This window comes from Perognathus longimembris, chromosome 1 (assembly GCF_023159225.1).
Source record: "Perognathus longimembris pacificus isolate PPM17 chromosome 1, ASM2315922v1, whole genome shotgun sequence".
NCBI classification, from domain to species: domain Eukaryota; kingdom Metazoa; phylum Chordata; class Mammalia; order Rodentia; family Heteromyidae; genus Perognathus; species Perognathus longimembris.
Genome location: NC_063161.1, coordinates 64,871,590 through 65,159,947, shown reverse-complemented (window position 1 = coordinate 65,159,947; position 288,358 = coordinate 64,871,590). Strand labels below are relative to the sequence as shown.

General features: G+C 42.9%; 6 protein-coding genes and 1 long non-coding RNA gene across 20 annotated transcripts; 2 read left to right on the top strand and 5 right to left on the bottom strand.

Annotated features, from left to right (window-relative positions):
• Positions 1–75,724: 75,724 nt before the first annotated feature.
• Positions 75,725–82,635, bottom strand: Klhl42 (kelch like family member 42). The gene is made up of 3 exons (XM_048351003.1): positions 81,729–82,635; positions 78,542–78,735; positions 75,725–76,273 (listed from the first exon to the last, which is right to left on the bottom strand). The coding sequence occupies exons 1-3, from the start codon at positions 82,598–82,600 to the stop codon at positions 75,822–75,824; spliced, it is 1,518 nt and encodes a 505-aa protein (XP_048206960.1). The 5' UTR covers positions 82,601–82,635; the 3' UTR covers positions 75,725–75,821.
• Positions 82,636–91,376: 8,741 nt separating this feature from the next.
• Positions 91,377–98,629, top strand: Mansc4 (MANSC domain containing 4). Its single transcript, XM_048343584.1, has 3 exons — positions 91,377–91,668; positions 93,699–93,833; positions 97,938–98,629. The coding sequence occupies exons 1-3, from the start codon at positions 91,377–91,379 to the stop codon at positions 98,627–98,629; spliced, it is 1,119 nt and encodes a 372-aa protein (XP_048199541.1).
• Positions 98,630–102,744: 4,115 nt separating this feature from the next.
• LOC125366247 lies at positions 102,745–126,208 on the bottom strand. Its single transcript, XR_007213824.1, has 3 exons — positions 126,193–126,208; positions 122,874–122,878; positions 102,745–102,932 (listed from the first exon to the last, which is right to left on the bottom strand). It is a non-coding gene; the product is annotated as an uncharacterized LOC125366247 (long non-coding RNA).
• Mrps35 (mitochondrial ribosomal protein S35) lies at positions 103,448–122,140 on the bottom strand. 2 transcript variants are annotated; one of them, XM_048366797.1, is made up of 8 exons: positions 121,988–122,140; positions 121,489–121,535; positions 120,055–120,222; positions 117,305–117,365; positions 112,560–112,699; positions 110,466–110,575; positions 110,158–110,227; positions 103,448–103,944 (listed from the first exon to the last, which is right to left on the bottom strand). In XM_048366797.1, the coding sequence occupies exons 1-8, from the start codon at positions 122,097–122,099 to the stop codon at positions 103,675–103,677; spliced, it is 978 nt and encodes a 325-aa protein (XP_048222754.1). In that variant the 5' UTR covers positions 122,100–122,140; the 3' UTR covers positions 103,448–103,674. The 2 variants fall into 2 exon arrangements, with proteins under 2 accessions (XP_048222754.1, XP_048222760.1); XM_048366803.1 differs by lacking the exon at positions 121,988–122,140 and adding an exon at positions 121,646–121,664 and having other exon boundaries at positions 103,449–103,944.
• Positions 123,541–124,964, bottom strand: Rep15 (RAB15 effector protein). Its single transcript, XM_048366815.1, has one exon. It carries the CDS (start codon positions 124,544–124,546, stop codon positions 123,854–123,856), a length of 693 nt encoding a protein of 230 aa, XP_048222772.1. The 5' UTR covers positions 124,547–124,964; the 3' UTR covers positions 123,541–123,853.
• A 2,646-nt stretch (positions 126,209–128,854) lies between the features above and the next one.
• Ppfibp1 (PPFIA binding protein 1) lies at positions 128,855–249,692 on the bottom strand. 13 transcript variants are annotated; one of them, XM_048366783.1, is made up of 30 exons: positions 189,877–189,897; positions 187,901–187,999; positions 186,932–187,137; positions 182,793–182,879; positions 178,887–179,000; positions 177,511–177,642; positions 175,690–175,782; positions 175,296–175,388; positions 173,419–173,533; positions 172,313–172,345; positions 170,453–170,514; positions 167,978–168,053; positions 161,444–161,601; positions 158,997–159,112; positions 156,481–156,537; positions 154,301–154,361; positions 153,941–153,970; positions 150,896–151,055; positions 150,197–150,229; positions 147,381–147,531; positions 146,782–146,910; positions 143,841–143,991; positions 141,501–141,612; positions 141,312–141,400; positions 135,706–135,828; positions 134,090–134,215; positions 133,160–133,348; positions 130,715–130,894; positions 130,268–130,333; positions 128,855–129,071 (listed from the first exon to the last, which is right to left on the bottom strand). In XM_048366783.1, exons 2-30 carry the CDS (start codon positions 187,962–187,964, stop codon positions 128,985–128,987), a joined length of 3,093 nt encoding a protein of 1,030 aa, XP_048222740.1. In that variant the 5' UTR covers positions 187,965–187,999; positions 189,877–189,897; the 3' UTR covers positions 128,855–128,984. The 13 variants fall into 13 exon arrangements, with proteins under 13 accessions (XP_048222740.1, XP_048222730.1, XP_048222722.1 ...); XM_048366773.1 differs by lacking the exons at positions 175,296–175,388; positions 189,877–189,897 and adding an exon at positions 249,544–249,692 and having other exon boundaries at positions 167,969–168,053; XM_048366765.1 differs by lacking the exons at positions 175,296–175,388; positions 189,877–189,897 and adding an exon at positions 219,929–220,022 and having other exon boundaries at positions 167,969–168,053.
• On the top strand, positions 200,475–202,191 carry C1H12orf71 (chromosome 1 C12orf71 homolog). Its single transcript, XM_048343517.1, has 2 exons — positions 200,475–201,189; positions 201,608–202,191. The coding sequence occupies exons 1-2, from the start codon at positions 200,597–200,599 to the stop codon at positions 201,948–201,950; spliced, it is 936 nt and encodes a 311-aa protein (XP_048199474.1). The 5' UTR covers positions 200,475–200,596; the 3' UTR covers positions 201,951–202,191.
• Positions 249,693–288,358: the final 38,666 nt, after the last annotated feature.

Below are 288,358 nucleotides of genomic sequence, written 5' to 3'. Positions count from 1 at the left end.
GAAGCTGACCCCATCTTCACTAAGATCTCCCCTGCCCCTGAGCCTCAGGGTTGGGAGTGTGCCCTGTCTGCTGGGAATCCAGGGAAGGTCCCCCTTGCTGTGATAAGATTGTGTAAACTGCTTGACTACCTGCATTGTAGAATGCTCAAGGTTAAACCTGTGCCCTCCCATGAGCAGGCGTATCCGCCTGCATCATGTGAGCCCCGCCAAATCCGTGTGCCAAGTCTAACTAAAATGATAGGTTGGTTCAAACAGTTACTATGAGGCAGACTGTAACTCCATTGGCCACCTGCGCGTGGCCTGGCATGCTCTGTAAGTGTTGTAACCTCATTGGCCACCTGCATGTGGCAGGCTTGACCATGTGGTGTTTGCCTTTATAACCCGATCCTGGAGCACCACCATGTGAAGGCAGTCTCTGCCTAGCGCTGTTCATTCCAGACTTCCTGGTCTATTAATTTCAGAATTTTTAGGCTAAAATAGCTGCATAGGCTGGGTGCTGATGGCTCACACCTGTAATCCTAGCCATTCCAGAGACTGAGATCTGAGAATCATGGTTCAAAACCAGGCTGTCAGGAAAGTCTATGGGACTCTTATTGCCGGTTAACCTCCAGAAAACTGGAAGTTTCACTGTGGCTCAAGTGGTAGAGCACTAGCCTTGAGCTGAAGAGCTCAGGGACAGCACCCAGGCCCAGAGTTCAAGCCCCAAGACCGACAAAAATGAGAAAATGAAAGTGGCTGTGTAGGTTGTAGAAAGAGGGCCAGGAAGACTTTGAGCCAACCCCAGGGCCTTCCTTGGCTCTGACTGCATCGGAGCCATGGTGTCCCAGGCTCACAGGCTGTCCCCCTACAGCTCCAGGTGGCTTGCATACCATATAGTGCCTTGGTTGGAAGCATGTGTGCGCAGATTCTTGGCACAGGTAGTTGTGTTATATTGGCTTCCAGACATTGTGTGTGTGTGTGTGTGTGTGTGTGCCCTGAAACAAACTTGAGGCCCTGGAGCTATCCCTCCACTTCTTTTTGCTCAAGGCTGCTATTTGAGCCTCAGCTCCACTTCCAGTTTTCTGGTAGTTAATTGGAGATAAGAGTCTCAGGGACTTTCCTGCCCCAGCTGACTTTGAATTTCAATCCACAGATCTCAGCTTCTTGAGTGGCTAAGACTACAGGTGTTAGCCACCAGTGCCCAGCTTGCCTTCTGATTCTTGCCAAGTTTTCCTAACTAACCCTGGCACCCCACACCATTTCGCATCCTGAACCCAGCCTTTTCCAGCCCCTGCATGCCCACTGGCTTGGTTCTGTCCTGTGTGCCAGTTCTGTGTTCTTTCTCATCCTACTTGATGTCCTACCTGGCCCTTGGGCTTTCCCCCCAGTCTTCCTGGGGTCATTCTAGTCCTTGTTCTCCATCTCTGACTCAGAGGCCCTCTGTCCTTGCCAGTTCTCGTTAATGCCCAGGCATAAGATAGCCAAGACCCCATAGCTACATGAGTAGCACCATGATTAAGCAATCAGGGTCAGAGAGATGGAGCACCATGACCTTTCCTAGCACATCTCAGAGGCCTAACGTGAAAATAAAGCTGTTGGGCACAGTAGCGCATGTCTGTAATCCCAGCTACTTAGGAGGCAGTGATCTGAGGATCATGATTTAAAGCCAGCCTGGGCAGCGAAGTCCATGAAACTCTTATCTCCAATTAACGACCAAAGTGCCAGAACTGGAGTTGTAGTTCTAGTAGAAGAGTCTTAAGTGGACAAAGCTATGCAAGAGTGTGAGGCTCTGAGTTCAAGCCCCAGTACCAGTGCAAAGATTTTTTAAAACAAGAATAATCTATCACTGATCAACAGCTGAAATTATTACTAAACTAATGCTTGAATGGGGGAGGGGGAGAGTCCTGGTGTGATGGAGAGGTGACAGCAGGGACAGACAGAATGAAATGGGCATAATACATCTATTGTGCATAAGAAGATTTAGCTTCACAAACTTTCTTAATGCTCCAGACACCTAGAAAATGGAAATTTTATAAGGTGCATTGGGGTAATTGGAGAAGGCTTCTTGGAGCAGGACATAATTGTCCCCAGACATTCAGCGGCCTAGAAGGCAGCCTGTCCACTGGAAGCCATTTGTGAGCCAAATGAGAATTACATATAGGAGCTCAACTCTGGATAAGTGACTCTGAATGACTCCACATTATACAGTTTCCAGAAATATTTTCAGGGAGTAGGGGAGGCTCTCTTGCTAGTACTAGAATAAGGAATATGCCAGTAGAAAAGGATCAAGAAAAATCCTTATTCAAATTCATCAAAATGGATACTAAGGCCCAATGCGGTGGCTCATACCTGTAATCCTTGCTACTCAAGAGGCTGAGATCTGAGGATCATGGTTCAAAGCCAGCCTGGGCAGTCAAAATCTGAGAGAGTCTTACCTCCAGTTAACCAGCAAAATATCAGATATGGAGCAGCGGTTCAAGTGGTAGTGTGTCAGCACTGAGCACAAAAGCTCAGGAACAGCATCCAGGCCCTAGTTCATGCTCCAAGACAAGCATGCGGGAGTGGGGTGGGGGGGTAAGGTGGGATGTTCAAAGCAGTCATGAGATCGTGTGTGTGTGTGTGTGTGTGTGTGTGTGTGTGTGTGTGTGTGTGTGTGTATGTGTGTGTGACTTAGAGACTTCAACTCAGGAACTCACACTTTCGGTTGGCTTTTCCAGTCAAGGCTGGGTGTTGTACTACTTGAGCCACAGCTCTGCTTCTGGCCTTTTGCTGGTTCATTAGAGATAAAGAGCCTCATGAGAAGCCTAGTGGTACAAACATATGGCATTCATTTATGCTTCAGGCCTGGTGTCTTTCTGTTGGTCTGTTGGTCTGCCTGCAAAGGGAGCCATGAACAGCATTTGTACTTCCCATGCTGTGGTGCTCTGCGAAGCTTCCCCTAATTCAAGGGAGAATAAATTTACTCCAGCACAAATCCCTTGATCATTTCTTCTTCAAATGTGGGGAGAAACCAGGCCCCCTGAGAAGATGGAAATTGTGGGGCACATCGTAAATCCAGGGCCCAGGCCGGCCGGGGAGCAGGAGACGCACAAAGAGGGCCCTGTGTTTTCATATGGGTGAGCTGTTAAAAAAACTCCACATGTGTGGTTCCAGACAAAGGTGTTTTAGTGTGCAGGAGAAGAAGGTTCAGTGTTTCTCTGTTTCAAATGTCCAAAGAAGCGCCTGAGAGACACCGAAGGTGAGGGCTGGGAGTGGGACGGCTAGGGAGAGCCTACAGAAAACTAAAAATAAAATGACAGCGACTTCCCACGATGAAGTGAGTGCCTACTTGCTTGTGATTTGTGTGTCTGTGTGTGTGTCTGTGTTTGTGTATTTGTGTCTGTGTGCTAGTACTAGGATTTGAACCCAGAACCTGGACACTGTCCCCTAGCTTATTTTGCTCAAGGCTGGCACTCTACCACTTGAGCCACAGTTCCACGTCTGGCTTCAGGGGACTTGATTGGAGAGCCTCATGGACTTTCCTGCCCAGGATGATTTTGAACCATGATCCTCAGCTCCCAACCTCCTCAGTAGGTAAGATTATAGGCGTGAGCTACTGGTGTCTGGCTTAAATTAATTAATATGCATAAAGCACTGATTATTTTCTATGGTGACCCATTGGGTTCAATTGTTCACTGTTCTTATCCAACTATTCCTACTCAATTGTCTGACCACAAACACTAATTCTGTCTGACTTTCTGTTTCTATAAAGGTAATCCTCTCAATAGACTTCAGCAAAGGAGTTAAAAAAAAGGGGGGGGGTGTCATAGCCAGGCATCTGAGGCTCACACCTGTAATCCTAGCTCCTCAGGAGGCTGAGATCTGAGGATCAAGGTTGAAAGCCAGCCCAGGAAGGAAACTCCATGAGACTCTTATCTCCAATTAACTAGCAAAAAGCCAGAAGTGGAGCTGTGGCTTAAGTGGTAGAGTTCCAGGCTTAAGCAAAAAATCTTAGGGACAGTGCCCAGGGCCTATACACACACACACATACACACACACACACACACACACACACACACACACACACACACACGGATGTCATGCCAGACACAGTGGTTCATGGCTGTAATCCTAGCTGCTTGGGAGGCTAAATGATCAGGAGGGCCAGTTCAGGTGGAAAGTTCTCAAGACACACACACACACACACACACACACAAACACACACACACACACACACACACACACACATGCCCACGTCAGCTAATACAAAGCTATGTGTGATGGTGCTCACTTACCATCTCAACTACATGGGAAGCATGAACAAGATAGCAGGATCATGGTCTAGGCCAACCTGGGCATAAATGTGAGAGTCTATTAGAAAATGAACTGTGGTTCTCAAATCTCATCCTCCTGGGTAGCTGTAATTACAGATGTGAGCTACCAGTGCCAGGCCAGATGCAGCTCTTCCTTCTCCCTAGATGGCTGCAGTCTGCCTTCATTCCATTCTATTGCAAATTTATCATTGCAGATGGAAAATTCTAAGGAAAAATAGACTCCTGCTTCTTTTAATCACACACAAATTGGAGTGTGTTTGTGTGTGCATATGCCAGTTCTGGGGTTTGAACTCGGGGCCTGGGCACTGAGCTTGAGTGTTTTTGCTCAAGGCTAGTGCTCTACCACTTGAGCCACAGCCCACCTCTGGATTTTTGGTGGTTAATTGGAGATAAGAGTCTCATGGACTTTCTGTGCAGGGTTTGCAACATGACCCTCAGAGTTCAGCCTCCTGAGTATCTAGGAATACAGGTGTGAGTAACCAGCACTCAGCTTGAACAAATCCTTTAAAGACAAGAAAGCCAAGCACCGGTGGTGGCTCACACCTGTAATCCTAGCTACTTATGAGACTAAGATCTGAAGACTGCAATTCAAAGTTAACTGAAGTACTCCATAAAACTCTTATCTCCAATTAAACAACCCCCCAAAAGCTGGAAGCAGAGCTGTGGCTCAAGTGATAGAGCACTAGCCTTGAGCAAAAATGCTCAGGAACAGTATCCGGGCCCTGAGTTCAAGCCCCAGGACAGGCACACAAAACACACACACACACACACACACACACACACACACACGAGGCCAAGAACACTAAGAGAATACACGGATCATAGCTCACCAATTTTCCTTCAATCAGAAAGCTTTGTTTCTTTTACTGGTGTAGGTTTCTCTTTCATAACCTAATTATACTTATTAAATACTGAGAATACATATATTACTGTGTGATATGTTTTCTAGAGCCCCTGGAAAATAAAATACACACATAACCCTAGGTGTGAGCATGTGAGTCTGTAGTCCCTGCACTCATGGGGTTAGAGCAGATTGTTTGAAGCCAGCCTGGGCTACACAGTGAGGCTTTGATCCCAGGGGGCAGGGAGGGGGTCATATGTGGAAATCCTTATCTCCAAAGTAATGGTGTGAGGTGGCTTTGGGAGTTATTAGGTCATGAGGGTAGGGCCTCCCACCCATGGGATCAGTGCCCTTAGAAAAGGAACAATAATATGGAAGAGAAAGGCCTGCTCTTGCTCTCGCCCTTAGATCTGCCCGAGGGCACCACTGTGCAATGGCTGTCAGTGAAGCAGCACGCTGCCACCTGCAGAGACTTGGACTCAAAGCCTCCATCATCACAGGCAATGAAAGCATGTTCTTTATGCCACCAGCCCGTGGCATTCCTCACTAGCAGCCTGAACTCACCCCAGGATCTCACAGGCTTCTTGACTGACCTATATCAGTTGGACAAAGTAATGAGTTTGCCAGGTGCTTGTGGCTCATGCTGATAATCCTAGCTACTTAAGAGGCTGAGATCTGAGGATCATAGTTCAAGTCCAGGCAGAAAAGTCCATGAACCTCTCATCTCCAATTAACCAGAAAAATGTCAGAAGTGGAGCTGTGGTTCAAGTGGTAGAACCTCAGCCTTGAGTGAAAAAGCCAAGCAAGAACATGAGGCTCTAAGTTCAGGCCCTAGTACTAGCATAAGAAAGAAAAGAGAGGAGAGAGGAAAAGAGATGAAGAAAGAAAGAGAGGGGAAGGAGGGAGAGAGGGAGGGAGGAAAGAAGAAACAAAGGAAGGAAGGAGATTTACTATATAATTTAGTGACTAGAGTAGGCCATATTACTTGCTATAACTATCACCTCATAGGTGTTAAAATTCTTTACCTATAACAAATTAGAATTCAGAGGTGAGAAATTCTTTCCTGCCTTTGATAAGGCCAAGTTAAAAGGTACCCAGAGGAAGTTTGTAGGTATGGCTCAGGTGGCAGAGCATGGGCCAGTGAGTGAGAGCAAGCCTCAGATAGGGAACTCAAGCTCCAGTCTCAGACAAAAGAAAAGAGGAACATCCAACCTTAATCGTGGAAATCAAACCTCCATTGCCTTCAAAGATAGGATGGACAGATAGGATGCACCTCCGAGGCTCATCCCCTGGGCCTGTACCTCCGCGTCCTATCCCATGGTCCCCCACGCCGGCCTGCGCCTCCAAAGTAACTCGGTGACCCTCCAGGACAAACAGGTGGAAGATGATTGAAAACCAAATTATCCAGCCTCAGTCGCCCATGTCCTGAGAGCTGAGGACTTCCCACGAGGCTTCAGCCCCAAACTCAACCGCTAAAACAAGACAGAGAGGAGAGGGAGGTGAGGACAGAGGAAAAGTCAGGGAGAGGAAGAAACTCAAGGAAAGGAAAGAGGAACGGAGGGAGAGGAAAGAGGCAAGGAGGGACGGGAGAAGGAAGGGAGGGGGAAGGAAAGGAGGAAGGGGAGGAGAAGAGGAGATGGAGGGGAGGGGAAGGAGGAGGGTGGAGAGGGGAAGGAGTGAAGGGAAGAAAAGGAGGAAAAGGGAGGGGGAAGGGAAGGTGAAGGAGGAGATGAAGGAGAGGGAGTAAAGGAGGGGAGGGGAAGCAAAGGGAAGAAGAGAGGAAGGAGGGGAGGGAAAGGAAGGAAAGGGAGGAAGGGAATGAGAGAGGAAGGGAGGAGGGGAGGGGAATGAAGAAAGGAAGACAGGAGGAGGAAAGAGAAGATGAGAAACATTTGGACACACATTCAACAGGGTAAAATTGAATGGCATACCCTAAATGACACACAGACTAAATGATTGTGTGTGTGTGTGTGTGTGTGTGTGTGTGAGAGAGAGAGAGAGAGAGAGAGAGAGAGAGAGAGAGAGGCCTGGGACTTGAAATCAGGGGCCTGGGCACTGTCCTTGAGCTTTTTGCTCAGGGCTAACACGCTACCATTTCTACCACTTGAGCCACAGCTCCACTTCCGCCTTTTTGCTGGTTAATTGGAGATAAGAGTCTCACAGACTCTCTTGCCTAGTCTGGCCTTGAATCTCTGTCCTCAGATCTCAGCTTCCTAAGCGGGATTATAGGCATGAGCCACCAGTGCCTGACAAGGATGAACATTTCAATGAGAGCCGGGGTGCTAAGTCTGTTCCATGGAATCTGGAAGCAAAGATTGTAGACAGGGCTGTACAGATGGACAGAAGAGGCATTCCCTCCCACCTCAGACACACAGACATGCACACACACAGCACACAGGCACATGCACACACACTGGCCATGTTGACAGAGCTGACTTGTTTTTTCAGTCTCTTGAGCATAATACTCTTGGATGAGCAGTCACACAGTTGCATGATGGAAACAAGCACCCAGAACCCAAGCCCTTGGGGCTCACTTCTCCCTTTCTGGAACATAAAAAGAGGGAATTATTGTCGACCTGGGAAATGATGGTTCATGACAAAAATGATACCAAGGTCATGCTTGTGGACAAATGTGTTTGTGAAGAAATGTGTTTTACCTTTCATTCTAGGATGCTATAAGAAATCTACTCCACTTTTCTCGGAGCTTAAGTGTTATTTCTAAGAAAATGAAGAAATCTCTGGAATTTTTCTATGATTCTAGAATACCTGAAAATATTTATAAGGGCTTGTGGCAAAAGTTCCAATGTAGCATTTTGGGATGGACTATTTTTCATTTATTCATTTGTTTGTTTTTGTGCCCATCCTGGGGCTTGAACTCAAGGCCTGGGCACAGTCCCTGAGTCTCATGGACTTTCCTACCCAGGCTGGTTTTGAACAGAGCCCCTCAGATCTCAGCATTCTGAGTAGCTAGGATTACAGGTGTGGGCCACTGGTAAATGGGCTGTTCATTTTGTGAATCACCAAAACATGCCAGTTAGTGGTTCACAGTACCAAACGCATCCACTACCATGAGCCAAAAACACAAATGTCTTCACTTTAGGAATGGACCAAACTTACGAAGTTTAGAATATCAGTAACAAAGTGAAATTCCAGGACTTCATTTAATCTGGACCACCTCTCTGAGGGTCTTCTAAAGATCTTCCAAGTCATTTCATTTCTTTCCCCAACTGAATTTAGTTGTTATTTGATTGATTGTGTGTGTCTGTACATGCGCGTGTGCTGGGACTTGAACTCAAGGCCTCACATTCTAAGATTATCTTCTTCGCTTAAGGCTGACATTGGATCACTTGAGCCACACCTTCACTTCTGGATTTTTCCAGTTAATTGGAGGTAAGTGTCTCTCATTTCTGTTGGCCTAGGCTAGCTTTAGAAGCTTGAGCTGTAGATCTCAGCCTCCCAAGGAGCTAGGAAGACAGGCCTGAGCCACAGGTGCCTGGTGATTATTTTGATTTTTGATATATTGTTTCCTTTTCTTTTTCTCTAAAATAAACTGAAAGTTGGAGTCGGTTTTTCAGCTCTGGAGCTGAATGTGTAGCTCTGTGGTAGAGCGGTTGCCTGGCCAGCATATAGGAGAATATGGGTTTGACTCCAACACAAACACATGTACAAAAGTACATGAAATAGAAGAACATCACTCCCAAATTTTACTTATAAGAGTGGAGTCTTTTTATGCCTAACTATGAAGAAAACAGCAATGACTTACTGATCACAAATGAAGATATGCAGGCTGGTGCTTGTAATCCTAGTTACTAAGAAGGTTGCAATCTGAGGATCACGGTTCAAAGCCAGCCTTGGAAAGAAAGTCTGTGACACTTTTGATACCAATTAATCATCAAAAGGCTAGAAGTAGCTCAAGTGATAGAGGGTGAACCTTGAGTGCGAAAGCTCAGGGACAGCACTTGGCCCCAAGTTCAAGCCCCAAGATTGACACTACAAAAGAGGGAGGGGACAGAAGGATGTATTTAATTTTCAGAAAAATATCTAATTGAATGTATTTATTAAATCTAAATGCCTGCATTTATTAAGTCTAACTGAGTTTATTTGAAGCAACCCCCCCCCAAAGAAACATTATGTCATTGTCCAAAAAAAAAAAATGGGTTCGTGGAAAAGAAAAGACAAATCTCTGCCCTTTTGAGATCTCTCCTGTGCTTGTTGGGGAATTCCATCACTTTTCAAGTGTGCAGCTGCTGGCATGTTTCCTCAGATGAGCTCTTTGAAGTTTCTCCACCTCAAAAGAATTCTTCCCTATGCATGCATATTATTACAGAGCATGCTAACGTATAATCATATATAACATGTGGTATACATGATATTGACGCACCTGTATGTGCATACAGGTGATCTGTATATATCCACCAATGTATATAACTTTGGCCTATGAATACATTCAAACACACTCCTAGTGGGAAGAATTAAATCCTGACTGCATGGGCAGATTTAATAAACTCACACAGAGACAACATTATAAAGGGGTCTTACAATGACTCTCTGTATTACTTGTTAAATTAATTTTTAAATTTTTTGAGCTGCTTGTGGTGTGCAAGCCTATTACTCCAGGTTACTTCAGGAGGCTGAGGCAGGAGGCTTGCAAATTTGAGGCCAGCCTGGGCTTCCTAGTGAAATTCTGCTGTGATATTAGAGCCCGAGAATCCAAGAAAGACCTGACTAAAAAGGAAACTGTGTGTGTATGCATGTGTATGTGCGTGTGTGTATGTGTGTGTGTGTGTGTGTGTGTGGAACTGGAGCCAAGATCCTATTACTTATTAGTTGTGTAATACCTGATAAGATTTTTTTTCTAAAAATTGAAGATAATAAATCACTCATAGGGGTATTTTAAAAGCTAAATACAGCCAAGTGCCAGAGGCTCACACTTGAAATCCTAGCTACTTAAGAGGTTGAGATCTGAGGCTTGCAATTCAAAGTCAGCCCTGGCAGGAAAGTCTGTGAGACTCTTATCTCCAATTAACTACCAAAAAGATAGAACTAGAGCTATGGCTCAAGTGGTAGAGCATAAGACTTGAACAAAAAAAGCTCAGGGACAGCGTCCAGGCTCTGACTTAAAGTTCCAAGAATGGTACGAGAAAATAAGAAAAAGGAAAAATTATTTTAACTGTATTTTTATGTATAGTTATTTCATTTATTTTTTAAGGTTTTTTGTTTGTTTGGAGACAGGATCTCCTATCCCAAACCATACTAAGTTTTTATTATTATTTTTTATCTTGTTTTATTTGTGGGTTTCTTTTTAATTTGTAATCAGATTTTGATCTGTGGCTCTTTTCCCTTGCAATTATTTTTTCCCTGTGCCAGTACTGGGAACTCAGGGCCTAGGTGCTGTACCTTAGCTTTTTCACTTGAGGATGGCACTCTACCCCTTGAACCATAGCTCCACATCCAGCATTTTTGGTGGTTAATTGGAGACAAGAATCTCACAGACTTTCCTGCCTGGGTTGGCTTGTAACTGCAATCCTCAGATCTCAGCCTCCTGAATAGCTGGATTATAGGTGTGAGCCACCAGCACCCAGCTTGAATTTTATTTCTAGTTGTCTTTTATTTGTAACATAACAATTCCAGCTGGGCACAGTGTCTCACATCTGTAATCCTAGACTAAGGAAGCTGAGATCTGAGGATCATAGTTCAAAACCAGTTTGGGAAGGCAAGTCCATGAGACTCTTATCTGCACTTAACCACCAAAAAGCCAAAGGTGAGATGTGGCTCATGTGGTAAGATGCCAGTCTTGAGCTATAACAAAAGAGAGTGTGAGACCTTGAGTTCAAACCCCAGTCCTGGCACTATGCTAACCTGCGGGACAGGAAGTCCAGCACCGTGCTGTCACTGCCCCCCAGCCCCTGCTGGGGAGTGACTGTCAAAGGGGGTCCCCTGCTGAGGTCACCCCTGCCCTCCCACTGGGAGTCCAGGTCCGGATATAAAGGGGGGGTCTTCGGTCAGAAAAGAGACTGGGAGAGAGGAAGGGCCAAGAGATCTGAGCCCATGCCTGAGGAGGGGCCCTTATCCAGGCCTGCAGAGTGGAGAGAACCATGAGGCCTGGGAAAGAGGAGGCCTACTGAGAGCAGAGCCTCGAGGCCGGAGGAGAGGTCTGGGGAGAGTGGAGGCCTGTGGAAACGAAGAAAGGGTAAGAAGAGCTCGCCCCCTTGGAGGCTGTAGCTGCTCCTAGTTCCGGGGCAATGTAGTCGCAGACTCACTAATAAAACTCATTGTCACCTTTAACTGTGCCGCGATGAATTTTCTCACTCTCAGGTCATAATAGCACCAAAATGAAAAGAGAGAAAGAAGGAAGGGAGGAAGGGAGGGAGGGAGGGAGGGAGGAAGGAAGGAAGGAAAAGAAAAGACAAAAAGAAAAACCTCTTGTGGACTGAAATGCTCACTGGTGGAGCACTATGTCATGTACATGAGGCCCTATGTTCTAGTCTGAGCTCTGCAAATAATAAGTAAAAATGAAAAGGACAAATTCCACAAAACAGAAAGGCTCTTTCCCATTCCTTCATAATAGAAAAAATGTTAGGCAAGTCATATAAACTGCATACTATAGTGTGTGGTTATTGAGCAGAATCTATAGAGAATTCTTCCAAAGCTGTAACCAAAAAAAAAAAAAAGATTAAAGAATATGTAGAGCTCTTAAACTGACATTTCTCAAAAGAAGATACACAGATGATCGATAGACACATGAAAACAAATATCACTATAAAATATCACCTTACACCAGCATTAAAAATAATAGCCAGATACTGGTGGCTCATGCCTACCATGCTAAGCTATTCAGGAGGCTGAGATCTGAAGTTCATGGTTTGAAGCCAGTCACAGAAGCAGTGTCTGTGAAACTCTTATCTCCCACTTAACCAGCAAAAAGCCGCAAGTGGAGCCTGTGGCTCAATTGGTAAAATGATATGAGAGGGAAAAACTCAGAAACAGAAACAGTGCCAAGGCCCTGAGTTCAAGCATGAAGAAGGAGGAGAAGGAGGAAGGAGAAGAAAGAAGGGGGAGGGGGAGGTAAAGGAGGAGAAGAAAGAAGAAAGAAAGACAAGAAAAAAGAAGAAATCACTGAGCCCAACAAAACTAATCAAAAAACAAACAAACAAAACATACAACTTTTGTCAAAGTAAAAAATGGCTCCAGGATTCCTCAGAAGGCTAAATATAGAACTCTCCTATGACCCAGCAACCCCACTTTTGGGTATTTATCCAAAAAACCACAAACAAAATCACAGTAAAGCCACCAGCACAACAATGTTCATTGCAGCGCAATTTGTCATAGCGAGAATCTGGAACCAACCCAGATGCCCCTCCGTAGACGAATGGATCAGGAAAATGGGGTACATATACACAGTGGAATTTTATGCCTCTATCAGAAAGAATGACATTGCCCCATTTGTAAGGAAATGGAAGGACTTGGAAAAAATTATACTAAGTGAAGTGAGCCAGACCCAAAGAAACATGGACTCTATGGTCTCCCTTATTGGGAATAATTAGCACAGGTTTAGGCAAGTCACAGCAGAGGATCACAAGAGCCCAATAGCTATACCATTATGATCACATAAGATGATGCTAAGTGAAATGAACTCCATTTTATGGAAATGATTGTTATATCACAGTTGTAACTACTTTCAACATCCCATGTGTATCTGTAGTTTCTACTATTGATGATGTTCGTGTATCACCTTCTTGTGATTGTACCTACACTATCTCTGTAATCTTATCTGAGTGTATGGGAAACAGTGTGTACTGGTATTAGAATTAGGAAATTCAAAGGGAATACCAAAATTGAGAGACAAAGGGTAAAATAAGAGAAACAACAACAAAAGCAATACTTGCAAAACTGTTTGGTATAAGTGAACTGAACACCTCAGGGGGGGAAGGGGGAGGGGGGAGGGGGGTATGAGGGACAAGGTAACAAACAGTACAAGAAATGTATCCAATGCCTAACGTATGAAACTGTAACCTCTCTGTACATCAGTTTTATAATAAAAACTTAAAAAAAATGGCTCCAGAAAAAAATAAGTAAGCTAGATCGATATTAATTCCTAATTAATTCCTAATTCCTTATTAATTCCTAATTAATTCCATGAAGGAAGCCTTCGAGGAGGGCCTGGCCTTGCGCTTCATCAACTACTTTCACTCAAAGACAATTACGGTTGTCCAAATTTGACAGATTCTTGATTGCAGGAGAAAGGAAAAAAGGGTCTTGATGTTTTTTCTCCTAGTTCAATGTAATTAAGTTCTCCATATTCTTCAGGTTTTGAAAGCTTTCCACAAGGAAGCTAAATTTCTTAATATTAGTATTTCTATGCTTAATTAATTAAACAAACCCTATTGTTTTATTTGGAAACAAGCAAAGCCTCAAAACCAGAGTGACATAGATGGGAGAAAAGGGAGCTTTGGACGCAAAATTTGTTATCATAATAAAAATTCTGACTAATTTGCCATTTGGGTTTGTCCTGACTTGTTAAATGAGAAAAAAAGAAAGATTAAATCTTAACACAGTGAATTAACTGTGTCACAACCCACATTAATCAGTACAAAGTCTTTCCAACAAGAGAAGACTCTTTCCTGGAAACTTAAATAGTTTCAGGAAAACATTATACACTCTAAGACCACATCAACTCTTCTAGGAATTGAAGCCTGTCTTTGATACATGTAAGTTTTTGTTAATGCATGTGTGTGTGTGTGAGAGTGTGTGTGCGTGCACACACACGCGCATGCCAGTACTAAGGCCTGCACGTGGGGTCTTACATGCTTGCTTGTTTTTTCTGGTCAAGGCCAGCAATCTACCTATTGAGCTACACTACTACTTCCAGCTTTTCTGGTAATTAATTAGAAATAAGAGTCTCACAGATTTTCCTGCCTGGGCTGGCTTCAAACTCAGATCTTCATACCTCAGCCTCCTGAGTGCTAGGATTACAGACAGGAGCACCTGCACTCAGCTTTATTAGTAGTATTTTTTTTTATCATTTTTGTATTCTATGATCTCAAGTCTTTGCATCAAGCTTGCAAAATTGTAAAATTGTGTTTGTAATATTGCTCCTCCACGCTTTAGAAAAGATCACGAACTATAGCACTTACTGTTTCCATTTTGTAAGGTGAACCAGAAAATTGCTAGGCAAATTCTCTATCATTAAGTTGTACTTTTTCTCCCCTTATTTCATAATATTTCAGTCAAGCTGTCATTTTACATTCTGTCACACTAGGCTAGGTTAAAATTCAGGCCTGGAGATACAGTTGAGATCAAGAATCATAGATGGCATTCATCCACTCTCTAATTTTCCCCTAAAACAAATCTAGTTCCAGAAAAGTCCACAAGATCTGTACCAAATTCCAACGTGGCCACACATCTTCTCAAAATTTTGGCCTACACTGTCAGCAATGGCACACAGTCTACTTCCCTGTCTGATCACGGTGGACAATGGTGAGGGTCTGTTATTTTCCTTTCTGTCACTTTCACTGAAACAATATTTGTTTTTTGGTCCAAGTCTGTCATTTCTTTCTGAAAAACCACACGAGTAATAACATGGCCCATAATATTAGAGGAAACAGGGCTGCCTAAAAGGAAACCAAAGCCGGGCACAGTGGCTTAGACCTGCAATCCCAGCTACTCAGGAGGTTAAGATATGAGAATCAAGATTCAAAGCCAGCCCCAAACAGGAAAGTCCATGACATTATCCATCTGTCTATCTACCTATCTATTCTATACATATATAAACTAAGTCCAATATAAACAAATAAATAAACTAATCTTATAAATGTATATGTGTGCACATATGTATAAATATGTGAATATGTATATATGATTAGTTTACTTATGCTTGTTTACAAAATAATCATTTTAATAAAGAAATTGGCTTGAGATTTTTGTATTTGACCCTGAAATGAACATAGTTCACATACATCACTTCAAACATGCTGGTCCTGGGGCTTGAATTTAGGGTTTGGACACTGCCTCTGAGATTTTTAATTTTTTTAATGTTTCTCATTTATACTTATTGACTATATTATTTTAATATAATTTTATTGTTATTATTTAATTGTACAGAGGACTTTTCATTTCATAAGTCAGGTAATGAGTAGATTTCTTTTTTTTTTAACAATGTCACTCCTCCTTCATTTCACCCTAGTTTCCCTTCCCATCCCTGTGCACAAGTTATACAGTTCATTTTCTACATAGTGTCTACTGAATCACATGATTGCATTTGTTCACCCTCCTCCTCATCTTCTCCACCTCTTTTTGCCCCCCAAATGATAAAAAAAAACCCAAAGCAAAACAAAACAACACCACCAACATCAACAACAAAAACAAGTTAGTGCATGAGATTCTTACCCACAATTAACCAGCAAAAAGGTCAAAGTGGTGATGTGGCTCAAGCCAACCAAAAGTGCAAGACCCTGAGTTTAAGTCCCAGTGATGGAAGGAAGGAAGGAAGGGAGGGAGGGATGGAGGGAGGGGGAGAGAGGGAGAGAGAGAGAGAGAGAGAGAGAGAGAGAGAGAGAGAGAGATTAAATCCAGATAGGTATGGTAGCATATAACTAATCTCAGCAATCAGGAAGTAGAGGCAACCTGAACTACTTATTGAGTTCCTCTAAATAAAAAGTAAATAAATAAATCCAATTAATATTGTGCCAAGAAAATAAGCTCTGGATTTTTAAATTTTTCATTTCTGTGCCAGTACTGGGGCTTGAACCCAGGATCTCATACCTCTCCTTTGGCCTTTGGCCTTTTTACTCAAGGCTGGCACTCTACCACTTGGACCACAGCTCCACTTCTGTGTGTGTGTATGTGTGTGTGTGTGTGTGTGTGTGTGTGCGCGCCGGTCCTGCGACTTGAGCCTGGATGCTGCCCTTGAACTTTTTTCTCAAGGCGAATGCTCTACCACTTGAGAATCAGCTACATTTCCAGCCTTTTGGTAGTTAATTGGAGGTAAGAGTCACATGGATTTTCCTACCCAGGTTTGCTTTGAACTGAGATCCTCAGATTTCAGCCTCCTGAGTAGCTGGGATTACAGACATGAGCCACCAATGCCCTGCAATTCTGGATATTTTTAATCTTACCAGGTTATTAGGTCTTCAAACATAACATACAGTTTATTTACTCAGTTTTCACAGGAATCAAAATCTACCTGAAAAAACCACTCTTGAATACCCATTTACTGATAGTCACTTTTATTTTTACTGGAATGTATACTTAGTTGAGGTCCTATTTTACCAAAATTTAATTTCAAAAGGAGATATTTGATTTGGGCACTGGTGGCTTACACCTATAATCCTAGCTACTCAGAAGGCTAAGATCTGAGGATTGCAGTTAAAACCAGCCCAGGCAAGAAAGCCCATGAGGCTCCTATCACCAATTAACCACCCCAAAAAATGAAAGTGGAGCTGTGGCTCAAAGTGGTAGAGTGATAGCCTTGAGTGGAAACCCAAACAAGAGCACAAAGCCTTCAGTTCAAGCCCCAGTACTGGCACAAAAAGTAATAAATAATGATAATAATTTTAAATAGAAAGAAAAGAGGTTTTTATGACACGCACTGAGAAGAAAAATCAGAGATGTAAAAGTTTCCTTTTGAGAGAATAATCACACCAAAGTCCAGATGTCTGTGGAGACCACTGCCTTGAGGATTTGTTGTGGACCATCCCCTCCCCAATCCTCCACATGTCACATGCTGATCTTTCAGAAAAAGCACTGTGCTGGAGCCGGGCCCTGGTGGCTCACATTGTGTGATCAGAGCTACTCAGGAGGATCTGAGGCCTGAGGATGGCAGTTTGACTTGGGCTCAGGCAAGAAAGTCTGTGAGCCTCTTATCTCCAGTTAGCTAGGAAGAAAAGCCAGAAATAGAGCTATAGAGCAGTGGCTCATGTGAAAGAGTACTAGCTTTGAGTGAAAAATCTAAGAGACAGAACCCAGGCTCTGAGTTCAAGCCCCAGTACTGGCACACATACACACAAAAAGAAAAAAAATTTAATTATAATTAAAAAGGCATAAATAAGTAAAAGTGAGCACAAGGTGTTTGTTTTACCTTCCATTTTGTTTTCTTGGGAACTTCTTGTAAAGAAGTGACTGTTCATAAGAATGGAGGCTATGTATAATTTTTAACCTCGTTCATACATGTTGAAGCCCTTCTCATATTTCTTGGAAGCTTTTCCTCTTTAACCCAAATGGTGAAGGATGTGCAGAACTCCAGAACCAAAGTTTAGAGTTCAGAAATGAGAACAATCATAACACCAGCCCCTGCTAGAGCAGAGACAAATGATAGAAGAGAGTAATCAACTGAGCCCAATCACACTACACACACAAAGTCTCTCACACAGTCTCTTATACTCTCATACTCTCTCAACACACACACTATCATAAAGTTGCTTACACATGTTCTTGTACACTCTCATCACACTCACACAGCCACTCTCATGCACTCTCACACTCAGTCTTACACACACTTTCAGTCTTATACACCCTCACATATGTTCTCACACACACCCTCCCACATCTCACACACTCACATATACTTTCACACACTTTTATACACCATCACCTCCCCTTCCTCACAGCTGACATCTGCCTGCCATTCATCCCTCAGAGCTGGCATCTATCTGTCACTTACACCCTGGGATTTGGTATCTATCCATCACTTATCTCCCTCACAGCTGATCTTCTTTCCCACAGAGCACTTCAGACCAGAGTCTGGCCAGCACTGGTGTGCCCCCTCTCCCTTGGCAGGGTGCTCCCCTGGGCCAGTGGCCACTAGCCATCGAACTGCAGCCTGTGGTTTCACCACATCTCACACAAGGTAAGGGTCTGGAACCAGAAGAGCTCCGGGTCAGTTTGAACTGGATCCAGACCCAGTTCTACACAAGTTTTCACAACTTGTTCCTCCATTTGGTTCTCATTTTAATGTCTTTATCCTTTGGGTTTTTTTTTGTATTTTGGACAATCGCTTTCCCTGCCTAGATCCAGATGCATTTTTGTTTTCCTAAATTCTTATCATCTTGACTATATCCCCAAATCTTCCTCCTGTTGCCATCTCACATTTCCTCTTCTTTACACCAATTTTTCTTTAAAAAAAAAAAAAAAGCAGGGATGAGCTTGAGACAAAATAAACAGAAGCAACTCATAGAATGAATCATGAATTGCTAGGAAGTGAGGTCCTTCTCCACACAAGAAGCCATCCCTGCTGCTTTCTGAGAGGAAGATAGTGAAGCAGAGGTTCCATGTCACTGAAATTTCTTTTTTCTCCTGAAATTTCTTTTTATTAAATGAGAAGTAAGGTAGACAGCTCTGATACTCAGACTGAGAAGAGATAAATACAGCAAATAAAAACGTTCTCTCCTGCAAGCATTTTCTTGAGTAAATATGGAAAATACAACATTTATCCTTTCTCACAATATGATACATTACTGACAAAGACTTCTATGTGTTTGGCAATTAAAAAATAACCACACACCACAGCTTACCAGTGCCTTTTTTTTTAGTGCTAGTTCTGGTGCCTGAACTCAGAGCCTATGCACTGTCCCTGAGCTTTCATGCTCAAAGCTAGTGCTTCAGCACTTAAGCCATAACTCCACTTCTGACTGTTTTGCTAGTAAATTGGAGATAAGAAGTTCATGGACTTTTCTACCAGGGCTGGCTTCAAACCACTATCCTCATCTCAGCATCTTGAGTAGCTAGGATTACAGGTGTGACTAGTACCAGTGACACTTTCAAGCAAATGGGCATTGTGAATTCTATCTTTCCTCATAAAGGATGGATCTCCTCCTCTTCCTCCTCCTCTGCTTCTTCCCTGTCCTCCTCCTCCTCCTCCTCCTCTGCTTCTTCCCTGTCCTCCTCCTCCTCCTCCTCCTCTGCTTCTTCCCTGTCCTCCTCCTCCTCCTCCTCCTCTGCTTCTTCCCTGTCCTCCTCCTCCTCCTCCTCCTCCTCTGCTTCTTCCCTGTCCTCCTCCTCCTCCTCCTCCTCTGCTTCTTCCCTGTCCTCCTCCTCCTCCTCCTCCTCCTGCTCCTCCTCCTCCTGTTCCTCCTCCTCCTGCTCCTCCCCTTCCTTCTCCCCCCCCCCCCCAATACTGAAAAACTGAAACAGCTGGATCTGATCCTTTATCGAGATGGTATCAAAGAATGAGTCTATGGACACAAGGAGCAATAAAATGGCCAAGATTTATTGAAGAAGAAGAAGAAGACAAGCAGAGCTTCTGCTAGACAGGAGTGGTCCCACCAAGGGCACTGTCTTTCGTGTGCAGGATTAATACTGTGACTCTAGAAGGGAGCTACCTTACTCTCAGGGTCATTGGACAGCCTGTGGGCCAAGGCAGTCCCCAGAGGCAATCAGAAGGCTCCACACAGCTGGCAGAGTGATCCACACTTCATGTATCCTTTAGCCCAGATAAGAAGTCCTAGAGATCTGCTATCCAGCACAACACTTGCAGTCAGAAAGACTGTATTTCATTTTTCAGAAGTTGCTAAGAGGATAGATATGTGTGTATGTGTGTGTGTGCGCGCACACACACGCGCGCATGCGCACAGGTGCAAATGCATGTGTGCATGCATAATGCTGGGCCTTGAACTCAGGGACTGGGCACTATCCCTGAGCTTTTTTGTTCAAGGCTAGCACTCTACCCCTTGAGCCACAGCTCCACTTCCAGCTTTTTGGTGATTAACTGGAACTAAGAGTCTCAGGGACTTTCCTGCCCAGGCTGACTTTGAACCATTATCCTCAGATCTCAACCTCCTGAGTAGCTAGGATTGCAGGTAGGAGTCACTGCCACTCAGAAAGATGTTTTTACCCCAGGGAGAAGAGCCACTTTATACTTTCTACATCCCTCTCCTCTCATGTTCTTTTGATCCTTCTCATCCCTTTCTTCTTCCTGTTATTTTTAGTTCCATCCTTTTTTTTTCTCATCTGTTTTTCCTAGAAACAAATTTAAGAGACATTCACACCAAATAGGGGCATTGAATGACTGACTCTCTCCCAACCACACCCAAACCACAGCCACTCCATAAAAACATGGCTGTCATTACCTTCTCACCACTCAGGCCATTTCTCCACTTGGTGACTTACTCAGGTTTACACTCTTTCTAGCCAAATCTCCCCAGTTTTCATCTCATTAGTGTGTATGGAAGGGGAATGGAGGGGAGAGGGGAGAAAATAGGACAGAATTACTAATAAGTACCCATATTATACCAAAGAAAACTTGATTCTTTATTCTCTTAGATGAATTATAAATTCATTTTTGAAAAATAAAACTTTTAAGAGATTATACCACTATTCCATTTGGTTCCAATATATCTTCATAAATCATGTTTGGGTACTGCCTGACCACTGTCATTCAAAAGCACAAAGGATTTTAATTTGAGAACATTTCTGGCATAAAAAAATAAATGAAGAGACAAGGGAGACAATTTAATGTCTCCTAAACACATCTTGCCTCTTTACATTGGGACTTGAACTTGGGGCCTCACACTTTTGCTTGGCATTTTTACTCAAGGCTGACACTAACTCTTGAGCCACACTTCCACTTCCAGCTTTTTGCTAGTTAACTGGAGATAGGAGTCTCTCAGATTTGTTTGCCTATGCTGCCTTCAAATCTTGATCATCAGATCTCAGCCTCCTGAGAACAGGGATTACAGACATGAGCTACCAGCACCTGGCTATGTTTCACACTTTAATCTCAAGTCTACCTTAGGGACTAGAGAGTTAGGCGTGTATGTCTAATATTTCTAGAAAGTTTAAATGACCTTAGGAAGAGATGTTGGTGTTGTTGGGGTTTCTTCCCCCTTGGGAAGATCCATGGAGTGTGGTAAATAAACATTTTTTTAATCTACCAAGTGCATCAGGACAAGTGATCTTATTTATATTAAGAGTCTTAGATTGCACCACTCTTATTTCAAGGAGGTCACAGTAAAAATTTGAATCATCCTGGATAAAGCTCTATGACTCAGGGAGGTAATTCAGGCTCCAGAAAGAGAACCAGAAGAACACATAGCCCAAATCTCAATGTTCTCTGAATTCTAAGGGCACATGGCAGCCGCACTGGTGACTCACACTTAGGATCCCAGCTACACAGGAGGCTGAGATCTGAAGATCATGGTTCAAAATCATCCTAGGTAGAAAACTCCATAGACTCTTATCTCCATTTAACCAGCAAAAAGCTGAAAGTGGAGGTGTGGCTCAAGTGGCAGGGTGCCAGCCTTGAGGGAAAACGCTAAAGGATAGTGCCCAGGCCCTGAGTTCAAGTCCTGGTACTAGCACACATTTTTAAAAGAACATCAGGAGCACCTAGAAGGCAACAGTTTACTATGTTCGGAATGCATCCCAAAAGTTTATGTACTGGAAGTTCAATTCCTAAATTCCTGTTTGTGGTGTTTAGGGGTGAGCCCCTCTCCCTCTCCCCACACCCCAGTGATGAGATTAATGGCTTCATTGGTAGAAGCAGCCCAGGCTGGCAATTGGCGGTCTCCGTGCCTGGCCTTCCCCCATGTTTTCACCCAAGAAGGCCCCAAGCAGATGCATTATACAAGCATCCCAGCTTTCAGAAGTATGAGCTGAACAAACCTGTATGGCTTGTAAATGCACAGGGCTGTGACATTCTATTCCAGTCCTGTGAAATGGACTAAGAAATAGCTCCGCTCCCCCTGATGTGACTTGCTCTGAATCACTCCATGCCAATTCCTCAAACCCAACGTTTCCATCCGTCTGAGCTGAGGTGGTCTTGGACTCCGCTTTCCCAGGAGCTTCAGGGAAAATTAAATAGAGAGAAGGTATAAACAACACTTGAATGTTCAACACACAGCCCCTTTTAAGAACTACAAGTTCAAAAATCTAAGGCCTTCCAGCTGGGCTGAAGACAGCTGCTCTACCCATGTCCATGGCCAGGCCTTTGAAACAGAAAACAAAGTAGGAGTAATAAAAATAAAATTTGTACTTTAAAAAAATATGTTGGTCTCTTCCCACTCATGTTTATGTATAAACCAAACACCCAGCCAAGCAAACCATTGGTTACACTGGCATTTGAGTGAGGAGCTGTTGCATTTACCAAAACTGTGAGACACCCACAGGTATCTCTTCTTCTTACAGTGCTGGACGGCAGGAAGGCTAGGTTGTCTGTCCCCATACCCCAACTGCTCAGAAGGGGCTGGCAACCTTCACTATTTCTACAGAAAATGATCTTAATTTTAAAAAAATCATAAGGGGCTGGGAATGTGGCCTAGTGGCAAGAGTGCTTGCCTCATATACATAAAGCCCTGGCTTCCATTCCCCAGCACCACATATATAGAAAATGGCCAGAAGTGGCACTGTGGCTCAAGTGGCAGAGTACTAGACTTGAGCAAAAAGAAGCCAGGGACAGTGCTCAGGCTCTGAGTTCAAGGCCCAGGACTAGCAAAAAAAAAAAAATCATAAGAAAGTCTAGAAGTTTCAGAAGAAGAAATTTCTTCTAAATTCAGGCTTCACAATGTTTTAAAAGATAAATTAAATAATTTAATTTAATTTATAAACTCCTTAGCTGGGCATCAGAGAGGCTTATGCTACTCTAGAGGCTGAAATCTGAGCATTCTGCTTTGAAGCCAGACAGGGCAGGAAAGTCCATGAGACTTTTAACTCCAATTAACCAGCAAAAATACCAGGTGTGGCGCAAGTGGTAAAGCACTGGCATCGAGTGAAGAAAGCCAAAGGGCAGTTTAAGGCCGAGTTCAAGTCCCAGATAGGCACAAAAAACAAACAAAAAGAAAACTCTCCATCCTGAAAAGCATAGCTTTCCTGACTGACTGGTGGCGTCTAGAATTCAGGGTCTGTGGCCCAGATCATGTTTCTGCCTCTCCAGCACAGCATTGTTTTCTCTAATAAGAGAGAGGAATGGAGCCTTCTCTGGGGTTTCTAGGGCTCTGCTTGTGTCTGTGCTGGGTGAGGGGTTTCCTAGCTCACTTGGGAAAGTGTAGCTCAGGCTGCTGAGACCCTGCTGCGCCGTGGGGCTGGACCGGAGGGCCGCGGAGGGCCACCGAGGCCCGTAGAGGGCCACGGAAGGTCAGGGCCAGCCTTTGCAGTCAAGCCTCTTGCAATGAAGGCCAATGATGATGAAAACCCTGCCACACCAGATCCACTTCTTTGTCTCTTTGGTGTCGGAGAATGAGTGAAATGGCCGAGAGTTATTGGAGGACACGATGGACAGGATAAACCCCTAGAAACCCCTCCTGCTAGAACAGGAGGTGGCTTAGGTGGTGCCGCCCGGCACACGCAGTGATGCAGGCAACTCTGGGAGAGAGCAGCGGGATGCTCAAGGTCATTGGACAACCTGAGGGCGTGGCAGTCCCCAAAGCCAATCAGAAGGCTCCACACACCTGCACAAGCGCCCTGTGGATGCTTTGGATGCCCATCATGGCCGCACACCTCTGTTGGTTCCCAGGCAGGCTTTCATGGCTCCCCCTCAGGGAAGGGCCACCCCCTGCTCTCAGGTGCAAGCACACCACATTACCTTGTATCCCCAGTTCCACTTACTGTGGCTCATGTTACTCTCAGCCAACCATGGTTCAAATCTATCCAATGGAAAATTCCCAAAATAAATAATTTCTAAGTTGTATGTGAAGGCTGTTTTATAAAGTGTGATGGAATCTTTCTGTCAGGTGATGGCCCCTCTGTGCAGTGTGCCCCAGGGCACATCCTCTGCTGCCTGTCACTCGCTCACTGTGGAGGTTGTCAGGTTGATGGCTATACCCACAATGTGGCCAACCCTTGTTTTACTTCATCAAAGCACAACATAGTGATGTCTGCCAAAGGGAAGAAGCAAAGTGCTTTCATAGAGAAAGAGGAGAATGTATGGCCAGGCAAAGAGGAATCACACAATGATGCTGCTAAGAGTGACAATAAAAACAAATCCGCTAGCTGTGAAACTGTGAAAAGGCAACAAGAAATTCAGGTGAGTTTTGCTCTTAAAGCTCACACGGTGAGAAGCGCTTACTTAAAGATGGAGAAAGCCTAAAGTGTGTGTGAGAGAGTCCATGTGAGTATGTATGTGAGAGTTTGAGTGTGTGTATGTATGTATAGGCTCCTCTCAGCATCACGCATCCATGATGAGTTATAGAACTTATCCTCGTAGGACAATTGGGAACTATTGAACACCAGGTGTGGTGGCTCACACATATAACCCCAGCCACTCCGGAGACTGAGCTCTGAGCATCAATGTTTCAGTCCAGCCCAAGAAGAAAAGTCCATGAAATTCCAATTAACCAGCAAAAATCCAGCAGAAGGGATATGGCTAAAATGGCAGAACACCAGCCTTGAGCCAAAGAGCCAATCAAGAGCATGAGGCCCTGAGTATAAACTCCCATATTGGCACACAAAAAAAGAAAAGAAAATGTCACTCTGGGAAAGTTTGCTGAAAGGAAACCACCAAATGGTTCAGGCAGAAAAGCAAACTGCTGATCTCCATAAGATGGAGGTGTGGAGAGAGAGGGAGGAAGGAAAAAGGGAAAAAGAAAAGGCCACTGTGTTGAGCCAGATTATATAGGGAAAGGTGGGAGGCAAGACCACAACAGATGCAAAAGTGATCTCAGAACCTGGGGAATCTCGCACTGTCCAAGGCAGGCCTGACCAGGGCGGTTCAGGAAATTAAGCAGATGAGGAAGTGACCTCAGAGTCAGGGATCCTTTGCTGACTCACAGTCAAGTGATAGACAAGTGATTACTGGTTTCAGACAAATGAAGAGGAATGGGGGAGGGGTTGTTCTCCTGGGTAGACCTAACATTCCAGCCTTTTGATAGTTATAAATGGGCTCTGATTCTCTTTGGCTACTTCCTGCTGGCAAGTGGTATTGACACTAGGGGTAGAAGGCAGAGTCATTGTCAGGTCCAGGAGAAGGCAGCAGTGATTGTTCCTTGGTGGTGAACATGTGTCTGTGTCCTTGGATAAAGTCTGAAAGAAATCTTACAAGGCAGGGGCTGAGTAATAAGAAAAAAAAATGTGAGGGTCCCGGAGAAGATGGCAGAGAAGCAACAGCTCCCTAGCTGAGCTCCCTCCAACAGCGCAGTTTTCCCACCCCAGAGAAACTTTTACCACTAGATAGACAGCTCAAATAAGTTCTAACAGTACAGGGATTAAGGCAGGAAGGAAGAATCAACTTAGCTGGTCTGAAAACACAGATTCGAGCTCTGGGCGGAGTCCCAATGCCACGCCAGTGCGGGCAACAGCACCGTGCTGTGCACCCCGCGCAGCTCAATGGAGACCAGGGAGAAATTCTCCAGATGGCAGCATACTTACAGATCGCAGGCTGAGCACGGACGGGCTGAAATCGCAGAGAAAGCGTGAGTACTCCCATGAAAGACAGTCTCACTCCTGCCCAAAGAGCAGCTCCTCCCCCAACCGTGAGAGCAAAGTGCCATCTTTGACACTAGCAAAGGGGCAGAACAGACTGGAGCTAAAGCCCGCCTGGGGAAAGCGAGGACAAAGTGGCCATTTTTGAGAAGGGCAAGAGGGACCAATTAGTGAAAGCCAGCTCCACCCAGGAGAACGCCCCCCTGCCCAGGTGGGAGGCATATCCTGGGCCCCGGCTTGGCTAGAGGTGGCTGCCCTGCCCGCTGGAATTCCAAAATTAAAAAGCAGAAGCAGCGAGCAGCTATCGGTGGCATGGAACAGCCACACGGGAGAACAAACTTCCTGAGACAGATAAATGGACCCGTTTAGAAGCCCAATTCCCAGCCCAAAACAGAGCTGAATTCCATACCCAGCTCTGCCCAGAAGGCCGCCCCACCCAGGAGGGAGAAAACTCCCCAAGGCAAGTGACTCTCAACTCGGTAAAACAGGCCAGAGGCGCCCCACCCTGCTGAGTCCGCAGCCTATTCAAAGCCAGGCGATAAAGGCAGCAGCCCAACAGCAGAAAGGAGGAGCCATGGCTGCCTAGACCACTCACATCCCCACCTAAAGAGGACGCCCAAGGCCTACCCGCAAGCTGTGCGAACCACAGAGACCCAGGATTGCACCAACAAGGGTGAAGGTCAGAACAGATCCACCCCCTGCAAACTGAAGGCATGCCAAACCAGCCAAGTGTCAGAATAGACTGCAGACCATCGCAAGGAAACCAGAAACTGTAGAAAGCCCATACAAACAAGGAAGACTTTTTTTCTTTTTTCTTTTGTTTATTTTGTCTCAAAAGTTTTTTAAGCTTTCATTTTTATTTTTTCTTATATTTTCATTTCTGAAATATCATTGGTTTGTTTTTCTTTCCCATTTTCACCTGTTGGTGCCATCTTTTTTTTGTTGTTTTGTTGTTGATCTTTTCTTTTTCTTTTTTCTTTTGCTGGTTTTTTTTTGTTTTTCCTTTTTATTTTATTTTTTTCTTAAATAACTTTCTTCGGTTATGTGCATCTGTCTTCCAGTATTCTCTCATTATTTCTCTATATGTACTCTTCTTCTTCAAAAATTACTTTCCCATGAATAACATCTCCACTCTTTACTGCTAACTCTCCACTCTCTATCATTTTAACCTTGTTGTCTCTACTGATTCTACTCTCCTTCACATTTCCACATCACTGAAACTAAACCAAAACCATCACTCCCTCCCATACATTTTACTCTAGTTTCTTTATTACCTCTGACTTAACCTCCTGACTTACTACTAGGTCCTCCAGATCCCATTGACTGCTCGTTATTGGATAAAGGGTATCCCCGCTTAATTCGAGTGAAACAAAGGGGTTCATAGAGAAAGCCAGTCCAAAAGGAACTTAATATAAGAACAAGAATTGCTCCTAGGGTAGTGACAGTAAATAAGTAACTACTGAGTACAGGGAGCAGGATTGGTTGTTATATTGAAATTGTATTCTTTAGGAACACCAAATCTAATTTTTTACACAGGTATAGAAGGTATGTGTATTTAATTGTGAACTTCTAACATTTACACAATAGTGCTTGGTAAGCTCTGCTTTGGGTCTTAAATGGTGCTCACAGGTACTGGTAGTCTGGCATTCCCAATCCAAATGGGCAGAAGGAACACAAGAAATATGGCAAACAATGAAGTCTTATCCCCCATTCAAAACAAGCAGGAAGCAGAGCAGTCAATCAAAGACATAGAAAAGAACCCCCAAAATGCTCTACAAAGTCTGCTGATAAACATGATAAATGAAAAGTTTGAATCTCCTCAGTCAATTATGCTACAGCGTGAGGAGGCAAAGCAAAAATTAATGGAAAATTTCATGGCATCCACAAATAGAAAGATAAATGAACTTCAAGAGTCAAATGAAAAGATAGCTAACCAGTTTAAAGATTTGAGAGACAGGGGCTGGGGATATGGCCTAGTGGCAAGAGTGCTTGCCTCGTATACATGAGGCCCTGGGTTCAATTCCCCAGCACCACATATACAGAAAATGGCCAGAAGTGGCACTGTGGCTCAAGTGGCAGAGTGCTAGCCTTGAGCAAAAAGAAGCCAGGGACAGTGCTCAGGCCCTGAGTCCAAGCCAAAAAAAAAAAAAAAAAAAAGAAGATTTGAAAGACAACACTCAAAACCAAAGTAATGAAGTTAATGCAGTAAAGAAGTCCATACATGACCTAAGAAATGACATGGAAATCATCAGGAAAGACCAGTCAGAAGGAAAAGAGATTCGAAATCAATTAGCTAGCTTACAGTCCCGACTAACTGAAGCAGAGGATCGAATTTCAGGAGCTGAAGATTCCTTAGATTCTATGGAGAAAGATAAAAAATCAATACAAATCCAGTCCAATCAACAAAACAGATCGCTACAGGAGATTGAAGACACGATTAGGAAACCCAATTTAAGAATAGTAGGTATTGAGGAAAACTTGGAGAAAGAGGTTAATGGGATAGGCAACCTATTTAACAGAATATTAGCTGAGAACTTCCCAAATATCCAGAAGGAAAGGCCTATACAGATACAAGAAGCATTTATAACCCCAAATCGACCAGACCAGAATAGGACATCCCACCGACACATTGTGATCAAAACAGGATCAGTAGAGTACAAGGAAAGAATCCTTAAAGCTGTTAGGGAAAAGAAAACAATCACATATAAAGGAAAAGCAATCAGAATTACCCCAGACATCTCAGCAGAGACCATGAAAGCAAGGAGAGCCTGGAATGAGGTATACAAAACCCTAAATAAACTATCAACAAAGAATACTGTACCCAGCTAAACTCTCATTCATAGCCGAAGGTCAAATAAAAGTCTTCCACAGTAAGGAAAAACTGCAACAATATATCTCCACCAAACCAGCTTTCCAGAAAATCTTCAAAGATGTACTATACAGGGAAAATAATCAAGATCCCAATACAGACAGAGAAATGAACCCTAAATAGTAAACATCAGATCAAGAAATGGGAAGATACAGCTTTAAATAAGATAGTGCTATTGAAAGGAACAAACGATCATCTCTCAATCCTAATGCTCAACATTAATGGACTTAATTCTCCAATCAAACGACATAGGCTCATAAGTTGGATCAAAAACCAAGATCCATCTCTCTGCTGCCTCCAAGAGACACATCTATCCAGCAAAAGTAAACATCTTCTAAAAGTGAAAGGCTGGAATCAAATCTATCAAGCAAATGGCCCCCATAGCAGGCTGGAGTTGCAATCCTAGTATCAGACAAAATTGACTTCAAATTAAAAAAGGTAAGAAGAGACAAAGAAGGTTACTACATACTAATAAAGGGATCTCTCCTACAGGAAGATATAACCATTCTAAATATCTACACACCAAATGCAGGAGCACCCAACTTCATCAAACAAACACTACTGACTCTAAAAACAATCATAGACCCAAACACATTGATAGTTGGGAACATTAACACTCCACTATCACCTCTGGACATATCAATATGCCAAAAACTGAACAAAGAAACCACAGAACTAAATAATCATATAGACCAAGTAGACTTAACCTACATCTACAGAATATTCCACCCAGCAACAACAGAATACGCATTCTTCTCCGCAGCACATGGAACATTCTCCAAAATAGATCACATCTTAGGGCACAAAGAAAATCTGTACAAATTCAGAAGTATCAAAACCATTCCCTGCATTCTCTCAGACCATAATGGAATAAAATTAGAGCTCAACTCAAACAGCCACCACAGAAAATCCTACAATTCATGGAGACTAAACAACATACTGCTGAACCATCAGTGGATCATTGAAGAAATTAAAACGGAAATTCAAATGTTTATGGAATTCAGCCAAGTTGAGGACACATAGTACCAGCTCCTTTGGGACACAGCAAAGGCAGTACTCAGAGGAAAATTTATATCTCTGAGTGCATACATCAACAAACTGGAGAAACAGCAATTCAATAATTTAAGGAAGCACCTTAATTTCCTTGAGAGAAAACAAGAAGCCAAACCCCAAGTCAATAGACGGAAGCAAATAATTAAAATCAAATCAGAATTAAATCAATTGGAGACAAAAAAAAAACCATCGAAAGAATCAACAAAACAAAGAGTTGGTTCTTTGAAAAAATCAACAAGATAGACAGACCCCTGGCAAACCTGACCCAAAAACGAAGGCCGCACACTCAAATAAACAAGATAACAGATGAAACAGGTAACATCACCACAGAAATAACCAAAATTCAGAAAATAATAAGGGACTATTTTGCAAACCTTTATGCCAACAAATTCGAGAACTTGGAAGAAATGGATGATTTCCTAGAAAAAATTCATATCCCCATACTCAACCATGAAGATTTAAACCTTCTAAACAGACCCATATCCAGTATTGAAATAGAAATGGCAATAAATGATCTCCCATCCAAGAAAAGCCCAGGTCCAGACGGGTTCACTGCAGAATTCTACAAGGCCTTCAAAACAGAAGTCACACCAATATTTCTCAAACTCTTCAATGAAATCGAAAGAACGTTCACAACCAGACTCATTCTATGAAGCCAGTATAACCCTCATCCCAAAACCAGGCAGGGACTCATCACGGAAAGAGGACTATAGACCGATCTCCCTGATGAACATAGATGCAAAAATTCTCAACAAAATTCTGGCCAATCGACTTCAACAGGTCATCAAAAAAATCATACACCAAGATCAAACTGGATCCATCCCAGGGATGCAAAGTTGGTTTAATATATGCAAGTCAATTAATGTAATCCACCACATCAACCAGAGCAAGGTAAAGAACCACATGGTTTTATCTCTGGATGCGGGAAAAAGCGTTCGATAAAATCCAGCACCCATTTATGCTAAAAGCCCTGGAAAAACTGGGATTCCGGGAAACATTCCTGAATATAATCAAGGCAGTTTATGACAAACAAACAGCAAGCATAACTCTAAATGGTGAAAAACTAAAGCCATTTCCTTTAAAATCAGGAACAAGGCAGGGATGTCCACTCTCTCCCCTGCTCTTCAACATAGTACTAGAATTCCTGGCCAGAGCAATTAGGCAAGAAGAAAAAAGAAAGGGGATCCATATAGGAAAAGATGAAGTTAAACTTTCTCTCTTTGCAGATGACATGATCCTTTACCTAAAGAATCCCATAGACTCTACACCCAAGCTACTAGAGCTGATCCAAAACTTTGGCAAAGTTGCAGGATATAAAATAAACCCTCAAAAATCAACGGCCTTTCTCTATGCTAACGACCCGAAGACCGAGGCTGATATCAGGAAAGCAACTCCTTTTGCAATAGCCCCCAAAACCATAAAATACCTAGGAATAACCTTAACCAAAGAAGTGAAAGACCTCTTTAATGAGAACGTTAAAAGCTTGAAAAATGAAGTTATGTCAGAACTAAAGAAATGGAAAAAACTCCCATACTCCTGGATTGGGAGGATTAATAAAATAAAAATGGCAATATTGCCAAAGGCTATCTACAAATTCAATGCAATACCCATTAATATCCCAACACCATTTTTTAATGAAATAGAGGAAGCAATCCAGAAATTCATATGGAACAATAAAAGACCTAGAATAGCAAAAATAATCCTAAGCAGAAAGAACAGTGCTGGAGGAATTACAATACCCAACTTCAAGCTGTATTTTAAAGCTATAGTAATAAAAGCAGCGTGGTATTGGCACTGGAACAGGCCTGAAGACCAATGGAACAGAATTGAAGACCCAGAAATGAACCCACAGAACTACGCCTACTTAATCTTTGATAAAGGATCTAAAACAATAGTTTGGAAGAAAGGTAGCCTCTTTAACAAATGGTGCTGGCAAAACTGGCTCAACACATGCAACAAACTAAAACTAGATCCTTATATATCACCCTACACCAAAATCAATTCCAAATGGATTAAAGACCTCGAAATCAAAACAGACACCATGAAAACACTAAAGGAAGGCGTAGGAGAAACACTTGGGCTCCTTGGCACAGGACGGAACTTCCTTAACAATGACCCAGAAAGGCTACAAATCAAAGAAAGGTTGGACAAATGGGACTGCATCAAACTGCAGAGCTTCTGCATGGCAAAGGACATAGATCGCAAGATAAACAGAAAGCCCACAAACTGGGAGAAGATCTTTACTGGCCATTCAACGGACAAAGGCCTCATAGCTAAAATATATGCAGAACTAAAAAAATTACCTTCTTCCAAAACAAAACCGCAAAGAACCAATAGCCCCCTCATCAAGTGGGCTAAAGACTTACAAAGAGACTTCTCTGATGAGGAAATGAGAATGGCCAAGAGACATATGAAAAAGTGCTCTACATCACTGGCCATAAAGGAAATGCAAATCAAAACAACATTGAGATTCCATCTCACCCCAGTAAGAAAGTCATATATCAAGAAAACTAACAATAACAATTGTTGGAGGGGATGTGGCCAAAAGGGAACCCTACTTCATTGTTGGTGGGAATGTAAACTGGTTCAGCCACTCTGGCAAGCAGTATGGAGATTCCTCAGAAGGCTAAATATAGAACTCCCCTATGACCCAGCAGCCCCACTTTGGGGTATTTATCCAAAAGACCACAAACAAAATCACAGTAATGCCACCAGCACAACAATGTTCTTCACAGCACAATTTGTCATAGCGAGAATCTGGAACCAACCCAGATGCCCCTCAGTAGAAGAATGGATCAGGAAAATGTGGTACATATACACAATGGAATTTTATGCCTCTATCAGAAAGAATGACATTGCCCCATTTGTAAGGAAATAGAAGGACTTGGAAAAAATTATACTAAGTGAAGTGAGCCAGACCCAAAGAAACATGGACTCTATGGTCTCGCTTATTTGGAATAATTAATACAGGTTTAGGCAAGTCATAGCAGAACATCACAAGAGCCCAATAGCTATACCTTTATGAACACATAAGATGATGCTAAGTGAAATGAACTCCATGTTATGGAAACAATTGTTATATCACAGTTGTAACTACTTTCAACGTCCCATGTGTATCTGTAGCTTCTATTATTGATGATGTTCTTGTATCACCTTCCTGTGGTTATACCTACAGTATCTCGGTAATCTTATCTGAGTATATTGGAAACCGTGTATACTGGTATTGGAAGTAGGAAATTGAAAGGGAATACCAAAATTGAGGAGATGGAGAATAAAAAAGCAAATGAGGCCATCTTAACAGAAATGATGGAAAGCATCAGAAACAAAATCAGAAAACAATTCCAGGAGTTTAGAGTGGGAGTCTTGAAGGACATCCAGGAAGCCAAGAAAGAAATGGAAGCAAAAATGGATACAATGCAAACCTCCGTTAAAGAAGACCTTAACATCCTGAGAAGTGAAATGCATGAATAAATAGATTTAAAATACAACTCTTTAAAGGAAGAAATTTCCACGATCAGAGCTGATCTGACAACCATAAATAGCTCTCTGACATCCATATACTCCGCAATTGAATCCACAGCACAAAGAATTGACCATATGGAATCCCGAATCTCTCTCTTGGACGATGAAGCAGCCAACAACAACCAGAAAATTACCACACTCCAAGAAACGGTGAAGCTTCAGGGCAGACTAATCCAGGAACTAATGGACAAAGACAAGAGATATAATCTGCGCATAATTGGAATAGAAGAAGGAGCCCAATACCAGAGCAGAGGGCTTCATCATATTTTCAATAAAATTATTGCAGAAAACTTCCCAATCTCACAAGGGACCCCATCCAGGTAACCGAAGCCTATAGGACACCTGGCAGGCCAGACCCCAGAAACGCCACCGCAAGGCACATAATATTCAAGACTTCAGATCTCAAGAATAAAGAGCAAATTCTGAATTCAGCCAAAGCAAAGAAGGAAACTTTTTTCAATGGGAAGAGGATCCGAATAACAGCAGACCTCTCCACACAAACCTACCAAGCTCGAAGTGAGTGGAAGAACACCATCCAAGTTCTACAGGCCAACAATATGCAAGCTAGGATTAAATATCCAGTGAAATTGGAGTTCACATTCGAAGGGAAAACGAGATCTTTCCATAGCAAAGAGGATCTAAAGGAGTATGTGAATAAAAACCAGCCCTACAGCGAATTCTAAGAGGGGAATCCCACCCAACAGAGATTGTACAGGACACACAGACAGAAACAGAAACAGAAAGAGCAGCTCACTAAAGACAAGAATAAAAAAAAAAGAGGAAAAAACAGCCCAACAAGAAAATGGAAGGAGAAAAAACACTCTTATCCTTGGTCTCTTTGAATATAAATGGTATAAACTCTCCAATAAAGAGGAGCAGACTGGCAGAATGGATCCAAAAACAAAAAGTTGGCATCTGTTGTCTACAAGAGACCCACCTTACAGCAAGGGACAAAAACAGGCTCCAAATGAAAGGATGGAGCAAGATCTTCCAAGCAAATGCAGCTACCAAAACGGCAGGTGTAACCATCCTGATCTCAGATAATCTGGACATTTCATTAAAATCAACTCAAAAAGACGAAGAAGGACACTACATTTTTTTTTTTTTGGCCAGTCCTGGGCCTTGAACTCAGGGCCTAAGCACTGTCCCTGGCTTCTTTTTGCTCAAGGCTAGCACTCTGCCACTTGAGCCACAGAGCCACTTCTGGCCATTTTCTATATATGTGGTGCTGGGGAATTGAACCCAGGGCCTCATGTATACGGGGCAAGCACTCTTGCCACTAGGCCATATCCCCAGCCCAGGACACTACATTTTAATACAAGGAAAAATCCAGAATCAAGACATCACGGTGATAAATGTATACTCACTGAACAAAAGAGGCCCCACATATGTCAAGCAAATTCTCACAGAATTACAGAACAAGATAGAAGCAAACACAATCATAGTGGGAGACTTTAATACCCCACTCTCTCCAAGAGACAGATCCAACACCCAGAGGATTAGCAAGGGGGCTGAGGACCTAAGTAACACCATATCCCAAATGGATCTGACAGATCTATACAGAATCTTCCACCCTACAGAGACCCAATACACCTTCTCCTCAGCAGCCTATGGATCATACTCCAAAATAGATCATGTCATAGCCCACACAAAGAACCTCAGCAAATACAGAATTATTGACGTCATCCCATGTATTATATCTGATCACAGTGGTTTAAAGGTAACCCTCAGTAACAACGGTTACCACAGAGGCTATACACATTCTTGGATGCTAAACCCCACAGTGATATCCAACACATGGGCCACAGACCAAATTAAAGATGAAATCAATAAATTCATAAGCCACATGACAATGAAAATACATCACAAAGAAACCTATGGGACACAGCTAAGGCAGTACTGAGGGGCAAGATCATTGCCCTCAGCACTCACATTAAAAGAATGGAAGCAGAGCAGGTGAATAACCTCACGATGAAACTAAAACAACTGGAGAAACAAGAAATGACCGAATCTAAAATGACTAGGAGGAGAGAGATCACAAAGATTAAAGAAGAGATAAATCTGATTGAAAATAGAAAGACCATTCAACAAATAAATAAGACGAAAAGCTCGTTCTTTGAGAAAATAAATAAAATTGATAGACCCCTCGCAAGACTTACAAAGAAAGAAGAGACTCATATACGTAAAATCAGGGACTCTACAACAAGTACACATGATATTCAAACAAACATAAGGAACTATTTCCAGAACCTCTACTCACTAAAAAACAATAATTTTACAGAAATGGATCAATTCTTAGAGAAGTATAAACTGCCCAAACTGAACCAAGAAGAAATAAATCAACTAAATAAACCAATAACTTACAGTGAGATACAGGAGGTAATCAAGAACCTCCCAACAAAGAAAAGCCCAGGCCCAGTGGATTCACCAACGAATTCTACAAAACCTTTAGTGAGGAGCTAATACCAATACTCCTCAAACTCTTCCGCAAAATAGAAACAGAGGGAGAAATCCCAAACTCATTCTATGAAGCTAATATCATACTCATTCCCAAACCAGGCAAAGACCCAACAAAAAAAGAGAACTACAGACCAATATCACTAATGAACACAGACGCAAAGCTCCTCAATAAAATATTAGCTAACAGGATCAAGAAACTGATCAAGAAAATCATACATCATGACAAAGTAGGCTTCATCCCACAGTAACAAGGATGGTTCAACATCCGTAAATCAATCAACGTAATTCACCACAAAAACAGTACTAAAATCAAGAATCACATTGTTATCTCAGTTGATGCCCAAAAAGCCTTTGACAAAATACAACATCCATACTTATTAAAAGCTCTGGAGATGGAACATTCCTCAAAACAATAAAAGCCATATACAACAGACCAACTGCTAACATCATATTAAATGGAGAGAAACTTAAATCATTCCCCCTAAACTCAGGAACAAGACAAGGATGCCCACTCTCCCCACTTCTTTTCAACATAGTGCTGGAATCCCTAGCCATAGCAATAAGGCAAGAGGAGGACATCAAAGAGATCCACATCGGCAAGGAAGAAATCAAGTTATCCCTATTCACAGATGACTTTATCTTATATCTGAAGGACCCAAAAAACTCAGTCCCCAAACTCCTACACCTAATAAACCATTTTGGCAAAGTAGCAGGATACAAAATCAATCCACAAAAGTCAGCAGCTTTTCTGTACACCAGCAATATACAAACAGAAAAAGAAATTATGGAAACAATTCCATTTACAGTAGCCAAAAAAAGAATAAAGTACCTAGGGATCAACTTAACCAAGGATGTGACGGACCTATTTAATGAAAACTATAAAAATCTAAAAAGAGAAATCAAAGAAGACACAAGGAGATGGAAAGACCTCCCATGCTCATGGGTAGGCAAAATCAATATAGTGAAAATGGCCATATTGCCCAAATTGTTATACAAATTCAATGCAATCCCTATCAAAATCCCAGTCACATTCTTCACTGAAGTAGAGAAAGCAATCCATAAATTCATATGGAACAGCAAAAGACCTAGAATAGCCAAAGCAATTCCAGGCACAAAAAAGCAGTGCAGGAGGTATCACAATACCAGACTTCAAGCTCTACTACAGGGCCATCATAACAAAAACAGCCTGGTATTGGTATAAAAACAGATCAGAAGACTAATGGATTAGAATTGAAGATCCAGAAATAAAACCGCACTCTTACAGTCAGCTGATATTTGACAAAGGAGCTAAAGACATACAATGGAATAAACATAGCCTCTTCAACTACTGGTGCTGGAAGAACTGGGCAGCCATATGCAGAAAACTCAAAGTAGACCCAAGCCTATCACCATGCACCAAGATCAACTCAAAATGGATCAAGTACTTCAATATCAGACCTGAATCCTTGAAACTACTGAAGGACAGAGTAGGAAAGTCGCTAGAACTTATAGGCACAGGAAGGAACTTCCTGACCTAGAGTCCCAGGGGCACAACAAATAGGGGAGAGACTCGACAAATGGGACTACTACAAGTTAAAAAGTTTCTGCACAGCTAAAGACATAGCCACCAAAACAGAAAGACGGCCAACCATATGGGAAAGGATCTTTACCAGCACAGCAACAGACAAAGGCCTAATATCTGTCATCTACCTAGAACTCAAAAAACTAAGCCCCTCCAAGCCCAATAAACCAATTAGGAAATGGGCAAAGGAGCTAAAGAGAGACTTCACAAGAGAAGAAATAAAAATGGCAAAGAAACATATGAGGAAATGTTCAACATCCCTGGTAGTAAGGGAAATGCAAATAAAAACAACCCTGAGATACCACCTCACCCCAGTTACAATGGCCTATACTCTGAACTCAGGCAACAACAAATGCTGGAGGGGGTGTGGGGAAAGAGGAACCCTTCTCCATTGTTGGTGGGGGTGCAAATTAGTACAACCACTTGGGAGAACAGTATGGAGGTTTCTCAAATAGCTCAATATAGACCTACCCTATGACCCAGCCATACCACTCCTAGGCATCTATCCTAAACAGCAAGTCCCAAGATATCAAAAAGACATTTGTACTTCCATGTTTATCGTGGCACAATTCACAATAGCCAAAATATGGAAACAACCCAGATGCCCCTCCACAAATGAATGGATCCAAAAAATATGGTACCTATACACAATGGAATACTACATAGCGATTAGGAATGGTGAAATATTGTTATTTGCAGGGAAATGGTCAGAACTTGAACACATAATGTTGAGCGAGACAAGCCTAGAACACAGAAAACAAAGGGGCATGATCTCCCTGATATATGACTGTTAAGAAAGGGAGACGGAGAGACAGTAGAGACCAGGTCTGTGAAACCAAAAGCTGCTTGTCAAATGGTATTTCCCACAGGATTGGGGCAGCGACCTAACAGTGTGTAACTAAAACCAAACAACTACTCAACATATAAAGGTAAAAAATCGACCTCTCAGTGGAATACAATAGCTCAAAAGCTATGTATGTACGTTCATATAAGACTACTGTCAACATATTGTCTAATATCGACATTACATTTAAAGCCCTAGGCGAATTTTCTTGGGCTTGGCCACGTGGCTACTGTAAATGTTCTTGATACATTGTATATTGTATATATGTCTACCTGACCTAGAGAAGGGATAGAAAAACAGGGCGTAAGATATCACAAGAAATGTACACACTGCCCTACTATGTAACTGTACCTTTTTTGCAAAATACCTTGTCAAAAAAATTTGTGTTCAATTAATAAATAAATTAAATTTTAAAAAACCGTCTGCTGTTGAGTTTTGAAACAGCAACTGATTAAATGATTTAGTTAAGTTTTAACTGAATATAAAACTTTAGAATACTAAGATTGAAACTATTGTCAGCTCTGCATCCAAGGTGGCTTACATACTGAGAAACACAGTAAACAGGGAAAAACAACATGTGTGTTAAACAAGTGTGTATTTGAAAGACCTTGACATACACAAATACTTAAGAGAACTTTGGTAGTCTTCATCTTCCTTTCTCCACTTTAAAGAAAGTATTTAGGACAATTATTACTTCCCAAAATGTTTTTTATCCGAAGGAAGCCATTTTTAATTCCCTCTCCAAAGCCACTGTCTACTAACCTCCTTTTTTTGCTTTACACTTCCTTTGCTTTAATTTATACTTAAAATAACCCTTAGGAAAAGCTTTTTAATACAATATAATAATCCTTTGAAATATTTTGGTAAAACCCAAATCTGATAACGTTTGACGTTAAATTTAAACCTGCTCAGTTTTTCTTTTGGTCTATGGAGCCAGTTAAGTAGTTACAATTGAAGCCAAAAAGCAAATAATTTTAGGAAATATCAGTACCAAAAATATCAATATTTAAAGCAGAAGTTTTGTGGAGCTTACTCCATCTTGATTAGGGAAACATGGTAGGAAATGTTGGGGGGAATAGAGCTGACTCCATCTTGATTATTAGGTCAACCTTAACCCAAAATTCTGCTTCTGTAAATGGCTTGCTTAACTTGTTTGTTATTTGCTCTACCCCCTGTGTCAACTTCCTACATCAGTGCCACACTTGCTTTGTTGTGTGCTGTACCTCCTAGGTCGACCTCCTACATCAGTGAACTTATTGTGTGCTCTACCCCCTTCGTCAAGCCCCTACATCTGTGCTACGTTTTTACCTTTATAAACCCCAATTTGAGGACTGCTTGAGGTCACAATGTTAGCGCCTGAGTCTGTGTCCCTGGCCGGTCAGCCCACTTTTCACTATTGTAGTTCAGCTCTAAAGTGTGTGCTGAGTCCCTGGCTGGTCAGTTCACTTTATGCTTCCCCAGTAAATCCATCTTTTTGCTTGAGACTGTCTCTGAGTGGTAGACTCTTGGAGGGACGGGGGTTCCCCTCCCTCCAACCCTGTAACATTTTTAACCCCTTAACAGAAGTACCTTATTTTGGTAGAAAAAAATTTTTTACACTATGATCACAGATTTTATGCATTAAATTATTTTGTTTTGAACATGTTCATACTCACACACTTGTGTACAAATTTTAAGGTGTGCTTAGGTTTAAAACAAAAAAAAATCAGCCATAAATTTTCTGGACTTCCAGTGACAAAATACATTTTTGCTCATTATGTGAAGAACCAAGTGGTCAATGCTAGAAAAAAAACAGGCAACACCAAACAAAATACGAGGCAAAACTCAAAACACGGGGCTGGGAATATGGCCTAGTGGTAAAGTGCTCACCTCATATACATGAAGCCCTGGGTTCGATTCCCCAGCACCACATATACAGAAAATGTCCAGAAGTGGCGCTGTGGCTCAAGTGGCAGAGTGCTAGCCTTGAGCAAAAAGAAGCCACGGACAGTGCTCAGGCCCTGAGTCCACGCCCCAGGACTGGCAACAAAAACAAAACTCAAAACACAAGATTTTTGACAACAAACAGAATTCCTTACCAAAACATAGATAACCAAGAACAGAATATGTTCAGACATCTTTGCTAGCAAAGCACATTAGATGGTAGGCTTCACTTTCCAGTGACTGTGAGGAAAGGCAGCAACTTTGTTAGCAAGGTACATTAGCATATGAATTGATCATTGAAAACTTCCTGGATAGGTAGAGGAGTAGTAACCTTGGTGTACTGGTAAGGGGTTAGGTGAAGCTAAACCCTTCACCCACCACCTGGCCAAGATGATGAATTTCTGAACAAGTCATGCTGGTAAGAAAACTTGACAGGGATTTATTGCGTAAGCAAGCAAGCAAGCAGACAAGCACACAAATAAGCAGAAAGTAGGGCACACTCTAACAGAGTATGGGTACTCTCAAGGAAAGACAGAGAAACAGACAGTTTAAAATGATGTCCAGTCTGGAGGTCGTGTGTGTGTGTGTGTGTGTGTGTGTGTGTGTGTGTGTCTGTGTGTGTCTGTGTGTGTGTGACACAGAGAGAGATCGAGAGAGAGAGAGAGAGATTGAACTACAAGACAAGGAAAGTTACCTTTCTAGAGTAGATAGCTAGGAGGCAGAGGTGAAGGTCGACAGAGGGAGTTTGCTTATACAGACAGAGGACAGGCAACGAAAACCTAAATGTATGGAAAAGCTGGCCATTTACTACTGCCTTGAAAGAAATTGTCCAAATCTCACAATATTGTGAGGTCAAAAGTACTGTATTTAGGTCAGTGTCTGTAATTATCCAATTGGTACTAAGGCCAGGTTTCTAAGCAGTTGTTTTTTTAATTTTGCAATTGTCCAATTGATACTGAGTCCAAATTTTTAAGCAGATAAGTTTTGTTTTGTTTTGTTTTAGATCTGGCTTCAAGCCCAGAATGGCTAGTCTTTGAGAGGGAACCTAGAGGTATTCCCCAGGACCCAGCTTGCATTACACTCTGAGGGCACAAGCCAAAAGATTGGACCACTGAGACCCATTTTCTAACCTATAGGGCATTTTGACTTGAGTAGGAGAATATCCAAAGAGCGAGGGAGTCATCCCAAGAAAGTGTCCTGACTCTCCTGTGACTGGTAGCACCCTACTGGAACCAGAAACTTAGGCAAGGAATCTGGTGAGGACATGGAGGGGGGGAGGTATCCAAAGAACATAGAAGGGTGTAACAGGGCGTGGTCACATATGACATACAGGGGCCTAGGACTGTAGGACTTAGAAGAGCATGGTCCTGTAAGACAGAGGGGCGTGGCTGTGTAGGACATAGAGGAGCATGGTTGTGTAGGCTGTAGAGGGGTTGGTCCCATAGTACCTAGAGGACTATGGTCCCATAGGACACAGAAGGGGAGGAATCTGGTAAGTGTTAAGAAGTATGGAATGAGCAATGTCCCTCTCCATTCCCAGTGCCTCTCCTAGAATGAGGGTCAGATTCCAAGATTTAGGTGTCCCCAAAACAGGAAATTACCAGCCACAGAGACATACATAGGAACCCTCTGACATGGTGCCATGTCTAGACAGAGAAGAGGGCTCACACAGTAGTCACTCACCAGCATAGAGGAGAGGGAAGAGGGGAAACAGTGTGGTGGATGCATAGCCATCAGGGGTAAAGGCAAGAAGTCTGAGGTGAGGTTCCTCCATGTTCTGAAGTATGGTCTGAGGAGGGGCAGTCAAGGAGGTGGAATGACCCTCAGAGAGAGGAAGGGATCCAGTGACTCCTGACAGGATCCCCTCCTGGGCTTTCAGCACCAGATGTAAGGTTTGCCAAAAGGAAATTGCCACATGGTTCAGGCAGAAAAGACTTTACTGTAGGGGAGAGCAAACTGCTGGCCACACAAGATGGAGGTGTGCAGGGATAAAGGGAAAGGAAAAAGAGAAAAAGAAGAGGGGACTGTGTTGAGCCAGATTATATAGGGAAAGGCAGGAGGCAGGACCACAGCAGATGCAGAAATGATCTCAGGGTCTGGGGAATCTCTCACTGTCCCAGAGGCATGACCAAGGCAGTTCAGGAAGTGACCTCAGTGGTGAGGGAAGTGATCTCAAAGTCTGGGTTCCTCTGCTGACTCACAGTCAGGTGATTGACAGCCAAGTGATTACTGGTTTCAGGCAAGTGAAGAGGAACAAGGGAGGGGCTGTTCTCCTGGGCAGACCTAACAGGAAGGAAATGGGGTGAGAACAGAAATGAGATGAAGGTTGGGTTCCATATTCTCAGAGTTCAAGGAAATAGGTTCCGACCATTTGAAGTATTTGGGAATAGAATGGTTTCTTAAAAACCAGTTTCACATAATTTATACCTCACACACTTGACACCTGCACTGGAGACCACCTTGCTCATTTACCCACAGGGGGTATGTAAAGAACATTTTGAACTTTTTTTTTTTTTTTTTTTTTTTTTGGCCAGTCCTGGGCCTTGGACTCAGGGCCTGAGCACTGTCCCTGGCTTCTTTTTGCTCAAGGCTGGCACTCTGCCACCTGAGCCACAGTGCCCCTTCTGGCCATTTTCCATATATGTGGTGCTGGGAATTGAACCGAGAGCTTCATGTGTAGGAGGCAAGCACTCTTGCCACTAGGCCATATTCCCAGCCCATTTTGAACTTTTTAGTAAATACAGAATACCACTCTAATTCCACCTGTTTCCTAGAAAGGATTTGGAACTTTTTACCCAGCTGTCTCTATCCTGTAAATCAAGGGGGATGGTTTACAATGTCAAATCTGTGCTGAGGATTACATTGAGAGAGCTGGGCACCAGTGGCTCATGACTATAATCCTAGCTACTAAAGAGGTTGGCATCCGAGGATGTCAGTTCAAAGCCAGGCCACACAGGAAAGTCTGAAACTCTTATCTCCAATTAACCATGAAAAAGCTGGAAGTGGAGCTGTGACTCAAGTGGAAGAGTACTTGCCTTGAGCAACAGTGCTTGGGCCCTGAGTTCAAGTCCCAGGACTGACACACACAGACAAACAGGATGACATTGAGAGAAGATGGCATAGGATAGGAAATGTAGCCACAGATAAGAAGAAGATATAAGCATTCTACATGTATTGTTTAGCCTCAGAAGCCTGGGAGCGTCTTGGCATGGCCAGCTCAAAGTCAAGCTTTAAGTAGCAGTGAGGAAATGTCCTTTTCTGGGGTGTGAGCCTGAAAAGTATCCCAGGAACATGGGGAGGGAACAAGGAAGTGCAAAAACCAACAAGGAAGCTGGATGCAGTGGCTCACCCCTGTAATCCAACGCATAAGCTTTTGCCAAACATTTTCCAAACCCTAACATCCAACAAAATGGCCACAGTTTCCTTTAAGAGGATACCAGTACCGTGGCTTGAACTCAGGGCCTAGGTTCTGTATTTGCTCAAGGCTAGTACTCTACCACTTGAGCCACAGCTCCACTTCTGCCTTGTGAGGTGGTTAATTAGAGATACAAGTTTCTCTCAAACTTTCCTGCTCAGGCTAGTTTTGAACATCAGTCCTACTATCTCAGTCTCCTGGGTAGCTAGGGTCACAGCATATTTTTTCTTTGTAATCTCTATCATCGAGATCACCAGCCTCTTCTTCATTCTGGGAGCTATGAACTATGAGTTGACAATTAGATTTGGGAGGGGGTCTTGATCACAGTGGCCACGTTGAGTAACTATTCACTCTCCTAATGGAGGTTTTGTTGCTGTGTAAAGCAGGCAGAATAACTGTGGTCTGCCCATCTGTGTCTGGCCTCATCATCAGTTAATCCACTAGGCAATGAGGAACCACGTGTGGCTGTGTGCACTGTGGCATAGAGGCCATGTGCACTCTGGCACCGTGGCTGTGTGCACTGAGGCACCGTGGCTGTGTGCACTGTGGTGCCATGGCTGAATGCACTGTGGTGTAGAGGCTGTGTGCACTCTGGCACTGTGGCTGTGTGCACTGTGGCGTAGAGACTGTGAGCACTGTGGCACCGTGGCTGTGCGCACTGTGGCGTAGTGGTTACAGCGTTGCTGGCATTCTGCGTTCCTCTCATTCTCATTGAAATATAGGAGCTCCACTAGCATCAAATATGAATTTTCCACTAGCATTCCTGACCTATTAAAAAACACATATTCATGTTTGTGTGCATGTATGTATGTGTGCACATGCATACATGTACTGGAACTTGAATTTAGGGTCTTGCTTGGCTTTTCCACTCAAGTCTAGGACTCCACTAGTTGAGCTAAATTTCTACTTCTGACTGTTTGCTGGTTGGTTGGAGATAAAGAGCCTCCTGGATTTTTCAGCCCAGTCTGGCTTTGAAGTGCAATCCTCAGATCTCAGCCTCCCGAGTTGCTGTGATCACAGGTGTGAGCCATGGGTGCCCAGTCAAAGCACTTGCAAAGTGAATTCAGCAATGTGTTCACTAAGGTCTTAATGGAGGAAATACACTCTTGAATGTCATTTTTCCCATATATTAAAGTGGGCTCTGATATTATGTGAGAAGAGAATCACCATCTGGACCTCCTGGTGCCCCTGCTCCCTCCCACTGCACTACAGCAAGAAATTTAGTATGTCTCCATTTTATCTGAAATTGCCCACAGTCTTAGACATGAGAGAGCAATCAGTGCAGGTTCGTCCACCAGCTATTCAACCTATTTTAACTATTTTCTTACCATCTTAGGATGTGTGTGTGTGTGTGTGTGTGTATACACATGCACATATGTGCACGTGCATTTGTGCATGCACTCACCAGTAGTGGGACTTGAACTCAAGGCCTCACACTCTTGCTTAGCATTTTTGCACAAGGCTGGTGCTCTGACCACTTGAGCTGCACCCCCATTTCCTGCTTTTGAGTGGTTAATGGCAGATAAGAGTCTCTCAGATGTATCTGCCCAGGTTGGCTTCTAATCAGGATCCTCAGATCTCAGCCTCCTGAGCAGTTAGGATTAAAGGTGTGAACCACCAGTGCCAGCACTACTTTTGTTTTTATCACAGCTTTTCACCCCAAACACAGATTTCCCTGACCATATACAGCTGCTGTTTTATACCATTGGCCAAGTTCCTTAGGTACAACAGAAAGCAACTCTGACTTCAAGTGAAAATTAATATAATAAGTGATAGGTGGCTACAGAATTAATGGAGGTCTTCAGAACCCAGCTCAAGCCATCAGTTGGGAATAAGGTTTGACAAGGAAGCCAGAAGCAGAGTTCACATGACCCCACAGAACCAACATGGTGGTGAAGGCAATGGTACAGCCACCTTTGCCAGTGGCCACAGTGACTCTTCCCAAAGCTACTTCCTTTGCTCCAGCTTTGTTTCCCTCAATGTAGATTCTAAGATCTGAAGATATCCAGGGGCTGGATTTCTTTTCAACCACAGCTGAATGTTCCAGTGCCTGGGAAGAACAGATGAGCCAGACTCTGGCCCTGTGGATGAAGAGAGAAGAGCAAAAACTTCCAAATGGAGTATTTGCAGAGAGTCACCCCATAGAGAAGGCAGATGACGTCTTAACTTGGGGTCTCTACAAGTGGAAATATAGCAGACCCTTCACAAATAAAAAAAATATATGAAATAGTATTTTTAGAGTTTTTTTTAGGACCTTTATAAACAAGAATAGGAAATGAACTATTAAAGGATAGTGGATGGTAATTGGGAAAATGCAAGAGCCTAAGGAAAAAATGACTCAGAACCTTAAACAAAGTATCATGTAAGCATCTAATAATAACCCATAGTTATTAATGCCCAATGCCCTCAAATTATTTTTCCTAAAACAAATATCTCATCAAAGAATTCTCTACCCAGAAACTTTCAACAGCTTACCAATGCCAGAGAATAAAATCCATGTTCCCAGGCAGGAGCTAGTGGCTTAAGCCAGTTCTTTGGAGGCTGAAATTTAAGGATAATGGTTTAAGGCCAGCCCGAGCAGAAAAGTCCATGAGACTCTTATCTTTAGTTAACTAGCCAAAGCCAGAAGTAGAGGTATGGTTTATGTGGTAGAGTTCCAGTCTCGAGCACAAAAAGCCAAGCAAGAGCATGAGGTCCTAAGTTCAAGCCCTAGTGCCAACACAGAACAATAATCAGCATGACAGCTCTCTCTACCTGCTCCTGCAGGCTTCTCTTCCAGCAGGGGCAAAATCGGAGGGAACTTTGGATTTTGGCTTCCAAGATGGTTTAATAGGACCAAAGAGGGACTTCAACCTGATCTCATAAAAGCTGTTTTCCTTGTGATTAAGTTGTATTTGCCTGTTAACTATGTGGTAAGCAAACTCTCCACTCGAGCCACCGGCCCCAGCATGGCTGAGTGTTAATTGGGACTTGGAGAGTTGCTGCTGGCAGGGCCACAGGGACAGGAAGCCACGTCGCCCAGTCTGGTTATCAGTTCTGTTGACACATGTGGCTGTGTGGCTTGTCTAGTGGGTCCAGTTGAGGTTTCTCTGTCATGAAAGACTTGCTGTTTGGAATTCTGGCCTGGAATCAAACAAGGATTTGTGATCAGGGCTCACGGCTCTGCAGCCCCACCAGCTCATCAAGGAGTCAGCCAAATGTGCCAGTCCTAGACTGCGTGAAGGCCTAGAGTGTCAGGAATGAGACATCTGGAGCTGATCTGTGTCCGTGTGTGTGTATGTGTGTGTGTGTGTGTGTGTGTGCGTTCACACATGCATGTACGCTCCCCCACACCCCCCGCCTCCAAATGCAAATACTGAGACTTGAACTCAGCGCCTTACATTCTACCACTTGAACCACTACTCTACTTCTGGTTTTATTGTTGGTTAAGTGGAGACAACAGTCTCAGATTTGTTTGCCTAGGCTGGCTTCAAACCATAATCCTCAACTCTCAGCCTCCTGAATGGCTGGGATTATAAGGATGAGCCACCAGAGCCTTGTCCTTATCTGTTTTGTTTTGTTTTGTTTGCCAGTCCTGGGGCTTGAACTCAGGCCTGGGCTCTGTTCCTGAGTTTCTTTGTGCTCTAGGCTAGCACTGTACCACTTGAGCCACAGTAGCCTTTTCTGTATATGTGGTGCTGAGGAATTGAGCCCGGGGCTTCATGCATGCTAGTCAAGCACTCTACCACTAAGCCACATTCCCAGCTGCCCTTTCTGTTCTTAATAACACATCACACATCGCAACTGAGGTAGAAGGAAACTCCTTGCCCTGCAACATGCTAGGAAGGACCTTGCTTTTGCATGACCCATCTGAACTGAACTCAAACTCTCTGGCCTCTGAAGCCAGGCCACCCACAAATACCATGAGATCCAGGAGAAATCTCCTATCCCAGCCCTCAGACACCACATGACTCTTCAAGAAAAGGCAGGCATATCTCATGCAGTGTGTTATTCTTCCCCAGGCAAATGCTCTCAAGACTTTTGTGTGTATGTGCTAGTGGGGGCTTGAACTCAGGCCTGGGCACTGTTCCTGAGCTTTTTTGCTCAAGGCTAGCACTCTACCACTTGAGCCACAGCGCCACTTCTGGCCTTTTGGTGGTTAAGAGTCTCACAGGACTTCTCTGCCTGGGTTGGCTTCGAGCCATGATCTTCAGATCTCAGCCACCTGAGTAGTTTAGATTACAAGTGTGAGTCACTGGCATTTGGCAAGAATGATTTTTTTGCTGGGCACAGGTGGCTTGGCACTCAGGGCCTGGACACTGTCCCTTAGCTTTTTTGTTCAAGGCTGGTGCCCCATCACTGGAACCACAGCTCCATTTCTGAATTTTTGCTGGTTCATTGGAGAAAAGAGTCTCACAAACTTTCCTGTTCTGCCTGGCTTTGACATGTGATCCTCAGATCTTAGCCTCCTAAGTGGCTAGGATTATAGGCATGAGCCACCAGCACCCAACTGCCATTGTAATTAATACACAATCTAGATGTCTCTTTTCTTATAAGCTCCAAATCTCATTTCTTATGCTGATATCTTCAGCAGTGTTTCAAATTCTCACAGGCAGGAATATTTTCTATTCACCTGAGCTAAACCTTATAATTGGTTATTTGAGAGGAATTTCTTTTTTCTTTATTTCAAGGAATATAGATCCACTCATCATTTAATAATTATGTAGCTGGGCACTGGTGGCACTCAGGAGGCTGAGATCTGAGGATCATGGTTCTAAGCCAGCCTGGGCAGGGAAGTCTACTGTCATCTCCACTACCAAAAAAACCCCCAAACTACCAAAAAAGCTGGACGTGACACTAGTTTAAGTGGTAGAGTACTAGCCTTGAGCAAAAGAAGCTCAGAGACAGCACCCAAACCCTGAGTTCAAGTCCCAGAATTGGCACCAAAAAAGAAAGAGAAGATGGAGGAGGGGAGGGAGGAGGAGGGGGAAGAGGAGGAAAGGGAGGAGGAGGAGGAGGGAGAGAAGAAGAAGAAATGGAGCTGTGGCTCAAGTACTAGAGTAAGAGAAAAAGCTAGAGTGCAGCCTTGAGTTCAGGCCCTGGGTTCAAGCACGCACATACACAATTAAAAAGTTTTAAATAAATGCACCTGATCACATGGCTTCCTAAGCTATGGGGCATAGGAAGATATTTCACAGTGCTTCTCTCTGTACTTAAAGGTGTTGCCGGAGCAGTTCAAGTTTCTAGAACCTTCCAGAATGGGCTTGAGGCAGCTCTTAGGGCCTTAATAATTCCCCAGGTCCTCACTTGAAGTGATGACTCACAGAAAATACTTTGTCAGGCCAACTAAGCCATAAAAATATTAACTGTGGTTTTAAGTGGTAAAGGGTTTTTTTTATTATCTTGCTCACTTCCTGTCACAAAGCATGGCATTAAATTGTACTTTAAAGGGATTAATGACCCGCCTGCCATATTTCACATGAAATCCATCATAATAAACATTCTTAAAGCATGGGTATTAGTGCGTGGGTTTAGTTGTTTTTCAGTGCAGGTCCTGATGCTGGTGAGCAGCACTGCAGCGCCCTGAGGATGCACTAGGGCAGTGCTGGGTGCTGGATCTGTGGACCTTTCTTGGTGTGTGCCAGGACTGGGGCTTGAACTCAAGGCCTCAGTCACTTGGCTTTTGTGCTCAAGGCCGGTGCTGTACCACTTGAGTCACACCTTAACTTCTGGCATTTTGCAGGTTATTTGGAATCAACAGTCTCATCTATTTGTCTGTCCAGGCTAGCTTCAAACCCTGATACTCCTGTGTCAGCATCCACGGATGCCCCACAGGAAAAACAATCCCTTCCTATGCAGGTTGGTTACTGTTAGCTGACTGTATAGTCTCCATCATCAGCCCACAGATCACCCCACTTGAGCCATTTCTGCCTTATTAGAAGCCCTGTTTCCTCCTAACATCCTCCCGTTTGACCCAACACTTATCTTCCACTTTCTCTTGTTTTCCCAGCTGCCACTGGGTAGCATAATTCTACAGATATTCTAAGCTACATAATAGATAAACTTGCTAAATACCAAGAACAGAGCTATGATCTGGGGCCACATTCCCAAGCCCTCATTTTGGCAACCTTTCAGATGTGATGCTTTGATTTCCATTACAAGGAAGGACTGAAACACATACATTGGCTGATGAGACTGCGAGGAACAAAGCTAGTACATGTCTTTTTCTTGTTACATCCATACTGCGTTGCTACACTTCTCTGCAGAACAGCAATTTAGAAGTCTTCCAAGCTGGGCACCTGTGGCCCACGCCTAGAATCCTAACTACTCAGGAGGCTGAGATATGAGGATCGTGGTTCAAAGCCAGTCTAGGCAGAAAAGGCCATGAGACCCTTATCTCCAGTAAAACAGCAAAAAACAAACAAACAAACAAAAAACCCTGAAGTGTAGCTGTGGTTCAAGTGATAGAGCACCAACTTGAGCAAAAAAATTTCAGGGAGAGCACCCAGGCCTAGTTCGGACCCCAGCATTGTATTTTTTGTTTGTTTGTTTGTTTTTTGCCAGTCCTGGGGCTTGGATTCAGGGCCTGAGCACTGTCCCTGGCTTCTTTTTGCTCAAGGCTAGCACTCTGCCACTTGAGCCACAGCGCCATTTCTGGCCATTTTCTGTATATGTGGTGCTGGGGAATTGAACCCAGGGCCTCATGTATACGAGGCAAGCTTTCTTGCCACTAGGCCATATCCCCAGCCCCCCCCCCACCCACCCAGCATTGTTATACACAAATAATAAATGAATGAATGAATCAATGAATGAATGAATAATAAAATGACTTCCAGAGGCAGTTAATCCTCCCAAGGCCAATTTTGCTAATACATTTTCCAAACACCAAAAATTCACACTAACTCTCCATTATTTACTCAAAAACACTCTTGTGGTTAAGTCAGAACTGATGATTTTGGGGAAAATCATTGAATTTGTCCTGATTGCCCTTATAAATATTATAGTAACTTTCCTTTTCTTGAGAAATCTGAAACTACTCTATCTGTTTGACATAATGTCTTCTTTGGGGTGTAAGAAGTTCTGGGAAATCTAGTATGATGCCAGAGTCTTGATTTAGTTACTCTGACAATATACAAACGTTTAATTCTGGTTTTTCCCTTCAAGACGGAACTCTGGGTGTTGTTTTAGATGGGTGCAGGGTGAGGATGATCACCATTTGATCCGCAAAAGGAAAAGCTTAGAAAAACACATTTGGATGTGCTTTTCCTCTCAGAACTGCTGAGAAGCTGACTCTAGAAGCTACAGGTTATAAATCACTCCCCTCCCGCCCCCCAACAGAACTGGAGAAGTCTGACCCCGAGTCTCCACAGGAGCCTTCAGGAAAGAACTGAAGTTTCTCTCTGCTGAAAACTGCTGGATTATCTCAGATATCTTTTTCCTAGAAAGGAACTGTTCAAACATGGAATGGAGCTAGGCACTGATAGCTCACACCTGTAATCCTAACTACTCAGGAGGCTGAGATCTGAGGATCTGAGGGTTCAAAGCCAGCACAAATAGAAAATGTCTGTGACACTCTGACCTCCAGTTTACAATGAAAAGCTGGAAGTAGAGCTGTAGCTCAAGTGGTAGAGCACTAGCCTTGAGTGCAATAAGCACAGGAATAGTGCACAGGCCCAGAGTTAAAGCCCCAGGACCAGGAAACAAAATTAAAATGGAAAGAAGCATGGGGTGGAATAGGACAATAAATTTCTTCCAAAAATGACTTATTTTGATTTTATAATTGTTATCTTGCTATTTCATTTTATTTGCTCAAGGCTAGTGCTCTACCACTTGAGCCGCACCTTCACTTCCAGGTTTTTAGTGTTTAATTGGAGATAAGAGTGTCAAGGACTTTCCTACCCAGGCTGGCTTGGAGCCACAATCCTCAGATCTCAATCTCCACAGTATATAGGATTACAGGCATGAGCCACTGGCACCCAGCTATAATTATTATCTTTAAGTGGTTGTACAAAGTATTGTCATTTATTTTTTCAGATACTATTTTTACAGTCTTGGGGATAGTCCAAAATTTTGTTAGATTATTAGATGCAGTTTTGATTATCTAGCTTAAAAGTAACAATATATTCAATATATTTTAAAGATCTCAATATATCCTATACATATAAATCTATTTATTATTGTTCTCTATATATAACTAGACTATATAAGAATAATCTATATTAGTAATTGGTATATGAAGATTATACATGAGTAATCTATATTCTACAATCTATATATCTATATATTAATAATCTGTGAATATCTGTATATGTGAATAATCTATTCATATAGAGAGAGCAATCATGCAATAAGAAAAACTCCTGAGAGCCAGATATTTTCTTTATTTCTGTTTTGGCTTAAGGGATTGTGCTGTTTTATTAGATTTTTTAAATTATGTTAAAATTTCTTCATTTTAATAAATATCTAACTTAGTTAATATTCAATTTATTTAATAGATATTTAATCTATTTAATATACTTGATTTATTTATTTTAATAATAATCAAATTATTCTCTTTAGTTGCACAAAGGGGTTTCAAGTCAACATGGCAGTTTGTGAGTACAATGCATCTTGATCAATGTTACCTCTTCCTAGAAAGATTTCTTAATTCAGCCCAAAATGGCCCAGGGAAAATATGTGCAAAGAATTCAGGGAAGGTTTTGGTTTCTTCTAATGGGAACAGACTGTTCCAGCCAGGCACACTGTAATAAAAATGACCTGCCATATCCCAAGCAGAATTTTGCCTAAAAGATCTCAAAATGGCAAAGACTGCTTCCATTAACCTCTCCAAACCCTATAAAATTATCACCTGAGTGGACATCTATTTTATTGGTTTGCTTTGCTTTGCCTGCCAAGATTCTCTTTCCCTTTTCTTTTGGCAACAATACTCAAGCCATGTGACCTGTGACTCCAGGTTGACCAGTTGAGTTTTTTCTTCTCAGACTATGGCCTTTGTTGAAATGGCCACAGTGCCCAGGCCCATGGTGCCACCCAATCCACGGCACCGCCCAGGCCCGCTGCACTGCCCAGGCCCACGGCACTGCCCAGACCCTCAGCATGGCCCAGGCCCACAGCGCCCAGGCCCACTGCGCCTCCCAGGCTTTAAGCTTAAAAACAAGCAACGTGAAAGTGGGGATCCTAAAACATTTGAACCCCTACTCCTGCAAGTCCTGAGTGGAGCCTGCGTGGCATATTTCAAGGCTGGGCCCCCAGCCCCGCGTTCTGTCAGCCCCGGGCCTAGCAGAGCGTTCCTCAACCCAGCTCCTCAGGCGCCAGGCTCAGCCTGGCACAAGCAGGACCACCTGGGGGCCAGTGTGCAGTCCCTGAGCCCCAGGCTCATCCATGCCACAAATGAACCCTGCTTCATAGCCCCACACGATTGTGCGTGGAACGCGGACAGCAGCCCAGCTCAGCTCCAGCCAGCCAGGCCAGGACAACACCACTGATCGCTTCTCACAGCCAGGACAGGATGAGATCGCTGATCGGGCTTCCCACGGCCCAGCAGCCAGGCCTGCCAGCGCTGCAGCACCCTGGCTTAATACAAGCGGAACACCAACACGACGGGCACCAGGAAAGCTCCACAAGCCTCTGGAGCCGCCCTGTGCCATCCGCAGACATGGCCACACAGCAATGACCCCATGAGGCCAAAACCCATGCTTCCCGCTCTGCCACCAGGAAGAAACTGGTGCAAAATTGGAGGCCCACTAGGAGCCTCGAGAGAGGCCTGGGGATAAAGGCCATGGGACCAAAATCAATCTCTGGAAGCACAGTGGGTAAGCTGGTGCTGGCCCAGCCCGCTGTCCCACACAAGTGTGGGCGGGGCACCCTTCCTTCTGAGATCCACTTTTTGTTGTTTCAGTCCTGGGGCTTGAACTCAGGGCCTAGCTGTCCCTGAGCCTATTTGTACTCAAGACTAGCTCTCTTGAGCCACAGCTCCATTTCTGGCTTTTGGGGTAGTGCATTGGAGATGGGAGTCTCACAGACTTTCCCTGCCCCAGCTGACCTTGAACCATGATCCTCACATCTATCTCCTGATTAGCTAGGAATACTAGCATGAGCCACAGTGCAAACCCAGATCCTCCTATTTCAGTCTCCTTATTGGCTAGGATTACAGGCTTTCACTAGAGTACCCTGCTGACCTGAGGTTGCTGTCTAGTTCTTTCTCAGATCACCCATCCTGGGGGAAAAGCACCGGGCCATGAGTCAGCTTTTGAAAAACCCCAGCGGGTAGAAAGCCAAAGCCTCCTGAGTGAGACCAGAAATGTCACTCCACCCATGCAAGTGTCCAGACAACAGAAACATATTAATTGAACCCGCACAGGAGTCTGGGCCATGAGTGTCTGGCCAGATTGCTCTCATATTCCTGACTCTCCCACACTATGTAAATAAGAAATATTTGTTTATTAAGCTGCTTAAATTGTGAGGTGATTTATAATATAGCAGTAGATAGCAAATACAGAGAGTTAATACAAAAAAATACCTCAAATAAAGTGTTGTACTAATGTGGTTAAATACAACAAGTTGGCTAGAAGTATATACAGTCAGCCAGGCAGACACTGCTGGTGGTTCACGCCTGTAATCCTACCTACTCAGGAAGCTGAGATCTGAGGATTGAGGTTCAAAGCCAGCCCAAGCAGGAAAGTCTGTGAGAGTTTTAGTTACCTCCAATTAACCTGTTAAAAGATGAATGTGGCACTGTGGCTCAAGTGATCAAGTGCTGCTAGCCTTGAGCAGAAAAGCTCAGGGACAGTGCCCAGGCCTTGAGTTCAAGTGTCATGACAGACCAAATAACAAAACAAAACAAAAAAACAGGATCAGGACGGGGAATGTGGCCTAGTGGTAGAGTGCTTGCCTAGCATGAAGGAAGCCCTGGATTCAATCCCTCAGTACCACATAAATAGAAAAAGCCTGAAGTGGCACTGTGGCTCAAGTGGTAGACTGCTAGCTTTGAACACAGAGAGGCTCAGCGACAGAGCCCAGGCCCTGAGATCAAGTCCCAGGACAGCAAAAACAACAACTGTCGGAGATGGCAGTGCCTTTAAGAGGGGACAGCTGGGTTTAGCCCGTCCCACCTCTTTCCAGCTTGAACCAGAAGAGAAGACCCCACCACTCCTGGGGGCGAGCACGTGCGTGCCATCATAGCGGCAGAGACCCCAGAGGCCCGATCCTTGGGGGACTGTGGTCTCCACCCATAGAGGAAGTTCTGTGACATCACCTGAGGGACAGCCCCATTAGCCAATCGCTAATATTCAGTAGTCCCTCCTCTTCCTGCCTGCCATTACTGCTATATAAACCCCTCCCTGATTAAAGTTCTGTGAGACTGGTGGAACATCCAAACCGGCTCCCCGAAATAGGGGGACAGGGGCAGGTTTCGGCATCCTTTCTCAACTCAGCTTAGTCCATAAGGACATGCTCCACCCTCCTGCAGGGGGGAGAAGTGGAGCCGAGTGTCTTTCACAATTTGGGATTTGGCATCTCCCTGGGTGAAGCGGGGGGACGGGGAATTTGAGCCCCCACATTCTGGCGCCCAATGTTGGGCAAATGAACGCATGGCTGGCGATTTTGGGGTTCAATAACCCCACAGGCTACTCTGAGTAATTGTGTTCAGGGGAAGGAGTGCCCATCCAGATGGGGCAAACGCATAGCCAGTGGAGTGAACCAACTGTTAAGATATTACAGTTCATGCTCCAAAATACCGGATTGGACTTTTGGGATGTTCAGGCCAAGGGCCGACGGCACCGGGCGGGGCGGGACAGCACAGCTTTGCCCATCCCACGGGAAATCCGTCGTGGTACCTGCATGGTAGAAATCACAGAGGGTACAAAAGACAAGCAGACGATCCAGGTACTGCAACAGGCTGGGGATGGTGGCGCCCATGGTGGCGGCGGCAACTGTGTGCTGTGGTGTCCAAAGCAGATGCCGCTGTCCTGCCCGAGAGACCCCGCCCACCTGGCGTTTCCAGGTCCCCGATCTGGGAACCGGTTGCGGGGCATGCGCAGAGAGTGATTGGGATTCGCGCTGCCTCGGGCCAGGGGCCCCGCTCGTGTTCATGAGTGGCGGCGTGTGCTGGGCTCCAGAGACATGGCAGCGGCGGCGACTGCGTGCTTGGGGCCTGGGGTGGATGGCTCGAGTTCCGTGGCGGTGCTTGGGACATGGCGGGCAGAGACCACTGGCCACGTGGGGCGCTCGGGGCAGTTTGCCCCCGTGCTGGCCCCCTCCCTTTCCTCTCTGCTTCTGAGGCCCGCTGCAGCGGTGGGCGGCGCTGAGTGCAGAGGCAGGCAGACCTCCAGCTACTTTCACTGCAGCTGGGCGGGGCTAGTGCCTGCTGCTGGTCTGTGAGACCGACCCCCCACTGTGGCCCTGTGTGGCTCCTGCATGTTTTCTCTCTGTGTCAAAGTTACAGCTCACAGGCAGAGAGAACAGGAAGAAGCCCCAGATTTCCGACAAAAACAGAGTAATTGGAGATATTAAAAAAGGGCAAATGAATGGTTCTGATGCAGCAATAAGTAATTTGATTGGATTTCCTATAATTACCAGTTCAAAGTACTTTTATCACAGTTATTTTGGATGTCAGTCTAATGACTCGGTACCAAATTCTATGTAAATACGGTGATGCAATAAGCAAGACTCCCATCTTAAGTTACATGTAATCAAGCAAGTATGTTAAAGTATGTACAATTAACCTGTGGGGATAAAAGTAAATTCTCGTTAGCCCTGTATGTAGAAAAATATGGCAAAGCAAGCTAATGATTCTCACCAACTTATTGGAAAGCTAAATGGATAAATGTCTAAATTTATAATTATGATTCCTACATTAAAAAAAAATTGTCATTTGAGTTTAGAGTCTTTCGGATGCAAATAAGACTGAGACAAAGGCCTAAAAGTACACTCCTAGAATGGAAATTTAAACAACCAGAGTGCTAACATTTTTCTAGATCAAAGGCACCACAGCTGTTGGGAGCCACAGAGTTGTCTTGGGATTCAATGACTAGGAGAGGTTTCTTTTTGTTTTTTTTATAAAACACGTGGTTCTATTATGGGCAAAATAATACCATTTGCCACTGGAATTCCAGAAAACTTAAATGGCCAATCAGAAAAGCAATTTTAAGAGCACTCAAAGTTCATATACATTGTCTGTATGTCTGTCTGTTGGTAAAACTTAAAAGCAAAACAAAAATAGGTTTTTATCCCAAACCGGTCATGTTCAGGTGCAAGCAAATGTGTCTGAGAGAAACTCCAAAAGGTTCAAATATACAGCATGTGGTATAAGTACAATGTTATAAAACCAGCGTGTTATTCTTTATATCCAGTGTGTTAAAAGTCAAGTGTACATCTAGTCCTGACAATTCTTTGGTATAAATTAAGATTTTACTTTCCCATTTTTCTCTCCTGTGCTCTCATAAACTCTAAAGATCAAGAAATCAGAATCGGGGCTGGGGATATGGCCTAGTGGCAAAAGTGCTTGCCTCGTATACATGAGGGCCTAGGTTCGATTCCCCAGCACCACATATACAGAAAATGGCCAGAAGTGGCGCTGTGGCTCAAGTGGCAGAGTGCTAGCCTTGAGCAAGAAGAAGCCAGGGACAGTGCTCAGGCCCTGAGTCCAAGACCCAGGACTGGCCAAAAAAAAAAAAAAAAGAAATCAGAATCGTTTCATACAAATGTGACTATTAACCTAAATTTTCCTAACCCAAAATTAACATTTTGCTTCCTAGAATACAGGTCCAATGTGTGTATTAGCTGCATGGACTGTGGCAAAAAGCCACCACAGTCTATTCCCAAACTGCCTGGTTTTACTACTAACGATCTTCTCCCAAGATTAGAGTTGGGTTCATAATAGTCCTATCCTAACAGTTAATCCAGGTTAAAACATCATAGTTATGTTGGTGGCCACAGAGCTAGCCATGTGGCTTTTGTGACTAAGAAAATCCTTTTACCCTGCTTAGACCAGAGCTCAAAACAACCAACCAGGAGATGCTGGATTTTAAATATTTTAACCAGTCTGTGTAGAAATTTTACAGACAAGCCAGCAAGAGATGTGACAGTCTATCCAGAGATGCCACTGCAGCCTTGCCCAGATCTCTCATGCCTGACTCCATTGCATGGCGTGGAACATGCTAATTTGGGATAAAAGACACAGTCACTGCTAAAGCTGAGATTTGTATTATCATTTATCTATGTTCTCTTTCACCTGCCGGTAAGATCAAATGGTGTGATTCACATTGATGGCACATAGATCTCATGTTCTCTAAGAGTTACAACAAAACCTTTAACAAATGATTTTTGGTCAGTTCTCAATAGGTTACAGATGGATTATTTCTGTTGTTCTCCTGTTGCTCCATTGGGAATAAAAAGGGCTTTTACATCTAAAACTCCTTGGATGCAGTTCAAAGCCAGCCCGGGCAAAAGAAAATCTCTCTAAAACTTCACCTCCCAGTTAACCAGCGAAGAGCCAGATTGAGAGCTTGGCTTAAGAGAACCAGCAAAAGGCTAAAAAGAGCACCATGGCTCAAGTGGTAGAGCACTGGCCTCGAGAAGAAGTACTCAGGGACAGTGCTCAGTCCCCGAGTTCAAAACCGTAAATGTGGATGGGAGCATACCATCCCAGCAACAAGCGCTGGAACTCCTGGGACTCAGCTGTTGGGATCCATCTTTCCCCTTGATGGAAGGGGCTTGATGCCCCTCCCCCAGCCCTGGGGAATGCGGCCCTGCTACCTTCTCTGGATCAGAATCCAGAGAAACCGGTTGGGCAAACAGCCCCCAAAACACGCTAGCCAGCCCGGCGCCTACCAACCCCGCCCTGGCTCGGTGCGCTCAAGTGACGTTAGCCCTTGGGGGTCAGGTGATACCTTTCAGCCTATCGACATCCTGGCCAAACCCCTCCCTCGGAATCATCTCCCCTTGTCCTTGTCTCAATAAAGTTAGTTTGCTCTAAGAAGCTAGCCCCGTTGCATGTGTACGTCAGACTTCTAGTGGTAAGGAGGCGGGCACACATCTGCAGCCAGGCCACGTGCACGACAGGTCAGCGCTGACTCCCCCATTACACTCTAGCTTATCTGCTGGTCGGATGACTAGGGGAGAGGGCGAGAAAGGGAGGGTGGAAAGAAAGAAGTAGGTACCCGAGCCGGAAGAGGCTAACAAGCCCAACACTCAGCCAGTCCAGGAGACAGGAATGTGGAGTGGAGTGAGAGGAGAATGGTGTCATATCCTAAACGGAGTTGCTTTGTCTCGCCCTTTCAAAACTAATCAGAGCCGGGAAATCAGGAGAAATAATACCTGTCCATTTTCCTTTTTTCTGCCAGTTGTATATATGTATTTATTTTTGCCTCTGACTGGCTACGTCAAACTGGTTCTCTGTCACTAAACACTTCTTTCAGTCATTCCTCCTTACCTGTTCATTTCACAATTGGGTTTATGCTCCAAATGGAACTTTCCTGGCTTATGCCCAGGGTATGTTCTCTGCCATTCATGTTAACTAGCCCTATAAACTTATTAGTCATGCTTGACCTTTCAAAAGTCTCTTTTAACAGAATAATATCTCTTGCTGAGATCACCACCTGGGAACTTGCCCTTCATAGCCATCACCCTAACACAGACCTGAACCCTGGAGGCCCCAGCCCTAGAAACTTCTGGGTAAGCCCAAGATGCAGGAGTTGGCCAGAGGAGACCATGGCACCCTCTGGCCCTAGTGACCATCCTCGTGGTAATGATGGGAGCTTTTGCCAGCCACACTGGACGGTGCCAGGCTGACCAAGGGCCCTTGATTACATCGCCCCCTTTCAGCAGGAAGTAGCTCCAGAAGAAAAGACCTTCACCCATACTCCCTGCCTGGTGCCCGCCTGTGTCATAATTTAAAAAAAAAAAAAAAAAAAAAGAGGGGGAGCAGCCCCCATGAGTAATTAAGAATAGTTATGCTTATATTAAATATCTTAAGAAATATCTTTAAAAAATTTTTAAATCATCCCAAATCAGTGTGGGATGGAGCATTGTATGTGCCTTTCCAGATTGGAAAACTAAACCCAGAGCACTTGCTCTGGAGAAAGGTCTTGTTGCTTTCTCTAGGAAAACAAGGACCATACTGGATTTCTTCTGCTCTTCTAAGAGAATATAGAAAGCCTGTCTGCACACAATGGCGATAGCGGTAGGAGACAGCCAGTTTCCTTTCCCTGTCTGCTTTCTAGACTCTTCTTGAGCGTCTCTCGTGGCACGATTTTTTTGCCATGGCGATATTGCCCACGGCTTTGCACAGGGACTGAAATAGGGAATTACACTGTTTCTCCCTTTTGCCTTTCACCCTGCTGTTAGGGAGTCCCATTGGGGGGAAATAGGAGCTGAAGGTTTTGTTGTTTGTTTGTTTGTTTTTTGCCAGTCCTGGGCCTTGGACTCAGGGCCTGAGCACTGTCCCTGGCTTCTTTTTGCTCAAGGCTAGCACTCTGACACTTGAGCCACAGCGCCACTTCTGGCCATTTTCTATATATGTGGTGCTGGGGAATCAAACCCAGGGCTTCATGTATACAAGGTGAACACTTTACCACTAGGCCATATTTCCAGCCCCGGAGCTGAAGGTTTTGACACTCAACCTCAATGTTTCATGATAAAAATATTTTAAAAAGTAAGCGCAAAGGTTTAGCACCTTTGCCTCAATGCTTATTAAAAAAAAAAAAAAAGAATGTTTTACTAACCATATGTGTTAAGTTATCAGCTACTGTGAACTACTAGAGATGCCAAAGCTTCAACCTGCTTTTACCTCACTGCCAGAAAAGAGGAATGATGCCCGCATTATCTTGAATGGTGCAGAAACAGGCTAAGGACTCCAACTTCTCTGGACTGAGCCAAATGGATGTCCCCCTCAATCCTTTTGTGAAGGGGCCCCACACATATATATTTTATGTCAGCATTTGCCTCATGCCTATATATGCCATATGATTACAGCATCCCCTGCTCATTTAAAAAACAAAAAGGGGCAGATGTCGGGGATGGCTGTGCCTTTAAGAGGGGAGAGCTAGCTTTAGCCCCTCCCGCCTCTTTCCAGCTTCAACCGGAAGAGAAACCCCCACCCCTGGGGGCGAGCACGTGCGTGCCATCATGGTGGCAGAGATCCCCGAGGCCCGATCCTTGGGGGGCTGTGGTCTCCACCCATAGAGGAAGTTCTGTAACATCACCTGAGGGACAGTCCCATTGGCCAATCGCTAATATTCAGTAGTCCCTCCTCTTCCTGCCTGCCATTACTGCTATATAAACCCCTCCCTGATTAAAGTTCTTTGAGACTGGTGGAACATCCAAACCGGCTCCCCGAAATAGGGGGACGGGGGGAGGTTTCGGCATCCTTTCTCAACTCAGCTTAGTCCATAAAGACACACTCCACCCTCCTGCAGGCGGGAGAAGTGGAGCTGAGTGTCTTTCACAATTTGGGATTTGGCATCTCCCTGGGTGAAGCAGGGGGACGGGGAATTTGAACCCCACAAACAACAACAAGAACAACAACAACAACAACAAAAAAAAAACCCACAGGATCACAGAGGCATCTTCAATGAAGAAAGCAACAGGAAAACAAGGACATTCCAGTCCTCAGGCCTGTCCCATGGCATGCTGGGTAGAGCACTGTGGGATGCTCACCACCAAACACCCCTGGAGCGAATCCTCCACATCTATTGCCTATTTTCTTTTTTTTTTCCTTCTCTTTTTGTGCCAGTCCTTGGACTTGAACTCAGAGCCTGTGTATTGTCCCTGAGCTTTTCTGTCCAAGGCTGGGCTCTATCACTTGAACCACAACTCCAGTTCTAAGTTTTGTTTGTTTGTTCTTGGTGGTTTATTGGAGAGAAGAGTCTCACAAACTTTACTATCCAGGCTAGCTTTGAATCTTGATCCTCAGGCCTGAGCCACCAGCACCTAGCTTTGAATTTTCTCTTTGAAATTTCAGAAAGTTCCATCTCCTGAGCACATTAGAACCAGGGGCCCTCTGTGCTTCAAGCCTGTACCTTCTCTCCCAGGACTCTCGTGTTTCCCTGCAATGTGATTCAGGTACACGTGGGACCCACTGTGTGTGTAACCAGAATCACAGCAGAAGGACAGGGTCATGTCCCCCATGGAACCCCACATTTGGGCGGCATGCACCCCATCACAGGGGCTAGCACATCTGCTTGTTGAGCCTGGGAATATTTGCCTTAAAACATTTAACACAAGATCCCTAAAAAAAACACACATTTCTACATATTCTGGGGGAGGGACGGAGATCACAAATGACGACAAAGAAGTTCTTCTTGGTTGGAGCTTGTGGCTCACGCCTGTCATCCTGGCTACTCAGGAGGCTGAGATCTGAGAGTACAATTCAAAGCCAGCCCAGGCAAAAAAGTCTATGAGACTCTTTAACCAAAAAGCCAGAAGTAGAGCTGTGACTCAAGCAGAAGAATGCCAACCTTGATGCCAAAAGTTCAGTGACAGTGCCCAGGCCCAGAGTTCAAGCCCAGGACCAGCAAAAAAAAAACAACAACAAACTGGAAGTAGAGCTCTGGCTCAAGTGGGAGAGTGCCAGCCTTGAGCCCCCCAAAAAGCTAATAATAATAAGAAAGAGCATGAGGCCCCCAAATTCAAGTCCTAGTACCAGCACATACACCAATAAAATCCAAAAGAAACAAAAAGCATCAGGCAATCATTGTGCATAACCCCTGAAGCACTGGGAGGCCACCCAGCCGGGAGGCCACCCAGCTGTGCCTGGGGTAGGAGCAGCACCTCACAGAGCCCCTCAGTCAGAAGCAGGGCTAGGCAGCACCCCACAGAGCCCCTCACCATGAGATGGCTGCCAGTTCCCTTGGGGCTGCTACAAATTTCCCCAACAAAATGTAAGCCCGCTTCCGAAGGGCCTCTGTGTTACCTTGGCCATGGTGGTCCACTCCCGGATGCCCATGCATGTAGACAGAGTGCCCATGAATACTAGCCTAATTCAACACAGAATTTGTGCTCCACAGAGTGTCTGGCCCCGGCCTGTGACTAAGCTGCCTCAGGAAACAGTGTGAGTCAGATTGAGGCAGGACTAACTCACTGACCAGGTGGTGCTGGGGACAAGGGGCTTGGGGTGCTGAAAGCCTCATTAACACACAAAGCTGGGGCAGCTGGAGCCACTGGAGCCAAGGGCCCCTCAGCTGATATTTAATCTCCCTCTAGGGTACCTTGCAAAATAGGATTCCATATCCTACGCTGAGGGGGGTGGGGAGGAAGGGCAGGGTCCCACAGAACCCCAACATCACTAACCATGCTTCTGGGAGACTACAAGGCCTTTCTGAAAGAAGCTGTAAATAAGGACTGACAATGGTGCTGAGCTCCCTGGCTCACGCCTGTAATCCTAGCCGTTCAGGAGGCTGAGGTCTGAGGATGGCTGTGTGAAGCCAGCCTGGGCGGGAAAGTCCAGGAGGCTCTTATCTCTGATTAACCACCAAAAAGCTAGACGTGGCTCAAGTGGTAGAGCATTGGCTTTGAGCAGAATAAAAGCTAATGAGAGTATGAGGCCCTGAGTTCAAACCCCAGTACACACACGTACACACGTGTACACACACGTACACACGTGTACACACAGACATACATCTACACACAGACACACATCACACAGAGAGACATACACACAGACACATGTATGCACATACATGTATGCAAGGTACCACACAAACACATGTACACATACACACATGTACACACAGACACACAGACACACACACACACACTTAAATGGTTAAGCGGACGCAGATGGAGGCCGTGGAGGAGAGCGCCCTGAACCACCTGCAGCAGGGTGCAGGCGACAGCGCCCAGGCTGCCAGGAGGGACAAGGCCAGTGAGAAGGCACAGTAGATGGCAAAGATGGTCAAGATGCTGGTGGTGCTGGTGTCGCGGATAGAGAAGAGCATGTTGTCGTGAGCCGGGCGAGCGCCGTTTCCAGCCAATGGATACTGGTTGCATGATGGAGATTGGCTGGCAGCACCTGGAGGAGCTGGAACCAGAGAGCCTTTGTTTTTTTTCCCTTTTTTCTCTGTCTGCATTCTGTTCTCACTTACACTATGTTTCTGCTATGGTCTGTGGTTGATGACCTCAATAGGAGTTCTGGTGGTTGGATGTTTTGTTTGGGGAAATAACTTTTATTTGGAAAACGCTGCCTTGCGCACAATTAGGGCCTGGATTGTAAGCTCTTGCAAGCAAAGTCACGTGTGTTCTGGGCTTTGGTGGTTTGTAAATTCTGAGGTGCTTTGATCTTTCTTGTGTGATATGATAGCTCCCTGGAACTTTGCATCTGTGTGTGATACATAAGCTTTTGAGGTGCAGAAGGAGCTGCATTACTTCTGGAAGACTCCATGCAGCACTGCTGAAGGGACCAGACTTCAACTGGGAATGTGGATGGGCCAGACCTGGCTGGGACTGATAAGCAGGAGAAGGGACAAGAGATGGCATTGTTTGCATTTGGGGACTTTAGTTTCTGTGTGAGACCAAAGGAGGAGAGATGTTATTTTGTTCAATTTTAAAATTTTATATGACACACTATCTGAACCTGTTTGGTGAATTTGTTTAGACGACCTGACTTGGCTCTATTTGACTTGGATGACCAAGATGAGACCCTGATGTTCATACAAGTTGATTATAATACCCTTGTGCATTTTCGGGGTGTCTGGGCATGAAGTTAGAGGTTTGTGAAGGCCTTTGGTGGGCGGGAAAGAAGAATGGAGGGGTCTGCAGTGAGCGTTCAGTGGACAGAGAGGAGGCATCTGCGAGGTCTGTGTATTGTCCAGGTCTAGCTGTTCATTTCAATAGCAGACCTGACAAATGTCTGAGGTCAAAACCCTACTATGTATCCCCTTCCTGTGGTTGTACCATCACTATCTCTGTATCTTATCTGAGTACATTGGAAACCGTGTATACTGGTATTAGAACTAGGAAACTGAAAGGGAATACCAAAATTGAGAGACACAGGGTAAAAAGACAAATGACTACAAAAGCAATACTTGCAAAAATCAACTGAACAACTCATGGGGGGAAAGGGAGAGGGGGGAGGGGGAGGGGGGAATGAGGGAAGAGATAACAAACAGTACAAGAAATGTATCCAATGCCTAATGTATGAAACTGTAACCTCGCTATACATCAGTTGGACAATAAAATTTTTTTTAAAAAACCCTACTGTGTTTGAAAAACAAAGTAACCTTACCATGTTAATAAGGTATTCACTTGCTTGAAAAGACCAAAAAAAAAAAAAAGAATTTAAGTGGTTAAAACATTCCAGAAGCCTCCATTTATTACTATTATTACTTTAGAGAATTCTTTCAGACAAAATAGCCCACACTGGCCTCCAACCCACAGTCTGCCTACCGCAGCCTCCCACGTTCCAGGATTACAGGTGTGCACCCTCAGGCATGTTGTATTCCTCATGTTAACTATGGTGTCCATTATCTGACCTAAGATAAGCTCTACGAGCAGTAAACACTTTAATACTTCATTTCTTCTGTTCTTATCCGAATGAGAATTTGTAGGACTTAATCTAGCTGACTGTGATCACTGAGACACACAAACCTGTAGCTACCACCGAATCCTGAGTATGGGGTGATCATTAAAGCACTATTTTTCTGGTGGCTGTTGAGAGCTGAAACACATATTCATAAATTAAAGGAATGTATCAGCACTAGCCTCAAAGGGGTGCACTAGCCTGTGTTCCTTTGGGCCTATTGAGCCCCTCCCACCCCTCACCCCCAAGAATGACAGAGCTGCTTGGTGTGGTGGCTCACACCTGTAATCCTCACTACACAGGCGGCTGAGAGCTGAAGATCAGAATTCAAACCCAGTCTGGGCAGAGAAACCCAAGAAACTCATCACCAACTAACAGCAAAAAGCCAGAAGTGGAGGTGTGGCTCAAGTAGATGAGTGCCAGACTTGAGCTAAAAACCTAAGCAAGGGCTCCAGGCCCTGAGTATCAAAACAACCAAAGCAAAGCAAAGCAAAACAAAAAGGCTGACAGTGCCATCCTTAGCCACAGGAGGGCCTGTGGGTATACAGGCTGGGACCTCTTGAAGTGGCTGGGAGCAGGTCAGTTCAGGCAGCAGGCTTGTGGTCTGGGTTTGAACCACAGGCAGCTGGTGGGACTTTATACATGTCATGAAGGGCACTGCTGATGACCAGCGCCAATAACGCAAGGTATGAAGTCATTGACAGCAGTTTGAACCCAGGTGATGCACTACACTGGTCAACAAGACCTCACACAGGCCAAGAGAACCAAAATAAAATGATGGAGGTGGGGTGTTGTTTTTAAAGAAAAAGAATTTGTTCAAGCCCAGAGCCAGGATGGTGGCTCACGCCTTTAATTCCAGCTACTTAGGATCACAGTGTGAAGCCAGCCCTGAGCCAGAAAGTCCTTGAGACTCTGATCTCTAATGAACCACAAAACCTGGAAGTGAAGCTGTGGCTCAAGTGGCAGAGCGCCAGCCTCGAGCACAAATGCCCAGGCTGGCTTTGAACCACAATCTTCAGACCTCAGCCTCTTGAGCAGGTTGGGATTGCAGGCATGAGCCACTGGCCCAGGTCCACTTCCTCAGCTCTTGACTAGGCGGTGACAATCCTAACAAGAGCTCTGTAGCAGTGCTGCAGAGCTTGGGTAAGGAACTCCATCAACCCACAGCCCTGGGAAAGAAGGCAGGCCTGCACCACAGGAGAGGCTGCAGACAGCACCAGAAGCCAGGGCCCAGTCTCCACATGTTTCTTTTATTTTATGTGTCATTTGTTCCTTCAAAAGTCTTTGGAAGAGACTTCAAGAGCTTTTGTTGAAAACATGGATTTTCCAACCTTCTAACAAGGTAACACTGCTCAAACCTCAGCCACACAGAGCCCACTGGGCTGCCTGTGCCTCCTCCTAGCTGCCTCCTTCCTCTGCAACATGCCAGCACACTCAAAAATAGGAAGCTTGGCTGCTGCCAGTGGTCCACACCTATAATCCTAGCTACTCAGGAGGCTGAGCTCTGAGGACCAAGGTTCAAAGCCAGCTTGGGGGAGGAAAGTCTGTGAGACTCTGATCTCCAATTAGCCACCAGAAAATTGGAAGTGGTGCTGTGGCTCAAGTGGTAGAGCATTGGCCTAGAGCTGAAGAGCTTGGGAACAGTGCCCAGGCCCAGAGTTTAAGCCCCACAACCAAAGAAAAAAAAGTATAACTACTTCCTTGTACTAACTCTCTTAGACACACAACACACACACAGAGAGGCAGATTATAACATATTATATATAGTAATATGCATATTACTATACATTATATAGTATATATTGACATACTATAGCATATATGTACCATATATATAACATGCATATTTTGTATGTTATATATAGTATAACTATATTATTTTAATAAAGTAATATACTACTATATAGTATAAATACAGCATAAGTATACTATAGTATATGTAAATATATAGTATATGGAGTGTAAGTATATACAATATATGGTATAGTATATACTATACATTATAGCATGAAGTATTATATATGGTATAGGATGTATGTGTGTATGTGTACGTGTGTATGTATATATGTGTATGTATCTATGTGTGTATCTATGTGTATGTATATGTGTATGTGTATATATATCTATGTGTGTGTATATGTGTATGTGTGTGTGTACACTGCACCTGCAGTTGTTTGCTGGTTAATTATGGGAGACAGCAGTCGCTTGGCTTGGTCTCTCTTGGCTGGCTTGGAACCAGTCCTCAGCTTTCAGCCTGCTAAGTAGCTAGGATTCCAGGCATGAGCCTGGCATAGCGCCCAGCTGCCTTGAAGAGCTGTGTCCTGAGCTAGGTCCTCAGGGAGCATGGGGACTGCTGTCCATGGGGCGCGTGAAGAACATGGGGAGCATGGGGAGTGCAGGGAACACGGGAACTGCCATCCATAGAGTGCAGGGAACATGGAACAGATGGCTGTCCTGCCCATGGGGAGGCCACAGGACCCAGCTGGGAGCCTGCACTGGGTGGGCTGTCCTGGAGTTGCTCCTTGTCCTGCGAGAACCTGAGGAGCGGAAGTCATGTCCTAAGGTGGCATCACTGCCACACCTAGCTGCTGTGGGAGCAGAGCATCAAGGGGAGCCCTCCTCCTGCCCCATGTTGAGGTCATGAAATGCCCTCCCACAGCCAGGGAATGAGGGGGAGGACATAATAGGGTGGGGTTCTGGGGAGAGGAGGGAGAGAGACACCAGGAGTAGCCGGAGGTTCCTGCAGTCCCAGAGAGGCCTGAGTCCAGGACTTCAGAGCAGCCTGCCAAGAGGCCTGTGGAGAGGCCTCAGGCCTGCAGAAAGGTTTGAGGCCTGTGGCTAGGCCTGCAGAGAGGCAAAGCCTGCAGGAAGGATGAATAGAAAGAAGCTCACTCTCTGAGAGGCTTGGAGGTTAGGAGGTCAAGGCTGCTGGGTTCTGGGTAGTTAGCCCAGGACAAGGTAGGTGCAGGCCAGTTTTGGAGGTGGAGGCTGTTTGGGTTCTGGGTCGTAAATAATAAAACTCCTTTGCCCTCTTTAGCCATGCCTCCATGGATGTGCTCACACTCAGGTCATTAATTTGGAGGTCCCAGTGAGATAATTGATCTGGACAACATCAAGCCTTGGACCCTGGGAAGCACTCCTCGTAGGTGAGTGCCTCGGCCCTCAGAGGACGACATTTCTCAGCCCTGAGGCTCCCTGGAGCATGTTTTCTAAGGACCAACGTGGACAGGAATCATTCGCAAACCCTCCAGAGGTGAGTCTGGTCAGGCTTGTAGGCCTGCAGCTGGGGAGACTCAGTGGAAGGCTGGATACAGCACTTGAGTCTGAGGCTGGGGTGAGAGGTTGCCTATGCCTCCTGGGACTTATCCTGGGGCTTCCTAGAAAGGTCATCTGGGGCCTCCTTTAGAAGTCATCTGAGACCTCCTTCAGAGGTCATCTGGGATCTCCTCAAGAGTTCATCTGTGGCTTTCTGGAGAGGTCACTGGGAGATGTGAGACATGTGCATTAAGTGCCTGTGGCTACTTGTCTATGTTTGTTACTAATTCTGTGTCCTTTATACACCCTCACTTACTCCTTCCTTCTAGAATGGGCAAACAATTTCCTAAAGTTCTTGTAAGCAAAGCTGTAACTGAAAAATCTTTTCCCCCAGTGTTGCATGATTCCCTGGAAGAGGACCTACTGGTGCACACTCCCCCTTATTCTGTGCCATGAGAGCCTCCAATGATAAGCCCGCCCTCCATACCAGAAGTGGTTCTTTGTACCAGCCTGAGGTGGTAAAAGTGGTATAGTCCCCTTACTACCCTTGAGACAGGCACCAACCTATGGGGAGACCATGAGCCAGTCCCCTTTCTAGTGTATGTTTCCTTTACAACTAGTGATCTGTAGACTTGGAAACAGCAAAATCTGTCTTTCTCTGAAAAACCCTAGGGGCTCATCTCATTATTGGAGTCTGTATTCTTTACACACCAGCCCACCTGGGATGACTGTCAGCAGCTTCTGCATGTGCTTTTTACCTTGGAAGAAAGGGAGTGCATCTGGTGTAATGTCGTAAAGGTGGTCCTTGGACCAAATGGCTCCTCCACTGATGACCCAGTCCACTTGGAACGAGTCTCCTCCTGACTCGCCCAAATTGGGACTACAACAGCCATCCAGGTAAGGAGGCACTTACCAATTATTGCCAGACTCTGTTCACTGGGATACGGGCAGTGGCTAGGAAGCCAATTAATTTATCTAAGGTGAGTGAGACTGTACAGCTCCCCAATGAGTCCCCTGCTACTTTTTTTTGGAGTGGCTCTTGGAGGCCTATAGGACCTATACATCTATAGATCCTGAGGCCCCAGAGAATTGGAGTCCTAAGTATGGCCTTCATTGCCCAGTCGGCCCCAGATAGCCTCAAAAAAAGCTTCAAAGGTTAGGAGGTTTTAGGAGAAGGTGTTATCTGAGCTGGAAGCTGTTGCCTAGCAGGTATTTGATAACAGAGATACCCTAGAGGAAAAACAGTTTAAAAAGGTGGTTCATTTTAGTAGCAGCACTAGGCAAGGATCAAGAAATACTCACTATAATTCATTTACAAATAGGGAACCTCTAGGATGAGACCAATGTGCTTGTTGCAAGCAAAATGGACATTGGAAAAGTGAATGTCCAAGGAGGAGAATGTTGGAAAATGACAGGTTAGGTAAGCACATTTGCCACATGGAGACTGTGTTCCTGAGAAATATGAAAAGGAGCTTGAGGGACTAAAACCCAACTTTGTTGAACTGGAAGAGCAGTTAGCGGAGCAGACACAGAGTTGCCGTGTCAGAGCCAAGAAAAATGAGCACGAAAACAACAGGCTCAAGAAGGAAATGGTCACTCTTCAGAAGGAATTAAAGGACAATGCTCTAATGAGGAATGCCTGGGAAATGGAAAGAGCATTAAGCAGAAAAACAGAAGAGCTAAACAGTTAAAAGATCTGTCACAAAAATATGCAAGTGAAGAATGAGAAAGAGATGCTACTAGAGGAAAAGGCCAAACAGAGTGCTGAGATCCTCGCCCCACAAAGTCTAATGCAGAAGCAGCAGATCCAGTGGCAGATCCTCATCGCCGAGTTCCAGTGGCAACATGAACAGCTGTCACAGCAGCACGAAGCTCAGGTGCATGAGCACATCAAGCAGCAGCTAAAGATGCTGGCCATGAACCACCAGGAGTAGAAGCAGCAGCACGCACAGAAACCACAGCAGTTCAAGAACAAGAAGGGCAAAGTGATGGACGTAGCCACAGCGCTGCCTGTGCAAGGAGCCCCCACACCAGTACCCATGAACCTGCGCCTGGACCACCTGTTCCCGCTGCCTGGGGCAGAGCCGGCACTGCAGGAGCAGCAGCTGCAGCAGGAGCTCCAGGCACTGAAGCAGAAGCAACACATCCCAATGGAACAGGTGGAGGCACTGAAGAAATCTCTCAATAGCACCATTGAGAACTCAGAAGAGGAGCTGAAGAACAAGCAAAGGTGCTGTGAGGAGCAGCAGGCTATGAGCAGGCTGCAACAGCAGTTGGACAATCAAAGAACCTCTTCTGTGCCCCTGCCAGGATGCTTGCAGGTTTGAGAAAGTGGTTGGGATAATGAAAGCAAGCTCAGGAGAAAAGGAGGAAAAAGTCTCCAAGTTCCAGGCTGAGGTTCAGAGTACTAGACAGGCGTTAAAGAAAGTAGAGACCCCTGAGGTTCAAGGAAACAACAGAGCTGATCAGTCAGCTTGGGAGGCCACCCAAAAACCGGTGAGGCCTCTAGAGCTACTAGTCATCAAGATTAAAGGAAGAGGCACGAAAAACAGTAGTAGCAAGTGTGGAGACTGCACTTGCGAAAAATGGTCACAGGTTCAAGCCTTCTGTGTCTATATCTAAATTGCTCCTGGCCACTGTCTTAAACTGTCTTGAGAACCAGTGGGGTAAATGCTGGAAGGATAGAACATGTGGGTGCGTGTGCGAGGGACCCCACCTGGTGAATTTTGGGCAGTGTACTTCACGGAGGTAAAGCCTAGAAAGTATGAGTATCGGTATGTTAGTACTACTGGATACTTTTTCAGGCTGGGTTGAGGCATTCCTGACACAAACCGAAACCGCTCAGGTAATAGTAAAAAAAATTACTCCATGAAATAATTCAATTTAGCTTACCCTTAGCAGTGGGAATCTGACAATCCCGGCCTTCATGGCCCAAGCTACTCAATTATTAGCTAAGGCCCTAGGAGTAAATTGGAAGTTATATTGTTCGGGATAAGTAGAAAGAATGAATAGGACCTTAAAGGAAACTTTAAATTACAGAGATTGGCCATGACTGGGTAAGCCTCCTCCCCTTTGCTCTCCTTCAAGCAAGATTCACCCCTTATGTTAAAGAACTCACTCACTTTGAAATAACTTGTGGTACACCACCCCCTTTGGTTCCTAAACTTGGGGAAGCTATACTAACAGAAATGTCTAACTATAATCTTGTACAGTCACTGTAGGTTTTGCAATGTGTTCTTTTACATGTCTATCCTTTGGGGGCCAAGGCCCACCGGCCTCCTGAGGAAACTCCACCCACTCTCTTTCCTGGACAGCTGGTATGGGTAAAAAGGCATCATCCTCCTGAACTGGAACCCAAATGGCAAGGACCTTACTCAGTATGCTAACTACGCGGTCAGCTATTAAGGTTGCAGGAAAACAACATTAGATCCATCACTCTCAAGAGAAACAGGCAGTGGGACAATATCGAGATGGCCACAAGATGGACTGTTGAGAGACACTCAGAGGATCCCCTAAAGATTCCTGTTCAACAGGAATACGTTGAGAGACACTCAGAAGATCCCCTAAAGATAAGACTTACCAAGTGTTAATGTGTTCAACAGGAACACGATTCTTTGTTATGGTTACCACTTTGTTCTTAATGTTACTGTGGAGAGAACTTTTCTGCACACACCTTTGTACTGTATGAGTGGCCTGTTATTATCTGCTGGATTTGCCGCACCTTTCCTGTTAGATGGGGCAGGAGGGGAATGGAGCTTAGGATTTGGCCCCCAAAGAGGGTATAAAAATCAAGGATTTGATTGGACATAAAACCAGTGGGGAATGTGAGAATATGAGGAGCAGAAGTCCTGCCCTGTCTGGTATCATTGCCATGCTTCACTGGGGGAGCAGAGTGTCAAAGGGGATCCTACCCCATGTTGAGGTTACAACACACTCCCACTGCAGAGGGCAGGGGGTGGGTTCCTGGGAGAGGAGGGAGAAAGACAGGAGGTGCAGTGACTGGACCTGCAGAACGAGAGGCCTGCAGAAAGGCTTGAGGCTTGAGGAAAGGCAAGGCCCGTGGAAGGAACAGAAAGCAGCTCACTTCCTTGGAAGTTTAGAGGCCAAGGCTGCTCTGAGCTCTGGGTTCTGGGTAGTTAGCCCAGGACAAGGTAGTTGCAAGCCAGTATTTGGAGGTAGAGGGCTGTTCTGGTTCTGGGTTCTAAATAAAGCTCCTTTGTAAATAAAACTCCTTTGCCACCCTTAGCCATACCTCCATGGATTTTTCTCACACTCAGGACATTGTGGTCCTTCACTCATGGATGGCCCCAGCCTTGGTGGGCTGGGTACCCCTTGGCCAGCTGTGGGGATGCTAGGGAGGCAGCTGGGAGCAGGTGGGGCCCTGGCTATCTATACAATGGCAAATGCTAAGGTGAGGTCATCACATCCTGTATCTAAGGTCAGGCCCATGCATGGGCTCTCAGGCACGGGGCCATCCAAACTGAAAAGAAATGAGTACTTGAGGACAAGGCCCATAGCTCAAGTGGTAGAGTGCCTTCCAAGGAGGGCCTGGGATCCTGAGTTTATATCCCACCAATACACAAAAATAACATCTAGCAACTGCCCCTACTTGGTATTACTGTCTCACAGCCAGCATGGTACACCAGTTTTAGCTTTTCTGTAGTACAGGGAAATTGAAAGCCATGATGCCTGTAATCCTAACTGCTCAGGAGAATGAGACCTGAGAATCATGGTTCAAAGTCACTCTAGGCAGGTAATTATTATCCTCCATTAACCATACAAAGCCAGAAGTGGAGCTATGGCTCAAGTGTTAGACACCAACCTTGAACAAAAGAGCTAAGGGAAAAGCACCCAGGCCAAGTTCAAGCCCCAAACCTGGTTAAAAAAAAAAAAAGTAAAATAAAAAAAATCTTACATACAGCACAATGATCCAAACGTACTGTACTTGAAGCAAGTCTCTTGTCATTTTAGGAATCAACACAGGAGAGCTCTTGCAGTACTTCATCTAAGCCATTCCATTTCAGTGCATCATCATGGTGGCCATGAGCACAAGCCACACCTTTATAAACAAGAAAGTACCAGCCCTGACAAAACAGAACTCTATCTACACATTGTTGTTTTTCCTAAAAATGACTATTACAAAGGAAAATATTATAAGGTCCATTCTAAAGATAATTTTTAATGACATAATACTCCAGATCCCAAATTCTTTTTCTTCACCAAGAATAAACCTCAGAACCACTTGACAAAGCACCAGCCAAACCCATGAAAGCAATTTCCAGGCCCTCTGTTCTTCAATATTGGCCATCTTAAATGGGCATCCAGTGGCTCACTCTTGAAATCCTAGCCACACAGGCAGCTGAGATCTGAGGATTGTATCTCAAGGCTGGCCCAGGCAAACAAATCCATGAGACTCTTTATCTCCAGTTAACCAGCAAAAGCAGAAGTGCAGCTGTGGCTCAAGTGATAGAGAACCACCAGCCTTAAGTGAAAAAGCCAAGTGAGAGTGCTCAGGTAATGAGTTCAAGTCCCATTACTGGCACAAACACGTACACACACAAGGAAACACTTAAATTCTCTTTGGCTTCATATGTAATCTTACGCCTTCTTTGCTTTTCTTAATAACATCCATAACTTTCTCAGTACTTTAATGTTCAGACAATCTACATTGCAGGAAAAAAATATATCGGCTTTCAGATGTTAACCAGAAAACCCTTTTTTAAAAAGGGGAGAAAGCCAGAAGTGGAAGCATGGCTCAAGTGGTAAAGTACCAGCCTTGAGCGAAAAAGCCAAACAAAAGCATATGGCCCTGAGTTCAAGACTCAGTACCATTATTTAAAAAAAAACAACAAAAAGAAACAAGTATGAATATGATGGTTAGTTCTTTTGGTTTTGTGTGTTTCTTTGTGATACCAGTCCTGGGGCTTGAACTCAGGGTCTGGGTGATATCTCTGAGCTTGTTTTGTCCAAGGCTAGCGCTCTACCAATTGAGCCACAGCATCATTTCCAGCTTTTTTTGAGTAGTTTACTGGAGGTGAGTTTATTGGTAGACTGTCTTGCCCAGGGTGGCTTCAAATCCTGGCCTCCTGCAGATCTGGGATTCCAGGTGTGAACCACCGGTGGGCAGCTTGGGGTGTTTCTTAGTGCCAGGGATTGAATTTCAGGTACCATGCGTGGCAAGTGTGCTTATGCACATGTCTTTAAGGAACACTGATTTATGATTAGTAGAAGTGTTATCTCCTTGTTAACTGATTTGGTGAAATTCTTGTTTTTGCTGTGTTAGCCAAGTCTCCAAGGCAGAAACCCACGCTTCTTCCTCTTTTTGGAGCACAAGCATTTTACAGCATCCACACCCTAGCCCACAAATGCAAACATGGATTGCAATGCTAAGATCAAATCAGAAAGTACACTGATCTCAATGTGGGAAAGTTGTTCAAAAGAAAACAAAAAGGTCAAATGCAGTCAATACAAGTAATTCTTTGAATGCTGGGAGCTGGTGGCTCATGCCTATAATCCTAGCTACTTAAGAGGCTGAGATCTGAGGATTGACGCTCACAGCTAATTGGAGGCTGCAAAGTCCATGAGACTCTTATCTCCATTAACCACCCAAAAGCCAGAAGTGGAGCTGTTGTTCAACTAGTATAGCACCAGCCTTGAGTTAAAAGCTAAGCAAGAACACTAGGTCCTAAGTTCAAACCCCAGTACCAACACATACAAAAAAAACCCAAAAAACAAAAACAAAACCCTTAAAGGAAATTGTTTTTTCTTATGTGAGTTTTCCTTGCTTTCCTATTTAAGACTTGCCAAATCTGAAATACTAAGTTTTTTGGGTCTCTATTCTTCATTCCCAAGTTGAAAAACAAAATCATTGAGGATGTTTTTGTGTAAGTTTGAATAGGACAGAATGCTTGTGTGGATTCATGGAGAAATCCCATTCATGTAGCTTTCTTGAAAACTAAGTGTGCAAATAAAGCATTTGAACATGGGAATGTATCATAAACACAGGCAGTGTGTGTGTATAATGCTAGAGGACCATGATGTTGATATTAATGTCCATTAAGTTGACAACAAAAGAAAGGAAACCTCCCTTTTAAGACACCAGAGTTTAACCTAAATGAAGCAAGTTCAAAGTCATCTCTGCCGCTCACTCACCAACGCTGATCCCTCCCTGTGTCTTCAATTTCAGTCACTGGACTAAGAAAAAGCATCATGAGATGGTAAAATTATGAATTTAGCTGGGGGGCTTGATGCTCAATCCTAACTACTCAGGAAACTGAGGTCTGAGGATTAGAGGGTGAAGCCAGCAGAAGAGTCCATGAGATTCTTATCTCCAATTAACTAGCAAAAAAAGCCAGGAAGTGATGGTGTTGTTCAAATGGTAGAACACCAGCCTGGAGCAAAAAAATTAAGGGACAGCACCTAGGCCCTGAGTTTGTCTCAGTATTGACACTACAAAAAAAAATTTTTTTTTTTAATCAATAACTTAAAAAAAAGATAATGGCCTCTTCTTTGCCACATGTATTCAATCTGTCGAAGTAAGCCTTTTCATACAGCTAGCAACAACTACAGGCTAGTGTGGTATATTTTTCCCTAGTCTAAGGAGTGCACCACTGGTTTTGCTCTTTCTTTTTTCCTTCCTTCGCTCTCTTCAATTCCTTTCCTTTCTTCCCTTTCTTCGCTTTCTTCTTTTGCTTCCTTCCCTTCCCTTTCTTTTCCCTTTCCTTCCTTCCTCCCTCCTTCCCTCCCTCCCTCCCTCTTTCCCTTCCTTCCTTCCTTCCTTCCTTCCTTCCTTCCTTCCTTCCTTCCTTCCTTCCTTCCTTCCTTCCCTTCCTTCCTGCCTTCCTGCCTTCCTGCCTTCCTCCTGCCCTCTTGAAGTAGATCTCTTGGCCTCTGGATCATTCCACCCGTGTCTCTGTCGAGTGTCTGTCTGCCATGGGTCCCTGCGCATCACGTCTGGGCCTGACTGGGGAGGTAGAGCGAGGAGAGGAGCAGGTTGTGTCCAAAGGCGGGGAAGCGGCGGAAGGCCTCCCAGCTGTGGGAGAAGATGTTATACTTGAGGAAGACCCGGTGCTCCAGGCTGGTGGAGAGTGTGACGTCCCTGCTCATGATATAGATGCCATCGTTGTGCAGTGCACACGTCAGGTTCAGGCCTGACTTAGATGTGTTCTCCTTGAGGTAGAGCCACTGCCGGGTGACCGTGTTGTAGGCCTGCACCGTCAGCATGTCCTCACTCTGGCTGCTCCTCCGGCCTGGCCCAAACTCATGGAGGCAGCCCCCCACCATGTAAATGGTCTCCTCCACAGACACCATCTGCTGCTTGCGAACGTGGACGCCACACGTCTCAAAGAGTGTCCATGCATCTGACACTGGGCAGTACTGCAGGACATTCAAGTTGCGGTCTGAAAGACAAAACAATCCCCAGTGACTGGGTTGCCACTGGAACACTGGTGCTCTGTACACATGTCCCTCAACTTCTTGATCACAGAGAAGCATAGGGCATTTGGGAGAGGTTGGCTAGCCAAACTGGTGGCTCATGCCTGTAATCCCAGATACCAAGGAGGCTGAGATAGGAGGATCGTGCTTCAAAGCCAGCCTGGCTAAAAAAGTCTGTAAGACTCCTATCTCCAGGGAACCAACAAAAAGTGGGTGGAAATGTGCCACCAGTTGTAGAGTGTACCCCAGCTATGAGAAGAAAAGAAACGAGACAGTGACCAGGCCCTGAGTTCAAGTATACACACAAAAATTATCATAAAAATCATGAATGATCATTGGTGAATCTTAAGTCTCATTTAAGTCAGTAGGACAGTAATCCAACTATCAGTCATAACTGTGTGTATGTGCTGTCTGGCTTGGTTTATATCAATTAGGATGAAGCTGGATGCTGGTGACTCAGCCTGTAATCCTACTCAGGAGGCTGAGATCTGAGGATCACAGTTCAAAGCCATCCTAGATAGGAAAATCTAGGAGGCTTTTATCTCCAATTAACCACCTAAAAGTAGGAAGTGAGGGTGTGACTCAAGTAATAGGGTGCCAGCCTTGAAAGAGAAAGCTAAAGGACAGTGCCCAGATCCTGAGTTCAAGTCCTAGTATCTCTCTCTCTCTCTCTCTCTCTCTCTCTCTCTCTCTCTCTCTCTCTCACACACACACACACACACACACACACACTGAAGCTGACTTGTGAAGTGCTCTAAGAAGGGCTGAGGCCAGGTGCACCCAGAGGAGTTCGGCTCTGCAGGGTTTGCAGAGCAGTCCTGTCCTTGCCTCTCAGAAAGCATGCATTCATGTGCTGGCTCATCACCATGGCCTTGGCACAAGGAATTCAGGCCACAATCATAGTGGGTGGCCCCAGGGCAGAAGGTACATTCACAGTGGATTGTGCAGCTCAAAACACATAGAGGCCAGAGTGAAGAAAAAAACTAGGAGCTCAGAACTCAGCCAGAGTTGTGAAACAACCAGGATTCTACAGCCAAGCCCTACAGGCTCAGGGACTCCAGGTCAGAAAAGAACAGAAAGCGGGACAGCCTGAGACCGCTGGCCCACACCTGTAATCCTGGCTACTTAGGAAACTGAGATATGGGAATTGACATTCAAAGCCTGCCCAGAAATTTGGTGAGACCCTTATCGCCAATAAACCACTCAAACAAAGCTGGAAATAGAGATGTGGCTCAAATGGTAGAGTGCTAGCCTTGAGCAAAGAAGCTCAGGGACGGAGGCCAGGCCGAGGTCAAGCCCCAGGACTGGCAAAAAAAAAAAAAGGAGGGAACGAGAAAGAGAGGGGGGAGGGAGGGAAAGAACATGAAAACATGAGGGTCCTATATACAATGCCAAGTATTCGAAGTACTCGTATGTGTGTGTGTGTGCACACGCATGCACGCCATGGAACTTGAACTCAGGAGCTGAGGTCTCTTTTTCACTCAAGATTGGTGCTGTACTACTTGAGCCACCCCTTCACTTATGGCTTTTTTTTTTTTTTTTGCCAGTCCTGGGGCTTGGACTCAGGGCCTGAGCACTGTCTCTGGCTTCTTTTTGCTCAAGGCTAGCACTCTGCCACTTGAGCCACAGCGCCACTTCTGGCCTGTTCTATAAATGTGGTGCTGAAGAATTGAACCCAGGGCTTCATGTATACAAGGTGAGCAAGCACTCTTGCCACTAGACCATATTCCCAGTCCCACTTGTAGCTTTTTTGCTGGGTTAATTTGGAGATAAGAGTTTCACTTTCGGGGCTGGGGATATAGCCTAGTGGCAAGAGTGCCTGCCTCGGGTGCACGAGGCCCTAGGTTCGATTCCCCAGCACCACATATACAGAAAACGGCCAGAAGCGGCGCTGTGGCTCAAGTGGCAGAGTGCTAGCCTTGAGCGGGAAGAAGCCAGGGACAGTGCTCAGGCCGAGTCCAAGGCCCAGGACTGGCCAAAAAAAGAGTTTCACTTTCCTGCCTGTGCTGGCTTTGAGCTGCAGTCCTCAGAGCTCAGCCTCCCAGGAAGCCAAGACTGCAGGTGTGAGTCCCCAGCGCCATTCAATGTACCCAATGACACTGGGGGCCAAGCAGCCCCCCACATACCTGTCCCACATGGCTGGCACATACACACCTGTCCCACGGGGCTGGCACACACACACCCCCATCCTGTACAGATGGCACACACACAGCCTCTCCTTGGGCCCAGCTCACCTCTGGTGGTGTATCCTCCAATGACGTAAATCTTCCCCTTACACTCACACGCCGAGAATTCTGCCAGAGGGTTTGGTAAGGGTGCCACAAAATTCCACGCATCCTGCTCAGGACTGTAACACTCCACGTTGGACGCAGCCTGCCCGCCGATGGCATAGAGCTTAGAATGGACTGCCACGAGCTTGAAGTTAGATCTGAAGGAGACATAGAGCCCACCATGTCAGCTCAGACCACGAAGGTGACACCATCACCCATGGAGCCAACTGCAACTGGGCACCAGAGTGCACACCAGTCAACCCAACAACCCAGGAGCCAGAAATCAAGGTTCAAAGCCAGCTTGAGCAGAAAAGTCCTTGAGACTCTTATCTCCCATTAACTGGCAAAAAGCCAGAAGCAGTGGAGCTGTGGCTCAAGTGGTAGAGCACCAGCCTTGAGTGAAAAACCTCAGGGACAGCGCCCACAGTTGTTCAAAGCCCCAGGAGTGGCACCAAAAAAAAAGGTTTAGATTTTTCAAAAGTGCTACAATGTTTATATGTCAATGTTTTCCTCTAGCCCTGTGTTCTTTAAACCCAACCAGACATGTAGCTTTTTCCCTGCCAATGGGGTGGCAGTGGCTCCCCCTCCCCCGCCATACACACCACTCACCTTCTCTGCTGCCAATGGTCCTTAAAACCTAAGCAGGGCGACGACCTACGTGTGACTTGAAGTGGAGGAGAAGAAGCTTGGAAACAGCAATAGCATTTACCAGCTCTCAATCTGCATTTGCTCCCTGGGTACTCAAGTCATAAACATTGTAAGATCAATACCAAAAAAAATCATTTTGTTGGCTTTTTAAATGTGTGTGTGTATGTGCGTGTGCGTGTGTGTGTGTTTGTGTTGGTCCTGAGACTAACTCAGGCCTAGGTGCTGTATCTGAGCTTTTTTGTGCTCAAGGCTGGTGCTCTACCACTTGAGCCACAGCTCCACTTCTGGCTTTTTAATGATAAACTGGAGATAAGAGTCTCATGGACTTTCCTGCTGGGGCTGGCTTCAAACCTCAATCCTCAGATCTCAGCCTCCTGGGCAGCTGACAGGCTAAGCCTATTTCTCCTGGTGGGAAGGTGGCATCTGAGCACTGCAGGCAGTGGCTGGGCTGTGCGTTCTGAGGGCTTCTCCACTCCTGACAATAACCTGAGCCACACAGCACTTCAGAATCGTGGCTGCCAGTAGCGGTCTCTCACCTAGCTACTCAGGAGGATCACAGTTCAAAGCCAGCCCAGCAGACAAATCTAAAAGACTCTCACCTGCAATTAACCAACAAAAAGCCAGAAGTGTGGCTTAAATTATAGAGCTCAAGTCTTGAATGAAAAAGCCAAATGAGAGTGTGAGGATCTGAGTTCAAGCTCCATTGCTGGCACACGTACACACACACACACACACACACACACACACACAAACATACACACACAATAAAGAAGGAAATACTGCCACGGTGATTTCTTCATACTATGTTCAGAACTATAAACAGAAGAAATTTTTAAATAAATGTGAGGGACAATTAAATTTAAAAATCACATAAAATAATGATTTCAGCCAGGCACCAGTGGCTCACACCTGTCATCCTAGCTAGTCAGGATGCTGATATCTGAGGATCACAGTTCAGAGCCAATCTGGGAGGAAAAATCCATGAGACTCGTTATCTCCACGAAAACTACCAAAAAGCCAGAAGCAGAGATGTGGCTCAAGTGGTAGAGCACTAGCCTTGAGCAAAAGAGCTCAGGGACAGTGCTCAGACCCTGAATTCAAACCCCAGGATTGACACCAAAAAGGAAAAAAAAAGCAACAATTTGATGTTATTTGATGTTGGCATTACTCTTTTTGTGTGTGTATTCTGGTACAGGGGTTTGAATTCAGTGCCCCACAGTAGCTTGGTTTGTTTACTAGGCTGGTGCTCTACCATTTGAACCAAACCTCTAACATGACTTTTGCTACTTGAAAATGAAGTCTGCAAATTTTTCTGCTCAGGCTGGCCTTGAATATTGATCCTCTAGACCTCAATCTCCTGAGTAGCTAGAATTATCGACATGAACCACTGATGCTCAGCTAAGTTTGATTTTATTTTTGCTTTTTCTTTTAGTGGTACTATGATTTGAACTCATCAGAGCTTTGTGCTTGGCACATTTGTGCTTTGGCACTTGACTAAAGTAAGTACAGTGGTACACACTTATAATCTCAGTCTTCTTCAGGAGTCTGAGGCAGGAGCATTATGTGTTTCAAGGCCACCTTGATTAATGCAAGACTATGGCAAAAACAAAACAAAACAGTAACAAAAACAGGAAAAAAAATCAAGTAAAAGACAGAAGGAAGAGGAGGCCCAGGGGAAGGAAGGCACTCTGAGACTCTCATACACTAAGCCCTGGTGATGCATGAGCTTTCTTCTCTAATCAGGGAAGGGGGTGAGATCTGAGGATTGTGATTCAAAACCAGTGGGGGCAGACAAACCCAAGACATTCTTATCTCCAGTCAATCAGAAAAAAGCTGGACTTGGAGCAGTGGCTCAAGCCTTGGAACGTTCAGCCTCCTGAGTAGTTAAATGACAGGGTGGGCCATCACCTTCTTTTAAAGTTTCTTTTTCAGAAGCCACATCATCTTCCTCCTCCCCTGGGGAGAAGGGGCCAAGAAGCTGGTTTTCCTAAATACAATTCCTGCAAGGAAATCACTCAACCACTGCCCTCCCCGAGGGCAAGTTCCTAGACCTCCCCAGCAAACAGCATCTGGGGGAGAATGCCCCATTCCCCTCCAAAAACAATGTTTGGCCTGGGAAGTTTGAGCACCAGAAAAGAAACAAGGAAGTTGTCATTCCAATTCAGGACAGGGTCAAGGGCTCTCCAGGTCATTCCAGGGGCAACAGTGCGCTGGTGGCTCACGCCTATAATCCTAGCTACAATCCTAGCTACTCGGGGAGGCTGAGATCTGGGGATCCTGGTTCAAAGTCAGCCCCAGGCGGGAAAGTCCATGAGACTCTTACACCAATTAACCACCAGAAAACCAGAAGTGGCGCTGTGGCCTAAGTGGTGGAAGGCCCAGGCCCTGAGTTCAAGCCCCAGTATTGGCGTGCACACGCGCGCGCACACATACACACACGACAGGTACGTACACGGGCACACTCATCACACACCCCACTCCCACAGGGAGCCCGCAGCCTCACCTCTTCTGGTTCATGGATGCCACCGGCAGCCACTCGTTGGTGCTGGGGTTGTAGGAGTGCGCGGCGGCGATCTCCTGGCTGCTCACCCGGTAGCCCCCGACGATGAAAAGGTAGTTGTCCAGGATGGCGGCGCCGTACCCCCGCACGTTCACCAGGTCCGGGGGAAAGCTGCCGGCCAGGGGGAACCAGCGCTCGGTCGTCTCCTCGTACCTGAGCATGGACGGGATCTCTCCCTGGTAGGGGTGCGGGGCCAGGGGGCCCCCCAGGAAGTCTCCCAAGGCCACCAGGACAGGGGTCCCCTTCATCCGGGCCTCCCGCAGCCGCTGCTTCAGGCCGACGTTCCCCGGGGCGGGCGCGGGAGAGGCCAGGAGGGGAAACTGAGGCTGGCACAGCACCTGGTGGAAGTGGACGGCCATGAAGGCCAGGCAGGCGTCGCGCAGGTCGGATAGGCCGTAGACCTGGGCCAGGCGGTAGAGCTCCAGGCAGTTGTTGAGGCGCACGTGGGACAGCAGGCGCTGCAGCAGGGGAGTGACCTGCAAGAAGGAGGCGGCCTCCACCAGCCCGGCCAGCAGCCCGGCCTCGTCCTCCTCCGCGTCCTCCAGCCGGCCTCCGCCCGCCAGGCCCCGCGGGCCCAGGACCCAGCCCTCGCGGGCGCCGCCCGCGTCGATGAACTCCAGCACCAGCCGCAGGCCGGGGGCGCTCAGGCCGCGTAGCTGCTGCACCTCGGGACCCCCGGCCTCGGCGCCCAGGGCCTCCCGCATGCCCGAGCGGTACAGCGCGCGGAAGTAGTCGCTCTGCTCGATCAGCTTCCGCTTGCTCACCCGGAAGCAGCGGTCCTCCAGGCGGATCTGCACCATCTCCTCGCCCGACATGGCTGGACCCAAGCGCCCCGCGCCCCGCGCGCCGAGCTCCGCCCCTCCTCGCCCCAACCCAGCGCCGGAGCCCAGTCCTACCCGACGAAGCCCCGCCCTCCGCACCCGAGCCCCGCCCTCCGCGCTCCAGTCCCGCCTTCCGCGCCCGAGCCCCGCCCTGCACGCCGAAGGCCCGTCCTTCGCGCCTAAGCCCCTCCCTAAACGCCCAAGCCGCGCTCCTCCTCGCCAGAGCCCCAGTCCCACACGCCGAAGCCCTGCTCTACTCACCCGAGTCCCGCCCTTCGCGCCGAGCCCCGCCCTATCCGCCGAGCCCCGCCCTATCCGCCGAGCCCCGCTCTCCGCACATAAGCCTCGCCCACGTCTCCGCCCCGTGCATGCCAGCCCCGCCTCATGACCGCTCCTCTCCTTCCAGCCCCGCCCCCTCGGCTCCGTGCCCCTGCCACCTAGATCCTAGTTCGCACAACCTTGATCCTGGGATCCCCTGCTCTCAGCTCCAGGCTCCTCCCCCACCTCCTCCTTTCCCTCCTCCTGTTTCCCCCCCTCATCCTCTTCTCCCTTCCCCTGCCAACCTCTGGGCTACCATAAAAGGCCCGTGCTGCAGCAAGCCGGCTCAGAGCTGTGCCATACCCTGCATTTTCACCCAGGGAACCCCCCACTCTAGGCAACTTTGCTCTGGAAGTTTGGTGGGTGCAGGGTGCAGGGTCTCCTCATGGGCGCTGGGCTCCCTCCCCATGGGATGCAGGGACACCCCTCCTCTCCCCCTTCCCCCCCCTCCATGGAGTGCAAGGCCACACTAGGCCTTCCCCCCATGGGGTGCAGAGAGTCCTCCCCATGGAATATGGGCTTTCTCATGGGAGCTGGGCCTCCTCCCCAGGAGTGCAGGGCTCCCCGTGGGCCTTCTCCCCATGGGGTGTAGGGACTCCTCCCCATGGGGTGCGGGCTTTCTCATGGGCACCAGGCCTCCTCCCCCGGGGGCCCCCTCCTGGGCACTGGGACTGAAGTGCTGTCTTCCCATGGCTGCCATGTAATAGCTATTTCTCTGCCCTTCATCATGTGTCTTTATCGGTTATATGAAGGCAAGGAGCCAGACCTAACTGGGGACCCCTGGACTTTGGGTTTGGGGTCAATAGGATGAGAAAGCCTTTTGCTTTGACATTTCCAAGACAGTAACTGAGATGAATCCTGTACTTTTGAATTTTGGCATTTTGTTTGTTTTGTGCCAGTACTAGGGCCTGAACTCAAAGCTTCAAGCTCTTGCTTGGCTTTTTCACTGGAGGCTGGTGCTGTACCACTTGCTTCACATCTCCACTTATGCTTTTTGCTGCTTCATTGGAGATGAGTCAGATTTGTCTGCCTTGGCTGGCTTCAAACCACCATGCTTTTGAAAGACTAGGACAACTCCATCTTGAAACTGCAACCATCTTGTTGTTTGTGTTAAGCTAAGAATAAACCAACCGGCCATAAAAACCCATTTCCCGAAACCAACTGGCCATAAAAAACCATTTCCCGGATGGCCCAACCAGTTCAGTAACGTTCCAGATACTTTGACCACCCTGGAATGTCGTCAGACCAATTTTAGGGACCCCCCTAGCCCCGAGTCAATCAGATTTGTCCTCACACCCCAACCCTGCACCTGGCTCATGTCAATCAGATTTGTCCTCACACCCCAATCCTGCCTGCACCTGGTTTATGTAACTTTGTGATTTTTTCCTTTAAATACCCATGTAAAACTCTGCTTGTGGCCTTCCTCCTAACCTCCGCTGTGTCGGTGGGTAGGACGAGGCCCAAGTTGCAGCTTGCCTGAATAAAGCCTTGCTTTTGCATTTCGGAACGTCTGGCTCTCGGTGGTCTTCTTGGTGGTCTCCTCGTGACATGGGCATAACACTTTGATCTTAGCCTCCTGAGTAGCTAGGATTACAGGTGGGAGCCACAGTCCCTGTCCACTTTTGGTTCTGTGTCTGTTTCTCTTTGCCCTTTCCTACCTAATGTTATGTCTGCTGGGGAAAATGGCCCCTTCCCTTTGCTCTCCCTGGGTCCACATGTGGCCTCCCTAGAAGTCACTGCCCAGCAACCCATGACCCAGGTAACTGGCATAGACCTGGGGGCAGTGGGGAGTCTTCCAGACTCTAAGGTCACTTCTTTTGCATCTGCTGTGGCCACACCTCCTTCTGATTGTGAGAGGCTGCCGGGCTCTGAGGTCATTTCTGCATCTGCCCTGGCGTGCCTCCTCCCACCCTTGCCCTATGTCATCAGTCTCCAATGATTGGTTCACCCCCTCTACACCTTTCCATCTGGTGGGTGTAATAACCTGGGGTGGGAAGTCTGGCCCCATGTTGTCATTGCCACGCCCTGGGACTTCCTTGGGAAGTCATCTGGGACTCCCTTGAGGAGCCATCTGGGACTTCTTTGTGAGAAGTCATGTGGGGCTTCATTGTGAAGCTGTCTGATCTGGTCAGGTCTGTATCTGGGGGACTCAGCAGAAGGCTGGATGCGGTACTACTTCCAGAGTCTGAGGCCAGGACAAGACATTGACTGTACCTTCTGGGGCTTCCTTGAGAAGCCATATGGGACTTCCTTGAGAGGCCATGTGAGGCCTCCTCAAAAAGTCATGTGCATTAAGTGTTTGTGATCCATCTTTTGGTATTGTCTGCTTCATGTCCTTAGAGTCACTCAGAAATCTCCTGGAAGTAAGGCTCTGTCTTGTCTTTTGTCTGAATGTTTTCTGTATTTTGGGGTTTATCTGTTTGGAACAGTGGAGATAATGGGGAGTGGATGCACTCAGTAACCCATCTACTACCTCCAAGGGTGGACAGCTTGCTTTGAGAGTAGCAGGCCCACCTGGCAGACTCGGAATCCTAGTAGAGATGTGCTGGGGGCCCACTAGGCCCCAACTCAGCCTTCCGTTGTTGTCTTGTCTTGTTTTTACCAGTTTAAATGTGGATCTGTGTTTTTGTCCTTCATTTGGACATCTCTGGGGGAATAAAAGTTCCAGCCTCCATCTGGGCCCAGTCACAGGCTTGTTATGGTTGCAAGCCTCTAGCAATCTGGCTAGAGAGAGGCTGTGGGGCCTGGTTTGGACATTTGCTGATCCTGGCAGTGTAAAAAGTTGTAAAGTGCTAAACAGGCTACACTGTAGTCTAAAAAGGTCTGTGCGGATGTTAAATGGTAAGTGTTGTATCTAATTTCTAGTCTTGCAACCCCTTGGTAAATTAGGCTAAGGTTACAGATTCCTATGTAGGGTCAGCACCCCTGAGTCAGCTTGAAGAAGTTATAGAAGATGAATGATCTTTGCCCATCAACCCCCTTTTAGATCAAGAGACCAGAATAATCTTTTGGAAAAGGTGACAAGATAAGATATGTGGTTATTTGTCCTGGTAAATTGGGCTGGGCCACTGCCTAGAACTCCCTTGAAAACCAGTGGGGCCTCCGCCTTCCAAGTCTATGCAATGTATCCTTAATGAGTTTATTTAGAAAAGTTGCAGGAAAACAGCATTGGATCCATCACTCTCAAGTGAAACAAGCAGTGGGACAATATCCAGATAGCACCTGCAAGATGGACTGTTGAGAGAAACTCAGAGGATCCCCTAAAGATAAGACTAAGTGGTAATGTGTTCAACAGGACTCTTTGTTATGGTTCTTGTTCTTAACATGTTACTGTGGGGAGAGATTCTTTGCCCTTTGTACAGGCAGCCTGTTATCGTCTGCTGGATTTGCTGAACTCTAAACCTGTCGGATGGGGAGATGGGAGTTTAGGATTTGCTCCAAAGAAGCAATCCAATCAATGATTTGATTGGTCTTACAACCAGTGGGAAATGTAATAACTTGGGGGGAAGGGGAAACTCTGCCCCATGTTGTCATTGCTACACCCCACTGTGGAGCATAAAAGGGGATCCCTCTCCCATGTTGAGGGGACCAGAACCACCACACACACACACACACACACACACACACACACACACACACACACACACACACTGCAGGTGGCCCGGGAATATAAGAGGGCAGGATTTCCAGAAAGGAGGGAAAAAGATGCGGAGAAAGCAAGGTGCCAGGAGGTTCCTCGTGGAGCTGAGGAGTGCCCGGGCCTGTGTAGCAGAGAGGCCTGAGACCTCAGGCCTGCAGACAGCCATCCTGCAGACATCTGAGTCTGGATGAGTGGGGCAGGGAGGCCTGAGTCCTGGCTTGCTGAGAATGGAGGCCGGAGCGGCCTAGCTGTGGGCTGGAAGAGAGGAGAGGCCTGCAAAGCCGAGGCCTGCTGAGAACCAGAGACCTGAGGAGAGCAGACAGAGAGTGGAGCAAAACAGAGCGGAGCCGAGCAGAGCTGAGCCAGGCCTGTGGAGGAGTCCAGAGCCTTGTGCCTGTTGGAGGAGTAGAGTAGTGCCAAGCTGGTGGAAGGAGCCGGGACAGAGTGGAGACAGAGCAGAGTGGAGACAGCAGCGGAGCGGAGGCCTGTGGAGAGCCACGTGGAAAGTGGAGTCCCTCAGAGAGGTGAGAGGCCTATGGAGAACAGAGGCCTGTGGAGAACAAGAGGCCTCAGAGGCCTGTGGACAGAAGAAGCCTGGGGAAAGGAAGACAGGAAAGAAACTCGTTCCCTAGAGGCTGCAACTGCTCCTAGCTCTGGGGTAGCTCAGGGCAAGGCAGTAGCAAACTGACTAATAAAACTCATTTGTCACCTTTAACAGTGCTTGGTGGATTGTCTTACTCCCCAGAATACAACAGTGGGGCCAGCAGTTTGGTTACCCCCAAATGAACTTTTCGGCATGAACAACTGCATGGTAGTCTCCTTTTGGCAAACCTTGGACCTATGAAACCAAATTCCTCTACTTGCCTAATCCTGGACACCAGAAAGAGATGTTCCCTTATTCTACAATTTGAAATATAAACCAATTAACATCTTTAAATTGGGCTGAGCACCCATGGCTCAGGCCTATAATCCTACCTACTCAGGAGGCTGAACTCTGAGAACTGCAGTTCAAAACCAGCCAGGGCAGGAGACTCTCTCATCTCCAATTAGCAAGCAAAAAGCCAGAAGTGGAGCTGTGTCTCAAGTAGTAGTGTACCAATCTTAAGTGGAAAAACTAAGGGAAATCCCCAGATCCTGAGATTAAGTCAGAGGTCACACACTTACATACATACATACACACACACACACACACACACACACACACACACAACCTTGTGGCAGAATAGAACACGATTTGAGAACCAACTATATGCTTAATTAGGAGAAAATTGTGTATTTTTGTTATTTATGTATTATTCTAATTAGTGGAATTCAAATCTTGATCTTCATGCATGTCAAATTTAAATACTAGCTCTAACACTGAGCTATCTGCTCTCTCCCCTCTCCCTTTAAAAAAATAAACTTCATCTTTCTTTTGGGTGATAAGATATTAAATGAAATCTTCCATCTTAAATACATTTCTCCTATTTCAAAGTCAAAGGGCATTGTGCCATGTTCATTAGCCTTATTTTTGGAGGAATTAAAGAACCAGAGAAGAAAAAGTCACACTAAAACAAAATACTTTCAACACATTGTTTATTGTACATTGTACTCACAAGCTGATTTGTTAACTAAAAACCCTTTGTACAACTACTTAAGGATAACTTAAAAAAATAGCTGGGTGCTGGTGGCTCATACCTATAATCCTAGCTACTCAGGAGGCTGAGATCTGAAGATCACGGTTCAAAGCCAACCCGGACAAGAAAGACCATGAGATTCTTATCTCCAATTAACCAGCAAAAAGCTGGAAGTGGAGGTATGGCTCAAATGGTTACAGTGCCAACTTTGAACAAAAAAAGCCAAGTGAAAGTAAGAGGCCCTGTGTTGCAGCCCCAGGAAAGGCACACACACACACACACACACACACACACACACACACACAGAATAATAAAAAAATAAAGATACATTGTACTGGTAAACTGACATGTTGAATAGAAACCCCCCTTGTAAGACTAAAGATAATTTAAGAAATAATAATGTAAAATAAAGATGTACTCATAAATTGATATGTTGAATGGGAAACTCTATTTATGACTAAAGATAATTTTTAAAAATCAATAAAATATTTTTTTAAGTCATTGCTAGTAAGACTTAATTTCCACAGTGGCCTCTTACCCTCTGTCCCCGACAAATTGGTGGGGGAGCAAGGACAGGTGTAGACCCATGAGGATAGGTGAGGAGCCGAGGATGTAGCCTACTCTGCAGAAATACCACATGGATCAAGGATTAGGTGGTCGGCTAGAGGACCTGGCCAGGAGACCCAGTGTCAACAGTTGGCTGTGGTGTGGGCTTGGTTAGCACCAGCACAGGACTCGCCGGGCAGCCAGGATGAGCAGGCTCTCAGTCTCTCCTTGGCCTCTTTAGAATTTATAACCAATGGATGCTTTTGTTTCCCAGCTGGTATTCAGACTGGTATTTTCTGGCCTTTTGAAATAGACCCCAAACAAAGTCCCATTTATTGCAAGATGTGTCCTGGAAAAGCAATGAAGGCACAGTGATCACATCGGAGTTAGATAAGGCCGGCCTGGAAAACTGGGCTCAGTCTGACAATCCCGGGCACTGGTCCGCAGAGCTTTTTTTCTTGTCTTTGACATAACAGTAACATCACTGAAGACTGAGGACACCTAAAAAGATCATATCATCTAAATGCCTTGCACAGTAAATTTTCTGTTAAGCTGGAAATGCAAAATCAGAGCCATTATAAATTCCTTTCTTTGTAAAAGACCTAAAATATTATGCATAGGCTTGAAGAAAATACTTCTCTATGAAATAAGGTAAATTGAATCAATCTGTGTCCTGTTATGGAATGATCATGGAGCTATGATTCACTTTAAGAACTTCATATCACTGTTGCACAAATGACTAAATAACAGAACACACTGTAGTTCACACCTGTAAATCCCAACTCCTCAGGAGACAGAGACCTAAGGATCCTGTTTCAAAGCCAATCCTGGCAGAAAAGTCTGTGAGACTCTTATTTCCAATTAACCAGGTTATTGCTGGTTAACTGCTGGTTAATTTGCCTTGAGCAGAAAAGCTAAAGGACCGTACCTATACCCTGAGTTCAAGCTCCAGTACTGGATTAAAAACAAACAAAACAACCCTGCTTCCCACACCACAAACTATGAATCTTGATCTACATCCCCATACTCTTATTTCAGTAGAGAAGTATTATGTAAGAAAGTAACCTCATTTTGAACCTCTCAAAGTGCCCTATTAGAAATAATTATAAAGCATAACTACATTACAAAGTACAATCATTATGGATTTATGCTATTTATGGCTATATGCTAACTTTTTTGTGTGTGCCAATACTGGGGCTTGAACTCAGAGGCTAGACACTCTCTTTTAGCTTTTCCACTCAAGGCTGGAACTCTACCACTTGAGCCACAGCTCCACTTGGGCTTTTTGGTAGTTAACTGGAGAGGAGAATCTCATAGAATTTCCTGCCTGGACTGGACTGGCTTTGAACTGCCACCCTCATATCTCAACCTCTTGAGTAGCTAGGATTGCAGGGGTGAGCACTAACACCCAGCTCTGTTTGGTATATTTGAAGGCAAGCTTTTACTTCAGAACTTGTAGCTTCATTCTTTTTTTTTTTTTTTTGGCCTGTCCTGGGCCTTGGACTCAGGGCCTGAGCATCATCCCTGGCTTCTTCCCGTTCAAGGCTAGCACTCTGCCACCTGAGCCACAGCGCCCCTTCTGGCCATTTTCCATATATGTGTTGCTGGGGAATCGAACCCAGAGCTTCGTGTGTAGGAGGCAAGCTCTCTTGCCACTAGGCCATATTCCCAGCCCCTGGAACTTGTAGCTTCATTCTTATGAAACAATGACTTTCATTTAAGAATCATTTGGCAGCCAAAAGGTTAAGCAATGATGTGGGTCATTCCACTTTCCCTGCATGGACTGTGAGAATTTCTAGGAATTACAAATCACACAAAAGGAACAAATATTTCTTTCATGTGCCTAAAAGATCAGAAGAAAGCCAGGTGCTGGTGTCTCAATGCCTGTCATCCCAGCTACTCAAGAGGCTGAGATCTAAGCATGGTGCTTCAAAGCCAGCCTGGGCAGTAAAGTCCCTAAGACCCTTAACTCCATTAAACTACCAAAAAAAAGCCAGACGTGGAGCTGTGGCTTAAGTGATAGAGCACTACCCTTGAGCAAAAGAAGCTAAGGCCTTTTCAAACCCCACCCCCCCCACACACAAAAAAGTGACCAGAATCTATAATCCATCAATGATTTAGCAATCTCCATAAAATTAAAACTTCACAGTTTCTCTTATTTTTACTTTCAAGTTGTTTCAAGTTAAAAATAAAAATGTAACTACGGTGCAAACATGAACTAGAGTGTGAACATAAACACGAGAACTTAGAATCAAAGAAACAAAGAACTAATTTTTAGGTGTGCTTAGATCCTTTAAAACAATGCAGAACAAGCCACAAAACAACGTCTTGTTTCTGCTGAAATAGATCCTTCCTTTATCAGATGTCTGGTGACCAAATAGTTTTTCTCAGAAAGACTCTGGGCTAGGGTTTCTTCTTGTTTTTCTATTTGCTTTATGAAGAGGTGTCTGTGACTTTTTATTTCAGAGAAAGAAGAGAAGCTGGGTAGAGTCTTTAAGAGCCCGAGGGAAAGCCACTGAGGTCGTGTGGAAGGCGTTCCCACGGAAAGCAGCCAGGCTGAAAGCACCTTGGAGCCATTGCGAGCAAAGGAACATATGCTCAGAGAATGGCCTCCTTTCTCCAGGCGGCTCTCTAGAAACGTTCCACAGATATGCAGGCTGCCCCAAGTCCCGCACCCCGATGGTGGCGGGGGCGTGCGGGCGCCATTCAGGTGGCCACGGTGGTGGTCAGGGCGGTGGCTGTGCTGCTGCTGCTCCGCGCGGGGCCCGCTGCACACGCGCTCTGCTCGCCCACCTTGTTCTTCCGAGACTGCTGGATTCGCCGCTTCCCAGGCCTCCTCGTGGACCTGGAGGAGTCCCAGAAGCTGGGGGCCCAGTTCCTGAGGTATTACTCGGAGAGCACCGGCCAGAGGTGCAGCCGGAGCTGCTGTCTCCGGAAGGATGGTGAGCGCTGGGGAGCACCTGGGCACCCAGGCCCAGGGAGGGGCCGCAGAGGCCAGGGAGAAAGGATGTAAGGGCACGTCGGGGAGAGAGGGAAGGAGAGACCGAGAGACAGAGAATAGAGAGAGACGTGAGGACAGAAGGGAGAAAAGGGAAGAGACTGAGGGAGAGCAGAGGCCGACACTGCCTTTGCAGGGTGCCCACAGCAGCTCTGTATGCAAACGGATGTTTCAGAATAATTCTATAGGATCTGGAATGCTGGAGACAATCCCTTCCTTCCTTTCTTCCTCCCTCCCTCCCTTCCTTTCTCTCTCGTACTCTTTGTGCCACTACTAGGGCTTAAACTAGGGCCTTGGACTCTCACTTAGTTTTTTCTACCACTTAAAGACACATCTCCACTTCTAGCTTTTTGCTGGTTAACCAGAGAGAAGAGTCTTGAATTTGTGTGTCCTAACTAGATTCAAACTGGGATTTTTGTGTGTGTGTGTGTGTGTGTGTGTGTGTGCTCATCCTAGGGCTTGAACTTAGGGTCTAGGAATGTCCCTGAGCTTTTGTACTCAGGGCTGGTGCTCTACTACTTGAGCCACAGCTCCAGTCCATTTTTTTGCTGGTTAATTGGAGTTCAGACTCTCATGAATTTCTCTGCCTTCAATGCCTGCTTGGATCCTAATCCTCATTTTTCTTTCTGTGTTTTTTTTTAAGTGCTAAATAAACATATCTCCTTCAGGGTTGGAAATATTTTTAAAACCCCACATAGGATTTCAAAAATGTTCATCATCATTAGCTTTTTAAGGTACCATTTAAAGGTTATTAGTATCATACCATTTTGTGTGTGTGTGTGTGTGTGTGTGTGTGTGTGTGTGTGCCAGTACTAGGGCTTGAACTCAGGGCTTGGGCACTGTCACTGAGCTTTTTCTCTTAAAGCTGGTGCTATACCACTTGAGCCACAGCTCTACTTCGGGATTTTTCCTGGTTAATTGGAAATAAGAAGCTTATAGACTTTCCTTCCTTAGTTGGCTTTAAACCATAATCCTCAGATGTCCTGAGCAGCCAGAATTACAGGCAGGGGCTCCACTGTGCATCTAGATCAAACAATTTAAACATATCTGATACTAACATGGGGCTGAGAGCTTTTCCACATCAATAGAAGTGAGAATGTGCATGAAAAACTTACAATGATTGAAAACAGAAATTTGTTTTCAAATTTATTATTTTTAACCATGCTTGCTCAAGACTACAAAGAAACAACGTAGGCTTACTATACAGAACCCCAGAAATTTTTGTATTTAGTTCAAGTTTTCATAAACATAACACTACGAAATAATGATTCAAGGAATCTTTTGTGGAAAGAAATGTATTAAAGATTAGAGAAAGTCAGATGTCTCCTTTTAAACAGATATTATCAAAGCCAGGCACTGGTGGCTCACACCTATAATCCTAGCTACTCAGGAGGCTGAGATCTGAAAATCAAGGTTCAGAGTCAGCCCATGTAGAAAAATCTATGAGTCTTTTATCTCATATTGACCAGCAAAAAAGCAGGAAGTGGAGCTGTGGCTCAAGTGGTAGGTAAAATGCCAGCCTTGGATGGAAAAAGCCAAGCAAGAGTGAGGGGCCCTGAGTTCAAGTTCTAGTCTTCATAACACAATACCTACAAGAAAATGTAGTATGAGAACTAAGGGCATGGCTAAGCAGTAGAGCACCAGCCTAGTGAGCACAAAGGCCCTGACCTCAAACCCCAGTACTGCCAAAGAAAAAGAAAAGTGATAGCGCTGAGGGTGCAGTTACAGGTCTAAATGGAGTTTTACAATATAGTGTTAACCCAGTGGTCCTGGAAGAAAGGTAGTTACAACTCATCACACTAGTAGTAGGGCTGAGTGTGGTGGCATATGCCTGTAGTCCCAGTACTTGGGAGGCTGAGCAAAGAAGAGATTTAGGCCAACCTGGGTGACATAGCCAGACCCTCAAACAAATAAAAACTTGTAGAAATCAAGACCACTTGCAGATGTACTCTGCCTGTTTTTGTTTTTTTCCAGTGTCCTGTAATTTGGCAGTCTTCTTCTATGACCCAATTCATAACAACGTCAACTGTCTCCACATCTACTGCCCAACACTAGAGAGCTGCATATTAGAACCCGGAACCAGCGCCATATTGTACAACATAACAGATGGTAATGGCTCAGTATTTCAAGAGTGTATGTGTGGGGGGAGGGGGTGGTCCTAAGGCTTGAACTCAGGGTCTGGGTGCTGTCCCTAAGCTGTTTTTGCTCAAGACTAATGCTTTACCACTTTGAATCACAGTTCCACTTCCATTTTTCTGGTGGGTAATTGGAGATAAGAGTCTCCTAGACTTTTCTGGCTGAGTTAACTTTGAACTATGATCCCAGATCTCCGCTTCCAGAGTAGCTAGGATAACGGGCATGGGTCACCAGCACCTGCTTATATTTCAAGATATTTTAAGGTTTTGATAATATTCTAGTAGAGGCAGATAGCCTGGAAAGTGACTGGCAACTGCCATGCAGCTATAAATCCCTAAGTCATTCTTTCAGTGCCCTCTGTGTGAAAAAATGGAAAGGAAATTCCCTTTGTTTGGCAAATTCAGTTACAAGAAGTTCATTCCAGATGCTAAATCCTGCAAGAAGTTAAGTATCTTGTTTCAGGAGCCCTAAACAAAATCTAAAGTAGGGACTTGAATTGAATGAGCAAATTACTAGAAAAATCAAAAAGATTATAAGGCCAGGCACTGGTGGCTCATACCTGTAATACTAGCTACTCGGGAGACTGAGATTTAAGAATTTTGGTTCAAAGCCAGGGGAAGGAAGTTCCGTGAGATTCTTATCACCAATTAACTACAAAAAATCCTGAAGTGGAGCTGTGGCTCAAGTGGCAGAGAACTAGTCTTGAGTAAAAAAGCTCAGGGACAATATCTAGGCTCTGAGTTCAAAGTCCACAACCACCACCACCACCACCAATAAAAATTATAAAGCCAGATGTAGTGGTGCATGCCTATAATCACAGCGAGATTCATCAGGAAGTCTGCAGTTTAAAGGATTTTTGGGTTGCAGCCAGTCTGGGCTACAGAGAAAGATCCTGCTCCCCAAAAGGGAAAGGGGTAAAGCAAAAAGTAAATGTTAACAGTCTGTGGGCATTGCCTATAAGTATTTTACAAAGGTGGAAGGCAGGAACCAGGAAATCCACTGTGAACATGTGTCAGCATCTCATCTCACTGGCCCCAAAACAACAGGCCTGGGTCATTTAGATAGGATTCGCCAGGGAACTTGGTAGGCCTAGGTATTCTAGAGGCTGAGAGCTGAGTGAGGATTGAGGTTCAAAGTCAACTAAATATAGACCTACATAAGTAGAGATTATTATAGATTATCTATATAAATATAGATCTCTATCTATATATTTTATTGCCCAAGTGGCAGAGCACCAGCCTTGAGCACAAAAGCTAATCAAGAACATGAGGCCCTGAGTTCAAGCTCCATGACTGGTGCACATGCCCGCGCATGCGCACGCACACACACACGCAAAGGCCTACTGGGAGCCAGTTTCTTGAGAGGAGGCTTCTTGGAAGAGGCCTGAAATGAGCTGTAAATTTTCTGGAATTCCAGTGCAAAAGACATTTTTGCCCATTGCAGGCTAGAACCACGTGCTAGAAAACCAGGCAACGCCAACGAAACAAAAGGTAAAGCTCAAGAAAAAGTTTTGCCAACAAGCAGATAACCAAGACCTAGATAGCCAAGAACAAAATATGTTCAGACGTCTTTGTTAGCAAAGCACATTAGATGGTGGGCCTCATTTTCCAGTGCCTATAGAACGGTAGCAATTTTGTTAGCAATTATATTAGCATATGTATTGATCACTGAATACTTCCTGGATAGGAGGAAGAGTGGGAGTGATGCAAGGCTAAGCCCTTAACTTATCGTGTGACCAAGATGTTGAATTTCTGGTCAAGTCACCAGGGTAAGAAAACTTGGTGAAGCTTTTTATTAAGTAATCTAATCAGCAAGTTGACAAAAAGCAGACAGACAAGCAGAAGAGACAGGAAAGTCAGGGGCACACTCTGGGTGCTCTTGAGGACACAGAGAGACAGACAATTTTAGCTAACAGAATTCTAGCCCAGGACAGCTAGCCTTCAAGAGGGAACCTAGAGGGGGTCCCTGGGACCCAGCTTGTATCTCACTCTCAAGGGCACAAGCCAAAGGGCTGTTGGCTGGAATGGAAGCAATCCAAAGGCAAATGATCTCCAGTTTGGAGGGAGGAAAGGAGAGGAAGGGGTCCCTAAGTGTTAGGTCTGCTGGGGAGAACAGTCACCCGCTTCTGTCTTCCTGCAGGACCATGAGGAAATCTGCCTGCTACCATGAGAAGTATGTGGAATTGAAATGGAAACCAGCCAGAGGGGTGGGCCAGGCATTCATGTGAAAGGCTGTGGATCCTTTGGGGATGACTTTGTCAGAATTTAGGGAATCAAGCCAAGTGTGATGGCTCCTGCCTTTATCCCAGCACTCAGGAGGCCAAGGGGAAGGGGATTGTGAGCTTAAGGCCAACCTGGGGGACACAGAGAGACCCTGTCTGAACAAAGATACTTAATGTGGAAGCACCATAGTTAACCATAGTTAACATAGTTAAGCACCATAGTAAATGCCATCAACTGGGTTGCTTTAATCTAAGAAAATGCTCTGAGGGCTACAGGGTAGAAAACTACTCAAAGAACTATTGGATAGATAGATATACATCTATTTAGATATATATTTATCTATAAATATGCTATTTAATTCAAATTGATATATAGGTATATTTATATATAAACACATCCACATAGATGTGTAAGTATACACACCTATTTAAGTATCTATATATATCTATGTCATACACACACATATATATTTCTCTATTTTGTATCAGTATTGGGGTTTTAACTCAGGACCTCATGCTCTTGCTTAGCCTTTTTGGTTTTTTTGGTGGGAGACCAAGGCTCAACCTGAGCATCTGACCCTTTTTGCTTACTGGCAGGTAGGTACCCTATAACCTGAGCCATCCATGCCTCCAACCCCTTGCTTGGCTTTTTTGCTCAAGGCTGATACTCTTACTACTTGAACTATACTTCTACTTCTAGCTTTTTGGTGGTTCATTGGAGATAAGAGTCTCACAGACTTTTCTGCCTGGGCTGGCTTTGAGCAGCTATCCTCAGAGCTCAGCCTCCTGGGATTATAGGCATGAACTATCAGCACCAGGCACAAGAATCAGATTTTAACAGGAAGGTGAAGAGTGGAATAAGATGACAGAGATAAAGTCAGTAAAGAAATGGAGAGAGAGAGAGAGAAAGAGAATGAATATGGGATCACTAGCAGGGACAATGGGAGAGTTCCTGTTTTATCCTGCCATTGTTTAAAGATGTCTAAAGTCAGAGGGAATAGTATACAAAGAGCAAAAAAAAGTAAAGCAGATCAGAACCCTCAGGGATTTTGTCTCCTACTCAGGCCCCATATTATTGTTATATTTTTATTTTTGCTAGTCCTGGTGCTTGAAATCAAGGCCTGGGTGCTGTCCCTGAGCTCTTTTGCTCTACTACTTGAGTCACAGCTCCACTTTCAGCTAAAGGAGATAAGAATCTCACAGAGTCTTTCCTGCTTAGGCTGGCTTTGAGCAGTGATCCTCAGATCTCAGCCTCCTGACTAGCTAGGATTCCAGGTATGAGCCACTAGTGCCCTGGCTTATTTTGTTCTATTTAAAAATGCTCTAGAGCGTCTCACCATGTCTCCATTTCTCACACAAACATCCACTATTGCTCGGCAGCACCTGCACATGGAAGGCCTTCTCCTGGGGTAGTCAGCATCTCCTGGTGAGTTCCGATGCATGGAATACAGCCCTCAATCTGTGCACGCCCTGTAGACGTTCACAGTGGCACTTTTCAACGTAGTTCAAATGTTGAAAACTCAACTTTTCTCCAAACTATGCCTTAAAGCTACTTGGTATTAAAAATGGAAACAAGCCAAGTACTGGTGGCTCACACCAAGTACTCAGAAGGTGGAGATCTGAGGATCACAGTTCAAAGCTAGCCACGGCAGGGAAGCTTGTGACAATCTTATCTCCAATAAACTACAAAAAAGCTGGAACTGGAGCTGTGACTCAAGTGACAGAGCACTAGCCTTGAGCAAAAGCAGCTCAGGGACAGTGCCTAGGCCCTAAGTTCAAACCCCAATGATTGACACACAAACACATACACAAAAACTCTCAAAAATCAAATGAGTGATATTTTATTTATCTTTCAGGTAAAGATCCAGACTTGCTGGTTTTCGAGCAGTCACCGTCCACCTATCTAAATACCCGTTCTTCATCGGATGAAAGGGACAGAATAAGGATCTTAAAAACTATAAATTTACATCACCAACCAACTAGCAAGACAGGCTATTTGCTGCCATTAATAGAAACTCCATCAGCAACCACAAAGCGAGGTTTGGTTGCAAAAACAAAGGATACTGGTAGTCCCTGGGAACTCATCACAGATTCTGGGGCCAAATTCAGTTCTCTGAAGGAGTCCATTACCCCCAAGGTAGATACGCTGTCACCACCAAGTTCTGGCTCAGTCAGCAAGCCCAATAACAAGACCATCTCGCCCTTCTTTGTGTCCAGAGACACAAAGCTTTCCCATATGCCTGTTCCATCACGATCCAACATCAGCAAACAACCAGTGAACAGAACAAAGGGTTCTAATGGTGGGAACCACATCTCTGAGAGTGAGGACCAGGCCTGGGGGGCCCAGGTGCCTCCAAAGTCCTGGCTGGCTCCCCTGGTCTGGTGTGCCTTGCTCTTCTTTCTTTGCTTCTGTGTAGTCATCCTGGTCTCAGGACGCTGTGGCAAGCAACAGGGTCAATATAATCCAAGACAGAGAAGTCCGGATCAGGGCCCAGGAAAAAGTACCATCCCTTGGAGGAGAAATCTTAAAACACCGGAGCAAGGTTAAATAGACACTTTGATTTTCTGCTTTATATGAGATGTGGAATTTGGAAGTGGAGGTGTGGCTCAAGTGGTAGAACACTAGCCTTGAGTAGAAAGAGCCAAATTAGTTTACAAGCTCTGGTTCTGGTCCAAGGATGGCACCAATCTTTTTTTAAAAAGTGGGGAATTTGGATTCAAAATATGACCCAGAATGCCACCCTACCATGCTGAAGGCCAGTGTTTGCTAAACACAGTCATCTGCTTGACATTCCTATTTCTAGGTAGTGGTTTCTTTGCCAACTTCCCGAAGTCTAGCCTTGGAAGCTATTGACTACTGCTAAGGACACTAGGACCCACGCCTGTAATACTGGCTACTCACAAAGGGGAGATCTGAGGATCATGGTTCAAAGCTAGCCCAGACAGGAAAGTCCATGAATCCATGAGGCCAAGAGTTAGGAGTGTCATAGAATTGAAATGAAATCATATGATAATACCTGGAAGTTAAGAGTAATGATAATAGTGCTACCTTCAATTAATCACCAAAAAGCCAGAGTGGAGGTATGGCTCCAGTGATAGAGTGCCAGCACTGAGAGCCAGGCAGAGCATAGGGCCTCCAGTTCAAGCCCCAGTACCAGCATTAAAAAAAAAAAAGTTCTAAGCAATTTAGGTGCATTAGCTAATAACACTTACAACTCTGCAAATTAGGTATACTGTTATTAACAATTACTATGAATACAATTATGTGATTACTAACAATACTGTTTGACAGATGAGGAAACTGAGGGAGACCTTGATTCAAGTCACACAAAAAATAAATAGCACTACCAGGATTAATTACATAAGCAATCCAATGCTACAGCATCAGGTTTATCTGAATTCAATTCCAATTATCCAATTCCAATTATCGCCACATAATGATAAAATTGTTTGAGCAAAAGAGCACTGTCAGTTACTAATCCAGAAACAAATGCTTGCTGCTTTCTGTGCTTAAATCCCTTCTCAATTCCAATCCATCTTTATAAGTCTTCTAAGGCTCCATGACTGTGGCGCTGGGATGCAACCTCAGCTACTGCAGCTCTAGGGAACTCTGGGGCTGGAGTTAATGCTGGAGATCAAAGCCATGACCTCCTGCACAGGACACAGTATTCCAGTAACGAAGCTACATGCACAGCTCTGTTCCATCCAAATTGCAAGCACACACGTGTGTGTATGTATGTGACAGGTCTAAGGTTTGGACTCAGAGCCTGGGCACTGTCCTTGAGCATTTTGGCCATACCTCTACTTCTGGCTTTTTGCTAGTTAATTGAAGAATCTCTGCTATTCTGCTCCCACTGGCTTCAAGTTGTGATCCTCAGATCCCAGCCTCTTGAGTAGCTAGGACTACAAGTGTGAGCTACTTGTGCCTGGCTGTTTATTCCCTAAGTCTTACCTTTAGACTCTTTAAATACAAAAAGCTTGAATTCCAATCTCTAATGACTTATACTTTAGGTAGTTTCCTCCCACCCCTAAGAGATAGCTAGTAACCATAAAGAATACATCATATTATGAAATTAATAAAATAGCATGTTTCCTCAGATGTCCAGGGCTTAAAAGACAGCTCATTTCCTTTTTCTGTGTGGGAATGAAATCGATTCTTTCACCATAAAGGAAGTGGACAATTGTTAGAGGTGGAGTACCAACCACAAACAGGCTGTTCACCTTGTGTTCATTCGTAGCATTAAGTACCATCAATTTTTATCAATCTATTTCTTAATACATTAGAGGAAAAAAGCATTAGTGGGGATATTAAAATTTAAATCAGCACAAAATTAATCAGTGGTGTGTGTGTGTGTGTGAGTGTGTGAGTGTGTGTGTGTGTCTATGTGCAGGCCAGTACTGAGGCTTGAACTCGAGGCCTAAGGACTGTCCCTGGGCTTTTGTGCTCAAGGCAGGTGCTCTACTACATCAGCCACAGCTCCACTTCTAGCTTTTTGGTGGTTAATTGGACATGGCCTCAAGGATTTTCCTACCTGGGCTGTCTTCAAACCATGATCCTCAGGGGCTGGGGATATAGCCTAGTGGCAAGAGTGCCTGCCTCGGATACACGAGGCCCTAGGTTCGATTCCCCAGCACCACATATACAGAAAACGGCCAGAAGCGGCGCTGTGGCTCAAGTGGCAGAGTGCTAGCCTTGAGCGGGAAGAAGCCAGGAACAGTGCTCAGGCCCTGAGTCCAAGGCCCAGGACTGGCCAAAAAACAAAAACAAAAACAAAAACAAAAACCATGATCCTCAGATCTCACTCTCTGAGCAGCTAAGATTACAGGTGTGAGCCACCAAGCTCCTTGCTAAAAATCTCCCTTTAAAATATATAAATGGCTTAGATCTTTCCTAATAAACTAGAGCTCCGAGAGAGGAAGTTCTCCACAAGGCTTGGAGTTTTACTCCTTCCTTGAAGATGACTGGAGAAAAACATTTACTGATGAAGACACACCACACTCCATCTCTTCCTCAGCCTCTGCTTTTCCCTTCCAAAATGACCTTGGCTTAGAGAGGCCACCCAAGCCAATCAAGTAAAGAAGGAAAAATTAGTGGGCTGGAAACCACATCTCCACTGGCCAAGGGACCAAAAAGAACTGAATACAATTTAAAATTTTATTAAGAAACAAGCTGGGCACTGGTGGCTCACACCCATAATCCTAGCTACTCAGGAGGCTGAGAACTGAGGATCAGGGTTCAAAACCAGCCTGAGCAAGAGTCCATAGACTTCTGTCTCCAATTAACCACCAAAAAGCTGGAAGCAGAGCTGTGGCAGATTTGAGCAAATAAGCCCAGGCCCTGAGTTCAAGTCCCTGGACCAGTACACAAAAATCTCAGAACCCAGTTAGGAACCATCAAATCCCTGACACTGTACAGGTCACACTATTCTAATAAAATTCTCATCTCCAGTATTATGATACACAAAAACCAAAAGTGGTTGAGGACTAAAGTGACTCACAATTAGAAACACAGGTTTGGGCAGTTGGTCACATGCTAAAACTTCTAACTTCTGAGCCTCACTACTCTTGAATTTGAGGTTAGAAATTATTGCACTAAGCCAGGCACTGGTGGCTCACAACTGTAATCCTACTCAGGAGGCTGAGATCTGAGGACTGAGGTTCAAAGCCAGCCTAGACAGAAAGGTCCATGACTTTCATTTCCAATTAACCAGCAAAAAGCAGAGGTGGAGCTATGGCTCAAGGTGGTACAGTAACAGCCTTGGGCAAAGAAGCCCAGTGAGAGTGGGAGGCCCTGAGTTCAACCCTGGGGAACAGAACACACATGCACACGCACACAGATTTGTACTTACCAATAAGGCTTGCATCTTCTAGAATTTTCATTTATCAGGATCAATAAGGTAATGCTCATTGTATATATTGGATCAATTAACAAATTTTAAAAGACAAGGATATAATTAATGACAGCACTGCTTGTTATTAAAGTTACAATACCAATTGTGTGTGTGTGTCAGTATCAGGGCTTCAACTCAGGGCCTCATAAGGACATTTTTGCTCAGACGGTCTTTGAACTATGATCCTCACTCAGCTCCCTTCCCAGGAAAAGCTGGGATTACTGGAGTGAGCCACCATGCCAGGTCCACATTTTGTACTTCTGTTACTGTAGCATGCAGCTCAGGACCGCCCAGCATCGGTGTCCTTAAACATTCCTTCTCTAAATACACGGACAGATCTTGGCATACAATCCAGGTTGGGGGCTGGGAATATGGCCTATGGTAAAGTGCTCCCATCATATACATGAAGTTCAATTCCTCAGCACCACATATATAGAAAAAGCCAGAAGTGGTGCTGTGGCTCAAGTGGTAGAGTGCTAGCCTTGAGCAAAAAGAAGCCAGGCACAGTGCTCAGGCCCTGAGTTCAAGCCCCAGGACTGGCAAAAAACAAAAAACCAAATCCAGGCTGGCCTCAAACCCAAGACTTGGCCTCTTTAGTGCTTGGGTTACAAGCATCTATCATCCCTGGTTGATATGTGTGCGTGTGTGTGCTGGGGTTACAAGCATCTATGCACACTTGGCTGATATATGTGCATGTGTGTGCTGGTACTGAGGCTTCAACTCAGGGCCTTGCCCCCTCGTGTTTCTGCTTTCACTTGCATCCCTCCTAGTCTGATCAGACTTTGAACCTCGACCCTAGGATGTCAGCCTCCTGAGTAGCTAGCATTACAGGTGCAAGACACCAGCTCCCAGATATACATTTGAAATTTCTTTTGTATTTGGCAGTACTAGGGTTTGAACTCAGAGCCCTGTACTTGCTGTGCAGTGACCCAGCCCTTGAGCCATTCCCCCAGCTCTTTTCTTTTTTTCCACACAAGGTTTCACATTTGCCTAGGCTGGCCTGGACTGTGATCCTACTCTTTATGCTTCCTGAAAAGAGAGGATCACAGGTGTGTATGCATTGTGCCCAGATTTAAATTCTTTTTTTTTTTGGTGCCTGTTTTAGGGCTTGAACTCAGGGCCCAGGCACTGAGCTTTTTTTGCTCAAGGCTAGAGCTAGCATAAAAAGCAATACCAATATATGAGAAAAGAAATGTGGCAGGTTACAAAATGTATGACAGAAATTTATGAGCATTAAATGTATTCTGTAGAAATAAAATTCAAAACACTTCAGAGCCAGAGAAATCAAAGTGACCTTCTGATTATTCTAATTATTCCAATGGAATAGCAAACTTTAAAATAACTGCTGTCACTGTACATAAACACAGAAGGGATAACTTTATTTCATTTTTGTGCTAGTACTGGGACTTGAACTCAGGGCCTAGGAGCAGTTCCTTAACTTTTTCACTCAGTGCTAGCATCTACCACTTGACCCACAGCACCACTTCTGACTTTTGCTAATTAGAAATGAAGATTCTAATGGATTTTTTCTTTTAGATCTCAGCCTCCTGAATAGGCAGGATTGTGTGTGAGCACCAGCACCTGGCTGGGTGGGATTAACTTCAGTGCTGACAAAAAATTGTGATTTTTAAATCTTTTCATTAGATACTGATTACCTGGGTCCTAAAATTTATAAATCAATGTCTATTTTCTGCTTCATTCTTCATGTCAAATTTAATAGTTTCTTCACTGATTCTTTGTACTGGGAGAGGGTGGCCTCATTCTCCCCGTCATTCTTCAGGCTCACAACACACTTCTGGTACTCTTTGACTTCCTTGGCGCCAAGCAGCTCTTCCCTTGTTGCTTCCCCATCTTTCTCTGCAGCTCTAATTTGCCGCAGTGTCTCTAGGACATTTTTTTCCGAGGAGCTATTATTCCATACATACTCATCTATGTCTGCTTCTGTCTTACTTTTTTCCCATTCCTCAGTTTTCTGAAAGAAAAAAAAGAAGGGAAAAGGGAGTACTTCTGAATTCTCAGAACTAGTATCCAAAGCCAGTGGTTATTTGTTGTTGTGTTTTTATTTTCTGCCTGTACCGGGGCTGGAACTCAGGGCCAAGTCACTGTCCCTTAGCTTCTTTGCTCTAGGTTGGTTATCTACCACTTGAGCTACAGTTCCACTTCCAGCTTTTTGCTGGTTAATTGGAGATATTTGTCTGCCTGAGCTGGATTTAAACGGTGATCCTCAGTTCTCAGCTTGCTGAACTGCTAGGATTGTAAGAGTGAGATGGCTAAAAAGTGACCTGGTTAACAAAAGGCTGACACTCTACCACTTGAACTATGGATTCCGGATTTTTGGTGGTTAGTTTCAGCCAAGAGTCCACAGACTTTTTTGCCTGGGCTGGCTCTAAACCTCAACTGTCAGATCTCAACTTCCTGGGCTTCTAGAATTAGAGGTGTGAGCCACACACTTGGCTACCAATAAAGTTTAATGAAATTAAAATATCAAGTCCATGTGCACATTTGTATGCAATAGGCAGTTTTGTTATAACGACCTCATATCTTCTAGAATTGTTTTATTATTATCTTTATTTTGTTTCCACAAGGCAAAGAATGTTTTGTTAGTCTTGATTTAAAAAAAATCGTGGTATTCTAGGCATACACAGATTTACTGATATGACTACTCAGATGGTGACTGAACTGGAGCTGTAACATTCTGTGAGAATGTTAGCAACACGCTGGTATACTTGTCAAGATATGCTGAAGATCACGTGCATTCTTTCCACATTACCATCATCTCCTGAACTATGAACTGGGGAAGAGGCCTCCCCTGATCTGAGTAATGACTCTTAAAGGCATTACAAGTGGCATATCCATGGCAAGGCATGGTGGCGCCATGCCCACCATTCCAGCAACTCAGGAGGATGGAGACATGGGGATCATGAGGCAGCCCAGGAAAAGTGAATGAGACCTTGCTTTAGAAACAAAATATAAACACAAAGCAAGGTATACTGTATTGTCTCTTAAAAAGAATCCCACTGAGTACAAGCTCAGGCTGCTCCAAGGCCCCACTCATCCTCAGCCCCTCCTTCTACAGTAGCTCATGAACCAAGAAAAACACAATAGCCAATGATGTGGCTTGGGCAGACTGCTTGCTTAGTATAGCCAGGACCTGGACTGGATTCCCAGTACTACCAGCCAGGACCTGGACTGGATTCCCAGTACTACCGGAAAGAAAAGAACAAGACAGGGTTTGGAGGCATGGCTCAGTTGTGAGAGCACCAGCAAAGGAGCAAAAGCACCCTGAGTCTAGGTCTCCACCTGAAACATGCACAAAGAACCACCAGGACAGTGGGGCCAGTCAGTAAGGCCCAGAGCAGCCAGAAGACACACCCTGGAGTCCTCAGACTAATTATTTGCCCTTTAGAGAAGTCAGTAAAGGGTGACTAAAGGGTCCCTACTCTGACCCCCCAAATTCCTGATCCCAAGTGAGGAGTCTATACTCTTGTTCATGAGCCATGTTGCCCTCCAAACTGAATTTACAGCTAGAGGTAGTGGCCTAGCTTTTGTTTTAGACATAACATGTCTAGTTGAGAACCAATCCTATGTTCTTTTTTTATCTGATAGGAAAGTTGTTTTTTTCTTTTGGTTTTGGGCTGGTACTAGAATTTCAACTCAAGGCCTCAAATTCTTATTTTAGTTTTTGTCAGTCATGGGGCTTAAACTCAGGGCCTGAGTGGTACCCTGAGTTCTTTTGCTCAATACTAGTGCTCTACCATTTTGAGCCACAGCACTACTTCTGGTCTTCTGGTGATTAATTGGAGTTAAAGAGCCTCATGGACTTTCCTGCCCAGGCTGGCCTTGAACCACAATTCTCAGATCCTCAGCCTCCTGAGTAGCTAGGAATACCAGAGTGAGCTACTGGTACCAGGCTCTTTCAAACATTTCCTAACCTAGTCACTCGCAGAAGATGTAACTTAAAGAATATCATATGGCAAAATGTAACATTTAGGAAGTTTGGTTATTGTCAATTATGTCACACTGGGAGAAGGTACATGTTCTGAAAGTTTAAATATGGTAGGGCATAGATCTGACATTATAGAAACTGCTAAATTAAATAAAAGCTCTATACAGACATAAAAAATAAATGAATTTCATGTCCTAAGGAAAAAGTCTCTTCAGTTTTAGGATTATTAACAATACTGCTAGGCATTTACTGACAATTAAGCAATGTCCATGTTGGTCCTGAACTCATGTGAGCTGGGAGGTTCAATGTCTGAGGGAGATTATACTTTACCATGTTAAGGGCCTGGGGCTGGAATCTGACTGCTGGGTTCCAAACACTAGCATGCAATCGGTTCCTACACTAAGAGTATGTGATACTGAAATACCAAGCCTACTTCTTCTAAGTGTGTGAGTGTGTGTGTGTGTGTGTGTGTGTGTGTGTATGCGTGTGTGTGCATACACGCATGCTGGTCCTAGGGCTTGAACTCAAGGCCTGGGTGCTGAATAAAAAACTCAAGGCTGATGCTCTACCACTTCCAGCTCCATTTCTTCTTCTTCTTCTTTTTTTTTTTTTTTTTTTTTTTGCCAGTCGTGGGGTTTGGACTCAGGGCCTAAGCACTGTCCCTGGTTTCTTTTTGCTCAAGTCTAGTACTCTATCTCTTGAACTACAGCGCCACTTCCAGCTTTTTCTGTTTACATGGTGTTGCGGAATCAAACCCAGGGCTTTGTGCATGCTAGGTAAACTCTCTACCACTAAGCCAGTTTCCCAGCCCTCCACTTCCAGCTTTTTGCTGGTAAACTGGACCCAAGAGTCTCCAGGACTTTTTCTGCCCGGGCTGGCTTTGAATCACAATCCTTAGATCATAGCCTCCTGAGTAGCTGGTATTACAGGCATGACTCGCCAACACCCAGCTTAACCTTTATCCTGTAGACTCCTGAGAGTTCAGTGTGTATCTTTCATTGCCTTCTCAGTGCTGACATATTGGGGTTCTGAGGCATCGCTAAGCCTGGCTAGCAGGAGCCTGTGCTTTGAGAAGGGTTTGCCCACTCAAGTTAGATTTGATGCTTGTAGAACTGTGACGATTTCACAGCAGTTAACATTCCTATACAGGAGATTCCATGAACGCTTTTTCAGCCCTGTCTCAACTACTTTCCTCTCAATGCTATTTAGAGGCGACCCATGGAATAGTTAAGAAGCCAAAGGACAGACACTATTTGAGGATTAAATGCTCAGAGGCTAGCACTTAAAAATAATATAGGGAGGGGCTGGGGATATAGCCTAGTGGCAAGAGTGCCTGCCTCGGATACACGAGGCCCTAGGTTCGATTCCCCAGCACCACATATACAGAAAACGGCCAGAAGCGGCGCTGTGGCTCAAGTGGCAGAGTGCTAGCCTTGAGCGGGAAGAAGCCAGGGACAGTGCTCAGGCCCTGAGTCCAAGGCCCAGGACTGGCCCAAAAAAAAAAAAAATAATATAGGGGTTAGGGATATGGCCTAGTGGTAGAGTGCTTACCTTATACACATGAAGCCCTGGGTTCAATTCATCAGCACCACATACATAGAAAAAAGCCAGAAGTGGCGCTGTGGCTCAAGTGGTAGAGTGCTAGCCTTGAGCAAAAGGAAGCCAGGAACAGTGCTCAGGCTCTGAGTTCAAGCCCCATAACTGGCAAAAAAAAAACAACAAAAACCCAAAAAACAAAAAACAAAAAACCTCCACAAAAATAATAATGTAGCCATGTGTTAAGCAGATTAGATACTGGATTTGATGCCAGGTGTAATACCAGTATCAAGCTTGAATTTCCTGCTGGTGAAGGAGAAAGAGTTCTGATTCAATAAAAATTCTGTTCTGCAAACCTTCATGGCTCATCTACATTCTTTTAAAGATTCCTCACGGATGGTGCTAGTTTATTAGAAAGGCCTACAAGTTACTTTTAATGTAGGAATTCTTTAATTATGTCCATCTGGGACAGCGGTATGGGGCTCCTGTCCTGATCTCAAGTCAGTAGAATGGAAGACTTCATGCACGAAGCAAGATTACCAGTTGGTTGGGTCCTAAGTCACAGATTTCCCAGGAAGAACCCAGTCAGTCAACTTTCACTGAGTTCATTTATAGTTGCCATTTCCTTTCAGGGAGAGGGGGTGTTTCATTTTATAGGTAACGTGGTAAGAATGGAAACTTGTTGGCTTTGACTGCTTGTGATTAACACTCAGAAACAGCAGCTATGGAGTCAAAGCTGATGCAACTGCACTGCTGGTTCAAAGGGAGAATCACTGCCTGATGCCCAGGGCACGTTGCAAATCCACAACAGGAAGGTTAACTGCTGCTCTGATGCTGCTCCTGGGACCAGGGTATGGAAGGCACATATGCGTGCATACATGCATGCACACACGTGTGTGCACACACACAGTCCTTCCTGGTTGTACTTGTTTTTAGGTGTTTAGCTATTTCACTCAAGGTTAGGTGCTCTACCACTTGGGCCACCACCTGGCTTCCTCAGCTTTTATCCAGTTAAGTGGAGATAAGAGTCTCATGAACATTCTTGCCCAGGCTGGCTTCAAACTGTGATCCTCTGGACCACAGCCTTCCAAGTAGCTAGGAGTACAGATGTGAGCCACTGAAGACCAGGTACTTTTTGTTCTTAAATATTCAAGACATTTTCTTTTATTATTATAAAGGTGATGTACAGAGGGCTTACTTACAGTTATATAAGTCAGGTAAACAGTACATTTCTATTTGGACAATGCCACCTTTCTCCTTGCTCCTAAATAATTTGAAATCCCTGGGGTTAAATGGCCTTGTTATTAACACCAATGAAGATGCCCTGAGCAGTCTGAAGAATAGCTCTTAGCTCTATTACAGGACCTCAGGTTTGAATCCCAGGAATAAGTTTTTGTTTTTGTTTTATCGTATTTTCACTAAGTGGCTAATAGAAGAAATGTTTTCTTTTTCAGAGTGTGTGTGAGTGTGCGTGAATGCCAATACTGGGATTTGAACTTGGAGCCTTATGGTAGCTCAGACTGGTTTGCTCAGCTGGTGCTCTACCACTTGAGCCACACCTCCAGCCTGGCTTTTTGCTAGTTATTTCAGAAATGAAGTTTTACAGTTTTCTACCAGGGTTGGTTTGAACCATGATCCTCGGGATCTCAACTGAGTGGCAAGGATTACAGGCCAGAGCCTCCACACCTGACTGACATCCATGTCATTCTTATCTACCGCATCTTTGTCTCACAACCACTTCCACATTGTTGTAGCTCTAAGATTCACAAAAACACAAATCTAGAGCCCAGCATGGTGGCACATATACATAAATCCACCAATCAGGAAGCTGAAGCAGGAGGATCATCAGAGCAAGGCCAGTCTAGGCTAGCTACATAGAAAGACCCTGTATCAACTTCCCTAGCTAAATCTAAGTTCTCTGTACATCAAAGAGAGCCTCTCTAGTTAGCTCTCTTCTTTAAAATGTTCCTAACATAAAATGCTACTCTGTGCCTAGGTGAGCAACAAAAATGTATTTGGAATGCAAACTGATTTTTTAATTTAAAAAGTAATATTAATTTAATTATTTAATTAAATTTAAAAAGTAGTACTTAAACCTTTGAGGCTGGGCGCCAGTGGCTCACACCTGTAAATCCTAGCTGAGGATAATAGGATGTGATGGATTCTGAGATGTGAGGAATGTTTCAAAGCTAACCTGGAGATGAGTCCAAAAAACTCTTATCTACAATTCACCAGCAAAAATCTAGAAGTAGAGCTACAGCTCAAGTGGTAAAGCTCCAGCCTTGAGCGAAAAAGCTGAGAGACAGAGCAATGCCATGACCCATTCTGTTCACACACAGGGCCACTCTTAATACTACTGAACACAGAACTGACCTTAACCAATCTGAATACTTAACTCTTATGCTACATTCTAACCAAAATTTTAATCAGTATGTAGTATCTTTCACAAAGGTAATATGGCAACATGACAAATCATACATTCTCTAAAAGAGTGTTCACTTAAAAATTCCTTTAATCAAACAAAAACCTACACGTTTTCCAGGAAAAGTGAGAAACAATTGTAAGGGTCTTTTAGGCAGATGGTACGCCAGCTCTGTGAGTGATTAATCTAGCTCAAGATGGCTGCTTTTGCTGCCACAAGCTCCCTGGGACATTTCATGCTTTCTTAGTGGTTAAATGTATTAAACATACACATACACTTACCCAAGACTCATGGTATAAAACTGTTAGCAGGTACATTGCATAATCATAATTCTGTCTCTTTAAAGGGCACCTTTAAGAAAAAGGAAAAGGAAGTCAAGTTCTACAAACTCAGTACCTAAGCACATTTGCCAAAGAGGTCAGCCACTAAAATTTTTGTTCTTAGAATAGTGTGCGTAGCAAATGGAGAATTAAAAAAATCTAGTATTATTATTGTCTTATATGCCGAAACTGGGGCTTGAACTCAGGCATTTAGCATTCTCATTCAAGGCTGGCACTCTATCACTCTGCCCCACTTCTTCTTTTCTTACCTATCTGTTTTGATAGTAAGTATATCTGTGGTCTTGCAATATCGGTTTCCTACAAGTTTAATAAGTTTCTTCTTTGCGTGATCATCTATATTCAAACTGGAAAGTTTCACCTTAAAACAAAATAGGGAAAAATTACTGAAACAATAATTTCATGTAATTTAGTGAAAAAAGTATCAGTATTAACCTACCTGTATTAATATTAAACCTACTACAAAGACTCTCCAAACCATTCTCTATACAGTTAGTGGTTTGAATATATTATGAAGTTGATCTTCCTTACAGAAAAGGAAGAAACATTAGACATGAACTTAGTACCTTTTCTGCAAGAACTGGCATTTCTCTAAAGTGAGTGAAACCAGCGGCATCTGAGATGCACTAACAGACTTAAACCCCATGAATAAAGCTGGATTACAGAAATAAGGGGATAAAACATAACAGCATTAAGGCTGGGTGTGGCGGTACACATTTGTAATTCCAGCCACTCAGGAGAAAGATAGGAAGATACTGATTGGAAGCCAGCCAGGGCAAAGTTGGTGTGAAATCCCACCTGAAAAACAAATTAAAGGCAAGAGGAATAGGGCACCAGTGGCACACTGGTAATCCTAGCTACTCAGTAGGCTGAGGTCTGAGGATTGCAGTTGGAAGGTAGCCGAGGTGGACAAATCCACAACTCTTCTCTCCAATTGATCAGCAAAAAGCCCAAAGTGGAGGCATGCCTCAAAGGGTTGAGTGCCAGCCTTGACTGAAAAAGATAAGCAAGATCACATGTTCTGAGTTCACCTTCCAATACTGGTGAAAGAAGAGAAAAAAATAAACAAAAACAAACATACTGGCAATGTGGAATACAGGTGTATGCCATCATACCTGGCTGGGATATTTACTTTTAAAACATACAGATATCTCAGAAGAATAAAAACATTTAAAATAGTTCAGCTCAACATTTTTCAAAAGTTAAAACTAATCTCAGACTTAACAATTTTTTAAAAGACTCAGTGCATTCAAGACCCTGAGCTCAATTTCTGGCACAAAAGAAAAATCTTTAAAGTTACATGATGCGACAAGGTAACCAGGCTGACCTGGAAGTGACTGGGAGGCCAGGAGTGGCCTGAAACATGGCTTCCTGTCTGCCCCACCACTGACTGGGGTTATACAGGTGTGCTCCACCACACTCAGCTCTACATTGGATTTTTTTTCCCTTGCCAGTACTAGGTGGGACTCTGCTCCAGGTTGGTGCTCTACCACTTGAGAGACACCTCCAGTTCTGACTTTTGTTGGTTACTTGGAGATAAGTCACGTACTTGTCTGAGCTGGCTTCAAAATGATCCTCAGATCTCAGCCTCCACAGTAGGTAGGATTATAAGCATGAGGCTACCAGTGCCTAGCAACACATTAAAAACATGGTAGCAATGCTAAAACTTATTGTAATAACTGTTTAATACTCATATTCATATGAACATCTTAATGTTCCAAAACTACAGTTTATGTCAGAAACTCCATGATTCAAGAAACAGCTGTGTGGTGCCTGTCTGCCCCCTGGTGGATGCATGGATACTGCAAAACTGTAGTCATAGCTAGGGCTGCACCCCGACTTCAACTGTGTGCCACCTTCTTCCACCAAATTCTGAGGCGTCCTCGTCGTTTTTTTTTTTTTCCAAGTTGTTACTTTTCAAAGAATACATGCTATGCTATTCCTATAATCTCCCCCAAATAACACTGATGCTTCAAGAGATGGTACTGTGATACTGATGCGTATGCCAATCAGATGTGGTTAGTGCACGTAAACAAGAACAGGGCTAAGCCTCCCCAAGACTCAGTTTCCTCAGGGTAACTTCACACACAGAGAATAGCAACACTCTCAAAGGGAAGTCCTGCCCAGTGCCCAGTGTAATCCTAGTTACTCAGGAGTCTGAGATCTGAGGATCCCATCTGGAAGCCTGTTGGGGCAGACAAATCCAAGAGACTTTTATTTCTAATTAACCAACAAAAAGCCAGAAGAGGAGGTGTGGCTCAAGTGGTAGTGCATCAACCCTGAGCAAAAGAAATCTAAGAAAGAGTGCACACACGAGTGTGTACATACACACCCACAGCTCTTACCCTTAATGTTACCACTCTGGCTTTGGGGTTCCGGATGGATGGTCCTGAGGACACATAATCAACTGTGTCAATCTCAATGGGAAAATGCTTCTCACATTTCTCATCACTATCTAGTGCAGCTGGCCACTCAGTGCAGAAATCTGAGGATTAAAAAGATAGCAATTATATTTTGGCAAGTAATTCTTGTTGTAATGTATGCTACTTGACAATGTCAAATGAGTGGACCACTCTCAGGTCACATGAAATGAAAGCATGGAGGCTTTCTTGCATTTTACATATATAACATGACCCTCATCACTTTCTCTCTTAAGGACACCCTCAGTAGAGAATTTCATCAAGAGAAAGATTCTGAATATCTCAGGTTTAGCGAAATACACACCCAGCTAAAAAGGAACAACGGTGCTGGGAGTGTACTTTGGTGGTTCAACTCCCAACACCAAAATTTAAACAAAAGGTGGAAAAGCTGGGTGCTGGAAGCTTGGGCCTATTATAATCCTAGCTATGCAGGAGGTTGGCATCTGAGGATTGTGGTTTAAAGCTAGCACAGGTGGAGCAATTGAAGACTCTGGTGGAGCTCAGGCGGCAAAGCACCAACCTTGAATGGAAAGTTCTAAGCCCTGGGTTTAAGCCCCAGTAGCAATACATGTGGGTGTGGACTTGGGTGCACACGTGTGCACACAGGCAGAAGGAACAGGAGCTTCCAGTGCCCCCAAAGTGCCAGCAGCTGGTCTTCCTGGAGTCCCATGTCCTGAAATGAAGCACACTGCAGGACCACAGGCACAAGTGGGGTACCCCCATGTGAGCAGCCAAGGGACAGTGAAAGGCCCCTTCCCAAAAGGGACTGTTTTATAATAGTAGGGACTATATTTAGCTCAATATAAAGTTAAGCTTTAGTCTTTACTGTAAATCCAGCATCAGATCTGGGTACCAGTGGCTCATGCCTGGAATCCTAGCTACTCAGGAGGCTGACATTTGAGGATCATGGTTCAAAGCCAGCCAGGGCAGAAAAGTTCATGAGACTCTCCAATTAAAAACAAACACAAACTCAAAAAACAAACCATCAGAAGTGGAGCTGCGACTCAACTGGTAGAACACTAACTTTGAGCAAAAAGCTCAGGGATAGTATCCAGCCCTGAGTTCAAGCTCCACGACTGGTACAAAAAAGTAGATAAATAAATAAAACAAAATAAAACCAGAGTCAGTAACATGTGACACTGGGTTACGAAGATTCCTTGATATGGAGAAGTAAATCAATGCTCAGAAATTAAGCAAAGCTCATACTCTTCCCTAACCATCCTATTTAGAAGATCTATAACTAGCTAGTTTAATGAGAAAGCAGCATCTTTGGAATCAGTAAACTTTGGACTTTTTTTTGGTGTGTTGGTTCTAGGGCTTGAACTCGGCCTATGTGCAGTTTCTAAGCTCTTTCGCTCAATGCTAGCTATTGCTCTACCACTTTGAGCCACAGCCTCACTTCTGGTTTTCTGCTTGTTAATTGGAGACAAGAGTCTGATGGATTTTCCTGCCAGGCCTGGCTTTGAATCGTGATCCTCAGATGTCAGCCTCCTGAGCAGCTAAGACTACAGGTGTGACTCACTGGTACCTCATAACCTTTTGACATGAGCAGCTGGCTCCACACCAACATGGTGTGGCATGGAATGACTCATACCAGTAAACCTATTCAGGAGGCTGAGAGATAAAGATCATGGTTCAAAGCTAGCCCAAAGCTAGCCTTGGTAGACAAATGTGTGAGATTCTTATCTCCAATGAAGCAGCAAAAGCCCAAAATACTAGTGTTTCTCAAGTGGTAGAGTACCAACCTTGAGCAAAAAGGCCAAAGGAGAACACAGGGCCCTGAGTTGAAGTTGACATTTATGGCTTAACAGTCTATCAAGAACCATCAAAACACTGATCAAAGTAAACTATACAACTTGTGACTAGAGACAAGAGAGAGAACTGTGAGTGAGGGAACAGAAGACACTGTGCCAAAGGAAATGTACTCATTACCTGACTCATAGAACTGTGATCTTCTTGTATGTCACCTCTATAATGACAATAATGTCAATTAATTTTTTCAAAAAAGAACCCTAAGTGGATGGGACTATAGCCTAGTGGTAGAGTACTTGCCTCCCATACATGAAGCCCTGGGTTCGATTCCTCAGCACTATATAGAAAAAGCCAGAAGTGGCGCTGTGGTTCAAGTGGCAGAGTGCTAGCCTTGAGGAAAAAGAAGCCAGGGACAGTGCTCAGGCCTTGAGTTCAAGGCTCAGGACTGGCAAAAAAAAAGAACCATAAAAACAGAAAATAACTATCAAGTCAGAGCTGGACATTGGTGGTTAATGCCTATATTCCTAGTCCTAGCACTAGTGCATGTGCATGCACATACACATACAGACACAATATCAGAGGCAAGACCACTAGGTTAAAATGCAGTCTCAGCCCCCACTTGGGACTAATCCCAGTATACTGTGCCCCCAAATCCAAGCACATTATAAACAGACTAGTTTAGAGAATGATAGTGGGCTTTTTGCTTTTGCACTGAAACATTCCGGCAATTACAATTTTGACATTAAACTACCTCAATTATTCGTCTAATATAACAGAGCCAACTGGAAAGAACATTAATAGCCTTCCAGTAGCCCCTACTCATCTGAGAATGACCTACAATTCAGAAGACCTTGGTTTAACCTCTGTTAAAAGTTGGGAAACTTATCTAACTTTCTTGTATTTAAGGTTTTTTTTCTTTGCAAGTAAGATAGAAAACCTGAACTGACCCATTTTGGGTTTTTTTCCTCTTCTTCTTTGTATGTGTACATTTGTGTGTGCATATGCCAGTACCAGGGCCTGAACTCCCACCCTCACTGGGCTTCTGGCTCACAGCTGGTACTCTCCCACTTAAGCCATGCCTGTATTCCAGTGTTTTTTTTTTGCTGGGTGAGCACAGAGAGTTTCGTGGACTTTTCTGTCGGGGTTACTCTGACCTGCCATCTCAGCTCTCTGCCACCTGAGTAGCTAGAAATACAGGCATGAGTGACTGTGCAGGGCCACTTTTGATAATTTTATTAGCACAAATTGTACAAAGGGATTCAATGTAACAGTTCACAACAGTTCACATGAATCCATGAGACTTTATTCAAAGGTTCTAACTCTTGAATTAAACTAGAGCGATGATTACCGCTGTGACACAGAAATAACTGGTAAAAGCTTATCCCAGATACAGTCCAATACTAATTGTATCAAAATACATAAAAATCTATACCTAGGGATCAACAGGCACCAATAACTCACACCTGTAATCCTAGCTACTCAGGAAGTCTGGGACCTGGAGAATTATGGTTCTAAGTCAACCCAGGCAGGAAAGTCCAACAGATTCCATCTTTTAACCAGCAAAGAACTGCATAAGACCTAGCAAGGCTCAAGTAGTAGAATGCCAGCTATGAGCAAAAAAGTGAAGTGAGAGCACAAGGCCTTGAATTCCAGCTCTAGTACCAGCACAAAACCAACCAACCAACCAACCAACTAACCAACCAACCAACCAACCAACCAAACATTCCAGAACAATAGATCTGGAGGTGCAATCATTCTATGGATTACTTCTGTTGTTCGTATATACACACAGCATGTGAAATGTAAACATCTACGAATGAGTTCTCTCTCTAGCAGTAACTATTAGAATAATAGTTTAAGAATAGAAGAGAGATAGGAGACTATAAGCTCTTTTACTACTTGTTTTTGGCAGTACGAGGGTTTGAAATCAGGGCCCTGTGCTTACTAGGTAAGTATTCAACCACTTGAGCCACTTCTCCAATATTTTATGCTTTATTTTTCCAAAATAGGACAGTGATCCTATTATTTACACTTGCTACAGAGCTGGATAGGTGTGACACCATCCCTAGCTTTTCACTGGTTGAGATGGGGTTCTCACCAACTTTTTACCTAAGCAGGCCTCGAACTAAAACTTTCTTGTGTTCTACCTCATCAGAATCTAGGATTACAGATGTGAGCCACCACTTCAGCCTTGTCCCCTACACACTTTGGTGTTTTCATGTCTCAGCAGCAGGGTTTTGAATTTATAGCATTGCACATCGTAGGCAGGTGATCTGCCATGTCCTCTATGCCATCAGCCTTTTCACTTTCACAATCTTTCCAAGAGGATCTCATTTTCTGCTCAGGTTGACCTGGAACTTGGCACGCGGGCATCACCATACCAAGCTTGTTTGTTTGTTGAGATATGGTCTAGCTAACTTTTTGCCTAGGCTGTCTTTGGATCATAATCCTCATGAATAGCTAAGATTACAGGAGTGAGCCTTCGTGCTTATGTATGACTTTCAATAAATCAACAGTAAGTCCCTAACTTATCCATAAGCAAGAATTATGCCTTCATTTTCTTCCCTTTTTTTGGCTTTCTGAGATAAGGTCTCCAGGTGAGGCCTGGGCTGCTGGCCTTCAATCCCCAGGCCACCTGCCTCAGACTCCTGCAACCTGGTGCTACCGGCATGCACCACATCGCCAGCTGGCTTATGGCTTCACTTGTTTAATATTAATACTGCCTCATAGAACAGTCAGCAAAACATTTGTGCAGATTTCAAATCTAATGATTCACTAAGAGAACAGCTTAAAAATCTTTTGAAAAAAAAGGTGAAACTGACAAAGCCTTAGAAGGCTGAATGTCAACAGACTAGAGATCCTCAATTTTGTGTTCAATGTCAATATAAAGTTTATATTACTTATACAAAGTCACTTGCCTTTAAGAGCATCACAGTGCTTCTTGATTGCTACAGGAGTCAAATGAAGGAAGTTGGGGATCTGAAATAGAAAAAAACATAAACTGTAGCTTTTTGAAATATGATACATGTTGTCAAAAGTGATCTCAAACTCATGATACTTCTGCCTCAGTCTCCTTCATAGCTGGGACTACAGGTATGGGCCACCTCACCTGGCTAGCTAAATGTCCTAAAATATAAATAAGCTAATTTTCAAAATTGTAGGTCCCACAGCGTTTATTTATGTAGCAAATAAAATCTGACAATTCTTTTTTTTGCCAGTCCTGGGCTTGAACTCAGGGCCTGAGCACTGTCCCTGGCTTCCTTTTGCTCAAGGCTAGCACTCTACCACTTGAACCACAGCGCCACTTCTGGCTTTTTCTATATATGTGGTGCTAAGGAATCGAACCCAGGGCTTCGTTTATGGGAGGCAAGCACTCTACCACTAGGCCATATTCCCAGCCCCAAATCCGACAATTGTTTTACAATAGTAATTCGATGTCAAGATGTTGTCAATTGAAAAAACTAATTCCTTAAAATAGAGGTTCAGTAGTAATGAATATAAAGATTCTCTAGTTTGTCTCCAGTTGGTGCAAATCATTTACTTTTACCATGTATCTTGTGACACTCATGCTAGGAAGGCCACATGGTTTTTATTACAGTCTCCAGCCATGAACAGCCAGGTGTCCATGCAGACTCCTGCAGGAAACCGAGAGCAATAGGACATTGCCACTGTTCCATCTTCCCAAATGCCTATAAAATCTCTCGCAGTGGTATTTATTTCTACTTTGATGACTTGGATGAATGAATAAAAGCTAGCAAAACTTAGCTAAATAACTGAATGATGGTAGGGATACAATTGTGATGACACACTGAAGGGTAAGAAAATTTAGGAAAACTTAGTCCTTTCAACAAATACATAATAATTGATAGTAACATTTAATATTAGTAATTAACACAAATAGTTTATTGATATCAATATTACTAGTTAATATAGACATACTTAATATTAATGTCAATAACATTTGTCACTTATTAATCATTATGCAATTGTTTTGACAATAGGTATTAATGATAACTAGTAATTAATATCAATAACATTGTTATTAAAAACAACAGTATTAATGAGCATGCTCAGTTAATAATGTTATTTGATGACTATTACCAGGAATGGATGGGAGGCACAGAGAGATTGTAATACCCATTCAAAACTGGCAACCTTGTTACATACCTGCTATGGTTTATTTGGCAAAATTGTCTTCTTCAATGTTTGCTTGCCTGTGTTTCATGAAATGTTCTAATTTCCAGATTTCACTTATTTCTGTCTCTAGGAGCACAGTACCCTTCCATCCTAATTCTCTCTCTCTGTGATTTTTAAAAAAATTTTTTGAAACAGGGTCCTGCTTTGTAGGTTGGACTGGTCCCAAATTATAGATCCACCTGTCTTAGGACTCCATGTGCTGGGATTACAGGCATGTATCACTGGCTGTCTCATTTTTTAACGTTTTTTGCACATCTAGGAAAAACACAACTCATTTTCCATTTTATGATAATTTCCAATTGTAGATACCACCCAAAATATATATTCTCAGAAGCAGCATTTATATTTTCTTTAAAAAGCTTTAGCTCGATAGGCTCCAGTGGCTTATGTCTGTAATCCTAGTTACTCTGAAGCTGAAACCCAGAGGACAGGGGTCCAAAGCCAGCCCAGGTAGAAAAAGTCCATAAAATGGTATCTACAAATAACCCGCAAAAAGCCAGGATGAAAGCACAGATCAAGTGGTAAATGTAAGAAAGCCAAACAAGAGTACATGGCCCTGAGTCCAAGCCTCAGCATCAGCTACCAAACAAAAAAAAAATCCCTATAGTTCATAAATCATTACACACATCATCCAGGAAGTTAATGCAACCTATTTTGTTTTAAACATTAAAGAAGTTACAGTGAGTAGACTGTAACAATAGTTTTATATAATATTCTGCTTTTTTGAAACCACTTAAAATTCTTCTTTTAAAAGTATAACCTAGCCGGTGGCTCACGCCTATATTTCAGGAGGCTGAGATCTGAGGATTGAGGTTCAAAGCCATCCCAGGCAGGAAAGTCTGTGAGACTCGTATTTACAATTAGCTACCAGAAAACCAGAAGTGATGCTGTGGCTCAAGTGGTAGAGCTGGAGAGCTCAGGGACAGTGCCTAGGCCCAGAGCGCAAACCCCACAACTGACCAAAAAGAAAAAAAAGTATAATCTTCACCACTCAATTCTCAACTTAGGCTATTTCATTTAAATTAGTTTCACATGAAAGACAAAACTATAGAGAATGTACGATAGAAAAGGATACAAAGCAAGTCATGGGACTAGTTGTTCTTTTTTTTAAATAATTACTTATTTATTGTCAAAGTGATATTAAGTTCTTTAAGTACTAGGTCTTGAACTCAAAGTCTTATACTCTCAATTTGGCTCTTTCCCTAGAGGCTGGTACTCTATACCACTTGAGCCATGCTTCCACGTTCAGCTTTTTGCTGGTTAATTGCAGGTAAGTCTTTTACATTTGTCTGCTGGGCTGGCTTTGAACTGTGATCCTCAGATCTCAGCCTCCTGAGTAGCTAGGATTACAGGTGTGAGCCAACAGTGCTTGTTTAATTTTATTCTAGGATACTTTGAATCTTCCTCACCATGGCAAATTCAGAATTCATTCATGTATCAGTTCTATCAATGAACTAGCAATTCATCTTACCTTCAAGAGTTCTAGATTTCCCTCCTTTGCCAGTGGCACACCTTTTTTTACTGGATAACCCATTCGAATAGGAAGAGGCACCACAGAGGGTTTGAATGGCGCTGCCACGGGGTAAACACTAGGCCAGTCCTGGTCAACTGCCATCTTCTCCGTCCTGGGAGGCAGGGCCTAATAAACACAAAACACACACACATGTATTTTGAAAGTTAAACATACTTTTACTTTTTTTTGTTGGTTATCATTATTATTTTTTTTTTGCCAGTCTTGGGGCTTGTGACTCAGGGCCTGAGCACTGTCCCTGGCTTCTTTTTTGCTCAAGGCTAGCACTCTGCCATTTGAGGCACGGTGCTCCTTCTGGCCTTTCCTATATACGTGGTGCTGAGGAATTGAACCAGGGCTTCCTATATGAGGCAAGCACTCTACCACTAGGCCATATTCCCCGCCCACTTTTTTTGTTTGTTTGTTTGGTTATGGGGCTTGACTTCAGGGCCTACGCACTCACTGTCCCTGAGAGCTTTTGCTAAAGGAGAGCACTCTACCACTTTGAGCCACAGCTCTTCCTTCAGTTTTCTGATTGTTAATTGGAGATGAGACTCTCATGGACTTTCCTGCCTGGGCTGACTTCCAACTGCCATCCTCAGATCTCAACCTCCTGAGTACCTGGTATTACAGGCGTGAGCCACCAGCTCACATTCTTTAACATTAAAGCAAAAGATACAATTACAACAAGTATAAAGCAAGACTATATAACACATAAAATCTGACTTCCAACAAATCATCTGCTTGCTGTTCAAGTGAAAAAAACAACACTCAAACTCTAAATATCATTACTTCAGTCCCCTTTGCAACCCTCACCCCCCTGCTTTTTTTCCTTTGTGTTGGGTACTGGGGCTTGAGCTCAGGGCCTAGGTACTGCTCATTACCATTTTTGCTCAAATCTCATGCTGTAGGAGAGCACTTGAGAGATACCTCAGCTTTTTTGCTATAGGTAAGTCTCATTGACTTTTCTGCCTGGGCTGGCTCTGACTGCAATCTTCAGTGCTCAGCAACCTGAGTAGCTAAAATTAGAGGCATGAGCCACTGATGCATGGCAAAAATCCATTTTGATGTTAGATTTCTTTCAGTAAGAACTGCTTTATTTAATTTGACTTTCAAAATTCTTCTATTTTGTTTCTGAACTGCTAACAGTATTATTCTGAAATATATTTATTGTTTGATGGAAGTCAATAATATCCAAATGTACATATATATGTGTATGCATACACAGTATTAAGAATTTTAGACACTGGGTTGGGGATTTAGCTCAGTGGAAGAGCACTTGCCTAGCAAGTGCAAGACCCTGAGTTTGGTCCTCAGCACCACAAAAAAAAGGGGAAAAAAAGAATGCCAGACACCATTACGACAGAATTTAGAAAAGCTGCATGAATGACTTACCTTTCTTCTCGTTTGCCTGTCACCCCTGGGTGCTCTCTCGGTTGTACCTAAACGATAACACAGTATTGACAGAACATTTTATAAGGCTTGTCCAGTACTCACCATTACCTCGGAGTCCTACAATTTCAGATATTCAGGGAAATAGAAATGAAACCACCTCATCTTTAAGTTCAGAGCTGAAAATGTTTCAATGAAATAGACGTCAGAGAGAACTCAGGAAACGGAACCGCCATCGTAAATACAAAGCTCGTGGAGCCGGGCGCCGGGCTCCCGCCTGTGATCCTGAGGGCTACAGTTCAAAGCCCGCTAGGTCAGGAAGTCCGTGAGACTTCCATCTCCCAAGACCAAGCATGACGCCGGAAGAGGCGCTGCGGCTCCCGGGCCCAGCGCCGGCCAAGAGGGCGGACACGCGCGGGCGGTCGCGGTCCGCCCGGCCCACGGAGGTCGTCACTGGCTGGTAGCCCGCCCTCCCCTCCCCAGGGTCGCGGCATACACTCACGCGCGCGCGGTACCGCAGTATAAGCAGCCGAGCTTCCGGCGGTGGGGAAGGCGCGCAGGATCTTGGCCAGCCGCTGCAAGCGCAGGAACTGAGGAAAGGTGGCGGCCGCCATTATCCCAGGACCGCAAGCCGGAGGGGAACGGCGCTGCGGGTGGCCAGGAGGCGGGGCCGGGAGGCGTGACGAGGGGTGGGGCCTGACGGGTGTAGTAGCGTGGGGCGGGCCAATGTGTCGAGTGGCGCGCCTGGCCGGCGCGCCTAAGGGCCCCAGCCTTGGTGAGGATGCCGGAAGTTGGTGTGTCTGAGTATAGGGAGTGTTGAAAGGCCCCAAGAAAAAAAAGAATGGAAAGACTAGTGGAAAAACACAGACGCAGAATCAGTTGAAAGAGCACCGCCTATCCCACCACTGGGATGAGGTTGCCGCTCCAAGGCTGGTGTTGGGTGATGGGCGGAGCCAGGCCGGGTGGCCGGCCGGCCCAGAACCCACGTTCTCTGCAGCTCCTGTTGTGGTCAGAATGGCACGGGTCGTTGGATAGCCCAGGAGAGCAGGTGTCCACGGGCCTGCCACCCTCCTTGCTACTCAGGAAGCTGAGATCTGAAGATCCTGGTTCAAAACCAGCCCTGCAGGAAAGGCCAGGAGACCCTTACCTCCAGTTAGTTAACTACCAAAGCGCCTCTAGCAGAGGTGTGGTCAAGTGGTGGTTGAGCACCAGCCTTGAGTGAAAAAGCTCTGGACTGAGCCCAGGCCTTGAGGTCAAGCCCCACTTTTGGCTCGTACACACAAAAACGGATGGCTTCTTAAAGCAGACCAGAGCTTAAAGTTTGATGTTACCTTTTCTAGGATGTGTAATTTTTTCCTGTATTAGGAGTTGAATTCAGGGCTTGCAACTTTCTCTTTGTGGCACACAGTTGGTGCTCTAGTATTTGAGCCATACTTCCAGTCTGTTTTTTTGCTTAATGAAAATTGAGTCTTTCAGACTTTCTTGCCTGGGCTGGCATTGGACCAGAAATCTCAGATCACAACTTCCTGTGTAGGTAGGATTATAGGCATGAGATACCAAGCGGTGACATGTGCCCTTAATATCGTCAATCATCTGAGAGTTGAGGCATACAGTGAATTGTGTGTGCATATCCTATGGCATATCATTGACTCGGTTAGCTTGTTCATATCAGGTTAGAATTATAGAAATTATCATTCAACAGGGCCCAGAAAATAATGGTAATATTTCTTTTTGTTTCCCGTGTACCAGTACTGGGGCTTGAACTCAGGGCCTCTCCAGCTCTGTTCCTTTTTCATTCAAAGCTGTTCTACCACTTGAGCCTCAGCTCCACTTTGCATACTTTTTTTTTTTGCCAGTCCTGGGCCTCGGACTCAGGGCCTGAGCACTGTCCCTGGCTTCTTTTTGCTCAAGGCCTGCACTCTGCCACTTGAGCCACAGCGCCACTTCTGGCCATTTTCTATATATGTGGTGCTGGGGAATCGAACCCAGGGCTTCTTGTATATGAGGCAAGCACTCTTGCCACTAGGCCATATTCCCAGCCTCACTTCGCATACATTTTAGTCTGTTAGACCATTTCTAACAAATATACTTTTTGTGTGGCAAATCCAACTTTATTATTCTCTCTCCCATTCTTACTATTGAACAAATGCATGAAACTTCAACTTTTCCCCCTAAAATTCAATTAACCAGATTTTATTTTTCTCTCCATCATTGTGACATGAGCATGTCTTGACTCAGGTATGTCACTTGAGGATGAAAAGAAATTCCATGCTGGATTCATTTAACAGATGAGTTTGTTTCCTTAAAAGAAAAAAAGCTTTTCCTCCCTTTAAATAAAAGCCAGCCACATCCAACACACATATCCAGTTCAGAGGATGCTAAAGTATACTTTGCCCACCCTTCTCAGCCCATCTTTCTTACTTATGCAGCTTCTAAGAAGCTCTTTGATAGAGACACAGTCTTTGGTTTCTAGGACAAAATGTTCTACAGCCTTCCACCTTGGCAGTTGGTTCCTCACTGTCCAGTTCCTGACACTGTCCCGGACCACTGCCTGGATGTCTTTGGGTTTTCCTGACATACCAAATAGGATGAACAGGCCCAGATAATCCTTTCTAATCAGATCACAAAACTCTTCCAGTTTGTCAAACCTACTTTTCTTCCAAGACTCTTGTACGGAGGCCTCTGGACTGGAGGAATCACAAGGCTTTGGTCCTTTGGGAGGAAAAGATCCAATCTGTAGAGTCTGTACTGCGATCTGAAGCTTTATTTGCTTATCAGGTCCCCAAAAGGTCCAAATCCAGTCTGCTCTGAACAGGAAGGCTTGGTGCTTGGTCATTTTGGTGGTGGTGACCCATTCTCCAAGCCCCTTTTCTTGGCAGAAGGTAATGAAGGAGAGTAAGAAGATCTCATTGAGCGTACTCCGAGCAGGGCACAGGCTGCACAGTGGATACTTGATGCCCAGGTATTCCTTCAGTTTCTGAGCTACGTGGACAATGGCCTCACTGGATCCCTCACAAACGCTGCCATTCAAGGCCAGTGGGAGAGATGCTTTCTGCCCCATGGCTTAGGGCCCAGTCAACACCACTTTCAAATGTCTAGGACATGCACATCATTGAGAATTGCTTCTTTTACAGAAAAAAAAGTTCTGCCACCAGCTCCCATCTGTTAAATATGATCCCAGTTGGCTAACTGCTCAGGTCCCTCAGTGGAGCTAAGCATATAGACATTTAGCTAAATAAACACGAGGGTACTCTGACAATTGGGTGTGTGGTGTTCATACAGATTCTTGCTGGTTTAAGTTATATATTAAATTTCACATGAAACATATGCTGTTCAGCACTAGGCCTCATTCATTGTAGTGTGTGTGCATATGTGCATACTGAGGCTTGAACTCAGGGCTTTGAACTCTCACCCTTTTCACTCTAGGCTAATGTCCTACCACTTGAATTAAACCTCCAATCCAACTTTTTGCTGGTTAACTGGAGATGAAAGTCTCACAGACTTTACTGCACAGGCTGGCTTTGGACCATGATTCTGATTAGCATTACAAGGGTGAACCACCAGCATCCAGCTTCACTGAACTTTTAATCTCTGGTAATCCCTTCTCCTTCTGGCAAAATTTAGTTCAGAATAGCATGTCAGGATTTTTGTTTTTAGAAAGCATCCAGGTTAGAGCCTTGTGCCTTCCTCTACAACTAATTTCATCAAATTTGTGAATAATTTTTTGATTTTCTTATATCCTTTTTATCATAATATACCTCATTCCTTAGCTCAGTAAAGGCCTTGATTTTCTTTCTGTCAATACATTATGAACCCAACTCAAATTAAATCATGGACTTTATAATTACAGAGTTGGTATTACTGTTTTCTAGAACAGAAACCAAGCCTGTTCTTTGTGTGTGTGTGTGTGTGTGTGTTGTTCTCACCATGTTTCCTTTTTTTAAAGAAAAATTTTATTGTCAAATTGATGTACAGAGAGTTTCATTTGTTAGGCCTTGGGTACATTTCTTTTCTTTTTTTTTTTTTTTTGCCAGTCCTGGGCCTTGAACTCAGGGCCTGAGCACTGTCCCTGGCTTCTTCCCGCTCAAGGCTAGCACTCTGCCACCTGAGCCACAGCGCCGCTTCTGGCCGTTTTCTGTATATGTGGTGCTGGGGAATCGAACGTAGGGCCTCGTGTATCCGAGGCAGGCACTCTTGCCACTAGGCTATATCCCCAGCCCCTTGGGTACATTTCTTGTACTGTTTGTTACCTCCTCCCTCATTTCCCTCTTCCCCCTTCCCCTCTCCCCCATGAGTTGTTCAGTTAGTTTACACCAAATGGTTTGCAAGTATTGCTTTTGGAGTCATTTGTCTTTTTATCCTTTGTCTCTCGATTTTGATATTCCCTTTCACTTCCCTAGTTCTAATACCAGTATATACAGTATCCAGTGTATTCATATGAGATACAGTGATCGCACGAGTACAACCACAGGAAGGGATACAAGAGGATCATGAACAAAAGAAGCTATGGTTTCACATGGCGTGTTGAAAGTAATTACAACAATGATATAATACTCGTTTCCATAACATGGAGTTCATTTCACTTAGCATCATCTTATGTGTTCATAGGGGCATTGCTATTAGCCAAGCCTATTCTTTTATTTACTTTTATTTAATTTGTGCCAGAACTGGGGCTTGAAATCAGGGCCTCACACTCTTGTTTACTACTTAGCTTTTTTTCACACTTCTTTAGCCACAACTCCATTGTTTTTTGCTAGTAAACTGCAGATAAGATTCTATCATATGTTTCTATCCTGGCTGGCTTAAAACCTCCATCCTTAAGAGTTCAGCTTCCTGAATACGTAGGATTACAGGCGTGAAGCACCAGGACCTGGCTATGTTATTGTGAACAAAAATAAATAATGACAATTAAAAACATGAAACAATTATCAACTGGCTTTATTTCTTTTTGTAAGGTAACACTAGTATATATTATATGTGGTAAATAAGATATTGCCAATGTTTTTAACCTAATTACATCTCATTAACCATTCATACTGTCATAAAATATAACAAATATTTGGCATGTATAACAGTATCCTGGTATTTTTGACCAGGTTCTAAGAATACATTTTTTTCATGTAGTAACACATATTTGCATTAAAAGTAAACCCCAAAAAAGAACCCAAGAATTATCTAATAAATGGTAAACTTCAAAGGAAATCATTGTTAGCATAAACTTGTTTTAGTTATCCATAAATAACAACCTAATGTTACAAATTCCTTACTTTGGTAAACTGCTGACAATATAATAATCCACTGATATTCACAAATAGTTTATCGTCAAGTTCACTGCATAAACTTAACTTCCCATCAATACCCCAAAATTTAGTCTTTTCCACAATAGGCTAATGTGAATAGCCCTAGATGAAAAATACACTATTTTCTCCTAATATCTCTTAAAAATCACAATTGTAACTTTTTTTTGGCTGCAGATTTCAATTTTCTTTATAAAGAATATTTGGCCTTGTGTTACAGAAAAACATGAACTATATTTTATCTAATAAAATAGCCATTATAAAACTTAAATTTTGCCTAGCACTGGTGGCTCATGCCTGTAAACTCAGGAGGCTGAAATCTAAGGATTTTAAATCTGTGGTTCAAAGCTAGCCCAGACAGGAAAGCCCATGAGACTCTTATCTCCAATTAACTGCTAGAAAACCGGTATGGTACTGTGGCTCAAATGGTCGAGTGCTAGCCTTGAGCTCTTGAAGAGCTCAGGGACAGTGCCCAGGCCCAGTGTTCAAGCCCCACAACCAACCAACCCCCCCACCCCAACAAGTTAAGTTTTCATTGGGTACCAGTGGCTCATACTTGTAATCCTATCAACTCAGGAGAATGAGATATGCAATCACAATTTGAAGTCAACTTAGGCAGTAAAGTCCATGAGACTTTTATCTCCAATTAACCATGAAAAAAAGCCAGAAGAAGAACTATGGCTCAGGTGGTCAGCTTTAGGCAAAAGATAGCAACCAGACCCTGAGTTCAAGCTCCAGTACCAGTACCCACTCAAAAAAAATCCAACTAAATTTTCATTCTCAGAAATTTTGAATTATGACTGAAATAAAAGCCACATTCATTGGTAGTTTTAGAAATGCACAATCAACATGGTTAGGCAGACTGTTAGTATTTAATGTCATCTAGTCAGCAAAGAGGAAATAAGAAACTACTATGAAGGTTTTTGTTTTGCTTCTGATTTTATTAGAAATTATTTGATGTGTGTGTGTACTTTTTGTGCTTTTGGTTTTTTAAAAAATTTTTTTGGCCAGTCCTGGGCCTTGAACTCAGGGCCTGAGCACTACTGTCCCTGGTTCCTTTTTGCTCAAGGCTAGCACTCTGCCACTTGAGCCACAGTGCCACTTCTGGCCATTTTCTATATATTTGGTGCTGGGGAATCGAACCAAGGGCTTCATGTATACGAACGAGTCAAGCACTCTTGCCACGAGGCCATTTTCCCAACCCGTGTGTGTACTTTTTTAAGGAAGCTGTGAATGCTTCTGGATGCATCCATAATGATGGTCTATGAATGCCACCCAAGTTATTCCTTATAAAGTAAATAGATCTTCCAGTGCTGATGGCTTACACCTGTAATCCTAGCTACTCAGAAGACTGAGATCTGAGGATTGAGGTTCAAAGCCAGCCTAGGAAGGAAAGTCTGTGAGACTCTTACCTCCAATTAACCAGCAAAAAGCCAGGAACAGAGGTGTGGCTCAAATGATAGAGTACTAGTCTTGAGTGAAAAAGCTTAGGGATACTGCCCAGGCCTGAGTTCAAGTCCCAGTATTAGTACAAAACAACAACGAAGAGACCAAATGGATCCAAGATTGAGGCCAAAGCCCTTACAAACTACTCATCAATTTAGTCTGTTATCAGAGAAATAGATTTCATGTGCATTGAGTCTGCAGGACCATGGCTGCGACAACACACACAGCTGTGGGATCATCTGCCCTCCTCGGAGCTGCTGGTTTATGAATGTTTAGATCCCTGCCTTTCGCTTTTGTTTCCACATGACCCTTTCATTACCCTCCTAGGTCACAAAATAAAAGACTTAGTTTCTATGTACGGGACATATACATACATTTAGAGAAATATATAAAAAGTCAATAAGAGATAAGCAGAGCATCTGTCATTTGGCAGGTAAATATAGTCATTCACATCCTCTTGTCTTCTCCCCTACACCTCCATGCCAGCGAGTGGAAACACTCACTTTAAATGTAAAACTTTACATGGGATATTTCACAGATACAGATTTTTTTTTTACATTAAGTAGAATAAGAACAACTATACTCCCATTCACCTGTGTCTCATTTTTCATGGCAAAGTAGGCCTGGGTCCCCAGCTTTCCATTTCACCTGTAAATGCGAAGCTTGAACCATGAACAATATACAATATGTCGCTTGGTGCCTATGCTGCATCTGAATGCTTAGGTGGAGGAAAGATGAAGTGGCTCTGGGGTGACGTCAGACATTGGAGTCTTCATCAGTAATGCTGGCACTAGGGGAGCGGGCAGTGAAGTCCTTAAACATGTCATCTTCCTTCAGCATATGCTGGGAGGAAGCAGATAGGTTATTTGAGACACTGTGCTTGGAACGGCACCACTCATCCTCCTACACCCAGGCAGTTCTCTTTTCAGTTCTGTTAGCATTCATGCACTCATGAATTCATTCATGTGCCAGTACTGGGGCTTGAATTCAGGGCCTTTGCACTTTCACTTGGTGTTACTTATTCAAGGCTGTAACTCCACCACTCGAGCCATACCTCCACTTCTGTCTTATAGCCAGTTAATTGGAAATAAGACTGTGTGTGTGTTTCCTAGGGTGAGGAGCTTTGAACTATGATCTTCAGATCTCAGCCTCCTGAGTAGCTAGGATTTCAGGTGTGAGCTATGATTTCAGGTGCCTCTCCCTATGTAGTTCTTTAGGGTAATTTACTTATTTTCATGGGTGTCAGTGCTGGGCTTGAATTCCGTATACATCATCTTTTCGCTTGGCTTTGTCACTCAAGGCCTGGTGCTCTATCACTTGAGCTATAGCTCTACATCTGGCTATTTGCTGATTAACTGGAGATAAGAATCTCATAGACTTTCCAGTCCAGGTGTCAAATCATGATCCTCAAAATCTCAGCCACCTACGTAGCTAGGATTAAAGGCGTGAGCCACCTGTAGTCTTGTGCAGTTCTTTTTTCTTTTTTAAGTATTTACTCATTCATTTGTTGATTTTGGTGCCAGTACTGAAGCTTGAACTCAGGGCCTCTTGTACTTACTTGGCTTTTTCTAGTGAAGGCTGGCAATCTACCACTTGACCCATACATTCACTTCTGGCTTTTTGGTGTTTAACTGGAGAGAAAAGTTACATGGAGATGCTGGGAATATAGCCTAGTGGTAGAGTGCTTGCCTCGTATACATGAAGTCCTGGGCTCGATTCCTCAGTACCACATATATAGAAAAAGCCAGAAGTGGCACTGTGGCTCAAGTGGCAGAGTGCTAGCCTTGAGCAAAAAGAAGCCAGGGGCAGTGCTCAGGCACTGAGTTCAAGCCCCAGGACTGGCGAAGAAAAAAAAAGTTACATGGAACTTCCTTTGTTGGCTGTCTTTGAACTCGGATCCTCAAATGCTAGCCATTTAAGTATATAGGATTATAGGTAGGACCCACTAGTAACCTATGCCATATAGTTCTTTGGAGTGATTTTAGCAGATATCTTTAGAATTGCATTTCCAATCATTCACCTGTGTCTTACAAACTTACTGTGAGATTGTTGATGCCTTCAGAGAATGCACCAATCTGTCTTACTGTCCCTTCAGAATCTTCCATCTGCAAAGAGCAAACCACACTTTACCTCTTCATGTCCATAATCTCATGAAAACTAAGCAGAAACAATGTGAATGACACTGAATGGGACAGTAGCAATAGAACACAATTATGCTGTTTCTTTATGTCTACAATGTGGGTAGCAAACACGAATATATATTATGTGCCATGATAACAGAATGAAGACCATAGGTAGGTAGAATGAAGTAAACAACAGCAAGTGGTCATATCTATTTGTAGGCATTTGAAGAACATATATCCTGGTTAATAGATGTTATGTGAAATGGAAACAAGGTTTTTTCTGTTAAAAAATATAGGTGTTAGGTGAACATTTCCCACCAGCATCTGTGCACAGCTGAAAAGCAGGGTGTGGTGCCCGCTTACCTGTTCTAGCCGGTCTAAATCATCCTCGTCGTACAAGCACAGGTCCAGTCCAGGTTTACAGGCCTGGTCAGAGGTACTACCCGATGCCTGTCCCAGCTCCATTGGACAAACATATTCTTCTCCATCTTCCTGCTTCTTCTTTCTCAGATTGCCAAAATTGCTGAAGGTCAGTTTTTTTGGCTTGAAATGCAAACAAAGAGAACCAGGCATTTGATAAGATTCATAGGACACAGGCCCAAGAACAGGTCTGATTTAACTGCTCATCCCACTTCAGAGAAAAGTAAACTTGTGGTTATTGCAGTGGCTCACATCTGTAATCCTAACTACTCAGGATGCTGAGTTACTGATGATCGTGGTTGGAAGCCAACCTGGGCAGGAAAGTCTGTGAAACTTTTATCTCCAATTAATGACCTATGTCCCCTTCCCAGCCCCCTGCAAAAAAAAACAAACAAAAAACCCCGAAGTGGAACTGTGGCTCAAGTGGTAAAGTGCTAGTCTTCAGCACAAAAATTCAGGAGTAATACCTAGGTTCTGAGTTCAAATCCCAGGACCAACACTAAAAAAAAAGGCACCAGAGCCAGGTGAACAGTGCATCAAATACCGTATTATTCCTTGCCAGAAATCTCAGAGGATGAATTTTTCTTTTTATAGTAAAATAGCAAGTTTATTAAAAGTGGAAGTATAGATTCTCCATAGAGGGGGGTCTCAGGGCTGGAGTCCAAGGATGTTTCCAGGGAAGTAGCCTTTGTTTATTAATTATCCTCCTATTCTGAGCCACGAATGATGATGAGGATTATGCAGGAACTTGGATCCCTCATTGGTCCCTGACACAGGGTAGAAGAATGGAAGCCAGATTGGTTGTGGTCAATAACGTACTAGGGATTACCTCACTACCAACCTGGGGTATTGTGGGTAGAAGAAGCATTTGAGCAGGAGCCCAAGGCATTGTGGGAAAACCAAAGGCCAGGTGCTGGTAGCTCACACCTGCAATTCTAGCTATTACTAAGGCAGTTTGAAGCCAACCAGGGTAGGAAAGCCCATGAGAGTCTTATCTCCAATAAACTACTCAGAAAAAGATGGAAGTGGTGCTGTAGCTCAAGTGGTAGAGTGCTGGCCTTGAGCAAAAGAGCTCAGGGACAATGCCTAGGCCCAGAGGTTAAGCCAGGGACCAGCAAAGAAAGGGAGGGAGGGAGGCTCAGAGGCAGGGAGGAAGGAAGGAAGGAAGGAAAGAAGGAAGGAAAGAAGGAAGGCCATTATGAGCAAGAGCCTGAAGTACCATAGGAAGAAGTATTTGAGTGACAGCCTAAGGCATTATGGGAACAAAAAGAAGCATGATGTACTACATGCTGCCTGCCATGTATGTCTATCATTTTCCATCTTTATCTATGTAACAGTTCTCCTTTCTTCCCCTCATTCTTCCCTCTCAGATGAAAACTCTAGCAGAGAGAAGCAATGATGGCTCCAGACTACTTGGGGTACCATACAAACTGTCCTGCAGAATTTTACTTTGGTCCACTGGATCAGCAAATGGACCAGGTCCTGTCCATCTAGAAAACCCCTACAAAATGGCAATTCCTCACTCTGCCCTCTTACAGAAAATGAATTGTATTCTATTTATCCACTCTCACTAGCAGAATAAGTGAAATACACCAAGTCCCTTCAACAGGACTTAAAACACAGCAAGCTTTTCTATATAACACCAGCAGAAGAACATGGTTCTTGCTCACTTTGAGTAAGGCTGTAACTATTTTACTTGCCCATTCTACTTCCATAACAGACTTAGTGACTGGTAAAAGAATCCCACTCTTGGGAGAGAAAATTTCTTTTCTTTTTTTTTTTGTGTGCTGGTATTGGAGCTTAAACTCAGAGCCTTGCAGTTTCACTTGGCTTTTTTGCTCAAGGCTGGCACTCTACTATTTGAGCCACAGCTTCACTCTGGCTTTTTTGCTGGTCAACTGAAGATAAGGGTCACTTGGATTTGACTGCTTGGGTTGGCTGCTAATCTTGATCCTCAGATCTCAGATTCCTCAGAAGCTGGGCTTAAAGGCTTGAGCCACCAGTGTTGGGTTCTCTCTTAATTATTTCTACTTAAAAAAAATTTTTTTTTTTGCCAGTCCTGGGGGTTGGACTCAGAGCCTAAGCACTGTCCCTGGCTTCCTTTTTTTTTGTTTTTGCTCAAGGCTAAGACTCTATCACTTGAGTCTAAGCTCTACTTCCAGCCTTTTCTGTTTATGTGGTGTTGAGGAATCGAACCCAGGGCTTCATGTATGCAAGGCGAGCACTCTATCAATAAGCCATATTCCCAGCCCTTGCAATTATTTTTAAAGACAGATATATATATATATATATATATATATATATATATATATATATATATATATATATATCTCAACTTAGCCTTTGCAAATGTCCCACAACTATTACAAGGGACAAGTCTGAATCAACCTTCACTTTGGCGGTGGCGGTCAAAAGTACGTAATCTGGCAACTCCATGGCGTCTCGCTTCTGGTGCTGAGCCTCTGAGCCAATTAGGAGGTTGAAGTGAGTGGCTAGATGTCTGCGCAACAAGGTCTTATTGGGAGGGATGTTCAGTAACTGAGCCATAGTTTCCACATTGAAGCGGGGTTCAAGAACCTGTGAGAAAAATAAACATTGTTAAAAGCTGTCCTAGATTATGTACATTTGCATTTCACTAGAATCTCATAGACTTTCCTGCTCCATCTGGCTTCAGACCCGGCTCTTCAGATCTCAGCCTCCTGAGTAGCTAGGATTATAGGTGTGAGCCACCAACCAGCACCCAGCAGGTAAGGCTTTTATCTTTAATTTATGCTTGAATGTGATCTAGAATTTTATTTCTACAGTAGAAATAAAAAATACTCTGAAAGCAAAAGTCACTAGAAATAATGCAGAAGATTTGGAAACGTGAATTAAGGATTATGACAGGCAAATGGAATAAAGAATGAGTACCCCTTACAGTGCAACATTAAAGTACAATGAATTTTGGTTTTTGCTTCCTTTCCTTTTTTGAATTTGAGAGGGGAATACTGGAGATCAAACTCAGGACCTTGTGTTCTTGTCTTTTACGCTCAAAGCTGGGGCCCTATCACTTGAGCCACACTTCTATTTCCATCTTTTTGAAGTTAGAGATAAGAGTATCATGGACCTTCCTGCTCAGGCTGGCTTCAAACTATGATCTTCAGATCTCAGCTTCCTGAGTAGGCTATGATTATAGGCATGAACTACAGCACCTGGCAAGATTTCCAGATTTAGAAACTGTTCAGATTTCAGATTAGGAATCCCCAACTTGTAATATCCTAATGTGTTAGGCTACAGGAAACAAAGTAAGGGGGTAAATTTACAAGGAAATGAGATTACCATGAGACCGCCATGCACACCACTGCCCCTGAGGTTGGGGGCGTACTCTGCCAAGTCCACAGAACGCAGCCATTCCATCACTCGGTGATTAGTCCACTGCTGCACTTCCAGAGGGGAGATGCTATTCTGTAACAATAGATACCACCAGCTTCAGTATTAGCCATGTGCATGTGCTCTAAGAGGCCTGGAACACCATCACTGAATAGCCCATGAAATGTTTGCTGGGATAGAATTAAAGTTCTAATTAAAATTCTTTTTTGGGGGGAGAGGGGGAGGTAGGTCGTGGGGCTTATTAACTCAGGGCCTGGGAGCTATACCTGAGCTTATTCACTTAAGGCTAGCACTCTACCATTTGGAGCCACAGCGCCACTTCCAGCTAGATTTCTGGTGGATAATTAGAGATAAGAGTCTGAGACTTTCCTGTCTAGGTGGCTTTGAGCCTCAGATCTTAGCCTCCTAAGTAGCTAGAATTTACATGCATGAACCACTACCACCCAGCCTTACTTCTCTCTCTCTCTTTTTAAAAAAAATGTTATTATGAAAGTGATGTACAGGGCTGAGAATATGGCCTAGTGGTAGAGTGCTTAACTAGCATGCATGAAGCTCCATTCCTCAGCACCACATATGTAGAAAAAGCCAGAAGTGACACTGTGGCTCAAGTGGTAGAGTGGCCTTGAGCAAAGAGGCCAGGGACAGTGTGCAGGCCCTGAGTCCAAATCCCAGGACTGGTTAAAAAAAGAAATGAGGTACAAAGGGGTTACAGTTACATAACTCAGGGAATGAGTACATTTCTTTTTGGACAATGTCACCCCTTCCCTCATGTTCTCTTAGTTTCCCCTTCCATCCTCACCCTGAGTTCTCTTTGACAGAATTTAACTCAAATCTTAAGCTCCCCTGCCTTTTTGTTGTTGTTGTTGTTGTTGTTGTTCCAATCTGGGGTCTTGAACTCAAAGCTTGAGCCCTGTCTCTGAGCTTTGGTGCTCAAGGCTAGAACTTTATCATTTGAGTCACAGTTTCACTTCTGGCTTTTGGTGGTTAATTAAAGTCAGGAGTCTCATGGACTTTATTGCCTGGGCTAGACTTGAAATGCAATCCTCAGGTTATGGCCTCCTGAGGAACTTCAAGCCATGATCCTCAGATCTCAGCCTCCTGAGTATAAGTCATTGGCTTCCTTCCTTTTATCTAGTGTGTGCTAGACTCAGAGCCTTGTACTTTCACTTGTCTTTTCTGATCAAAGTGGGCACTCTACCACTTGAGCAACTTCTGTCTGCCTTTTCCATCTCTGTGGTCCATCCTTATGCTTTTTTATACACTTGTATGAAGAAGAAAAGCCAAGTCTTGATAGTGATATTCAACTGAAAAAAGTAAGGAGGCAAGAAAAATACTCCCATGAAAATGAAGTAGCAGGAATATAGACCATTTTAGTTGTTTTCAGTTACAAGCAGACCTATCCTGGGAAAGAAACAAAAGGACACAGGACAACAAAACCAAGTAGTAAACGGGCATGGGAACTGAGATTTTGATGGCAAAACCCAACAGGAAATAGGCCTCACTCTTGCAGATCTCAAAGTCATGTGTGCACACACATAAGCATGAACACCTATCAGACATACTACCTCATCAGAAGGCCGCCTCCGGAGACAGTTTGGCTCAAAGTTATTGATCCTCAAGACCTGGATTGCCCGCTTGATACTGAGATGGTGCAGGACACTCACAACTTTCAAAGACAGTAAGTCATCCTGCAAAAGAGGTCGGAAGGAAATGCTCATTGGACTGGCCCATGCCAGAAAGATCTTCCTAGGGAAATTACAGAAAACTGGAATGAACAACCATTAAAAACATATGCCTCTCAAAGGGCATCAGTGGCTCATGCTTATAATCCTAGCTATTCAGGAAGCTGACATCTGAGGACTGAAGTTCAAAGCTAACCTGGCAGAAAAGTCCATGAGACTATTTCCAATTAACCAGCAAAAAGCTAGGCTGGTGGTGTTGTTCAAGTGCTAGAGCCCCAGCTGAGCAAAATAGTTAGGCAAGAGTTAGGCAATGAGTTCAAACCCCAGTACTGGCCAAATAAAACCAGACAAGTCAAGAGACCCTCAAGAACTTCTCAGTGATTTAAAAGGTATTATTTAATGACAACTCCTTTTCCTATTATGAACAAAATCCCTTGTGTGACCCCAATTTTAATGTTGTTCGCCGCAATGATGATGACTGTCAGCTCTTTCCTTCTGTACCTGAGGCTCTGACTGGAGAACAGAATCTTAGTGCCCTAAAATTCTATTGAAAAGTACTTACTGGGTCACAACAGCATATAATCTGTGACCAGGTGCTAATGGCTACACCTGTAATCCTATCTACTCAGGAGGCTGAGATCTAAGGGTTGAAATTCAAAGCCAGAATTGGCAGGAGTGTCTATGAGATTCTTATCTGCAGTTAACCAGCAAAAAGCTGAAAGAAGAGCTATGGCTCAAGTAGAGCATAATGCTCCTACTTTTTGCCATGAGCAAAAAAAGCTAAACAAGAGTGCAAGGCTCTGAGTTTAAGCATTAGTACTGACACAAAAGAAAGTAAAGAAGGGAGGAAAAAAGGAATTATATACATATATGTGTATATCTATCTATCTATCTATCTATCTATCTATATCATGTCAGCAGTCAATGCCTTCAACATTTTTTAATTTTTTATTTTTTGGCCAGTCCTCGGGCTTGAACTCAGGGCCTGAACACTGTCCCTGTCTTCTAGTTGCTCAAGGCTAGCACTCTGCCTCTTGAGCCACTGCACCACTTCTGGCTTCTGTTTATGTGGTGCTGAGGAATCGAACCCTGGGCTTCATGTATACGAGGCAAACACTTTACCATTAGGCCATATCCCCAGCCCCAATGCCTTCAACATTGATGTCTGTAACATGACAGGCACACTGAAACAACCATTCAGTAGCTGGTAATTTGGCACACACACTGTCAATATAAGAACCAGTCACTGGGCTGGGAATGTGGCTTAGTGGTAGAGTGCTTGCCTAGCACGCATGAAGCCCTTGGTTCGATTCCTCAGTACTACATAAACAGAAAAGGCCAGACATGGCACTGTGGCTCAAGTGGTAAAGTGCTAGCCTTGAATACAGGGACAGTGCCAAGGCTCTGAATTCAAGCCCCAGGACTGGCCAAAAAAAAAAAAAAAAAAAAAAAAAGAACCACTCTACTTCCAAACACACCCCGAAAATAGAGAACACTTACTTTAGGCACACCTTACTGATAACACAATTCTTATGAAAGTGAGATAGAGGAAGTGGAGGAGAAAATTAATTTAATATAAAATATTTCTCAGATTAAAAAAGTTAGTATGTTATATCCTTAAGGTTACAAAATAAGCAAAACATAATTTCCTGAATTTTCTCTAAATTATTTCTTAAAACTAAGATCTTACAATAAATTATTTTTATTCGTGTGTGTGTGTGTGTGTGTGTGTGTGTGTGTGTGTGCGCATGCACACGTGTGTACTGGGGCTTGAACTCAGAGCCCTATGCTCTCACTTGATGTTTCATTCAAGGCTTGCCCCCTTGAGCCACAGCTTCACTTCTGGGTTTTTGCTGGTTAAATGGAGATAAGAGTCTGTCAGATTTATCTGCCTGCTAGTTTTGAACCTGGATCCTTAGATCACAGCCTCCTGAGTAGCTACTATTACAAGCGTGAGCCACTAGCACCCAGGTATTGCTTCTGTATTTTTTAAAAAACTATTTTCAAATAATTTGAGACTTAAAATTGCACAATACTGTAGTAGAAAAGTTCTGTATGCTTTTTACCCAACTTTCCCTAGTATTAACATCTTATAAAACTGTGATATCTTTTTTTTATAACTGGGAAATTTAATAGAGACAATAAAATACATTCCGGGTGCCAGCAGCTCACACCTGTAACCCTAGCTACTCAGGAAGCTGAGATCTGAAGATTGTGTTTTGAAGTCAGCCCAGGCAGCAAAGTCCATGAGATTCTAATCTCCAAAAACAGCAAAAAAGCTGAAAGTAGAGCTGCAGCTCAAGTGGTAGAGAGCCTTGAGTAATAAGGCTAAAAGACAGCATTCAGGCCCCGAGTTCAAGCCCCAGGATGAGTTACACATGTGTGCACGTGGGCGCACACACGCGCACACATACAGTTAAGTAAGCTACTGAGATATACACTTCATATTTTGGATCAGGCTTCTTGTAAGACCTTTCCTTGTTGTTGTCCACAATACAATCTAGGACAACTCATTAAAGCAAGATGTTTTAGGGGCCATGCACTAGTAGTTCATGTGCTTGTAATCTTGGCTACTTGGGAGGCTGAAATTTGAGGATCATGGTTTAAAGCGAGTCTGGGCAAGAAAGTCTGTGAGACTCTTATCTCTAGTGAACCAGCAAAAAGCCAGAAGTGGAGCTGTGGCTCAAGTGATAAGAGTGCTAGCTTACAGCCAAAAAAGGCAAGCAAGATCTTGTGAGGCCCTGAGTTCTGCCCTAGTACCAGTCACAGAAAAAAGCTTTGTGATTTAGAACTTAAAGGGCAAAAATTTCTAAGGCAATTTATCATTACTTTACGCCTTGAAAGCTATGCATATGCTCCTTATGATTTTAAGCTCAATCTGTTCCATTTCTACAAGAACAGACTCACACTTAAATTTGTAGCTTAACTGTTACTGATGGATTCTAACCAGCCTATAGTCAGGCCTTTTATGGCTTCCTATCATCCAGTGTCTAGACTCCTTTGTTTCCTATTAAAGAATAATAGCATTTCCTACCCTACCCTCCAACAAAACCTGTTTCAGCTCCCTTGTATTCATTTGTTAAACAGTGAGTAGTTCAGAGGACTCCACCACTGGACTCCTCCCGTAATATGCCTTCCTTCAGTCAAGTGTTTGTGTATAGACACATATGGCCCCATAGTTGTTTTCATGTATGTTTATAATTCAGATTAACTTTCACATATGTGATAAAACATGTGTCCTTTGTCTCTCTGAGCCTGAGTTACTCCATTTAACACAATTTTTCCAGGTCTCTCCATTCCCCTGCAAATGGAAAAGATGATGGTGAATATAATCATAATACTGAATGTCCATATGTGAAACCAGAACCAGGGAACTTGAGGGGATGGGTGGGTTGGGAGAGATGGAGGAAAAAAATGGAAGAAGTGGCACTGACTAAAATGCATTGTGCTCATAAACTGAGAAAATGCCACATACAACTACTTATAGATTAAAAAAGAATAATAGAACGAACTCAAAGGCTTTTTTTGGAATTGCGTACTAATAGAAGTTAATAGGTAACATACTATAAACACTATTATTCATACAAGCTCACACCATATTACTGCCAAAGCTCTTGCTTTGGTTCAATGATAATAGAAAAAAAAAACAAATCTATCCAACTATTCATTTATCCATCTAGTTAGTTAGCTTTTTCGCTCAAGGCTGGCAACATAACAGTTGAGCTATATCTCCACTTCCAGATTTTTGCTGGTTAATTAGAGTCCCTCAGATATTTTGCCTGAACTGGCTTTGAATCACAATCCTCATATCTCAGCTTCCCGAGGAGCTGGGATTAGAGGTGTGAGCCATCCATACTGTGCAACAACTTTCACCTAGTAACTTCTGCCTGCTACAACAGGGCTAAGATGGGAAGTGTTTCTGTGAGTTTTCCAGGAAGTGAAAGGAGAAGAAAAGTCTCCAAGTCAAAAAGGTAGCCCCTTCTACACTTAATTCAGAAACCCAGAAGAGTTTTTTTTTTTTGCCAGTCCTGGGCCTTGGACTCAGGGCCTGAGCACTGTCCCTGGCTTCTTCCCTCTCAAGGCTAGCACTCTGCCACTTGAGCCACAGCGCCACTTCTGGCCGTTTTCTGTATATGTGGTGCTGGGGAATCGAACCTAGGGCCTCGTGTATCCGAGGCAGGCACTCTTGCCACTAGGCTATATCCCCAGCCCCCAGAAGAGTTTTAAAACTCCACATTCTGTCTTTGAAAGATCTTAATGAAGCCAGGAAAGGTGTTTAACACTTTAAATTTCAGCTACTTAAAGAGGCAGAGGTGGCTGAGTATTTTTTTTTTTTTTTTTTTGGCCAGTCCTGGGCCTTGGACTCAGGGCCTGAGCACTGTCCCTGGCTTCTTTTTGCTCAAGGCTAGCACTCTGCCACTTGAGCCACAGCGCCACTTCTGGCCGTTTTCTGTATATGTGGTGCTGGGGAATCGAACCTAGAGCCTCGTGTATCTGAGGCAGGCACTCTTGCCACTAGGCTATATCCCCAGCCCGCTGAGTATTGATGGCTCACACCTGTAATCCCAGATACTCACGAGGCTGAGATCTGAGGATCATAGTACGAAGCCAGTCAAGGCGGGAAAGGCCACAAGTCTCTGATTTCCAATCAAGCACCAAAAAAACTGAAAAGTCGAGCTGTGGCTAAAGTGATAGAACACTGGCCTTGAGCAAAAATGTGTAGGTACAGTGCCCAGTCCCTGAGTTCAAGTCCCAGGACCGGCAGGAAAAAAAAAAGCAGCAGGAAGTTTGTGAGTTTGAAGCCAGCCTTGGCAAAGGTAGCAGTGTGACATTGTCTCAAAAATAAAATACAAATCAAAAAGGTCTACAGACAGGACTGAAGTAGTAGAGTAGCCTGTGTGAGGTCCTGCGTTCAGCCTCCAGCAACTCCTAAGGAAAAAGCAACTATCTTTATGAGATATTATTCACATTCCATAAAACCCACTTGTGAGAATGTTCTCTCCAATATTTATCTTGTTGATTATACATAAAAATAATTGGGATAGCTTAGTTCAAATTGGGTTTCGTATAACTTAAATCGAAGTTTCCAGTTATCCAAAAGCTGTTGCAATTCCAAGCCATCTGAGGTGGGCTTAACAGGAAAATATTCTCCCCTTACTCTTTACATATTGTAATTATGATTATTTCTATTTTTTGTGCCAGTACTTGGGCTTGAACTCAGGCCTGGGTGCTGTTTCCTAGCTTTTTCTCTCAAGGCTAGCACTCTAATACTTAAGCCATGGCTCCACTTGCATTTTTTTGGTAGTTCATTGAATATTAAGAGTCTTTTGGACTTGTCTGTCCAGGCTGGCTATGAACCATGGTTCTCAGATCTTAGCTTCCTGAGTAGCTAGGATTATAGTGAGCCACCAACTCTGGAGGTGATTACCCTATTTAAATTCTTCTCAGAAAGGAAAGTATTATTCCTCCAGATCCCAACAGAAACTCACAACAGTCATGTAATGTAGCATCCGGCCGTCCACACGTCCTTCATCAAACTGGGTCTTGTACTGGGGAAGGCCAATATCATCGAGCCATCCTGAAAGACAAATCAGTGCCACAGAACACTTGTTTTGGTGACTGAAAAGAAAAAAAAAGGAGCAATATTTATTATACTTGTAAGCATAAAAACCTCTTACTAGTAACCCAGTTGAAATCCAGCTTTCCATGGTTTGTTTCTTCTTCAGAACCTAGGGCTTGCAAAGCCAGTTGCAGTTTCTTCCTATGAAGTGAATGCTTAATTCCAAGTTCCTGAAACCATCAGCAGAAAGACCAATAATTTTATTCTTGTTCATATACACTGGGTTCACTGACAAAAGATGTGATCCCCCTAGATGAAGCATCATTAAAGACAAATTCTGACGCTGAGGATTAGTAGCTCACATCTTTAACCGTCACTAATCAGGAAGCTGAGATATGAGGACACAGGGTCTAAGCCAACCATGGCAGAAAAAAAAGTCCGTGGAACTCTTACCTCCAATGAACCGACAAAAAGCCAGAAATGAAGGTATGAGTCAAGTGATAGAGCACCAGCCTTGCATGGAAAAAGCCAAGCGAGAGTTAAAGGTCCTGAGTTCAAGCACTAGTATTGGCATGCACACACACAAACACACACACACACACACATACAAGATCACATTCTGTACTATATTAAGATATAAGAATATTAACCAAGCAAGGCTGGTAAAAGGTTGCTGAGTAAGAGGACCCTCAAGAGTCAACACCACCACAATAAGTGTGTGTTAGAAATTCCCTGCTGACGCAATAAAAATGTTACTCTTATCCAGAACTAAGTATTGCATACTTGGGACACAAAATGTAGGAGGCATTTTGTGTGTGTGTGTGTGTTGCACACATGCACACGTGTGTGCTGGTCATGGGGCCTGAACTTAGGGCCCAGGAGCTGTCACTTAGCTTCTTTTGCTAAAGGCTAATACTCTACCACTTGAGCCAAGCGCCACTTCCAGTATTTCTGAGTAGTTTGTTGGAGATAAGAGTCTAACAGCCTTTCCTGCCTAGGGCTGGCTTCAAACTTCGATCCTCAGATCTCAGCCTCTTGAGTAACTAGGATTACAGGTGTGATTCACCAGTGCCCAGCATATAAGACTTGTTTTCCTTTTGCAAAGTGTAACTGAATTACACATGGCACATAGATAATAAAGTCAGTGACCCAAAGGTTTTGAGACATGTGAGCCTAAGATTATCACAGATATATTATTATACAAACCACATTTATGGCTTAAAGGTCCATCAAGAAACATTTAATTACAAAAATTAAAAGGAATTATAAAGACAAAGATAGGTGCTGGGGCTTACATCTATAATCCTAGCTGCTCAGAAGGCTGAAACCTGAGGACAGTGTTTCAAAGCTAGCAAGGGCAGACAAATCCAAAAGACTTATCTCTAATGAACCAGCAAAAAGCCACAAGTGAAGCTGTGGCTCAAGTGGTAGAGCATTAGCCTTGAGTAGAAAAGCTATGGGACAGGGCTGGGGATATGGCCTAGTGGCAAGAGTGCCTGCCTCATATACATGAGGCCCTGGGTTCGATTCCCCAGCACCACATATACAGAAAATGGCCAGAAGTGGCGCTGTGGCTCAAGTGGCAGAGTGCTAGCCTTGAGCAAAAAGAAGCCAGGGACAGTGCTCAGGCCCTGAGTCCAAGCCCCAGGACTGGCAAAAAAAAAAAAAAAAAAAAAAGAAAAGCTATGGGACAGCACCCAGGGCCTGAGTTCAAGACCCAGTATTAGCACCAAGAAAAAAAAAAAAAAAGGGCTGGGGATATAGCCTAGTGGCAAGAGTGCCTGCCTCGGATACACGAGGCCCTAGGTTCGATTCCCCAGCACCACATATACAGAAAACGGCCAGAAGCGGCGCTGTGGCTCAAGTGGCGGAGTGCTAGCCTTGAGCGGGAAGAAGCCAGGGACAGTGCTCAGGCCCTGAGTCCAGGGCCCAGGACTGGCAAAAAAAAAAAAAAAAAAAAAAAAAAAATTGTGGCTGAAAGCATGGGTCCCGGGGGGGGGGGGAAATCAGCAAGACTGCCCTTCCCCCCCGCATTGTTTTTGGTTATAGGGCTTGAACTCAAGACCTGGGCACTATCCCTGAGCTCTTTTGCTCAGGCTAGTGTTCTACCACTTTGAGCCATAGCTCCATCTCTAGTTTTCTATTCCTTAATTGGAGATAAGAGTCTCTTGAACCTTGTTTCCCAGGCTGGTTTTGAACCTTGATCCTCAGCTCTCAGCCTCCTGAGTAGCTAGGATTACAGATGTGAGCCACCAGTGCCCAGTGAAGCCCTTCCTTTTAAGTTTATGAGATGAAATAAACAATCATGAAATACTTGAAAACCAAAACTTTTTTGGTTTCTTCTGGTCTTGGAGCTTGAACCTAAACTTTATCAGGAGTCGTCATCTTGGCTCTACACATCCCCTTCTCTAGGGCATGAAACAATCCTACATTTGTATTCGCCTTCTCTTAAGATTACCTTCTCCAGATCCTGCGGGGAAGCCTGCAGAAGGGTTTGGCCAGATGTGATCCAGTGCTTGCCAGGATTCAGATAAGACCCCAGGCCTTGTTCTACCAGCCAGTTACAAACTTGTTCTTTGGTCCACTTGGCAAATGGCATATCCAAGTTACTATAGGGAAACAACAACTGTGTGAGAAAGAATTCAGTTCCAACCATGTAGTTGGAACAGCTGTTATCCCTCATTCACTAGCAAAAACAGCTAGAAGTAGAACTGTGGCCCAAATGGTAGAGTGCCAGACTTGAGCATAAAGACCAAAAGAAAGTGCAAGGCCCTGAGTTCAAGCCTCAGAAGCCAATACCCACCCCCATACCCAATAAAAGAATATATTCTACAGAAGAACACCAAGTTGAACCATTGTAAGTTATTATCCTGAAACCCTGTTGTTTGAAGATTACCCTCTCAAACAGGTAATACTGAAGTGTTATTGAAAAAATAAAAACTCATCTAATTTGAACTAACTTTGGCAGAACTGTGGTTTCTCTCTAGCCAGTACAAGATAAGAAGACAAGACACCTTCACCTCAAATCAAAACAAAATACCTACTTTCATTTTACTTAGTCAACTGTTTGAAAAAAGTGTGAAGATGAACATAAAGGCGCGTGCGCGTGCGTGCGTGTGCGTGTGCGTGTGCGTGTGTGTGTGTATACATGCCAGTACTGGGGCTTGAACTTAGGGCCTTGAACTTTCTCTTCACCTTTTCACTCAAGGCTGTCATTCTACCACTTGACCCATACCTCTGCTTCTGGATTTTTGCTGGTTAACTTAAGAGTCTCACAGATACTTCTGCCCCCACTGGCTTCAAATTGGGTCCTCAAGTCTCAGTCTCCTGAGTATCTGGGATTACAATCATGACCCACAAGCTCCCAGAATTTTACTTTTTAAATACTACAAAGAAGTCTTTAATATATTTAAAGGCAACATAGAGCAAATAAGACTATTTGGTGTTTGAAGAAGGCCACAAAGCTCCCTCCTTACAGAGCCTGTAAATAGGGCCTACCAGTGTGGGAGGACCTGTGTTTGCAGGACCTGTGTTTAAAAGGTTTCTAGTCTACTCATTATCTTAAAAGACTGGTCATGAGTGCCTTGTAATTTCTGTGTACAAACTCCTCCCTCAGTGCACTGCACATTTCCTCAGGGCAGTTTGTTCCAAACTAGCTCTACACACTGATAGGATGTACCAAAGGTATGGTCTTAGTAGATAAAACATTGTCTACTCTTTATAGGTCTAAGAATTCTGATACCATACCTCTATATGCTTTCAAAGACTCAACCTCTAATGTTTAGGCAATGGTTATTATTTGCCATATACTTAGCACATATTTTTTTTTCTTCATTGCTATTTTTCTTTTATTTTCTTTTTGTTGTATTTGTTATCTCTTTTTGGGAGCATAAGAGGGGGCACAGAAATGGAGGGACAAAGGGTAAACAACTATAGCAGTAATGCTCAATAAACACTATGTTAAAAATGAACTATACAATTTGTGATTGGGGATAGAAAGGAAAAACTGGGAGAGACTGAGGGAAGGGGTTGTCCAAAAAGAAATGTACTCATTACCTGACTCATATAACTGTAACCCTTCTGTATATCACCTTTATAATGACAGTAAAATCATTTTTTTCCCCAAAAGAAATGCTTCTGATAAATGCAGTCATGGTTTTCAACATACACCATGTAAAACATGAACTATGCACTTTGTGGGCAGGGATGGGAAGGGGAAACTGGGGGAAAGTGAAAGAAGGGGCAACATTGTCCAAGAAGCATAGTACTAATTACCTGATCTATGGAAATATAACCCTCTGTACAACACCTTAATAACAACAATAAAATTATAATTAAAAACAAGAAATGCTTCTGATATTTCTTTATTTTTGTTAAACATTACATAGTATAATGCATAGCCTTTTAGCAAGAGCTGATGACTGAGTCATTTTTGCATTGTCAGGAAACTGCTTCCTTAATCAATGTTCTCCAAGCCCTTGGATACATAGTAATGGTTGAATCCAGAGACACATCTATCTTTTTCCATCATAGACCAGTGATAAGGAATACAGGTCATCCTTTTTTCCTTGCCTTCATTAGTGAACTTATGTATGTAAGAAGTGGCCACTCCAGGAATGACTAGGCATACGCCCATGATGAGCTGTCTTGGGACAATCTCGAACCATATCCAAGATGAGCATTCCCAGGACAATCTCGAACCACATCCCAGACCAGTTAATTAGTTGCATATCCTTCCCTTCAATGCCTTAAAGGTGACCAAATTTCACTTAGCACATATTAACTCTGTTAGTCTTCAGAATAACCTTTTGTGGTTAGGCAGTAACTATCAGCATTATGACAAGAAGATTGTGGTATAGCTATTGGTTAAGGCTGCCTACATGGCTGGTAGAAAGGGATAAAGGAGAGAAATGAAATCTAAGCAATGTGCTTTTACTTTTACTGTTGTTTCCATTGCTGGAGATGCTATCTCATGCAGGTTAGGGAAGAGATCCACTACTGAGCCAGAAATGTACTTTTTTTTTCTTTTTGTGCTGGAACTAGAACTTGAACTCACCAGCACCCAGTAGTTAACCTAGCTACAAGACCAACACTAACAGTAGTCTGTAAGACCTTGACACTGTGTTCAGACACCAAGTCCAAGCCAGGTGCTAGTGGCTCACGCCTGTAACCCCAGCTACTCAGAAAAATCTAGTGAGACTCACCTCCAAATACCTAGCAAAAAGCAAGACATGGAGGTATGGCTCAAGTAACAGAATGTCAGCTTTGAACAATAAATCCAAGGGGGAGCATAGGCTTTGGGTTCAAGCACTGAGTTCAAGTATTTGTACAATCAACCAAGCAATCAAACAAACAAATGAACAAAAGATACTAAACTCCACTCACCCAGCTGTTCTTACCTGTTGGACTGTCCCAAATCTCGAGACCACCCAAGTCGGGGGCCTGCAGTCGCCCGGGTCCCTCCTCTTTTGAACTCAGGCTCAGACATGTCATCTGGGTTGAAGGTAGTTGATTGGCTTCTCTTAAGTCTGAAGAAGACATAACAAATGGAGCCACTTTAGACGTTACAGACACTTTAGACTTCACAGTTAATCAAAATATTTTTAACTGGTGGGTACATTTCAATTATTTCTCTTTTTATGTCAGATATAATATCTATATTCAAATGTCTGGCAGTGCTATTCTTTGTGTATGTGTGTGTTGGTCCTGAGGTTTGAACTCCATGATCTTCAGATCTTAGCCTCCTGAGTAGCTAGGATTACAGGTATAAGCCACTAGTACTTGGCTAGTGACTATTCTTTCCAGACACAATCATGTGTCACTAATTCTGTATCAGAAAAAAAAAAACAACAAAATTTAACATTTGAACTGAAACACTGACTTGAAGCCCAATCAATTAGGGAATCTCCAAAAGAGGAACACAAAATTTTCTGATTTGGTGCCTATCTGCCCATTTCCTCTTCCCATTTGAGTAGTATATGAGACTTACTGCACTTACTTTCCAAAAAGTCTCATGATCCCTCGGGATTTCTTCCTGGAATATGGAGAAGGTGGCGACAGCAGGAAGGGGCTGGTTCCCTGTGAATCTCTGGGCCGAGAAGACGCACCAGCCAAATCTAAGTGCTCTACTGCCTCCTTTTCTGTTTCAGCTATTCCAAAGACAGAATAAAAGATGATGAAATTTAAAATATGGAATGGACATGGACATGATTAGATAGTAACCTTCTTGCTTTTGCAACTGTTAAGAATTCTGTTGGTTTATAATATAAATCTGTGAGTTAGATAGTACCCTGTAAATTTGATAAATGGAATATAAATGTCCTACTTGAGTTTTCTCTTGTTAATTAACTTAACCTCCCATTTGAGATTATGAAAGAATTGTCAAATTTTGTGTGTGTGTGTGTGCGTGCGCGCACACGCATGCACGCATGCTGGTCCTAAGGCTTAAACTCGGGGCCCAGACATTGTTCCTAAGCTTTTGTGCTCAAGGCTAGCACTCTACCACTTTGAACCACAGCTCCACTTCCAGCTTTTTTGGTGGTTAACTAGAACTGAGAGTCTCATGAGTTTTCCTGCCCAGGCTGGCTTTGAACCACAGTCCTCAATTCTTAGCCTCCTGAGTAGGTAGGATTACAAGTGTGAGCCACCAGTGCTCTTCAGGCTTGTCATCGTTTTGTTTTTGTGCCAGTTCTGGGGCTTGAACTGAGGCCTTCACTTTTTCCCTCAAGGTTGTTACTCTACTACTTGAGCTACCCCAAACTTCTGGCTTTTTATTGGTTCTGTGGAGATAATGGTCACCACATTTTTCTGCATTGGCTGGCTTTGAACTTCAATCCTTGCTTTAGTTCTCTCTCCTTTAGTAAATAATTGTACACTACAGAACACAAGGACTGCTGCTTGAATTTTCATTTTATAAAGTAAAACTTGTTTGCCCCCCCAGCCTGGGAAAGACAAATCTGAGAGACTCTTAACTCCAATTAACCAAAGCCTGATGTGGAGGTGTGACTAAAATGGAAGAGTGCCAGACTTGAGCAAAAAAGCTAAGGGACAGTGCCTAGGCTCTGAGTTCAAGTTCCAGTACTAGCACACACACAAAAAGTGCAAACAAACATGTAAATGAACAAAAATAAAATCACAAGAGTGTTTCAGCAAGAAATATAAATTGCAAAAGTTGGCTTTTCTATGAAGCAGAGCTATGATTATAGGTTACACTAAGCAGCGTTTGCTTCAAAGCATTATCTACAATTCTCTAGAAAGACAGAGAAGACCACATGACAATAATTGTCTTGCTAGACCTTTTTACGTACCCAGTGCTCATTCTAGAATGTACAGCCACAAAGAAAGTCACCTAGCCCAGTATGCATGAGAAGACAGGTGGACATCTATGTAAGGGGACAGAACCTATTAGAAAAATTCACAGGAATCTACTCATTCATACCCTAGAACCAAGATGGGCACAAGTGTCTTCAAAAATATGGTCTAGTTTATACTCAGTTTATTTGATTCTACTTATTTATCTGTTTATTTACTTTTTTTTTGGCCAGTCCTGGGGCTTGGACTCAGGGCCTGAGCACTGTCCCTGGCTTCTTTTTGCTCAAGGCTAGCACTCTGCCACTTGAGCCACAGCGCCACTTCTGGCCGTTTTCTGTATATATGTGGTGCTGGGGAATCGAACCCAAGGCCTCATGTATACGAGGCAAGCACTCTTGCCACTAGGCCATATCCCCAGCCCCTGTTTATTTACTTTTGGTCTGTGTGCTGATCCTAAGCCTTGAACTTAGCATCTCAAACTAGGGGTCTTGCTTTTATACTTGGCTATTTTGCTCAAGGCTGGTGCTCTACCACTTGAATCACACCTCTATCTACTTCTGGCTTTTTGTTGGTTGATGTTGGAGATAAGAGTCTCTCAGACTCTCCTGCTTGAGCTGACTTCCAGGATTCTCGATCTTAGCTTTCTGAACACCCAGCAGTACAGTGTGGGCCAGCAGCCTGCTGTTGCAGCCTCATTTTAAAAGCATCCTATCTTTCTTTGAGGACTTGTTTTCCCCCCTGTATGACAGGCACAACAAAGGAGAAAGCTCTATCTTCCTTCCTCCTAAAATTACTCCGGGTTGACTCCCTAGATTGTAACATGTAACAGCTCTGGCATCATTAAATACCATCTTCAATGCTATTAAAGGTCAGAAGAAGGTTCCCTAGGAGAAGGGAATTAAAACCACCTTCTGTAGTTTCTTCTATAAAATTCCCCGCCTAGCTAGCACTTTTTTTGGTGCCTGGACACTTAGCTTTTCCCCTCAAGTCTTGCAGTCTATCACTTCAGCAGCACCTCCAATTTGGACCTTTTGCTAATTAACTGGAAATAAGAACCTCACAGACTTTCCTGCTGAGGTTGCCTTTGAACTTCGGTCCTCAGATCCCAGCCTTCTAAGTACCTAGAATTACAGGCGTGAATCACAGCATCTGGCAACATGCAGGTCCTTTGTGAATTGAGGAAAATATTCATGTGGAGATGGGCTCCAAGGATGGGGAGTTAGTTTGTAAAAGTATGCTAAAGAAAGAGCTGGGATGAAAAACAGAATACATCTGCCCAATATCCTGTAGATACCTCGACATTTCGAGGGCTTTAAAACAGCACTCAGGCTTGAAGTGAAAGCTCTAAGAAGTCTATGATAGCAGCAGATGGAATACTATGAAACAGAACAATGTTTTCTGATTGCTGCCAGCTCACTTTCTAGCAATCAGAGAGGCTGAAAGTGGGAAGGAGCTGGGTCTGGAGCACAGCACTAGTGAGGCTGGCATGCAGGGGTACGATACCTAAGGTAGGTGCACTGGCACTACGTTCACGATCTTCCGATATCCAAACAACACACACAGTCACATGCAGCCCCACGGAGAACACAGGGGATGACAAAATGAAACACAGATGAAACACCCATGGAGAAGCAGCATGCATGATGTTGACCGTTACATACCAACTCCACCACAGCTGTTCACAACAAACAACTGACCACCAAAAATGCACAGGGAACTTTCCAGAGTGAAATTACTAAGTATCCAGGTTTTAAGTGGAGGTCACAGGACAGAGAGAAGGATAAGAATCAATACATCTTCACAGTGCTAAGTAGCCAGGTGCTGGTGGTTCACACTTGTAACCCTACCTTCTAGGAGGCTAAAATCTGAGGATCACAGTTCGAGGCCAGCCCTGGCAGAAAAATCCGGTAGACTCTTATCTCCAATGAACCAGCAAAGGGCTAGAAGTGGAGGTGTGGCTCAAGTGGGAGAATGACAAAAGAAGCTAAGTGAGAGCTTGGGGTTCTGAGTTAAAATCCCAACAGTGGCTCCCAAAAACCAAGCCCAAACAAAACACCCACTGAAATATCTTTTGCTAACTTTCCCCCAAAGTCATTCTGTTCATTTCTGAGGAGAAGCACATGGAAAAGGCAGAAGAAAGAATTAAGCTTGAGCCTAGCTGATGCCAGGCAGTCCAGCCACAGGCATCATGGCCACACTTACCCAGGTTGGGAGCACTTGCCGTCCTCTTGTTACTTTTGATTTTGAAAAAGCCTCGGCCAAAAGAAGATCTTGCTTTTCGAGTGCCAAAGGGGTTGTCATCCATGGAGGGAACTTTGGGAGGGAGGGTCCCACATGTACGGCCTTCTCCTGGAGCTTTCTCCTGAGAGAGGGGGTCATGAGGAAACAGTGCATTAACATATATAACCACAAAGCTATGCCAGGCTCAAGGGGCCATAGAGATGATTTTATTTAAAAGAATAACGGGCTGGGAATATGGCCTAGTGCCTGCCTCATATACATGAAGCCCTGGGTTTGATTCCTCAGCACTACATATACAGAAAAAAACAGAAGTAGCACTGTGGCTCAAGTGGTAGAGTGCTAGCCTTGAGCAAAAAAAGAAGCCAGGGACAGTGCTCAGGCCCTGAGTTCAAGCCCCAGAACTGGCAAAAAACAAAACAAAGAATAACTGAAGCTGGGCACCAGTGACTCACACCTGCCATCCTACCTACTCAGGAATTTGAGATTATGGTTCTCAGCTAGCCCAGTCAGGAAAGTCTATGAGACTCTTATCTCCAAAACAACTGGTAGTAGACTATGGCTCCAAGTGGTAAAGTGCTAGCCTTAAGCACAAAACTGCAGAGACAGAGCCCCAGGCCCTGAGTTCAAGCCCCAAGATAGAAAGGAAGGAAGGAAGCAAGCAAGGAAGCAAGCAAGTAAGAAAAGAATTACAATCTATGTTAGATCATATATTATATGATCTGCTCCCCCCTGCCTTTTTTTTTTCTGGTTCTGGGGCCTGAACTCAGATCCTTGTGTTCTCACTTGGCTCTTTTTTTTTTTTTTGCCAGTCGTGGGGCTTGAACTCAGGGCCTGAGCACTGTCCCTGGCTTCTTTTTGCTCAAGGCTAGTACTCTGCTACTTGAGCCACAACACCACTTCTGGCCGTTTTCTATATATGTGGTGCTGGGGAATCAAACCCATGGCTTCATGTATACGAGGCAAGCACTCTTGCCACTAGGCCATATCCCTAGCCCCTCACTTGGCTCTTTTTACTCAAGATGGGCACTCTACCACTTTGAACCATATCTCTACTTCTGGCTTTTTGCTAATTACAGCTAAGTCTTGTGCATTTTTCTGCTTGGGCTGGCTTTGAATTACAATCCTCAGATCTCACCCTCCTGAGTAGCTACAATTATAGGTGTGAACCATCAGCATCTTTCACATGTTGTCATTTCTCTAACATGTTTTGCTTTCTGTTTCTTCCTTTTGCAGATATGGAGAAAAGGTAGAGACATATATAGGCATTTTAAGGTGGCTTTTTGTTGTTGTTGTTGTTGGTTGTAGGGCTTGAACTCATCAGGGCCTACGTACTGACCTTGGCTCTTTTGCTCAAGGATAGTGTTCTACCACTTAGAACCACTGTTCCACTTCTGGTTTTTGAGTGGTTAATTGGCGAGAAGAGACACATGGGGATTTTTCTGTCCAGGCTAACTTTGAACTGATATCCTCAGATCTCAGCCTCCTGAGTAGCTAGGATTACAGGTATGAGCTACTGGCAAGGTGGCGATATTTTACTCTACATGATCTAATGCTCACAGTAACTACAAGTTTATTGACAGCACAATACAGTGCTGCTATTATCTCTGTCTGAACACTTATTTCAGATCTTTTATCCATTTATTGAAGTGACAAGTCAAACAGAACCTTATTGAGAGCTATCTCCACTGCTGGCTTTGCCCTTTCTGTATACAATGACTCAGGCATTAAGAGCTGAGAATCAAGATAGTATACCAGACAGCCTGACTACTCAGCTATCATCTTTACATTGTTAATGATTGAAAATCAGGGCAAAAAAAACTGGAGCATGTGTGGTGGACATCTTTAGAAAGGTTGATGTGTTTGTTTCAGATGGACATATAAAATAAACTACTGGCAACTTAAGGCTTCTTGTGAGGCCTAAGAAAGTCTAGGATGGCCATTAAGATCAAATAGGTGGGTGCCAGTGGCTCATGCCTATCATCCTAGCTACTCAGGAGGCAGAGATCTAAGGATCACGGTTGGAAGCCAGCCGAGACAGGGAAGTCTATGAGACTCTTATTCTCAACTAACCAGCAAAAAGTCAAAAGCAGAGATATAGCTCAAACAGTAGAGCAATAACCTTGAGGGAAAAAGCTAAGGGACAGTGCCCATGAGTTTAAGCCACACAGTCCATGCACATGCACACACAAAAAGAAACTATCAAATGGCCTGATTATGAGCTCAGATTTCGTATTGCTTTTTAATAACTGATGGAGATAAAATGAATATAACATTAACTTTTCTTTTTCTTTCAGGCCATCAAGCTCTTGGTTGGCTTTTATGTTCAATGTTAGCGCTCTAACACTTGAGCCACACCTCCACTTCCAGCCTTTTGCTGGTTAGAGATTAAGAGTCTCTCAGATTTGTCTCCCCAGGGTGGCTTTAACCAAAATCTTCAGATCTCAGCCTATTGAGTAGTTAAGATTATAGGCCTGAGTCATGGCTGTCCAACTGCAGTGTATTGATTTTTTTGAACTCAGGATCTCCACTTGCTGAGCTTTTGCTTGCTTGGCTGGTGTTCTACTGCTGAGGCTGCACTTTTGGCCCAGCTTTTAGCTGATTAACTGGAGAGGGTGTCTCCTGGACTTTTCTAGATGGACTGGCTTCCAGAACAGCTAGGATTACACACCTGAGTCACTGGAAGCCAGCACAGGCAGCAACCTCCACTTGTCTTCAGTCCACTGGGGACCTATCTATGCTGGACATTCCACAGACCTGGACCCAGACAGTGGACAACCCCAGTGTCTGCATTCTTTCACATCATGTGGCGTACTACAAACATTTAGGCAATTTATATGCAATGGTAAGTTGAGAACACTTTGGTACATTAATTTGGGTATAAAAATTACCTCTGGGGGGACTGGGAATGTGGTTTAGTGGTAGAGTGCTTGCCTAGCATGCGTGAAACCCTGGGTTTGATTCCTTGGTACCAAATAAACAAAAAAATAAAATGAATTAAAAAATTACCTCTGAAGGCTTCTGAGTAGACTCCTTTTCCTGTTAAAAACAATACCTAAGACTTATAGAAATCCTTTATAGATTGAAATTTGTTCAATACATTTCCATAAATACAAAAAAGGTGATATCATTTTTAAACTATAAAACAACAAAAAACATGCTTTCATTTATTTTAGACAATGTTTTGTTTCAGTCTCAATTTTTGGTTTTATTTACTACTTTTGATGGTTCATAATCATACTTATGACTTCCTATTAGCAAAACCAAAAGTTCTTCTAAGAGTTTGCTTGGAAAATAGGAGAAACAAAATGAAAATATCTAAATATTTTTCTCCTCAGGTTAACAGGAAATAAAAATTACCAAACTTACCCCATCTGATATCTCTTTCTTCAGGTTCCCCAGGCTGCTGGATTTTTGCAGATTTGAAGTTCTAGAAATAGCAACAATCATAATTAAAATTAATAATATGTGGCTCTGATGCTTTTGTTTCTAAGTTGATCATCTTTAATAGAAATTAAAATTGTTTGTGGGTTGAATTTTGATCATAAAGGAAAATCTAGAATCAGGCACTCATTTCTGTGCTTTACTTCTTTAAAAAGCAAGGATGGCTGGGTGCCAGTGGCTCACGCCTGCAATCCTAGCTATTCAGGAGGCTGAGATCTGAGGATTGTGATTCAAAGCCAGCCCAGGCAGGAAAGTTTTGTGAGACTCTTGTCTCCAATTAACTACCAGAAAACTGAAGTGGCGCTGTGGCTCAAAGTGGTAGAGAACTAACCTTGAGCAGAAATGCTTGGGGACAGCACCCAGGACCTGAGTCTGAGTCCCACAATTGACAAAACAAAACAAAAAAACAAACCCAATGAAACAAAACAATTGAACAGTAGCCTAGTGCCAATGACTCACTGCCTGTCATACTAGCTACTCAGGAGATTGAGATCTGAGGGTCCAGGTTTGATGCCAGCCTGGACAGAAAAGTTCATAAGACTCTTATTTCCAACTAACCCACACAAAGAAATTAAAAAGCCAGAGTGGAGGTGTGGCTGTAGAGTACCAGCCTTGGGTGGGTGGGGGGAGGGGGGAAGCTAAGCTATAGCACATAGGCCCTGAGCTGAGCAAAAAAAAAAAATATATATATATATATATATACATATATATTTATATTTATAAGGGCTGGGGATATGGCCTAGTGGCAAGAGCGCTTGCCTCGTATACAGGAGGCCCTGGGTTCAATTCCCCAGCACCACATATATAGAAAATGGCCAGAAGTGGCGCTGTGACTTAAGCGGCAGAGTGCTAGCCTTGAGCAAAAAGAAGCCAGGGACAGTGCTCAGATCCTGAGTCCAAGCCCCAGGACTGGCCAAAAAAAAAAAAAAAGAAAAAAGAATAAAGAATAGTATAAATATACAAACTTTTTTCGGGGTAGTAATACTCGAGTTTTTATCTCAGGGCAGTGGTGCTTGCTAGGCAGGCATTCTACCATTTTAGCTACATCTCCAAAACACAAACTCAAAAGTTTTCTTCTGTATTTATATGTAGAAGTCCTAACTACCAAATAAATTAAAAATAACAGTTAAAAAGAAAAGACCAGCCTCATCTTAGAATCTTACTCCGTGAAAATTGACTTCCCTGACATATTACTTTTAACTTTCCTAGATAAATCTAAACTTTAACTTGGATTAACATTCTTATTAGGTCAATTTACTAGACTAAAGTATCAAAACCAAGTTCAGCTTTTCCAGCAATAGAACATTCTCTGATACTCCTTCCTGCTGGAATAAAAAACAGAAATCAGTTCGAAAATGAATTAGAGTAGTCAGGTGATAAAATTAATCCTAACTACTCAGGAGGCTGAGATATGAGGATCACAGTTCAAAGCCAGATGGGGCAGAAAAGTCCATGAGACTCTTCATCTCCAATTAACCAGCAAAAAGCTAGAAGTGGAAGTGTGGCTCAGATGGCAGTATGCCAGTCTTGAGCGAAAGAGTCAAGCAAGAGTGCAAGACCCAAAGTTCAAGTTCTAGTATCATGAGCAAAAAACAAAAAACAAACACAAAAAGAATTAAAGGACTGAGACATAGCTCAGAGGTGGAGTGTTTGCCTGGCTTAAGGAAATGGGTTTGATCCTTAGCACCACATAACAATAGATAAACAAATAAGTAAATAAGTATACTTTTAAGCCATAATAATGAAAAGTCAGACATTGGCACATCTGAAATATGACTGCATGGAGATTGCAAGTGTGAGGCTAAACTGGGTGATACTGTGAGACCCTGTTTCAAACTGCCCACCCCCCAAAAAGAAAAAGCTCAAATTTCGAATGAGAACCAATAAACTTCTGATGGTGTGTAAAATATCCTTGCATGTGATAAAAGTAAATTAGTATTTCTTTATAAATGTCCAAGTCCCCCCTCCCCAACCATACAAGCTCCTTTAGATTTTATTCATAAATTTAATGGTCTCAGTCACTGGTTGTTAGAATTGCTTAGTGTTCATATTACCAGTTATCTTTTTCCTTAAGCTTAGATCATGACATTTATCATGTAACTTACGAAAGGCTATCATACAGCTCAATTTCAACAGCAGCACCAAGGACTGCTTTTTCATCCCTAAAATGTCATAAAAGGCATTTGTTAACATTACAAATTAAAAAAACCTGTACATATGTGCTATGTTCACATAAGCCCAGAGCAAGTTCAAATTCCTCTAAATCCAGAACGGCTTAACTAAGTAGATCTAACCTACCAAACAAAGGACGTTCATCTGTCTGACCTTAACCCTACTCAGAGGGCCCATGTTAATCTCATGCCGAGCAAAATCACCTGACACAAAGACTAAATTGCAACCAGGTGCTGATATCTTGTATCTTTTAGCAAATTCTGTACTAAAAGTTAAAAAACAGACTGTGAGCTGGTGCTTATGTCTGTAATCCTAGCTATGCAGGAGGCCAAGATCTGAGGATTGTGGTTCAATGCCAGGCCAGGCAGGAAAGTGCATGAGATCCTTATCTCCAATCAACCACCTGAAAACAGGAAGTGAAGGTGTGGCTCAACTGCTAGAGAACCAGCCTACAGTGAAAAAGCCCAGTGAGACCCCAAATTCAAAGTGGTAGAGTGCTAGCCTTGAGCAGAAAAGCTCAAGAATGGAGCTCAGGCCCTGAGTTCAAGCCCCATGATGAACAAAAAAAGAGTTTAAAAATAACACTAGTGTAAAGTTGAACAATTACTAAATTGTGCCACTGTTGTCAGGAATTGTCTATTGAACAGAACTGTTTATGAACAGAATTGTCAAAACAAAAAATTGCCAGGTGCAGATAGTTCACATCTCAGGATGCTGAGATATAAGGATTATGGTTCAAAGGCAGTACAGGCAGAAAAATCTATAAGACCCTTATTTCCAACTAACCAGCAAAAAGCTGGAAGTAGGTGTGGCTCAACTGCTAGAGAACCAGCTAACAGTGAAAAAGCCCAGTTGGACCCTGAATTCAAGCACCAGGAATGGCACACACAAAAATTAGGAATAGTTTTCTTTTTCTTTTTTGGCCAGTCCTGGGGCTTGGACTCAGGGCCTGAGCACTGTCCCTGGCTTCTTTTTGCTCAAGGATAGCACTCTGCCACTTGAGCCACAGCGCCACTTCTGGCCGTTTTCTAGATATGTGGTGCTGGAGAATCGAACCCAGGGCTTCATGTATAAGAGGCACCTCTTGCCACTAGGCCATATTCCCAGCCCCAGGAATAGTTTTCTTTTCTTTTTTTTTGCCAGTCTTGGGGTTTGGATTCAGGGCCTGAGCACTGTCCCTGGCTTTCATTTTGCTCAAGGATAGCACTCTGCCACTTGAGCCACAGCGCCACTTCTGGCTGTTTTCTATATATGTGGTGCTGGGGAATTGAACCCAGGGCTTCATGTATCCGAGGCAAGCACTCTTTGCCACTAGGCCATATCCCCAGCCCCAGGAATAGTTTTCTTAGTGCATTTATTTTATTTATTTATTTATTTATTTATCGCCAGTACTGGGGCTTAAACCCAGGGTCTCTCATCCTCACTGGGTTTGAGCAGAAGGCTTGAGCACTTGAGCCACAGGTCAACTTCCAGATTTTTGGTGGTATTGGAGATAAAAACCTCATGGACTTTCCTGTCCAAGATGGCTTCCAACTATGGTCCTTTAATCTCAGCCTCCTGAGTAGCTAGGATTGCAAGCATGAGACACCAGCACCTAGTTATTCCTAAATTTTTTAAAATTAAATTTTATTGGCAAGATGTTGTGCAAAGGGGGTACAGTTACATGATAAGGTAGTGAGTACATTTCTTGTGATATCTTACACAAATTTTTTCTAAAATTTTAATCTAAATTCTTATCTAAAATTTTAATGCATTAATTAATTAATTAGTTAACTTGTTTATTTTTGTGTGTCAGGCTTGAAGTCAGGGCCTATGCACTCTCCCTTAGTTTTTTCACACAAGGCTGGTTGGTGCTCTACCACTTGAGCTATATATATAGCTCCATTTCTGACTTATTGGAGGTTAACTGGATATAAGGGTCTCTCACATATTTCTGCCCAGGCTAGCTTCCAACACAGATCCTTAGATCTAAGCATCTTGAATAGTTAGGATTAGAGGTATGAGCCACCAATGCCTGGCTAAAATATTTTATTTGGCCTAAAGATCAGTTTAGGCTATTAATTTGAGACAAGCTAATGAAAATGTCTCTTTTCCTATTGGGAAATCACTCTGTCTTTCTTTGTATCCTTTAGTCATCCAAACCGCCCATGGCATCTGACAGGAACTGTCCTGCTTGCCCTGCTTTCAAGGCCACCCACCAGCTAAGGAATGAAACTCAACTGCCTTAAGCTCCTCCTAACATCATTATATCCACTCCTCCAGCTTCTAGTTACTTCCTGCTCACATCTTTGATTTTTAATAATATACAACTCACGGAAGACTCCTTGGGACATGTCTTCTTTTGTCCTCTGGGTAAAAACTGTGGGTTGTGACTAAGCGCAATTACCCCCTAGCTTCTGGTTGGTCTCCATTTTTGAACATTTCTATTAAATGGCTGTAAATGACATACTTCTCTTGCAATGAAGTTTCTTGTTTGGGACGTGACTTTGAATATTCAGCAGTTTCCACATCCACATTTGCTGGCAATAATGAAGGGACTGAAACTTGCAATATGCTGGTTTGGAGCTGTGATACAATTATTAAAAGTGAAAAAGAGATCAATCCAACAAACAAAACACAAACCTCAAAGTAATAAAACATAAACAAGATCTAATATATAACACTTCAGTTTAAGGATAAAAGGCCAAATCTGGATTTAGAACAATTTTCTTGCCTTTTTTTCTTTTTTGGCCAGTACCTGGGCTTGCTTGAACTCAGGGTCTTTCGCTTGTTTAGCTTGTTTGGTAAAGGCTGATGCTCTACTACTTGAGTCATGCTTCCAGCCTGACTTTTTGCTGGCTAACTGGAGATGGAGTGTCACAGACTTTTCTGCCCATGGTGGTATCGAACCTCCATTCTCCAAGTCTCAGCCTTTTCAGAAGTTAGGGTTAAAGATGAGAGCCACCTCTGTCTGGCCATCCACATAATATTTTTTAAGAAGTAGGGGATTTTTTTCTCCCCTCTAAATTATCCCTTATTCCATAACGAATCCTAGATTAATGACATTACTGATGTTAAAGACAGAATTGCTGAATTGTGTGTGTGTGTGTGTGTGTGTGTGTGTGTGTGTGTGTGTGTGTGTGTGTGCATGTGCACGTGCATGCCAGCCAGTTCTGGAACTTGAACTGAGGACCTAGAAGCTATCCCTTGGTTTTTCTTCACAAGGCTGAGGCTCCACTTCTGGCTTTTGGGTACTTATGGAGATGAGTCTCATAGACTTTCCTGCCTGGGCTGGCTTTGAAACATGATCCTCATCACATCTCAGTCTCCTGAGTACATGTTTTTATGATGTGATTTTTGTCACTTGTTCATGGAGAGGTTAAACTGTGACCACAGCAGAAGAGATGGTATGTGATTTCTGAACAGTCATAAAAAGTTATGTGAATTTGCTCAATCCCCCTTGGGATGCTCATAACAGGACTATAAGAAAGCCTCACAGTCATCCTGTACTCAGGTCAGGACTGCAGCTGTGGTTGGTCCTAGATGATAGGCAGCTGCTTCCAGCCCAGCCTTCATGTCACTCTGACTGATGGAATGTGCAGCCCTGCCCACTGACGGATTCATGAGCAAGATAATGTTGGCATTCCAGCCACAAAGTTATGGGTCAGTGCATAACAGATGCCTGGTGCCAGTTTCGTGCAAAGTAAATGGGTGTAAGATAGTACATTCCACTCTGGTTGTTTTTCTCTAAGCTTTAGAGAAACCAGTGCAAAACTTTCCTCAACTATCTTTCAGAGTCACCATCAGAAGAACGTAAAATAAATTTACTGCATGGCACTGGTGGCACATGGCAACTCAGGAGGCTGAGATCTGAGGATCACAGTTTGAAGCCAGCCCAGGCAGGTAAGTCTATAAGACTTTAAAAAAAAATTTAATTGATTTATTTATTTGGCCCAGGGCCTGAGCACTGTCCCTGGCTTCTTTTTGCTCAAGACTAGCACTCTACCACTTGAGCCACAGTGCCACTTCTGGCCATTTTCTGTATATGTGGTGCTGGGGAATTGAACCCAGGGCCTCATGCATACAAGGCTAGCACTCTTGCCACTAGGCCATATCCCCAGCCCCAGTCTATAAGACTTTTATCACCAATAACTAGAAAAATTCTGGAAACGGAGCTGTGGCTCAAATAGTAGAGCTATAGTCTTTAGGGAAAAGGCCAAGCAAGAACACAAAGCCCTCAGTTCAAGCCCCAGTACTGGAATAAAAAATAAAATAAACTTACTTATACAATCTCAATTTAGCCGCATCTTACCTATTCCCTATTTAAAAAATAGTCTATAATCTCATATTTAATACTTGCAGGCTCTGAGGATCGTCCTGTCTCAGCCTCCAGATTACATGGGAGTATAAGCACATGTTACTATAACTAGCTAGCAGTTTTCCCTTGAAATTTATAAGCCATCTTGTCATTGTCTAAAGCATTTATTAAAAAAGAGAGGGAAAAATCACACACCCAAATACAAAAAGAAAAGGAAAAGAGATCTATAATATACGAAAAATTGCCAGAACTGCCAGGTGCTGGTGGCTCATGTCTATAATTCCATTTAGAAGGCAGAGATCTGAAGATCACAGTTTAAAGCCAACATAACATGGGCAGGAAAGTTTGTGAGACTCTTATTACCAATTAACCACCAAAAAAGCTGGAAGTAGAACTAAGGTTCAAGTGGTAAACCCTTGGAAGAAGGTCAGGACAGTGCTCAGGCCCTCAGTTAAAGCCCCAGGAATGGCAACAGAAATGAAGGAAGGAAGGAAGGAAGGAAGGAAGGAAGGAAGGAAGGAAGGAAGGAAGGAAACAAAAGAAAGAAAAATTGCATTGGAAAATGTCTTTCTAGTGTAAAGAATGAAATCTCCAAGTACCTCTTCTGAAGCACTTGTGTTGAGTGGCTCATGACTGGGAGACCCCATTCTTGGAGTGGATGAAGGACTCTTCTCCAGATCACTAAAGCCCTGGGTGTCCATCAAGGTGGAGATGGAGCTGGAGTTGAGTTGCAGATCTTCATATTCGCCATCTTTACCTAGAAGAAGACAAAGCAGAAAGAATGCACCTGCAGTTTTCATATATATATTTGCTAGTCCTGGGACTTGAACTCAGGACCTGGGTGTGTCTCTGAGCTCTTCTGCTCAAGGCTAGCACTCCCAGTTCAGCTACAGCTCCACTTCTGGCTTTTTTTCTGCAAGCCTCAGATCTCAGCCTCCTGAGTAACTAGGATTATAGGCATGAACTACTAGCACTCAGCGTATATTTCATTTTTTTAAATTATATTTTTATTATCTTTAAGTAGCTGCACAAAGGGATTTCACCTCAACATGCTAATTTATGAGTACAATACATTTTCACCAATGTCACATTTTCCATTGCTCTCCTCTATGCCTCTCAATACTACTGCTCCCCTCAATTTTGCTAGTTTCAAAGGATATATATTATTTATGGCTGCATTTTCATTTTTGTTTTTTGTTTTGTTTTTGGCCAGTCCTGGGCCGTCAACTCAGGGCCTGAGCACTGTCCCTGGCTTTTATTTTGCTCAAGGCTAGCACTCTGCCACTTGAGCCACAGCGCCACTTCTGGCCATTTTCTGTATATGTGGTGCTGAGGAATTGAACCCAGGGCCTCATGTATACGAGGCAAGCACTCTTGCCACTAGGCCATATTCCCAGCCCCTGCATTTTCATTTTTGAAAGGAGATAACAATCTTAAATGTCGACAATTGTTTTATCGTGGGTGTTTGTGTGGGCACGTATGTGGGTGCGCCTGTACTAACGATTGAACTAGGGGCTTGAGCACTGTTTCTAACCCATTTTGCTCAAGGCAAGTACTCTACCACTTAAGCACAGATCCGCTTCTGGCATTTGTGATTAATTGGAGATAAGAGTCTCATGGACTTTCCTGTCTGGGCTGGCTTCAAACTGTGATTCTCAGATCTCAGCTGCCTGAGTAGTTAGGATGACAAGCCTGTGCCTAGCATGTTTTACTTTTAATGGTGTTAGTCTTCAAACTTAAGACTTCATGTACTCTAAACATGCAATTCACCACTGAGCTATATACCTCTAGCACCAAACAGGAGCATTTCTATCGGGCACCACTAATTTACCTGCAATCCTAGTTCCTTGGGAGGCTGAGACCTGAAGATGGTAGTTCAAAGTCAGCCAGGAGAGAAATGTTCATGAGATTCACATCTCCAACTAACCAAGAAAAGCTAGAATTGGAGGGGTGGCTCAAGTGGTAGAGTGTTGGCCTTTTATAAAAAAGGTAAGAGACAGCATCCAGGCCCCTAGTTCAAGCCCCAGTACTAGTCCCCCCCACCAAAAAAAGAAAAATCAGTCAACTTTTCTTGCTATCACTCAAGAAAGAGCAACATGAGATGTAGAAAAAATCATCTTCACCTATTAGCAGACAAAGGCCCAGGGTTCAGACTACACTAGAACTCAGCAGTGGTATCAGTAAACAAAGTCATTATTTGATATCAACACTGGAAGGACATTAAGTAAACTTCTTCCAATGACTTTCATAATTTTGTTTTTAGTAATACAGACCTTCACCCACTTAAGAAGATATGTAAGTTAAACAAAAGAAAACAAAAAAGAAGCATATTAAGAGGATGATGGTCCAAGGCTAGTACTGGCAAAAATGAGAGATGATAGTTGAAAAATAGCTAAAATGCAGGCCCAGTTAGGTGTCTTCTACCTGTAAATCCCATCTACACAGGAGCTAGAGATTGGGAGAATTACAGTACAAGAATAGTCTGGGGAAAAAAACTTAACAGCAATTGTTAAAAAGGGCTGGAGGAGTAGCTCAAGTGGAGGAATACCTACCAAACAAGTGCAAGACCAAATTCAAATGCTAGTATCACAAAAAAATAAAAAGATTTGATCCCCAGTACCAAAAAAGACAAGACAAAAAACCCGAAGTGGAGTTGTAACTCAAATTGGCAGAGTGCTAATCTTGAGCAAAAGAGCTTAGGGAAAGCACCCAGGTCCTGAGTTCAAGCCCCATAACTGAAGGGAAAAAAAAAAGCAAGAAAACAAAACCTGGGGCTTACAAATATTAGCATACAAAAAATGAAGCTGAGGAACACATTATAATAAACTAATTCTAAATAACAGCAAGCAGTCGTCATTTAAACAGCTCATTTTTCTTTTTCTTTTTTTTTTGGCCAGTCCTGGGGCTTGGACTCAGGGCCTGAGCACTGTCCCTGGCTTCTTTTTGCTCAAGGACAGCACTCTGCCACTTGAGCCACAGCGCCACTTCTGGCCATTTTCTGTATATGTGGTGCTGGGGAATCGAACCCAGGGCCTCATGTATACGAGGCAAGCACTCTTGCCACTAGGCCATATCCCCAGCTCCTCTTTTTCTTTTTAAATTTTATTGTCAAGGTGATGTACAGAGGGGGTACAGTTACATAATAAGGTAGTGAGTACATTTCTTGTCATATGTTACACCCTCCCTCAATTTTTCCCTTCCCTAGCTCAGATAAACATATATACAATACCCAGTGTACCAAAATCATATACAGTGACCACAGGGGATATACTATAGGAAATTCACCTAGTACATTAAATATAACAACAACAATAAATTCCTCCTGTTTCCATCTCTTGGAGTTTATTTTGCTTAGCCTCATCTTATATAATCATATGTACACAGCTGTTGAGCTATTGTGATCCTCTGATAGGTCTATCCTAGACATTTTTATGTTTACTTAGGTAATTGTTTGGTTTTAGAGACATGACATACAGTCACTGACCAAAACATGTAGAAATACCATTTGAAAAGAAGTTTGCTATTTTACAGACACGATCTATGCTCCCGCAGTGGAGAAGGGGTCCTCTTTCTCTGCATCCCCTCCAGCATTTGTTGTTGCCCAAGTTCAGAGTACAGGCCATCCTAACATCCTTTACTGGATGTGAACATTTCCTCATGTGTTTCTTTGCCATTTTTATTTCTTCTCCTGTGAAGTCTCTCTTTAGCTCCATTGCCCATTGGAGGGGATTGGTTTTTTGAGTTCTCTGTAGATGATGGATATTAGGCCTTTGTTGCTGTGCTGGTGAAGATCCTTTCCCATATGGTTGGCTGTCTTTCTAGTTTGGTTGCTATGTCTTTAGTTGTGCAGAAACTTTTTATTTTGTAGTCCCATTTGTCAAGTCTCTCCCCTATCTGTTGTGCCCCTGGGACTCTATTTAGGAAGTTCCTGAGTATGCCTATAAGTTCTAGTGTCCCTCCTACTCTGTCCTTCAGTAGTTTCAGGGTTTGAGGTCTAATGTTGAGGTCTTTAATCCATTTTGAGTTGATCTGGGTACATGGGTGCATGGTGATAGGTTAGGGTCCACTTTGAGTTTTCTGCATGTGGCTGCCCAGTTTTCCCAGCACCAGTAGTTGAAGAGGCTATGTTTTTTCCATTGTATGTCTTTAGCTCCTGTGTCAAATATCAGCTGACTGTAAGTATGCGTATTTATTTCTGGGTCTTCTTCCCTATTCCATTGATCTTCAGGTCTGTTTATATGCAAGTACCAGGCTTAAACAGCTCAGTTTTTTTTTTTTTTTTTTTTTGGCTAGTCATGGGCCTTGGACTCAGGGCTTCTTTCTGCTCAAGGAAAGCACTCTACCACTTGGGCCACAGCGCCACTTCTGGCCATTTTCTGTATATGTGGTGCTGGGGAATCGAACCCAGGGCTTCACATATACGAGGCAAGTGCTCTTGCCACTAGGCCATATTCCCAGCCCCAAACAGTTCAGTTTTTAAATACAAAAAGAAAACGAAAAACCAGTACCAGCTGAGCACTGCTGGCTTGGCCTGTGGCTGAGATCTGAGAATCCTGGCTCAAAGCCAAACTAGGCAGAAACATCTGTGAGCATCTTACCACCAATAAACTGGAAAAAACCTAGAAGAGGTATGGTTCAAGTGGTAGAGCACCAGCCTTAAGTGAAAAAGCTAAGTGAGAAGGCATGGCCCTAAATTTAAACTCTAGTACTTATTCTCTCACATATGTACACACACACACAATATTTGATCATCTCAATGATCCTTTCCTGTCATTTCAAAGCAGACTTTATTTTAGTGTGTGTGTGTGTGTGTGTGTGTGTGTGTGTGTGTGTCTGTCCTGGCACTCAAATTTGGGGCCAGGGCATTGTCTTTGAGCCTTTGTGCTCAAGGATAGTGCTCTACCACTATAGCCACAGCTCAACCGTGTGTGTCTATGTGTTTGTGTGTCTGTCCTGGCACTCAAATTTGGGGCCAGGGCATTGTCTTTGAGCCTTTGTGCTCAAGGATAGTGCTCTACCACTATAGCCACAGCTCAACCTTCAGCCTTTTGTGGTTAATTGGAGATAAGAGTTTCACAAACCTTCCTGCGTAGGCTGACTTTGAACAAAGATCCTCAGATCTCAGTATCCTGAGTAGTTAGGATTATAGGCATGAGCCACCAGCACTGGCTTAAAAAAGTCTTAATAGAAAGAAAAACAACACATCCAGCAAAGCCTTAAATTTGAGAATTTTTTTTTTTACGTTTTTAGAAATGAAAGGATCAAGAGCTCAACAACATAGTACCAGAGAGCCATTTTCTAATAGCAGAAGAAAGAATGTTTAAAATGGTCATCTCCAACTCATGCTAAATGGTAAATTACATGCGTGTTTAAAGATCTTAATTGGGAGGACTCTGAGATGATGGCAAAGCTTCTGCTGATCAGCTAAAGGTACATGGCTTTAGCAGGGAAATCCAGCTCGAGAGGACCCGAGGCAAATTAGAAGCAGTCAGAATTTAGTACTTAATTTAATCAATAAATACCACATGTTTTGTTCCCCCCGGCCCCCCCCCCCCGCCAGTCCTGGGGCTTGAACTCAGGACCTGGGTGCTGTCCCTGTCCCTGGACTTTTTTACTTAAGACTGACACTTTAGCACTTGACCCACAGCTCCACTTCCAGCTTTATGCTTTTTTTTTTTTCTAATTGTCAAAGTGATGTACAGAGAGGTTACAGTTTCATATGTTAGGAGCTTTATGCTTTTTAATTGGAGATAAGAGCCTCAATTCTCAGCATTTCTCAACTCTCAGCCTCTTAAATAGCTAGCATTATAGGTGTGAGCTAGCATTATAGGTGTAAGCCACCAGCATACCAGTAGTACTAAATCTTAAGTTTCTAAACGAAAAGAGAAAGCAAACAAAAAGCTTACTTAAAAGGACCAGTGGTGTGGATCTGAGGATTTCTGACCAGCCACTGATTTTTCTAGTGGTATTTTAGTTTTGCTCCTGAAATCCACATACCCACTACCACTGGAAGGAAAATCCCAGCTTCAGATCTGAAAGCCTGCAGACTTGGAAAAGAACAGGAATAGGGGCACCCACAGCCATTCTCTGAGGGCTCCAGAGAAGCAGTGACTAAAGGGACTCCATGCAGCAGCTGCTGCTCACCACAGTAAAGCTGCTGCACAAGAAGAATCCAAAAAGGGACCACAGGGAGGTCCACCATGAGTGACTGACCTGTCCCTGAGCCCAGGAGCAGGGAGGAGGGCAGTGGAACCTCACCAGACACCCATAACACCTACCCTCAGCCTGGGCTAGTGGAGACAGCAACCACCTAGAGTGCCCGGGCACAGAGGCTGTGAAACATGGCCGGTGTCCAAGGACTGCAACTCATCCGGGCCAGTCTACCATGCTCACCCTCACACTGAGAGTACAAGTCATCTTCAAGAAAGATTTAGCCAGGCTCCCCCCATGGTTCATGCCTGTAATCCTAGCTACTCAGGAGGCTGAGATCTGAGGATTGTGGTTTGAAGGCAGCCTGGACAGGAAATTCCATGAGAATCTTATGTTCAGTAAGTGAATCTCTGGCTCAAGTGGTAGAGTAGAGCACTAAGCCTTGCACAAAAGCAGTTCAGGGGACAGCATGCAGGCCCTGAGTTCATGCCAAGGACAGACACACAAAAAAAAAAAAAAGAAAGGAAAAGAAAAAAGAGAGAGAGAGAGAACTTAATGGGAGGGGGGAGGACTTCTCAAAACCCAAAAACAAAATACTGACTGAGTTTGGAACCTTTTTTTCTTTTTCCTAATGGCTCACACCTGTAATCCCAGCTACTCAGGAGGCTAAGATCCGAGGATGGCAGTTGGAAACCAGCCTGGGAAGAAGAGTCTGTGAGACTCTCATCTCTGATGAACTAGCAAAAAGCCAAAAGTGGTGATTGATTCAAGTGGTAGAGTATCAGCCTTGAGCAAGAAAGTCAAGCAAGGGTATAAGGCCCTGAGTTCAAGCATCACTACTGGCACACAAGCATGCATGCGCGTGCGCACACACACATACACACAGAGAAAAAAATGAAACTGAAGCCAAATGTATTAATTCACAGCCACTTAAAATCAAGTAAAGAAAGAAAATCTTTAGAGCTATACTCTACCTATTTTACCTTGGACGAATGCCACTGTGTCTTGCATTTTCTTATACTTGTTTAGGCACTGTCTGAGATCTTCTATTTTTCTATCCTATGAATTAAACAAATCAGCACATTTAATGTTAAATTGTATAGGTAGCATGACAGAAGAATATGAAGATGTCAATTATTTACATTACTCAAAGAATACTTCTACACTTTAGTAAAATGCTAACATCTCTAATATTTTTCCTACATACATCAGAGATAGGGAAAAGGTACCTCTGAATTTAGAGTCTATCCTTCAGCTGCCATCTTTAAGAAACAAAAACAAGACAAAGCAGTAAGATATAAAGCCAAAGAAAAAAGCAAGAACGTCAGATTTATTCACTCTCATTTGGAACTTGTGTATCACATCCTGAAAGCAAAGCCTGTTTCCTCCATCTTTATTAGCTATCCTGGCTTGTTCCTCCTCAAAACACTACTAATGTTTTGATTAGTGACAAGCAACTTACTATCCATCTAGAAGGAATATTTTTCATCCTTTTTGTAATTTAACCTCTATAAGGAACTTCACTGTTCCATTCTTTACTCCTCCCTTCACTTGTCTGTTCACTCTTTGTATTTGAACTTTTCATCCCCTTGATCAGATAGTGCAGCTCTTTTGTTGTTGTTGAGGGAAGAGAGTACTAAGGATCAAAAGAAGAACCATATGCATGCTCTAAATTTCCAGCCCTATTTATTCTACTTATGCAATTCCCATTTTTCCCATCATGAATTCTAAAAAGTTAGGGATTCATATTTTGTCCTTGACCTTATTATTTTCTAAGCCCTTCACTGTGACATAGTAAGAAATGGTCTCCCTAGATTTTCTCACACTGAGTCTGGAGAGTGTGTGTGTGTGTGTGTGTGTGTGTGTGTGTGTGCGCATGCCTGCCAGTACTGGGGCTTGAACTCAGGGCCTTACATTCTGCTTAGCCTTTTCTGCTCAAAGCTGGCATTCTAACACTTAAGCCCACCTCAATTTCTGATTTTTTGGTGGTTAATTGGAGATAAGTCTCTCAGATCTGTCTGCTCCTGGCTGCCTTCAAACCAGGCTCCTCAGATCTCAGCCTCCTGAGTAGCTGGGATTATAGGCATGAGCCACAGGTACCTGGCTGTTGTTGCTTTTTGAGAATGATAAATTATGACAAAATTAATTTCTGAGATTTCTTTTAGTTTGACTAAAAGCTACAGTAGGCATCTTCACAATTTGATTTTTTTATTCAACAGTAGAAAAGACTAGCACAAATAAATCTACATACTCATACTGGGTGGGTAAATAGGTCATGAGTTTATTTGCATGACATAAAGAACAAATACAAAAAAAAGTACAGAAAATCAAAAGCCTAAGTGGAGAAGCATGGCTCAAGTTCTGTAGTACCAGCTGAGTGAGCACAAGAGGCTCTAAGTACAAGACTCAATACTAGCATTAAAAAAAAAAAAGATTCAATACTAGCTCAAAAAAAGAGAAGGAAAAGAGAAAGAAGAAAAATGACAGGCAAAAAATAAATACAGAGACTTAAAAAGAGAGACTAGGCAAGAATTAAGAGAAAGTTATGATGAATAAGATCAAACTATTTCTTTGGCATTTTATAGTTATTTTACTTCCTTGAAATGCCTTTTGTTCTGGGGGAATCCCCCCCAGTCATATTCATTAAGGGAGAACAGTGGAGGGCAGTCCAGAGGATAGGAGCTAAACCTGGAGGAGGCCACCTGCAGCATATATGGATGATCAGGGAGCAAAAAAGCAGCACACTGGGCTGGGAATATGGCCTAGTGGCAAGAGTGCTTGCCTCATATACATGAAGCCCTGGGTTTGATTCCCCAGCACCACATATATAGAAAATGGCCAGAAGTGGCACTGTGGCTCAAGTGGCAGGGTGCTAGCCTTGAGCAAAAAGAAGCCAGGGACAGTGCTCAGGCCCTGAGTCCAAGGCCCAGGAATGGCAAAATAAATAAATAAATAAATAAAAAATAGCAGCACACTGTCCTAACAGGAACAATGGCACTCTGCTCTTAGCAGTACAAAATACCAAATGTGAGCTGGGCACCAGTGGCTCACACCTATAAACCTAACAGAGGGTCACAATTCAAAGCCAGTGAGGACTGAAAAGTTCACGAGACTTGACTCATCTCCAGTTAGCCGGCAAAAAGCTAAGAGAGAGAGGGCCCAGGCCCTGATTTCAAGCCCTATTACCAACACATAGGAAGAGAGAGAAAAAGGGAGGGAGGGAAAGAAAGAAGGAAAGAGGGAAAAAGGGAAAGGAAAAGAAAGATTTTTATTAAATGCCTCTTGGCACTGTCTGTCAGGATTTCTATACACAGAATCACAATCGTAAGGGCCATTTGTGTAACTGCATACATGGTGAAGAAAGGGTACCACTTAGTATCAGTGGCTATAGCTATGTTTTTTTCAACTAGGGTACCTGGACAACAGGGAATGTCAGGACAAACAGTGAAGCTGCATACCTTTTCTTCATTTGCTGCCATCAGAGACTCCATGGCCTTTTTCAATTTTTGTACTTCAATATCTGAAAAATAACCCAACATCCAATCAGATCACTTCAGCTAACCAGCATGTTTTTTAAGATAAAGATATTAATAATATAATAAGTTAATTAATTAAGTGTGCCACTTTTGGGGCTTGATCGCAGGACCTTACATTCTTCCTTGGCTTCTTTGCTCAAGGCTAGCTCTCTACCACTTGGACCACACCTCCACTTCCAGCTTTGTGCTAGTTAAATGGAGGTAGAGTTTCTTGTATTTCTCTACCTGGGTTGGTGATCCCCAGATCTCAGCCTCCTGAGTAGCTAGAATTACAGCTGTGAGCCACCAGCATCTGGCATTTTGTTTTTTTGAAAAAGGGTACATTTAATACTCTTAAGAACAATCTAAAAGATGAACATTTTCTGTCTTATCCTGAAGAAGAAGAAAACAAATGAAGTCCATCACATAACCAACCACCCCCTCTGCAGGCAACCATGAAATATTCATGAGAACACTGAGGATGAAATGTGAGCTCTGACAATCAGAGCAGGGAGTTTTCAAAGAGGAAGCTATAGAGAAGGGAATGAAAGCTATGAATGGTTTACAAAGCAGAGCAAATGACACTTGGTATTGCCAAGATGGAGAAATGTGGTAGAACCTGACATGTGTGGTGTTTACATGAGTTATCATGCTCAGAAGCTGGCTCGGCTCCAGACAGAAGGATACAAAGTACTTTGCTTCATCTATAAGCTTCATTTCTAACACTACTTAAAAGGGAGCAAGACAGAATGGCCAAAGTATGCCAAATAGAATTTCCTTTAAAATTCACTATTCAAATATAAAACCGTATTATTTGAATAATAAAAACTTAAATATTTTGAAAGATGAAAATTTCATCCCAAAATGAGAATATCCAAGGCCAGTCCAGGCAAACACTTGGAGGGGGAAAAAAACAACAACCATCCCATCTCAAGCAAAATCCTGGTAAGGTAGACAGTGCCTGTCATTCAGCTATAACACAAAGCATAAAATAGGAGGATCAAGGGCCAGGATGTAATGGGGTTTGGGGCAGCAGCAAAGTGAGATCTTATTAAAAAATAACCCAAGTAAAAAGGGCTGGAGACATGGCTCAAGTGGTACCTCACTTGATTAGTGAGTGCGAAGTCCTGAACTCGAACCCCTAGTAGAAGACAAATAAAAAAAAAATTCAGCAAAATTACTTGCCTATCAAAAAAATGTACTACTAAAGGTAATTAAAAAATAGTAGCACATCATTTAACACTGACATAAGGCTTTCAATTCTCTCCATCTCTCTCCCAGAAAATGTCTTTAACTTAATAATAATTTAACCTCTAGAGAAAAGCCCATGAAGGTTTTTTCTTTGTGTGGCATTAAGTAATCCAGGCTCCATGAGTAACCTGGATACAACCTGGACATAGCCAATGAAGCTTTGAATACAGATGAATAGTGACCTCAAAAGGTTAAGAAATAAAAGAAAAACTCAAAATGACCTTTCAATTACAGTACAGTTAAAATATTTTTTCATGCCAGTACTGAGGCTTAGCTTTTTCACTCAAGGCTGGCACTCTACTACTTGAGCCATAACTTTCTACTGGCCTTTTGGTGGTCAGTTGGAGATAAGTCTCATGGACTTTCCTGCCTGAGCTATCTTCAAAACACAATTCACTCTATTTGGTTCTCTATTTGGTAGTTAAAAGAAATGAAGGGCTTATAGATGAAGCACCTTTATATACGTTTAGTGAGAGAAAATTTTTCAACACATGCAAAGAACAAAGCTTTTGGTGAATGTAAAGGCCGGTGAAAATACACCAAAAACCTTACTTTTTTCTTTGAACTTCTGTTTAAAATTTTCATCTGTACAGGAAAACCCATTGTATTGGAAGTTAGTACACATACAAAACAATTACTATTTTTACTGTATTCTTAATTTCCAGTTACCTAAAGTGAAGGCGCTCTAATTTCCTGAATAAAGCACTATTTTGCGACTGTGGGACTGTTAGCATAATACATTATGCCTTGTATCAGATTAGAAAAAACATATCACAATTAATCAGAAGTGCTAAATCTGAGTTATCACTTCTGAGTCTTTATATTTCTAAATGTTTATTCTTTTTTTTTTTTGTGCCAACACTGGGACTTGAACTCAGGGCCTGGGATGTTGCCCCTTAGCTTTTTTGATCAAGGCTGGCACTCAACCACTTGAGCCAAAGTTCCACTTCCAGATTTTTGTTGGTTAGTTGGAATTAAGAGTCTTATGGGTTTGTGTTTCCTGGATGATCTTGAACTGTGATCTTTATATCTCAGAGTCCTAAGGAGCTAGTATTAAAGACATTGCCCGTTGACACCTGACTCTTCTCTTAAAAGGGCAGATTAAGTTTCTAAGTCTTTTACACTGTCTCGACTTTAGTTCAGAGGGAAATAGTCTTGCAGCGTGGTAATTTTTTTTAACTGTGTGTGTCTGTGGTATGTGTGTGTATCAAACTTAGGGCCTCCCACATATAAGCAAATGCTCTGTGCCTAAGCTACATTTCAGCTCGTTATTCTTCTGACATTTTCTTATATTCCAACTTCAACAAGTATATTGCTGTCACAATAGTTTACAATTTAGTAATCGAAAATAAACACCCAAGAAAATACAGAGCTCCCTTTCTCCAACTGCTGGAAAATGAGCTGGACTACCCCCAACAGGAGAGCCCCTGAGCTTCTCTGCTCAAGGTCAGTGGCTCTACCACGTGAGCCACAGCTCTACTTCTCAGATCTCAGCCACCCGAGTAGCTAGGATGACAGCATAAGCCACCAGTGCTGACTCTCCAGGAGAGTCCTGGACTGCTTCCTGGGTCCTGGCCTGGGGGAATCTGCTCAGATAATAACATTATACTTTTCTTCTACATTTCGGTACTTTTAATAAAGTAAGTAAATATTTTTACCTCTGTCAATAATTTCAATTCCTTCTCCTTTGAGCTTGCACATCAATTTTTCTTGCAGTCTTTGTACTTCAGATTCTTTTTCTTCCAGTTGCTCTTTTAAAGATGCCAGTTCTTCCTGGAAATTGTGCATTTATTTAAAAACAGTATATTAGGATCAAAGGGGATAGTTACAGACCAGAGTAGCACCTAAGACAATTATTAAGATTATGAGAATAAAACAAAAGAAATCTGCACAAATTCAGCCACAAATATCAGAAAGTACAGTTGGCAGTGATAAGTAGGACATGAGACTATTAATGTAAGTCTAATTGATAGTAATTATGGCATAATTGTTTCACATTTGTAATCCTAGCTACCAAGATGCTTACGTATTAGGATCATATTTGAAGCCAGTCCAGGCAAGAAAGTCCAAGAGACTTGATTGCCAAGTAAGCAGCAGAGGTGGAGCTGTAGCTCATGTGGTAGAGTGCTAGCCTTGAGCAAAAAAGCAAAACAATAGCACCTAGATCCTGAGTTCAAGACCCAGAAGTGACACAAAAAAACAAGAACAACAAAAAAGAAAGGTAGCAGGTATTTAAGTCTCTTTTATGTGTATTTTTACAAACACACAAGCTTTTGAATCCACTGGGCTATTTTTTTTAATATTTTAAATTTCAGTTTTACTATAGGAAAGAATTAGCTGGGCACCAGTGGCTCATGCCTGTAATCCTAGCTACTCAGGAGGCTGAGATCTGAGGATCACAGTCCAAAGCCAGCCCAAGCAGGTAAGTCTGTGAGACTCTTATCTCAAATAAACTACTCAGAAAAAGCCAGAAGTGGCACTGTGGCTCAAGTGGTGGAGTGCTAGTCTTTAGCACAATGGGGCTCAGGTACTGTACCCAGGCCCGAGTTCAAGCCCCAGGGCTGGCCAAAAAATAAAAATAAAAATAAAAAACAAAAGCAAAAAAAAACACCATAGGAAAGAATTAGCTTCAGCAATTTTGTAATTTGTTGGCTGTATTGAAGTCCAGAAAATGCAGCTATTCAATGCTACTGTATTTGTTAGCCAATTGACTTTCTATCTTTATTCAAATATTTGTTACACACAGTACTGGGCAGTTAGATCTATGTGTTTACTTAAAAGAGTAAGAATGGAAAGCACGTACAAAAATTTTCAGAAACATTGGAGGAAGTGTTGCCTCATCTTCTAAGCAGTACTTTGTGTATTCACTGCCAAGGTATAATTAACTCCTGTACACATTTACCTTAAAAAATCCCCAAAGAAAGCTGGGCAATGATGCTCAAGCCTGTAATCCTAGCTACTCAGGAGGCTGAGATTCTGAGAATCTGCCCATGCAGATAAATCTGAGACTCTTATCTCTAGTCCACTACCAACAAACTGGAAATGGAGCTATGGCTCAAGTGGTAGAGCACTTGCTTTGAGTGAAAATGCCAACTGAAAGCACAGGCCCTGGATTCAAGTCCCATTACCAGCACAACTACAACAACAACAATCCCAAAGGAGCAAAGCATCTTCTACCCGTCTGAGAAATACAATGCTTTCACGGCGAGTACTTATAATTATCTTATGATGCTTGGGGCTCAAGGACTTTGAGGACTGAACTTCATTTACAAGCTAATACTTTTATTTTACCTGTTTGGTAATTTTACTAATTATTCTAGACATTTCTGAAACAAATATGATGGGGTTTCATCCTCTTTAATCAGTGTGTGATGTACTTTTAATGAAGAGGTGGCACACACACACGCACACACACACAATGACACACACACATACACAATGAATTCACATGCCACAAGAAGACTGCAGTACCACAACAAAACAATACAAGCCAGAAAACAGTAGGCCCTGGGGCCATCACCAAAATCTACTACACCTTTAATGACTCCAACTTTTGTTCCATCCGCAGCTTTTCATACTGCAGCTGACCCACCTTGATTTTCATGCTAGAAAGTTTGGCCATTAAAGACTGGGAGAGAGACAGAGGAGGGAAAAGAAAAACTAGATAGAAAAAAAAGACAAGCTAAGTCACCAAGAAAATAGCACCTGTTTACAAAGGAGGTCAGATAACTCAGAAATTGGTAGGTTGTATCCTGGCAGATTAGTTAAGAACAGTAGCATTTAAGTTCTAGAAGGTTCCAGAGCTTCAATGACTTACAAAATATCTTTATCTTACACTAACTAGAATATATTTTATTGATATTATTTTCCAGAGATGAGTAGTGGAGACATTTATTTAATTTTTTTAAAATTATTGGTGAGTAACTTACTTTGGTCAACTTAAGCTTTTTCTCATATTGAAGTCGTTCAGTATCCATTTCACTGACTTTGTTCCTCAAATCACTGATCTCCTGCATCAGCTCCTGTCCAAAAGGAAACAAAGAAACTTATTAGGAAAGGGCAACATAATTACCTGTACCAAAAGAGATCTTCAGTCAGAACTGCTTGGAGTGAGACCCTGTGAGTCAGGCTCTCATTTCACCAGTGGAAATGTATGTAGTACATAGCTAAAAGAATGGAAATGCTTTTCTATTTAAAACACGACTTTAAATTCTCCACTCCTAGGCCCTAAAGGAGTGGCTTAGAAAAAACAAGATCCATGGATTCAAGAGGCTAAGTCCTAAAATGGGAGGCTCATCAGGTGCTTGGGGCTCACGTCTGTAATCCTTGCTACTCAAGAGCCTAAGATCTGAGGACCACAATTCAAAGCCAGACTAAGCAGCACAGTCCATAAGACTCTTTATTTCCTAATCAACTACCAAAAGGCCAGAAGTGGAAGTATGGCTCAACTGGTAGAGCACCATCCTTGACCAAAAATACAAAGTGAGAGAGTGAGGCCCTGAATTCAAGGCCCAGTACTGGCACCAAAGGAAAAGAAAAGAAGAAACGGAAAAATAAGAAAAGAAATAAAAAAAGGCTATTCCAATAAACTTGTTAGAAGTTCAATCCTAAAGTAAGAATTCCTTGGCTGGGGACACAGCTCAGTGGTAGATGCTTGCCTAAGCTGTACAAAGAGAACTCCAAAGAATGCTCACAGAAATTTAATTTCGAACACCTGTGCTCTGACCACATGAGGGCAGTGTCCAGACATCTATCTCCCACTGGCAAGTACTGGACAGCCAAGTTTTGAATCTTTAAAAGGTTTAAAAACTTTAACCCACTGGCTTTTGGAAATGCCTATTTTTCTTCCCAACTTTAGGAATTAATATCCAAGAACTGGGCATCCACGGTTCATGCTTGTAATCTCAGGAGGCTGAGATCTAAGAAGTGCAGTTCATAACCAGCATGCATGTGAAAGTCACTGAGACTAACCTCCCATTCTACCAAAAAGCTGGAATTAGCTCAAGTGGTAGAGTACCAGCCTCGAGAGCTCAGGGACAGTGCCTGGGCCCCGACTTCCTGCAGAACACACACACACACACACGCACACACACACACATGTGCAGCTGGAGGCACAACTCAAGTGGTTAAGTGCCTTAACAAATATGAGGCCCTAAGTTCAAACTACAGCCAAAACATAATACTATTTCAAAAGCAAAATTTCCAGTAGCAGTGACAATAATTCAATGAAATTGGTTTATTATTATTTTTTAGGAGAGGGTATAGTTTGGAACCCATGATTTTGTGCATCCAAAGCACACAGTGCTCTATTACTGAGCCACTCCTCAGCCCTAACTAAAGTTTATTCTCAAATCTAAGCAAGATGAGAGTCACACAATGGTGGCTCACACCTGCAGTTCTAGCTACTCAGGAGCCTAAGATATGAAGATAACAGTTCAAAGTCACCCAAGCAAGCAAATCCATCAGACTCTTATTTCCAATTAACAGCAAAAAGCCAAAAGTGATGGTGTGGCTCAAGTGGTAGAGCTCCATCCTTAAGCAGAAAAGTGAAGGGATAGCACCCAAGCTGAATTCAAGCCCCAGAACACACACACACACACACACACACACACACACACACACACACACACACACACACACGAAGCAGGATGAGCACACACAGAATTACCTTCCCTTTATACTGCAAAGGAACTTCAGTTGTGCCCCAGTGGATATGTGTGTGAAAGAGAACATAGTTGAGTGTCACTCACCTCTGTGTCTCTGAACCTGTCTTCATAATCCAGTCTGTCCTTCTCCATTGCTGTCAGTTTTAACTTCAAGTTAGATATTTCAGCCATCAGATCCAACTTCTGAGTCTCCAAGGATGTCCGACTAAGAAGCTCCTATTAGAAATTTAGAGACATATTAAAAAATGATTCTGTTCTAAATGGCCACATGGGAATTTTTGATTTATGACAATGAAGATGAAGCAAATGAGTAGAGGACTTGGCAGAGTAATTCCTCCATATGTACACATTCATAGATTATTTATTTTAGGCCCTCTCATCTATGAGCATAGTGTATGTATGTGTGTTCCCCAAGAACAACAGTCATATGTGGTATTAATCTTGGATCATAAAATATATTCTTTTAGTTGAATTAGGAGCACCATTTGAATGGTAAAGAAAACCAACGTACAATCTATTCATATTTTATTTTATTTTGATTATAGAAGCACTTTACATTGTATCTATGTGTTTTTAAATTTTTTTTTCTAATACTAAGACTTGAACTCAGGGCCTGTGTATGTCTTTGTGTTTTGAGACCCTGCAATCTAGATATGAAATAGCTTAAAATGCCCCAATCTAAGGGAATTTAGAAATGAACTGTATCCAAGTAAAGACAAGGTAGTAGTATAGCATATCAAGTAAAGCAGGTCAGCAGGAAGCAGCTGTGCTGATCCCATGTTGACCTGGGTCTGCATCAGGTACTGTCCCATGATGACTCAGGGCTAAACTCCATGTCTTCCTGTTCTGATTCTGTGCTGACACTATGTTGACCCTAGGCTGACCCATGTTAGTCCCACACTGACCTTGTGCTAGTCTCATGCTGACCCCAGGCTGTACCCCATGCCAGTCCCACTTTGACTGTATGGTGACCCCCCCCATATTGACCCTGTCCTAGCCCATGTTGACTCATTCCGACCTTGTGCTGGCTCCAGGATGGCCTTGCTGATCCCATCCTGGACCGGTTTCCACCTATGCTAACCCCATGCCTACTCCCCTGATGAGCTATGCTGATCCCTTGCTGACCCTGTAATAGTGTCATGTTTACTTCAGGCTGAGCCTCATGAGGGTCCATTCTGATCCTGTGCTGATTCCATGCTGACTCGTACTCACTTCATCCTGGCCTCATGTTGACCAACGCTAATGCCATGCTGACCCCCCATGTTGTCCCCCATGTTGATCCTGTGCACTCCATCCTGGCCCAGTGTTGACCCATGCTAACACTGTCCTGGCCCATGTTGACCCATGCTAATGGTATGCCGACTGTGCTGGCCCCATGTTGACCCATGCTGACCCTCATGTTGATCCCATGCTGACCCTGTGCTGACTTCATGCTGGCCCCTACTGGCTCCTATGTGTACCTGCTGCAGCATTTCTTCAGTGGCATTCAGCTTCTCTCGGTGTTCTTCAAGACAAAACTCCAAGTCTCGAATCTTCTCTCCTTGGGCCTCCACCTGGTCTGTCAGCACACTGACCTGCATCCCAAGTGAGACAACACAATGAGTTCAAAAGGAGTTGAGTCCTCTTGCAGACTTCGCTTCCTTAAATGTATCACTAACTCACCATCTCACCACTCAGGGCAGGAGAAGAAAAGTGAGAGTTGATAAAACCATACCGGTCCTTTGCTCTCCATTTTTTTTTTTTTTTTTTTTTTGCCAGTCCTGGGCCTTAGACTCAGTGCCTGAGCACTGTCTCTGGCTTCTTTTTGCTCAAGGCTAGCACTCTGCCACTTGAGCCACAGCACCACTTCTGGCCGTTTTCTATATATGTGGTGCTGGGGAATCGAACCCAGGGCTTTATGTATATGAGGCAAACACTCTTGCCACTAGGCCATATTCCCAGCCCCTGCTCTCCAATTTTGATGTTGATTTTATTTTTTTTCTTTTCCTTTTTAAATTTTGTTGTTGTTTTGCCAGTCCTGGGCCTTGTATATCTATATATCTGTGTATACATATCTACATATATATCTGTCTATATATATATGTAGATATATCTCTATATACATCTATATACAGATATGGAGAGATATCTCTATATGTATAGATATAGATATATGTTTACATCTATCTATCTATAGAGAGAGAGCAGCATTTTATAATTCTCTCTTACTAGACTCTTTGGTTTGCTATCTATTAATAACTATTAGTTTAGGTACTCATGATCATTAAATTATTAAGATGATTTAATAATATTAATTACTAACCATTAGGTATAAATATGTAGTAATTAACACATGTCCACAAAACTCTATGTGTCTCATTATATTCTTATATGTACCAAATTGCTTTCTGGAAAGGTTATAGCCATTTAAATGCCTACCTTTCCACTATCTTTTTTTTTTTTTTTTTTTTGGCCAGTCCTAGCACTTGAACTCAGGGCCTGAGCACTGTCCCTGGCTTCTTTTTGCTCAAGGCTAGCACTTTACTGTTTGAACCACAGCACCACATCTGGCCATTTTCTATATATGTGGTGCTGGGGAATAGAACCCAGGGCTTCATGTATATGAAGCAAGCACTCTTGCCACTAGGCCATATTCCCAGCCTTCTCTTCTTTCTTATTATTCTGCAGTACCGGGAATTAATTCGGAGGCTCATTTGTGCTGGTCAAATGTTCTACCATAGGGCTACATTCCCGTCTTTTATATTGCTCTTTACTTTGTGCCAGTACTAGGGCTTGAACTCAGGGCCTCATGTTCTAGTTTGTCTTTTTCACTCAAAGCTAGTCCTAAGCCACACCCTACTTTAGCTTTTGGTTGGTTAAGTGGGGATAAGAATCTCACCTACTTTCCTGTAGCTTTGAACCACAATCCTCAGATCTCAGCCTCCTGAGTAGCTAATATTACACGAGTGAGCTACTGGCCTCTACAATGCTTTATATGAATTCCTATCCATTTAGGAGAAATTTCTACTGGCCGATCATTTATGACAGGGAATATGTATATAAATTGTGTATTTGGGGATGTAGGAGATAGTATTAGGGATTCACAGAAGAAAGGAAATTAATATTTTGTTTGTCTTGTTTTTGCGCCAGTCCTGGGGCCTGAACACTGTCCCTACTTCTTTTTGCTCAAGGTTAGCACTCTACCACTTGAGCCACAGTGCCACTTCTGGCCTTTTCTATATATATATATGGTGCTGAGGAATTGAACTCAGGGCTTCATGTATATGAGACATGTATATGAGCGCTCTACCACTAGGCCATATTCCCAGCCCATTATTTTAAATAGATATTTTATCTTATGTATCAAATAAGTTACTTAAAAATGGCTTATATTAGTTAACCTGGGAATTTCATTATTACATCTCCATAAAGGTTTAAATTATATTTCAATCAATTTCAACTTCACCCTCTTTAGCACACTCCTGTACTCTTCCAGATACTTTCTTAAGAAGAGTAAGGGGAAAGGGAAGAACTAAGAAAAGAGCCCAAAGAATTCCAATTCCATAAGGTCTTTCAGGGTCATAGTGCAGTATTGGGACATGGGCTGAACACTTGCAAGGCCCTGGGCTCAATTCCCAGCATCAAAACAGAAACAAAGAATAAAACATTATAGGTAGGTAGCACATACCTGTAATTCCAAGCACTCAAGAGGCTAAAGGAGTAGGATCATGAATGAGGCTGACCTCAAGATCCTGTCTCAAAAACAATAACCACACTGGGTGACAGTGGCTCACACCTGTAATTCTAACTACTCAGGAGGCTGAGATACGAGGATCATGGTTCAAAGCCAGTCCAGGTAGACAAATCCATCTTATTTCTAATTAACCAAGAAAAAGCAAGAAAAGGAGGTAAGGCTCAAGTAGCAGAGTGGTAGCCTTGAACAAAAAAGCTCAAAAGCAGTGCCAGGCCCTGAGTTCAAACCCCAGGACTAGTACCAAAAAAGGAAACAAAAGAGAGAGAAAGAGAAGGACAGAGAGGAGGGAGGGAGGGAGGGAGGGAGGGAGGGAGGGAGGGAGGGAGGGAGGGAGGGAGGGAGGGAGGGAAGGAAGGGAGGGAAGGAAGAAAGGTGGGAAGGAGGGTAGGAGAGAAGGAAGGAAGGAAGGAAGGAAGGAAAGAAGAAAGGAAGGAAGGAAGGAAGGAAGGAAAGAAGGAAGGAAGGAAGGAAGGAAGGAAGGAAGGAAGGAAGGAAGGAAGGAAGGAAGGAAGGAAGGAAGGAAACTCCAGCAAAACAAGCATCAAAATACCAAAAAATATCTGTCCTGGTCAAGTGCTATTCTCATGCCTGTAATCCTAGCCACTCAGGAGGCTGAGATCTGAGGATTGAGGCAACCTGAGAGACTCTTGTCTCTAAGTGATTAGCATAAAAAAGGCAAACAAGAGCACAAGGCCCTGAGTTCAAGCCCAAGTATTGGCACATACACACACAAAAATCTGTCCATCATTTCAAACATCCTAAGGAAGCAAACAAAAGACAAGCAGGAGTCTACTTGCTGTGGTGTTGTGTTGGGCCTAGGGTATCACATGAAAAGTTGGAAAATCAACTACATATTCAGATTCAGAAATACATATTATTGAGATTTTATACTAATCTATTACTATATGTGGATTTCTCTTACATATTAGAATATATTTAAAGTCAGATCAAGTAGAGATGTGATTAACAGATTGTGAGACGACACCCTTGGGGAGCTCACCCTCTCTGGACGGGGCATGCTCATCCTTGTTCACCACAGGTCTCACCATTCCTTTATAAGAAGTCTAGCTGTTGTAAACATCTGATTTTATAGTATCCCATAGGGTCCGTGTGGAGTTGGTAACAGGGTATCCTCATAGCACCAAAATTGAATGTTTAATTCATCATATAAAAATGGCACAGCATTTGTACAGAACTTCTGCATCTTCTCCTATGTCCTTGCATTATCTGCTGTGATGTAAATGCTATGAAAAGAGCTGTTACACTATTTTGAGGCAAGAAAATAAGATATACACACATTTAGTACAGATGCACCTTTACTAAGAATTTTATCCTATTTTAGGAAGGCCAACCAAATGCCATTAAGAATGAGTGACAATGAAAAAGATGGGGGTATGGCTCAAGTGGTAGAGTGCCTGCCTAGACAGTGCAAGGCTGAGTTCAAATCTCAGTACCAGAAGGAAGTAAGGGAGGGAGGGAGGGAAGAAGGGAAGAAGGAAGGAAGGAGGGAGGGAGGGAAGGAGGGGGAGAGGGAGGAAGCAAGGAGGAACTGAGAGAAGAGAAGGAAGGAAAGAAGGAAGGAAGAGAGGAAGAAAGGAAGGAATTACAAATTTGTAATTCATAAATTACTTGCCTGAAGAACGAGGGATTCTTTGTCATTTTCTAAGCGGGCTAGCCTTTCTTGGTACACATCGCCATTCCTATGTATGTGTCCATTTGTCTAAAAAAAAATCATAAAGGTAAGATCTCTAAGACTGAAAGGAAAAATAAATCAATATAATTTGCCAATACTGGGTCTCGAACTCAGGACTCAGGTTCTGGGCACTCTCCATGAGCTTTTTTGCTCAAGCTAGTGCTCTACCACTTGAACCACAGCTCTACTTTTTTAGTGGTTAATTTTAGTAGACAGAACTCTCAGGGACTTCCCTACTCAGGCTGGCTTTGAACTGTGATCCTCAGATCTTAGCCACCTGAGTAGGATTATAGACCTGAGCCACCAGTGTCTAGCAACAATCTGCAAATTTTAAATCCAGAAGGCCAAATTAAATTCATCAAAACTGTCACTACTAATAATGAAAAGTAGAAGAATTCATTTATCTTAAAACAGGTAAGACAGGCAGGTATATTAGGCATTTAGATATAATTTTATCAATTTACTTTTTTTTTTTTTTTTGGTGCTAATACAGGGACCATGGCCATTCTGGCTGCCTCTTGAGCAATTTTTCCAATTGCTGTGTCCTTGCATTACAATAGTGCCTCTAATGCAGGGACATTCTCACAAGTTGTTCACTTATTTCCCTTCCTAAGTTTCTACTTCGACTCTCAAGATCAAGTAAGAACTCCAGGCTAGGGAGCAATGTCTTTTGAAGCTCTCTATTTAGCCCTAGAATCTCATCATTATCTCTTGGAAGGAAGGAAGAAAGGAAGAAAGGAAGAAAGGAAGGAAGGAAAGAAGGAAGGAAGGAAGGAAGGAAGGAAGGAAGGAAGGAAGGAAGGAAGGAAGGAAGGAGGAAAGAAAGGAAAGGAACCCAAATCATCAGACCCAGAAAGCTCACCTAGACCCAGGACTAGACATCAGCTGACTAGACATCAGAATATACATTAGAGGCAAGTGCAGAGCAAGCCAGGGGGTATTCTGCTCTTTCTGAGCCCAGACTGTGTGTGTTCATGATGGACTATTCTGGGTTTTCTGCTTCTGAATTTAATTTTCTCAGAAGTGTTTGCTTTCAAGATAATTTTTCCATAATCAGAACTATACTTGGGCACTGGTGGCTCGTGCCTATAATCTTGGGTTCTAGGATGGTTGAGATATGAAGATAAAGGTTCAGAGCCAGACTGAGCCAAACAAATCCCAGCCAAAAAGCCAAAAGTGGAGATGTGGCTCAAGTGGCAGGTACCAGCCAAGAGAGAAGAAGTTAACCAAAAAGCTTGAGGCTCTGAGTTCTCCCTTTGATCTGAGCTATTTTCTGCTGCAATCCCTTAGCAATCTCCTTGGATTCCAAGGAAGAAAGAAAAAAACCACTGGGAAGCATCCTGTATCAAAAAAGCAAACTGTCCTGTACACAGGCAAAACCTTCTTCTTACCTTCTCAGAGAAAACAAGGTACCACCTTGTTCCTGTTCTACTCTAGTAATATGTGACAACAATTCTCCAGAATTCCTACAAGGACAAAGACTAAGCTAAAGGTCAACCAGGCTGCACCAGTGACCTGGGACTGTGTGAACTCTGATACCTTTCTCACCACATGCCTCCATTTCTCCCTATTTAACCTGACACACTCTCTGTCCTCTGAAGATGGCTGATTATGGACTGAAGTGCTGCCATGACTCCTTTCTCTGCCCTTTACCAAGGGAGAAGGGCTGGACTTAACTTTGGACTCCTGGACTTTGGTGCCTGGGATCTAAAAATTCGGTTTCAGTACAAGCACATGCACAAAAAAAGAAGGGAAGTAAGTGTGGGCGATTTACAAACCCAATTCCCTCGTAAATCATCAACCCTTTCCCATAATACACAGGGATCATTTAAATATTCATTTTAGCAGATCTACTCTTGAGGACTGGCTTCCTGTATGGCCTCCTGCCAGGCTCATTGACAAGCACTTGGCATTTATTGGCGTAGGTTGCCTGCTGGAAATCATGGTCCACAAACATAAAGGTCTTAAGACAAATTTTTAACAGGCACTAAGAGATAACACTAGAAATCTGGGTCCACACTTCCAGAATTTTGAGTCCTGGTTACGGTCTAGACACAGCCTGATTTGTTACTAGTTGATTCTTTCTCCCAGAATTGCCTTGTTATCTGGGCAGTTCACCCATGTACAATATAAAAGTGTTTGCTAGGATTTGGTGCTCTTCCTTTTTAGATTTGTTTATTTATCTATTCATTTATTTTTGTGCTGGTACTAGGAGTTGAACTCAAGGAAGGACTCATGTTTTGACTTACTGTTCTATCCAAGTCTGGCACTCTACCACTTGAGCCAAACCTTCATTTTTTGCTGCTTAGTAATTTGTCTACTCAGTTAATTCATGATCAAAACCTCCTCAAATTTTAGATTTCAGCATTCTGAGATGATAGGTATGAGCCACAAGCCCCTAGCAAACAGCATCCTTTTTTATTTTTTGCCAGTCCTGGGGCTTGGACTCAGGGCCTGAGCACTGTCACTGGGTTCTTGAGCCACAGCGCCATTTCCTGCTTTTTCTGTTTATGTGGTGCTGAGGAATTGAACCCAGGGTTTTGTGCATTCTAGGCAAACACTCTACCGCTAAGCCACATTCCCAGCACAACAGCATCAATTTCTGAGCTGGATGAAGAGAAACAGGACCACTTGGTCAACATCACCATTTAAAGCCCAACCACTGGAAGTGGAGTTACAGTTCAGGTGGTAGAACACCAGCCTGGAGTAAAAATACTAAAGGACAATGTCCAGGCTCTGAGTTCAAGCCCCAGTACTGGTACAATTTTTCAATTAAATTAAATATAAAATAAAACAGCCAGGTGTTGGTGGCTCATGCCTATAATCCTAGCTACTCAAGAGGCTGAAATATGAGGATTAAGGTTCAAAGCCAGCCTGGGCAGAGAAAGTCTCTGTGAGACTTATTTCCAATTAACCACCAGAAAACCAGAAGTGGCATTGTGATTCAAAGTGGTAGAGTGCCAACCTTAAGCAAAAGAGCTCAGGATCACAGTTTAGGCCCTGAGTTCAAGTCCTGTGACTGACAAAAAATAAAAGAAAAAGAAAAGAGCCCAACCCTATAACCTAAGTGGAGAACTATTCCTGATGATACAAACCACTAGATGGCGCTTCAAGAAAAAGACCAGCAGAAACCTCCACTGATATGGGGGGGGGGGGGGGGGATCCTCTCACTCCACTTCCAATTGAGAACTGCCAATGAATTCTCCTAGGAAACTTCCTATCACTTCTGCTAAAGCATCTGCCTGTGAAATCAGCACAAATCAGTCCATGTTACTAGGCAGAATCTGGCATCCACAAAGTAAACAGGAATAGTCAGGTGCTGATGGCTCAGGTTTATAATCCTAAATTACTCAGGAGGCTTAGATCTAAAGATCAGGGTTCAAAGGCAGCATGAACAGTGAAGACTCTTAACTTCAATTAACCAGTAAAAAGCTAAAACTGAAAATATGGCTCAAGTGGTAGAGCACCAGTCTTGAGTGAAAAAGCCAAAAGAGTGCACAAAAACAAACCAGTAGTAATGGCACTTAAAAAACAACAACAACAAACAACACTATATATTACTTCTAATTTTTTATTTCATTTTTGTTTCATTTCTTTTTCCTGTACTGGAGTTTAAACCCAATACCTCTCGCTTTCCCAAAGCTTTTCTACTCTAGGCTAGTGTTCTACCACTTGAACTATACCTGCACTTCCAACTTTTTGCTGGCTGGTTATATATAAGTCTTTTGTACCTTTTTGCCTGGGATGACTTCCAACTTTGATATTCAGCTCAACATCCTGAGTAGCTAACATTATAGACATGAACTACTGATATTAGCTACTCAGGAGGCAGACCTGAGGATCTCATTTCAAAGCTAACCCAGGCAGAAAAGTCCATGAAACTCTTATCTCCAACAAACCACCAAAAAGCCAGAAGTGGAGCTGTGGCTCAACTGGTAGGGTGCTAGCCTTGAGCAAAAATGCTCAAGGACAGCACCCAAGCATGGAGTTCAGGCCCCAAGACAGGCACATACAATCATAATAATAAAAGTAAAAGTTTTTAAAGATTCATAGTTAAGACAAGTAATATGCAGATCTACCATCTGACTCTGCAGCCATTCTACCAGGGTTTCTGCTGTGGAATCTGGGACCTGGCATCGCAAGCCTTCCTTCTCATCTGATTCCATCATCTCTAACAGTCCTCGTAGATCTTCCACTAGGTGCAGGGCTCGCAAACTTCCCATGAACGGAGATGTGGGAGACTGGCAATCAAAAAGCCCATTGGAATATTCCAGGGCCTTAGAACCTGGTTTTAAAAACAAACAAAAAAAAAATCAGTGCAAGAGAGATGAAATGCCACAGCTGAAATGGTAAAACAATCTAGTCACCAGAAATAATCAAAACAGGAACAGGGAAGATGGGTGGGTGATGGTGGCTCTCAATTCAGAAGACTGAGACTTGAGGACCATGGTTCAAAGCTGGCTGGGGCAGGACAGTCCAAGAATCTTTTATCTCTAGTTAATCAGCTAAAAGGAGGAAGGGAGGTATACACAGTGGTTAGAGCATCAGCCTTGAATAAGAAAGCTAATCAAGATTGTGAGTTCAAGCCATAATACCAGTGCCAAAAATAAATAAAAAAGAAACCTAGGAAGGAATTGGAATCTCTGATATTTTAAAAATGAAGGTTCAAAATAATTCTGGTAGAAATTGAAGAAGAGGAACAATGATAAAAACCATTGGGAGCTGGGCTCTGGTTGCTCACTCCTGTAAACCTAGCTACTCAGGAGGCTGAGATCTGAGGTTTGAAGCCAACCCAAGCATGAAGGTCCATGAGATTCTTATCTCCAATTAACCACCAAAAAGCCTGAAATGGAGCTGTGGCTCAAGTGATAGAGTGCTAGCTAGCTTTGGGCAAAAAAGCTCAAGAATAGTGCCCAGGCTAAGTTCAAGCCACATGACTGAGAAGAAAAAAATAAAAACCACTGAAAACTACAGACATTGGAAAGAGCAGTGAAAGGCTAAGGACCAGGATAAACGTTAGGACTCAGTTTTTAGCAGAAACAGGTTACCTGCTATAATACCATCCATCTGCTCCAACGCCGCGGCCAACATATCACTTGCATCACTCATCATTTTCTTATTTGTTGAGGGCAAATTCCAACCTTGATCTAAAAACAAATAATGATGATATCATTACAGGCTTTAAATGATGTCTGCATGCTAGTGGATTTGCTGTGTGCATGTGTACGTGTGTGTGTGTGTGCGTGTATGTGTAAGGGTTGATACTGGGGCTTGAACTCAGAGGCCTCACCTTCTCCCATAGCTTTTTTTGCCCAAAACTGCGCTCTACCACTTGAGCCACATCTCTACTTGCTTTCTGGTGGTCCACTGGAGATGACAGTCTCATAGATTTGTCTGCCTGGCCTGGTTTCAAATCATAGGCCACATATCTCAGCCTCCTGAGTAGCTAAGATTTTAGTTGTGAGCACCAGAGCAAGGCTTGGTTTGCTTATTCAATGCCAATTGGCAGTGGCAAAAAAAGAGATCTGCAGAGTGGAAGAGCTGAATACATGCATAAGATGAGTCAATCATCTCCTGTAGTATAATGCCACATCTATATCTATGTGGGTTAATAAAGGAAGACTCACTTCTTGTACTCAAAGTTGCATCAAGTCAATACAGGGCTAGGTAGTTCAGTGGTAAAGCATTTGCCAGAGATGCATCATGCCCATGCCCTGGCTTCTATCTAGACAGGCACCAGCAGTTCATGCCTGTATTCCTAACTATTTAGGAGGCTAAGATCTGAGGATTGAGGTTTGAAGTCTCTTGGCATGGGAGTGGGTATTGGTTTTAGTATTCCCTTTGAATGCCAAAATCCATAAAAATTCCAAAGTCCATACTATCTACAAAATGACATTATTTGCCTCTAATCTATACCTTTCAATCTTCTCTAGGTGATTTATAATACTTAATACAATGTAATGTTGTGAAAATAATTGAGATATTCAAAAGAATGTCTGGACCTAGGACAAGAAAAAAAAGAATGTGTATGTACAGTAGAGATGTTATTATACAGAACAGACTATATAATTTAATATTTAATTTTAATGTTTTAATATTTTAATATATAGTAAAGACATAATTATTTAAAATATTTTCCACATGAAGCTGGTTCAATCTGTGTATCCAAATGACCAGATATACAGAACGTACATCACACCAGCTAGTGTAATGCAACAATGGCTACTATGTCCTGAGCACTTTTAATGCTCCCCACATTGCTACCTAAATTACCCTTACTTTTTAGTTTTTACATCAACTTTATTCATAGAGCCAACTTGTGAGTTAACAAACCCCCACACTGCCAACTGTTGTAGGAATCATATTCCTTCTTACATGTACCCAAATTCCATAGTCAACAATGAGTTCTGGGTAGCAAAAGAGATTTACTGTTTGCACCTGTCTGTTCCCTTTTTGTGTGTGGTGCTGGGGACTAAACCCAGGACCTTGTTCATTCTATATAACCATTGTCACTAAACAAGCCAGTTATCTATAATTCTTAATCATGATAACTATATGTAAACAAATAAATTAACCACTCCTATTTATTTATTTTTACTCCTTTTTGTAAATGACAACTAAGGCTGTTTGACATTTTTATGTTGGCACAGCAAATAACTGTCAAAAAATACCAGTTATTAACAAAAGTCTATAAACTCATACCATAATGGTGAACTTCTATTTCCCTGAGCTTATCCCAAGAGGAGATTCATTCTGAAGTCATCAAAAATAATTTTACAACAACAAATTGAAGCCAAATGCTAGAGGGTGCTCAGGAAGCTAACATACAAGGATCAAGGTTTAGAACCAGCCTGAGAAGACAGATGTGAGAGACTCTTATCTCCAATTAACCACCGAACAGCCAGAAGTAGAACTGTAAGTCAACTGGTAGAGCTCTAGGCTTGAGCAAGAAAGCTAAAGGAGAATTCCCTGAGTTCAAGTCCCAGTACTAGCACAAACAAAATAAAATAAATGGAAAATATACTTGCAAAAATTTGGTCATTGGCAGAACACACACACACACACACACACACACACACACACACACACACACCATTTAATTTTCCACATTGGCTGGTGCACTGCAGGCATCTGCACTCAAGGAGATTCTCCCAACAGATCTGAACCAAATTCTTCCTACTTGCAGGTGCTATGGTACAGAGAACACCTAGAATGCAGGCAGTCATGTCTCAGAAACCTTTGACTTTTGTTTCCAAACAGCAGCCAGCCCTCATTCACCATCTATTTTCACAAATATGTTTATAGTTATAGAATTTATTATTGTGCATTCATGCCAGAAAACTGCATTCCATATAATAATGTCCTATCATTCTTCAGAAACATTACTCGGTTTTTAGTAATTTTAGTATACAATAAAAGTAAGCAGGTACTTAGCTACTCTTAGCTACTCAGAAGATTGAGATCTGAATATCATGGGTTGAAGCCAGCCAGAGGAGAAAAGTCCTCATGAGATTCTTCTCTCCAATTAACCACTCAAAAACTGAATGCAGCGCTGTGGCTCAAAGTGGTAGAGTCTAGCCTTGAGCAAAAGAACTTAAGAACAGCACCCAGACCCTGAGTTCAAGCCCCACAACTGATTTAAGAAAACGAGTACAAGGATCTAACTCGAGCCCCAGTACTTTCACAAAAACCAAACAACAACAAAAAACATGGGAACAAATATCTAACAAAACAAGAGGGGATGAATAAACTGATATATTCACAGAGCAAAATGACAGAAACCAAAAACAATAAACCAAAAGCAGTATATAAAAGTAAACAAACAAGTATGTAGCAAATTGAGTAAGATTTGTTTATAAAGTTAAAAGCAATGAAATATGCGCATTTACTTGGCTTGTATGTGCGTATATATGTATCTGTCTATCTATACCAGTTAAATAATGTATATGACACTGCAAATAAAATTCAAAATTGCTAGGACCCATACAACTGCAATCTCACTGACTCAGAGAGATTTTTAAGGGAGTAAAATCCTGTTTAATATAAATGCATAATAAACTGTGATAAAAATATATGAAGTAATCCATTAAAACTATAAAATAAAGAAATAATAAAAAGCCAACCAAGTTGGTGCAAATCCTTGACTTTGCTGGGTACGGTAGATCACATCTGTAATCCTGGCTACTTGGGAAGTAGAGGTCAGTAGGACTGAGGCACAGGCAAAGTTGGTGAGACCCTCATCTCAAACAATAAGCTGGAGGGGCTGGAACCCACATGCAGTCTTGGGCAAAACATGAGACCCTACCTAAAAAATAAGTAAAAAGTAAAAAGGGTGTGACTCAAGTGACAGAGTGCCTGTCTATGCAGCCAACTGTAAGGCCCAAGTTCCAGACCCCAATGCTTTCTTAAATCTAGAGAAGGCAGTAAGGTTGATGTTTGGGGTAGGCAAAACTACTTAGAAAATTAACAAATGTTTCCAGATTCTGTGTGTAACTCACACATACTTCCACCAGTGACCAACTACTGAAGGAAAATCTCACTAACCATACCACCACAGCACAGGACACATGCCCGAGCTGAACATCCTTTCTTCACTAGGAGGCGGAAACTTCAAAGCAGTGCTCTATTTGAAGGTGTCCTGAGTAATAGCAGTTTTCCATCCCAATAAATTAATAAAAATTAATTTAGGGAAGTCTTAGAAATTCAATTATTGAGGGAAAAATTCTTGGATCTCAGTTTGGAGCCAGCCTAGGCAGACAAGCCTTCCAGATTCTTATTTCTAATTAACCAGCATAAAGCAGAATTAGAAGTGTGGTGCAAGTGGTATTGCATTAGCCTTGAGTGATCTAAAAAAAAGCTAAAGGATAGCACTCAAACCAAGAGTTCAAGCCCCAGCAATGGTATACACACACACACACACACACACACACACACACACACACAACGCCTATCTAGCAAGGGTAAGGTCCTACCTAGATCAAGCAAACCTCAACACTGACACAAAAAATTTTAGGTAAAAAAAGACTCCACAGAAATGTATTTCAAGTGGTCAGGACTCATTCAGAGCACAGTTGAATGGGATAAATGCCAGGGAATGTTCCAGCAGTATGTGTGGTAGGTCAGGGTTGTTGGAACACCAAAATCTTTTTTTCATGGTAGCTGACTAGCTCCTGTTTAGGTTAGGCAACCTTCCCTATCTTTCTGTGAAGAAAAGGGCTAGCATGAAAACCAGCCAATTTTGTTGCATTTATTGTGGTGAATAGTTGTCTTCTCAGCTTGATGGGTGAAATGGGCTTGAAATAGGGCTGCAAACATTTTAAAACTCAGAAGTCATAAAGAATAAGACTCATCAAAGAATTTCCCTGTAACTGGTGCTGGTTAGCTCACTCCTGTAGTCCTACCTACTTAGAAGTCTGAGATCTGAGGATCCTGTGGAAGCCAGTCTAGGCATGAAAGTCCATGAGATTCTTATCACCAATTAACCATCAAAAAAGCCAGAAGTGGAGCTGTGGCTCAAGTAGTAGAGTACCAGCCTTGAGCAGAAAAGCCAAGAAAGAGCTCAAAGCCCCTACTTCAAGAAAAAGGCAGAAAGTGAGCCCTAAAAAAGGCTCCCTGTGTGAGGGAATGCATAGTTTAGAAAGCATTCACTCAAGAGATGGCAGGAAGAGAGAAGAGATTTGGCTTTATAATGAAGCAAAAAAGCACTGACATTTCTGAAAACAAAAGAAAACAGAAATATAGTTCTTGCTTAATAGAAAAATTTATTCACCTTACTAGTAAAGTTTAGTGAAGAATCCCCCATCCCTCTCTGCCCCTCAGTCCTGGGGCTTGGGACTCAGGGCCTGAGCACTGTCCCTGGCTTTTTTTTTGCTCTAGGCTAGCACTCTACATCTAGAGCCATGGCGCCACTTCTGCCTTTTTCTGTTTATGTGGTGCTGAGGAATCAAACCCAGGGCTTCATGAATGCTAGGCAAGCACTCTACCATTAAGCCACATTCCCAGTGTGAAGACTCTTTTCAACTAAGCAAAAGGGCTATGTGAGCCTTGGTCTTTCCATGTGAATACAGGTTTATAGCAGTGGGAATAACAACAAAGTCAGGCACCAGGCAGCTCACACCTGTAAATCCTAGCTACTCACGAGGCTGAGATCTGAGGATCTTGGTTCAAAGACAGCCCAGGCAGGAAAAGTCTGTGAAATCCCTACCTCCAATTAACAAGTAAAAAGCCAGAGGTATAGCTCAAGCAGTAGAGCATCAGCCTTCAGTTAAAAAAAAAAAAAAAGAAAAGCTATAGGACAGCATTCAGGCTCTGAGTGCTAGTCAGTACTGGTACAATCAATCAAGTATGACAGACGCTAAGAACCTGTAGCTTGACAGATGCCTCCATCTTTCAGAAACCTAGCAGAGTCTAAAGGAGGACAGGAAGGCACCCTTCCTATCTTTGGCAGAGCAGTAGAGAGCATCTGAATGACCAGATAAATAAACAGACAGGCTAAAGCATTGGAAAACTGTGACTATCAAACGTAGAACGTCAAATAGGCTTATGTGGAAATGAGGAATTATCTAAGAACAATAGAACTAAAACAAAATGGCAAGTGAAAACACTACAGAGCATGTGCTATATTTTATGTGTGCTGGTATGGGGGAACTGAACTCAGAGCCTCCCAGTCACAGGTGGTGCCCTACAACTTGAGCCACACCTCCACTTCTGGCTTTTTTTTGTTGGTTATAGGGCTTAAACACAGAGACTAGGCACTATCCCTGAGCTCTTTCACTCAAGGCTAGCACTCTACCACTTTGAGCCACAGCACCACTTCTGGTTTTCCTGTCTGAGCTGGCTTGGAATCATGATCCTCAGATCTTAGCCGCCTGAGTATCTAGGATTACAGGCGTGAGCCACTGATACCTAGCTCACTTCTGGCTTTTTTTGGAGGTTAACTGAAGAAGAGTCTCATCGACTTTTCTCCCCCAGCTGACTTCAAACTGTGATCCTCAGATCTCAGCCTCCTGAGATGACAGGTGTGAGCCACTAGTGCCCAGCTGATTGTTGTTATAAAAGGGGGAACTTGGACATGACAAGGACTTGTTTAGAAGAAGCCTGGGGCAGACTCTGTTCACAGGGTAGCTTTCCCAATGTTTCAGCACTGTAGTATCTTTCTGCATGCAACTGGCTTAGAAAACCCTGCCAAGAGCTCTACCTGGGCATCAATGTATGTTTATCAGTGGAACATTCAGCATTACTTTTTATGGTCTCAATGAATATTACACACTAATTCTATAAGATTAATACCTCTCCATTTCATTATCATAACACTTACAAAGAGGCCATGGCTCCCACATTGCAGTTGTATTCCTACTGACTGATCCAACAATGACCTCCAATACTGCCCATCAGAGTTTAAATCACACAGGCATTGTAATGTGTTTTTTCCTTCATGTTTTCCATGTCCCCTCCCCTACCAAATAAAATGTTGGTCCTTTCATAAATAAAGGAAGAAGAACAAGAAAAAAAAAAAAAGAACTAAAATGCAACATTGAGCTGGGTGCCAGGAAGCTCGTATCTGTAGTCTTAGCTTAATCAGGAAGCTGAGATCTGAGGCTCAAGGTTAAAAGCCATCCCAGGCAAACAAATCTGAGACACTATTATAAAAAATTAACCAGTAAAGAGCCAGAACTGGAAGTGTGCTCAATTGAAACTCATGAAACTGTCCTCAAATCAAAGGCAAAACTATAAGTAATCAGCAAATTATAGTAATATTTACTCAGATTTTTTTTCACGGATAGACTTAAGCTAGGATCTTAGAAGAGGGCGCTTAAGAGATAGAGGATATATATAGGAGTTGGTGGCTCACTCCTATAATCCTTGCTACTAAGAAAGAGGATATATTCATTAAATGAATATAAGGATCCATGAGTAGCTGTTTTAAATCAACAATGAAATTGCTTAATAAAATGTCCAGTTTTCCTTTTAAGCAGATGACTCATGCCTAGCAAGAACTGGGCCTCCTCCTATTAGTCTCTTACAGTCAGGTCTCCAGACCATTAACAGCAAGCATGTGAGATTAAAGAACATCTGATCTGGCAGTCTGTAGGTACCTCCATAGAAGAAAGCCAGAACCAGAAGGCTTTTAAGTGCTCAGATCTCAACCTCCTCTTCTTCTTCTTTTGTGCCATTCCTGGGGCTTGAACTCAGGGCCTGGGTGCTGTCCCTGAGTTTTTGGTGCTCAAGGCTAGCACTCTGCCATTTGAGGAACCATTCTACTTCTGACTTTTTCTCCTGCCCAGGCTGGCTTTGAACTGTGGTCCTCAGATCTCAGCCTCCTGAGAAGGTAAGATTACAAGTGCGAGCCACAAGCATTTGGCACTCAACATCTTCTTTAAAGTTATTTTTATATATATGTGTGCCCACACAGGGACTTGAACTCAGTTTCCTGCTCCCACTCGGGTTTTTCAATCAAAACTGGTGTTCTACTACTTGAGGCACAGCTCCAGTTCTCTGAACTTCTTCAATAACGAAACACAGGAACTGAGTAAGTCTCATAGATGTAACTATGCTGATTTGAAAGACACATATGATGTGACCCTGGCTATATAAAAAACTATTCCCATAGCTCCTTGTTAAAGTTTTTCATATGTATTATTATTATTATTATTAAAAAATCACATGGCTTCAAGGATTTCAGGAGAATCCTTGTTGTTCTTTAAGGTTAAAACAGACTTACTTTAACTGGGTGGCAAACAGATTTGGTCAGTCAAGGTTACCACGTTGGTTGTGCAGGATTGCATTTTGCTCCCTGCTATCCTCTGCACATTCTCAATACCTATACCTATTTTCCAGCTTTAGTCTTCATAAAAATATCATCTTAAATTTGGCATTGTTGGCTCACACCTGTTATCCTAACTATTTGGGAGGCTGAGATCTGAAGATCATGATTATTTAAAGTGGGAGAAGCAAGAGTGGAATATTCTAGCTAGAAGCAGTCAACAGTGGGTTCTGTGGTGGCTGATGACAATGTGCACAGAGGTGCATACCCCCAACCCTCATATCCTCTACTCCCATCCTAAGCTTTATTCTGCTTCTCTTTCCTAGTTCTTCCTAATGAAACCAAATTGAACCTAGTGGCTCACCCCTGTAATCCTAGCTACTCAGGGGGCTAAGATCTGAGAAGTACAGTTCAAAGTCAGACCAGGAAAGGAAGGATCATGAGACGTACCTCCAATTAAATGTCAAAAAGTTGAAGTGGTAGAGTGCCAGCTTGGAGCAAATAAAGGGATGGGAGTGAGGGTACTCCATCCTCCCACCAAAAAAGGGGCATTATTGGCTTTAATAGGCATTGCTGTTCCCTGTTCCTATACACATTCACTTTTCTTTTTTTTTTTAATAATAATTATTTATTGTCAAAGTGATGTACAGAGGAGTTAGAGTTGCATGTGTTAGGCCATGGGTACATTTCTTGTACTATTTGTTACCTCCTCCCTCATTCTCCCTCCCCCCTACCCTTTTACCTCTCCCCCCATGAGTTCTTCAGTTGGTTTACACTAAATGGTTTTGCAAGGATTAGCTTTTGGAGTTGTCTTTTTATCCTTTGTCTCTCGATTTTGATATTCCCTTTCACTTCCCTAGTTCTAATACCAGTATATACAGTATCCAGGGTACTCAGAGGAGACACAGTGATAGCACAGGTACATCCACAAGAAGGGGAAACAAGAGGATCATCAAGAAAAGAAACTACGGTTTCACATGGAAACACATTCACTTTTCACTCATCCTTCACGTAGTTTACTATCTTCCTGATTTTTCTACAGTGAAGACAATCTAGGCCATCCCCTAGCCCTCTTCTATGTTCCACTGGAACACAGTAGAAAGACAGCTTGTTTGCTTCTGAATCCTTTCAGATTTTTCTCAGATAATCAACTTTATACATTTCCACCTTTTTTCTTTCTTTTTTTCTTTTGGTGCTAGTACTAGAGCTTGAACTCAGAGCCTGGGTGCTACCACTTAGCTTTTTTTAATCAAGGATGGCTCTCTGCAACTTGAATCACACTTTTTTTTTTCAAATTTTTATTATCAAACTGATGTACAGAGAGGTTAGTTTCATATGTTAGGCATTGGATACATTACTTGAATCACACTTTCTACTTGTGGCTTTTTGCTGGTTAAATGGAGATGAATCTCATGAACTTTCCTACCCAGACTGGCTTCAAATCAAGATCCTCAGATCTCAGCCTTCTTAGTCTCATGTCTACAATTAACCAGAACAATGCCAGAAGTGGACTGAAGTGGTAGAGTAGCAGCCTTGAGCAAATAATCTAAGCAAGAATTGGAGGCTCGTACTCAAGGCTCAGTTTGGCACATTAAAAAAAAAAATAGTGCTAGAAACACTGTGTATTCCAACAACTTCTACCTATGGCTTCTCAACATAATGCAAATTAGATGTCACATGGCATCATATGAAGCTCCCAATAGATTTCTTCAGCGCATTTCCTCTCTGGGCGCACAAGTTCTAGGATGGACAAATATGCAATGTGGCCTCCTCCGGAAGTGGTACCCTGGGAGAGCATTCAAATTCCTTTTTTTTTTTGTTTTTAATTTGTTTATTTATTGTCAAAGTGATGTACAGAGGGGTTACAGTTTTATATGTAAGGCAGTGAGTACATTTCTTATCAAACTTGTTATCTCCTCCCTCATTTTTCTCCCCATTCCCCAGCCCCCCACCCCGAGTTATACAGTTGGTTTACAGCATATTGTCTTGTATTGCTGTTGCACTGGTTCACCTTCTACTCTTTGTCTCTCCATTTTGATATTTCCTTTCCCTTCCCTAGTTCCGATAAATATATATATATATATATACAATACCCAGGGTACCAAAATCAGTTACAGTGACATCAGGATTTGTAAAACCATGGGGAAGAAAGACAAAGGAAAAAGGCATAATTTTACATGGTATGTTGAAAATAACAAAGATAAGCCACTTATTTCCATAACTTGGAGTTCATTTCGCTTAGCATCCTTATAAGATTATAAGGAAAAAGAGTCCAATGAAAGGATAGCCACTCAGCTAAAAGATTTGAGAGAGAGCACTCAGAACCAAATTAATGAAGTAGAGCATTCAAATTCTGATAGGTTCTACAGGACCAGCACCATTGTGCAGGGGCGCCATGAACAGGCATCACAGCAAGGCGCTGTCTCGCTTAAGGGGTGAGTCCTAACAAAACACAAGTTACGTTGACTGAATTTTCATATACAATCACAGTTGGATGTCTAATTTCTTAATTATCTGTATAAGCATTTTTAAAAAACCCACCATGGTATGTCATCCTCCTCTGCCTCTTGAATGAACACACCAACTCTGATAATGGTATCACTATCTGGGAATGAACCTGGAAACAGAACAAAGAAAACTGTACAATTCACCCACCCCACTCCCAAAATAAACACACCTATTTCAGCTAAGAATTTGGTTTGGAAACCTGTTCTTATCACAATAATTCTTCTAAAATAAAAAGCAATTAGAATAAAAAAAAAACCTAGGCATCAGTGACTCACATCTGTAATTCTAGCTATTAAAGGAGGCTGAGATCTGAGGATCTCAGTTGGAAACCAATCTGGGCAGGAAAGTCTCTATAAGACTCTAAACTCCAATTCACCAGTAAGAACAGGAAGTAGAGATGTGACTGAGCAAAAAGTCTAAGGGATAGCCTGCCCACCTATACCCTGAGTTCAAGTCCCAGTCCCAACACCAAAAACAGGGAAGGGGGGGGGCTCTTAGCCTAAGCAGATACAAGTGGTCTTCAGCAGCCTCACTGACCACACCCATCCCTTCTGTGCCTGATCTGTCCATGGTGGGCTATTCCTACCCGACTGTCCTTCCACTCCTCCACCCCTTGTTTAATTTGGTTTGAAAAAATGTTCCTATCACAATTCTTTTAAAATAAAACAAGAAGTAAGAATCAAAAGATAGCTGGTCGTCAGAGGCTCATGCCTATAATCCAAGTTACTAAGGAGGCTGAAATCTGAGGATCTCAGTTCGAAACCAGTCTGGGCAGGAAAGTTCAGCAAGAAAGAAGCAGGAAGTGCTTAGGTCACTCCCTTCCACTCCTCCACTCCATCTCGCCCAGGTCTTCTCAGATGCCATCCCACCCCTAACCTGGCAATGAGGCACCCTCTATGCCTTTACAGGACTTGAGCTGTGGCTCCAGTGGTACAGCAGCAACCTTGAACAAAATTGCCAAGCCAAAGTACAAGGCCATGAGTTCAAAGCCCAATATAGGCACATGAAAAAAAATTAAAAATAAGGGAAAATTAAGAGCCATGGTCCTTCTTTAAGCCACAAGAATCCTCTTCAGTCACCCTGCTGTCTTCTCCCCACATGCATGGCTTTGACTTGGCCTGCTCTGTTGCTGGGGAAACCAACAGTCCTGGAACACAGACGTCAGGCAGTTGGACCTGGAGTCCCTGACACTTGAGTCTGCAGAACTGCCAACATCCCATTTATGCCTCAGGAGTTTGAAGAGCATTTTCCTATGTAGGCAGCCATCAAAGCAGGGGGGGTGAGAGGCCTCAGTGTGTGAGTGTGTGTATGTGTGTACGCACGCACGTGCACATGTACATGTACCCATGCTCTTCCACTCCTACTTCTGTGGGTTTCAAACAAAAAGCTGGATCAAATATGTCATTAGATAGTGGGAAGGTAGCTGGGAATATAACCTAGTGGTAGAGTGCTTGCCTTGTATACATGAAGCCCTGGGTTTGATTCCTTAGCACCATATATATATATATAGAAAAAGCCAGAAGTGGCGCTGTGGTTCAAGTGGTAGAGTGCTAGCCTTGAGCAAAAGGAAGCCAGGGACAGTGCTCAGGCCCTGAGTTCAAGTGCCAGGACTGGCCAAAAAAAAAAAAAGATAGTGGAAAGGTAGGCATTTAAATGGCTATAGCCTTTCCAGAAAGCAATTTGGTATATATAAGAATATAATGAGACACATACAGTTTTGTGGGCATGTGTTAATTACTACATACTTATACCTAATGGTTATTAACATTATTAAATCATCTTACTAATTTAATGATCATGAATACCTAAACTAATAGTTATTAATAGGTATCAAACCATAGAGTCTAGTAAGAGAGAATTATAAAATGGTGCTCTCTATATATAGATGTAAACATACATCTATATCTATACCTATATAGATATCTCTCTATATTTGTATAGATGTATATATAGATATCTATAGCTGTATATATAGATGTATGTAGATATATATACACAGATATACACACATACACACACACACACACACACACACACACACAGTCTGGAAATTTCTCTTTTTAAAAACTGATTTCAGCCAGGAACTGGTGGCTCACACCTATAATCCTAGCTAGTTAAGAGGCTGAGATCTGAGGATTGTGGTTTGAAGCCAGCCCAGGCAGGAAAGCCCATAAAACTCTTACCTCTAACTACCAAAAAAAAAAAAAAAAGCCAGAAGTGCAGTACAGTTCAACTGGCAGAGTACCAGCATTTATGGTACAGCTTAGGGAGAGGGCTTAGGCCCTGATTTCAAGCCCCAATACCAGCCCATGCATACATGCACATGCATACACACACACCAGAAAAAAGAGGTAAGTCATGTTGTTTCTTAAGGCCATGACTTTCTCCTTCTCCCTAACTTTAGTTGTTGTTTGTGTTTTATTTTCTTTTAAAGTTCCAACTCAAGGGAAACCTGAGATTATTCTGGAATGTCATGGCCAACTCCCCCTCTAGCAGCGACTATTCGGACACAGAAGACTATGTCTCTGACTCCACATCTAACCTGAGCCTCTCTGTGGGCTATTTCCCCCAGGAGAACACCTTTTCCTATGAGGACCTAACCAGATGTAAAGACCTGACGTGTACAGGTTCTCCAGCCCACTCCCTCCCTCCTCCTGTCCAAGGGGCCCAGCAGATGAGGGGCATAAGGAGACTCTTAAGGAGACAAGATCAGAGTCAGGATGACCTAGGGCAGTTTCGCCAGCTAAGCATTCCCCTGGCCTGGGACATGGAGGCAGACTTTGACCACACTGACCCCGTAACTAATAGGGATCTCCAGAGATGCCACTGGTGGGCCGACAAGTGGCCTGAAGAGAACACAAAACTGACTCTTGGAAAACTCAATGGACTCGTATACAAGCTTGAAACATTTCTAGAAAATCACAAAGCTGGTAAGGAGGAAGAGGAGTCCATGTTTCTGGAATCTACTCAGGAGGAAGATTTCCTCCCAGCCAGCAGTACCCCTCCACAAACAGCTCAGGTCAGTCATATTGTTGAGGCTTGTCCAAGGGGTTTCTACCAGACAATGTAGATGACATCCAGTTTCCAGAGATTCCTCCAACTTAGGGAACATGAACTCAGGTGGAGAGCACAGAGATATTCCAACATTAGGCTTGACAATGGACCTGTAATACCTGTTGGAGCAAGTACTGGTGATCCTAGCTATCCAGGAGACTAAGATATGAGGATTGTAGTTCAAAGCCAGTCCTGGCAAAAAGCTGGAAGCAGAGGTATGGATTAAGTGGCAGAGTACTAGCCTTGAGTAAGAAAGCTAAGGGACAGTGCCTAAGCTCTGAGTTCAAGGCCCAGTAGCTTCACAGAGGGGGGGAGGGGGAAGGGAGGGGAGGGGGAGAGAAAATGTATTTAAGTATATATGGTATTAGAACTTCATATTTACAGTTGGGCAATGTTTAGCAACTTAAGTTGAAGTTCACAAAAAGTAGAGGTGTATAGGACTTGACTCAGTCTCCTTTTCTAAGCAGGTGATGAGCCAAGAGACTGAGAACCACAGCATGAGCACTCCAGAGACCTCCAATTCATCCAGACAGCTGGAGGAGGAGGAGGCTACCTCTGATGCCGACATGCCCACCCCATCCTGCCTGAACTTTGTGTGGGCCTTCCGCTGGCTGTGGCAGCAAGTCCTCGCTTCCCTCCGGAGGAGAGAACAATCCGACAAGGCCAGGACAAGATGGCACCAAAATACAGTAAGGAGACATACTGCTAGGAGCAACACAATCGAGCCTCGAGGATGCTGCAAATCACAACACCATACATCTCCAGATATCTGAATCTTTTGATTAGCTCTTGTTACATAATCCACATGGGTTTGTTTCTCAATAAATAAAATATGTTCTTGTTATTCACATCTTATTATTCCCACCTGTATGAGATCTTGACTCAAGCTGTTACAAGTATGGACATTATATAGAAGACTAAATGGCTGGGCACTGGTGGCTATGGTTGTAATCCTAGCTATTCAGGAGGCTGAGATATGAAGATTGCAGTTTGAAGCTAGCTCAAGCAGAAAAGACTGAGATTCCTATTTCCAATTAACCAAGAAAAATCTGGAAGTGGAGATGTGGCTCAAGTGTGAGAGTGAAAAAGTGAAAAAGCTAATGAACAGTGTAAGGCCCTTGACTTCAAGTTCCAGTACCAGCACCAAACTAAAAGAGAGACAAACTGAAATTCATTCTCAGGAGATCTGAGGTAGTACTGGGTTTCTGCATAGAAGGCAGGGGTTGGAGAGTTAGCTCAGTGGAAGAGTACAAAGCCCAGAGCTCAGTCCTTAGCTCTAGGGGGAGAAAAAGTGCTAAAAAGAACAGGGCAACCAAATGGAAGGTATTTTTTTCTCCTTTCCATCCTCACAACTGATAGGTGAATTGTTACAACTATTATTATTAAGTAGTTTGTACAAAGGGGTTACAAGTCCATAAGTTAGGTTGTCAGTCAAAGGCTTCTTGGACAATGTCACCATGGAAGATATTCTTTCCTGTGACATTTTTACCCCATTGTATGTGTTTTATCTGTTACATATTTGAACCTATTTTATCGGACTCAAACCCTCATATCCAGAAGGCAACAATTCAGCCCTACCCCAACAGGGACAGGCATCGTTGAGTCTTGGGGCTTGTTTGAGTGGGACCAAATTTCAGGTCACTTGGCATGCTACTTCAAATGGCTGAGTGTCAGACAGGAGACAGCAGCTCCAATGCTCCCAGGGGACCAGGCTGTTCTAAGGTGTAGTGGTAGCACGGCTGATTAGTACAGCGGGTGCCCACAGAAGAGGGATGTGCAGGCTGAGAATGTCACTTAACCACTCTATGCCCATCTTTCCTCATTCATAAGATCTGTGTAAAAATAACTGAACTTTGGAGGGCTCAGAGTTAACTGAGCTAACGGGAGTGCTGGCGGATTATTGTCACTACCAGAAAGTCTCCTAAGGATATTGCCCAGGGACATCTAACAGTGATGATTTCTTTTTCTGCCAGTATTGAGGCTTGAACTCAGGGGCTTCATATTCCTGCTAAGCTTTTTTGCTCAAGGCTGGTGCTCTATCACTTCAGTCACATCTCCACTTCCAGCTTTTAGCTGGTTCATTGGAGATAAGAGTTTCATGGACTTTTCTGCTAGGATTAGATTCAAACCAGGACCCTCAGATCATAGCCTCTTGAGTAGCTGTAGTACAGGTATGAATTACAGTACCTGGTTTGAGTATCTTCTGTAAGAGATAAAGCCATATAAACATATGACTATCAAGGCCTATGGGCAAGAATACACACAGGGTACTAAAGAAAGAGTAATCAATTCAGTATGCTGACTCACACCTATAATCTTAGTTACTCAGAAGTCTGAGATCTAAGAATTGCCATTCAAAGCCAGCCTGGGCAGAAAGTCTAAGAGACTCTGATTTCCACGAAGCACCCAAAAGCTAGAGGTGGAGGTTTGAGTCAAGTGGCAGAGCAGCAGACGAGTGAAAAAGCTAAAGGACAGTGTCCAGGCCCTGAGTTCAAGCCCTAGTACTAGTGTGTACGCACATGCTCACGCACACACACGCATACACACATACATGAAAGAAAAGAGAGACAGGAAGAAAACAAAGGAAGGAAGGAGGGCAGGGAGGCAGAAGAAAAATCTATGTAGCAGTGGAAGCTGATTTTCAAAGCTTTCATATATAAGGTCCTTGAGTTACAAATGTGATTAGTGTAAGATTTTAAACTGCTAAATACTTCAGCATGAAGATGTGACCTTTGGGTGGGAGACAAGGTATACCACAAGGTCCAGGAAAGAGGATCAAGGCAGAGAGGATCAAAGAACAGGACCCTTTGAGCAATACACTGTATGTTCAAAGCCACAGGCTGAGGTTCTTTAAAAGCAGTCTTGCACATATCCACCCCTCTGAGTACAGCTTCCCAGAAGACAAGAGTTAAAAGGCCTTCAACACAAAGAAATGATAAATGCTTAAGGATATGACAATGATTTGATCATTTCATACATACACACGTATCAGATTACCACACTGCACCCAGCATACCTGTGTATTTCCACGTACAAATTTAAAAGAATTTTAGAAGATGTTGATACCCTTAGGTGTCGGTGGGTCAAGCCTATATAATCACAGCTACTCAGAAGGCTGAGATCCTGAAGATCACAGTTTGAATCCAACCTAACCAGAAAAGTCCAATGAGATGCAATCTCTAAAATGCCTATCGAAAAGTCAGGCTGGAGGCGTGGCTCAAGTGGTGGAGGTCCAGTTAGGTCCAGTGAGCAAGCAAGCTGAACAAACTAATAAAATGAAGGAATAAATGAATACATAAATATCGTCTACAATGAATAAGAAGCTCCGTTCTATTTTTTCTTTTCTTTTTTTTTTTTATTTTATGGTGCCAGTCCTGGGGCTTGAATTGAGTGTCCTGTGCTCCCACTTTGGTTTCTTCATTCAGGGCTGCTCTTAAGCCACAGCTCTACTTTTGCTGGTTAGTTGGAAACAAGAGCCTCACAGACATTTCTGCCCAGGTTGAACAGCTCAGCCTCCTGAGTAGCTAGGATGGCAAGTGTGAGTCACCAATGCCCTTAAGAAGCACAATTATTTAGTAAGATTTCTAACATACTTGTGCTTATTCTTCAGTATTGTATAACTTCATGATAAGCATGAACCTGTCCCTGACTTGAGCAATGGACCTTGCAAGCCCTTATAAGAAGGCAAATTTTGGGTAATTAAAGTAAAACAAAATATTTAAAAATAGAAACATTTCAGTAATTTCCAAGTTTATTTCCGTGTAAGCATATGAACAGGTTCTCTGCTTGGTGAAATAAATGAGCATGGACTGGAAGTGCTCATGAAAATTTCAGATGATTGTTTTCTGTCATCTTGAGGCTCTCCTCACATCACTATAATTGCCAGTAGCAGGTTAATCTCATTAACCAGTATATTTTGGAATTTATAATCTCAAGACTGAAAACTAAACACATTCCTTCAAGTGAGTGACTCAACTTTGAAGCACATATCAGGCCCAGCCATTTATCTGGCCAGGTCTGGACTTAACCAGTATATTAAATATTTCAAATTATTTAATTGTGGAATATTTAATGTTAATAGTTAATATTTAATGGTCCAGCATCCATAGCAACACCATGATATATATCAGGGGTGGCAATTTATCAAGCAAACATTTGGGTATTCAGTCTCAGTAAACTCAGGTAGAACATGGAGGCTCATACTTGTAATCCTAACTATTCAGGAGGCTGAGATCTGAGGATCATGGTTCCTGGTCAGCCTGGACAGAAAAGTCCATGACACTCACCTCAAATTAACCAGCAGAGTTGGAAGTGGAAGTGTCACTCAAGTGGTAAAGCCCTGAGGGAAAAAGCCAAGGAAAAAAACATCCCCCCCCCCCCCCGAAAACTACTAAGGAAATGTGTGACTGAACCAGACTGGCAAAATGTGAGCAAATTTTTTTTTTCTAGATTTAAAGCACAGAAGGTGCACATTCATAGCTCAAGAGTATTATGTTCTCCTGGTCACCATGGGCAACTCTCCTGACAGCTGTGTTGATAGGCCCTTTGGTTCTACTACTTTGGGCCCTAACTATTGGCCCATGCCTTATCTCAATACCAGCCCCCAGACATGCAAGCCATTGAAATGGACAAAAGGGAGCCATGATTGGCTCCCAAGGTACCTAAGAGAAGGGGTAAAAATGTAGAGCCAGGGTGAAGTGCCAAAGTAACTCCATATTGTACTAAGACCACATTCTGTACCTGACTGACCTTACCGTAAGTCCTACCCTTCACCCCTTGCTTCCTGGTAAAGACCATATCCAACTGTGAGTGTGATTTCCAGTAATTGTGAGTGTGATTTTCAGTATCTAATCGTGAGTGTGATTTCCAGTATTTGCGAGAGGGATTTCCAGTATCCAACTGTGAGTGCAATTTCCAATATCTAATCAAAACCCTGCAGTGGTGCACATATCCCCCTTGCTAATTTTCCCACGGTGTGTATTGATTTGTTGAAAGATGCTATGATGTATGCTAAGTCCCTGCCTTCCCCAAAGAATGTATAAAACAGCTGGAAGCCCTAGGCTCAGGGCCTCTTAGCATCACCAGAGTGCTGAGTGCATAGAGGACTGAGCTAGCTCGAAATAAACGCCTTTTTTGCTGCTAGCATTGGTCTTGTCTCTGGAGGTCTTTCAGGGGATCCGAACTCGAGCACTTCAATAGCAGCTAAAATCCTCTTTGGAAACGGTAAGAAAACTAAATCAAATGAAAAAAAAATTTTTCTAGAGAATACTAAGGCTTTTACTCCAATAGTCAGTCAGGATTTGTTTCAAAATATCAGACTTCAGATTATGAACCCCCAAGTGTAAGAGCTCACACAGCATGCAAGGTAATATCCAATTTTAAACTGAGGGTGGGTTTTATATTTCATGCCTAGAATCAGTCTTTTCCTGCTGTCCCCCCCCCACCATGTTCCAACAATAGAACTATGTCCTGCTTCCAGAAGAGAAAAAAAAACTCATCAGATAAAGCTTTGTAAATGAGCCACCCTTCAGCACAGAAAGTACAAAAGGCAAAGGAGAAATTCCCCATGAGATTATTAGCCTAGATGAATAAGTCTCTCTAGGAAACAATTTCCATTTCATCTTACATAGTCTGCGAATGTGAACTACAGTAAATTCGCAACCACAAAATCAGGCTCTACTTGCTTTCCTAGTCACCTGTGGACACAGCCCCGCAGGGAAATCAGTGATCTCAGGCTGGGGAATATTTCCAGCTAAGACAGAACAAGGTAACCTGAGCTCCACCTCCTCTTCCTCTCCATGGGGTGTCCCATGAAACATTTTTCACATTCTTGTGCTTCCTGTGAAAGATTTCCTTTCCAATCAGAGGGCCAAATGGTTTGGCTTGGCAAGAGGTGTGAGGAGACTTAAGAACAAGCTTTGTTTAGGCGTGTATTTAAGTTGAACCTAAAGTTCACTGTTAATGTTTCAACTATTAAACACATATAAAACAATGCTATATATTGATCAGCTGATTTTTAAAATGCTGTGATCAGAGCTTGGCATGAAAAGAATACTGTATTTTCCCTAGGAAAAATGTTCAGAATTCATAGTGATTTTACAGACCAAAACTTCCACAAGACAATAATAAACAAAAATGGATTTGGGTTACCACTGGCTCACATTTTGTTCCAGCCATTGATGCTTAGACTGTTGGTTGTGTGTGTGTGTGTGTGTGTGTGTTTGCACCCACATGTACAAGCATGCCAGTCCTGGGGCTTGAACTCAGAGCATAAGTGCTGTCCCTGAGGTGTTTTTTTGTTCAAGGATGGTGCTCTACCACTGGAGCCACAGCTCCACTTCTGGCTTTTTGCTAGTTAGTTGGAGATTAGGAGTTGCCTGATTAGAGATTAGAAGCCTACCCAGACTGGTTTCAAACAGCAGCAGTCCTCAGATCTCAGCTTCCAGAGTGGCTAGTATTACAGGCATTAGCAGAGAGAGAGAGAGAGAGAGAGAGAGAGAGAGAGAATATATCCTGGAACTTGAACCCAGGGCCTGGGCACTGTCCCTGAGCTGCTTTTGCTCAAGGCTAGCACTCTACCACTTGAGCCACATGGCCACTTCTGGCTTTTTCTGTTTATGTGGGAATGAGGAATCAAACTCAAGGCTTCATGCATGCTAGACAAACACTCTACCACTGAAAGACTAGGACGACTCCATCTTGAAACTGCAACCATCTTGTTGTTTGTGTTAAGCTAAGAATAAACCAACTGGCCATAAAAACCCATTTCCCGGATGGCCCAACCAGTTCGGGAATGTCCCAGATATTTTGACCACCCTGGAATGTCGTCAGACCAATTTTAAAGAACCCCTAGCCCCGAGTCAATCAGATTTGTCCTCACACCCCAACCCTGCACCTGGCTCATGTCAATCAGATTTGTCCTCATACCCCAATCCTGCCTGCACCTGGTTTATGTAACTTTGTGATTTTTTTCCTTTAAATACCCATGTAAAACTCTGCTTGTGGCTTTCCTCCTAACCTCCGCTGTGGGGGGTGGGGGGAGGTAGGACGAGGCCGGAGTTGCAGCTCACCTGAATAAAGCCTTGCTTTTGCATTTTGGAACGTCTGGCTCTCAGTGGTCTTCTTGGTGGTCTCCTCACGACATGGGCATAACATTTTGGGGACTCGTCCGGTATAGCCCCAGAGACCCCCTGAGACCCCAGACTCCGAAGGTGAGAAACAGCATTGTTAATTTGTCTTGTCCTGTCCTTTGTCTATGTGTGTGTTTTTTTACTTTCATTTTCTCTTGAAGACGGCCGTTCTAGGTTGTTCTAATTTTTTTAGGGATTGTCGGAGCAGACATGCTCATAAGACAACCCTGGAGGAATTGGGAGACATCCCAGACCCTCCACCCTTGAAGGGGGACCGCCGGAAACCTGCCTTGATACTTGTAGGGCGCAAATCGGTCCGGTTTCTAGCTGGCACTGACCAGGAGGGTCTCCTCACCGAGGATCAACCCACTCACCTTGAACTTGGGTCCACTCCTTCTGCACCCTCGCAGGAGGTTGAGGGCCGACTTGGGAGATCTCCAACTCGTACTAGTAACTTGTAACTTGTTTTTTTTTCCTCAGGCCTGTGTGTTTGGTACCTTTTCTGTTGTTGTAATTGTGTTTTTTGTAGCTGTCTGGATTGAACACCTGACCAGAGCCATGGGTAATGTATCATCTAGCCCCCTAGACTTGACCCTAGCCCACTGGAAGGACCCCCCTCCCCCCATCCTAAACAGTCAGCCCAAGCCACCTGCAGATGGTGGGGAGTGACCCCACCATGCAGTGCTGTCTCTGTGTTATTTGTGATTCTGACAGTCTCTTTTGTGTCAAACCTGCATAGCCTATTTTGTTACCTTATCCTGTGTTTGTTGGCACCATCAGTTTATAAATTAGTAGATTGTTTATGGAATATTTAGTTCCTGTATGTATTGTCTTTTCTGTTTTATTGGAATTGTTTTACCTCTTGTTATTTTATGGACTAGTCTGAATGATGTGGTTAATTGGACTTTGATGAAAAAGAGAAAGTGAAATTGAAAGCAGAAGGGCCTAGGACAAGATTGAGTACTGAGGAGACTAGGTCTGGTGGTGAATTAGGAAAGAAAGTAATAGTAAATCCAATCAGATACTAGAAAAGATTGTGTTGCAGAAAAAGGAAAAACAAATTGCTTGTATTATTATAGGGCTGGTCTGGACTGTTGTTCTTTGTTTTGTGTATCTCCTGACTGTGACAGATGAAATGGGATAGACTCCCTCTACCACCTTGGATTTATGTTTAGCTCATTGGAAAGATGTACAGGCGACAGCTCACAATCAAGAGTGTGAGTGTCCACAAAAAGAACTCTGGGTGACCCCCACCCAGCCTTCTTCAGCAGAAAATTATTCGGTATGCTAAAATGTTTTGCAGAAATTATCAAGCCCTGGAAAATGAGGCTGGAGAATGCTAAAAATCATTTGTTAAAAGCTTTGTCTTAAAATTTGGGTGTTGCAGGAGTAAGATTGGCAAAAATACCTCCTGCCACTGGAAAATGTACAGCTGATGTTTATTTTGCGTGCTTTAAGATCTTTTGAATATGTGTGTGTATGTGTGTGTGCATGTGTGAGAGTGAACATGTACAAGACTGTTAGCATGATGTAAAATTGAGTGAGTTTAAGTTTAAAATCCAAATGGTCATCAAGTTCGGGCGTTACCAAATGCTTTAAAGGATTATTATGTTGTTTTAGAAAGGAACTAGAATTAAAAAATTGTTTCTTTAATTAAAAAACCAGGGTTAAGTGTCAGAAATTTTGATGTAAAGGTTTATCACTGTTAAAAAAAAAGAAAAACAAACTGCTTGGGTTTCTCAGTCAGAGACAAATAGGAAAGGACAAAAAAAAAAAAAAGACCTAAGATGGGCCTGTGTGCCTATCCTCAGGAGTGAGGGGTGATCTGGCAATGGTGCAGCTTAGCCAGAACACGTGGTGGCACAGGCTCTGGAGGGAATCCACATGGTGGAACAGCCATAATGGGGTGTCCATTAATGATGGAAGAGGACAAGCCAGCACCAAGACAGTTCATCAAGCTCTGAGGAGTAGGATGGAGATAGGCTGTTCAGTAGGACAGGCCAATGGAGGCCTCTCTTTTGTCTCTTTTGTTTTCAGGTGATCTTTGGAAACCTGGTGGTAAAAATGAATGATTTGGCTGGAATTTTTGAAACTGCCCCTTGAGGTACTAAGTATTGGAAAAGTTTTTTAAATGGTTAAAAAGTATATTTATCTGATGTGATTTGATTCTTGTGCTATTTTTGCAATTTGGAAGATGCTGAGACTGGATTTCTTGTTTGTAATTCTGGTGAACAGTTAAAAGTACTTTTGTTATAATTGTTTTGGATATCAGTTTAATGATTCAGGTACTGAATTTTATGTGATATAATAGTAAGACACTATCTTAAGTTACATATAATAAGGCAAGTATAGAAGTAAACTCTCATTAACTCTCTGTATGTAGGAAGAAATGGCAAAATGGGCTAACATTTCTCACTAATTTATTGGAAAGCTGAATGGATAAGTATTTCTAATTTTGTAATTGTAATTCTTGCATTAAGGAAAAATTGTCATTTGAGTCCAAAGTCTTCATGCCATGCGGTAACTGGGACTGAAGAAAAAAAAAAAAAAAAAGAAAAAAGGCTCTTTTAAAACAGGCAGCCCAAAGGCAAAGGGCAGTACTGGTTTCAGAGTGCCTGTAAGCTTCAGAGTTTTCCAATGCAGATAAGAGCTAAAGTGTTAGTGAGGTTAGTAAAAGGCCTTACAAAACAAGAATGCATTTCTAGATAAGAAATCTGGAAGTAAAATTGTCCTAAATGATTATTGCACAGTGAGAAAAGGAGAATTATAGCTACCAAAATGTTTAATTGCCATTCCAGTTTCTCTGTAGGTTTTTTTGTAACAATTTCCAGCAGGCCCACAGAGAAGGGCAGATGACCCCTACAAGTTTGTCAAGATGTAACATTGGCCCTTAATAAGTTCCAGGTAAGAGTATGCTTAAAAACTATTTCTGTGTGGACCACCTTGTTGCTTTTAATTGGAGTAAAGTGGCCTCTTGTAAGACTCATTGATCTGAAATCTGCGGTTTGAAGCCAGCCCGGGCAGAGAAAGGTCCCTGTGGGAGTCTTCGTGTCCAGCTGACCAGCAGAAGTGCTGGGAACAGAGTCGTGAGTCGCTTTAAGGCTCAAAGTGGTAGGGTGCTAGTCTTGAGCTGGAGAGCTGAGGGACAGCACTCAGGCCCTGAGTCCAAGTCCAGTGATGGACCAAGAGAAATGCCAAAGGTGCATTTATACCAGCATGGAAAAGTACTCCTGGGACAGACTGCGCATCCAGAGGCAGTAAGCCACTGCTTGGATGACAGAGAACCTGTCAGATCCTAGAGTCACTCCTGTTTGGCCTTTCAAAAGGTAATCAGAGCCGGGAGGTCCTAGAAGAATAGTTCGTAAGCATGCCTTTTATTGCCCATGTCTATCTACTTTGTAACTGGACAGGAACTTGCCAGTCATCTGTGGTAGTGGGTAGTAAAACTAAGTTTGTTAAATAGGGGATAGTTTAAAAATCCCAACCCCCTGCATCTGCTCAAAGCCCTAATTGGCAGTGAATTTTGAGCTAGTACATCTTTTCAGGAAAGAAAGCTTGTAGACCTGAGATTGTGTCCTTATTGAGATCTGTTAAAGGCCTGCAAAGGTAATGTAGGCATTCTTTATAAGTCATTAGAGATCAGTTCCCCAGCCAGTCAGGAAAAAGCTTTTACAAACTAGAATGTTAAAAGGCTACACTGTGGTAGCCCAAAAAGTCTGTATAGTTAAGTTAAATGTTGAATGTAATTTTCAGTTTGGAGTAAATCTCCCAATGGACAGCTGACCCTGGCAACCCCTTGGTAAAGTAGACTAAGGTTATAGGTTCCTGGCTAGGTAAGGCCAATGCCCCTGAGTCAGCCTGAAGAAGTTACAGAACATGGATGATCTTCGCCCATCAGCCCCCCTTTAGGACCAAGGGACCAGAGTTGTTTTTGGGAAGATGAGACAGGATAAACTAGGGGCATGGAAAACAGAGGTAACAGTGTACAGAAACTGCACTTGTGAGAAATGGTTACAGGCCAAGCCTTCTATGTTGGTTTTAAATATCTGAACTCATGATAGTTGGCTCTGGTCTGGCTTTTTAGGAGCAGCAGTCCCCATCAGGCTGACCCTTGCCCCACCTTTGTTTTCCCCAACAGCCTGTGGGTAGAGTCACAGTAAATTGCCTTGATGTAGTTGAGATAAACCGGATTCTACAAACCAGAGGAAAAGAAAATGTAGACAATTTAAAACTCTAGCAGCAAAGAAGCCCCAGAAACTGTAAAGAGGAAAGTTAAGTAAGCCTTGGAGAATAAGAAAGGGATTTAAAAAGTCAAGTGTCACAGAATGTTCCAGTAAGTCACTGCTGGCGTGAGAAAGTAAAAGATGGTGTGAGTGGGGATATGTTACATTTTAAACTGTATATGAAAAGACTTTAGAAAGAGAATTAGGGAAGCAAAAATGTTTTCTTTAGATTAAAATGTTTTGGCATGTTAAAAGTAAGAATGACAATCCCTAGAAAGTTTGAGTATGTAACAAATGATATCAGTATGTATTAAAATTAGAGCTTATGAGTAAAGTTGGTATATAATCAAATTGGCTATAATATAAATAGGTAAAGAGGGTCAGAATTGGGGGTTCGGTGTGAAACTATCTGTACCTGCATCTGCTGGGCTAAGGGACTTGTGTGATGTCATCTAAATGTTAACCAGAAAGATCTCATATATCTTTAACTGCTTGATTCCCTCGCTGAGATGGTTTTGTAGGTAAAGCCTGGATTTGCTCATGTGTAGCCTTAGGATCAGATTTGGGATCCCCTCCCATAATTCCTAACTTGCAATCGCATTTGTTATGAGCTTTTATCCCCCCTCAGAGCCCTATAGCAGGTCCACCAAAAGAACCACATTGGAAGGGACCCTACATCCTGCTGCTGACAACTCCCACTGCACTCAGGGTGGACAGAGCTGTGACCTGGATTCTCTTCACCCACGCCCCCGAAGAGACTGGAGCTGGTGGACTCATTTGCAGTGAGAGAGGACATTCCACCCCGGTGGTGGATTAGCCACAACAGAGGCCATGTACCAAAAGAGGGACTTGGTGAACTTTACCTTGCTAGGCCTGCTATGTATGGTTGGTGCTTTGATAGCTAGGGAGAGAGCCTAGACACCCATAAACCGTACCTATGGGTGGCCCAGCAGCTTGGGGATGATAGAATAGTGGGCACCAGAATTTATATATCTTCCCAGGCCTCTAGCCTGAGCTACTGTAACTCCCCTGGCCACTATTATTGCTCTTACTGGAGTCGTGAGGTCATGGTCCCACTGTAAAAGCTATTGGAATTTAGATTACGACCTGAAACACAGGATTGTGCTTCATGTCCATAAGTCCAGGGGGGAATGAAAGACTAGGATGACTCCATCTTGAAACTGCAACCATCTTGTTGTTTGTGTTAAGCTAAGAATAAACCAACTGGCCATAAAAACCCATTTCCCGGATGGCCCAACCAGTTCCGGAATGTCCCAGATACTTTGACCACCCTGGAATGTCGTCAGACCAATTTTAAAGAACCCCTAGCCCCGAGTCAGTCAGATTTGTCCTCATACCCCAATCCTGCCTGCACCTGGTTTATGTAACTTTGTGATTTTTTCCTTTAAATACCCATGTAAAACTCTGCTTGTGGCTTTCCTCCTAACCTCCGCTGTGTCGGGGGGGGGGGGGGGGTGGACGAGGCCGGAGTTGCAGCTCGCCTGAATAAAGCCTTGCTTTTGCATTTTGGAACGTCTGGCTCTCGGTGGTCTTCTTGGTGGTCTCCTCGCAACATGGGCATAACACCACTAAGCCACATTCCCAGCCTAATATAGTAAGTTTTTGCAGAGCTGGAAACCAAATCCACAGCCTTGTGCATATTAGGAAAGCACTCTATCTCCAAACCAATCGACACATTACAGTTAGCCATATTCTATCTTTGTCTGGTTTAGCATATAAACCCTACTCAGAATATCATACTTGTTTGCCTAAATTCCTAATGAACTTCATTTTGTGCTGGCCTGAATTTGTCTGAGTTTTTCTTGAGATTTTTGGCATTTCTATCATTTTCAGTTGTTTCTCATATGGTGAGTTCTCCTGAAACAACCACAAACACCCTGTAAGAAATAGCTGAGGATGATGGGGTGTCATGTAGGAATAGGGACAGCAATTAAAAAGGAACTCAGCAAGGCAGTCTACTTTTGAAAAAAGGCATGCCATCAGCCAAAGATGGGTGAAGCAAGCATAGATCAGGCACGCTGTTCCCATTTTATCCCTAACCCAGCAGGCCCTGCCCCTCTGCTCCCATTGGTTGAGCTCAGGTTCACAATCTGCAAAGAGATATGGCTTAATTAACAGGATGTAACTCAAATTCAGGGTTCTATAGGATGTCTTAATTAAAGCACATCAAGAAAAGGATGTAACTAAACTGGGGGTTGGTGGCGCATGCCTGTATAATCCCAGCTACTCAGAAGGCTAAGGATTGCAGTTCAAAGTCAGCCAGGGCAGGAAAGCCTATGAGACTCTGACCGCCAATTAACCCCCCCACAAAAAGATAATTAACAAGGGCCAAGTCACAGGGCCAAAGCAAGAACTTTTTAGAAAAACTATCATCACAAGTGTTAGGCTAACATGCTCCTTTCCCAGACTGGCCAACAAAGGGGCCCTTTTGGTACAGGCAGCTGATGACCAGCCCTCCCTATAACCTTGAAGTAACATTCCATTTGGTCAGTCACAGACATAAATGGTTACAGCAGGCCCCCTTATCTACTCTTCAAGTAGCTGCCATAATCTGAGCCAACCATAATGGAATCCTCTGCTCTCACATCCCACATGAAACCCCATCCTAGCCCCTTTAGATTATAAAACTTCTTAGATAAGGACAAGTGCTTTTTCTCTCCCCCTGGTGAAAGGATTAGCTTTGTTATCCTCTCTGCTGGCAATAAACCTTTTTCTTAGTTCTACATGACTGTGTGTCCTGCAAGGTGGTGCTTTCAACAACAACAGAAAGGAAGCAAACGACTTCAGTAGAAAAGAACTTTTCTCACACCTGAAATCGCTAAGCAAAAAATACATTTTGTAATGACTAAAAGTTAAAAAGAATAAGACAATTTATATTTCAACAAAATCATCTGAAAGCTTTGAGAAGGCTTCAGAAGTCACATTTCCCTTTGTGGGGCTGCCCTCCTCCAGAGGAAATCCTCCTCCACCCCTATGTCCAGGGACAGGAAGTGGACCTCCTTGTCTCAGGAATCCCAGCCTCATAGGTTGTTCTCTGCTGTGCCATCTTAGCTTCTCCCCCAAGGCTGAGCTCATATTTATTTAATGGCACTATCACCCATGTGTACAACTGTTGAAAGATTCCCAGCGGCCAAAGCCAAGAACAGGGCCAGCTAATCAGAAACCAAGAGCAAGAAGAGTTAGATCCAAAATAAATATAGTACAAAATGCTCAGAATAGCACAGAAAAACAGCTGATGACCTTTTCATCTAAAACTCTCTAAATAGTACAGTGTCAGATGACCCAAGGATGTAAAGCCAAGCTCATAAGTATTACTACAAAGGGAAAGGAGTAAAATTAAAAAGAAACATTCTTATAAAATAATATTTATAGAAATGAACTCCAGAAAGTGGAAACAAGATATTTTTTCTTTGTTGTTTTATTTTTGTCTTGTTTGTTCATTTATCTGTCTTTGGGGGTAAAAGGGGCACAGAAACAAAGGGATAAAGGGTGAACAACTGCAGCAGTGGTGCTCACTAGATACTATGTTTAAAATAAACTATACAACTTGTCGGTGGGGACAGGAGGTAAAAAGCCAGAGAGTGAGGGAAGGGGTAACAGTGTCCAAAAAGAAATGTACTCCTTACCTGACTTATGTAACTACAACCTCTCTGTACATCACCTTTATAATAAGAGAAGCTTGTCAAGGTTATTTCAATCTAGACACTTCCAGAATTTCTAGAGATAGCACATATTATCGTCAGCGAGGATAAATGGATCTTGCTATAATGGCTATAAATTGCAACTTCCTAGTTATGAGTTTTTTCTTGATTGAAGTAACTCTGAGCTGGGATTTTCCCAGGAGAGCACTAAGGTATGCAAAAGACACACAGCACACGCCCAAGGGACCCAGCCTCACACTCTTAGGATACACTGAGATGAGCTACTGCCAGAATTATGGATTTTAAAACTATTAAAAGCTGAGCACATCTGGCTCATGTCTGTTAATCATAGCTACTCGGGGCTGAGGCCTGGAGAATCACAGTTCAAAGCAAGCCTAGGCAGAGAAATCCAAGAAACTCCATCTCTAATTAGCTAGTAAATGCTGGGCCAGGGCTGTGGTTCCAGTGGTAGAACACCAACTGTCAGCAAGAAAACCAAATAAGAGTACCAAAATGCTATGATAAAGGCACGGACTGAAATGAGTACATTTCTTTTTGGACAATGAATGTCACCCCTCCCCTTGTTTCTCCTAGTTTTTCCCTCCTGCTCCCAAGTTGTTTAGTTCATTTTCAGTACAGTGTCTAGTGAGTATCACTGCTGCATTTGTTTGCCCTTCATCCCATCATTTCTATGCTCCTCCCTTATCCTCCCCAAAACAGGTAAATCTACATACAAGATCAAAGTTACAAAACAGAAAAACAGTGACAAAGGAGAAAAAAAATCCAAAACATAAAAAAGACTTGTTTCTGATTCTTGAAATGCATTTCAATAAACATCATTTTATATGATCACATGCACATAGCTATTGAGCCTTTGTGATCCTCTCCTAAGAATATCCTCCTCTCACTGTGTGAATGTCTAGAATCCTGTATTATTTATCATGTCCAAGTGTACTTTTTGTTTTTTACCATTTAGTGTGATTATTTGTAGACTTAGAGGCACATTCTAATGACTACAAATGAGGGAAACCATGCAACTTACGTTTCCTTGAGTCTAGCTTACTTCATAAATATGATTTTTTCCCAAATCTCTCCATTTCCTTACAAATAGTATAATATCATTCTTTCTGATGGAGTAGTAGAAGTTCAGTGTGTGTGTGTGTGTGTGTGTGTGTGTGTGTGTGTGTGTGTGTTTGTGTGTCACATTTTCTTGATCCATTCGTCCACTGAGAGGCAGCTGGGTTGATTCCATATCTTGGCTATGGTAAACAATGCTGCAATGAACATAGTTGTGCTGTTAGCTTTAGTGTGGCCCATTTTGTGGTCTATTGAATAATGCTCAGGAGTGGGATTGTTGAGCCATAGGGAAGCTGAAATGTACTCATTACCTGACTTATGTAACTATAACTACTCTGTATGGCACCTTCACAATTTTTTTTTAATTTAATAGTAAAGTATCATGATAGTGGACATATCTACACTAAACAACATGACAAGAGTTTGGAATGCCAGGGGTTTGTTGATTGGTGATGCAGGATATATAATTAAAGCTAAAATTAAATACCTTTTTTTTTTTTTTGGCCAGTCCTGGGCCTTGGACTCAGGGCCTGAGCACTGTCCCTGGCTTCCTTTTTGCTCAAGGCTAGCACTCTGCCATTTGAGCCACAGTGCCACTTCTGGCCATTTTCTATATATGTGGTGCTGGGGAATCGAACCCAGGGCCTCATGTATACGAGGCAAGCTCTCTCGCCACTAGGCCATATCCCCAGCCCTAAAATTAAATACTTTTAAAAAGTGAGATATATAAGTTTGATTAACTCCTTTCTGAGAAAAATAAATAAGGTCACATTAAAAGCCTCCAAGTGTCACTATTTCAAATAAGTATTTAATGACTAACTTCAGTCAACATGAAAATAAGACTATTGGATCTGTAAAAACTCGACATGAGTAATGTGAACATTTTTCTATTTTTCAAGTATAAGATGACTTACAATTAAAAAAAAACAAACCCTAAAGCTCAGACAATAGCACTGGGTTGTCTTTGTATTTTAATAAGGATACATAGATTCTTTTATCTTCAAGCACATGGAGGAAAAGAAATAAAATTATTAGTAATAAACTAAATTATAATTTAAAAACACCACAGATTGAATAAGTACATCCAAACCCCTTGGAGACTCTTTCCTAAAAAGTTTCAGACCTCATGCCTATAAGCCATTAAAGACATATTAAAGTCTCTTAATTAAATGTATAAATACATAGTGACTTGAGAGGAAAAACACCTCTAGCCCAGTTAAAGTCAACACTGGAATGCCCGAGTATACATAGATATAAATACACTTAATTATTTGCTAAGTATGTATAAAGTTACACTCTAGTATACATCTCTTACAGAGGAAAAATATTAAAGGCAATGACTAAATTTCCTAAGAAATTGAAAAAGTGCCAAGTACTAGTGTCACTCACACCTGTAATACTAGATACTGGGGAGGCTGAGATATGAGGATCACAATTCAAAGCCAGCACAGGCAGGAGAGTCCATGAGACTCTTATCTGAAAAAGTGCCAAGTACTAGTGTCACTCACACCTGTAATACTAGATACTGGGGAGGCTGAGATATGAGGATCACAATTCAAAGCCAGCACAGGCAGGAGAGTCCATGAGACTCTTATCTCCAGTTAGCCAGAAAAAAGCAGGGAGTAGAAGTACGGCTCAAGTGGTAGAGTACCAGCATTGAGCAAAAAAAGCCAAAGGAGAATGGAAGTTTTGAGTTCAAGCCCCAATACCAGTGCATGCATGTGTGCACGCGTGCACACAGACACACAAACAAACCCACTATCACTCCTCATTTACAAAGTTACTGTGCAGATAGGTGTTACAGCACTGTCTGGAGAATGATAATCATTTACATAAATAAAGTATTTGAGGATCAAATATTGAATCAAATTCATCAAATGTTTATCATCTGTTGAGAGGTCAATAAACAGAAATGACTGAGCATCAAGAGTTGAGCATCAAGACTGAGCATCAAGCATGAATCCTAGCTGCTCAGGAAGCTGAGATCTGAGGATCATAGTACAAAGCCAGCTAGGTCAGGATTATCTCTAGTTAATCAGCAAAAATCCAAAGTAGAGCTGTGGCTCAAATGGTAGAGTGCCAGCCTTGAGTGAAAAAGTTAAAAAAGAGCATGAGGACCTGAGACCAGGCCCCAATACAGATGTACACACACACACACACACACACACACACACACACACGAGTTGGGTACCAGTAGCTCATGCCTATAATCCTAGCTACTCAGGGGGCTGAGATCTAGGGATCACGGTTCAAAACCAGAGTGAGCAAGAGAAATGGGGACAGAATGGCAGTAGACAGGCTTGTGTGCCCACATCTGACAGCTGGGCCACTGAAGGGTCAGCTAGCTCTTCCTGGCCTAGATTTGGCTGTAATGGCATCAGAAGTTAAGAGCAATGAACATCAGAAGAAGAAAGAATTTGATGCCTTTGATATGCTACCAGGCCTGTGTTTGTCTTCTCAGTGCCAAAGACTTGTTCACTGGCTGCCACAACACGTCCAAACCCTCTTGGGCAACCTGTGTTAGTCAGGATGTTTTTTAGAATTTCCAACTTTGAAAGAGGGAGCTGGATCATCACTTGCCAGCGGCATAATCAGTAGCCAGGAAAGTGCAGGTTTAAAGATGGCAGAAATGAATGATGGTGAGGAGAATGTTACTTATGTTCTTAAAAAGCAAGCTCAACACTAAATGGTGTTCAACTTCTCAGATCTTGTACATCCTTAGCAAACTGATCCATACAAGTTCTTCAATATTGAAAAGGCAGCAAAAAGTAACAAATTAAAACTAAACTCAGGCTCTAGAGGCTTACCACCTGTAATGCTAGCTACTCAGAAGGCTGAGATGTGAAGATCATGGTTCGAAGCCAGCCTGGGCAACAAAGCATGTGAGACTTTTATCTCCAATTAGCCAGAAAAAGGCTGGAAGTAGAGGTGTGGCTCAAGTGGTAAAACATCAGTCTTGAGCAGAAAAAAAAAAAAAGAAAAAAGTTAAGGGACAGTATCTAGGCCTTGAGTTCAAGGCCCAGGACCAGCATTAAAAAGAAAGAGGAAGGGCAGGAGGGAGGAAGGGAGAGAAAGAGGGAAGAAAGAAGGGGAAAAGGGAGGAAGGAAGGGAAAGAGGGAAGAAGGGAAGGAAGAAAAAAATGAATTTTAAATTAAAGCATACATGCACATACAATAGATGGCAAGTTACTGAATAAGCAAAGGGTATCAAACTAAAAATAAGCATATGTGTATTAAGGACTTTGTGCTACCTATTACCTTTCTTCTCCTGTGCTCTTCCTGATGTCATCCAGCACTGCCTCCTGCCCTATCTGCTACTAGACAACCTCACATATCAAAATTGATTTTCTATTAAAACCTTCCTCATTAAATTTCTATGTATGTACCAGTTCTGGGACTTGAACTCAAGGCCTTGCATTCTCATGTGGCTTTTTTCCTCAAGGCTGGTGCTCTACCACTTGAACCACACCCCCACTTCTGGCTTTTTGCTGATTAACTGGAAAGAAGAGTCTCATAGAAGGCTCTGCCCAGGTTGGTTCTGAACCACTATCCTCAGATCTCAACCTCCTGAGTAGCTGGGATTAAAAGCATGAACCATCGGTACCCAGGTCATCATCATTAATTTTTATAAACAAAGTGACAGTTGCTTTATGAATGTTTGTGAATTAACTAGGGCTTTTTCCCTCAGTATCTATAAAGGAATTGGTTTAGGTGTTGTTCAGGTTCTAATACAAAATAGCATAGTATTTACTTCTAACTTTCATATTCCTCCCTTATCTCTAGATTACCTACCAGGAGTGTTATATAAATAGCAGTCACATGGCATCATTTAGGGGAAAATGATAAGGAAAAGTCTGTACATGTTCAATTCTGGTATAGGTTTTCCCTAAATATTTCCAAGTCTGAAACTGGTGGAATCCACAGATTAGAATCCACATGGCATGTGTCACGAGGCAACCACCATGAGCCCAGGCTGGCACCATGCTGCTAAACCTCCAACTTCTTTTATTTATAATTTACCCAGGCTCAAGTATTCAGTATTCAGTTACAGCAACACAAAGTGGACTGAGCCTGATGGGAAATCCTAGGAGGCTCTAGCAGGGAACAAGACACATGGCATCTTTATAAGTCAGTCACTTCCCACACCCTGCTCCAACCTCTACCTACCTCTTTTCTTTTTCTTTTTTTTTTTTTGTTGGCCAGTCCTGGGCCTTGGACTCAGGGCCTGAGTACTGTCCCTGGCTTCTTTTTGCTCAAGGCTAGCTAGCACTCTGCCACTTGAGCCACAGTGCCACTTCTCGCAATTTTCTATATATGTGGTGCTGGGGAATCAAACCCAGGGCTTCATGTATACAGGGCAAGCACCCTTGCCACTAGGCCATATTCCCAGCCCCTACCTACCTCTTTTCTGGACAAACATAGGGTTCTTTAGATAGAAATGAGAACATTTTAAAGAGAGAAGTGAAAAAGAAAATACATGCCTACCTTGATGTTCTGTAAAATGTAAGAAAAGTGTACACACACACACACACACACACACACACACACACACACTCATGACAGGAAAGTAAATGAACTGCCTGAACTTGCCCCAGAGGAATCCATGCTAACTTAAGATTACTGGAGTCCTCCCTTAGAACAGAGCTCTCATTATTTTACCCAACCAGTACTGAATACATAAAAACATTTATTGAACATGAACCCTAAGTTGGGTTGGTTTGGGTTTTTTTTTTTTGAGTTTTCATCATAGGACTTATTTAAAGGAGTCAGAGATGTTCTTTGTTAAAGAGTTTTGATCAAATACAAGAGACTTTTAGTCACTTCCTCCGAAACAGACCTGAGCTATAAATACTAGCTCGCCAGAGTCAGCCACATTCAAAAAGGCTCCTGACAAGTTTAATCTAAAAAACAAGATCACATGTTAAACTGAAAAGTAAACCATTAAAAAAAACCCAAACCCAGACAAACATTCCTTAAAAATACACACACACACAGAGCTTTTTTTTTTTTTACTTACAAGCATCTCCTATATAGAAATTATAGAAGAAAAAAAGTCTGTATTTGTGTCCCTTTACTAATGTAAACATCCTTCCCACAAACTCAGGTTTCAAATTCCAAGAAAATCCTTCCACTCATTAAATAAGCAACTTCTCTAAGTCCTTATAAGATGGAGAAGACATTTATCATTTCTGCTTAGTTTCCAAATGCTTGCATAGTCTAACACACACACACACACACACACACACACACACACACACTATATATATATATATATATATACACATATACATATATATATCCTACAGTAACACATTAAAAATCACAAGAAAATGCTGGGCACTGGTGGCTCACGCCTGTAATCCTGGCTACTCAAGAGGCTGAGATCTGATGATTGTGGTTCAAAGCCAGTCCCAGCCGGGGCAGGAAACTCCATGAGACTCTTATCTCCAATTAACCACTCAAAAACTGGAAGTGGCACTGTGGCTCAAGTGGTAAAGCACTAGTCTTGAGCTGAAGAGCTCAGGAACAGTACCCAGGCCCAGAGTTCAAGCCCCATGACCGACAGGAAAAAAAATTGTTTAAAAAGACTGAAGAAATTATATTATATACTAGCATTTTGCAAACTCGAGGATGGATGAGTCCAGTCATTCTTCACCCTCTTTAAGGTTGGGGTATTGTTGGGGGATAATGATCCCATAGTGCAAAGGCCCCACATTGTAAATGTGATTGAATGAATGACCTGACAATACTGAGGGCCCCAATTCCTTAACAAAGCCATTTCCCATCAAGGCTGGCACTCCACCACCTGAATCATGCCTCCATTTCCAGTGAACCACTTTTTAAACTCAAAACAGTGGGGTTCACCTGGGGTTCCAGAGTCTTAGGTTGGGGATATCTGTTGACATCCTATCAAAAAGGCCTATGTGGTTTCATTCATCCGTTATTCATCTATTCATTTGTGCAGGTACTGGGGGTCAAACTCAAGAGTCTCCCGCTGTCCCTGAGCTTTATTATTCAATGCTGGCACTCTACACTTGAGCCACAGCTCTACTTCTGGCTTTACACTGGTTAAATGTAGATAGACTCTTACATGACTGAGTTCCAGGAATGGCTTCTAGAACCTCACACCTTAGATCTTACCCTCAGTTTAGCTAGGATTACAAGCATGAGCCACCACTGGTGCCAGGCAGGAATTTAAATAGTGCTACTTAGCCAGGGACTGGTGGCTCATGCCTGTAATCCTAGCTATTCCAAGGCTGAGATCTGAGGATCCTGGTTTAAAGCACCCTGGGCAGAAAAGCCCATGAGACTCTTATCTCCAATAAACTACTGAGAAAAAGACAGAAATGGTGCTGTGGTTCAAGTAATTAGAGCAACAGAAGTTCAGGGTGAAAGCTGAAGGCCCTGAGTTCAAGCCCTAGGGCCACAAAAAATAAACAAACACATAGTGTTACTCTTTGAAACATAGTGTTACTCTTAGATTGAAACAACTGACATGATTAAAGTCTGTCATAAAGTTTTAGGTAAAAAAAAATCTGGGCTGGGGATATAGCCTAGTGGCAAGAGTGCCTGCCTCGGATACACGAGGCCCTAGGTTCGATTCCCCAGCACCACATATACAGAAAATGGCCAGAAGCGGCGCTGTGGCTCAAGTGGCAGAGTGCTAGCCTTGAGCGGGAAGAAGCCAGGGACAGTGCTCAGGCCCTGAGTCCAAGGCCCAGGACTGGCCAAAAACAAACAAACAAACAAACAAAAAAAATCTGCCTAGTTTTGTGCTATAAGTTATAGAATGTGGAAGAGAGGAATGAACACAGCTCAGTTTTTAGGCAACTTTTGTGTGGGTGTGCACTAGTACTAGGGTTTGAACTCAGGGCCTAGGTGCTGTCCCTCAGCTTTTGTGCTCAAGGCTGGTACTCTACCACTTGAGCCACAGCTCCACTTCAGCTTTTTGTGATTAATTGGAGAAGAGTCTCATGGACTTTCCCGCCTGGGGTGGCTTCAAACCACAATCCTCAGCTCTCAGCCTCCCATGAAGCCTGGCTGATAAGTCATTGTTTATGACAAATACTGGAAATGCTGTCTGCACTTGAAAGCTGGAAGTGCAGCTCAGTGGCAAAGTGCTTGTCCAGCACTCCAGAGGTCCTGGGTGCAATCATTACTACTATAAAATAAACAAATCAAACTTCAAAAGCCTTATACGAAAACATTAGGGGCTGGTACAAACTTCATATACCACGCTTAAAACTTAAAGTGAAAAACATTGACTGTAGTGTAAAATTTACTAACTGTACTAAAACTGATGCAAAAAAAAAGTATTAACTAGAGCCAAGGACTGGTGGTTCATGCCTATAATCTTCAGCAGGCAACTGCTCAGGAATTCACTCATGCTATCATTCACAAAAGCAAATAACTGGATTTTTTTTTTAAAAGCAAAAAAGTGCTCCAATGTAGTCATCCGAGAATTCTTAAATAACAAATCATTGAAAATATCAGAATATTCATTATTAGGAGAATAAAGAATAGTTTAGTTGGGGGGGGCATTAGAAAGAAAGCAAGAAAACAAGAAAGGAAGAAGAGGAAGAATAGGAGGGAAAAGTGAGTGTGCTTAACTTATGTGAAAAATATGAGATGTTTTCAATATTCGATGGTATGGGGCTTCGAGTTTATGAGGCAGGCATTGTATTACTTGAGTCAAGCGTCAGGCCTGATACTACAGTGATGGTAGAGATGTGGTCTCTTTTTTACTTGGTCCAGTTTGGATTAATGTCCCCTTATTTTGGCTCCCTCAATGGCTGGGATGACTGGAATGTTTCACCATATCCTGATTTTCTGTTGAGATGGTCTCATTAACTCTTTTTAGTCTAGGCTGGGCTGGAACTGTAGTCTATTCAATCTCAACCTCTGCATAGCTAAGATGACAGGCAAGGACCACCATGACTGTAGAGATGAAGTCTGCCATTTTGTCCAGTCTGCATTCCAACCAGGGACAGCCTGTGTCTGAGTTCACACACTTGCATTCAGCCAAACCAAATAATCAGTAATATTAAAATCCAGTTTTCAGACCCCAGGCCCAAAGTCCAGTAATATCAAGTTAGGTCTGACTTTATATACCAAATAACAACACAAGGCAAAGGGTAGAGAAAGGAGATTTACGGCAGTTGTGGGAAGGTGTACTCAGTCCATTGCCAGCCATCTTCAGGAGACATACAGAGAATCCAGGGCATGTGGTGAGAAAGGCATGCAGAGTTAATACTCATAGGTGCGGCCTGGTTGACTATTATTAGCTCAGTCTTTGATCATAAAGGAGTTCTGGAGAATTGTTGTGACTTTGTTACTGGAGCAGAACAGGAACAAGGTGATTTCTTGAGGTTCTGGCTGTTTTTCTTACAACAAGAAGGCAGCTAGAGGCCAATGGTTCACATCTGTAATCCTAGCTACTCAGGAGGCTGAGATCTGAAGATGGCAGTTTAAAGCCAGAATGAGCAGGAGAATCTGAGACTCTTACCTCCAATTAACCAGCAAGGAGCCAGAAGAGGAGCTGTGGCTCAAGCGATAGACTGTCAGCCTTGAGCAAAAAAGGCCCAGCGAAAGCATGTGGTTCTGTTTCAAGTTCCAATACTGGCACCAAAAAACAAAGAAAAAGTATGAAAATAACTGAACTTACAAACACAGCTTAAAATTATTGTATCACAAAGTAGAAATAAATTTTCCAAAATAAGGAAGCAGATGCAGTCACCTTGCTCTTACTGAAAATGTCAGAGCCAGCAATGTTAATATCTGAGAACATCGTTATTTTCTGTGCTATTTAAAAAAATATTTTTATTTTATTTTACTTATTTATTTTGCCAGTCCTGTGGTTTGAACTCAGGGCCTGAGCATTATCCCTGGCTTCTTTTTGCTCAAGGCTAGCACTCTACACTTGAGCCACAGAGCCATTTCTGGCTTTTTCTGTGTATGTGGTGCTGAGGAATCGAACCCAGGGCTTCATGTATGTGAGGCAAGCACTTTACCACTAGGCCATATTTCCAGCCCTCTGTGCTATTAATGAATGTAATTTTTGTTCATAATGATACTGCTAATCAAACACTAGCCCTGCTGTCTGATAACCAATCTTCTATAGTTCTCAAACTGCAGAGTCCCATACAACCAGGGCTAATCTTGGCTTCAGAAGCAGCATTCATAGCAGGAAAAAAAGAAGTTTATTCTTTGATTAAGAGTTTATTATGTGTCAGGGATGGCATTTAGCACACATATACACACACACAACTTTCATGAATTCTCATGTGCTGAGTTTGGGGGAAAGGGATAAAAGAAAGTCAATGGTTGCATGTTTTCCTTACATTTTTTGTGTCAGTACTGGAGCTTGAACTCATGGCTTCACCCTCTTGTTTCATTTTTACCAAGCACAACTAGAGAAAAAGGTTGGCTGTACTTCAAACGTCTGCTATCTCATCCTATCTGGACACTGGATGTCCCCCAGAAATCCTTTTAGTCATCATTAGTCCCCTCCCTGTCATGTTTCTCTTTTAATGACTGTCTCTAAAAATTCCTAAGGATCCAGGCGCTAGTGGTCCATTGCATGTAATCCTAGCTGAGATCTGAGGATCTCAGCTTCGTGCCAGGCTGGGCAGACAAACCCAAGAGACACTTACCTCCAATTAGCAAGTGAAGAATCAGTAATGGAGCTGTAGTTCAAGTGGCAGAGCTACAGTCTTGAGCAAAACAGCAAAGGGAATTAAGCTCCACTAAAACCCCAGGTGGATGCTTACTAAGACCCAGCAGGCAGCTTTGTTCAAACTATTCTAAGCCCGTGGCTCACCTCATAATCCTAGCTAAGCAGGATGCTGAGATCTGGAAGATCAAGGTTTTTTTCTCTGAATAAAACACCACCAACAAAAATACATCTGTGTCATAATATTTAAAAGGTACAAAAGTTACACTGTGTCTCCAGTAGTAGAACACTAGTGTTGAGCAAGAAAGCTCAAGTACAGCACCCAAGCCCTGAGTTCAAGCTCCGGGACCAGCTCAAAAAATTTTAAAAATGCAATAAAATGTACAAATGACCTCTTCTAAACTTACATCTTAGCCAGGTACTGGTTATACCTGAAATTCTGGTTACTCCAGAGTCTGAGATGTGAGAATCATAGTTCAAAACCAGCGCAGGCAGACAAACAGGAGAGACTATCTTCAACAAACCTACAAAATGCAAGAAATTGAGGTATGGCTCATGTAGTAGAGCACTAGCTTTGAAGAAACGGCCAAAGGGAGAGCATGACGCCCTGAGTTCAAGCTCCAGTAGCAGCACCAAAGAGAGAGAGAGAGAGAGAGAGAGAGAGAGAGAGAGAGAGAGAGAGAGAGAGCGAGAGAGAGAGCGCTAGAGGAAGAGATCTATGACATTTCCAGCTTCCTTTCTCGCAAATGTACACGGAGTATTCTGGCTGTGTTTGTTCGGCGTCCCTTTTTCATTCATTCACCCGCTCCCACTCACCCCTCCCCCTACAATCTTGTTTCAGCTTCCTGATACTGATTTTGCTAAACAGTCTGTTAATTGTTAGAAAGGTTTATTCTGGATATTCACTCCCATGTATACTATTCTATAGTAACTATATAATGTATATATGTACATGCCTCTGTGTATGTTTACATGGGAGATTAAATTTTTGGTTTAAGATTCATATATGATAGAAAACATGCACCCATTGTCTTTCTTGGACTGCCTTACTTTGCTCAATATGATATTTTCCAAATACATCCATAGCCCTGCAAGTGACATCATTTCATATTTTATGATGGCTGCAAAGAATTTCATTACATATATGTATACATATAATAGATGTGTGTGTATATATAGATAGATAGATGTATACATACACATATACATATATATACACAAACATATGCTGGGTACTAATGAACCACACTTGTAATCCTAATTCACTTGTAGTCTCAGGAAGCTGAGAAGTGAGGATCACAGTTCAATGCCAGCTGGGGTAAGACAGTCCAGGAGACTCATCTCCAATTAACCAGCAAAATGCCAAAACTGGAGGATATGGCTCAAGTAGTAGAGCACCATCTTTGAAGCAAAAGAGCTAAAGGACCATGCCCAGGCCTCTAAGTTCCAGTCCCAGAACTAGCACCAAAAAATAAAAATAATTTTCTAAAAACCTTGCTAGTAGCCTTAAATAAACAAATTTTAGAGGGGATATTAGCCCATCAAAATACATTACACTGAATATAATAAACTAAGGCAAAAAACAATGTATAAGAGTCTATATAATAAACACTGAAAATAATCTGTAATTTCAACAGCAATTTTTTAATCATTGATAGCTTTAAATATTATTTGCATGCCAGGTGCTCACACCTAGCTACTCAGTAGGCTGATATGAAGATCACAGTTCAAAGCCAGCCCAGGCAAGAAAGTCCATGAAACTCTTATCTCTAACTGAGTACCAAAAGGCCAGAAGTAGAGCTATAGCTCAAAGTGGTAGAGAGCTAGCCTTGAGCACAAAAGCACAGAGACAGCACCCGGGCCCTGAGTTCAAACCCCAGAACTGGCACAAAAAAATAGTAAGACCTTTGGGTGAAAAAGGACACAAAGAGATAGATGTGAGAGGATAAAAGGCATTGCTGCACAGAGGAATCTAAGATCTCTGGGAATATAACCACCAAGGGCCATTTCTGAATTTCAGCAACAAGTTAAACTTCTGTGAAACAGCATATGACAAGGTCCAATCCCAGAACATGTGTTTTAGTGCTCAGAGCTCTAAAACACATTATGAGGCTGGGGGAAGAGCTACATGGTAGAGCATTTGCCTAGCATGAGCAAGGCTCTGAGCCAAAACTATCAATCATTCAATGGGTGAATGGATGAATGCATTTGTGGCAGAGTATCTCACTCTTTGGTTCCAAGGGAGTAGTATTACAGATGAAAGGGCAGAGAACACTTCTGTAGGCCACACCAGTTTAGCATTATCCAGGAAGATCTGTGGGTGTTTAGGTGCTGGTGGCTCATGCCTGTAATCTTAGCCACTCAGGAGGATGAGATCTGAGGATCACAGTTCAAAGCCAGCCTGGGCAGAAAAAGTCTGTGACACAACTCCAATTAACCATCACAAGCACAATGCCAGAAGTGGAAATGTGGCTCAACCAGAAAAACAGAACATCAGCCTTGAGTGATTTTAAAAAGGCAAGCAAGAGTGTAAGGCTCAGCTGGGAATGTGGCTTGGTGGTACAGTGCTTGCCTAGATGCATGAAGCCCTAGGTTCAATTCCTCAGCACCACATAAACAGAAAAGGCCGGAAGTGGCCCTGTGACTCAAGTGGTAGAGTGCTAGCCTTGAGCAAAAAGAAGCCAGGGACAGTGCTCAAGGCCCTGAGTCCAAGCCCCAGGATTGGCAAAAACAAAACAAAACAAAACACACACACACACACACACACACACAAGAAGGAAAGGAGAGGAAAAGGGAGGGGAGGAGAGGGGAGGGGAGGGGAGAAAGAAAGAGAGGGGAGGGGAGGCAGGCAGACAGGCAGGCAGAGAAAAAAGAATGTCAAGCGCTGATGGCTCATACCTATAATCCTAGTTACTCAGGAGATCTGAGGATCTCAGTTCAAAGCCAACCAAGGCAGGAAAGTCCATGAGATTCTTATTTCCAATTAACCAACAAAAGGCCAGAAGTGGAGCTGTGGCTCAAATGGTAGAGTGACTCACTAGCATTTTGAGGGTGAAGGAAGAGCAAGTTCCTATGTTAGGTGAGAATGTCCTATAGACAATATGAACTTAGCTCAATTCTCACTATTTTTCCTATGGAAATAGCAGGGTTTATTCCACATTGGTGTAACATATATGCATACTTTCACTACTTAATGTTCATGTCTGCAGGAGAAAAAGCTTATAATTCCGCCATAACTTATATCCATAACCCCGCTTCCTAATGCCTACGGATATTCTGTGACCCAGGGGGCTTGGGTGCTTTCCTGTAGGGCTGGCTTTCTCCCAAGCCCAGGATAAATCAGGCCTCAGGACATGTGAGAAAATCTTACAGTTAATAGGTTAGGCTATTTGTAAATAAACTAATCTCACATGACTATTATTCTTCAACACTGAAGAGAATTTCATGCATATTTGGTAATGCTTAAAAATCACTGTTTCCAGCCAGGTACTGATGCTCACATCTGTAATCCCAGTTACTCGGGAGGCTGAGATCTGAGGATCAAAGTGCAAAGCCAGCACAGGCAGGCATTTAAATTCATTAGACTCTTATGCCCAATTAACCTGCCAAAAGTTAGAAGTGGAGGTGCGGTTCAGTGGTAGAGTGCCAGCTTTGAGTGAAAAAACAAGAGCACAAAGCCCTAAGTTCAAGCATGTGTGTGTACATGTGTGCGCGTGCACACAAAGAAAAAATCCTGTTACGGGATAGAGATATAGTTCAAAGAGTAGAGCACCTGCCTAGCATCTGAGACATCCTAGGCTCCATCCCCAGGCATCCCAGAGAAAAATAAATTAAATTAAGGTATGACAGACCAGGGAAAATGAGGGATGAGCAACAGCAGCCAGGAATTCAGATACAAACCCTGAATTAATGAGTAGCTCTAGAAACACATAAACGCTATTTGCTTTAAGCTTTATACTCCCTCATAAGCCACAGTAAAATACCAGCTCTGTCTCTCTCTGACCATCCTCACTTGCCGAAGTAATTAGCATGCTTTGGGAATTAAGCATGGAATACTTAAAGACACTTGGGAGGAGGGGGCACTTGGGAAAATTTCTCCTATGGCACAAAACATTTTTCAAAGTTTTATTTATCTCAAGGATGGGCCCATCTTGGAGTATGTGCAAAATCCATCTTTTCTTTGAAGAGATTTCCAAGCATCCATGATCAATGTTTAATGAGTAGCTCATTCTTAAAGTCTCTGAGCAGAAGTGGTGCTGTGGCTCAAGTGGTAGAGCACTAGTCTCGAGCACAAAGAAGCTCAGGGACAGTGCCCAGGCCCTGAGTTCAAGCCCCAGGACTGGCAAAAAAGAAAAAGTTAAAGTCTCTGAGCCCAACTGATAAACCTGTAACAAGAGCCAGCCCCGGTGGTTCAGGCCTGCAATCCCAGCTACTCAGGAGGCTGGGATCTGTGGATTACAGTTCGAAGCCAGCCTGGGTAGGAAACTCCATGAGACTCTTAACCACAAAGTGGAGCTGAGGCTCAAGTAGTAGAACATTAGCCGTGAGCACAGAAGCTCAGGGACAGTGCTCAGGCCCTGAGTTCAGGCTCTGGGACCAGCCAAAAAAAAAAAAAAGTAACCAGAGTGATTAAATGTGCCAGATAGGAGATAAAAAAGAACAGTTTTCCTAAGATTTGAGCCAAACCCCAGCCTCCTCTTCACCATATACACCCATGGTGTTAAAGCGCTCAGTGAACATTATCAGGTGTGCTCTATCAGGTCTTGGTGTGCTGTCTTTCTGTCTTTCCTTCACTTTGCTTTACTAATAAACTTCTTTGGTATCTCAACGTGTCCTCAAATTCTTTTCAGCATTAACATCAAAGCCACAGTATCCAGAACTGGGTAAAGTGGCTCAAACCTGTAATCCCAGCTTCTCAAGAGGCTGAGATCTGAGGATCTCCCTTTTATTTGTGTTTTGAACACTATTTTTTTTTGAAGTCTTTTCTTTTATCATACTGGGGATCAAACCCAGGATATTGTGCTTTGCCACTGAGCAACATCCAGTGAGAAGATCATAACAGGAATCCAGCCAAGTAGGAAAGTCTGTCAGACTCTTCATCTACAATGAACTAGCAAAAAGCTGGAAGCAGAGGTGTGGCTCAAGTAGTAAAGCACCAGCCTCAAGTGAAAAAGCTAAGAAACAACACCTAGACTCTGTGTTCAAGTACCAGTACTGACATACAGGAGAGTACTGCTGGGTGCTAGTAGCTCACTACTCTAATCCTAGTTATTCAGAAGGCTGAGATATGAGGATTGGGGTTGGTAGCCAGCATGAGCAGGAAAGCCTATGAGACTCTTATCTCCAATAAACTTAGAAAAAAAAATGGAAGTGGCACTGTGGCGCTTGTGGTAGAGCTCTAGCCTTGAGCAAAAAGAAGCTCAAGGACAGTGCCAAGGCCCAGAGTTCAAGCCCCATGACCAACTGACCAAAAAAAGAAAAAAAAAAAAGAAAGAAATGGGGGGGAAGAGGAGGAGGAGGAGGAAGAGGAGGAGGAGGAGGAGGAGGAGGAGGAGGAGGAGGAGGAGGAGGAGGAGGAGGAGGAGGAGGAGGAGGAGGAGGAGGAGGAAGAAAAAAAAAAAAGAACATTTTATCCAAGGCCCAGGCAGAGGCCTCCTTCCTTCTGGAAACCTCCCTCCATGGAATATCACCAATCACCGATCAAGAAACAAAATCACTTGAGATGGTTATGAGTTCTATCCAGAAAAAACTAGTTAATAGCATGTCTGGGTTAAATTAATTTTCCCTTTTGCCTCTAGTGATGCTGAGGAGGCTACAATATAACATAGCTTCCTAACTTGACTGCATCATGCACTTTACACACGCTCCCTGAGGCTTCTGTTCTGTACAAGATAAACATTTTCACAGTCTATACTTACTAAGGCAAGTTGGTACTGGCTGGGGCAGTGAGGGGTCGGATCGTGCACATACCAAAGCTATTTTCTGGAACAAATATAGGTAACTGCGTATTCTTTTCTTTTCTTTTCTTTTTTTTTTTTTTTTTTTTTGTGTGTGTGTGTGTGTGTGTGTGTGCCGCGTACACGGGTACACATACCAGTAATGGGACTTGAGGTCCTTAAGGCCTCACACTCTTGCTTGGCTTTTTCACTCAAGGATGGTGCTCGATCACAGCCATAGCACTGTTCCTGAGTTTTGCTGATTAACTGGAGATAAGGATTCATCAACTTTTCTATCTAGGCTGGCTTGGAAAAACTGTCCTCCGGATCTCAGCTCCTGGGTCACTCACTAGCAGGGGCCAACAGACTTTGAGATCAGCCTACGAAATGAAACACTGCTCAAAGCCAGCACAAACAATGTCAGAAAAAAGCAACAGATCAATTCAGGAAGCAGCTTTAGCACTGGGCTAGTTGCTAATTCCAGAATATTCTGTACTCATTCTACACAAACTTCAGTTTGAGTTCCAAACATTGTATCTAAAATTAACACTGACAAGTGTTAAAAATGCAATCTCTCAGGCTGGGGATATAGCCTAGTGGCAAGAGTGCCTGCCTCGGATACACGAGGCCCTAGGTTCGATTCCCCAGCACCACATATACAGAAAACGGCCAGAAGCGGCGCTGTGGCTCAAGTGGCAGAGTGCTAGCCTTGAGCGGGAAGAAGCCAGGGACAGTGCTCAGGCCCTGAGTCCAAGGCCCAGGACTGGCCAAAAAAAAATGCAATCTCTTTCAACCTATGATTTTATGTAAAATTATATAAATAAACTACATAATTGGCATAAGTGTACAATGACATAAAATGCCAGAGGGAAAAAGATAAGCTACAATTTTATGTAAAATGGTGCACAACTTGATTAAGACAGTAAAATTCAATTGCCAATAAGATTAAGTAACTAATAAAAAGTGGGAGCTTTTACTCTACTTCAATAGTATATTTAATTCTGAATCATCTATCTGAGGGCCATATCACAACCAAGTGCCCTCTTCCTTAGAGAAAGAGGGCTGACTTGGGTCACAATATGTTTTGCCTTCTAGCTAAGCATAGTGGCTCACATCTGTAATCTGAGCTACTTGGGAAGCTTGATCGTGGTTCCAAGCCAGCCCACCTAGAAAAGTCCAAAGAAACTTATTTCTAATGAACCAGCAAGAAGCCAAAAGTGGATGCGTGGATCAAATGGTAGAGCCCCAGCCTTGAGCAAAAAAAGACAAATGAGAGCATGAGGCTGAATTCAAGCCTAAGTATCAAAACATACACACACATATAATATATATGTGTGTATATATATGTATATATATGTAATTTGCCTTCAATCCTGATTTATGTGTTCCAAAGAAAAACACAGTATCTGCCAAAAAGAGCAAAGCAAGGATAAACTTTGACATCAAGAAAAAAACTATAGCAAACTTATTTTTGTATATAATAATCACAGCTATTTAGCACCCAACCATAAACCAAAAAAATGAATAATCTATATATAGTCCTAGCAACATCTTTACATAGAGGAAGAAGAAAAAGATTTTGAGTTATCTCCAGAGCCTTCTAGCTCTCCTCAGAAAGAAGCCACTGTTCTCTCTCTGACATGTGCCCTCTTCCCATCATCCCTCTTTGTCTCTCCCTTCCTCCTTCCATCTCTCTCTCATACCTTTCTCTTCCTCTTTTCCTCTTTGTCTTTCACCTTCTCCCTGTCTCTCTCTCCCTCCCTATTTCTCCACCCCCAGCCTAAATACAATTATTTTCATAACTGAGCCAAGGAGAGCTTTACAAAGTCATTGGTGCTCTTTGCTGAAAGAGTCTGGAGGGCACAGCTGGGCCCCTGGTGTGGATACTTCAGGAAGCATCTGGGTAAGTCCTGATTCTTAGGCCCTGCCCTACTCCAGCCCAAAGCCCCATTTGTGGGCAGTCCTCAGGAACCCCAGAGATCAGCCTATCCTGTTTGGCAAGCAGACAAATGTCCCTATCAGCAGCCCTAACGGTTCCTAACAGGATAATCTGCAGGCCTCTGGTCATTTCATCCTCACACCTCCCATGGGAGCACACCAGCACAAAGGAGATCTGGCCTCCAGACACCCATACTAACTCAACTTTCCATTAGTACCAGCACAGCCTGTGCTTACCCACAAGCCCCTTGCAGGGGTTTTTGTTGTTGTTTTTGTTGTTGGGCCTTCAATTCCGGGCCTGTGCTTTTATTTGGCCTTATTGCTCAAGACTGGTCCTTTGCCACTGGAGCCACAGCTCCCCTTCCAGCTTTTTGGTGATTAATTGGAGATAAGAATCAGACTTTCCTGCTTGGGCTGGCTTCAAGCCTCAAACCTCAGGTCCCAGCTTCCTGAGTAGCTGGGATTACAGGCATGAGCCCCAGCAGCCAGATTACATTTTGTTTTCTAATTACACCAAGGTAGACATTATCTCCAGTGCTTAGGAATCTTAATAAACCTCTCATCTAAAGCAGATGGGTTAATATTTTATGCCATTTATCCAACTATAAATGTATGCATGCCATGTAAATAGATGAGTGTCATGACACAACCCTGAGGATCAAATTCAGTTCTATAGGAAACAATGGCATTTCAGCCTATCAGTTCCATGCAAGACAAGTCACTCAGCAAGAGTTGCTGACAAACTGCCTCTTTAAACAGATTTATTTATATATTTATTTAATTGGTCATAGAACTCAGGGACTGGGCTTTGTCCCTGAGCTTTTTTGCTCAAGACTAGAACTCTACCTCTTTGAGCCACAGCACCACTTCTGGCTTTCTAGTCATTAATTAGAGATAAAAGTCTCACAGACTTTCCTGTGCAGGCTGGCTTTGATCCACGATTCTCAGATCTCAGCCTCCTGAGTAGCTAGGATTACAGGTATAAGCCACCAGCACCAGGATTCATATAAATTCTTAGCTAACCTGTGAGCGTGCAGATGATACACTTGGTGTAACTTACTGAGAAGATTGGGACCTTAAATACAGGCGCCTTCCACAGGGTTAATGTGCACCAGGTCCTTGTGCAAGCATGACCTGCAGCTGCTTCAATACCCCACCCACAGCTTGGGATTCTAGCCAGGCCGTACACCGGGTCAGAGTCTGACTTCCTATTGAAGCATCCTGTTAGGCTTTAAGTTCTGATCTCAACTGCTATGGTTGAGCTCAGGTTCAAAATTTGAACACTGGGTACTGGGAATGGGGGAAGGTGCTTTTTATAACTCCTAACTCTTGGCATTCAATAATAATGATTTTGAGCACTTACTCATGATGCTCAGCTGAGGTCCAGCATTTGCATCACATCCGAATGATGGAAGTTTGCCTGGTTCCAGAGTCTGCCCTTAACAGCTACAACCTGTTGCTCACCAGTGTTGGGTTACACTAGCTTTAAAAAAAAAAAAAAAGCAAAAGCTCTGTGCAGCACTGGTGGCTCACGCCTGTAATCCTAGCTACTCAGGAAGATCACAGTTTGAGGTCAGCCCAGGCAAAGTTAAGAGAATCCTATCTCCAATAAAAAACCAAAAAGCTGAGAGTTCAAGCAGCAGCACACCAATCTTGAGCAGAAAAAGCCTAGCAAGAGCACAAGGCCCTGAGTTCAAGCCCACCTGGGGCTTGATACTATTGGTACCTGGTAATAGCACACTCACAGTTTCTCTCCTAACAACAGCATTTTTTTCTGCAAGCACCATACTTCCTAGGGAGGAAGCAGTCTCCTCCTTTGCAGATGTGAGTCACCATGGAAAGGCACTGCTGGCAACAACTCTACCAGAGGTATTCCACACTAATCCCAGCACGCCTGGAAATACATACATATGGCCCCTTCAGAAAGATGGAGAAGAGCCAAAGCCTAGTGGCTCAATCCTATAATCCTTCTACTCAGGAGGTTGAGATATGAGGACTGAGGTTCAAAAACAGCCTGGGCAGGAAAGTTCACTAGAGTCTTCTCTCCAATTAATCAGAAGAAAACACACACACATACACACACACACACACACACACACACACACGGAGCTATGGCTAAAGTGGTAGAGTGCCAACCTTGAGCAAAAAAGCTAAGGGACAGAAACATGACCCTGAGCTCAAGCCCCAGGACCCAGCACCAAAAAAGAAAGAAAAAGAATAAAATCTGAAAATAATGGGATTCATGTACACATGGGATTGGTATTCTGAACATGCAGTGATTCATGTTTGGAGAGAATTACTCAATTTTGGGTCAGCCACTGAATAAATACAGGAGCTAGACCCCGCTATATCACATTTATTGTAAATATTCTCCAAGAATCTCATATGCTTTCAAGAAGCTGGAGAGCTCGTGCTTAATAACTAATCAAAGGGGATGCAATATCTGCCTTCAGTATTAATTTGGATATAAACTTTCTTTTACTTCTTTTTGTGCCAGTACTGGAGCTTGAACTTAGGGCTTTGAGCTCCGGTTTGAATTTTAGGTTTTTTGTTGTTGCTGTTTTTTTTTTTTTTTTTGGGCGGTTCTGAGGTTTAAACTCAGGCTTGGGCAGTCCCTGAGCCTCTTTGTGCTCAAGGCTAGCACCTTACCACTTGAGCCACAGAGCCACTTCTGGCTTTTTTGAGTAGTTTGTTGAAGATAAGAGTTTCTCCAAGTTTTCTGACCGAGCTGGCTTTGAACTGTGATTCTCAGACATCAGCCTCCTGGGTAGCTAGGATGACAGGCATGAGTCACTGGAACCCAGCTGACTTATAGGGTTTGTCTACTCTTATTTGAAGCACTTGGAGGATTTTATTCATGCCAAGTTGGCATTCTCTTTCCACAAGGGAAAGATTACAACCAACCCAAAGCAATTAAATGGGGATTTTCATGGCTCAGCCTCAAGTGGAAGTATTACAGATTGTAGGAGTGCTAATAAGAGATAATTACTCAAGTCACACCTGGCTGAACTTACTGTATGCCGTATCTATCCAGGCTTGGATTCAAAGGGCTAGTTCCCAAAGTGATCTGAAGTGGACAGGTGCTGGTGCTCATGCCTGTCATTCTAACTACTCAGTACATCAAGATCCAAGGCAGCCTGAGACAGGAAAAGTTAGTGAGACTTTGATCTCCAAATAACCATCAAAAAACTAGAAAGGGAGCTAAGGCTCCAGTGGTACTAACCTTGAACAAGAAAGCCAAGTGAGAATACCATGGACCTGAGTTCAAGGGTCAGTACCAACACTAAGTAAATAAGCAAAAAATAAATAAATAAAAAGGTCTAAAACGTGTTTTAAAGAAGATTGCAAAAAGATTACTTTGTTGGGTTATAATTCTAATAATATTTATAGTATTTGGCTGAACTTACTAAAATGGTAAGTTTTGAGTACATATTCAGCACTAGTTAAATGGCAATTTGTGTTAAGTGCATTTGGCAGGACAATTTTAATATTAGTGGAGTTATTTTTATGTAGTTAACAAGGTGTAGTATAATCACCATCCAAATCTAACTTTTAAATGGTATGGTAAATAAAAATTTACTTAGCAGCATTTCTCTTCTGAATTGCCTAGCAACTTTGTATTTTGTATGTGTTTGTGCAAGTACTAGAGCTTGAACTCAGGACCTCCCACTTTCACTTTGCTTTTTTACTCAAGGCTGGTACTTGAGCTACACTTCCATTTCTGCTTTTAGCAGGTTAAATGGAGATAAGAATCTCTTGTATTTGTCTGCCTGAGCTGGCTTTGAACCCCAATCCTCAGATCTCAGCCTCTGGAGTAGCTAGGATTACTGGTGGAAGCCACTAGTACCCAAAGACAACTTTGCCTTTTCTGCAAGATTTTAAGGCTATTTTATAACCTCAATGTTTATAAAGCATGGATATCAAAAAGTCCATGAATGACATTAAAAGTTCCAACAATGTGTAGAGGATGACCAGGTCACTTCCCTTCAGAGAACAGAAAGACACAACATGTTCTATTTTAGCTAAGAGGATAATTCTATGCAGATGGATTTCAGAGAAGCAAGTGGCTCATTCTCAAAAGAAACCTACTAAAGAGGAAAGTAAGTAGGCCTGGAAAGAAAAGTCCAAGAACATTTACCTATTATTTTTTAAAATTTTGTTTATATTTACTGATACTGGGGTTTGAACACAGGGCTTCATGCAGTTGCTTAGCTTCTTCTGTCAAGGCTAGCACTCTACCACTCGAGCCACACAGCTTCACTTCTGGCTTTTTGCTGGTTACTGGGTGATAAGAGCCTGGCAGACTTTCCTGCCTGGACTGGCTTCTAAATGTGATCTTTAAATCTAAACCTCATCAGTAGCTAGGATTACAGGGGAGAGCACTAGGGCTCCACAAGTCAATCTTTCTAAGATTCACTAGGCAGAAGTTACTATTTCATTTTGCAGGTGTGAAAACCAGGGCTCAGGCTATATAAGGATCAAAGTCACAGTGCTAACAATGAACTAGGTTGGGATCTCTGAAACTTAAAAGGGGTGGATGCTACCCTCTGCCTAATAGTTGCATACAACAATTACAAGCACAAATTACAAAGATAGATTGTCCCTAACTAGAGCAGGTCAGCCCTCTAGTAGGAAACTCTGAGTTTTAATGACACTTTCACTAAGTGATTGTTTCCTCCTAATGAACTGGGATGCAAATAATATTTAGCCCAATAATGTTGAGGTGAGAGGCATCTACAAAAGCTGCAGTGAGCTGGGCCCTTGTGTCTCACACCTGTAATCCTAGCTACTAAGGAGGCTGAGATCCGAGGATTGTGATTCAGAGGCAGCCAGAGCGGGAAAGTCCAATTAACCAGAAAAAGCCAAAAGTGGAGCCCAGGCTCAAGTGGTAGAGCATTAACCTTGAGCAAAAAGACAAAAGCCCAGGGACAGCAAGAGGCCCTGAGTTGCATTTAGGCCCCAGTATCAGCATATTTAAAAAGAAGAAAATTTAAATAACAATCTCAAGTTTAAATGCACAATAAACAATAGATGGAAATGCCAAAGCACTCCATTCACTTCAGTTGGCAGGTAGCTTAGTCTTCAAAGAGAGCTGCTCTATTTGACAACCAGGTCTAGAAAAACATCAGGCTTCTTGATGAAAAAACAAACAATTCTCAGGTCCCACACAGCAAAACATACTTTGGGAATTCATTAACCCAACCCTTTTCCATCAGAGGTTTTAAACGTGCACATCAAAATTATCTTCACAGAACAAACTGGTTAATCAAGCAGGTTTACTAGAAACATCCTAAAAATTAATACTTGTTTTTACAGCCCTGATAAACCCTGCCAGCTTATGTTAGCATAGAATGCAACAGAAAAACTTTCCAGTGTATGTGTCATCATTGCAACAGGGTAGTAATGGAACAAGCAAGAGGTGTTTCCTCAGATCAATCACAGATGTGACTGAAATAAAGTCTTTTAGGGTTCTCTCCAAGCCAGTCTGGTAGTCTTTGTAGGGTCATGAAGACCCTACAAATCAGGTTTCTAAGCACTAAGGACTTTTTGAGCCAAATAACTCTGTTGCAGGGCAGGGAGAGGGTTTTAGCAGTGGGTATGGCTCTCCTATACACACGAAAATGATGGGATTCCTAGACTCTATCAGATACTGCCGGACTCCAAATTCCAGGTTGAAACATGGAAAAAAGTCTCCTGACAATGTCACATGGGTTCTAAAGGTCAAAATCATCTCCAATGAAAACCACTGGGCTAGCTGGATGCTGCTGGCTCATACCTATGCTCCTAGCTACTCAGGATGCTTAGATCTGAGGATGGCAGTTCAAAGCCAGCCAGGGCAAAAAAAAAAAGTCCATGAGATTCTTATCACCAACAAACCACCAAAAAGCCAAAAATGGAGCTGTGCCTCAAGTGGCACTCTTCTTGAACAAAAAAGCCAAGTGAGAATGCAAGGTCCTGAGTTCAAACGCCAATAAGTATGGGCTCCATTTCCAGCTTTTTTTTTTTTTTGGTAGTTAATTGGGGATCAAGAGTTATGGGGAACTGGGAATATGGCCCAGTGGTAGAGTGCTTGCCTGGCATACATGAAGCCCTGAATTCAATTCCTTAGCACCACATACACAGAAAAAGCCAGAAGTGGCACTGTGGCTCAAGTGGTGGAGTGCTAACCTTGAACAAAAGAAGCCATGGACAGTGCTCAGGCCCTGAGTTCAAGGCCCAGGACTGCCCCCCCCCCCCCAAAATCTATGGACTTTCCTGCTGCCCACACTGTCTTTGAACTGTTAGTCTCAGATCTCAGCTTCCTGAGTAGTGAGGACTACAGGTGTGAGCTACCAGCGCCAGGACCCTGGTATGTCTTTCCAACTACAGATACTGCTGGGAATAAGCAATTAAAATGAATACTAATGACAGCCTTGTAAGGGCAGTATTTAATGTTCCCTTGTGATTCTATTTCAATCCAGTCCTGACTATGACACCAAAGAGGTCTGTCACCACTCAGCACCCATCTCCCCTCCAGAAGCTAGTCTGTCAACTATTAAGTCTGGTTGTCTAAAAATTCCTCCTGCAAACGGTCAAGTTTCTCTATGTCTAATTTCAGACTTTCTTCTTTTCTATCCCACTAACTACTTTCCACTTCAGTTAATTTAACTCTGTACCTGCAGACATGACCTGGCAAAAATATGTCACTTTGGATTGTTTAGATGGGAGATTCCTGTCATTATTTCAAATTTTTCCTCTGCCGCTAAAGCCAGCCTCTGAGGAGCCAGGAGTGACTGTCTATAGATTTCCTTCCAGTGGTTCCCGCTGAACTAGAAAATGCAGCCCCTCCCTGCAGTAAACTACAGTCCCTTCCCATGGCATTTCTCCCATTTTGCCCAAGGGCTTTCTTCCACCCCAGATGAAGAAGGGTTCTTTATGGATTTCAAGCCAAAGCAGCTGCCTTCCACCCACACTTTGTGCCTGTGGCTCCTCACAAGTAGTTCCTGCTTGATTTTGGCTCCTTCCTGTCTTCGATCTAAGCTACAGAACCACACTTGGTAACTCCCTAAAAAGTTGAACGAACTGGCCACTGCCTCATGTAGTAATCTTCAATTTTTGCTGTTTAAATTCCAGATCTCTTGTGTCACCCAACTGCTCTCCAAGCTCATGAAATGACCTGACAGCTAGACCCCACCCCAGATTTGTGTGTGTGTGTATGTGTGTGTGCATTTGTGTGTGCCAGTCCCAGGGCTTGAGCCCAGGGCTTGGATGTTGTCCCTGAGCTTTTTTGCTGAAGGCTTGCACACTACCACTTGAGCTGTAGCTCTACTTCTGGCTTTTTTGGTGGTTAATAGGAGATAAGAGTCTCATAGACTTTCCTGCCTGAGCTGACTTTGAACTGTGATCCTCAGACCCCAGTCTCCTCAGTAATTAGGATTGCAAGTTTGAGCCTGGTGCCTTGTTCCAGGCAGATTCTTGACCTTACCAACTCAGGAATCTGCTGTAGTGTGTAATGCAGTTGTCTTCCATTGGGTCTGTTCTGTCCTTTTGTCACTATCTCTGGTTAACTCATGCTTTGTGCTCTAATACCTACATAATACCTACACTAACAACTTTTGTCTGACTATTTCTAAATGTTATTTCAGTGTGTGTGTGTGTGTGTGTGTATGTGCTGGTACCAGGGTTTGAACTCAAGGCCTGGGCACCATCATGACTTTTTCATTCCATATAGGCACTCTGCCATCCGATCCACTTTTTGCTAGTTAATTGGAGATAAGAGTATTTCAAATTGGTTTGCTAAACCAGTATCCTCAGATCTCAGCCTCCTGAGCTAAGAATTAAAGGCATGAGCCACCAGTGGCGCGTGTGTGTGTCAGTCCTGGTCCTGTGTTTGAGCTCAGAGCCTGGGCGATGTCCCTGATCTTCATTTGCTCAAGGCTAGTGCTTTATCACTGGAGGCACAGATCCACTTCTGGCTTTTTTTGGTAGTTTATTGGAGATAAGAGTCTCACGGATTTTTCTGCCCAGCCTGGCTTCAAACTATGATCCTCATATCCCAGCCTCCTGAGTAGATAGGATTATAGGCATGAGCCACTAGTGCCTGGTGTCTCTCCTTAGAAACATGTAAGATCCAGCCCTGTTGTATCTTACCTTCCTGAACAATACCAATCTGTCCACCTTAACCTGAACCCAGTTTCAGTCCAGACTTCATTTTGTTCCAAACTCAAGTAAGCACATTTCACCCATATACCTCCTCCACAAAATCCCTTCCCCATCAAAAGCCCATTCAAATCCCACCACTTCCAGTGGGATCCCACTCAGCCTTTCTCTATTAGCTCTAATCTAGTTTCTACCACTATCCTCCCAACTACCTCCAAAAGGCCCAACAGATTAATGTTTCTGAAACTAATATTTTTATATTTCAAGAGTAATGCATGACAGCATTCACAATAGCCAAGATATGGAAACATCCCAGATGCCCCACTACGGAGTAATGGATCCAGAAAATGTAGTATCTGTATACAATGGAATTCTACACAGCTGTTAGAAATAATAAAATAATGGCATTCACAGGGAAATGGATGGAACTAGAACAAATCATGCTGAGAGAGATGAACCAAGAACAGAGAGACAACCAGTGCATAGTCTCCCTGATATGCAGATGTTAGATTTAAAACACAAGAAGATATGACAGAGCAAACAGGACTCAAGATACCAATACACAGTGAGACCAAAGGAGGAAAGTCTTGGGAGAAAAGCACCAAGCACCTCTTCACATGTACATAAAATAATATACAGACTGAAAAGAACTCCAAAGATAAGGAAACCAAGGATCTCTTCTTAATTTGTTTCATAGTGCTTAGAGGACTCTATATTCTTTACCTCATATATGGTATATACATGTGCACATCTGAGGGAAGCTGGGAGGGGGGAACAGAATGAGTGGAAAGCAGGTGAAAAAAATACAGCAGAGGGGCCCAACAGCTGCAATGGACATTGATGAAAGCAAACTAAGCAACTCATGGGTGGTGGTGGGAGGGAGGGAATGAGAGAAAAAGAGGGAACAGATGATACTACGCAAAAGGAAAGAATGTATGTATCACCCGACCTAGAAGAAATTGTTTTATTGTTAATGTTCATAGAGTTCATAAGCTTTGTAGACTAGAATGACGATGTCCATCATTGAGAAGGTTAAGCTGTGTACTATTAAATTTATGTAGTTACTTAATCTCAGTAAAGGAAAAAAGAGAGCAATAAGCCAGGCACCAGTGGCTCATACCTGTAATCTTAGCTATTCAGGAAGCTGAGATCATAGGGTTGAAGTACAAAGCTAGCATGAGCAGAGAAGGAATAGAGTCTCATATCCAATTAACCACCAAAAAGCTCAAGTGGAGCTGTGGCTCAATTGCTAGAGTGTTAGCCATTAGCACAAAAACTGAGGGATATGCCCTGGCCCTGAGTTCAAACCCTAAGACTAATGAACATACACACAAATAATAACAAAGCCCCCTCACATTCTAATTGCACATTCCATGTGTCATTCCATGTAGCAGTTTCCATGTACTGACAAACATAAACCATAATTGTAAACGTGGTGTCTTTTTTCTTTAAAAAAATATATATAATAAACATCTGTGCAACTTCATATGTTCTTTTTGGTCTTTTTAACAGCAAAATAGTAATATAAACTCTGCTTTTCATTATGATTATGTGTAAAGCACACTTACCTCTGTACTGAGTACAGCAAAGGAAAGACAAGTTTTATCCATCCTCACATCTCCAAGAGGACTTCTTCCCCAGCTAGAAACTCTTTGCCAAATGTGCAGTGCATAACCCTATCCATCATCAACTCCTATGGATGATCTGCCAGGGAAACGAGTGCAGGACTTCCATATTTCATCCCCATAACAATCCAGCAACTATTATTTTCTCAGATTTAATTAGCCTATACCATATGGCCTATATGGACAACAAATTCTGGTCATCCCTATTTAATTCTAGAACTTGAACTCAGGACATGGCACTCTCACCCACAGCTGGCACTCTACCATTTGAACCATGCCTCCACATTCTGCTTTGTGGTAGTTAAATGGAGATAAGCATCTTAGAACTTTCCTGACCAGGCTGGTACTGAACTGCAAATTTTAGCCTTCTGAGTAGCTAGGATTACAGGTGTCAACCACTGGCACCTGACTAGTCTACTTTACCCATATGCCTTAGCCAATACATTTTTCTAAGAAGATTCTTGACTTTTTCATCTAAAGCTGGAAAACAGACTTGTGTATATTCTGGTAAGTCTATGTTTAGAAGCTTTCTCAGTGGTATAAAATCACACGCTGATAGAGGTGGAAGATGAAAAAACATCTTTTTTAATTAAAAAATAATGCCAAGCAGCTGATCTAAAGAAAAACATTGAGACTCAGGTGATTTCACACATTCTCTCCTCTGCTCTTGGGTTCAGCCAGGCACTTCCCCTGACTCATCACTGAGTTTGTTCAGAGGAAAATTAATAGGCTCATTTGACCCTCCAATCATTCACAAGAAGAAGGAGAACATGTTCAAATTTCAGTTCAAACAAACAATTGGTATCTTTAGAAAATGGTAATCGGCATAAGGACAGTATCTGCTACTGCAAGACACTGTCAAGTGACTGACTATGTGAAGAAAGTAGGCCCGTCAACTGCTAGTGGCTCATGCCTATAATCCTAGCCACTCAGGAAGGCTAAGGTCTGAGGATGGAAGTTCAAAGCCAACTTGGGCAGATAAATACAAGAGGTTCTTATAATTAACCAGCAAAATGACAGAAGTACAGCTATGGCTCATGTGGTACAGCACCTGTTTTAAGTGGGAAAAAAAAAACAAGCAAGCATGAGTTCAAATCCTGGTTCAAATCCCAGTACTGTCACCAAAAAAAAATAAAATAAAATAGAGATATGAGCAGCTGAGCAACACTGCTAGAACTTCCAAATAGACTTTCAAAGTTTAAATAAACTCAATAAACATAGGAAATTAATACATGCCAGAAGCCAGAAGTTCACACCTGTAATCAATCCTAGCTACTTAGGATGCTCTGATCTGAGGATCACCGTTCAAAGCCAGCCCAAGAAGGAACATCTATGAGACTTTTACCTCCAATTAACTACCAAAAAAGCTGAAAGTGGAGATGTAGTTCAAGTGGAGCACTAGTGTAAGCACAAAAGCCCAGGGATAGAGCCCAGGGCCCTGAGTTCAAGCCTCAGGACTGGCACCAAATAAATAAATAAATAAAAACAAAGAAATTAATACACTTCTCTAGTAATCAGATGACATTTACACAAAGTTCCACCGACAGAGAAGGGGGACAGCCAAAAAAAGAACTACAGTGAGCCAGCTCCTGTTACAGTAAAATATTACATTCATGCTATGAAAGAGGTAACACATTCACAGTGGTTCCAGCTAGTTCTTCCCAAGAGCTACCTCACTTAACTGAAGAATTCAGTCACTTATCTGTGAATAGTCTTTGTGTTTGTGTGTATGCCAGTACTGGCACTTGAACTCAGGGCTTCACTCCCTTGGCTTTTTTACTCAAGACTAGCACTCTTACCACTTGAGCTCCACTTCTAGTTTATTGCTGATTAACTGGAGATAAGAGTCTCATGGACTTTCCTACCAGGGCTGGCAATGAACTGTGATCCTCAGATCTCAACCTCTCGAGTATAGCTAGGATTGTAGGAGTGAGCCACCAAAACCCAGCTTTTCAGTCTTGCCACTGAAAATAGAAATTTGACCTGTTACCAAATATTCACACATCTGCTTTCCTGATCAAAACAAAAGCAATAATAATAACATCCTAATGTACTTTTTGCTTAACTGTTTTCCAAGCCATGGAGAGCTCTCAGCCTACAGAAACTCCCTGTCAGGATACATACAGAAATTCTGTATCTCTCTCCTACTGAAAAAGTACACTGCAAAGCCAGGTGCTACATCTATAATCCTAGCTACTCAGGAGGCTGAGATATGAGGACTCAAGTTCAAAGCCAGCTCAGAGAGAAGTCTATGAGACCCTAATCTCCAGTAACCAGCAAAAAGCCAGAAGTGAAACTATGGTTCAAGTGGTAGAGAGTAAACCCTGAGCAAAAGAGCCCAATACTGGCACACATGTCCATGCATGCACACACACAAAATACACTGCAAAACTGAGTACATTTTACCTCCTCATGGAACTTAAAAAGAAAAATTCTTAACTCACCATTACTACAGAACTATTTGCAATCTGTATCTTCATTCAAACCATAAGTCAAAACTGAAATGTTCTGGTCTTTCTAGTAAATCTCATCTTCCCTTTTCCAAAACCCTGAGCTACTTTTTTTTCAGGAACTAAAACAATACAGAACCAGGTGTTCCACAGACAATAGCCAAACAAAACACACAGTTCCTCCTGCTCTGAAATCAGTTATCTGACTAGAACAATAAGAGAATCTATCTACAAAGTTCTCTTCCCCCACACTTCCTGACTTTCTTGTGATTTCTTTCTTTTCCCATCTCCTGGAAATAGCCTAATGGTCACAGCCTGGGATGAAGTTTTCAACTCACTGTGAAATCTACACCCATTTCCTTCAAACCTGACAACAGTGGAATCTCCTTGCAGAGCAGCTATCTTGAGAACCAGGGGAAACTTGATTCAGGAGTACTGGCCATTCGTGTGTGTGTGTGTGTGTCTTGAATTTGTGTGTGTGTGTGTATGTCTTGAACTCAGTACCTGGAAATTAGCATTTTTGCTCAAGGCTAGCACTCAGACTACTTAAGCCACACAGCTTTTTGCTGGCTAATTGTAGATGACAGTCTCATCAACTGTCTGAGTTGTTATTTAATGGTTTTGAACTGTGGTCCTCAAGATTTCAGCCTCCTGAGCAGCTAAGATTGTAGATGTGAGCCACCAGCAGCATCTGGCTCTGCTCCCCTCCCCTTCTACCCCTTCACTTTCAAATCAAATTCTGTTCCCACTGCTCTCCAGTTCTTACTGAAAGAAAACCATGGGTTAGTTTGGTCCCTATAATTAAGAGGTTGTGTGCCACACCTACCCCCACATTTCCCTGAACTCCCTTCTGTAAAAGGATCCTTGAAAACATCCCTTCTCCAGCAGCTACAGAAAACAGATCTGAAGATCAGCAGCAGCCTGCCCAAAGCCTTGGAAGCACAAGCTGACAGCCAGGGGACCATTACCAGGGAACCCACATTGGCATTTTAGAAGTGTGCCACATTTCTAGGGGTAGGGTCAGCCCTACCCCTAGCTTGTGAGCAAACTTCTCCCATACAGCTGTACTACCCATGAGGCATTTCATGATGATATATAAACATAAAAATCACATTGATTTTTTCAGATAAGCAATATATTAACAGGCCATAGGAAAAACGGACTGATATATAGATATATACTTCACATATATATTCCATTAGGATATTTAACATTCATCTATATACAAAAGACTCATATTGATACTCTTTCATTTAAGCAATATATTAATTAGCAAGCCATTGGGGAAATGCAAATACCTTGAAATATATGTATAAACATATGTGAAATGTATTTTATTCATATGTATAATCATAAATGAATGTTTATATAAACATATATATCTTTATATTAATCATATTGATACATATTTACTTATTTATTATATATTTATATATCAATATAGTATATATAAATTTTTAAATATATTTACTTATAAATATATGATAATTATAATACATATGTACTATTTATATTTAGGTATACATGTAACTATTAAATATAAATATATGTGTTTAGTTATAAATATATTAAGTATTTATGAATATGACATATTAATGTGATTAAAATTAGTTTGTATAAATGTACAAATATATTATTAAATTCATATAAATGATATACACAAATATATGTGTGTATATACTTATACATATATGTATAAAATACTTTTTTTTTCACTTTTAGTAATACATTAACAAGGGCAACTGTTTCATTCCTTTAGGAAAACTGGGAAACAAAAAAATCACACTTCCCCCCAGAAAGCTCCATTTTCTTGAGTCTTTTGGGGGAGGGAGATACATTTTCAACCTTTCCCACTTTTGCATCCCACCCCATACATGTCTCAGGATAGGAGTCCTAGGGTTATGGGGGGGAGGATCTAAACACAGCCATGGGCCCACGGCCCCACCTCACCTTGGTTACAAACTACACACCACATACCACACATATACACACACCACACACAAGACACATACACAACATACACAACACAACACACGCAACACACATAAGACACAACATACACAACACACAAAGACACAACACACATCTGACAAACAGAAGACACACATTCCATACACTACACACTCCAGACACATCTCACACAGCAAACACACAACACACAGACACATATCTCACACACATCTGATACAACACACATCACATACACCACGCACCGTGTGCACACTACACACACTGCGCACACATCACACACCTAACACACTGCACACACACCACACACCTCAAATGCCCCGCACAACATACCTCACACACAACACACACCTCACACATACCTCACACACACACTACACACATCTTCCTCACACCTCACACTGCACACACCCCATACGGACACCAAACAGTTCACACACCACACACACACACACACACACACACACACCTCACATACATCCCGCACGCAAGGAGCCCGCCAGCCTGACCATGGTCGCGCCCTCCGCTCCCGCGCCGGGCCTCACCTGGGAGGGGCCACCGCCCCCAGCTCGAGTTCCCAAACTTCGGGGTCGCCTCCTCCGGCGTCCCTAGCCCGCGCCCGCACTCGCACAGGCCGAGACCACGGCGGCCCCGCCCCGCCAGCCCCGCGCCGAGTCCTGAGCCCTTGCCGCGCCCCGAGCCCGCGCCAGGAGCTGACGTCACTGCCCAGGTGCCGCCCTCGCGCCGCCCCGCCTCCGCGGGAACGAGCCAACCAGAGCGCTTCGAGGGCGGGATCGTCACGACTGCGCCCCGATGATTGGACCGCGCCCAGCCACTCCAAGACTCCAACTTCTGGGACACATTCCTGGCTGAGCCGGACGGGGCTGGACCTGGGTGTTGTGGGGGGGCGGGGGGAAGGAGAAGAAGGAGAAAGGGAGGGAAAAAGTTGTTTTCCCCGCCGTCACGGAGACAGCGGCCCCCGAGCGAGGAGTCCCTGGAAGGTCAACTTGTAAACTTTTGTCGTCCTTACCCCCTTCGGATTAGAAGTGAGACGGTCACACGCGCACCCCTGAGGCGAGAGCCCGTGGCGTCGCGGGCCGCGGAAGCCGGGCTGCGGGGTGGGGCTGCGGGGCAGGGCTGCCCTCGGCCCCGGGAGCCGCCCGCCCCAACCCCAGAATCCGAGGGAAAGTCAGGAAAAGTTGGGAAGGCCATTATAGACCGGAGGATCTAACCTGCTGCTACCAGCCGCGTGCCACTTGTGCTTTTACATTAAAAAAAAAAATTAATTATCATCAGGGCTGGGAATGTGGCCTAGTGGTAGAGTGCTCGCCTCGTATACATGAAGCCCTGGGTTCGATTCCGCCAGAGGTGGCGCTGTGGCTCAAGTGGCAGAGTACTAGCCTTGAGCAAAAAGAAGCCAGGGACCATGCTCAGGCCCTGAGTGCAAGGCCCAGGACTGGCAAAAAGAAAAAAAAAAATCACACCACTCAAGCCTCTCAGGCAAATCAGATGGAATCTCCAAAAAGAGGAAAAACCTTGCTAAGGACGTTGTGCAGTCGTTGTTTGAATGCCCAACTAAAAGGGAGAAGCTTCTGTTGGACTCTGGTCGCTCAGGCTCGTAATCCCAGCTACTCAGGAGGCTGAGAATGGGGGTTCAAAGCCAGCCTGGGCATGAAAGTCCACGAGACCCTTATATATATAGATATAGCCAACAAAAAAACTGTTAGTGGAAGTGTGACAGCCTTGAGTGAAAAAGCTAAGGCCCTGAGTTCAGGCCTCAATACTGGCACACAAATAAAATAAAATAATGGGGGGAGGGGTATGTAAACAGGTACTGGTGGCTCATACCTGTAATCCTAGCTACCCAAAAGGTTTGAGCTCTGAGGATCCTGGTCCAAAACCAGCCCAGGCAGACAATTCCAGAAGATCCTTTTCTTCAATTAGCCAGCAAAAAGCCAGAAATGGAGGTGTGGGTCAAATCGTAGAGCACCAGCCTTGAACAAAATGTGTCCCAGGTTCACGTCCTAGTACTAGCGTAAAATAATAAAATGGAGTTCAGTAAACCCTATGAGAATAATTATTGTTGACTGGAACTAATGGCAGTGGCTGAGCTCACATTCAGTTTTTTTTTCTTTTCTGCCAGTCCTGGTTTTGTTTTTTGATTGATGACATGTCATACTTTCACTCTCTTGCCAGAAATTGGAGACATCCAGAGTCCAACATTGTGATACATTTCACCCTCTCAGGCCTCCTGTACAGTAAGAGTTAAATTAGCTGGATGATTGTGTGTGTGTGTGCCCGTACACACACATGCACATGCCACTACTGGGGCTTGAATTCAGGTTATTGTGCTCTCATTTTACTCTAGGCTGGTGCTCTAGCACTTGGGCCACACCTGCATTCTGGCTTTTTGCTAGTTAATTGGAGTTAAGAGTCTCCTATTTGTCTACCCAGGTTGGCTTTGAACTGTGATCCTCAGAGCTCAGTACCTAGGATTACAGGTGTGGGCCACTCGGCAGGGCTTATAGCTAACCTTTTAAAACTCATTCAGTCTAGTCTCTAATTACCTCCCTGCCTTATCTTCTACTTCAAGCCTGGGAACCCTTCTGCTGCAGTTTAACTCACAGATCCATGCTGAGTTCCCACACTAGGTGTGATTGGAATCCCCTTCTCTGGAGGCCTAGTTAGAATCTTTCTTCTCTGCCAAGTCTTAGCTGTGTGCTAGGCAAACAGAAAAGAGGAGTGGATGCTAGGCAGATCTACAACTTACGCACTGAGTAGCATGGAGCACACCACTAAAATATTCACTTGTTGCCAGGAGTCAGTGGCTCACACTTGTCATCTTAGCTACTCAGGAGATTGAGATCTAAGGATCTCATTTCAAAGCCAGCCCAAGCAGGAAAGCCTTCGAGACTCTTCCATTAACCATCAGAAAAGCCAGAAGTGGTGCTGTGGTTCAAATGGTAAAGTGTAAGACTTGAACTAAAAAGCTCAGGGACAGTGTCCAGGCCCTGAGTTAAAGCCTGAGGACCAGCACCAAAAAATAAAAAAATAAAAAAATAGCTGTCTGAAACTTCAGTGTCTCCTCTCTAAAATAAGGCAAAAACAATACCTAAGTCACAATTTATTGTAAGGTTTATTGAGATTGTACATTTGTGTAAATGTGGTTCATGTATGTTCAGTCCATTTCAGTACATTTCTTGCCTTCCTGGTAAATACAGCTCCTGCTTTCTGCAGAACAGGTTCCCTGCTGTAACTCCTTTCAGGGAAAAGGCACAAGAAGTAAATCAGTCTCTAGAAATGCATCATCATACAGCAGCCTTTTCCATTCCTCTGTGTGTGTGCATGTGTGCATGCATGTGTGCCAGTCCTAGGGCTTGAACTCAGAGTCTGGGCACAGTCCTTCTGTGAGGGATGGGGTGGGGTAAGGTGGGAGAGATAGGGTAAAAATATAGTCTCCTTCAGCACTGGTGGATCACACTATAATCCTAGCTACTCAGGACCTGAGATCTGAGGATCACAGCTCAAACTAGCTGTGGCAGGAATGTCTATGAGGCTTTTATCTCTAGTTAACTACCCAAAAGCCATAAGTAGTAGAGCACTAGCCTTGAGCACAAAAGCTCAGGAACAGTGTCCAGGACCCCTGAATTCAAGCCCCAGGACTGCACACAAACATTAAAAAAAAAAGTACAAAGTCTCTGATGACTTGAATGCCTGTGGTCTGAGAGTCTCTGCTTCAGGGAAAGTGATTTCTTCCTCTACCTCCTCACTCTTCCCCCTTCCTCTCTTCCCTTCTCCCTTTCCTCCTCCTCCTTCCCACCCTCTTTACTCTCCTCCTCCTTCTCCTTCACCACTTCCTCCTTCTCTCTCCCTCTCCCCCTTCTCTCTTCCTCCTCTCCTTCATCTTCCATTCTCCTCCTCCTCCCCCCTCCCTTTCTTGCCTGCTTCCCAATAAGTGTGCTCTTCTAACATGGCATTGGGTCCTCAGAGCTTCCCTGTGATTGCATGACTTACTCAGAAAAGTGTTATGGTCACACTTATTACTCTTTCATTCTATAAATAAATATAGCCTTGGGAGGCAAATGAACATAGCCTTGATGTCTAAAACAGGACAACACAAAAGTAACTGATCCTTATAAGATTAACCCTCAGGAGGAGGCAAAGAAAGTGTGTGTGTGTGTGTGTGTGTGTGTGTGGGTGTGTGTATACTGGGGCTTGAACTCAGAACCTGGACACTGTTCCTTAGCTTAGCTTTTTTGATCAAGGCTGGTGCTCAACCACTTGAACCACAATTCCACTTCTGCCTTTTTACTGGCTAATTGCAGATTAAGTGTCTCATGAACTGGCTAATTGCAGATTAAGTGTCTCCTGCTCAGGTTGACTTCAAACCAGGATTCTCAGGCCTCAGCCTCCTGAGTAGCTAGGATTACAGGTGTGAGCCACCAGTGCCTGGCTCAGCTCCTTTTTCCTTCTTAATATGATGATGAAATCACGTCTTTTGACCTTTTGATCAGACATCTCAGCATCTTACGAATGTCACAAGAAGGCAGGATCTTCCTTTTTCTCGGTGGCCACTCTCACTAGTGTACTAAGCAAATGCACAAAGGAATCTGACTTGTTCAGTTGAAATCCCTATGTACAACTACTTCATATTTAAAACTATTATACAGAAATGAAACACAACTAAGCAACAAAACACAATGATAAAATATGCCTTGACTTTGTTCTCATAATTATAATAAATATAAATTCTTTCAAGACTCAGTGATCTGGCTGTTGATCTTCCATCTCTTTTTTTTGGTCTTTTTTTCATCAACCCTATAATCATATCCTCTTCATTCTAGTTGATTACGGAAGGAATGAAGTAGAACAGGGCCATGTAATTAATATAATGATGCTTGATTAATATGTAATGAAAATTACATGTTTAAACTAGTACATTCTAAACTTATCAGTGATCTGACAAAATATACCATCAAACCAAACAATGTCATAAAGAAACATGATTTCAGGATAAACTCAGTCTTCATCCACAATTACATATCCTACCAACTTTTGCTTTGCCTCACAGTGAAAACATTTTGTTCCATTCTTTTCTTTCAGGGAAGATAAAATGCTTTAATTCTTCTGTTTGTGCATGTGTGTGCATACGCATCCATGTGTGCACGTGCATCAGTACTGGGCCTGGGTTCTTAGAAGTCTCACTTTCTTCAAGGGCTGGCTTCAAACTTCAATCCTCAGACCTCAGCCTTATGAGAAGCTAGGATTACAGGTGTGATTACTTGGCTGGGTGACTGCTTTTCGTCTGTGTCCTTCCTTGCTTTTGCTCTGCTCTCTGCATCTCACTCAGTGTCTGGACAAAAGCTCTTGTCCTGGTCGTAGGCTTGAACTCAGGGTCTGGGCACTGTCCCTTGGGCTTTTAATATCCAAGGTTGGCACTCCTACCATTTGAGCCACAGCTCCACTTCTGGCAGCCTTTTGCTGGTTAATTGGAGAGTAGAGTCTCACAGACTTTCCTGACTGGACTGGCTTCAAACCTCAAACTTTAGATCTCAGCAACTTGAGTAGCTAGGATTATAGGCATGGATGACAGCTGCCCAGCTGCCATGAGATTATTTCTTTTCTTTCTCTCTTTCTCTTTCTTTCTTTCTTTCTTTCTTTCTTTCTTTCTTTCTTTCTTTCTTTCTTTCTTTCTTTCTTTCTTTCTTTCTTTCTCTCTCTCTCTCTCTTTTTCTTTCTTTTTTTGTAAGTTGTAGGGCTTGATCAGCCTGGGCGCTGTCCTGGAGCTCTTTTGCTCAAGACTAGTCCTCCACCTCTTTGAGCCATAGCACCATTTCCTGTTATCTAGCAGTTAATTGGATATAAGAGCCTAGTACACTTTTCTGCCCAGGCTGGCTTTGAACTGTGACCCTCAGATCTCAGCCTCCTGAGTAGCTAGAACTATAGGCATGAACCACAGCTGCCCAGTTGCCCTGAGATTCTTTTTTTCCCCTCTCTCTTTTTGCATGCTGGGGTTCAAACCCAGGGTCTTGCACAGACTAGACAAACACTGAACTGGTGAACTACATCCTGAGTCCTATAAATTCTTAACTGCTTTTTTTGTTTTAGCACTCTCATATTTTCCTCTGAGCCAAGTGCATGATGTAGTACAGCATGTCTAGAAATTAAGTAATGTTCCCAAGATGGAGTAACTTTTTCAAGGTCCCTGAGTCAGTTTCTAGGGCTTTCCCTCACCAAATAACTTAGACAACAGGAACTTATTTTCTCCTAGTTCATGCAGCTCAAGCCCAAGGTCAGGTTGCCCACAGGGTTTGTGTCTGCCACATCCCTTTTTAGCTGGTGGATGGCTGACTTCTGTCTTTTCATGATCTTCAGGATTAAGGCCCATAGTAATGACTTGGTTTTAACTAAATCACACCTTCAAGGACCATTTCTAACTGGGTGCTGGTGGCTTAGTCCTATAATCCAAGCCAGTCAGGAGGCTGAGAATTGAGGCTCAAAGTCAGCCCTGTCAGGGAAGTGTGAGAGATCCTTATCTTGTTAATCAGCAATTCCCAGGAGTGGAGCTGTGGCCTAAGTAAAAGAGCATTAGCATTGAGTGAAAAAGCTAAGGGACAGCACCCAGGCCTGAGTTCAGGCCCCAGTATTAGCACAAAAAGAAAAAAGAACCTGAATGTTTTAGAGTGAAAAAGGAAGTGGACAGGTTGATGGAAGATGGAAGAAGAAGGGATGAAGAAGAGCAGTGGACAGGATGACTGACCAAAATGCCCTGTACGCATAAATGAACATACTATATTGTATCACCCATGACAACCATTTGTAGATTAAAAATAAACTGAAATAATAATAAAGCACACACAACAGACTAACACTAGGAAAAAAATAACCAAAAGGTTAGTAGGAATTATACTTGAATGAATAAAGTATAAGTCGTTAAAATAATAATAACGTATATAGATAATACTTTATTTAGCCAGTTATTTATAATGTTAAATAATTATAGTAATTAGTAATTGACAACCTTAAAATAACACATTTTAAATAATATTTTTCTCTTTTTTGGTATTGGGGATCGAACCCAGGATGTTGCACTTGCTAGGCAAGCACTTTGCCACTGATTGAGCTACATCCCAGTTCTTAAATAATATTATTAATTAATTATACATTTTTTGTGTGCTGGTCCTGGAGCTTGAACCTAGGGCTGGTCACTCTCATTGAGCTTTTTTGCTTAAGGCTAGAGTTCTGCCACTTGAACCACAACTCTACTTCTGGTTTTCTGGTAGTTAATTGAAGATAAAAGTCTCCAATTTTCCTGCCCAGGCTAGCTTCAAACCACGATCTTCAGATCTCAGCCTCCTGAGTAGCTAGGATGGCAGGTGTGAGCCATCATTGCTTTGCTCTATTCACATCCACACTGTCCAAGTCCAAACTAGAAATGAGGTTCTTGTCTTAGTCCCCCAGTGAGTTACCTTAATCCCTCACTATCTGACAGCTGGCAGCTGAGGGCAGCCAAGAATGACATGAAAAGACCAGATAACAGGTGCTAGATTCAGTAGACACAGGTTACGTTTGTGTGACTTGGGAGTTGAGGACTAGGGATTTTTTGTTGTTGTTTGTTTTCTGACTTGAAGCAGTCAGCTGTGCTATTTTGAAATCTACCAAAGGCAGACAGCCTGAGAACCTATAATTGTAGCAGAATCGTCTTTTCTGGTAGCAGTGTCTGTGTGTGTAGGTTGCAAAAGGCAGGATGAGTCTAACCGTAATTCAGTGGCAGGTGAGCAGAGATCACAGGAATACCTGTTCTGTGTTGCCATTTTGTTCAAGATAGAAAGTACTGACCTTTCTGTGTCCTTGCTTTTCCTACGAATGATAAGAACTGCTCTCAGATGCTGACATGGGCATTTCCTGAAGGCAAATGGAGCATGCCAGTTTGGTTGCTTTTCCACTCACTGAGTGATACAAAGGGCCAAATTGTTTCCCTCTCCAAATTTACTTGTGGAAGTGCTCACTTCTAACATCTCAGATGTGAATGTATTTGCAGACAGTCTTTTTGCTCAGGGCTTCACACTTTCATTTAGATTTCCATCCCCTCCCCCCCACCACACACACACACACAGGCTGGCACTCTCCCACATGAGCTATAGATTCACCCCTGCCTTTTACTGATTAAGTGGCTGCTCTTACAAGTATCTCAGATTTGTCTGCCTGGGCTGCCTTTGAACCATGATTGTCAGATATTAGCCTTGTCAGTAGCTAGGAATACAGGTGTGAGCCACTGGTGCCCCACTCAAAGTCAGATTTTTAAAGAAAATATCCAAGATTGGGAAGGGCCATGAGAACCCTTGTCTAGCAATGGGAAAGGAAGCCATCTCAAGACAGTTGTCAAGTGTGGAATGGCTACCTGCTTTGCCTTCCAGAAGAGGAATCAAGAACATGAACAAAGCCAGGCACTAATGGCTCATGCTTGAAATTCTACCTACACAGGAGGCTGAGATCTGAGGATCCCAGTTAAAAACCAGTACAGGCAGACAAATCTAATTATCTCCAATTAACCAGCAAAAAATCCAAAAGTAAAGCTGTGGCTCAAGTGGCATAGCACCACCTTTCAGTGAAAAAGCTCAGGGACTGGGCCCAGGGCCAGAGTGAAGGAACCAGAAAGGATTATAGGGCTGAAGTAGCTCAATACTTGTGCCTCGTATACATAATGGACATAATGGCCATTGGCCATTTCTTATCTATATCGGAGCCCTTTGCAGTCATGTGACTTCCAGGAACAGAGGTCAGAGCCAAAGAGAATGTCAGAGAGAGCCCATGTGAGAAAGCTTGCCTGTCAATAAAGTTGAAGATTAATTTTCATATGATTATAGAAAATAAAAATTACTGCAATACTAAGACTAATCATGATTTAGAAGTAACAATCTATAAAATATTGTTTTGTAATAACTAGGAGCTAAATTAAAAATTATTATGGCATTGCTGGGAAATCAAACTTAGGGCTTTGTTCATGTTAAACAAGTGCTTTATCACTAAGTTACATCGCAGCCCCTAAATTACTCTATTTTTAAAATAAGATTACATATTACATACAAATATAATAATAACAAATTATACATAAGAATATGTAAGTCTATAAACTTTTATACATTAAATGATATATTATATATGTATATATTTGTACAAAATACAAGATATATAATATATATTTTTATCACAGTAATAAAAAGCTGACTAGTACTAGACTTGCATGATAGGCAGATGACATAGATAGATAGATAGATAGATAGATAGATAGATAGATAGATCTGGACTTTGGTAGATCACATGTATAGTTCTAGTTACACAGAAGGCTGAGTTCTGAGGATCAAGGTTCAAGTCCAACCTAGGAAGAAAGTACTTAACACTCTTATCTCCAATTAACCACCAAAAAAGCCAGAGGTGGAGCTGTGGCTCCATTAGTAGAGTTCTAGCCTTGAGCAAAAAAGTGAAAGGATAGTGCCCAGGCACTGAGTTCAAGCCCCAGGACCAGAACATACAACAAAAAAAGATAGATGATGGGGATAGATAATATAGATTTGATTATAGATATATAGATAGATAGGACAAGATGATAGAGAGAGAAAGGAAGATGGCGCCACCACAGTAGGGAGGCACCCCAACTCACTCCAACTGAATAGTGAGCTGGGAATACCAGCACCCAACACCCCATCAAGAATCCAGCAAACCCAACAACCAGAAGCAACATAGGAATTCAGGAAACGAAAAAGAACAAAAAAAGAAGAGCCTGTAGCCTGCACAGAGCAGGAAAATCTCCGGGGTACCCCTCCCCCACCCACCGACTCTGGCCCAAACAGGGCCAGGCTGGGAAAGGGGACCCAGCGCCAGCAAACCAACTGCCGAAAAGTCACGCCAGGAGCACAGAGTCCAGATGGCAGGAGCTCCACAGACCCCAGGAGTGCAGACCGACAGAGACACCAGAGCTGCGAGACAGAACGGCCGGGATTGCCTCTCACTGATGGACCAGCGGGAACCAGCACAAAGCCAACGCAAGGAAACCACCTACAGATCCCCAGATGCGCAAATAACAAAGAAATATTGCAAACTACATGAAAGGGCAAGCCAACTTGTCAGCTACAAAAAGCAGTACCACCGAAGAGGCGATGGAGAATAAAAAAGCAACCGAGGCTACAATAGCAGAAATGATGGAAAGCCTCAGGAACAAAATCACAAAATAATTCCAGGAGTTTAGAATGGAATTCTTAGAGGACTTTCAGGAAACCAAGAAAGAACCGGAAGCAAAAATGGATACAGTGAAAACCTCCGTTGAAGAAGACCTTAACATCCTGAGAAGAGAAATGCACGAAAAAAATAGATTTAAAATACAACTCTTTAAAGGAAGAAATTTCCATGATCAGAGCTGATCTGGCAACCATAAATAGCTCCCTGACATCCATAAACTCCACACTTGAATCCACAGCACAAAGAATTGACCATATTGAAGCATAATCTCTCTCTTGGACAGTGATGCAGCTGACAAGAACCAGAAAATTACCACACTCCAAGAAACAGTAAAGCTCCAGGGCAGACTAATCCAGGAGCTAGTGCACAAAGACAAGAGATATAATCTGCGCATAATTGGAATAGAAGAAGGAGCCGAATACCAGAGCAGAGGACTTCAACATATTTTCAATAAAGTGATTGCAGAAAACGTCCCCAATCTCACAAGGGACCTCACCCAGGTAACTGAAGCCTATAGGACACCTGGCAGACCAGACCCTAGAAAATCCTCGCCCAGGCACATAATAATCAAGACTACAGATCTCAAGAATAAGAGCAAATTTTGAATGCAGCCAAAGCGAAGAAAGAAATTTATTACAATGGGAAAAGGATCCGAATAACAGCAGACCTCTCAACACAAACCTACCATGCGTGAAGAGAATGGAAGAACACCATCCAAGTTCTACAGGCCAACAACTGCCAACCCAGAATAAAATATTCAGCGAAGCTAGAGTTCATATTCGAGGGAAAAACCAGATCTTTCCATAGCAAAGAGGATCTAAAGGAGTATGTGAATAAAAAACCATGCCTACAGCGAATTCTAAGAGGGGAACCCCACCCAACAGAAATTGTACAGGACACACAGACAGAAGCAGAAAGAAACTACAATAGCCATAACCCAACAGAAAGAACAGCTCACTAAAGACAAGGGGAAAAAAAAACAGAGGAAAAACAGCCTAACAGGAAAATGGAAGGGGAAAAAACACTCTTATCCTTGATCTCTTTTAATATAAACGGTATAAACTCTCCGATAAAGAGGAGCAGACTGGCAGAGTGGATCCGCAAACAAAAAGTGGCCATCTGTTGTCTACAAGAGACCCATCTTACAGCAAGGGATAAAAACAGGCTCCGAATGAAAGGATGGAGCAAGATCTTCCAAGCAAACGCACCTACCAAAACGGCAGGAGTAGCCATCCTGATCTCAGACAAGCTGGACTTCTCATTAAAATCAACTCAAAAAGACGAAGAAGGACACTACATTTTAATACAAGGAAAAATCCAGAATCAAGACATCATGGTGATAAATGTATACTCACCGAACAAAAGAGGCCCTACATATGTCAAGCAAATTCTCACAGAACTACAGAACAAGATAGACCCAAACACAATCATAGTGGGTGACTTTAATACCCCACTCTTTCCAAGAGACAGATCCAACACCCAGAGAATTAGCAAGGGTCTGAGGACCTAAGTAACACCATATCCCAAATGGATCTGACAGATCTATACAGAATCTTCCACCCTACAGAGACCCAATACACCTTCTTCTCAGCAGCCCATGGATCATACTCCAAAATAGACCATGTCATAGCCCCCACAAAGAACCTCAGCAAATACAAAAGTATCGACGTCATGCCATGTGTTATATCTGACCACAGTGGAATAAAGGTAACCCTCAATAACAATGGTTACCACAGAGGCTATTCACATTCTTGGAGGCTAAACCCCTCACTGTTATCTAACACTTGGGCCACAGACCAAATTAAAGATGAAATTAACGAATTCATAAGCCACAATGACAATGAAAATACATCACAAAGGAACCTATGGGATACAGCTAAAGCAGTACTGAGGGGCAATATCATTGCCCTCAGCACTCACGTTAAAAGAATGGAAGCAGAGCAAGTAAATAACCTCATGATGAAACTAAAACAACTGGAGAAACAAGAAATGATCGAATCCAAAATGACTAAGAGAAGAGAGATCACAAAGATTAAAGAAGAGACAAATCTAATTGAAAATAGAATGACCATTCAACAAATAAATAAGACTAAAAGCTGGTTCTTTGAGAAAATAAACAAAATTGACAGACCCCTTGCAAGACTTACAAAAAAAAGAAGAGAAGAGACTCATATACGTAAAATCAGGGACTCCACCAGAAAAATTACAACAAATACACACGATATTCAAACAATCATAAGGAACTATTTCCAGAACCTCTACTCACTAAAAAACAATAATTTTACAGAAATGGATCAATTCTTAGAGAAGTATAAACTCCCCAAACTCAACCAAGAAGAAATAAATCAACTAAATAAACCAATAACTTACAGCAAAATACAGGGGGTAATCAAGAGCCTCCCTACTAAGAAAAGCCAAAGCCTAGATGGATTCACCAACAAATTCTATAAAACCTTTAGTGAGGAGCTAATACCAATACTCCTCAAACTCTTCCATGAAATAGAAACAGAGGGAGAAATCCCAAACTCATTCTATGAAGCTAATATTATACTCATAATCCAAACTAGGCAAAGATCCAAAAAAAAAAAAGAGAACTACAGACCAATATCACTAATGAACACAGATGCAAAGCTCCTCAATAAAATATTAGCTAACAGAATCCAGAAACTGATCAAGAAAATTATACATCATTACCAAGTAGGCTTCATCCCACAGTCACAAGGATGGGTCAACATCTGTAAATCAATCAATGTGATTAACCACATCAACAGAACTAAAATCAAGAATCACATTGTTATCTCAGTCGATGCCCAAAAAGCATTTGACAAAATACAACAACCATACTTATTAAAAGCTCTGGAGAAAACAGGAATAGATGGAACATTCCTCAAAACAATAAAAGCCATATACAACAGCCCAACTGCTAACATCGTATTAAATGGGGAGAAACTAAAATCATTTCCCCTAAACTCAGGAACAAGACAAGGATGCCCACTCTCCCCACTTCTTTTCAATATAGTGCTGGATTCCCTAGCCATAGCAATAAGACAAGAGGAGGACATCAAAGGGATCCACATCGGCAAGGAAGAAATTAGGTTATCCCTATTTGCAGATGACATGATCTTATGTCTGAAGGACTCAAAAAACTCAGTCCCCAAACTCCTACACCTAATAAACCATTTTGGCAAAGTAGCAGGCTACAAAATCAATCCACAAAAGTCAGCAGCTTTTCTGTACACCAGCAATATACAAGCAGAAAAGGAAATATGGAAATAATTCCTTTTACAGTAGCCAAAAAAAGAATAAAGTACCTAGGGATCAACCTAACCAAAGACATGACGGACCTATTTAATGAGAACTATAAAAATCTAATAAAGGAAATCCAAGAAGACACAAGGAGATAGAAAGACCTCCCATGCTCATGGGTAGGCAGAATCAATATAGTGAAAATGGTCATATTGCCCAAATTGTTATACAAATTCAATGCAATCCCTATCAAAATCTCAGCTACATTCTTCACTGAAATAGAGAAAGCAACCCATAAATTCATATGGAACAGAAAAAGACCTAGAATAGCCAAAGCAATTCTAGGCAAAAAAAAAGTAGTGCAGGAGGTATCACAATACCAGACTTCAAGCTCTACTATAGAGCCATCATAACAAAAACAGCCTGGTATTGGTATAAAAACAGACCTGAAGACCAGTGGAATAGAATTGAAGACCCAGAAATAAAACCGCACTCTTACCTGATATTCGACAAAGGAGCTAAAGACATACAATAGAATAAACAGAGCCTCTTCAACTACTGGTGCTGGATAACTGGGCAGCCATATGCAGAAAACTCAAGGTAGACCCAAGCCTATCACCATGCACCAAGATCAACTCAAAATGGATCAAGTACTTCAATATCAGACCTGAATCCTTGAAACTACTGAAGGATAGAGTAGGAAAGATGCTAGAACTTATAGGCACAGGAAGGAACTTCCTGAATAGAGTCCCAGGGGCACAACAAATAGGGAAGAAACTCGACAAATGGGACTACTACAAGTTAAAAAGTTTCTGCACAGCTAAGGACATAGCCACCAAACTAGAAAGACAGCCAACCATATGGCAAAGGCTCTTCACCAGCACAGCAACAGACAAAGGCCTAATATCTGTCATCTACAGAGAACTCAAAAAACTAAGCCCCTCCAAGCCCAGTAAACCAATTAGGAAATGGGCAAAGGAGCTAAAGAGAGACTTCATAAGAGAAGAGATAAAAATGGCAAAGAAACATATGAGGAAATGTTTAACATCCCTGGCAGTAAAGGAAATGCAAATAAAAACAACCCTGAGATACCACCTCACTCCAGTTAGAATGGCCTATACTCTGAACTCAGGCAACAACAAATGCTGGAGGGGGTGTGGGGAAAGAGGAACCCTCCTCCATTGTTGGTGGGAGTGCAAATTAGTACAACCACTTTGGACCACAGTATGGAGGTTTCTCAAAAAGCTCAACATAGACCTACCCTATGACCCAGCCATACCACTCCGAGGCATCTATCCTGAACAACAGGTCCCAAGATATCAAAAAGACATCTGCACTTCCATGTTTATCACTGCACAATTCACAATAGCCAAAATATGGAAACAACCCAGATGCCCCTCCACAGATGAATGGATCTAAAAAATATGGTACTTATACACAATGGAATACTACATAGCGATTAGAAATGGTGAAATATTGACATTCGCAGGGAAATGGTCAGAACTTGAACACATAATGTTGAGTGAGACAAGCCTAGAACACAGAAAACAAAGGGGCATGATCTCCCTGCTTTATGACTGTTAAGGTGGGGTGAAGGGGAGATAGTAGAGACCAGGTCTGCAAAACCAAAAACTTCTTGTCAAATGGTATTTCCCACAGGTTTGGGTCAGCCACCCTACACTATGTAACTAAAACCAAACAACTACTCAGCATATAAAGGTCAAAAATTGACCTCTCAGTGGATCACAATAGCTCAAAAGCTATGTATGTACGTTCATATAAGACTATTGTCGACATATTGTTTATTGTCGACATTACATTTAAAGCCCTAGGCGAATTTTCTTCAGTGTAGGCCACGTGGCTATTGTATATGTTCTTTGTACATTGTATATTGTATATATGTCTACCGACCTAGGGAAGGGAAAGAAAAACAGGATGTAAGATATCACAAGTAATGTACACACTGCCCTACTATGTAACTGTACCCTTTTTGCACAACACCTTGTCAAAAAAAACTTTAATAAATGAATTTTTTAAAAAAGATGATAGAGAGATAGATTATAGTTTTTAGGTAATATAAGTTAGATGATATATTTGGGGGGTAAGAGGAGGTACAGAAATGGAAAGACAATGGGTGAACAAATTGAAAATGAACTATACAACTTGTGGGTGGGAGGGAAAAACTGGGAGAAAGTGAGGGAAGCAGTGACATTGTCCAAAAAAGTACTCTTTACCTGGTTTATGTAGTGCAACCCCTCTGTACATCACCTTTATAAAAATAAAAAAATTAATAGATGATAGATTGATAGAGATTTACGATGGAGGGTTACCTTGCTTGATTACGAAAACTGAGAAACCCCAACTGCAAAGTAAGAACCCCTGAAATCTGGGAGCCCCAAATGCTCCTAAGGCCAAGGGAGAAAATTGTGTAAGACCCTGCTGGAGTCTGAAAGTCTCAGAACAGAGGCAAAAGAGCAGTAGAAGGTGGGGTTCCATTGAAGTGGTGCGGGCACATTTGCCTCCCTCTCCCACCTTTCTGCTTCCTCTCATTGCCTGGATGAGTCCTGCCCAAGGCAAGGGACAGAGCTTCCATTCACACTCCAGTGATTCACATGCTTATCTTTCCACAAGCACTCTCAGAGATACACCAGAAATAATGGGTACAGCCACCTGGACATCCCTTAGCCCAGTCAAGTGGACACACAAAAATGAACCGTCACATGATAACAGCTTGTAGAGTTTGGACACATGAATACATTTTCCCCAGCAATTTTCTCTCTCCTCTTGAATTAAGTATGGACACACAGCATACATGAATGGATCTAGCCATTCTGCTGGGAAATCCACTTTGTTATATACACAAAATACCTTTTTTCTTCTTCCTCCTTATAGCTTATTAGGGAAAAATTTTGGTTGGTCCAATTTTTCTCTCTGTGGTTTCCTGCCTCTTTTATTTATTTTTCATTGTTACTTTTTGTGTGTATCAGTACTGGGGCCTTCAACTCAGGACCTCACACTCTTTCTGGGTTTTGTTGCTCAAGTCTGTCTCTCTACCACTTGAGCCATATCTTCACTTCTGGCCTTTTGCTAGGTAGTTGGAGAGAAGAATCTCACACTTTCCTGTCTGGGTTGTCTTTGAACCTCAATCCTCAGAGCTCAGCCTCCTGAGAAGCCAGGATTACAGGTGTGAGCAACTAGCCTTCATCTAAACCCTTTCTAAACTCGGATGCCCTCTTTCTAGATATGGCTTTTTCTTCTATCGGTAGCCTTTTGGCACTTGGAGTAAAATACTCTCAGGAAAATTTTCCAATTGATTGTAATGCTGTTATACCCATTTCCTAATGGATGTGTTTTCTGACTATATATTATGTCTTTGGTATACTACTGGTATGTAATATACAATATATAATATGTATAATATATAATAGATCATAGATGATGCTATATATACTATACATATTGTATACATAATATATAATATGGTGCTGGGCACCAGTGGCTCACACCTGTAATCCTAGCTATTCAGTAAGGAGGTGGAGATCTGAGGATCATGGTTCAAACCAACCTGGGCAAGCTAATGCAAGAATCTCTCATCTCCAATTAAGCAGCAAAAAGCCAGAAGTGGAGGTGTGGTGCAAGTTGTAGAGCATAAGCCTTGAGTGAAAAAGCCACACAAACACACAAGGTCCCAAGTTCAAGTTTTGTGTATGTCCTAGTACTAGCACACAGAAAAAAAATTATTGTGTATTCTCTTTAGGGTGCTGGGGATAGAATGTGGAGCCTCATACATTATATCACTGAGCTACATTCCCTAGCTAGAGATAATTTTAAAAAATCACTCCTAATTCCACATTATCACTACTGAATTGGAATATCTGTGGCTGGTACTGGAAACTTTTATTGTTCTTCAGATTATTCTGGGCCATGCAGTCAGTGGCCAGCATTTGGGAGTGACTTTTTCAGAGACAGAAAGTAAATTCCATGCACCAGGCAATTAAATGTCTTTTAACCAAATCTCTTACACTCTACCTGCCTTACTACTCCAACATATTTCCTATGGTTCTATTAATCTTGCATAATTCAATTAAAGTATTTTATGTACTAAGGTATGTTTTCTTATTACCTAAAGTGGATAAAAGGTTCTTCTGATCTACAAATTTTTACCTGTAAAAGACTCCTTTTAATTTTAATCAACATAAACTACTGTAGCTAATTTAAAGAAAAAAGGTATGAACTAGTTCATAAAATTTAAGTTTAAATATTACTTCCTTCTTTCTTTCCTTCCTTCCTCTATCCTTCCTCCTCGTCTTCCTCCTCCTCCTTCTTTGTCAGTCATGGGGCTTAAACTCAGGGCCTGAGCACTATTCCTGGCATCTTTTTGCTCAAGGCTAATCTACCACTGGAGCCACAGCACCACTTCCAGTTCTCTGGTGGTTAATTGGAGGTAAGAGTCTCACGTGCTTTCCTACCAGGCTGGTTTTAAAATAGGATCCCCAGATCTTAGCATCCTGAGTAGCTACGATTACAGGCATGAGCCAGCAACATCCAGCTTTCTTTTATTCTCTCCCTCCCTCCCTTCCTCCCTCCCTCCTTTTTTGCATGCCTCTTCTTAAAATTCTCATTCTTAAGAAAGTCTGATACAATAAATTTCTAGCTTCAAAACAAGAAACATATACTAAAAGACTGCCTGTAATTACACTCACTGAGGAAAATTAGTTCTTCCAAAATCAAATTTACTTCTCAAGGAGAAGAAAGTATAAAGGGGGTGGGGGTGGTGGGAAGCCCAGTATGTCCAAACTAGGGCTTCAGTCCAATAAAGTGAAGTTAAATACTGTGGAGTGTACTCTGTGTTTTTTCTCACTCCCTCTGCTTTTTGGAGGGGGGTGGTTATGTTGTGTGGCAGTACTGGGGTTGAACTCAGGGCCTGGGTGCTGCCTCTTAGCTCTTTCATTCAAGGCTGATACTATACCACTTGAGCCACAGCTCCACTTCCAGCCTTTTGCTCATTAATTGGAGATAAGAGTCACACAGAGTTTTCTGCCCAGGCTGCCTTCGAACCACAATCTTCAGATCTCAGCTCCTGAGTCACAAGGATTACAGATGTGAGTGCTGGTGCTGTTATGCCTAGATTTCTGGTCCCCAAAGACCACCAAGGAGCCGATACCAATGCAAACACATGAGAAACTTTATTGCAAGCTCCGACCTGGACTCCCAACCGTCACTGATGCAGTGGATCTGGATTGAGAACCCCGACCCTCAGATAGGCAGGGTTTTTATTGTGATTACAATAGGGGCAGGGTATTTCCAACTTGGCAGATACTTGATTGGATGGCATTTAGCAAGCAAGTCTTGTCCTATTTCTATTAGGTATGTAGCATTCCAATTATCTGTTTTGGCTTTGATATCGGGAACTGGCCTCAATATCAGGAATTGACAGCAGGTGGTCAAATACAGGGGGTTAATGCATGGGGTAGAGCAAGTCACAAATGGGTTAAGCAAGCCATTTACAGAAGCAGAATATTGCGGTCAGGCTGACCTAGTACCAACTTTATTTTAACAATTGTGACCATGTTTTCCCATTACCACTAAGCAAGCTTGAGCGGGCTAAAACAATCCAGTACTCAATCATAAGTAAATCAACCTGACAGTTACTATGGCATTTCTACTGCTATTATGCCTATTTCTATAGTCTACAACTATGATCATTTTTACTGTCCGTTACCATGGTTGCTACCCAGGTAGAGAGGGGAACAAGTGCTCCCTACATTTTTAAATCTCAAACTACAAGAAACTAGTCTCATGGGTTGGGGTGCAGCCCTCTATAATGGAGTCATCACCAGGGTTTAGAAGCTGTTACAATTTTAACAATAAAACTTATATTTAGTTACTCCAGTTTTCAGGTCAGCCCTAACAGTGCCAGGCCCTGTCTTAGGTTTTTGTTGTTTGTTTGTTTTGTTTTTTAATTACTGTCAAGGTGATGTACAAAGGATAAAGGTCAAACCAATGCAACAAGGATACTCAAAAGACAGTATGTTGGAAATTCTGTCTTGTGTTTTGCCCCAGCCAGTGTGCCTCTGGGAATAATCAGAACTTTGCCACGAACTAGAATGCATCTGTAATTAGGGATGAGGGAGAAAGTTGTTTTGAAAATAAACTAACATGAAAGTGAATGAACTAGGCAAAGCTGATCTTTCCTTTTCTGGATTCGTGCACCTTTTGCTATCCTGGCCTGACTGGGGCTCCTGGGTGGGGTGGTGGGCACAAAGAAGAAGGCCAGGAGGCCGGCCATACCAGCAGGAGCCTCTGTGAGGAGGGCCCTGAAATCAGCCAGGCTGCAGGCTCTCCTCACTCCTTTCTGCTTTATTCAGACAGCTCATTTTGGTGAGGCCACAGGCATTTGTAAAATTCTTCAGCACGGGAAACGGACAGTCAGCCCTTTTCTTCTTTTTATGGCTGAGTGTTTAGGAGTTGCTCAGGGAATATATGTGAGGGAATGTTCCAGTCTCTAGCTGGACTGTGAGCCAAGGTAGCCAAGGTAGAGATCTGTCCTCCTTCCATCCCTCCTTTGCTTGCTTCCTTCCTTCCTCTCTTCCTTCCTTCTTCCCTCACTGCTTCACTTCCTTTCTCTCTCCCTCCCTCCCTCCCTCCCTTCCTTCCTTCCTTCCTTCCTTCCTTCCTTCCCTTTTCTTTCTTCCTTTTCTTCCTCCCTTCCTTCCGTCCTCCCTTCCTTCCGTCCTCCTTCCCTGCCTCCCTCCCTCCCTCCTCTCCCTTCTTTCTTTTTACTAGGGCTTTAACTCAGAGCCTCAGTCTCTTACTTGGCTTTTTCATATAAGGCTGGCTTCCTATCACTTGCACCTTTTGGTGGCTAATTGGAAATAAGAGTCTCATGAACCTTCCTGTCTGGGCTGGCTTTGAACCTTGATTCTCAGATCTCAGCCTCCTGAGTAGCTAGGATTACAGATGTGAGCCACCTACACCTGGCCCAAAGTAGAAGTTTTAAGAGCCATAGAAATAACACAGGATGTGGCTGGGAACATGGCTTAGTGGTAGAGTGTTTGCCTAGCATTCATGAAGCTCTGGGTTTGATTATCCAGTACCACATAAACAGAAAAAGTCAGAAGGGGTGCTGTGGTAGAGTGCTAGCCTTGCACAAAAGAAGCCCAGGGATAGTGCCTATGCCCTGAGTTTAAGCCCCACAATGGACAGAAGGAGGAGGAGGAGGAGGAGGAGGAGGAGGAGGAGGAGGAGGAGGAGGAGGAGGAGGAGGAGGAGAGGAAGCGGTAGAAGAAGAAATACCAACACAAGACAACAGCTTTTATCTTGGTTGCTGTCCATCATTAGAATCATCTTTTTAGGATTTTTGTTGTTATTTTTGTTGTTGGTTGTGGGTCTTGAACTCTGTGCCTAGGTGTAGTCCCTGAGCTCTTCAGCTCAAGGCTAGTGCTATACCACTTGAGCCACAGTGCCACTTATAGTTTTCTGATGATTAACAGACTTTCCTTCCCAGGCTGGCTTTGAACCATGATCCTCAGATCTCAGCCTCCTGAGGCAAAAGCTACCAGCACATGGCTTGATGATAAATTTTGAACAATAGATTGCATGCTACAGAATCTGATGGCATGCTTGATCCTGGTGGCTCACACCTGTAATCCTAGCTGCTCAGGAGGCTGAGATCTGAGGATCAAAGTTCAAAGCCAGCCCATGAGACTCTTATTTCCAATTAACCACCAAAAAGCTGAAGTAGAGTTGTGGCTCAAATGAAACAGCATCAACTTTGAGCAACAAATGGCTTAGGAACACTGCTCAGGACCCAAATTCAAGCCCCATGAGATTAAAAAAAAAGAAGAGAAAGAATTGATCATAATCATGCTCCCTGATGATGAATGGATTCATAAGCACCCAGCACCGAAGGCCAGGTTGAGAGGTGCTTGCCAGATCCATCTCAGTGAGCAGGGGCTAGTACCCAGAGCCTTTGCAAGAGTAGATTGAGGTGACTAGATCTGACTCCTAGGAAAAGGACAGGCAGGCTCCAGTTGCCATGGAAACAACCTTTGCATACCTCTGTCAGGAGAGGAAGGGAATCACCCAAACCCTCTGTGAACCTCATTCCTCAGAACACTTAATAAGACTGGCTAAGGGAAGGCTAATATAGATGGGGTAGAGGCCTGAGCCGAAGTTAGTAGACAAACCAAAGGACTGAGGGGAAGAAGGCAAAGGGGGCAACAAAGGCAGCCACTCTCCTCTTTGATTTTATTGTTGTTTGATTGGTGTGTGTGTGTGTGTGTGTGTGTGTGTGTGTGTGTGTGTGTGTGCCAGTACTGGTGCTTGAACTCAGGGTCTTGCTGCTATTTCCTAGTGCCCTAGTGTCTTCACTCAAAACTGGTGCTCTGCTATGCCTTTTGTTTTTCTTTTAATGTTTAAATGAAGGTAAGAGTCCTATGGACTTTTATGCCTTGGACCCGCAATTCTCAGATCTCAGCTTTCTGAACAGCTAGGGTTACAATATCATAACAGCCTTTTTTTTTTTTTTTTTTTTGTTACTGGGTTTGGGACTTGAACTTGGGGCCTGGGAGCTGTCCCTGAGTGCTTTGTCTCAAGGTTAGCTCCCTACCACTGTGAGCCATAGAACCACTTCAGGTTTTCTGGTGGCTAATTGGAGATAAGAATCTCATGGACTTTCCTGCGAGGGCTGGCTTTGTACTGTGATCCTCAGATCTCAGCCTCACCTAGCTCACAATAGCTTTTAAACTAAAACTTTCTTGTACAAGGAAAGTTTCCAAGAGGGAAACACAAGAGAGTACTTCATGACTCTTTTCTGCCAGTCTCTTAATTGGAAACTTCCATAAACATTTTGCTGATTTCTGCACCATTAGTTGCAATAACTTGGTGTTTACAGAGATATCTTTATCACTGGGGAGGCTTATTAGCTGTTTCTGTCCTTTAGGGTTTCTTTTTTGTTTTGTTTTGTTTTTTTTAGAAGGTTGCAGTGGATTACTTTATCTCTTACAGAAACATAACTAAAGAAGGGATGTTTGCTTATCCAATTGTTATTTGTTTAAGGATCAGAGCAATGTATTTAGTTTGATAGTTCTCAAAAACTTTGTTATGAACTTCCAGGTTTCCCTAGTATTATCTTCTGCATCTGAGTGTGAAAGTAGAAAGGACAGAAATACAGTGAACATCTTCACAGCAGGATGACCAGCACTTAAGGTCATATGGCATCATTCATACAAAGCCCTCAGGGTGGCCAGGCACTGGGGCTCACACCTGTAATTCTAGCTGCTCAGGAGGCTGAGATCTGAGGATCCAGGTTGGAGGTTTGAAGCCAGTACAGTCTGGAAGGTCTGTGAAACTCATTTCCAATTAACCGGCAAATAGTCCAAAGTGCAAGTGTGGCTCAAGCAGGATCATAACTAGTCTTGAGTGAAAAAGCCAAGTGGGAGCAAGGCCCTGAGTTCAAGACCCAGACACACGCAGACATCCCAATCACAAGCCTCATACAGGTATAGCTTCCTTTCTATCAATCACAAACTTTGACTGGGTCCCTAGGGGAGGTGTTCTTGCTTCTCCCTGACCCTTGGAAGAGGAGGATTTCAGGCTCTTGGAGCTCCTTAAGAGGTGCCCGCTGTGCCCAGGGGCCTTGAGCCACCCACGGTGGCATGTGCCACTGGTAGGCAGCTCTCTCTTCTCTACTACATGTACCCCAAGTTGTGGGGTACCTCCAGATGCCTTCCTTTTTTTTTTCTTCTTGTGCAGGAACTGGGGTTTGATCTTGGAGCCTGGGCCCTCTTGAGCTTTTGTGCTCAAGGCCGGTTCTCTATCTCTGAAGCCACAGCTCCACTTCTGACTTTTTTATTGGTTAATTGGAGATAACAGTCTTGTTACAGGGTTTGAAGGAGGAGATTCCCCATCCCTCCAAAGGTCCACTATGCAGAGACAGTCTCAAGTAAAAAGATGGATTTATTGGGGAAGCAAAAAGCAAACTGACTGGCCAAGCATGCAGCACAAACTCGGGAGCTACACTGGGAACCCTAGCAGTCCTCAAGCTGGGGTTTATAAAGGTAAAAGCGTAGCATAGATGTAGGGGGTTGACTCAGGGGGTAGAGCAAGCAACAAACAAGTTAAGCAAGCCATTTACAGAAGCAGAATTTTGTGGTCAGGTTGAAATGAAATATTTCATTTTAACAATTGCTATCATGTTTCCCTAATCAAGATGGAGTCAGCTGTACTCCCTACAACAAATCTCACAGCCCTTTCTGCCTGGGCTGGCTTTGAATGGTGATCCTCAGATCTCAGCCTCCTGAGGAACTAGGATAGCAGGTGTGAGACGCCAGCACCCCAATAATGCCTAACAACAGACTTGGAGGCAGCCCCCAGTATTGAAATTTCTTTTCTATTTGTGATTTTTAGTAGCGTCGAAGGACATTATTTTCTCTCTCAGCTGTCACAGATAATATTAGGCGACTTTGTGACTATATTCTTATCACGTTATGTTTTTGTTCTTGTTATTTATAGATCAACCATCTAATTGTAGGGGCAAAAGAGAACGGATTTTCTTAGTTCATTTGTTTTCTCGAAAATGCTAGCCAATTTTCTTTTGATTGTTCTAAAAATACTGTATAGAGACAACTTGTGTTCTTTATTTTGCTACAGAGGGACGATTATTGTCTGATTTCCCACTCCATGTTATATTGGGAAATCTGTCTTTTGCACTTTTCTTCTCAAATATTGGGGCCTCTGTTATAAGATTACACAGGATGAGCTAGGCATTGGTGGCTCACGCCTGTAATCCTAGCAACACAGAAAAGATCAAAGCCAACCTGGGGAAGAAAGTATGTAAGATTCTTATCTCCACTTTACCACCAAAAGATTGATGGCTGAAGTGGCAGAGCACCAGTCTGGAGTGAAGAAGCCAAGCAGATGTGTGAGGCCCTGATTCAAGTCCCAGTACTGAAACAAACACACAATCTGCAGATGATTCTATTTCATACAAGGCTTGGTAGCTGTGGTCTGTTGCTCCCTGGCCCAACCCTCCTAGCCTCAAGGAAGTTCTGTCCTGTGTGACCTTGTATGTTTGTCTCTTCTCTTCTCTTCTCTTCTCTTCTCTTCTCTTCTCTTCTCTTCTCTTCTCTTCTCTTCTCTTCTCTTCTCTTCTCTTCTCTTCTCTTCTCTTCTCTTCTCTTCTCTTCTCTTCTCATGGTGGCAGGGTCTCAGTTCCAGGCCTCGCACTTGCTAAGCAGCATCTACACTAAGGGTATCTACAACCCCCAGTCTTTTTGGCTCTAGTGATTTTTCAAATGTAGTCTCATGCTTTTTTCCCAGACCAATGTGAACCATGATTCTTCTATTTTTCACCTCTTTCATAACTAGGATCACTAGCATAGTCCATCATACCTGGTTCATTGGTAGAGATGAAGTCTAACTAACTTCTTCCTGCACTGATGATAAACTATGTCCTAGGCATTTGGGATTATAGGTCTGAGCTACCAGCTCCAGACAAACTTTAGGTCTTTTTATGGGTATTCCTGTGGCAGCATTGAAAATGAAAAACATTAGATTTAAAGATGATTTCCAGATCTGCATGCTCAGAGAAACTGTATGTATGGTTTGTTAATGCTTTATTTTCAATGAACTCTTAAAGGAGATCAGTTCCAATTCTATGGGAAAACACAGAAATATAGAATTAAAAAGAATATATTATATCTAAAGTATATAAAATATATTTTTATAATTATATAAGATTATAATTGTATAATTATATAAAAATATATGAAATATGAAAATATGCTTGTATAAAATACCCAATAGATGTCTTAGTAATGATAGTGACTCTTTTGTGGTATATTCTATATTGCTAACACTTTTGCTTAAACATTAAAATTGAAGTGATATGTTAGTATTTCCTACACTTTTGAAACTTGCATTTGGGTTGAAGATACCTCTGTATCTTTTCTTACAAATATTTTTCTTATAAATATTTTTGTTTTTTAGCCTCCAAAAATCAAACATGTGGGAAACCAATTTCCACTGCTTCTAGGAGCTTGCAGTTTATACCTGTAATCCTGGCTAGTCAGTAGGCTGAGATTTGAGGATCAAGGTTCAAAGTCAGCCTGGAAAGACTGAGGCTTTTATCTCCAATTAATCAGCAAAAAGCCAGAAGTGGAGGCATGGCTCAAATGGCAGAGCTCCAGCCTTGAGGGAAAAAGCAAAGGGAGAGCATGAGGCTTTGAGTTCACGTCCTAGTGCCAATACACACACACTCTCTCTCATACACACATACATTCACACAAACTAAGAATAATAAACAAGGTAGAATACAACATCAACAGAAATATTTATAACTGAGGAAGAAAGGAGAGCTAAAGAGAAATAACATCTGCTTTTCTTTCTCAGTGAGGAGATGCTGGGCTCTCTGGCGTCGGTCCTCAGCTTTCTCCTCTCAGGTCTCCAGGTGTGTTTGTCTATGAACCCCTCTGGATGCCAGTCTGTGGAATCATCCTGGGTCACAGCCTGGTGTGGTGCTCTGGGGTTGGGCAGCTGCTGGGGTGCATCTTATGAGTCAGGAGTGTCTCCCAGGGGTTGCTGCTCTGCTTGGGTTTGGTGGATGCTTCTAGAAATACAGAGCCACAGTGTGTGTGTGTGTGTGTGTGTGTGTGTGTGTGTGTGTGTGTGTGTGTGTGTGTGTAGGATTTGTGCACACTGCTCTCCACCCTGCTTGTCTGCAGGGAGTTCTTCTTTTTTGACCTGGATTTCCACATGAACATTTCTTCTGAAACCACTTTTTTATGATTATCTTTAGGTGTTTATACAAAGGGGTTTCAATTCAGCACACCAGTTTGTAAGGACAATGCTTTTCTGTTTTGTTTTGGTGCCAATCTGGGGGCTTGAACTCAGGCCTTGAGCACTGTCCCAGACCTTTTTTTCTCAAGGCTAATGCTCTACCACTTAAGTAACCACTCCACTCCCAGCTTTCTGGTGATTGTTTGGAGATATACCCTTTCCTGCCCGGGCTGGCTTTGAACAGCCACTGTGAGATCTCAAGCTCCTGAGTAGCAAGGATAACAGCCGTGAGCCACCAGAGTTGCGCAGCATAATGCATCTTGATTATCTCATCTTCCTTCTCTTCCCCTCATCTTTACCAGTCTCACCCATATCCTCAGTATATGTGTGAACCCACTTGCTCAGGGCCTTGCATTGTCCCTTTGCTTTTACAGTCAAGGCTGGCATTCTTCACTTGTGCCACAGATCTACTTCTGGCACTTTGCTGATTCATTACAAACAAGAGCTTCACAACTGTTCTTGTCTATGCTTGCTTTGAACCATGATCTTCAGATCTCAGCCTCCTGAGTAGCTAAGGTTACAAGTGTATACTGCTGGTCCCTGGCTCTAAACCCACTTTGTTAAGTCTGATCCTGAACCCTGTTGTTGAGCAATTTTATCCACTCTTCAAGCTAGGTTTGGGAGTCTTTTTCTTCCTCTTTCTCATTGCAAGACCAAGATTCAAACTCAGTACCTGGTACCTGACACTTTGCTGACTTGCTGAGTGAAAGCATCAAGGAGGAGTTTGAGTCCCAGGGTCCTGAAAACAAAAACAAAAACAAATGAAACCCCCAAACCAGAAAACAACAAAACAGAACAAGGAAAGAAAAACCCCAGGCCCCAAACAGTTTTCTATTCTTGCTGAGAATATAGTTTTTCTCAGCTAGGATGCTCCTCAAAATGAGCCATACTTACAGCCTCAGATCCTGCTCCAGGGTCTGGTTGGATGGGGTACCCCTCTAATGAGTGGGAGAGCTCAGTGACTCTTAAAACCCAGTTCCTCCCTGGCACAGATTGTTCTGGGGGCCCTGGTGGTGCCCACAGTGAGCTGTATTACAGGAAGTCACTGTTGTTTGAGGGGAGAAAAGTGATCCTGTATGGACTTTTTTTTTTCCCCAGGACTGGTGCTTGGCTTTTTGGCTCAAAGTTGGTGCTCTATCACTTGAGCCACATTTCTGCTTCAAGCTTTTTGCTGTTTAATTGGAGATAAGTGCCTCTCAGATTTGTCTGCCCAGACTGTCTTCAAGCCATGATCCTCAGATCTCAGCCTCCTGAAAAGTGAGAATTATAGGCATAAATATGTAGCCACAGTGCCTATATATTTATATATATTTGATAGATAAAACTTTACATAAAAATAATTTATATTGCAAGAGAAGAATCTTCTCAAAATTCCTTGAGAAAGCATTTCTCATCAAACAACCCACAGGAAAGGTTAGCTTATTCTAGGTATATGAGTCCTAAATGTCTTTCACAGGGAGCTCAGAAAAAAATCTAATCCATACAAAGCATTGAAATGAAGAAAAAATGACACCTAGTGGTCACTTAGCAGTTTTCTCTATGGCTTTAGGAACATTCTAGATGTCAGTCTTGCTCTCTACCCCATAATACCATTCTGTGCTGTTTCAACTGCAGCTCTTGTGATGCATGACCTCCAAGCAGAGCAGAACCTAAACCTGGACCCCATTAACACAGGCTCGCACTTGACAATGGTTAGTTCATATTGGATTCACAGAGGTGCAGTAAGAGTAGGACTCCCAGTAAGTACATCCTTTTCCTTCTTAACCCTGTAACTGAACATTGCCCTTCAGTTTCATTTTTACTACAAGTCTCTTCTGCATTTTCCCTGTGTTTATCAATAGATTTCTAAGATTGGAACAAGCCCTATGGTGTCAATATATAGCCCAAGTTTCATTTGACTTTAGGCTGTTCTCATGTAATAAAACGTCTGATAACATTTATTTATTTAGTTAGTTATTCATTGTGCTAGTCCTGGGGCTTGAACTCAGGACCTTTCACTTTAGCTTGTCTTTTTCTGCCCAAGGCTGATGCCACGAGAGCCACACCTCTACTTATAGCTTTTTACTGGTTAATTGGAGATAAGAGTCTTATGGCCTTTCCTGTCCATGCTTGCTTTGACCCATGATCTTAAGATCTCTGCTTCCTGAGTAGCTAGGATTATAGTTCTGACCCACCAGCATCTGGCTTACTGGTACCATGCTCAGGTTTTACTATTTACAGAAAAGCTTTATATTTGGTATATACTCTATGAAGGATCAATAAAGGTTTAAACAAAGTATTCAGATGTGTGGATGGCTACAGGACAAATAAATCAAGAACTCATAACATAGCACTAAACGGCATGTAGCCTAAACAATCTCAAGTTGACCTCAATGGAGTCTCCTTGGAGGATCTGCTGTAATTTTAGGTTTTTGAGTCATCACATTAAAAAAAAATAAGTTGGGTGGTGGCGGCTCATTCCTATAACCTTAACCACTCAGGAAGCTGAGATTTGAGGGTCACAGTTAAAAGCCAGCCAGGCAGTTAAGCCCATGAGACTCTTATTGTTGTACAGGAACTTGATCAGTGAGATATGGAAAAGCCACATCTTGAGAAGCTAGATTGGGAGTCTTTATTGGAGAGCCTGCAACTGCAGATGGACTCTTGTCGCAAAGATCAGCAGCCCAAGAATCTTGCTGAACCAAGTTTGTAAAGACATAAACAGCCTGAAGTGAGCATTCTCTGGAGCAAAACTTTCCTGGGGTTTAACAGCACATCTATGTATTCTCTGAAGCCCAGATCTCCTGGAGCTAAGCATCTGCAGTTCAAAGAATGGCTTGTCTCACCTCTAGGCTTGTGGAGCTGGGTGGAAAGCCCCCATCACCCAACTGGGTGCCAAGATGGCTGTGAGGACAAGGTGATGTTACTTCAACCTAGTCTCCTTATTTCCTTCCCTACTGTATGTTTTATGTACAGGAAATCAAATCATTGATTTCTCAGTGAGAGGGCTATATGGGGCCATTAGGTCCAAGAGCCTAACCAAGTTGCTTTAAAGCAAGTGTGCAAAAGAGGTTCTCTTGCACCATTTGTTGAAGAGGCTATCTTTCTTCCATCTTACCTTTTTGGCTCCCTTCTCAAAGATTAGGGTGAGTGTGACCGTCTTGGTTGTTGCCAATGCGGTTACCCTCACCACAGTTAGGGGTGGATAGGTTCTGTGGCTTTCTCTGTGGGACTGTGCTCTGCTGCTATATTGTGCTGACCCTTGTGGGCCCCTATTGGGGGTTCCCAGATCACTGATTAAGAGTGGCGTGAAGACTTTTCTCTTCTTTGATTATTTCCCCACTAGTTGCTGTGGGTCAAGAGAGCTCACCTCTCAGATTGAGTATTGCTGCTGAGGGGCGGCTCGCCCACTAGGCCTGGATTGTGTGTGTGTCCCCCATTGTGTGTGTGTGTCCCGCCCTGCTGTGGCCTTTTCCAGGCTGGGGTGTGGCGATCATTTGGTGGCGGCGGCGGTGGCCCTGGTTCTCCACGTCTCTAGCGCCCGGCTCCCTTGCTGTTGTCTGGTCCCGGCCATTCGGTCCTGCGCTGCCGATCCCGCATGCCGTCTGGCTCAGTCGGGTCTGCGTGTGGTCCGGGGCCCATGGAGCTCTGCTGTTACTTCTGTGGTCACTGATGATCTGCAGTCTCCCTTCTCAAAGATTAGGTGGCCATAGGTCTGCGGGTTCATTTCTGGGTCTCCAGTTCTCCTTTTTTTTTTTGGCCAGTCCTGGGCCTTGGACTCAGGGCCTGAGCACTGTCTCTGGCTTCTTCCCGCTCAAGGCTAGCACTCTGCCACTTGAGCCACAGCGCCGCTTCTGGCCGTTTTCTGTATATGTGGTGCTGGGGAATCGAACCTAGGGCCTCGTGTATCCGAGGCAGGCACTCTTGCCACTAGGCTATATCCCCAGCCCCAAGTTCTCCTTTTTTTAAATTAAATTTTATTGACAAGGTGATATACAGTAGGGTTGCAGTTATATAATAAGGTAATGAGTACATTTCTTATCATATTTGTCACACCCTCCCTCATTTTTCTTTCCCTTCCCTAGTTCAGGTAAACATATATACAATATCCAGTGTACCAAAATCATATACAGTAACCACATGGGGTATACCATAGGAAATTCACCTTGTACATTAAACATAACGACAACAATAAAATCCTCCTGTTTCCTTCTCTGAGTCTTTAGTTGTATCACATTGGTCCTCAGGCCTGTTCTTGTGCCAATATCAAGCTGTTTTTATTACTATCACTTTGTAACAGAGTTTGAAGTTTGGTATTGATATTTCTCCAGCACTGTTCTCTCTGCTAAGGATTGTTTTTGCTATTCAGTGTCTTTTATTGTTCCATATACATTTTTGGGTTTCTTCTTCTATCTATCTCCCAATGCTCTCCTGGTTGCCTCCTCTTAGTATGCTGGCTTGGATGGCAGGCTTGGCCCAGGGACAGTCAATAAAATATTTAGGGGCCCCAATGGTTTTCAAGGCAGCTTTTTAGGCAGTGGCCTACAGCGATGTACCAGTGTGACAACTTTTATTAACCAGATTTCCTCCACTAAGACTAGGGTTTCCTGGGCAGACAGAAGGCTTGGGCCTGTAACCATCTCTCATATGTGCAGTCTCTACACTTGTTACCACTTTTTCTTGTGCCTCTTCCTTTCCTCCATCCTTACTCATTTTACCCAAAATGACTTTGGTCCTTTGATCTTAAGGGGAGTTCACAGGCAAAGATCTATCTTATATAACCTCTTCAAGTTGAGTTAGGGGTGTTGACCCTGCCTAGCCAGATACTTGAAGCCTTAGCTTATTTTAGCAAGGGGTTGCCAGGATTAGATGTCATTAGGAACATTAAAAAAAAAAAAAACTCCCAACCGGAAAATGCATACAACATTTAAGTTTTAACAACTGCACAGATTTTTCCTTGGGCTACAAATGGTGCAGCCTCATTAGCATTCCAGTTTGCAAAAGTGTTTTCCTCTCTTACTGGGGCCCTGATCTCTGCTGACCTTCACAATGCCTAACAGTTACCTGTGAAAGTTTCCAGAAAACCAGAAGTGGAGTTATGACTCCAAAGTGGTGGAGCACTTTAGCCTTGAGCAAAAGACCTCAGGGACAATACCTGGGCTCCTAGTTCAATCCCAATGACACACACATTTTAAAAAAAGTAATAAAAACCATTCATGGTGGTTCACACCTATATTCCTAGCTACTTAGGAGGCTGAGATCTGAAGATCTCAGTTTAAAGTCACCCTGGGCAGACAAATCCCTATCTCAAATTACTAACCAGGAAAAAGCTGGAAGTGAAGGTGTGGCTCAAGTGGTAGAGCTTTGAACAGAAAAAGCCAAGAATGAGCATGACATCCTGTGCAAACCCATGTACTAGCACACACACATGCATACACACAAAGATAAAAGGTATTGATACAGTACTGAAGAAATTGTGTTGCAAATGAAATGCTTGAAAACATGTCTCATCTTTGGAGTTAAAATTCAAATTCTCAAATGTCTACTGGGTGTTATTGAAACTCCCAGGACCTCCCAGGCCCCCTCTGCTTCCTCCAGATAGAGACATCACAATCCATCTGGACTCCATAACTTACAGATGAAAACACAGGCCTATGTTATAATTAAGGGCTTGAAAATACAGTGAGGGAAATGGCATTTTTGGAAAACTCACCAGGCTGGTAGGTGCCAAGGACACTTTACTCCTCCTGCTCCTCCTCCTCCTCTTCTTCTTCTTCCTCTTCCTCCTCCTCCTCCTCTTCCTCCTCCTCCTCCTCCTCCTCCTCCTCCTCCTCCTCCTCCTCCTCCTCCTCCTCCTCCTCCTCCTCCTTCTTTGTCCTCCTTGTCTCCTCTCTCTCCCTCTCTCCTTCCTTCCTCTTCTTCCTTCCTTTCTTTGTGCTGGTATTGGATTTGAACTCAGGGTCTCACATGCTTGCTTAGCTTTTTTGCTCAAAGCTGGTGCTCTACCACCCAATACACACCTTCACTTTTGCTGGTCAGTTGGCAGTAAGACTTTTCTGCCCAGATTGGCTTGGAACCTTGATCCTCAGATCTCAGCCTCCTGAGTAGCTAGGATTACAGGCTCACCTCTTTCCTTTTTTATTTTTATGTCACCTAATTTTCCCAAGCACTTTAATGGTTTCTGTTGTCTGTGCCATACATCAATTACTGTGTTTTTCTCCCAGAGAGCACTGGGTTTAGTCATGTTTATATATGCAATGATACATCACAACTGAATTAAATGAAATAGCACAGAGTACTTACCTGTGGGTTATTTTATTTGAATGTTTTCTTCAAACCACAGGAGTATTTAGTCCACCGAACTAAAACCTATCAAGAGAATGACCACAACAACCACTGGGCACTTCTTATGTGTTCTTAGCATTGTTTTGAGAGGATTCACTTAGTTATACATTTATTTGTTTTCAGTACTAGGGCTTGAACTCAAGGCCTGGGCGGACATGTCCCTTCATTTTTCCTCCTCAAGCCTGACACTCTATCACTTAAACTACAACTCTATTTCTGGATTTTTTTTTGCTATTTAATTAGAGATAAGAGCCTCATGACACACCCAGGGTTAGGAAATAGTTACTGTCTGAGTCTCAAACCAACCCAGACCCAGATGGCCTGTCTCTAACAACTTCATCCTCAGCCACAACTAAAAAGAGAGAGTGGGGGAGGACAACTGCCTCCAATTAGCCCCTTTGTGTTTTTAAAAATATATTTTATTATTTTTTTATGTGGTACTAAGGAATGGGACCCACGGCCTCATGCATGCTAGGCAAGCACTCTACCACTGAGCCACGTTCCTAGCCACAGCCACAACTCTTGAAAACCAGAGTCATGGGGGCTGGGAATATGTCCTAGTGGCAAGAGTGCTTGCCTTGTATACATGAAGCCCTGGGTTTGATTCCTCAGCACCACATATACAGAGGTGGCTCTGTGGCTCAAGTGGTAGAGTGCTACACTTGAGCAAAAAGAAGCCAGGAACAGTGCTCAGGCCCTGAGTTCAAGCCTCAGGACTGGCAAAAAAAAGAAAATCAGATTCATTAGAATTGAGTCCATTTTGTTGTAGAATGTGGCTTTTTTCTCAAAAGAAGTATTGGATGAGTGTTGTACCTTGGTAACTGCAACCGAAATCAGGACACAGGGGATGCAGAGGCGAGTGGACCAATGCACACTTTATTTTAGGAGGGCCAGGGTTTATATAGGGTTAGAAATCAATTCATAACTTCAAGAGTAATATTAATACAGAAAGATATCCATAGCAATACAAAAGTTGCGGAATGTCTCAGATACTACAAGGGATGTTGCTACTACAAAGGATGTTGCTACAATAAAGGGGTCAACACTACAACAAAGGATCAAACCAGTCAAAGCAAAACTCTAACTACCACCTAGCTACTATTTCATCAATTGACCTCCCTATTTACTGTAAAAAGTTTTCCCTGCAGCAGCTGGGCAAACAAGTCTCCCCAAGGAAGCTCTATTCAGGGGAGGAGAGTCTCATGACAAAGTGGCTTCCTTTGGCCAACAAACACAGGAGACTCTTTAATAGAGATGTTTCCCCATTGGCCTATTAGTTTGCTAATAAGGCATCAGAATATCTGTGCCTAGGCTTAGTCCCCCACTGGTCAGAGAAATTATTCTTCCACAATTCCCCCTTTATTTATGATTTTTCTACAGCTGCTTCTCTAGTAAGCTCAAGGACAGTGAGTAAAATATCAGAAGATCTATTGTTAGCAAAACACTTCATTATTGCTATGATAGAACAGTATCCTAAGGTAAAAACACATAACATAAGTATTAAGGCAATAAAAGCACTTCCAACACTATGTGAAATACTTTTCCACCACCTCCTGGAGTCTAATTCTTCTAAGGTCTGGGCTAGTCCCTGAGCAATCTCATCAATAGAAGAGGCACTTGGTAATTCCTTTTGAAAAGCTTCAAAAACCTCCCAGTATAAACTTTGCTCACTTAAAGAGCCATTTACTATGGCTCCATCTATAAGCATTTGTATATTATTCCATTCACATTCAGAAGCATTATATTTGTAAGGTATTACACAGACATGACTAAAATTCCAATCACAGGTCAAAAACAATCGTTTGTGCAAAGCCAGATATTTCTGTCCAAGCCAGAACATTCCTCCTTTGATGACTTCTATCTCATTTTGAAGGTGGGCATTTACTTCCAGCTGATGTTGCCATAAATTGTGGGAGTCCTGGTGCCAATGCACCATAAAGTCATGAGTTTGTACAGATTGTTGCAATGCTGCTTCGGATATCGCTGCAGTAGTAGCAATGGCAATCAGTCTGACGAGTCCTGCGATAATCAGTCCAATTGCACGACAACTCCTCTTCTAAAGCCGCTTGAAAAAGTCCATTACTAGTCCTTGTACAGGTCCTCCAGCCCAAGGACGATTCATGTGAACAGGCACCCAAAATGAGTGGTGCTGGGTCAAAATCACAATCCTATCTTGACACGGTAGGGGTGCACACTGTGAAGATGTAGATTCTTCCAGATGACAGTTAAGCCATCCTCCATCTTAACCCAAATAGGATGAGCAGGGGCCCTGGTGGCAGCAGGCAGCAGTGTCTCCCCATGGCTCCAATAGAATGCCACACCTCCTGCTGGGCTGCCTGCAACTTTCTGCATAGACTGGTTAAAGAAGCTAGGTTATAACACCTGACTTGAGCAAAATCTAATATTTTCCTGGTTTCTTTTTAAGTACACTGGCTTTTGCAAGCTGGTGCCCCACTGAATTTCAAAACAGCTTTAGGCAATCAATGGCACTTGGATAATTTTAACAGGGCAATAATTTTTAGTAATCAGACATTTTTCATAAGGCTAGGATTTTCTAGGCCAATGTAGAAGGTTTGGCCTATAGCCATCTCTCACAAGTACAGTCTCTACTCTTGTGCACTTGTTAGCACTGCTTTCTATACCTCTGGTTTATCCTGCCTCATCTTTTAAAAATAACTATAATCCCTCAATCCTTAAGGGGAGCTGATGGGCAAAGATCATCCATCTTCTGTAACTTTTTCAGGCTGACAACACTTTTTCTTGGGGTTACAGCACTGTAGCCTTTTAACATTCTACTTTGTAAAAATATTTTCCTAACTGGCTGGGGGAACTGATAATAAGACAAGTTAAAAGATCTTCCTCTTCCATAGGAAAGACTGGAATACCAGACCCATAAGGGGAGAAAGTAAATCATGAATAGATGTAGAAACAGGGACAGGGGCTTCTGTCCATAAGTATGGATACAATAAAGGAGGGTTAGAAATATAGGCCAAATACTTTACCTCTGATGTAGCCCTTATAGGTTATCAGTGCACACCTGTCCACTAGAATGGCCTTATCACTTGAATGAAGATGTCTCACCCCGGTCTTGATGCACAGGGGGTGTTTGTTGCTGGATCCACTGGAGCAGGTGCTAGAAAGATCAGCTGTCTTCTGTAGAGACATAAGCATACCCTCGCCCCTGGGTTATTATCTCCCCCGGAACACAATCTAGCCCCATACCCAATCAAGTCCAGACAGCCTGTGGCTTGTTTAACAAAGGCGGGGCTAAGAAGTGGTGTTCTGCTCTGGCCATTATATCTCCTAGAGGCAATTTTTAAAAAAAAATTAAGAACAAATATTGCTTCCTCAATAACAGATCAGGCTACTTCATAAAGACTTTTCATAGAAGTCTCATACCCCTCAGTACTATCCATATATTTAATTCATGTAAGATAGTATGAAATTTTACGGATAGCATTTTTTTTTTTTTTTTTTGTGGGAGCAAAAGAGACCAAAGCTTCTACTTGAGAATTACCATATGCCATAGGACCTGGCAAATAAGAATGAGCACGAACGTGAACTATATACAGGGAGTGCTGTCTTTGGTGTAACAGGCTTTGTAATTGTTTAAATAGTGAATCTAGTGGGGATTTTATTTTGGAAATAACAGCAGAATATATATTGCATAATACATGTGTTGCATAGGCAGAGGCAGTGATTAAATTAAAAGGTATTAAGAAATTCTGTAAAGCATATATAACAGCTGTAACTCATTTTGTTGTCCCAATTGCTGAGGAGTGAGAAAACTTGATATTTATCTTTTATCCAAAATGTACATTTGGTATATTTAGTACCATCTACAAAAACATTAGGAGCATTTAGAATGGGTTCAGAAAGTAAAATATTATCAATAATATAAATTTGTTTTTGAAAGGATTGTCATAAAGGGCTAGAAGGTAAATGGCATAGGATTTCTCCAGTAAAGCCATTCAAGGCCAAAGGGAGGGTATCAGAGGTTTGTAATGCAAATTCGAATTGTTGTTTAGCTATCGGGATGATAATGAAGTATGTGTCTTGCCTGCTGATTTGTAGGCCCCTTTCATGACCTAGCATAATAATAAAACCAATCATTGTTAGATGTGTTAATTTACGAGGGCTATTTAAAGCCAAATCTCATTGAAGAATGGAGAATAGATTATGTAAAGCATAGGTAGGGATCAGTTAATGTTTCCCAGAAACTTTTGAAAATCATTAAGTGTTTAATTCTTCTGAGATCAGACTAGATCGGGCACGTTCAGGGTGGTATGGCCATAGACTAAGTGTTTAATTCTTCAGTTCAAATTTTTATTAATTGGGGGGTAACTGCTTGTCTTCTAACTAAATATCCTAGATACTTGAAAGGATCTTCTGTTTAAATGAATTTTATCAGGGGCAATTATTAAACCATACTGTTGCAAGTGCAAAGGCAAAATTTGCAACAATTCTGATACAATATTTTTATCAGCTGTAGCAAATAATAAATAATTTTATTGAAAACCTGCAAGGCAAACTGGAGTAGCAATTAAACAATCATCTCAGTAGCCATAATTTTCTTATATCTAACTTAAAACAACCATTTAGGACAGGTCTGTTTTTCAAATCTCATATCTAGAGATCCATTTTTGATCTCTGAAGTCTTTTACCAAGCCTGGATGTATTTGAAGACATCTGGAGCCTAGGTGCTACCCATTGCTTTAGGCTGCTTGTTTTCACTTCCAAATTTCTTATCTAGAAAGGCATTCTAAAGCCTTTTAAAGTGGGGGCTTTCACGCTTTCACCTCAGCCTTTATTTGCATGGAAAAACTGAAGCCCAGAGGGCACATTGCCTCCTGGCTGCCTGTTTTAAAAGAGGCATTTTTTTTTCTATATACAGAGGGTTAATGAGAGTTGTGTACTTCTATCCCCATTAGTTTATGTACTTTAAAATATTTACCTAATTATATGTAACTTAAGATAGTCTTACTATTACATCACAGTTTACACTTATAAAATTTAGTACCTGAATCATTAAACTGATACCCAAAACAATTGTAACAAGAGTATATTTAGCAGTGTGCCCCAGAATTATAAACACGAGGTTCCAGACTTAGCATCTTTGCCTTTTTAATACATCCAAATTGCAAAACTGTACAGAAATCAAATTATATCAGGTAAATAAACTTTTAACTCTCCTTTTAGATATTCCAATTTTAATCCATCCTAAGGGGCAGTTTTAGAAGTATCAGTCAAATCATTCATTTTTACCACCAGTTTTCCAATGTTCACCTGAAAACAAAAGAAAGGCCTCCATTGGCCTGTCCTATAGAATGGGCTTACCTCCATCCTAATCCTTAGAGCTTGATGAACTGCCTTGGTGCCAGCTTGCTTTCTTTTTTTTTTTTTTTTTTTTTTTTTTTTTCACTTTAAACCATTTTATTACAGGTTACACTTGCAGATAGCAGGGTGTTGGAGTTAGTACATATTTATAACTACATAACACATACATATGTGCTTAAATATATATATATGTATTTATATACATGAACTAGCAGTCTTGTTTAAACAAATTGCTAAGCCATCAGAAGTTATTTCTAATATATTTGATGGAAGTCACAATCTTAAACAGTTGAGTTGACAAGACTTGAATCTTGGAGCCAGGACATTTTTTGGGGTACTTGGTTCAGTCACAAGCAGATGCCAAAAGCCTGGCACCCAGAGGGGTGATGTAACTTGATCATGTTCATGGTTAATAAGTGGCATCTGAACTGGAGCCAGCCCAGGCTCCATTCCATTACATAACACAGCCTGAAATTGCCAAATTGTCTGAACCCTACGACATAGCCACAATTACAAGTAAGCAAGTCCAAAATACACTTGAAACCTAAGGCACATCCAGAAAGGGATGATAAGAAGATTCCAGCAGGATGGAGATAGGGTGGTGCTAGGAGAAACCGTCCTTATCTTCAAATGGGTGATCACAGAGCAGGCCTTTCTCTTCTGCAAAACAGAACAGCTTATACTCTGATCCTTTCCAAGTGCTCTCAGTTGACTGATCCCTTTTTAATGTTGTTTTGTTGTTGTTCAACGTTTTGTTTTCAACTGGCACATATTTCTTATACAGAGGTTCCATTGTGAAATATCCACACATGTATATAATGTGCTTTGATCAAACTCACCATTCTATTCCTTTATCTCCCCCACCAACTTTTTCACAATTTTAGGAGGTTTCAAGATTCTATTTTCATACTTGCATAAAAAAGTTCTTTGGTCATATTCACCACCTCTCCTTTGACATTTTGGCTGAACTCTGTATTTCTATTGGCTATGTGTTTTGGAGAGAGTACTTCTTTAAATTATACCTTACCTGCAATGAAGAAGGTGTTACCTCCCACAGAGCATTATGAAGCTGGTGTGAAATCTAACATGCAAAGCGCTTAGTAGGTATGAAATAAAGTTAGTTCTTTTATTAGAGTATCCCAGAAGGAAAAGTTGTAACATAGTTGAGTAGTCACATTCATTTCCTGTTAAATTCACTGGCATTGAGTTCTGATATTCCAAGCATGGGTGTAGTAATCTTTTTCTTGAGAAAAATCAGTCCAGTAATCTCTCTGGGCACCATCAACCCACTCACAATTCCATTTGATTCACTCGCATTCAAGAGTGGCAAAGTTTACTTGGATTCTTTTATTGCTTTAGTTTCGACCACAAACTAAT

What these genes read in the sequence shown, in the direction of transcription:
- C1H12orf71 (XM_048343517.1), top strand. Translation starts at nt 200,597, where the DNA reads ATGGCCAACTCCCCCTCTAGCAGCGACTATTCGGACACAGAAGACTAT. An exon ending in AGGGGTTTCTACCAGACAAT is followed by an intron (nt 201,190 to 201,607) that starts GTAGATGACATC and finishes CAAAAAGTAGAG; the next exon opens with GTGTATAGGACTTGACTCAG.
- Mansc4 (XM_048343584.1), top strand. Translation starts at nt 91,377, where the DNA reads ATGCAGGCTGCCCCAAGTCCCGCACCCCGATGGTGGCGGGGGCGTGCG. An exon ending in CTGCTGTCTCCGGAAGGATG is followed by an intron (nt 91,669 to 93,698) that starts GTGAGCGCTGGG and finishes GTTTTTTTCCAG; the next exon opens with TGTCCTGTAATTTGGCAGTC. An exon ending in ATTGTACAACATAACAGATG is followed by an intron (nt 93,834 to 97,937) that starts GTAATGGCTCAG and finishes TTTATCTTTCAG; the next exon opens with GTAAAGATCCAGACTTGCTG.
- Ppfibp1 (XM_048366783.1), bottom strand. Translation starts at nt 187,964, where the DNA reads ATGATGAGTGATGCAAGTGATATGTTGGCCGCGGCGTTGGAGCAGATG. An exon ending in CTACTCAGAAGCCTTCAGAG is followed by an intron (nt 151,056 to 153,940) that starts GTAATTTTTTAA and finishes CCCCTCTCTCAG; the next exon opens with GAGAAAGCTCCAGGAGAAGG. An exon ending in AAGGCATCAACAATCTCACA is followed by an intron (nt 129,072 to 130,267) that starts GTAAGTTTGTAA and finishes GCTTCCTCCCAG; the next exon opens with CATATGCTGAAGGAAGATGA.
- Rep15 (XM_048366815.1), bottom strand. Translation starts at nt 124,546, where the DNA reads ATGGGGCAGAAAGCATCTCTCCCACTGGCCTTGAATGGCAGCGTTTGT.
- Klhl42 (XM_048351003.1), bottom strand. Translation starts at nt 82,600, where the DNA reads ATGTCGGGCGAGGAGATGGTGCAGATCCGCCTGGAGGACCGCTGCTTC. An exon ending in GCATCCATGAACCAGAAGAG is followed by an intron (nt 78,736 to 81,728) that starts GTGAGGCTGCGG and finishes TGTCTCCTTCAG; the next exon opens with ATCTAACTTCAAGCTCGTGG. An exon ending in TGGAGGATACACCACCAGAG is followed by an intron (nt 76,274 to 78,541) that starts GTGAGCTGGGCC and finishes TTTGTCTTTCAG; the next exon opens with ACCGCAACTTGAATGTCCTG.
- Mrps35 (XM_048366797.1), bottom strand. Translation starts at nt 122,099, where the DNA reads ATGGCGGCCGCCACCTTTCCTCAGTTCCTGCGCTTGCAGCGGCTGGCC. An exon ending in GAAATCTAGAACTCTTGAAG is followed by an intron (nt 117,366 to 120,054) that starts GTAAGATGAATT and finishes TTTCTATTTCAG; the next exon opens with ATCCCCAACTTCCTTCATTT. An exon ending in GCACTGTGATGCTCTTAAAG is followed by an intron (nt 112,700 to 117,304) that starts GCAAGTGACTTT and finishes TTTAATCCTCAG; the next exon opens with ATTTCTGCACTGAGTGGCCA.